At 46.1% G+C, this 243,793-nt stretch overlaps 7 protein-coding genes, 1 non-coding gene and 1 pseudogene across 27 annotated transcripts; 6 read left to right on the top strand and 3 right to left on the bottom strand.

Moving 5' to 3' along the window:
* Positions 1-5,361: 5,361 nt before the first annotated feature.
* Positions 5,362-10,323, bottom strand: RHO (rhodopsin). The gene is made up of 5 exons (XM_059165190.1): positions 9,963-10,323; positions 8,066-8,234; positions 6,616-6,781; positions 6,276-6,515; positions 5,362-5,472 (listed from the first exon to the last, which is right to left on the bottom strand). The coding sequence occupies exons 1-5, from the start codon at positions 10,321-10,323 to the stop codon at positions 5,362-5,364; spliced, it is 1,047 nt and encodes a 348-aa protein (XP_059021173.1).
* A 6,971-nt stretch (positions 10,324-17,294) lies between these two features.
* On the bottom strand, positions 17,295-88,258 carry IFT122 (intraflagellar transport 122). Of its 5 annotated transcripts, none has more exons than XM_059161798.1 (30): positions 88,225-88,258; positions 80,967-81,033; positions 79,367-79,451; positions 74,624-74,702; positions 72,624-72,700; positions 70,423-70,489; positions 69,329-69,475; positions 67,904-68,080; positions 66,039-66,114; positions 59,089-59,280; positions 58,795-58,933; positions 57,120-57,322; positions 56,061-56,198; positions 54,536-54,700; positions 52,242-52,439; positions 47,377-47,517; positions 43,895-43,948; positions 40,071-40,232; positions 35,776-35,942; positions 33,243-33,414; positions 31,841-31,943; positions 29,582-29,722; positions 28,346-28,440; positions 24,417-24,517; positions 22,301-22,466; positions 21,214-21,325; positions 20,477-20,602; positions 18,717-18,796; positions 18,221-18,385; positions 17,295-17,759 (listed from the first exon to the last, which is right to left on the bottom strand). In XM_059161798.1, exons 2-30 carry the CDS (start codon positions 81,000-81,002, stop codon positions 17,670-17,672), a joined length of 3,654 nt encoding a protein of 1,217 aa, XP_059017781.1. In that variant the 5' UTR covers positions 81,003-81,033; positions 88,225-88,258; the 3' UTR covers positions 17,295-17,669. The 5 variants fall into 5 exon arrangements, with proteins under 5 accessions (XP_059017781.1, XP_059017779.1, XP_059017780.1 ...); XM_059161796.1 differs by having other exon boundaries at positions 88,109-88,247; XM_059161797.1 differs by lacking the exon at positions 88,225-88,258 and adding an exon at positions 87,886-88,058.
* On the top strand, positions 63,176-63,276 carry LOC131826210 (U6 spliceosomal RNA; annotated as a pseudogene).
* A 38-nt stretch (positions 88,259-88,296) lies between the features above and the next one.
* Positions 88,297-97,274, top strand: MBD4 (methyl-CpG binding domain 4, DNA glycosylase). 5 transcript variants are annotated; one of them, XM_059161806.1, is made up of 8 exons: positions 88,297-88,388; positions 90,505-90,735; positions 91,155-91,981; positions 94,386-94,460; positions 94,538-94,672; positions 95,250-95,399; positions 95,881-95,984; positions 96,920-97,274. In XM_059161806.1, exons 1-8 carry the CDS (start codon positions 88,375-88,377, stop codon positions 96,995-96,997), a joined length of 1,614 nt encoding a protein of 537 aa, XP_059017789.1. In that variant the 5' UTR covers positions 88,297-88,374; the 3' UTR covers positions 96,998-97,274. The 5 variants fall into 5 exon arrangements, with proteins under 5 accessions (XP_059017789.1, XP_059017790.1, XP_059017787.1 ...); XM_059161807.1 differs by lacking the exon at positions 88,297-88,388 and adding an exon at positions 88,403-88,717 and having other exon boundaries at positions 90,509-90,735; XM_059161804.1 differs by lacking the exon at positions 88,297-88,388 and adding an exon at positions 88,403-88,717.
* Positions 97,275-98,204: 930 nt separating this feature from the next.
* EFCAB12 (EF-hand calcium binding domain 12) lies at positions 98,205-120,206 on the top strand. 6 transcript variants are annotated; one of them, XM_059161802.1, is made up of 10 exons: positions 98,205-100,440; positions 103,163-103,271; positions 105,349-105,797; positions 107,892-108,074; positions 109,836-109,992; positions 112,375-112,568; positions 113,988-114,201; positions 117,247-117,406; positions 118,788-118,844; positions 119,679-120,206. In XM_059161802.1, exons 1-10 carry the CDS (start codon positions 100,393-100,395, stop codon positions 119,935-119,937), a joined length of 1,830 nt encoding a protein of 609 aa, XP_059017785.1. In that variant the 5' UTR covers positions 98,205-100,392; the 3' UTR covers positions 119,938-120,206. The 6 variants fall into 6 exon arrangements, 2 of the variants coding, with proteins under 2 accessions (XP_059017785.1, XP_059017786.1); XR_009350806.1 differs by having other exon boundaries at positions 107,895-108,074; positions 117,247-118,844; positions 119,679-119,771; XR_009350807.1 differs by having other exon boundaries at positions 109,836-109,956; positions 117,247-118,844; positions 119,679-119,771.
* Positions 120,207-121,769: 1,563 nt separating this feature from the next.
* RPL32 (ribosomal protein L32) lies at positions 121,770-126,853 on the top strand. Its single transcript, XM_059161810.1, has 4 exons — positions 121,770-121,905; positions 123,216-123,316; positions 124,033-124,214; positions 126,675-126,853. The coding sequence occupies exons 2-4, from the start codon at positions 123,221-123,223 to the stop codon at positions 126,802-126,804; spliced, it is 408 nt and encodes a 135-aa protein (XP_059017793.1). The 5' UTR covers positions 121,770-121,905; positions 123,216-123,220; the 3' UTR covers positions 126,805-126,853.
* On the top strand, positions 123,009-123,148 carry LOC131826264 (small nucleolar RNA SNORA7). The gene has a single exon (XR_009351513.1). It is a non-coding gene; the product is annotated as a small nucleolar RNA SNORA7 (small nucleolar RNA).
* A 711-nt stretch (positions 126,854-127,564) lies between the features above and the next one.
* On the bottom strand, positions 127,565-161,179 carry CAND2 (cullin associated and neddylation dissociated 2 (putative)). 5 transcript variants are annotated; one of them, XM_059161792.1, is made up of 17 exons: positions 161,101-161,177; positions 160,759-160,851; positions 155,117-155,260; positions 152,192-152,346; positions 151,418-151,541; positions 149,166-149,431; positions 147,668-147,773; positions 147,348-147,490; positions 145,258-145,550; positions 144,022-144,163; positions 142,185-143,687; positions 139,690-139,785; positions 135,950-136,119; positions 134,279-134,443; positions 131,992-132,099; positions 129,438-129,687; positions 127,565-128,075 (listed from the first exon to the last, which is right to left on the bottom strand). In XM_059161792.1, exons 1-16 carry the CDS (start codon positions 161,148-161,150, stop codon positions 129,460-129,462), a joined length of 3,786 nt encoding a protein of 1,261 aa, XP_059017775.1. In that variant the 5' UTR covers positions 161,151-161,177; the 3' UTR covers positions 127,565-128,075; positions 129,438-129,459. The 5 variants fall into 5 exon arrangements, with proteins under 5 accessions (XP_059017775.1, XP_059017776.1, XP_059017774.1 ...); XM_059161793.1 differs by having other exon boundaries at positions 127,565-128,016; XM_059161791.1 differs by having other exon boundaries at positions 127,565-129,687.
* A 25,149-nt stretch (positions 161,180-186,328) lies between these two features.
* On the top strand, positions 186,329-219,112 carry TMEM40 (transmembrane protein 40). 3 transcript variants are annotated; one of them, XM_059161789.1, is made up of 11 exons: positions 186,329-186,408; positions 202,174-202,254; positions 202,908-203,048; positions 209,656-209,709; positions 212,898-212,933; positions 213,305-213,337; positions 213,704-213,751; positions 217,393-217,464; positions 217,546-217,620; positions 218,130-218,192; positions 218,956-219,112. In XM_059161789.1, exons 2-11 carry the CDS (start codon positions 202,182-202,184, stop codon positions 218,973-218,975), a joined length of 615 nt encoding a protein of 204 aa, XP_059017772.1. In that variant the 5' UTR covers positions 186,329-186,408; positions 202,174-202,181; the 3' UTR covers positions 218,976-219,112. The 3 variants fall into 3 exon arrangements, with proteins under 3 accessions (XP_059017772.1, XP_059017770.1, XP_059017771.1); XM_059161787.1 differs by having other exon boundaries at positions 212,895-212,933; XM_059161788.1 differs by lacking the exon at positions 186,329-186,408 and adding an exon at positions 187,132-187,211 and having other exon boundaries at positions 212,895-212,933.
* Positions 219,113-243,793: the final 24,681 nt, after the last annotated feature.

Raw genomic sequence — 243,793 nt, 5'->3', positions numbered from 1 at the left:
GCCTTGTGACTTGCTTTGATCAGCAGAATACAGTGGAAGTGATGCCATGCCAGTACCAATCCCATGTGAACAGGCTCTGGCTAGTTTGCTGGATGCTCAGAGGCCCACAGCTTAGGCACCCCTGTCACCTAGCCCATAGCTGGCCCACCAGCCAAACCTTCAGTTGACTACAGATGCTTTAAGGAGCCCAGCAGGGATTGATCAAGCTGAGTCCAGATCAGCAGAACAACCTGGCTGACCCACAGAGTCACAGGCAACAACACATGGTGTTGTTTTCAGCCATGAGGTTTGGGGGCTGTTTGTCATGCAGCATAAGCTAACTGATACAGTTTGTCTAGAGGGCCTTTCTTCATCCCCACCTATCTTCTCTGAATTGTTTCCCACTCATCCTTTCAGCCTCAGTGTAGCTCAGAAAAGCCCTCCCTGACCCCTTAGGAGGTTAGGATTCCCTCGTCTGGTTCCAGCAGTCCCTGGAACCTCCAGCACCCTGAGGCATAACTCTCCCACACTAGCCCCTGGAAGGTATGGTGTGGGGGTGGGCAGGGTTGTGTCTGTCTTGTTCCTGGTGGCATCCCTGGTGCCTAGAACAGTGTCTGGCACACAGTAGGCATTCAGAACCCACTGCTATGGAACCCCAGTGCCAGAGCCCAGCCTGGCTGAGTGGAGGGGGGCCCTGAGAGCCATCTTCAGGAACCATGTTAGAGCAGGAGGCGATATAAGGCAAAGAGGCACATGGTGCTGGCACAATCAGGGGCTGCAATTTTGATCACATTGTGGGGGAATTTCCAAGAATTGAGAAATAGAGAAAGACTCAAGAGATACAAACATTTCCACAAGCTTGAGATGAAACCCTGCTCCTGGGCTGTGCCAGGATAGAGTTTTGCATTTGGAGGGAAGAAGTTCTAAAATGCGCTGCAGATCTAAAAATTCTTCTAGAGGATTGCCTTTTTCCAGGGAAATGAGAACTGTAAGGCTCAGGCTGCTGTAGAGAGGAAGGCTGCTCCGTGTACTTACGTGACTCCTACTGAGGCTGGTGTGGGATTTAAGTCAGGCTGACAACGTTTTACCATTTTTGAACCCTCAGTGGGGGCCTCCTACATGTGAACCCTCTCATAAGCCTGAAGATTACAGTTCCAGACTTTTAGAAGCAGCGGCAGAGTGTTGGTTTTGTGTAACTCTAGTCCCTGTGGCATCAAGGAATTGGTGACTTTAGTCAATGAATGCATAGAGGGCAGGGTGGAAATAGTGATAGCTACCATGTTCTATGTCCATGTACGTTTTTATATTCCCTATTTTATTTATACATGAAGAAGCTAAAGTTCAGAGAGGACCTGCACTAGATCTTCCCAAGTCCAGATGGTGGGCTGGAACCCAGAAGCCCTCTGTTTTAGTGACGAAACCAGCTATAACTCCAGAATAACAGTTGCTTAAACAAAAAAACCATGAAATCATTGTCTCATGAGACTCTTCAAGAGTGAGTTGTGCAGGGCTGAAAGGCAACATGGGACACCCAGTCAGGCTCCTTGCTTGCTGCTGTGCTGTTCTCTGACCACAGATTCTCCCTCATGATACAAGATAGCTGTTGCAGCTCTGGTCATCATGACCACATTCCAGCCATCAGACAGGAGACAAGAGAAGGGGAGGATGCCTCCATTCTCTGAAATGTGCAACCCAGAACTGCACATACCATTTCTGGTTATACGCCATTGGCCAGACCTTAATGTCATGCCACTGCAGATGCAAGGGAAGCTGGAAGATGCTGTCCCGTGCTGGGTCTCTAGGTGCCCAGCTAGAACTTGGGGTGATATCACTAAAAGAAAGCAAAGGGAATGAGTATCGGGGGCAGTTAGCATTTGCTTCTGCCTTTCCCTACACCCCTCCATTATTTTAATCTCTTGACCACCACCCCAGGGGCTGCTCCTTTGAACTTGGTTCACATCTCTGGGAAGGAAACTTGCGTTTATCCATGTCTACCGTGCATTACAGTTTTTACAGCAATTATCTCGTTAGTCTCTACAGACAATTCTACCAATTGGGATGAGTCTCCTCTTTAAAGCTGAGGGGCCTGGAACCGAGCGAGGTTTGGGGTAATGGTCCGAGGTTGCATGGCTGGGAAGGGCACCCACTGTCTTTTGGGGAGTACCCATGGGTGTAGGGGTGTCAGGAGTGCACGTCTCTACTGGGGGGGGGCATAGGGTAGGCTGCCATCAGGCTTTGCCGCCTTGGTGGTGGTGCCCGGGTGGGAGGGTCGGTTCATGCTCTCTGCTCCCAGAAACAAGATCAGGAGTGAGAGAGCTCTGTGTCCTTGAGGCTGGCCAGGTCACAGCCCAGACACTTGCTCCCTCCAATCCATCTCTGAATCCCCGGGACCTCCTGGCCCAGGGTCAGCTTCCTTAGGCCGGGTTGAATGAAGATATGATTGTATACAACAGGCATTCCATAAACCAGTTTGCCACCTTGAGCCTGGAGATAAGGTAACGCCCTCAACTCAAGCTAAGCCAGCAGCTTCCGGCCTTGGTATATGGCAGGTGACTGTCGAATCAATGATAAATGAAAGAGAGAAAGAGGACTTCCTCTCTATCAGGAAAAAAACAGAGACTTTTCTGGTTGGAGAGTAAATTTTTTTCTCTGGATGTGGGACTGAAACAAGCATACCACTCATCAGAATAAGTAAAGAGGTAGGGTGGTGAGGAAACAGGGCTGCGCACAAGGCAGGGCAGCAGAAATGCCCCTGTCTCTCCCACTGCCTAACACATCGGAAATGGGTGAGACCTGTAGGACCAGCCACAGGAATCTTCTCTCTCGTGTCTACAGTGTGGGAAAGAGGCCTGGTATAGCGGGCCATCACCACTTAAACAGAGGCCAACCCCTCTGGACCATTGTTAGTTCTGCCCACCCTGTCTCTGGATCTCCTCCGTCTGGTAATGACACCCCCCAGGTGTCCCTTGGGCTCCTTCCTGTCCCCACCCTCACTCAGAGCATTTGGTTTATGTAGGGATGGGTGGGCGACAGTGTGGGGGGGTGCTCAGGTGACCCAGGTCTGGCCAATCAGAGGATGAATCCCCATTCTAGCCTGGTGATGGGTGTAGGGATGATTAGGTGACCCTGGCCTGGCCAGTGAGAGCCCTACCCAGGACCTTTGCTGGAACTGTCAGGGAAAAAGCAGCTCACTTTCTGCAGGTCTTGCTGGTAGGTGTTTGTGCTACCCCGTGGGAATAGTGAGCCTGTGCGTAGGGCCAACACCGGGAAAAGTGTAGCCAGAAGGAGAGGTACAGAAGTCTGAGTACATCTGAGCCCCTGCATCCAGCTGTGCCTGAAGCCCTGGGCGTTTCATTTATTGGAGCCAGTAACTTCTTCCTCTTGCTTTAGCCTATGGAATTAGATTCCCTGTGCCTTGACCCTGAAGAAATCCTGACTGGCATCACTGAAGGAGGCAGAGTAAAGAGGAGCCACAGCAGAGATCCCAGCTATCACCTGCTCCAGCCCCACCGTGGCCCTGAGGACCTTTCATTTCAGGGTCCAGCCATCCTTTCCCACCTCGGAGGTTGCCAGTAACTCTTGGGACTATATCTCCATCCTTGTTCCCCTTGTAGATGATGTTCTCAGTAAGGCCAGCTCTGAACTGAAGGCCCAGTAATATCCAAATCTCCCACTGGCTGCAGTGTGCCAGGAAGTAGGCTGGCCACATGAAGTCTGCAGTCCTCTTAAGCATGGTTTAAGATTCCCTTTGGCATATAAGGAGACGCAGAGAGATGACAAAAGTTGCTTGCAGTTTCACAGGCCACCTGGGTCTCTGTGACTCCAGAGTTGGGGCTTTTCTTGTTCCCATGCCTGCTCCCTCTACCCCACACCCCTAAGGAGCTCTGCTGGTTGCCCAAACCCGGCATCCTGGGGGTGAAGGGATCAGGTGGGTGCCGCCCAGTTTCAATCCACTCTGCAGATAAAGAGCTGGAGAGCAACAAAACCACCACCATTAACCCTGAGTGTAGGAGCTGAGCTTTCAACGTCCCACTTTGCCCAGGGTCCCAGCGGAGCTGCGGAGAGCTAGAGCTTCCGGCTTCCGTTACGTGGAGCAGGCGCAGCTATGGAGGAAACTCAGTTCTGATGCAGAGGGTTCTGGTCAGCTTCGCAGCAAGAACTCTCCAGAATGGAGAATGGACTGGAGCTACTAAAGACAGGTTCACCCAGCAAGAGAGCTGGAATCTAGGACCCGTGAACATCCCCAGGGAAGGTGGGCCCATCGGAATTTCCAACTTTTCGTTTGTTTTTTAAGCTCCTTGAGATAAGGGTAACTTAGCTCTTCATTAAATGTGGGCAAGTGAATACACATGGCCTCCAGAAGCTCCAAGCTGGTCCAGAGTTTCTGTGGCCTAGTTGCTGGACAAGAGAGTGGGTGGTTTGCAGAAACTGAAAGAAAGGCCCAGCTCTCCCTCAGCTCTATTGGGAAGGGGAAGCACCAGGCCTGGAGCTCCAGGCCAGAGGTGAGACCCTGGGCCTTGGCCCTAGACTCCACAGTCCCTTGCAGTCCTGATGACTGCATTCTGCGTTCACTTGACTCTCCCCCTTTGCAGCCCAGCCATCAGCCCTGGTCTGGCCTTGACGCCTGGCTAATTTTAAGAAACCTACTGAGGCTGGATGCTTAGGACTTTGACCAATCTCAAAACGGTCACTATCAAGAGGAGATGATCATATTAATTAATTATATTAATTTATATTTTTTGTAATGTTAACTACAATCTGTACAGCCCTTTACCATTTACAAAGTGCTTACATGCTCTCACACACACAGGCACCTGCACACACAAAATCCTATTTGATTTCACAGCAGCCATGCGTTGGCAGAGCCAGGGATCTGGGATTTCCAGAGAGAAAGTGAGGCCTCAGGGAGGGAAACCAGTGCTCAAGGTCATCAGCTGAGGGCCAGCTGCTGCTAAGGTGGTTTCGAGAGGATAGATGTGCTCTCCCAGCCCATTCATTCCTTCATTCATTCCTCCATTCATTCCTTCCTTCGTCCATCTAGCATTTATTAAGCACCTACTGTGTGCCCCATTCTGTGCTAGACACTTATCCCTAAGCCGGGACACTTTTCCAGAGAGCAAGAGTTCTTTTGTTCTTGAGAGATGAGTTGGGGAGAGGAGGGACTGCGATCCCATGGTCCCTGGGAACTCAGGACTCCAGATGGGGTGTTCTGGCCAAGTGGGGAACCTCGTCTTTCTCTCAATAATAATAATAATAATTTTAATTCAGGGAGCCTGCACAGCCTGATTCCGACAGGCCTGGCTCCTGTGGGGCAGCTGTGGCTGGGGCTAGGTGTGGGGAATGGGAGACTTCTATAGTCGGCCGTAGAGTCCTTGGCAGGGCTTAGGCCGGTGCCACCTGGCTGGTCTCCGTCTTGGAGGTGCTAACGGAGGCCTCGTCATCACCCAGTGGGTTCTTGCCGCAGCACAGGGTAGTGATCATGCAGTTCCGGAACTAGAAGGCAAAGGACACGAGTCAGGGTCAGGGTCCGCTGGAAGTGTATGTAGCAAACTGTGGTGGTTGGCAAGATTCGCCTCCAACCCCTTCCCTGCTTCTGGCCCTCCCAGGATCCACGCCCCTCTCAAATCTGGCTCCCTGGAGGGAACTTCGTAAGCCCCAGAGATGCCAGGGACCAATGGGGTTTTGCTACTCATGACCTTCTCTGGTGTCCTCTGTGTGCCAAGGGTTATTTGTAAGTTATCTTATTTAACCCTAGAGTTTAGGAGTTCGCCCTTTCTAGGAATGAAGACACTGAATGGCCAGAAAAGGACACGACTTGACTAAGTCACACAACTAGAAAATGAAAGCTGAGATTTGAAACGGATATGCGTAACTCCAGAGACCACGTTTTCCCCCACTGGATCATGGATTCTGCAGAGAAGTCACTGGTCGCATTCATCCCTCAGCAAAAGACTTGGCTCTGTGTTCAGCTTTGTGGAGACTGGCACCATTGCATTCCCAGGCTTGGGACTTACACTCTTTGACTTCTAAAGTGAGTCTCCAGAACTATCTGGACTGGCACCTCTCATGCATCAGAGACACCCGGAGGGCTTGTGAGAAATGCGAGTTCCTGGGCCCACCCCAAGCTTCTGATTGTGTATTTCTCCCAGATGACGCTGATGCCCTGGGAGATACCAGTCTCCCCGCCTGGTTTTGCAGGTGGGGTGACTGAGGCCCAGTCCGGGCTGTGGCTTGTCCTCTGCAGGCAGTGCCTGCAGCCTGGGGCCCCTGGACCCTCTTGCCCCGCCATCAGGCACCTGCTTGTTCATCATGATATAGATGACAGGGTTGTAGATGGAGGAGGACTTGGCAAAGAATGCTGGGATGGTCATGAAGATGGGGCCAAAGTTGGAGCCCTGGTGGGTGAAGATGTAGAATGCGACGCTGGCGTAGGGCACCCAGCAGATCAGGAATGCGATGACCATGATGATGACCATGCGTGTGACCTCCTTCTCAGCCTTCTGGGTGGTGGCCGACTCCTGCTGCTGGGCAGCCGCCTGCAGGGACACAGGGCCTGCTATCCAGACTCCCCTGGGACAGGGGCCGGGCTCATCCCAACCAATGCATACATCCCCAGAGCCCAACATGGGACCATACCTCCTTGACTGTGAAGACGAGTTGGCCATAGCAGAAGAATATGACGATCAGAGGGATGGTGAAGTGGACCACGAACATGTAGACGACAAAGGACTCGTTGTTGACCTCTGGGTTGAGTGTGTAGTAGTCGATCCCGCACGAGCACTGCATGCCCTCTGGGATGTACCTAAGCACCAGGGGTGTGCAGGGCGGGGGGAACAGGAGAGGGCATAAGGGACACCCACGTGTGAGGGACTTGGGCATAGGCTGCAGCCGGTCAGGGCCCTGGCTTGGCCAACACACCTGCTGTGTGGCTGGTCTTGCTCGGGGCCTTGCTTTCCCTCTCTGTAAAATGGATGTGATGAAATACCTGCTTGGCTGCGTGACTGTGGGGATCAAATCAACTGAGATGAGGGGTTCAAATGCACCTGGTGAACACTGTGGTTTGGTTGTACAGCAGCCATGGTATCCGGAGAGGGCCTAGTCTCTTGCCTAGCAGAGCCCGTATACCGCTGACCTGCGCTGGGTTTCCTCACCAGACCTGCTGCTCCCCATGGCTGGAGGCCGGGCCTCAGGCTGTGCAGGGCAGAGGTTGGTGGGGAGAAGGGAAAAGCTCCCAAAATCTATATCTGAAGCAGTTTGTATAAACCATTGTCTTACTGACACCGTAAGGGTGTCTTCTAGGCCAAAGATGGGCACACAGGTTAACTAAGGGATCTTTGCACATTTTGTAGAAACAAGAGGTCCTAGGGCCATGTGATTTCAGAGGATGGTGACAATGGAGTGGCCTGAGTGGCCGTTGGCTGTGCCTGGGGGGATGGGACTGGACGGGACTGCAGAAGATAGGGGAAGATGTTGGAGGGGGCGGGCTCAGACCCAACAAGGAACAAAATATTGACCCCAGGAGGCTGAGAGAGGAGGGAAGGGAAGAGAGATTGGGAATTTCCTGGAAGTAGAGGGACGAGAGGCCTCTGGGAACCCACAGCCCAGTTTCCCAAGCCACCGTCCTCCCGTCTCTCATCTGAGCCCCATTTGGAGATGATGGACTAGAGGCTGCAGAAGACCAAGTTCCCAGGGCCTACCATGTCACCACTGGCACTAGATAGACTTGGCTTCCCCAGGTGCTGAGGCCCAAGGTCAGAGGGAACTGCCTATGGGGCAAAGAGGATTGGAATCTGGCCCTGGCTTAGTTGAGGATTAGGGGCAGAGCCAAGGTGAAGGGTTGAGGCATCTTGGATTCTCCTTGACATGGGGGCTCAGGAGATGGGACCAGCCCCCATAGCAGCATTAGGGTCTGATTCTCTCTTTCCCTGCCCTAAACCCCTCCCTTGGGAGAGCTACCAGGGTGGGCATGTGGGGTAGGGGGCATATAAGCTGGATGCCCAGAACAGACAGTGCCAGCTTTGAGTCCTGGCTGGGGGACCCTACAAAGACCCCCTGGGGACCCTTCTTTTCTACTCAGTGTCATTACCTGGACCAGCCAACGAGGGGGGGTGCAGCACAGGCCAGGGCCATGACCCAGGTGAAGGCGACGCCCATGATGGCATGGTTCTCCCCGAAGCGGAAGTTGCTCATGGGCTTACACACCACCACGTACCGCTCAATGGCCAAGACCACCAAAGACCACAGGGCAATTTCACCTGCAAGGCAGTCAGGGATCAGTCAGCACACCACCCACCTGGACCCTGCTGTCTGTCCAAGCAGGAAGCGCTCTTCCTGGAATGGAGAGCGCAGCCAGGAAGGCAAACTAGGGCAGGGCTGGAGCCAGGACCAGGGATGGAGAGGCAAAGGGGCTGTGGAGCAGAAGGACCCAGGTGCAGAAGGAGAGTGAGCAGAGTGTCCCCCAGGAAGAGGAGTTAGTTCAGTAAGGGCTCTGGGTTCGCGAGGAATGGAAAATCGGATCCTAGGGTCATTGTTACACTGGGAACCCCGTAGGGAGTTTTCACAGAAGAACATGTGCTTTTTGGGGTGACAGGCAGAGTGCCTGTTGGAGTTGGAAGTCCTTCCCTCCCTTGGAGAATGAAATAACCTGGGTCTGTGGGTCCCCAGAGGTAAAATCAGGAAAGAATGGGGGGATTCAGATATCATCCCCAGAAACTCAGTAGGGAGGTTGGCCATAGAATTTATCAACCAAACCGGGATGTTTCTGAGAGAGAAAGTGAACACGACTAATTATTACTCCAGGATAATGATTGTAAGCTGGAACCAACCCTACAGAGATGTGCCCACACGTGGCACCTGCCTCACCCCTGCCTTCTAGCCAGAGACTGCCCAGCCCACTTCCAGTCTTTCTTTGTGGGGAAGCTCCTTCCCTTCGAAGAAACCCCTTCCATAGGAAGGCATTACACTGTGTGGTGATCTGTAGCTTTGAAGGATTCTTTTGAATAGTTTCTTTGACTGGAAAACTGATGGGGGTACTGCAGAGATAACAGACCCCATTTAGCAGCTGAGCAAAGAGAGACCCGGAGAAGGGAAGAGACACATGCAGGGCTGTGGGAGGGCAGTGACCAGGACCTAGGTCTTCTGGCTCAGACCAGGAATGGGCCCCCTTCTCTGGGACACACAGCCTCTTAGGCGAGCAGGAGAGAGCCGAGGGCAGCTGGCAGAGCCTAGCACCAGCCACAAGGACGGTTCGGCCTCCTCACCTCCTCTTTCCTTTACGTGTCCAGGATGCTGTCTCAGCCCCATTCCCAGGGAATCTCTAGCTATCACGGGATATTTGTCACCTTTGATGACCACAGATCACCCAGTGGCAGTCCACAGGCAAGGGTGTCCCACATACAGACGGACCCTTCTCTGCAGGTCGGAGAGATGCCGGTGGGGAGATACTGAGCCCACTGGCCATCACAGGCGGAGTCCAGTGGCTGGAGGACTGATCATCTGGGATGAGATCATCATCATCTCATCTGGTGGGACAGGACTGTCCGACCCTGGGCTGAGAGCCCTGAGAACAGGGATCTGTCCTGCCCATCTCTCTTCCCAGTGTTCGGCATGGGTCTGACCCAGCACAGATGCTTTGAGGGGAAAAGAACAAGGCCCGAGGGGCCATTGTGACGTGGGCTGGAAACTCAGCTCTAGCCCCACCATAGTGAGACCCCAGCAAGGCCCTTGACGTCTCTCATGCTCAGTTTCCCTGATATAAAGCAAGACAGCAGCACCATTCTACACGAGATCAACTATGCCTAGGGCTGCCCTCCATAAACAGCCTAGTGTGTCATCACTGATGGTGTTTTCAGATCAAGCAGATAATGCTGACGGATGTAGGGGGGAGAAGGCCTCTTAGCCACCATCCCTGGGCTGTCTCCAGATCCCTCCACTCCCTCTGGCTCCTACATCCCCCACCCCGCCACCCCTACCCTGGCTCATACCGCCCAGCGTGGCAAAGAAGCCCTCCAGATTGCATCCCATGGGCCCGAAGACAAAGTATCCGTGCAGCGAGGTGTAGACGGTGGTGGTGAAGCCCCCCAAGACCATGAAGAGGTCGGCCACAGCCAGATTGAGCAGGATGTAGTTGAGCGGCGTGCGCAGCTTCTTGTGCTGGATGGTGACGTAGAGCGTGAGGAAGTTGATGGGGAAGCCGAGCACGATCAGCAGGAACATGTAGGCAGCCAGCATGGAGAACTGCCATGGCTCTGCCAGGTAGTACTGCGGGTACTCGAAGGGGCTGCGCACCACGCCCGTCTTGTTGGAGAAGGGCACGTAGAAGTTCGGGCCCTCTGTCCCGTTCATGGCTGCGGTCCTGGTGGCTGCCCTGTGGGCGGCTCAGACCCAAGAGTTCTGCGGAGGCCTGAGCTCAGCCACCCAGGGCTCTGGCTGGACAACTGCACTGACCACCCCCCCAGCCCTTTATAAAGTGACCTCCCCTCCCTAAGCTCCTGGCTGAATCAGCACCTGGGAGATTGGGGGCGTTATTAATCATATTAATCCCCACTGCTGCAACTGGGGGACCTAATTGGCTTCCAAGAGGGGCCAAGGTGACTCTAGACAGAAGCTAGAGATGGGAGGAGCTAGGGGCCCTGGGAAAGAGCAGGAGGTCCGCCCCCAACTCTTCTGGTCCCCAGGAGTCTCTGCTCCTATCAATCTGGTGGCCATGGCCTGGCATTGGGACCACTGGCTCCATGCCATGTCTCTCTCACTTCATGTGAGCTGGCTTTGTCTCCCCACTGGACCACAAGCTCCCTGAGGGTGGAGGCCCTGGTGGTTCTCTCAAGTCTCACAACCCCTCACCCTATTCCTATTCCCCACCTATTCCTTCCCCACCTGTCACCTCCTGGCTCACTCAGGTGCCGGACCCTGACCCTAGCCCATCTCACCAGATTATGAGCTCCGTGAGGGCGGGGGCCATGTCCTGCCCGCTCTGCACTCTCCAGGCCAGACATACAGCCCGGCACAGCCCAGGAGCTCAATAGGTATTTGGGTTGGAATTCACTCACTCTCTTGTTCATTAAATATTTATGTACAGACCACTGGGGATACAAAGATCCAGAAAGGAGGAGGTGATGGGGTGGGGAGGACTCTAGTGTGAGAGGAACAGGGCGGGGAGACTGTCTATAAAGGAGAGGTGTCTATGGAGGGGAAGTTTGGGTGTTTGAGGAAGGGGGGGTACTTTGCTAGGTTGCCAGGTGGCTGAGACTGAAGTCAAGGGCTGGCGGAGGCCTGAGGCCTGTCTGGGCTGAGGCTGCACCTGGGCTGCAGGGCCAGCTCTAGTGGGTCTCCATGCCAAGCTGAAGAGCCTGGGCAGTGGACAGTGGCTTGGGCAAATCTTAGGGGTAGAAACATGGCTCAAATGCACCCAAAGATATATTGGAGGAAGTGAGGACAGAACAGGGGAGCAGGGAAAGGGTGACTGGAGCAGGAAGGGGACAGAGGCTCTCAAGGCTCCTGAAGCAAGGCCTTGCATCCAGGAGGTGGCTGTGTGCCAGGGGCTGTGTTGAGCACCAGATTGCTGTCGTGAGCAAGGCCAGCTTGGTCCCAGCCTCCTGGGGACTCCAGTGTGAAGGCTAGGCTGAGCATGAGCCTGGAAACAGACCTGGTTGGACACTGTGGCACACAGGGCACATCCAGGGATGTCTGGTCAGTCTGGGCTAGGTCAGTGGGTCTTAGAAGCTGTGTGACAGGTAACTCCAGGAGGGCAGGTTCTGGGGACAGTTGGAAGCTTGGCATGGACGGGCCCACCCCATCAGTGAAGGGAGCACAGCCATGCTTCTGAGGAATGATGTGAGGCAGATGGGAGTGCCCAGCACAGGGGTGCTTGAGGACCACCCTCCAGCCACATATGTGTAGCTGCCTACAGCTGCCTACAGCCACCTACTGTGCTCCCCAGAGGGTGCTCAGCTCTGACAAATGCCATGGAGAGGGATGATGTCTGCAGGTAGTATCGTTCTATGGGGTTGTCAGGTCTTGCAAACAAACACATCCTGAAACCAATGGAGTAGGAAAAGTTCAGATTGCCACCCCCTCCAACACACTGTCATTTGGAGCAGCCGGGAAGGTGAAGTTTGCACAGTGAACTTGGTGATGGAAGAAGCCAGTAGGGGATGTGTCCTCCCTGTCTCCAAGATTTCCTTCCCTAGGATTCTCTTTTGTATAGTCCCTTCCCACCAGACCTGTTTACTCAGGAGAGTACCCCCCTTCTCTCCAGCCCGCCTGGGGCTCCAGACCCTGCCTGTCCCGAGTGGTGTCCAGGCTTGCATATGGGGGCTGCTGATGAAACGTTTGCTGGTGGAATGAATGAGGGCAGAGAAGGCAGGGGGGTGCGGTATGACCTCTTGCAGTTTAAGATGCTGGCTCAGGGATTAGGCCCAGTGCTAATGAGGTCAAGGTGGAGGGTTTGATTCTGACGTGGGCCCCAGTAGCCACACGGAGGGAGGAGCCCTGATTCCCTGGGCCAAGACCAGCCCACACACAGCCCTGTGAGCCCTCAACCCTAGACCTCAATGCCTTGCTTTCACCTCCTCCTAAAGCTTAGAACACCCTGGAAACTTCTATGTTCTGTTCACATGTTTTTTTGTCCATCTCACAGGCTGTCATCTGAGGCAGCTCTCAACAGGGTTCCTGGAGCTGAGCATGGTACTCGGCACATAGCAGAATGCTGTAAATCATTTCCCATGCACTGGAGAGAGCTGGGATTTCTGTCTGTTCTGTTCACTGGAGTATCATCCTCAGAGGCTGGTGCATAGTAGGTGCTTAGTATTTGTGGATCAAGTGAGTCGATTTAGGTTATCTCAGTCAGTGCTTCCCTCTCTAAGTCTCAGAGTTTAATGACCCTCCCTCACAGGACCATGGCCATGGGGAATTAAAGGCCTCACAGGGTGACATTGCACTGTATTCTGTGAGCAACGACAAAGAACCCTTTTTTAAACTAAAAATACTCCTTGTTCAGAGCAACTGGCTCAGAGTGAGCAGTTAGTCATTATAAGTCTCTTCGTCTGATCCTCCCTACTACATTGCACAGGTGGAGAGACTGAGGCAGTAAGTCCATGGCCCAGGTCATGTGACAAATCTGGGCTGTCACCTGCCTGGCCTTGCCTCCTTCCCCACACCAAAGACAGCTCTCAGGAAAGATCTACTGCCATTCATACCATGGTATAAATGACCAAAATGGGTTGTGCCGGCCTGATGGGAAAGCCACTAGCCTGACTCACATGGGCCTAGGGCAGCAGTGGTGGCCCAGAGAGCAGAGGGTGGCACTGGATTCTAGCCTGGGGAGGCGTTTGGCCTTTCTGCCTCCGTTTGTTGGAACTAGGAAACCGTGGGAGATCCATGCCCACCTGCTGGGTACACTGACCTGCTTTCCCACCAAGGCCCAGTCACAGACCTCCTGACTTTACAATTTAGGTGTCATGGTCCCCCTCAGTTGGGCATGGTCCCTTTACACTTACCCTCACGTCTGGACCAAGACTCTGTAGGCACATAGCCTGGGTGCAACCCACCCCCCTCCCTTCCCTGTGCCTCAGTTTCCTACTCTGTTGCCTATAAGTGATCAATGACCAACAGTGTTAGCCCCTTAGAGTCTAACTCAGGTTACGAAGGTCTGGTCCCCATTTGCAATGCACTCCTTGGTGAGGACCCCAAGTCTACAAACAAGGGCCCCCACTCCATCCTACTGGTTTTCTACTCAGAACTGATCACTATCAACGATGGTCTTATTTGTCCCCTTATGACTCACTGCCCACCTCTCCAGAGTTCAGGGCTGGCCTCGCCTGTACTTTGCTGCATCTGAGCAGGCAGCTTGGGGTAGCGGCTCAATAAATAGTTGTCAAATGAATGGATGACTCCTGGCCCCTCGTTAGGTCTTACTCCATACCCTCTGACTGCTGAGGAAATGGGCTCAGAGGGTTAGTGTTCCTCAACAGAGCCAGAAGTGAACCGGCTGTCTGACTCCCCAGCCTGAGCTTTCTTCTCCCATGCCAGGTGCTCCAGAGAGGGCCCAGGAGCACACCAAGGGACAAGTCCCCGAGTGGGTGACTTTCTGAGCCATTGGCCCCTCAGTCAGGCTTGGGGATGATCTGTGGAGGTGGACAGCTGGTGGTGGCTCTCTCTGAAGATGGTGGCACCTATCTCTAGGTTTCTTGAGCCGGCCCCCCTTGGAGCCCAGGTGCAGGGCTCTGACTTGGCCATGGAGGATTAGGGGCTTAGCAGGTAGCACACAAATAGCTCTTAAGCCTCTGCATAGAGGTGCTGCTGCTTCAGCAGCTTCCTCCTCCCCCTCACCCCTCCCCGTCTCTGCTCCCTGGCTTAGCCCCACCTGGCTGCACCACCATGGCTGAGTGAGGCCTTGGACTGAGCTGAGAATGTCAAAGGGAAGAAAGGAAGGAGACAAACTGACTCTCCTCCCCTTCCTTCCTCTTCTCCTTCAATCCCACTTCTTCCCTCCTCCCTCCCTGCAATTCTCTCTCTCCCTTTTTAATATATTTTATTTATTTATTTGACAGAGATCACAAGTAGGCAGAGAGGCAGGCAGAGAGAGAGGAGGAAGCAGGCTCCCCTCAGAGAGAGAGCCTGATGTGGGGCTCGATCCCAGGACCCTGGGACCATGACCCAAACCAAAGGCAACCAAACCCACTGAGCCACCCAGGCACCCCATTTCCCTCTTACCCCGACATTTACCAAACACCGTTTATGTGCCAGGCTCAGGGCTAGGTGCTGGGGACACTCAGATAAATCCTATATATTCCCTGCCCTCAAGGAGCTCCTAGTTTTGGGGGCCAGCTAACACGGAGATAATAACCATGGAAGGCAAGGCTCTGCTCCCAGGCCCAGTGCTGTGAGATCCCAGAGGAGCAAGGTGTGGAGCAGGAGGCAGGCAGGAGGCTTAGGCCGGGGGACAACTGTCCAAGGCACAGGGAGCAAAGGGCCAGCTGGCCTGGGGCCTAGGGCCAGGGAGGGCAGGCCTAGGAGTCCGGATGTTAGCTGGCTGTCAGTGGAGAGGGTTATAAGCAGGAGAGGGGTATGATCAGATTCCCATTCTAGGAAGATGCTCTGGAGTCTGGGTGGAGTGTTGGGATAAGTGCTTGACCCAGGATGAGAGCTTTGCCCAGTGCAGACCTCTTTGCTGAGGCTCCTGAGGCTGGCATAAGCGGAAGGTTGCCTGGTATCTGCCATAGGCAGATGGGGCCTTGGAGATGGGACATCTCTGTACCTGTGTGAGAGCCATGAGGGGCTCCTGGCTTCAGTAGCCTCACTGTGGGTGCATGGGGGACACCCAGCTGGTTGAGGCCAGGCTAGAGCCAGGCCCACCTAAGGCCTGGCCTGGAGCTCTATCTGGGCCACACAATCCCCCTCTTCCTATTTCCTTCTTCCAGGGATGTGGGCAGTGTTGGGGACTTGGGAGGATCAAGTCCCAGCCTGAACAACCAAGCTGTGCAGTCTCCAGCAGCCATGTCTCTCTCCAGGCCTCAGTGTCGTCTTAGTGAAAGGGACATTTCAACATCCCACGGTGCCTTCCTTGTAGCATGTGAAGGGTTGTCAGGCTCCTCAGATGGAGACTGAGGCTCGAGCCTCAAGGTCAGAGCTGGAGTATGCCCTTTTGCACACATGAGGAAACTGAGCCTTGGAGAGAGAACAGGCCTGGTCAAGACCCCATCTAGTCTGGGACAGGGGAGACGCAGAACAGAATGCCTAGGTGTAAAGGCTGTGCCTGGGTATGAATCCTGTCTTGGCTCAGTAAGTATTTGTTGAAGGAAAGGAGAGAATGTTGCTGAGCCTCAGTTTCATCATCTGCATAATGGGCACGCTGGAGGCTGTGGAGGATTAAATAAGATGATGCGTGGAAAGTGCTTAGCCTGGTGTCTGGTATTCAGTGAGCATTTGACTTAAAGGTAGCTACAGTGATTGTTTCTCAGACTCAGACCTCAAGAGCTCAGCTTCCCGGGGGAACAGGACTTGGCATGGCACAAACTAGTTTTTGTGTTATTCAGCTGAGATGATATATGATGGAGTCTCAGGCTGGGCCCCCTCCCCCTGCCTCTAGCCACGGACCATATGATCTGTCACTGTGATTGACGCCTGTTGGGTGGCTGGGGCTGTTTTCTCTCTCTCCCCTCTTCTTCCCAGCCATATGCAAATGATTTTAGTTCAAGTAATGCGCTAATGGAAATCCTAACACATTAATAAATGTTTAGCAAGAGAGAGAGCATGCATGATCCTAAGTAATTAGACACTCAACGGAGGAGTTCTGTTGGCACAACTGTCTGGCTCTCTTTCTTTATTTTCCTCCATCATCTCCAAAGAAGTGCAGAAGGAGGCAGGGGGAAAGGGGTAAGGCAGGGGCCAGCTTCAGGACTCACTGCTGGGTAGCCTCTGTAGCCGCTCCCTTTTCTAGGTCTGTCTTCATCCCCCCAGTGTGGACATTTGTCCCACTCTGCCCACTTCACAGATGAGCTGTAAAGTATCAATATCTGATCACCAGGGTGGGTTTCTTATCTGACAGCCCAGTTCTCTTTCCCGGCTGTCAGGACTTTGCACAAAGCTCTGGATCATTGATACCTCTGGGGCAGGTCAAGTGGAGGGCAAAGGGAACAGGGGTCTCAGGGCAGGACAGATCAGGAGCTTCCACCCAGGGCTGGATGAGCCCTTGGGCCCAGTACCTCCACCCAACCCCATGGCTGCAAAATGGAAATCATAACCCTTCCATCACAAGGCTGGTATGAGAATGGAGACAATATATGGAACTTGGCTGGCACAGAGAAGGTCCCCAATAAATGTCAGCTCTCCCTCCCCAGCCTCCCATGTGCTACTCACTCTTGCCCTTGAGCTGCTAAATTGGACATTGTTGATGCTCAGGGGCAGGGACCTTAGCAAAACCTCAAACAGATCCACTAGCTTCAGGAGGTGGAAGGAAGGGGAAAGCCTCAGTGGGGTTGCGGCCTCTGTGGAGCTGGGGGAATGGGGTGAAGGAGGGGGGCCTGGCCATAGCCAGAAAGCAGAGGGTAGGCTCCAGAACCTCTGAGGAGAGGCCCTCTTTGCCATCTTCTTTGGAGCCAGGAACCTTATTTTCTGGTCAAGATGGAGCCCCACTAAACCAAAATAAATAAATACCCATTCCCCTACCCATTCCCATATTGCCATTTCGATTAGATTACATTTTAAGAGCAGGCAAACGTAATGTTCCTCTCAGATCAAATTAGAAACAGGTGCACTTTTGCATAAGGAAATTAAGTTGCAGACAATATGAAGATTTGCTAAAATGCAGACACTGATGAAAATAAGTAGCCCTTTTATTTGTAATTATTGAGGCAATCTGTTCGCAAAGTGTACATGTTAATGGTCTGACAGATCTGTGGACTCCAGCAGGCTGCCACGAACAACTCAGAGCCTCTCTGAAAGTAACAGATTTTTTTTCTTAGAAAATATATGTACATTCTCTTCTCCATCTCCTGGTGCTATTTACAAGGCCTGAAATGCCATAAATAGGAATTCCGTGGTTACACAAGGCCCCTCCCTAAAATACACACTTGATCTGGGCAGAAGACACATTCTGACAGTTTAACTCTTTCAGTTGAACTCTTCTTCCTTTGACAGCCCAGCCAAGTGCAAGGTGGCCCTGGTGGGAGCGCTGGTTCTGAGGGGGCCAGTCAGGAGCTAGAGTCGTCAATGCGCCTCCGACAGTAGGGGCAACAGGTGTGCTGAAGTACCAGCAGCTCGTAGTCCTCCGAGTGGAACATCTGAGGGGAAAAGGTCATGACCCAGGGCCAAGGCCTGAGCCTGGCAAGGACTCCCGCCCTTCCAAGTGGAGGAGGCTTGGCAGTGAGTCAGGGCTAGAAACATCAGATCCAGAACACCTTTGTCTGAGGAGTGAAAGGGAGGGGGAGAAGGGTCTGGGGTCTGAGGCCCCTTTTTTCTAAGTGAAATTCCAAGGTACATCACACTTGCCTGGGTCTCCCTGGTTAGGGGCAGGTACAGAGAGCACAGGGTCAGGGGTAAGCCCACTCCAGACAGCATTCAGAACAGAAGTGAGAAGAGGGAGGGCCTAAGGATGGCCGAGTCTCTTCCTAGCTCAGAGCCCTGGCCTTGGGATCACTTGTGCTCCTCCCAGATGCCAGGTGTCTCAAAGGGGACACTTGGGAAATGGAAAAGCAGCAGAAAGAAGAAACTGGTAGCCATGCAGAAGCTATAGGCACAGTACCTGGAAGCAGGAGGGGCACATGGTGATGGAGGCATCCGGCAGGAGCGAGCGGAAGTACTGCCACTGCAGGGGAGGGGGCCAGCGTTTGATGAGGACGTCCCGTCGGCTCATGGAGCGCAGCACCGACCGGTTTACCACCACAGGCACGAACTCGGAGCCACCTTGCTGCAGGATGGGCAGGTGGAAAGCAGGGGACACCCGTGCTCTCAGCCAGGGTGACATGTTTATATGAGTCACAATCCCAGAATCTTTAGGGCAACCAGAGAGGACCCCAAAGACTTCCCCTGCTGGGTACCTTCATAGAACCCTGCCAGGTCATATAGCTCCTGCTAGCCATCTCTAGTGATGGGGTCCCCGCCACCTCGACTCCACCGTGGCCCAGACAAGGAACAAGTCCACTTCATGCCCAAGTGTGTACAGGAGAAGGGACCTCCGAACCCCCACCCAAGAGGCCTCATACGCCTCCTTAGCTCATCACTCAGAGAGGTACTCTCACCTCAAAGCTCAGCTTTGCCGTGAATGGGTCATCATCTCCCATGGAGTCCATAGTCTCATCCAGCCTCAGAGTTTGGGAATCTGGAAGGGTCTAGTCAAGGACAGAACCTGAGGCTGAGTAGGAAATAGGCCCCACCCTACACCCAATGCAAGATTCACAGGCGCTTTCTGTGGGCCTGGTGTGTTTCTCCATGACTCTGTCTATGGAATAGGTTTCTAGATGGAGGAATGGAGGGAGTGCAAGCCAGAGAGGAGACAGCCCTAGACACACAGAGGCTGGGACCAAGCCCCAGTGCCCAGGAGGGAAAGGTGCTCTGATGGGACCTTTGCTGCCCCACACAGACCACACCATGGCCCACAGGGGCCTGACCAGAAGCATCAAGTGAGCAGAGACTTTGGGCCTGCTGTGGGTGGGAGTAGAAATAATGGGCCAGCTGGAAACCACGGCCAGCCAGCAAACTTGGCAATTCCTGGAGAAACACTTAGTAATCACCGGGTTGCCTGTAGGCACTTGAGATGGACTTGCAGGTCCTATTTCACAGAGAAGCGGGTGAGAGCTCCTGCAAATCCCAAGTCCAGCTAGACCAGGATGAAGGTGCTAAGGAGCTGCCTCCTCTGCCAGGTGGTATCAGAAGAGCTGATATGAGGCTGGGGCGGCTTGGGCTCCCACCAGGAAGAGCCCCAGGGGAATGGAGGCTGCTGGTGCCGAATCAGGTATGAGATGTGGTCCCACCAGGCAGCAACAACCCAGGCAGAGCATCTGATTTCTGTCTCCCATCTTTGGCAAACAACTCCCTGGCTTTTCCTTTCTCCTCTGCTCCTCAAAACGTAAAATGTGGCCCACAGACCAGCGGCACTGGCATTACCTGGAAGCTAATGGAAAGTCAGGATCCCATGCACCAAGACCTGCTGATCCAGCTGCTGTGTGCTAGCAGGGTCTGTAGGTGCTGAGTGTGTACAGTCACATGTAGAAGCCCCCTCCTGTGTCCAGGTAGGACAGTGAACATGGTCCTAGCCAGAGGAAAGAGCTGAGGTGTGGCCTTTGACCCAAGCTGTTCCAGCAAGGATGTGCCTTGTGGTTTTGCTGTCATTCTGGGAGGAATGTCAGCCCTTTCCACGGATTTTAAGGCTGATAGGATGCAGGGTTGGTACTGCTGGTGGGATGGGGTAGGTGCTGCCAAAGAATGAAGCCACCCAAAGGACAACAGAGCCGACAGGACAGGAGACAGCCTCCCACCAGTGCCAACAGAGCACCTGGATCCGGCTGAATGTCCAACTATGGCTAGGCTTCTTTACAGCCTTTTGTTTGCTCAGCTCGATCATGGTTTTTTCTGTCTCTTGTACACAAACGTGACCTGACTAGAAAAGTTGATACAGACATCATATGCTGTGTTGGTTGCTCATCAGCTTTGTGTGGCCAGAAAGACAGACGGCACCTTCTAGGAGCCAGGTGGGTGGGAGGCCCACCTGGAAATGAAGCGAAGGTGACTATCAAGGCACCATCTTCTCTTCCACATGCCTCTTCTGGGCCTGTAGGCATGTACTGTCCCCTTGGTACCTCTGCGCACTGGCCAGCTCTCAGCCTGTTGCCAGCCCCTGTCCCTGCGACCATGCAGGCCTCTCCAATCACTCAGCAGTGGCCTGCCATGCCCATGCCTCCACTGGGCCAGCCATCCCTCAAGCCCCTCCAGCCTCCTGTCTTACACCCAGGCCTCATGCTCAGTTGGCACACACAGAGGTCCAGCTGAGCATCCAGGATACTGTTGCTTGTGATCTCTTGCCATTTGTTCTCACGCTTGTGTCTTGGTGCTTCCAGGTCAATAAGGGAGACAGCTTCTTCATCAGTGATCCCCTCTTCCAGATAGAATTCAACCAGGTGCAGCACCTCTAGAGGGCACAAGGCATGGGGAAGGCCATGGGACGGCTGCCTCAGGGGGAGCCAGGGCCTGGGATGCTCTCACCAGGCAGCATGAGGGGAGGTGCGAGCAGGCTTCTCACCCAGCAGCAGGCTTCTCTGTAAGCAAGGAGACCCACAGGGCCTCTTTCTGCCCACTGCACGTCTGGAGGAAGCAGGCATGTATGCATGTGTGTGCATGTGTACATGTGTGCATGGGTGAAAACCAGTGGCCTTTAGCACCCCTTCTTCCCACTAATAGCCAGATGGGCTCCTCTACAAGGGAGGAGGAACAGCCTCTGCCCAGCTACCTGGAAGGGGTTTCTGATTCTTCGTCAATGTAGAAGGAAGCGGGACTTAAGAGCCCATCTTAGCCTTCCAGACCAAATGCCCAACCAGTGGCATCTAGGGCACTTATGTCATGCAAAGCCCCATACCAGGCTCTGAGGGGCGGGTGCTTCAAATTTGGGCAGCACTGGGTCCTATTTCTGGGAACCCTTTGTGACTGTGCATCTGGTGGGGTGGGTGTCACACTGTCCTCAGTTTACAAATGAGGACACGTGTGGCCAATCAGCAGCAGTCCATCTGCACATGTCAGACTCACCATAGGAAGAGGCAGAGAAGACGAAGGGCTGGCGGCAGTTGATGCAAACGTTGCCCAGGTTGTTCAGCAGTGGGTTGTTGGTGGAACAGCGGTAGCACAAGGGCACCAGCTCCTAAAAAGCACAAGACCCACAATTGCCTGAGAGCCAAACCCAGAGTGAGGAAATGCTCCCTACTCTGATTTGTGGGCCTGGCTGCCAAGAAGCAAGGCTACCTGTGGGGTGGGAAAGGGGCACCGGGCTTAGGACTCTATGCGTGGAGACTCAGGATAAGGGCCTACAGAGGCATCTGAGGCCCTGTCACCTGGGTTCCACTGCCCTGGACTCCTTCACAGGCAGGGCTCAGCAGCACATTTCTCCAGCAGGAATGACAACACCACAGCCACCACACACAGGACGCTTAACACACACCACGTACCCTCCCACACACATTATCTGGGCTGGCTATTTATCTTGTGGGAAAACTATTATGTATATCCTCTTTGATAAAGGGGGAAACCGAGGCTCAGAGAGATGGGAGACAAGGCTAGGAAATGGTGGAGCTGGGATCCAAACCCAGGTCTGTTTGATGCCAAGTCTCTGCTCTGAGCTTGAAGGGGACAATTGTGAGAGATAACAGGTTAAATTGGAAGAAAGGTGGCTGGGGCACAGCTGGGCTACAGATACCTAGAAGAGTGATAACCTGGTTCCAGAAGAAAGAGGGGATAAGGTAGGAGCTCCTAGGATGAGGTGAAAGCAGAGCCATCTGAGCATGCAGGAGCAGGGGGAGGTTAAGGGCAGAGCAGCATGGGCTGGGCTGTAGCCGACTCAGAGTCTCATGGGAAGGCTAGGCAGCAAGGGAGGGCAGGGCTCTGGAGCCCACAGGGGCCAGGGGCTGTGGCTGGAGCAGAGCCGGCTGAGCAGAGAATAGAGGTGGCAGAGAGGGAAAAGCAGAAGTCAACAAACCAGGGCTTGGGAAAAGGAGGAGGGCACAGGATCCTGAGACCATTGTAGCCATCTTTCAGATAGAACCCCGCCGGGAAAGAAGGCATCAGGGGATGTCCAGGAAGAGGAGTGGAAGCCTCTTGCCTGAGAGAGCTGTGCCCTCACCTCACTGTCATGGAAGGGCTTGGAGCGGATGGTCAGGCTACCCAGCTCAATGGACTTCTGGAACCTGGCGGGGATCTGCAGACCCTGCAGCTTGTCGTAGGCATGTCGGGCCAGCTTGTAAGCACCCAGGGCTTTGCTTTGCTTGGCCAGAGTGAAGAGCGTGTTCCTGCGGATGATAGGGTTAAGGACAGCAGAGGCCACACTGGGCCCGAGAGCTGGCATTGCCTATCCTCAGGGTGAGCACTGTGCTGGCGTGCAGCTGGTGCTAGTGCCAGGAGGGTATAGGTAGGAGCTTGAGGAGTGCTTTGCTCACTTGTGGGATGTAAGTGTAATTCTCAGATATCACAGCATAGGGATTTTTCCAGAGATAAAGACAGTGCAGTTTCCATTAATATTTTAACCTTGCTTAGGTTCTCTGGGCCAGCTGATGGCTCATCTTGTACCCTGAGTAGGCCAAAATGGCTCTCCCCACCTCACCCAGCCTGCCAGCCAGGTCCTAGAATGCCCAGCACCAAGTGCCATCCTGCTCTAGGCTTGCCAGGTGGGGCTGGTCCCAGACTGCCTGTGGAGCTCACTCAGATCCAGCTCAGAGGCCACTGGCTATAGGGCACTTCTCTCTGCCTGCACTTCACCAGAAGCCACAGTGATTTCTGAGTGGCAGCCTCCCCTATTCTCTGAGACTTTCCTCTGAGCTCCTCAATCCGAGGCCCCAGGCCTCATCTTAAATGCTGTCTGCACCCAGGCCAGGCCTGTCCTTCCTTCTGTGTCCCACCTGTGAACCCCCTTCCCCACTTCTCCCTGGCAAGCCTCAAGTACCATGTCTCCTTCTTACTCTCCTTCTTCCTGATGCTCCTGCTCCCCACAAGCCCAGTGTGGCTCCTTCCACTCCAGAAGTTACACAGCAGTAAGCTTTCTTGTCTATGTCTCCACGGTCACTCTTCAAAGTCAGGGACCATGTCAGGAGCCACTTCCAGGTCCCCAATGAACAGTATAGGGTGCAGTTTAGGACAGGGGTTCAATCAAACAGAACTTGCTGGGAAGACTGGGCAAAGGTTCTCAGGCTCCAGCAGGTTTGGCCTTGGCCACACCTCTGCAAAGTTCTCAGTCAACAACATACTTCTTGGTTCCCTGGAATGTAAATGATGGGCCTGGAACCTTTAGAGAAGCCACTTCTCACCGATCAGTACCTCTGAGGCCTCTCCTGGGAGGGTCTTTTCCTTACAGAGAAAAGGTAGGGTTGGGGCTGGGAGGGGGCTGAGAGAATATAAGATTTAGAAGAGGATGGGGAAAATTATGACTTTTATGACCTTAAAAGATTTTGGTCATTTCCTGGTAGCTTCTGGAAGCATGGGTCCCCAGCCTTCCTCTTTAATGGCCCTTATAGTTCCAAAGAAGGTGAGGCCAACTCACATGGAGGCCCTCAGATCACTACCTCTCCAGCCTGACTCCCACCTAGGGTGGGCTTCAGCGTCTCCCGTATGCCATGCTTACTTCACCTCTGTGCCTTTCCATGTGCAGGGTGCTCCCTTGGAATATCTACTCTACTATCTTCCCTGGTGCCTCATAGGATAGATGTCGGCTCTTCCAGGCAGCCCTCCCTTACCATGGCCCCAGCCTTAGCTACATTCCACACGTGGACACAACTCACATCCCACTGAACTAAGCCCTGACACTTGTCACCTCCTCTACTAGATAACAGCTTTGTCACCTACCACCTGGCCCGATGTCTAGGGCACAGCAGGTGCTCCATGCCCCGGCTGAACAAACACCCTCTAACCTGCCCCCCAGGAAAATGCCCAAGAATCCAAGAGCTTCCTCCATTTCTGTTATACCCTTATTTATGGGTTCCAGGAGGGCTTGGGCAGTGGACTGGTTAGAGACCCACAGATGGGCTAAGCCCAGAGAGCCTTAGAAAATAATCTTCTCTTGGCACTGGCCCCCTGGCCTCCCTGGCGAGCTGCTTCTACAGTAAAACTGTAGCAGCAGGACAAACTCTCTCTCTTCCCTGAGGGTTATTGGAGATAGGGAAGGTTCTGCCAGTAAAGTGCTCTGGAAAGAGCTTCACAGGGGCCATTAGACAAGAGAGGTGGGACAGAGGGTGGGGGTGAAAGGATACACTTTAGAGATGCCCAAAGGGGTGTCTTTGGTCAGGCTGTGCAGCAGGAACCTGGAGATGTTGAAGAGGGTTTCGGGAAGATGGAAACTGAAGGGCTCCTCCTGCAGTGAGAAAAGCAAATGGGGATTGAATTCCTCAATGAAACAGCTGCTGGGACAAGTCAAAAGGCAGACAACCAAAAATTCTGAAATATTTCAGTAAAAGAGCAGCTTCCCTTAATGAGCATCTACTATGTACTGGGTGCTTTACAGCTGTCTTAACAAAATTCTGTAAAGTGCACTTTCATCCTCACTGTACTGATGAGCAAACAGGCCCAGAGAGATGACTTGCCCAAGTCACCCAGCTAGAAAAGAGCCGAGCTAGGATTCAAACCCAGGTCTGATTCCAAAGCCCAAGAATGCCTCTCCTTGGCTGTGTTGCCTCTGGGGTGGGTTATGATTCCATTTCTCTGAGCACTTCAAGTTGTCTCCAATGAGTTCTGAGAGAGAAGACCTTTTAGGCAATTTAGGACATGACCATACCCTAAGCATGTCTTTAAATGGAGGTTGTTAACTCTTCAGAACATGAAATCATGTGCCTCTTCTCCACTCTCCAGCCGCAGTCTGGCTGCCCAATGCCCACCAGATGTGCACATGTGCCAGAGCTCCTCAATTACTCATCCCTGCACCCCCAGCACCTGGCACAGGCCCTAACAAACCAGGCGCTAACACACACAAACAGGTCTTCTGTACCTAGAGGCTGCCAGAAGCTCCACACAGTAGACCACAGGGAATTTTCTATCATGAGGGGGTCCATAAAAGGTTAAGAATACCATTTTGAAGGGATCTGGTACATCGTATGCAAACTGAGACAACTGTAGATGACAAGATGAAAGCAGGCCAGCTCTCCCTCCCCTTTGAGCACTTACATGGTAATAAACTGACATTTCCTGAAGGGTCTTACTAGGCTGTACTCCTCATCGTGCCAGCAGGACTTAGGCCCTAATTGGTCTAAATTTGTGAGGACTTACTTTACACTACTACTTGGGTTTGGAGCCCAGCGTTCTCTCTTTAGCTCTCATTTAAATTTCTACAGCCTCTGTTAGTTCCAAGAACCCAAGAAAACCTGAGATTGCATCCTTTTCTGGGTGACAGCCAGGGAGAAGCCTGCCTCTGGTTATATCGTGGTAGGTATGGAAGCTAAGAACCATCCCAGGAAGAACAGAATTGGCCGGTGGCAGAAGGGTCCTCAGAACTAGCGCCTCTCCTCTGGGAAGGAAGCCATTATCTCACGAAAGGTCTGGTGCTTCCCTCTGCAGTCTGCTCTGCCTCAGAGCTGCTCTGCTGGGCCCCGATGCCAAATGCTAAAGTACCACCCACCTCCATGCCTCTGCACATGTTGTGACCTCTGCCAGGAATGCTGTTTCTCCTCCTCCTCTTCCCCATTCTTACTAATCTCCCTCCTCTTGGCTTAGGTTCACTTCCTCTAGGAAGTCCTCCTGGTTCTTAGTTTTTCCCTTAAGACAACTGGGCTACACCTGCTTGTTCACTGACTATGAGTTCTTCAGGGGCAGGGATAACATCTTGCTCACCACTATGTCCCAAGGTCTCAGCAGAGGGCCTGACACACAGAAGGGATTTGTTGAATGAAGGAATGGCCCAATAAAGTCTCAGGTAGGATGAACAGACAGATACCCCAGCTGGTGTGAAGCTGCTACAAGCTCACAACTGCACAAAGGTCCTGGAGCAGAGCTCAGTTCTTTTTTTTTTTTTTTTTTTTTTAAAGATTTTATTTATTAATTTGACAGAGAGAAATCACAAGTAGACAGAGAGGCAGCCAGAGAGAGAGAGAGGGAAGCAGGCTCTCTGCCGAGCAGAGAGCCCGATGCGGGACTCGATCCCAGGACTCTGAGATCATGACCTGAGCCGAAGGCAGCGGCTTAACCCACTGAGCCACCCAGGCGCCCCACAGAGCTCAGTTCTTACAAAAAAGAAACAAAGAGCCCAGCTCCAAAGTGGTTCAGACAAACTGACACTGAGCTGGGGCCCTGACTTTTCAGCTGGAGTTGAGTTTGGGGTCTTTCCCAGTGAGCACCTGATAGAAATGAGAGGCCCTAAAAAGACTGTAAGGGGCGATGAGTTCCCTTGAAAACACTGACCGTGGTATGGGGAAGAGATGAGATGAAGGATTGATAGCTAACCGAGGCAGAGCCTAGCAGAGGAGTCTTTCTTACCAGAATTTCCTCAGAGACAAAGAATGTGCAGAGCACTCAGCACAAATGTGGGGGAAAGAGGTGCCCAGTGTGGAACGCAGGGCTCTTGAGATGGTCAAAGAACTGCGAAATGTTCTGCCCATGGAAAATTGGTTGGAAGCCTCCATGCAGGGCAGGAGAACAGCTGACACTCATCTGTGCCAAGTGCTTTTCCAATATTAACTCATCTAATCCTCACAACCCCACCAAGTAGGTACTATTTTTTTTAAGTTTTTTAAAAATTTTATTTATTTATTAGAGAGAGATCACAAGTAGGCAGAGAGAGAGAGAGAGAGAGAGAGAGAGAGAGAAGCAGGCTTCCTGCTGAGCAGAGAGCCTGATGCGGGACTTGATACCAGGACCCTGAGATCATGACCCAAGCTGAAGGCAGCGGCTTAATCCACTGAACCACCCAGGCGCCCCCAAGTAGGTACTATTATCACCCCTACTTGAAGAGAAGGAAGCTGAAGCACAGAGGCAAGTGAACAACTCTCCAAGGTGACACAGCAGAGCTGGAGTGTGCGGCCAGTGGTCTGCCTTCTCCAAGTTAGAGGGTGTGGGGGATCAGAGGCTAAGAGGACAGGCTCTGGAGCCAGCCTATCTGGTCTGGTCCTGGTCTTATTTAATATTTGTGGGATCTCTGTTTTTAGTGCCTCGGTTTCCTTATCTGTAAAATGGGGAGTAAATAAATAAAGGAGTAAATAAATTGATACAATAAAGCCTTCAGCACATTTCCTGGTAAACAGTAAGTCCTCAATAAAGGTTTGTTATTGGTATTATCCTCCTGGCTTATCAGCACAGGATAAGCTCACCCTGTAGGTGCTTAATCAACATTTGTTGAGTGATTGAGGATACACAAAATGAGGAGGCTGATAACAAGCTACCACCTGTTCCCCCATTGTCAGGAGATAGATTTTAGATGGCTTAATCAAAAAATTCAGGGAGTGACTAAAAAGAACTATTTGGGTCTCTGGAGATCAAGCCTATGCTCGTTCTTTTTGGTAGAGAAGGAAACTGAGAGCCAGAGAGAGAAAGTAAATAGCTCAAGGTCACATAGCAATTCAGAGGCAGGGCCAAGAAGAGACCTCAGGCCTTTGGTTAGAGATGGGGCTTCACCCACCTAGAATGGAACATCCACCCTTGATCACTTTATTTTTATATTTTGTAAGATTTTGTTTATTCATTTGAGAGAATGAGAGAGAGAGAGAGAGAGAGAGAGCGCACAAGCCCGGGGGGACGAGCAGAGGCAGAGGGAGAAGCGGGCTCCCCACTGAGCAGAGAGCCCAATGCAGGCTTGTTCCTTTGACTCTGGATATCATGACCTACGCCAAAAGCAGACACTTAACAGACTGAGCCACCCAGGCGCCCCCAACCCTGATCATTTTAGAGATAACTCTTTGTCTGGCTAACCTGGAGTCTGCGTGAATTTTACAAACATAAAGCTGGCACCTAGAAAGTCCCATTCTAGCTCTGGCTCACTAATTCAGAAGCCCACAGCTTACAACAGGTCAAAGGGTAACTGAGGAAAATCAAAGTCCCAAACTTTGTCTCCAAGGAGGAGACCTGAATTTCTTGGCAAGTCATCCTGTCCAGTGGGTTTATTTTCCATCCAGAGTTCTGCTGCTCTGTAAGATGTGCCCAGGGCCCTTAGCTCAGTAGGCAGCACCCCCACCTGGCCCCCATATCCGGACCACCTTACCGTGTACCGCTGAATGGCATGGTAGCCATGGTACAGCTCGGCCAAGTGCTGGAAGTGGCGAAACTTGTCAAGCATCACGTCCTTCTGGGCAGGGTCTGGGGTATGCAGTGTTGGGGGGAGGGTGGCAAGAGGGGGGAGATGGGTCAAGCCATGTCTACAAGATAAAGGCAATGGCAACACTGCCAGTGTCAGCTCTCCCCCAGTATCAAGACCTGTGCCAGGGAGACTGACAAAGAGATGCAGTGATGGGAAAGGTGCTGCTTAGGAGCTGGGACTCCCCAGGACAGGGAAAGTCTCAGATGGGCAGAGCATGTGGCCACGAAAAGTCTGAGTACATTTCTTGCAGGTTCTCCCAGATCTAACACTACAGCCTATCAGGTCATTCCAGTGGGGAGCACCAGCATGAAAAGGGTGATCACTGGTGTGCAGACATACCAGAGGAGCCTGGCGTGGAGGATGAGCACATGTCAGCTTTACTCATCTCACCTCCAGCCTCTTCCCTCTCTGCCAGGCCTTATCCAAAGCACAGACCACTGGCCAGAACAGAAATATGACACCTTATACCCGGACCTAACAGTTTCCAAATCATAACCATAGCTTCTGTGAGGCTCACAGCAGCCTTATAAGAAAGTAGGACAGGATTACCTCCAACCACATATGGGGAGGTAGAGTTTAGGAAGAAATTGTGACTCGTTACAAGTCACCTAGCTGCCTCCAATTCTAGTGTTTTTCCCACTCCGGCATGCTGGCCTTAGTCCAGTGAAGAACATCTCCATGTCCCCTCTGCTTCCAGAACTCCCTCAGTGCATGATGGGAAGTCTCAAGAAAGCAACATTGAAACTATTTTCCTGCCTGGAATGAGTGAGAATCTGGAGTGTGTTACTGTAAAGTGATCTCTTTCTCATCTTTCCATTTAATTAAATTTTTTAAAAAAGTGCTCACCTGGGTCTGGTTATAGGCTCCCAGGTAGCAGGGGAGAGAGATGTTCTGAATTAGCAACACAGGGCAGGACCTCCCAACCATAACCCCAGGATGGCCCTCATCCCATCATTAAACTTATGGGCAAACTGGAAAAAGATGACACACCAGATTATGCCGCTGCAGGACAGGGTTACGGACAATACACCCAATAAACAAGCCTAGGGCTTTAATTAAAACGTCCCAGCTCCTTCGATGTTTATCTTGGTGCCAGAGCAGGGCTGGGGAAAACAAGCAGCCTGGCTGATGTTTACTTACCTTGAGCTATATCAAGGCACTGCATGGACAGCATCCAGTAATAATAGGCAGCATCATTAAATCTGCTCTCTACCACGGCATTGTGTGTGAGCTGCTCTAGCACCCGGACCGCTTCCCGCTGCCGCCCGGCCTTGTGGAACGCTGCAGGGGCACAAAAACACACAGTTTGGGGAGTGGGATGGAAATCTGCAGGGCTTGCAAGGGGCTGCTGTAGAAGTAGGACACTCAATGGGAGCATCTGCAGCACTTCGTTGCTGGGATGCGCCTCTCAGGCCGAAGGCTATAAATAACGGAGGCTACATCCTGAAAAAAGTGCAGTGAGACACATTCCTTTCTGGCTGGGAAAAGGCAACTGACTTTGGAAAAGCACAGCAGAAAGAAAAACCTCAGGGCCAAATTGCAGGGCCAAATCTGAGGATGGCACCAGTGAGGTCTTACCCTCACCCCATTCCGGGCCGGGACAAAGTTTTGTGACATCCAGCGTGACACTAGTAGCACCTGACAACTGAACAGGTTTGGTGGCTTACAAAGTGTTTTTATTGCTGATTCCTCGTTGGATGGTCACAACAGACTTATGAAGGTGGAAGTAAAGTGGCATACCCAAGGTTACTGAACCTAGCCCCATTCAAGTCCTCCATCAGTCTTCAACTGTGTGCTTTTTAATGACAACCTTGAAAAATATGGCTCGGTTCTAGCAACCAAACATTTGTGAACACATGCAAAAAAAAAAAACCCTCTCAATAATTCTTATATCTGGGGCGCCTGGGTGGCTCAGTGGGTTAAGCCGCTGCCTTCAGCTCAGGTCATGATCTCAGGGTCCTGGGATCGAGTCCCGCATCGGGCTCTCTGCTCGGCAGGGAACCTGCTTCCCTCTCTCTCTCTCTGCCTGCCTCTCCATCTACTTGTGATTTCTCTCTGTCATATAAATAAAATCTTTAAAAAAAATAATAATAATTCTTATATCTGTTTAACAGAAATTTCCTGAATCTTGACTATGTGGCCAGACCCTCAGGAAGTTGGGGGCTGCCAGGGAGGCATGTCTAGCTGTGACACTTGCTCACATGTGAGCACTCAAATGATCCAAATCCTCTGCTTTATAGAAGGAAAAGGTCTGGCCTTTGTTCCAAATCTCATCTCCAATCTCTTGTCTGAGTACCAAGTTACTATGGCGATGGATTCTTGGAAGGGCAGACACAGACAGATGGATAGGTTGATGTGTTTTGCCCAAACATGCACATACTTCAGCAACTGGGTGCTCTGGAAATGCTAAAGCAGAAGAGAACATGCTGTCTTTCAATGGGGGCTTTTAGCAGAGGAGCTCCAACAGGGAGACATTTGTTCCGCAATGTGTCCGGAGGTGGCAACTGTTACCATATAGAAGTGTAAATGAGATGCTATGGAATACGACACACCCAGCTTCAATTAGGAGACTTTCTAAGGAGGCAGTAAGACCTAGTCACAAGAATCAGGTTCCTAGGCAGACAGATCCTGGTCCAATCCTGGCTCTGCCATTCTCTCTGGCTTTGTGACTTTGCAGTGCGCAGTTAGCCTCGGTGTCTCTGCAGGGTTGCTGGCGAGGTTCTGGGTTATGTAGTTAAGTGCCCAGCTAGTGCCTGACACAGAGAAGGCAGTCACATTTTAAAATTGCTATTACCAGTTAAGGCTCTATGTTTCCTTTTGCTCCTATCTCAGATATTGCCATATGTGGGGTGCAGCCCACTTAACCGGTAGAAATGCCAAGGAGCAGAGGTCACTTTTTTATCTGAGCCAAATTACTGTTTGCGGTAGAGGAAAGTGGCAGCTAATACCATGCCGGACACTCTGTGGGATTCCTCATATTTTGTCCCCACTCCAGCCTGGCTCAAATTCCCACTTGCTTGCTGTGGGACTTCAGGCAAATCCCTTTACTTCCTCCAACCTCAGCTTTCTCATCTAGAAAACAGTACCAACATCATAGTGCTACTGTGAGAATTAAGTGGGAATCTACATCTGAGTGCACAGTGCTTTGCTCAGAGAAGAGACAGGACCTGCCTGAGGTCCAGAGGCAAGTGAGTGATGGACCCAGGTGTGTCCAACTCCAAAGCTCATGTTCTTTCCATTGCTCCCCAGTCTTTCACCAAGAAACACATCACATTCACCAGGATGAAGTCATCCATCTTTAGACCTGTGATGGGAGGGGCTTGGCAGCCTTTCTAAAATGTGGGTCTTGGCAATACCAACTCATGCTCCTTCTGCAACGTGCCAGTCTGTGTGGCCTACCTTTCTGGGCTTCCTCAAAACGATCATTCTCTGCTAGCCACTGAGCATAGGGCACATAGATGTCATCCTTAAATTCGGGATGCTTCTCACCCAAAGCAAAGGCCTGGAGGAAGGAACAAATGCATTCTTAAAAAAGCAGCCCCCACAGGCCCCATGAAAACATGGCACTTGGCTGAATCCATTAGGGATGTGTCATATTTTGCCAGGCTGACAACTCAGAGGGGGAGAGTGCCTCCCCCTACCACCACCTCCAGAAACGCAAAAACAAATCAGCTCTTTGAAAACAAAAGGCAATTAACAGCAATATGCAAGCGACTGGATTCAATAACAACACAGTCTGTTTCTGGACCCCAGAAGCAGCCCAGAATCGGAAACATTTTATTTTGAGGGTTTGCGTAGGCTCCTGTAGCGCTGCAAACAGATTTCTTTTAATTGCAGATGACACCTAAGGAAACAGAATTGACATTATCATCATCACTGCTTATTAGCTGTCAAAGATGACTGTGGACCTGGTGCTGTATGGGACCCAGTCACTGCTTTATCTAAGCCCCAGAACCACCTGTCAGGCCAGGAGAAGTGGAAATGAGTCACGGGGGACAGTATGTGGCAACAGGGAGAAAGTTTGCCTGATGCATGGTAAGGACTGAGTGTTTCTAAGATGCTCTAATTTATGCTGCTTCACAAATCTCCTAATAAATTTATCCTGGGAAGCCATTATTGCCTCTGTCCTTGGCCCCACCTCTTCTCATCAGTAACCTTGTCACCTCACCAAATGGAGCCACTCAGAGGGCAGAGAAGAGTCAGACAGCTTTATTCAGAAAAGGTCTTGCTGTGGCTCTGTAAACTAGACCTCAGCAAGTGGATGGGTGGGTGGGGTGGGGTGAGGACCATGGGTGCAGCCCCTGATCCTCTCAGGAATGAGTCCAGGTTAGAGGGAAGAAGGAAGAGAAATAGCTGTCCTTGAAATGGCTCTGGCAGCCTGCACCTGGAGAGTATGGGTGACATTTTCTGTCAAACGGCACCCAGCAGGTTTTGAATGTTACGTAAATGTGTCTCCATGTCAGAGATCTATCAGCCTATAGTGCTGGTCACAAGCAGCTCAGACCAACAGCAGGCACAGGGCTGTCCTGCTAAAACTCTCACATCCCTGGTGTCTATCACAGGGCCAGCATGAAGTCAGCAGTGCATATTTTATGAATGAATGAATGAATGAATGAATGAACAAATGAATAAATGGGCCTCTAACACCCTGGCTCAGAGAATTCAAGTGTTAATCTCCTAATTGCCAGGCCAACGTTCACTCTCACGCGGGCAGCTGCACTCCATCCAAAGCCCAAAAAGCACCCTGTGGTCCAGGGCTCACGTGGGGCCCTCTACCCCATGAGGCATGCTCTGCCCTCACCTCATCCCAGCGCTGGGTCTCCACATGCAGCTGAACCAAGGACTTCAGGTCACCGATCTTCAAGTAGGTTTCAGCAGCATAGCCAGGGTTATCCAGCTTCTTGAAATAGTAAGCACACATCAGGAGGGGCTCCCGCTCGGCCTTGTCCAGTTTACGGGCAATGTCAATTAACCTGGAGAGGTAAAAGCACGGGGAGGAGATAGACTCCTATAACAGTAACCTGACGGAAGAAAGCAGCGTGGGCTTTTGGGTCTTCTTGAGGGCAGGCTCCATGTCGATTCATGTTGATGTCCTCAAAGCTCAATATGGTGCCAGGGCCCCTGGTGGTTATTAAATGAGTGAATATATAATCCAGAGACATTGCCCAGTGACCAAGAGTAGTTGCCTGATAAAGGACACTGTCTCCCCCACTTTGTGTGTGCCTTTCACAGAGTCGCTATCTATCCAGCAGTATCTGGGGATAGAAACAAACATCTACTGGTACCAAGCACAGCACCAGGAGCTTTCACATGTGTGATCTCATTGAATCTTCATTGTCCTAACAGGCACTATTATTCTCATTTTACAGATGAGAGGGCTAAAGGCGAGGTAGAGGTGAAGTGCCTGCTCAAGATTTTGCGGCCAGGAAGTGGCAGAATGCTCTTTCCACACCATTTCAGGAATTCTCATAGGAAAGCATGGGTACAGGCGTGAGAATTCTTCAGCTGACAGGACTTTAGAGGAAGAGGCATGTGTGGAGCCTGCTCTGACCTCTGGAAGAAAGGCCTCTTGGAAATCTTGGCTGTGCCTCTCTTGCTGGTCAAGATGCTGACCACAGGGGAGGTGGGGTGGTGCCACAGGGACCACTGGGGCTCACCACTTCTTCCCAGTGGTAACTGGCCCTCCCACTACTCGTAGGGACATGGGATGGGAGTGGATGAAACATGCTTGTTCCCTCTGGTCAGGGTGGGTTTTTAGAGTAAAACCAGCTCTCTTGGGGGAAAGGGGCTCCACCCAGCTTGCTCTTTGTGAAAAAAGAAGGGGAAGCAGCTATAACAGATCCCTGTCTCAGACACAGGCAAGCTCAGGGAGGCCTGTCAATCTGCACTTAGAATAATAATGGCATCTAAAAATAACATTTCTCAGCAGAGAAAGAACACATTTTTAGGGAAAGGTGGCACGTCAACCCCTTATAGCCCCCCCCAGCCCCACCCATTAAACCAAATGTCCCTGGAGAGGAGGCACCTTTTATAGCTAGACCTGAGAAAAGGACGAACATGCTTAAATATCTCTTTCCTGAACTAGTTAGGTATCTCCAGGGTAACCTGACACATGTCAGTTGCAAATGAAAGTGACATGAAAAACCAGAGGGGAGAGAGCAGGGCCACAAATCTGCCTGACTCTCTCCTGTACCACTCCTTTCGTGAAAACAATAATTGGGGGGGGGCAAGATCTGTATCTTCAAGAACCTTCATTCTTGTACAAGAGAAAGATGGGGTGGTAGGTCACATACATATGGCATGTATATGAGGGGCATTCATGGCAACTACATGGTGGGGTTCAGGGAAGTGACTTAGTTATTAACCAGCCCTCTCCTTCCCCAGGACCTGCCTAGGCCACCACTACTACAGACCACAGTGTGGCTTCCAGAATGACCAACAGCCTGAGGGCTCAGACTGAGCCACCCTCAGGGGCTGCTCCCTCACCTGTTCTTTGCTGGCTATGGCAGTGTGCCCCTATATGTGTACACACACATACCCAGTGCATATGTGCATGAGTGTGAGGTCTACCTTCCTTGACTGTGGGAGGAGGAGGCCATCCCCCTGGAGGTCTGATGCTCTAAGAGTCTCAAAACTGAATCCATCGTCTCTCTGGGCAGCCCCACTGCATGCCCGCCTCTCTTCGGGGAAACTCCTGGTTTGTGCTGTCCTTTTGGCCTCATGCCCGTCTCCTTCCTACCACCCCCTACTTCTTAAAATTCAAGGGTCTTCATGCAAAGACCACATCCACGGTTTCTCCCATGAGAATTCTTGTCTCCTTTCCTGGTGTGCTTTAGAAGCATTCTTTTTCTTTTTTAGTTCCTACTATTACACATATTAGGGGCGCTGGAATCAGCCAAGTCAGTCTGAAGCTCAGCTCCATGGTTTCCCAGCTGTTTTGCCCTGTGTGATCACCTGGTCCTTGAGCCTTGGTTTCCTCATTTGGAAGCTGGACATGGAAACACGACAGCTTAGGGTATGGGGGAGAATCAAATGCCTGTAAGATATTGCAATATCTGGCTCCTATGGAAGGATCAGTGAATGGCAGCTCTAATGCCTGGGTACCTCCCCCTATATTTCCCCAACCCCTGACCCTTTCCCCAGGGATTCACTAAGCTGCTCAAAGGCAGTGACTGCCTTGTTTGATCTCTGTGTCTCCCAAAAACCTAGTTACTATTACATTTGGATTATGTATTTAGAGAAACATTTTCTTTCCCCCTTGTCAGTCAAAACCAAGAGCTAACATGACAAGACATGCTGCCAAATGCTTCTTGGGGCAGGGACTGAAAACCCACGTGTCAACCCAGCCATGGTCGCCGCTGATCTCTATGGCCTTGATGTGTTCTCCTGCTGAGATGTACATCTCCACAGCAGCTTTAGGCTCATTGATATTTCTAGCCCAGTCAGCCTGTTTGGTGATTAGCATCTTTGTTTCTTTGGGGTCTCCAGATCCAAGGAAATCCTGAGGAAGCACAACAAACAAAAACACTCCGGATTAGAACTTCCTGCTGCCAGCATTACGTCAGACTGCCGAAAGCTGGAGCAAGGAAGGGCTCTGTTTGGCTGAAGTAGGCATTCAGGATGCAGGAGTGAGTCCATTGCTGTATGGTTGACTGAGGGGCAGTCCCAGGTGTCAGGGAGGAGAGCTCATAGGCTGCTCCACAGGTGCTCCTTGGGAGTATGGGACAGTGTCAAGGACTACAGCCCTGAATGTTCCCTGCCCCTCCCACTAACAGACATTTGTTCTTCAGCTAAACAATACTTTCCGGACTCTTTGGAGTACTGTACACAAACTCTGCAGTGTTGAAGTTTTATGATCAGGTTACTCTGTTTCTCTCTCTCATACAGTCAGCTACATGTGTGACTATTTCCATATAGTGACTCTACAATCTGGCTGCCTAATTTTGAATATCCAGACCTACAATCTTTATTCAGATAATAGGGATGATACCACATGCCTCAGAGTGAGGCTAAGCATGGGGTCCCATAAACCTAAATGGACAAAATGATGTACAGAGTTCTAGGGGAGCCCCTCTGTGCCCTCTCCTCCCCAACTACCACCACACTAGAAGTACTGTTCACATCTGTTTTCTGATTCTATTCACATTCTGTTGCCTGAACTTAGGGCATCATCCCATTTGCTTCTCGCCCCATTATGTGCCTAGAGCAGATAAGGACCACAAGTGTTCTTGATTAGTTACTTCCAACTGGATGATATCAAATCCTGTTCTGATATCGGGTCTGTAGAGGTGGGGCAGCAGGAGGCCATGCCAGGGGGTGGTGAGATGGGGGGAAGAGGCCCAGAGAGAACCTGGGAAGGAAGAGGTAACAGGGGGCTTCCCTGACTGGCATCCCATGGCTGGCATCCCTCGGTTAGCCCTTGAATGCGTGAGAAACAGCTTCAGAAAATCACCTCTTTTCAGGATATAGTTACCCCAAATAAATACATGGGAGTTTGCCATAGTTGAAGAAGCTTTGGTGCTGACATTTTTAAAGGTGGGGCTTTTCAAAAGGGAAAAATTAAGAGTGCTTAGAGCCCAGATCTGCATTACTAGTTAGAAGTGGTTTGTCTTGGGAATAATGTACCCTGCAGAAAGTGCACTGTGTCAGCCTCACAAAGTATAAAAAAAGCATTCCTTTCCCCATGATTAGCACTCATTTGTCAGGAAAGTACAGTCAATGTATGCTAAAAACCCACTTGAACAATTAGCTCTCTCTTTTTCCATTTGCTTTCAGGGTAATTGTGTAGCCCCTAAAATAATATATTAGATGGCCTAAGACAACCAACTGTTGTAAGGGGAGGAAAGGGCATCATTTACCCTGAATAAAAGACAGGCCCATCTCGCTGGTCTCTGGTCTCCCTGGAGTTCACACAGGGGAAGAAGCTTAGAAAAAGCAAGCACTGACAATCTGAAAATGCCTAGTTTAGACCATTACAGACACAGCCTTTACTCTTTTGCAACTAGTACAACATATACTGTTTATGCAAGTACAAAGCTGGAAACTCTGCTAACCTGGTTGGTTAAATGAGGCTAGCAGCCAGAGAAAACAGGCATCATAAGAGAACAGAAATGTCCTTCACAGTGAGTACTCAATGGACTTGGGGTGACTATAGTGAGAAGGGTCAGAGGCCGCAAGCAAGCCATAAATTTGGGACATCAACAAGGAGACCAGCCAGACACACAGCTCACAGGCTAGAAGGAACCACCTCCAGCCCAATAGCCTAACTCAGGGAGCTCTGACCTAATTGAAGCTGAGTCTAAATGATTCCTTTGAGGCTTAGCAAACTGGGTTTTCAAGGGTTCTTTGGTTCCATGAAGCTAATTTACATGTTATCTGTGGCCATGGCAAAGACTATGTCCTGGAGTGGACAGAAAGAGGCTGTGCTGAGTGATGAATGAGACTAAACAGTGTTCTCATGCTTGGTGATTTTGATAAGGACATACTACATAAGAGTTAAGAGCATTATAATTCCCTTTATCACCATATAAACATGTCACTTATCCGGAAAGCATACAATTTATTTGTACGTGGGAATGTAATTTAAAAATTTTCTGAAAACCAGATTGAATCTTGGGAAGCAATTTTCAAGTAAACAAAAACATGCCATGTTAATAAGCACTGTATTCCCCCCCGCCCCCCAACATAATGTGTGTGTACACATTTCCTCAAAGTCAGACTATTGGGGGGGGATTGAAACAGAACCAAACTACTTGGAATTGCGATCTAAAACTAAAACCAAAACAACCCCCAGAATATTTGCCTTCATAGAGAGGCAGACCAGATGGAGTGTGTAAGTGGGCTGCATTTCTGGATGGGAGACTGTGGGTGGACAAAGCCCACCCCAGGTGTGAGGAGGGGCCTCAGTGTAGGGAGAGGAGTGGGGATCACTGGGGAGAAGCCTGAAGACTAGCCACTCTGTGGTCACACTTAGCTCCTCTCATTTTCCCAGCCTTTCTATAGTTTGGCCTTTGCGAAGGGCTTCCTCATACATTATTTTGTGCAATTCTCAGAAATGAGCTGAGCTATAGCTATGTCACCCTCTGAGAAGAAAATGGAAGTTCAACAAAGTGAAGAGGCCAGGAAGGACCCACAGGAAGGACCAGGACTCACGCCAGCTCACCAAATGCAAAGTGAGCACCACAGCTGCCTACTGGAAGGTTTCAGAGGCTCCAGGAAAGGCTGCTGGTTCTGAAGAACCACCACATCCTGCCATTCCTAATGCCCAAATTCCACTCCTAGGGATTCAATCCTTTAGGTAGGTTTTGTCCTTAGTTTAAATGTTGTTATCCCCAGGAAAAGACATACTGATTTAGCTGTTCTCAGTATGAATGCAGTGTTAAATAGTGTGTGTGTGTGTGTGTGTGTGTGTGTGTGCATGCGCATGCGCACGGTGGGCGTGTCAGGGAAGGGTTAAAAAAGTGGAAGAGGACAAAGTGGGGGAACCTTAAGCACTCGGATCTGGGGGATGGGGTGAAGGAACCATCAAGGTGAAGAGACAGGCTAGGACCAAGGGGCTCATTTAGATATTAATGACCAGAAACTCTATCACATCACTGTCACAGAGATGCAACCTTCAGCCCCATGATCTCACAGGTAGAACATAAAAGAGCATAACCATCTTTGGGAACAAAAAAGGAGAAAAAAGATGGGGAAGATTTTCCATCTTGAACTTGTGAGCTAGATAATTACCATTAATAGCCACTAATTGGTTGTGGCTGATGACTCACTTAATAACATTCTGAAGCCTATCCTGACAGTACCGGGAAAGGCAGTTTAACAAAGGCATCTCTGCGGAAGGAAGGGCCTGGTTGCTCAGTGCACCCAAGACTCTTTTCACCTTTCATTAGGCTGAACTACAAATGGCTTGATGGCTGGGCTCTCTAGGTGAACTTGTTCTCCCACAAACCATCAGGAGCCTGCTCTAGGCAAACCCCTGTCATGTACCCATATCTGCTGGGGACTAAGCTTAACAGAGGATCTGCAAATGCAAGGGAAATCACCACCACCACCCATACAGATGCACCCCCGGGGTGACAGGAAGTACACTGTGCTAGTACTGGAAGGAAGGGACTCTGTCATGGTGTCTCCAAAGCACGGTCAAGAGCATAGTACCAATCAGAGAGCTGACCCTTAGGAAACCTTGGGTGAAGTGAACCATACTGTCCCATATAACAATGGTAGAACTAACTTGTACCTGAGAATACTGATTCTCAAAGGCTTCTACAAAGGTTTGAGAGAATTTGTGGGAGAAAGACCTGAAGCCCTGAACCCTGAGCACTTAATGAAAGGATCATGCTGGCTCAGGCTCACTCTTCAGAGAGTCCATCCAGCTCTGTCACTGACAAAGGTCTGAACTGTCATACTCTCTTATCCCTCTGATGTCAGCCTAACAGCTGAGTTTTAGGCCAGCTTGAACCAGTGGCCATTGATGGTTCCTTTGTTTGCCTGTTTGCCCAAACCCTTTCTAACAAGGCAGCCGCTATTTTCCATCCATATCACTTCTTGGGGTAAACATCTTGGGCAGCACAGTGTTAGAACACTAGTGGGTTCCATGTTGCAGCTTGGGCCCAGGATGTGGCTGGATTACCTTGGCATACTCAAACATGCGGAGGTCGGTGTACATGTCGAGTGCGAGGTTCTCGTGTCCACTCCTCTTATACAGTTTGGCAGCTTCATGGAACTTCCCCTGGTAGGAAAACACATCTGCCAGAAACAGGTCATTGTTGGTCTCTCCCCGCTTCTTCCTCTCCTGGAAAAATTAGAAGCACAGGAAATAGCCTCTGCAGCCATGGCAGGAAGCAGCCTTTACAAAGGTTAGATGTTGCTATTTCAAGTTAAGCCCCTGGGCCTTTCTGCTGGAATCTCCATTTGGCTCCTGGGCTGTTGTGTCTCTCACCTAGGTTTCTGGTGGGAATGCCTGACAACAAAAGCAGATTTTTTCCCCAGATGAATGAAGATCAAAAGTAATACATACTTTTGTTTGTTTAATGGAAATTCCTCAGGGCTGCTTTCTTATATATTCTTCCAAGGAAACAACTGTATAGTTAGGATTGTGTGTATTTGGTAAGATTTATTTATTTTAGAGAGCAAGAGCGTGCATGCATGCAAGTGGGGAGGGGTGGAGAGGGAGAGAGAAAGAGAATCTCAAGCAGACTCCCTGCTGATCACAGAGCCAGATGCAGGGCTCTATCTCACTGTCCATGAGATCATGACCTGAGCTGAAATCAGAAGTTGGGCGCTTAACCAACTGAGCCACCCAGGTGCCCTTACATGGTGTGTAATACCCAGTTGTTGGTGTCCCCTAAGCTCCCAAGATCTCTCATGTCCCCAGACCTGCTTTAGCTGAGCTGTGGCCCATGATAATGCAGACAAGCAAAAGTTTAGGGTCTCTTCCCAAGAAGGAGACTAACAAAACAGGATAATGAGGCTTCATATGTCCCTTTCTCTAAAGAAAAGGTGAGTCACATGCTGAGCATCCACTAGGTGCTGGTTATGTACCTCCCACAAGGACCCAAGTGTGAGTAGTACCACCCAAGCGTCACACTGAAGGAAGCTGAGATTCAGAAGAGAAGCAGGTCAGGATCATGCAGAGCTGGCATTTGGATTCAGTCTGTCTGACTCTAGATGCTCTTTGTACCACATAATATCACCTTTGGAAACAAGTGACAGTCCCCAGCAACATACCTGCATGCACACACACAGATGAGCCACACTGAAGATGAAGAGAAGGAACTGGCATACTCCTTCCTCTCATGTTAGGGAACATTCATTAGTCTACAGCTCAAGTATTTGTAAACACTCAATAGCACCCAATCTCTCATCCCCAGCAGTTTCCTTTTGCTTGTTTTCTAGCAAGTGTATCACAGTGGAGGAAGATGAGACATTGAATCAAACTCCCAGACAAGCTGGTGACGTTTTAACAGCTGGAGGCAACATGCTTTCCCACTGACAGAAATAATTTTTAAAAAACCCAAAAAATCCCCAAAAAAGCAGTAACACCCCCCACCGTAGTTTAGACTAATCAGTCAAAAACACCTAACTCCTAATTATAAGGAGTGAGTCAAAATCTTGCAGTGAGATTAAAAAAATGGGTTTCACTAGGCATGGAATTTAGGCGTAGGCCACAGAATACCACCATGATCAGTAGAAACGATTTACATATATTCAATATGTATGTAGCCATATGGGCAGATTCTCTTCCTCCTGCTATCAATATAGTTATATCTCCCCTACCCCAAAGGAGCCTAGCAAGGAACCTTGGTGCTCTGGAATAATGCCAAATGCCCAGAAGTTACTAAGGCCTCAGCACAGCCAAAATGGATCATCACTTGAAAGCAGTTTGCTCTTTTTCAAAAGACAATTCTTACAAGTTTAACCAACTACCTAGCTCATAGCACACCAGAAGAACTAGTAAGACAGGACCTAAGTTAAGACATGATAAATGGTGAGCAGTGGTCTTCACAGAGGTCAGTTACTTTTACATAGAGAACATGTTCCATGGCTTCAGGTTAAGGCGCCTAAAACCAGACCAGTGAATTCCCAAATGCCAGCCCCTGAGAGTAAGCAGTACTGGGCATTACTAGTAGTAGATGGCTCTTCACACATGCATTTAAGTAAGCAACGGAAGTTACAGATGCTCGCTATGACAGTACTGGGGGAGGGCAGGAGGGGAGGGTGTGCATCAGAAGCAACTTCTTAGATAGCAATATGGCCTCGAGTAAAGATAGCTTGAGCTTGGGAATTAGAGAAGTGGCTTTGAGTTCCAACAAAGCTTTTGCCTATGGACCCTTGGGGACATGACATAGCCTTTCTAAGCCTTAATTTCATTATTTATCAAACAGGAATAAGACAGTATTTGTGCTTCATTAAGTTGGTGTAAGGATTTAAAATACAGCTGACCCTTGAGCAACATGAGTTTTAGGGGCACTGACCCCCACACAGTTGAAAATCGAGGCATAACTTTGGGCTCCCCAAAATTTAACTACTAATAGCCTGCTGTTGAATAGAAGCCTTACTGATAACATAACCAGTTGATTAACACAGATTTTGTGTTGCATGTATTATATACCACATTCTTACAATAAAGTAAGCTAGAGAAAAGAAGATATGTATTTTTTTAAAGATTTCATTTTAAAGTAATTTCTATTCCCAGTGTGGGGCTCAAACTTACAACCCCAACATCAACCTGCTCTACTGAGAGCCAGCCAGGTACCCCAAAAAAATATTATTAAGAAAATCAAATAAGATGCCTGGGTGGCTCAGTCAGTTAAGCAACTGCCTTCGGCTCAGGTCATGATCCCAGGGTCCTGGGATGGAGCCCCATATCCGGCTCCCTGCTCTGCGGCCCAGGGCGGGGGCGGTTGCTTCTCCCTCTTCCTCTGCCTGCTGCTCTCCCTCCTTGTGTGCGTGCGCTCTCTCTCTCTCTCTCTCTGTCAAATAAATTTTTAAAATCTTTAAAAAGAAAAGAAAATCATATACATGAGAAAATGCATTTACAGTACTGCTATATTTATCAAAAACGATCCGCGAATAGGTGGACCTATGCAGTTCAAACCCATGTTGTTCAGGGTTAGCTTCAGTGTATGCACTGATCATGCATGGGACAGAGAGCAGGCACTCAATAAGCGGCGACTATTACTCAGCTGAGCAGTCTGTGAGCTCCTGCAGGCCTCTCTTCCATTCAACTCTGCCCACGAGACTCAGTACAAGGCTTGGCCCATGACAGGTGTTTATTATTCTGAACTGAATTACAGGGACAAGACATTTGCTGATTTCCTCCCTGATTCCATATGGGAATTCAAATGTATCTCACATTCTCTTAGCCTCACAATAAATCTGTTCAGGAGAAAAAATATGTATGCCTTTTTACAGACAGTCACAGGAATTAAGAGTATTGTCTACAGTTACCCAGCAAATGGTACTCACAGAACCAGCCTCTTTAGCCCACTCCAGTCCACAAGCGCCCTCCCCAGGTCCCATTGCCATGGGTGGGGAGCAGATCATGTGCATTTGGAAAATGCTTCCTACACTGGCATATTGTTAGAGCCCTAGAGGATGGTAACCACCTAAAAACCACTGCAGGTGTGAAAACCAGTTGCTGATTTAGTCCTCTCAGCAACGCTGGGAAATCGACTCATTTCACAGATAGAAAACAAAACTTGGAGAGATTAGGGACCTACCTGCCTCGCCCGCCCCACTACCAAGTGACAAACTGCACTCCTTGATTTTATGTGCTATCTCCCTGCCCCAAAGCATTCTGTACCCCCAGAGCAAGGCTATGGCCCAAATGCCCAGACTCCAGAGGGCTCTAGTTATGTGCCTTCAAGGCTCTCATCTGCTAGAAGAGCTCCCTATAAGCCACTGATAGTGAGTCTGTGCTTTCTTGAGAAGGAACAACATTTTGTCTTTTACCTCAATGCTGTTGATGAGCTCTAAATATCGGAGGTCTTGTACTCTGGTGAAGGCCTACAGGGGAAGAAATAAAAGAATGAAATCAGCTGCTTTCTGGGCTTCAAAAGTGGGTGATTGGCTGGGGGTGGGAAGTCAAGCTTTAGAAAGTGAGCCAGTAAAGAGGGAAAAGAAGCAAGCATTGATTAATCGCCATGTGTTCAGGAGGGTTATACCACCCAGTGAGGCACACTTTATCCCTGGGATTAGTCCACACAAAGAATAGCAAAGAAGTCCTGGTTGCATCAATCACTTTGGGATTAGGTAAAACAAAACTATGATACTGCAGTCTGTGATGTGGCCTGCTTGGAGCACTCTCTATGCAAAAGAGAAGAACAGGGCGGTCTGATGCTCTGAGGCAATGTCATCAGAGTGGGAGAGGGGAAGATGTACTGACTGAGCAGCGACTGCTATACATCTTGGTGACTGGGACGGAAAGCAGGAGACAGCTATGCTTACCAACAGTGCATAAATACAAGGCACCCAGAGCCCACAGTACCAGCACAGAGGAAGAGGAGGAGGGGAAAGCTGAGAAGGAATAAAGATGGTTTCTGGAAGGGAGGGGGAGGTTAGGGAATAAATCACTCCATGTCCCTGGAAGGCAAACTCTTACGTAAATCTTAAAAGTGTGGCTCTTGCCTTGGACTCACAGTAAAGCTAAAGACTTTAACCCATGGGCTGCTAGAAGTTTCTAGGCAGCCTTTCTTAGGAAGATTGGTGTTAGTTAAGTCTCCTTTGGTGCTTTCTAAGTCTGCAAGGGGTTTAGAGGAATATAACCCACAATGTCAGGCTGATCTTCACGTGGCTTTGCTGTCAATGTTTCTACCCAGGTGTGCTGCTTTAGTGTCCTATTTGAAATGGGCTGACACACACCTAGAGGAAGCAGCAGGTCTAGGAGTCCCTGAAAATGAAATGTTGAAGGACCACCCTGGCCACTTGCAGCCTCTACTTTGCTGCATGACATCCCCCATCCCCAAAAGACTTGAGGAAATGAGCAGGTCGTCTGGCCTCCAGCTACTTCACAGATGACCCAATTCACAGATGAACCCAATGGTTCATGCTGCAGAGCAGCCATCCTGTCAGGGACCGGGATCCAGAGGTGAATATGACCTGTCCCCTGCCCCATTCAAGAACATGACCTGTCCATGTTCTCAAAGGGGAGGCAGATAGATTAAACAGATCATTGAATCTCCGTGAGCTAAGAGTATGAACTAGATACCCCAAGAACACCAATTCACTCTCTGAGCACAGGTAGTGGCAGAGGCCAGATTAAGAAGAGCATCACAGAGTAGGAACCGGCAAATGGGTATTCCTGAAGAGGGATTTTTGAAAGGGTAAGGTAGGCATCACATGAGCAAAAGAAGGCCAAGAGTACTTGTGTTCCCTGATGGAGATCTTATAAGCTATCTTCTAGATCTGGGCTTCCTTAAAGCAAAAGGAAAGGGGAAACCTGGAATATCTGGCAAAGGGGCAAAGAGGAAAGGAGCATTCCAGGTGTCATTCCTAGCTCTGAGATTTTCCAGCTGAGGGCCCCTGAACCTATTTCTTCCCTGTCTCTAGGCTCCCGATGCTGCCTTATGGAAAGGGGCAAACTAGCTATGCCTTCTCCAAGTTCTTTCTAGTTCTGCTCTGCTAGGATTCTAGGATTTGACACTTTGAGAAATCTGTTTCTGAGTTCCTTCGACCCTCACACGTTCTGCAGAGTCAGGGATGCCCTGGTCAGCGTGGTCAGAGTCACGAGGCCCATGAATAACCTCAGCAGAGGGAAGTGTGGGAACAGGGAAGCATCTGCAGTTCTGCTCACCACGGCCATCCTGGGCGCTGAGCAGAGCTCCCCTGCCATCTAGTGGGAACACCAGTTTATTGTTGGAACCACTCTACCTCCCGTGTGCCTGAGTGACTTGGCAAAGCAGAAAAAGAAAGGCTGGAGATTTGGAATTTGGATAAAATAGTCAAGCTCTAGTCTATGGTCAAAATCTTGTGGCTTTAATACAATAATTTCTATTCTCAGGGAGTGTTTGGGGAATACATGCTGGGAATTAGTGTTAAGCAAATAAAGGGTTATTCTAGTTTTGTTTTGATCCATTCAAACATTTGCTGAGTACTCAACCCCATGCTGGCTGAAATAAGCTCAGATAGGTGTTTAGTTCTTGGGTGTGAGGGGATGACAATCTCTAAGGAAGACTTTAAATTTCATTCCAGGCTGAAAACAAATAAAACATAGTCAAGAAATACTTTGTTATTCTTCATTCCTCCTGACATTTTGATGGGGGAGGGGGCAGGAGAGGGAAGCTCCCTCCCTAGAATGCTTCCTCCCATCTCTGAATTCTTACAGCCTTCCTCTATGACCAGTTTTCTGATGCGTAGTTGACATAAGAATATAATTTAAAAACAGCAATTTTACTTGTTTTAATAACAGCTAGCATTTGTATAACCATTGCTAGTTCTGGAAGCCCTTTTACAATGTGGTAGTTAAGCTTAATGACCCTGTGTCAGGAAGATAGGGCAGTTAGCATTTTCACCATCCCCACTGCAGACGTGGGAGGATGGAGTCTATAAGAGAAGTGGCTGGCATGGGGTCATCCAGGCCATATACAGAAGAGCTGGTATCTGGCCTTGGTTTCTATCTCGTGCCTAAAGTCTTGACCTAGCATAGGGTGGCCATCACATACCCCTGCAATTCCTTCCCTGCATGCTCAGTAATATAAGCAAAAGAGTCTATGATCAACTGGTTCTGGGAGATAAAGAGAGAAGGGAAAAGTAGGGGAAAGAGAGTTGAAGGCCATTCCTTTCCTCCACCTCAGGTTCTAGATGAAAACCCAACTAAGAGCTGGGCTTTTTCTGATGTGTGGCAAGGGGTCCGATGTTGTCAGCCTTTCTGTAGTTTTAATATACTGGCCAGGAAATGACACCATGATTGAAGCCATGAAGGTATGTGGGGAGTGACACTGCTGTCAGAATCAGAGAACTCGACCATCTCTTTGATCATACCTAGCAGGGTACAAAGAAAAACAGCACTGTGTAATAAATGGCTAATATCAGTAAGTGCTCATACCAGTAATAAAAGCTTCCCTTTATTGCATCCCTATTATATGCCATGCTTTCAGCTAGGTGCTCTACCTAATGACAGCTAATAAGGGTGACAGCTAGATACTATCAGATGTTTCTCCTGTATCAGGCTTTATAGACATTACCACATTAGACCCTTAGAACTTTGTAAGGATGGGGTCAATCATCACCCTAATTTTATAAATGAGCAACCTTAGAAATGAGTTACTGGCCCAGACTCAGGAGGTAGCTGAGCTGACATCTGAACCCAGGCCAGTCTATCTCCAGAGCTCACTACACTATGCGTCTGCCTCTTTGTACGTCACCTGGAGTCCCTTTTGCCTCCTCAAGGGACCCTCTAAGGGTCAGATTCCAGCTCAGGCTGACTAGATGCTTACCTTCTTTGCTGTTTCAAACTCTAATCCTTCTAAAGCTTCCATAGCCAACTCACGCCAGTCAGTGTCTGTCACTCCCAAGCAAGCAATCTGGTAGGCTTCTTTGAACATTTTCCTATCCAGGTACTGGTACATCGGAGCAGACTGCAGGATTTCATCAAAAGGAAAGAATTGTTTTCAGAGCAATGGAAAGAACCAGATTCATGCAAAGCCTGACTCCAGATGTGTGTCACTGACTCAATTATAAATGCCCACAGAGAAACACCATAAAGATTAATCAGTGCTCTTCTCACGCCACACACACCACGTGCCTTCCAGTCACAACCCCCTTTCATAACCAAAACATAGCATTCAGCAGCACAAACGTTCTGTCTGTCCTTCACTCTACCACCAGTTTTCCCCACCTCCAGGTCTGCTTTACCACAAGATATCACCCATGTCTAGAGTGCCCTTGCTCCTCCTCACCCTTTGCAAAATACCTGTTGGGCTCTGAAGGCCCTGTTAAAATGTCACTTCCTCTGGAAATTCTTCGCTGACCCCTCAAGGAAAGGAGTCTGAGTTTTCTCTGCTTTTTATCCAGATCTCAGTTGTGCTCTAATTAAAGCCCCTCTCCCCAAGTATGGGAACAACCTGAGGGTAGTGGTGGGGTTGTACTTACCTCCCCCAGCAGGCCCTCAGTCTAAGATTGCTGGAGGAAGGAACAACCTTACTGTGAGGAAAGGATTTAAGGATGGCCTCTTACAAAGGGCTGAGAAACTATCTTACCCAAGAAACCTAAGTGATTTGTATCAGGTTACCCAGAAAGGTACACCTGTCTGAGTTCCTTGGAGATGGGAACCTTCCTGCCGTCCCTCCTTCCAGATGGGGCTGCCTCACTGTGATACCTGTGAATGGTTCCTAATAACTTCTCTTCTTAGGTTTACACACTCCTTTTGGATCTGTCCCAACAGGTCTGTGTTGCAGTTATCAGTCTCTGATTATAGTCTGAGGACATAGAAATGGCACAGGGAAGACCTGGGGCTGGGGCCTGGGGCCAGCTGACTCTGGGTTCTGAGCACTTTCCTGGCACTTGAGTATGGGGTATGTGTATGTGCGCATACATGAGAACAAGTCTGATCTGGGTCTGCCATCCTGAATAACCCAAGGCTCTACCCTTGTTTTGGGCCAGTGTGCTGAAGGGAACTGAATCTCTCCCAGACAGTAGAGATCAATCAACCAGTACCTCATGCTAATGGTTCCCAAATGTGAAGCTGGGAGTGCTGTTTTCTCCATTTGGGGCCATTATCTTTGAACTTTCCTGTCTCATTTTTTAGCTTTTGAGTTGAAGGATTTCCTCTTCTTTCTTAGGCCATTCTGCCCTCTTACAGCAAGATGTGGCTGCTTCGGAGTGCTCATCTTTTCTCCCATACCATTCCACCTACCCTTCCTCTATTTAGTGGGATAGCAGGGTATGGATAGGGGAAAAGCTGAGCCACAACCCAGGCCTAGGCTCAGCCACATCCTAGCTGTGTCCTTTTTTGGGGGGCTAACTGATTAACTTCTGTTTAAATGCCCTGACCAGCTCGCAGGATACCTGAGGCAAACAAGAGACATGCTCAGTACCTCCACTGTATTTTCTCAGCACCAACTCCTTGCCATCTCCCCAACTCTCCAGACTTGTTCCTACCTCCAACTTTCCCCCTGTCTGAAACAACCTCCCTGCTCCTCTCTGCCTTCCCAGACCTTTCAGGCCTCAGAACAAGTGTCACTATCTCCTAGAAGCTTTCTCAAACTCCCCAAGCACAATGAGCTTTCCTCCCTGAACTCTTTTAGTGAGCATCCTCAGTTCCAATTTAGTTCTGTTTTGTAGTGTTTACTGCTTTATGATGGCTAATAACAGTAGGAATTGGGCCAGACAAAACCAGAAAGATAGGTTTATTTAACTGCATAGAAAAGAAGTGAGTCCCCAAATAGTGAAAGGAGTTGCTCAAGATCACAGCTGGTTCAGGTGGCAGAGTCAGAACTCAACGCCAGTGCTCTTTTCCCTAAACTGCACAACTTCTTGCCATGCTGAATGCCCTGTGAGGCTGGAACAGGGACTTGGACAGGCACACCAGAATCGAGGATATGATGAATGGTTAACATTTGGGCTTGCTTGGGAGGCACAATCTGAGAGTGGGAGTTTTAAAAATATCCTAACTGAACAAATGCCCTCTGAGTTCTACTTTATCTCACTGTTGCATTCCAAGCATGAAGTCACCAACCGCCCGAGAAGCCTGACTAGGGCTTGACGCCCTACTTGGCAGCTCTGACAAACCAGTTCTTGCACAAGATGATGTAAATTTCGAAAGGAAACCAGAAATCCCCAGAGTGGTTCTGATGCTTTCTCCCTCCTCTCTAGGCCAAAACCACAGGATGGCTGGAGGCAGAGGCAAAAGATAAATAGCCTTTGTCTTAGGCTGCCTCTCCTAACCCTTGGCAGTTCTGACCCTGCTGCATCAGCAGGATGGGCTTGGTAAAGCCATGAGGGTTGGGGGGACTGGACGGGGACTCTGGCTTCTGAATTGTAAGGGTTTGGCAGAGGAAGCCCCAGGCCGCCTCTCTGGCTCCTCTTGGCCTGCCAAAGTCAGGGAGCAGCAAACTGCATTTATCTTTGAGGTCAGGATGGCAGTCTTGGGAGAAAAACTTTTAATCAACATAGCCTGCTTGGCATGATTAAGGAAGACTGGATTTCTGGTGGATGTGGTGCATGGGGTTTGGGATGGGGAGCAGATGAGGACTACAAGGAAACAGTCCAGCTGGGGCTGTCTTTCCCCTCCTCCTACTGCCACTTTCACTCACCTCTCTCCCTTCCTTCTTTCTGTTTCTTTTTCCTAGGTCTGAATTCCACTAACATTTATTGAATAACTGCTCTGTGTCAGGCACTAATAATTTTTTCACAATGAATTACAAGTACCATCAGCTTAGAGGAAGAAGCGGACCCCAGCCCCAACCTTTACAAGAAGCCAACTCAGGCTTTCAATGACTGTGAAGGTGGGGAGATCCTGGCTGGGCTGAGGACAGAGGATCTCCCTTCGAACCTTCTCTGAAGCCCCTCAATAAAACGCCCTCCACCCACACCCAGAAAAATGTAGTTGAAGGGCAATCTAGAAACGTGCCTAAAAATTTCTCAAATGTACATGACATTTTATCCAACAATTTCTCTTCAAGGAATTCACACCAAGAAGCTAAGGTGGGCTAGATACAAAGACTTGGCAAGAAAGATGCTATCTACAAAAAAGCACTAAGTAGCGAAAATGCCCAACAAAAGGTACTGGTTGAGTAAGCTGTAGAACATCTATGTGATAAGATATAAAGCAGTCATTAAAAACAATGTGGAGGTGGGGACAGCAGGGAGGCGGGTGTGGTTATAATAAAAGGGCAACCCAACATCAGAGATCTCGTGGGTTGGTGGCGGTAGTGACAAGAACCTACGCAGGTGAAACATTTGTTCTGTAGTTTTACAAACTGTTAGCAACGGGTAAGCTGGGCAAATTGTACAAAGGATCTCTATGATTTCTTACAACTATAGGTCAATGTACAGTCATCTTAGTATTTTTAAAATGCTAGAAGTACATTTATTGAGGTGGAATCATCCTTCCAGTAGATTGCCAAGAGAAAAAGCCACACTGCTAGTTGACAGCCAATAATTCATATAAAGTGATGGGTCTGCAATATGTAAATGTTAGGTGAAACTGGAAGATGGCAATAAAGGACAGTGATTAAAAATCTCTCGTTTCTGGTCACATTCAGTAAAGGAAGTATAGTAAATCAGGTTTCATTTATAGGAGCAATATTTATAGATAAGAATCACAAAACAATATTTACAGTAGATTCCACTTTTGTTTAAAACGTTCATATAAAATTGTGTACTTGTAATTGTATATTCTGTATATATTATATATACATACAGAAAAGGCCTGGGTGGGTATGTTCTAAATGTTTAAGACCGATTCCCTCTTGAGGTTGGGATTCTGAGGGCTAAGCCTCTCCTTCGTGCTTGTCTCCACTTTATGGCAGTTCCACAGTGAGAATGATTCACTTGGGGAGCAGACAGGCAGCTGGGACAGCTGGGACTAGGCCAGCCCTGACTTGGGCTGCCAATCTCTGCCCTCCTATCAATGTTTCTGCCCTCCCGTTTGTGGCCAGGCCCCCATTACTGTTCTGGCCTCCTACTTGAGGTACCTGTGGTCCCTAAGACCTCAGGCCCCTTCCCCATCCCACCCATATCCTCTTTCTCTCACACACACCATCCCTGCTCTTGCACCTGTACATACACCCAACCGCACTCCCAGCTTTGCTGGCTTACTCCACTCTGCCCCATGCACAGCTCTCAGTGAAACACACTCTGAAGGGGCACCTGGGTGGCTCAGTGGGTTAAAGCCTCTGCCTTCGGCTCAGGTCATGATCCCAGTGTCCTGGGATCGAGCCCCACATTGGGCTCTCTGCTCAGCGGGAAGCCTGCTTCCTCCTCTCTCTCTCTCTGCCTGCCTCTCTGCCTACTTGTGATCTCTATCAAATAAATAAATAAAAATCTTAAAAAAAAAAAAAAAAGAAAAGAAAAGAAAAAAGAAACACACTCTGAAGACAGACAACCCTGAAAACCCTCCCTGTCCCAACCAGGAAAGGGGGATCAGAAAGAAATAGAGGCTCAGTGAGGTGGAGCTGTTTGCCCAAAAACATACAGGTTGTACAGGGTGGACACAGGGTTTCAGGTTCTAGTCCAGAGTACCTTCCATGACATCATAGCTGCAATTCACCTCTCTTCCCTCTCCCCTCACCATCCATCCCCCAACCCAATGGTCTTGCCCCGCCACTCACTGCTGAGAGCTGACAAGCGCCCCAGTTACCTGTGGCACCTCCACAGCTGACATGGAGAAGACATGGAGGCAGAAGATCTTGGAGCCATTGTAGCCCACCACAAAGCCCTGTAGCTTCTGCTGGTGCACGGGGAAGGTGCTGGCTTTGATGTTGAGGTAGCCTCCTCCTGAGAAGCAGAGCATGTCCTCACACTGGGTATTCCAGGCCACGCTGTTAGCATTTGGTTCCTGAGAGACAGGGATAGTGAGGACCCTGTGACAACCCCCTGGCTCTTGGTACCATTCCTGCACTCAGTCAAGCACTCTTTCTAAAGCCTGAATCACAATAAATCGCTAATGGGGCCGGGGGGGGGGGGGGGGGGGAGGAAATGGGAACTGGAAGAAAAGGATAGAAGCACAGAGGCAAAATGCTCTATGCACTAGTTTATGTTAGAAATGTTTTTAATAAGCATTACTTTCAAAAAAATTATTATCCCAAATATTAATTAATACTTAGTGAGAAAATGAGGGTATACACAACTATGTATACAAGATTTAAAGGGATATGTTCCAAAAAATTAACAGTGATTGTTTAGGGGTGGGTGGAATTGCGGATGCTTTTTATTTTCTAGGTTCTTTGTTTGCCTGAAATTTCTTTTGGTCATGAACATCTATTTTTTTTTATAATAAGAAAAAAGTGTTATTTTTATATTAGAAAATAATGCATTATCTCTGCATTTAAAATTCTCACACCGTAGAAATACAGTCACCCTGGGAGGCACCCTCTTCCCCCTACCTTCTTTCAAAGTTTTCTGCTTAGCTCTGGAACCCCAGGGACCAGCAGGTGTTCATACCTTTCTGCCTAGAATCTTTTACAATGTCTGAATCTTTTATAATGAGCCTGGATTGCTTTTATAATGAGAAAAAATATAGCTATTTTCATTTGCAGAGGGCAGGAGCAGCAGAGAGAAGGAAAAGACAGCTGGGAATGTTTATGTCTCCTGGCAAAGTCTGAGAATTACCTTCCCTAGCCTATGACAGAACCCTCAGTGGGAATGGGGAAGGACACATGCCCTTCCATTCCTATATGGTTCTAGGCTCAGGCACAGATTCACAACTGGGGGCCTGCTAACCTGCCTACAGGAGGTGGCTCTGAGGCTGCGAGAAGTTAACAGTTAGGGCCTTGTTTTGTACCAGGCACTGAGCTAGGTACTGTGATACATTATTCAGTCCTATAGCATTCTGTGAAGGGGCATTTACTAGTTCCATTTCAGAAGTGAGGAAAAATTTAGGCTCAGAGAACTGTACTGACTTGCTGGGTATTACACAGTAAGTGGTGAGGGCAGAACTGGAGCCCAGGTCTGTCTAAAGATAAAACCTGTACTGTTGTTTCCCCTTAAGCCCTCTGCCCTGACAGAGGTGTAAGCAAGCTGTTATTTACTAGAGTTAGCTTAGGCTAGTATTAGCCAGGTAGCCCCTTCCAACTGACCGAGGCAGCTCCCTACACTCCAGCATCCCTCTGCCCTGCTAATTCTGCTCCCAAGGACAAAGAGGAGCCCTGAGAAGGGCATCTTAATCTACCCATTAAAACTGGGAGACCTGTTGTGGTTGAGGAAGCCAGACAGGCGAAGTTTCAACTTCAGTGGGGGGAGCTTGCTTCAGTCAAATGGACCCTGACCTCTTAAAAAATCCTAAAGAGGCAAAGAATGGCATGAGTATGGCAGAAAGCCAGCCAGGAGCTGGGCATAAAGCCTTTGGGCTCTCTTCTCCAGTGACACATTTCTACCAGACATAGGACCAAACAGTGTGTAAACAATGCTTATCTCCTAAAACAGTTCACATTCTGCTGGCTCTGAGAGCATCCTTGTGAAACAACTAGAAGAGAGGGCTTCCCCTCATCCTTTCCCTTCTTTCAGATGACAAAACTGGTCCTATTTCTCTACTGTGTCTTAGGTCACTTACAGATACAGGCAGACCTCCAACTGGCAAGAAGCACTTTTGCAAAAGAATCATCCTCGCGTTAACCAATGCACTGACAGCCTATCAAGTGCCCCACTTAAATTTCTTTCTGTTCACAGAAAGAAAGGTGTTACTTGCCCATATCACCTATGAGGAAAGCAAAGTTCAAAAAGACTTGCCCAGCTCCTGCAGCTCATGTGTGGGAGGAGTGGGCTATGCCCTGGGACCTCTTGGGCTCTGTGCCCCTGTTCAAAGCCTATACTCCTACACGTCACTGCTCCTCCCAGAGACCTGCCTGGGAACCAGAGGGTCAGTGCCTCCTGCAGGGACTGGGAAATAGAGGAGGTATCAAAGGACTACGTCCTAGAAACTCTCTGGGATTTCACCTGAAAAAGCAGCTCCTTGGTGTGGATGTCATACACCAGGCATGTGTCATTTTCATCCACCACAGCCAGCTTGTTACGGGAAGCACTCATGTCCAAGCAGCGCACGGCTGTGGCCTGCTTCAGCAGGACAATGGCAAAGAGATTGTCCACAAAGATCTTCAGGATCTGGTGAAATTTCAGAGAAAAAAAAAGTGTGAGTCACCATGGCAACAAGACCCTGGAACTGCGCCAGGCTGTTGGAATCCCATGTGTTCTATAAGAACAACTCCCACTAACTTCAACAGAGGCTCCATGCAGAGAAAAGGACTTAATGAAAGAACAGGAGCAGGGGCTTATCCTTAGGAGACCAGAAATGTGGTTCATCAGAGGTTGCCAAAGTAATGATCAGCCCAAGATGGGACAAATTCACTTGAATGTCTGCTTGACTGGGGATTTGTTAACAACATTACCCAAGCTGTGGGATTAGGAGACACCATCTAGTGAGATATGAGTCACAAACTAACATAAGAAGAGGCTACTTTAAACACTGACAAGACATCCAGTATAACCATGGCAAAATAATGATGATGATGAGAAGGATGATGACAGCTATCAGTTATTGACTATTTCTGAAAGCCCTCTGAAACATAAGGTATTATCCTCATTTGTAAAACCTGAGCCTCAGAAAGGCAAAGTGACCTGCCCAGGGTCACACAGCTAATGAGTAGCTAAGCACTAACATGACTGCAGGTCGACCTGTCCCCAAAGTCCATGTTCTCAAGCCTCACACTGGAAGTGACAGCGGACAATGAGAAAGATACAGACTTTCCATCCCTTTAGTATTGCTATCCTGCAGCCCCCACTAATTTCATACTCCATGACTTCTGTCCCAGGAAAGGCCTGATAAGCTTTAGCCATAAGCCATCTGCTAGACAGCTTGGCTCTCAGGCTAATGCAGTTATATTTTCACTTTCATATTTCCATGTAGGCCACTTAGAACTTTTCTTATTTTGAGCAAAGAACACACACACAAATCTGTTAACTTTGTATAACCTAGATTTTTCACATCTATATGAGCAAAGGGCCCATTTTTCTTAAAACACCTAGTAATAGCCTGAGGACCAGCACCCTCTAAAACACAAGCTAGAACATATTGCCTTAATCCATTCATTGCCCTAATAGGGATGTGACCTAAGAATAAATTCTGCCTCCCTCCCTAGCAAGCCACTGAAACTGTATCTCTAAAAATCATGCCATCTTCTGGGTGCCCTGAAACTCAATGATCCACACTATAGGCAGCCCAAATGCCACACTGCCAACCCTGCCAGAATGCAGCATGCTCTAAGTCTAAAGGCCACTGCATCTTCAGCTTGAAGCTGTCCTCGAAAAATAAAATTCTGGGCTACCCTCCAATGTGCCTACAGTGAATGTGGGTTGGGAAGCTCTTTTCCTGTCCCCGGGAAACCACCTTGGGGTCATAATGAGTCTGGTCCCTAAATCTGTATACAGATAATCAGCCTGATGGGAGACATATGGGAGCACTCACCTGTCCATTCTTCAGGCCTACTAACAGACCTTCCCTTCCTGGAGGGCCACCAATCACCTTGATGTAGCGAATGAGAGACTCCATCTGCCACTCCCGCTCCTTCACTCCACTGAAGGATAAGCACTGTAGCCGTTTCTCCTAGAAAGCAAACCTAGCTCTGCATGGATATTCAACAGGGTGTTCCCAGGTCTGCCAAGGGGGTCTTCCTGCATGTGAGGGATGAAAAATACCTACACATTCATTGTCTATTGAACCCCATCTAGTCCCCATGATTGGCACTGTTCATTAATCCTTCACATAAGCCCTCACCACAGAGCACAGCTCAGCTTCACATCTTCTGTGCAGACCTCTGGGAAGCCACAGAGGCAGCATCCAAAAGCACACTTTTTTGTCACATCTGTAACTTGTGGGTACCTCTAAACTGCTTGAGTTCTAGACTTTCAGGGAGATTTTAATTGTATTTTACATATAGTGATTTCTAAAGGATTTCTTCCACTTTATCACTTTCAATAGTCCTACTTTTGTGAAACTAAATCAACCTCTACTTTGAAGAAAGATGCCAGGCTGGCCTTCCCTCAAGTATTTCCAAACTTCTCTTGACATTGCCCTTGACATTTCGTAGGAAGCTCTAAGTTGAGAAATTTTTTCTGTGAAAAAAAACCTTTCAGAAAGTAAAACTTCCTTTACTATTTTTGAGTTATTATGTATTTTTTATTGTTTAACAAGAAGGATGATATAAATTTTTACGTGTGTATGTTCATCAAAAAAAATGACTTTCATTTCTATCAATTTATGCTTTAAGTCATTCAAACATGTATAATTATAGGATAATAAAGTGCTTTGCAATACCAAAAGTTATTCTCCAGGTATGGCCCATGACTTTCTAGTACAGTCTAACTCCTCTAGATGTCAATACAATTAAAGCAATGAACAGCTACTGAATTTGATGGAAAGAGACTTGTTTCTTGGTGCTCAATTTTTAAAACCATGATTTGGGTAACCCACCCTTGGAGGAAACATGAAGAAGATTAAGCCCAACCCCTCCAACCTGCTGCCTACCTGGCAGAGGATGATGTGATCGGCACACACCACCAGGAGGTTGCATTCAAACTTCTTGACTATCTTCTCCTTCACCCGGTAATGCATATCTGATGAGTCGTCTGAATACAACTCATAGATGAGGATTTTCTCTGGCAGTTGGATAGCTAATCGATTTTTGTAGATGGCAATCTTCTTGACAAGCTCTTTGCATTTAATCCGAACTGGCAAAGGAAAAAAATCCAGCTCCAGCAAGAGATTATTAAGTAAGGTAGAAGGCAGAAAAATTAAAAGCTATCATTTACTTAATGTTACTGGCAATCAAAGGAGACACTCTCATCAAAAAATCTTTGAAGAGTGTCTAATACATACAATCAGCTCTACTAAACATTGGGATCCAAAATCATATACAATCTTTGTGGCTCAAAGCTTAAAACTGAGTATGGAAAGTAAAATGTTTAGTGCTACACTCACTTGCCGAATTTAAGTTTAAACTCCTCTGCCAGCATTAATATATTGCCCCTGATGATCAGAAGTCCATCTGGATGACCACCCATGCCTCTAGCTACTCCCCACCCACCATCCTTGACAATATGGAACTGCATGTAGTTTCTGGTATATACTAGGCTCTCACACTCTAACTGCAGACCAGATGGAGGAAATGTCCCCAGAAGAGAAGCTGGGGAGCTGCCCAAGTGGCTATACCCTTACCAGCACAACTGGAATCTTCAACCAGAGGTGCTCCCAGATGAGAACAAAAGGATGCCAGCTGAATCTCTAAGACAACCCTCAATGTGTATCCCTACACACAGGCACTGGGCAGGAGGCTGTGGCTGGCACATCTGTGTATAATTACTCTTGAAATAAGTGGATCTTTAGCCCATTGAACCAGCATGGCAACTTAAGTGGATAGTGGATGAAACTGAGGTTCAGGCTGACTGTGCTAGGCCTAGAACTTGAATCTTCTGACTAAACTTGTGGTTGCTGTCCCTGCTTATACCTGGGGTAGGGACCCATCAGGAGGCAAGTGGAGATGAAGATGAAGATGAAGTCGAGAAAGAAGCCCTCCAGTATATCCATACCAGAGAGGATATAGGTCCACAGAGACCCATGCAGCTCAGCCACCCTGGCTCTGAAATGCCATATATTATCCTCCCTTAGTCAGAGAGTCCATGTTCCCCTTAGAATTAGCTGCTGTGGGGAACCTGGGTGGCTCAGAGGGTTAAGCCTCTGCCTTCGGCTCAGGTCATGATCTCAGGGTCTTGGGATCAAGCCCCACATCAGGCTCTCTGCTCAGCAGGGAGCCTGCTTCCTCCTTTCTCTCTGCCTGCCTCTCTGCCTACTTGTGATCTCTGTCTGTCAAATAAATAAATAAAATCTTTTAAAAAAATTTAAAAACTTTAAAAAAAAGATAGCTGCTGCAAAATTATGTGAGCCTTTGCCTCCCCCTACCTTTTTTTTTTTTTTTGAAGAGAGGGTTTATTGCTCTCCTTAGATTCTCAAAGACATCTATATTCTCCCCTTACCCTCCAAAAAATAAAAAAAAATTTTTAAAAAGCAAACACCAGTGGTCCAACATGTTTCTGAAAGATGAGGAGGACCATTCCCTCTCATTTCACTTGCCCTCTCAGTAGCCCTCTCAACCTACCCCTCCTCCCAAAGGTTGGAGGGCAGAGGGGCCATACCTGCCTTTTACCTTTCTGCTCTGTGATCAGGTGCTGCACGATGACATCAGTCATGCTATCCCTGTAAGCATACCGGTCTTTGTAGAGCCCATGGACAGTACTGAAAATAAGCTGGTAGAAGGAAATGGTGCCATCTTGGCAGCCTACCACCTGCAGGGAAAGAGAGTTGTTAATTCCTAGTTTTCTGTGGAAAGTCTACCTTCCCAGTTGCCAGGAACAAATGTCAATCATCTGACTGGCTACACATGGCTGTTGTCTGTGCCTCCTCAGACAATGGCCCAACAGAATGAACTTCCCCTCCTTACCACATAGTTGGAGTCAGGTTTCACTTTACACGTCCACACCCAGGAGTTCTGCTCCCCAACAGTCCCAAGCCGCACTCCATCCTTGGTGAAAAGGGATACTTGCTTGTCTGACCCTCCTAGCAAAATGTACTCCCCTTTAGTAAAGTAGCTCAGGCAGCAGGGGTCAAAGTTCAGTGACCGATCCTTCCCAATCTAAGGAAAGAAAACACACACCAAGGGAAAAAACACTCCTGAATCCATAGTATTCACAACACAATTTAGGGCTTTTCCTACCAAGTTTAATGAGGGGAGTCAAGAAGACAAGGGCAAGCTAACCGTTACTCGCTGTGGGATTCCATCATGATCACAAGCTAGTCTCCTCTGGAGCACCCTACTCCATCCCTCCACATAGTTGAATCCTCCACTTCTGGGGTCAGCAGCATCTCCCCCAGTTCCACTAGCTGCTCCAGGTGTATGTCTTAGTTCCTCAAACAACCCAGATGCAGAGACTGGGCTTTCTCCCATAGGCCTTCCTTCACACACAGCCCTTACAAGGGTTCCATTGGTTCCCCTCAGCTTCTTTCTTCTTCCTTTTTTAAAAAAAGTATTTCATAAAGCCAAATATATCTAATTTTAAAAACTGTCCTCTATTCTGAAACAACCACCTTCCTACTTCTCTTTACTTAGGTATAATTCACATATCAAACAATTCACCCATTTAAAGTATATAATTGTGCAAACATCATCACTAATTCAGAACTAATTCTATCACCCTCAAAAGAAACCATGTACCTATTAGCTGTAGATCCCAATTCTCCTCTCTTTCCCTCCCCCGGCAACCACTAATATACTTTCTCTGTCTATAGATTTGCCCACTTTGAAGATTTCACATAAATGGGACCACACAATTTGTGGCCTTTTGGGACCAATTCATCCATACTGTAGCGTATATCAGTACTTCATCCTCTTCATTGCTGAATAATATTCTATTACATGGATAAACCACATTTTGTTATCCATTCATCAATTAATAGCCATGCCTACTTTTTTGACTATTATCAATAATGCCACTAGGGATATATGTGTATAAGTTTTTAGGTGAACATATATTCATCTCTCTTGGATATATATATCTGGGAGTGGGATCACTGGATCTGCAGTAACTTTATGTATAACCTTTTTAGGAACTGCCATATTTTTTCAAAGTGACTGTACCATTTTATATTTGTACCAGTAGTATATGAGGGTTCCAATTTCTCCATCCAAGTGGGTATGATTTTGATTTGCATTGCCCTGGTATCTAATAATGTTGAGGATCTTTTTATGTAGTTACTGGCCACATGTACATCTTGTTTGGAGAAATGTCTATTCAGATCTTTTCTCCAACTTTTAATTGGTTGTCTTTTTATTATTGAGTTGTAAGAGTTCTTTATATATTCCAGATACATGGTCCTTATCAGATACATGATTTGCAAAAATTTCTCCAATTCTGTGAGTTGTCTTTTCAATTTTGGTATTCCTCCCTTAGTTGTGAGGGTCAAGGTCAAACTCCTGAGCTCAGCTCCCCAAGAGCCTTTTCTCACCCAAAATGAACATCTTGTATTTGCCAAGCAGACCATGCTCTTTTAGGCCTCCATGTCCTCATAAGAGCTATTCTCTATATGACCCAAGCCCTGGCCAGGAGTGTCCTCTCCCTCTCTGTCTCCAGGTGACAACTCCTATGGAAAACATCCCCCAATCTCTCTGTCCCATCCAAGGCCTGATTCAGTGCCCCTTCCTCTGTGCTCCCAGGCCCTGTGCTCACCTCCCCCACAGTACTTCTCTCACTGCTCTGATAAATAATAGGGTTAATTTGATGTACCCCCCACTCCTCTTACCACTCATTAAAGTCCAAGCTCCTTATTGTCATTGGAGTTTTTTGCTACCCCTAAGGGAACATTTTGTGAATAAAAAGATTATTTATAACTGCCATTATTAAACTATTAGTTTATTAAAGAAATAATTCTAAAAACCTGGTTTCTCAATAAGTTTTTAAGTTCAATTTATAAATATTTTCCTATTTATTAGTATAACAAAAGTAAGCAACTAATTGAAAGGGGACCTTGATGATCATTTACTGAATTAAATTTTGAATATATTTTAAAATCCCTTAGTGTTGGGGTACCTGGGTTGCACAGTTGATTAAGCATCAGAATCTTGGTTTTGGGTCAGGCTTGATTTCAGGGTCACTGGGCTCCATACTCAGCCTGGAGTCTGCTTGGGTTTCCCTTTCCCTCCCTCTGACCCTACCCACCCACCCCATGCTTGTTCATTCTCTCTTGCAAATAAGGAAATAAATCTTTAAAAAAAAAAAAGAAAAGAAAAGAAAAGAAAATCTTAGTGTCATTTACAACTTAGTTTATTCCCTTAAACTAATTTAAACTGCAATTATTCATTTTATATATTCAATTTTCCTTTATAAGAATTCCAAATGCCTGGGGCATCCAGGTGGCTCAGTAGGTTAAGTGTCTGCCTTAGGATCAGGTCAGGATCTTGGGGTCATGGGATCAAGTTCCACATCAGGCTCCCTGCTCAGTGAGGAGCCTGCTTCTCCCTCTGCCTCTCCCTCCCTCCTGCTTATGTATGAGCACTCCCTCTCTCTCAAATAAATACATAAAATAAAATAAAATAATTTCAAATGCCTAAGAGTCAAACTGCCCCTATTTCTGATATAATGATAGTAAATCTAGTACGAAAACTAAAAAAATATTTTGAAAAAGATTTTATTTATTTATTTGTCAGAAAAAGAGAGAGCATAAGCAGGGGAAGTGGCAGGCAGAGGGAGAAACAGGTGATATGGGACTCCATCCCAGGACCCTGGGATCATGACCTGAACCAAAGGCAGATGCTTAAGTGACTGAGCCATCCAGATTTTAAAATCTTTTTTAAAAGATTTTATTTATTGGGGCACCTGGGTGGCTCAGTGGATTAAGCCTTTGCCTTCAGTTCAGGTCATGGTCTCAGGGTCCTGGGATCAAGCCCTGCATTAGGCTCTCTGCTCAGCGGGGAGCCTGCTTCCCCACCTCTCTCTGCCTGCCTCTCTCTGCCTACTTGTGATCTCTCTCTCTCAAATAAATAAGTAAAATCTTTAAAAAAAAAAAAAAAGAAAGAAAGATTTTATTTTTGCAAAAGAGAAGGAGAACAGGAGCAGGGGTGGAGGGCGGAGTTGGGCAGAGGAAGAAGCAGAATCCTCAGCAAGCAGGGAGCCCAATGCAGGACTCAATCCTAGGACCCTGGGATCATGACCTGGGCCAAAGGCAGACACTTAACTGAGACACCCAGGTGCCTGAAAGTCAATAAATAAATAAATAAATAAATAAATAAATGAAAAATCTTAGGAGTCATGAGATGGAAGGCTTGCAGCTTCTGGTAATGGCTCACTAGTTCCCATTGGCTTAACTCTCCTGCAGGTAACAACTACAAACTCTGGACCAACTATAAATTACAACCACCTGAAGGCACTAAAGAGCAATCAGAAGCAGACAAAAACTGAAGACACATGGACATTTGGAAGAAAAGACTGCACCAAGTGAGTTTCTCACTTTTTTAATGGCTTTTTGCCTAAAGGCAGGTCCTATCAGCACCCTGCCAGATGAGCACAGGATTTGGAGTGGCTATAACAGCTTGAAAATGAGGGGAATCCCAGAAAAGAGACAGATGAGAGAGGGAGGGAGAGCCAAAATTCCGCACATACACTACTGAATATCTGAACTCTTTGAACTACACACATGTGGGGCAGATGCCAGGCAGCCTAGCAAGGCTAAAGAACTCAATAGAGACTTCAGGGCTGCTTACACTGGAAAGATGGACTTTGAATGTTGAATCCAGCAAAGTTAACTACTTGTTTTTTAAAAAAACCAACTATAGGGATGCCAAGGTGGATCAGTCGGTTAAGTATCTGCCTTCAGCTCAGGTCACGGTCGTGGGGTCCTGGGATCAAGCCCCGCATCAGACTCTCTGCTTAGGGGGGAGTCTGCTTCTCCCTCATCCTCTGTGATCTCTCTTGCTCTCACTCTCTCTCAAATAAATAAAATCTTTAAAAAATTAATTAATTAAAACCCCAACTATAGTGCTCCTTCAGCAGCATAAATACTAAAACTGGAACACTGTAGAGAAGATTAGCATGGCCCCTGTGCAAGGATAACAAACCTATAAGCGTTCCATATTAAAACAAAACAAAACTACACAATAATCCTCAGAGGAACATGACAGAAATGAGTCCCTATGATGCATCATTTACAATGTTCAGAATATAACCCCAAATTCCAAAAAGCAAAAATGTGAACCATATTCAAGAGAAAAGATAATTAGTAGAAATTAACCCCAAGGTAACTCAGATACGAAGTAGCAGATGAAAATTTTTAAAAAGCTATTATAACTATGGTCAAGGATATAAAGGAAAATATTCCTATAATGAATGGACAAACAGGAAAAAAGAACCAAATGGAAATCTAGAACTGAAAAATGCAGTAAGTGAAACAAAAATTCACTGGATGGGTTTAACAGAAATATTATAGATGACAGAAGAGTCAATGAAGTTGAAGATTGAGCAATAGATCAGAGCAGGGGGTTAAAAGATTTAAAAAATGAATAAGGCCTCAATTATCTGAAGAACAATACCAAGAGGTTTAACATGTAACCGGAGACCCAGAAGGAAAAGGAGAGAATGAAGATGAAGAAATAACAAAAAATTATTCCACATTTGGTGAAAGAATAAAGACATAAGTATATAGATTCAAGAAGATCAGTAACTACTGCCACCCCACCCTAAGCCAAAAAATATAATGAATCTTTTTAACATTCCAATATTACATAGGTACTTGACTAAAAATTTCTTACACCTTTCAATTTAAAATCAGATGTATAAAATTGATTACTCAATTATAGCTCTTAAATGGTCATCACAAGACAGATCTGATAGATATTCTAATATGGATTTCTAGCACCAGTCTGCCTGGGTTCCAAACCAGACTTGGCCACTACTACCCTGTATGGCTTTGGCTGGTTACTGAACCTCCCTAAACCTCAATTTTCTAACATGTAAAGTGGTAATAATAATACATACCTCACAGAGTTGTTATAAAGATTAAAAGTTAACCTTGTAAAGAGTTTATACAATGCCTAAAATTCAATAAATGTTAGATATTATAATCATTAATCCAGATACCATTAAACATTACAAACACTTAAAAATGCCAAAAATACACAAAGTATACCTAACACAAAAGTATAGGCTTGATTTACTTCATCATCCTATATTTAATTCTAAATCTTCCCAGATTTCAAAGATACCTAACTAAGGAAACAATTTTACTGTCTCTAGTCACCTGGGTTATCTCAGTGGAACAAGGTTGCTTATCATTCAAAAAACTCTGAGCCACAGGATGAACTCTAGTGCTACATACATGCAAGATATTGCCCATGGCTGTGACCACCAAGTCAGGTTCTTTATAGCAACAAGACCCTAATCCTTCCCTGTGTAGTGTGGTTATTTGTTCCTGAGAACTTCCAATACCCATGACCAGGGCCTCATACACAATAGATATGCCAGTAAATATTTGTTGAATAATGATATACACACATATTAAGTGAATGAACAGACAAGCCACGGCTAGATGGAAGATAATTAAAAATGAGGGTTTGGGGAAATCAGCCAAGGCAAACTCAGAAGACACTTCACTATCTACCTTTATCTTTTCTCTACCCAGCTACAAAAAAAAAAAAAAAAAAGTCTAATGGCAAGATGAGGGAGAAAAGAAATGGCCTCAAAGCTGGGCTACGCCTAACTGAAACCCCTCCTTTCTAGCAGGACATGTTTTGAGGAGTAAGGATACTGTTAAACAAAGGCTCCATTGAATAGGCTGTATTGAAAGGCTCCATTGAGCAGGCTCACCTGCTTGGCTGTGGTACCTAAGCCACCCTGTACCACCTTCACTCTAATCCTTGATGTCTCCAGCCTAATAGGTTTTTCTGCCACCAGGTTCTATTTTAATCCAGCCCTCCACAGAAACAAGGAATTCTTCTGAAACAAGAATCTGATCAAGTCACTCCCTACCTAAATTGATGGCTCCTAAATACTAATACAAAGTTCAAACTCCTAATTCACATGACTCAGGTCCTTTAGACTCATATCCCCATCTTCCTTTCTAGTTCCATTTTTATCCACAATTCTTGGGATCCAGTCACTCTGAACAACCCTCTGTTCCCTGAGTTGACATATATCTTCATTCTTCCCTGCCTTTGCAGATGCTATTTCCTCTGCCTGAAACACTAGCTCCAATGTCCTCTGCTTAGCAAATTCCTGTTCATTTTGTTCAAAGTTCACTTCTACAAAATCTCCCATTTCCACCAAGCAATGATGTTATCTTTTGTGTCCCTGTAACACCCTATCTATATATCTCTCTAAGATACTATGTACCATGCTGCACTGGGAATAGTGTCTATCAACTGTGCCCCTATCAGCCTTAATGCAGAGGCATTAACAGCTCTGTCAGTAGCTCCTAGCACAGGTGAAGTGCTGGTCTAAATGCGTGCTTGTTAATGTTTGTAGAATGCATAAAGCAAATAAAGGAAGACAGATACATAACTAAGACCAAGGCTTTGAATCAAAACAATCTGGGTTTCAATCTCAGGTGCCACCCATTTACTAGCAGTGTAGCACCTTAGGCATAATCTTTATTTCACTGCTCTGAGTCTTGCCTACTCATTTCTACAAAGTTGATAACCAATTATACTTACTTCACAGGGTTTTATGATAATTAAAGGAGATAAAATATGTAAAACACTGAGCACAGTACCAGGTATTAAAGTAAATGCTCAGAAAACAATAATAAAGTATAATTACTAATAATAGAATCTTTGAAAGTAAAAAGAGCATATAATAGACATGATCAAAACTGTATTTCCCACTGGGTTTGTATAGTGCTACATACCTGTTTCCCACTTAGTTGGTAGAAGGAGAGTTTCTGTCCCCAGTCAGCTACAGCCAGGATGTCATTATGTTCCTCTCTAATCAACAGAAGACAAAGAGGTTATATGGGGCCATGACCCACTGATAACTGTAGCCCTAAGGGTTTAACAAACAACAGGAAAAAGTGCTGGCCAGACTGTCAGATTGCCAAATATTATACAGCAATACTGAGGCCAAAAGTTGTAATGTGGGCCAACCCATCAGTCCAGTGGGATGAGGCAAGGTGAATCTCCTGGGACCATTATTTCATTGAATACCCTACTATGTGGCTCTGCCATAGTGAAGAGGTTAAACCCCTCATTTCAAGTCTTCCTGAGAGTAGTGCTAAGAAAGAGCAAGGTGATAGAGCCAGAAGTGCTTTTTACTCATGTACTATAAAATGTGGGGAGACAGTGAAGAAACAAGTCTAATTGCAGTGGAAAGGCATGGGCTGATTTTTTAATGGACAAAGGGGAAGCTGGCTTGCTCTTTCTGAAGAGAAAAATTAATACATAAAGCTATGTTCTCTCATAGCTGGGGTTCTCGAACAAGTGAAATGGTTTCTGACTGGATCTAATAAAATATAGTGGGTTCTCTGAAGATCAACAATTGTCTTTAAAACTGAGTATCTATTACTATCAGTGCCTTGGGACTAGGGCTGTAGGACCAGCACACAAGCTTTTTAAGCCCAGGGCCTGCAGTCATCTGGAAGCACCATTAAATATGCAGGCAAGGAATCGTGCAGCCTCATCTGCAAAACCCAGCCATCATATTGGCAAATATAGGCACTAATTCACAACTAAGTAAAAAAGACAAAGATGGAGAGGGATCTTAACAGGAAAAGACCTGTAGAGGAACTCTGTATGAAATCATACACTGAGGTCCAAATACAATCTAGGAACCCAGCCCATGGTGAGCCTTCTTATGGAAACCATATCATGAGCTGGACTGGTGGTTTTTGATCTGCCTTTTCCCTTTTCTCTTTTTTATTCCTGGCAGTGGGACTCTTCACCAAAACAAAAACTCATGTCAAGCAATAAAAGGGGCTGTTCTGGTTGAAGCAGAGATAGGGATCTGAAGCCCACCCTTTCCTCCTTTCTTTGTCCTCCACCTCCACCTATTTCTTCTAAGGAACCCCAGGTACCATAAAGCAGTTTGGAAAGTCCCAAGCTAGATCATTTTTGCCCAGTCAGAACATCCTGGCTCCCCCAGGTCTCCCCACTCCAGGCTGCCAATGTTTTCCTTATAGGTAAACTCAGTTGAAAAGCAGAAAGAACGCCTAGACAGCCAGGAATTGGGTGTAAGGATTGTGGGTAAGGCAAGGGCTTCCTTTTTGATATATGTCCTATCAAATGCAAGGTAGGGTACAGGGGAATAGGCTAGGAAAAATGTCCAGTAATAGAGGAATGTTCAATGAACTATGGTGTTTCTACACAGCATATCCTATGCAGGTATTAAAAATCTGTTTTTAAAAGGACCATTAATGTTACCAGAAAGAGTTCACTTGATGATGGTCAAGTAGAAGAAAAGGTTAGATATGACTTAATCATATGGACACACTAAAAGATTGAGGGAAAATACACTAAAATACTAACAATGGTTCCCTCACAGGGTAGGGATTTATAGAAAAGTTGTTCTCCTTTAGATTTTTCAGTAGTTCTTAAGTTTCCCAAAGAATAATTTTGTAACACAAGCTATAAGGGTGTGCTCCCTCTTGCTGGAGGACCTTTCACCAACAATTCCCCCAACCCAACTTAGAATGGAGCTTCAGGACAGTGTCTGGCCTGGTAGGTCTTCACTGGGGCCTGGACCCCTCCAAAGAGGGGTCTCATTCTTCAGGACACTCACGAGTTGTCGTCCCTGGGACTGTCGTCCTCTTCCTCTGGTTCTTCCTCCTCTGCCTCACTACCCTGACTACTGTACACTGCTGACTTCAGAGTGGAAGGGATTTCCTGAAAATATCTGTTGACATTGACTTCCTCGGCATCCTCGCTTTCTCTGTTCATCCAGAAACTCTCCCATCGGCTGTAGACAGTAAGTGGTTGTTCACAATCACATTGCCTAGAACTACACTAAAGCTATAATTTCAAAACCTGTCAAGGAGCCCCTGAACCCTGCCCGGAAGAGGACAGCAACCAGGTATACTGGGCATCCTGCTTCTCATGAATTAAAAATGGTACCCTGAAGCCACAAAGTCATCTGTGGCCACAAAATCAAACAGCAGGAACTCTGGGGTAGGCTAATGGCCTTTGAAGGCATTAGACATGCATGGTGCAGCCCTGGGCTGGACACAATTATTCAGGAAGAAGCATAATAATCTGGTATGAGAAAGGCAATGGAATCAAACAACCTTCTAAATCAAGTAGGTACCACCTGTAAAATGACATTGGGCTGGTAAACAATTAAGTCCTTTACCTTCAGAAGATTCTTTGAGGGGTACTGGGAATTTAATATTAGAGGATTATACAAAGAGCACTTAAAGCTATTAGTCTACCTTTAAAGTCACATAGGCAGAAGAAGGAAAATGTGCATAAGGTTTGAGAATGTAGATGCCAATCATTTGTGGAGCTACAAGCTTTGGGGGCATTTCTAGACTTAATTTTTATTTTTTTGGCAGGGGGCAGCAAAAAAAGGTTCATGAAATAGCTATTTATTATTCAGTGGGCACATGTTCTGCCCAGATTTGGAGGGAAGAAATTAAAAGGGGAAAAAACCAAAATGAAGCCAGAGCAAAGAGGTGAGTTATTAATTCATAAAGAAATGGGCTTTCTGGGCCACCTAGGTGGCTCAGTGGGTTAAGCCTCTGCCTTCAACTCAGGTCATGATTTCAGGGTCCTGAGATCGGACTCCACATTGGGCTCTCTGCTCGGCGGCGAGCCTGCTTCCCCCTCTCTCTCTGCCTGCCTCTCTGCCTACTTGTAATCTCTCTGTCAAATAAATGAATAAAAGCTTTAAAAAAAAAAAAAGAAAAAAAGAAATGGGCTTTCTGTAGCATGCATGCACACAAACATACACACATATATACACACACGTTAGGCTGGTCTATATAATTATTCTGCTTTGCTAAAATCTCTGGGATTCATTCCAAAACTCAAAATGGGCTCTTAAAAAATTCCATTCAAGTGGAATGGCTTCCAAAACAGATTGGTCAAATGGAGTGAGAAGGTTTTGAATGGATGGAGACCTTAAGAAAAAATAAGGAACCCAGCCTGGGGAGAAAAGCCCTTTTTCTTAATAGTATTTGTTCTAGAAGGAGAATAGCTATAAGATCACCTTGAAGGGTTCCAACAGATGGACCATATGGGGGAGAGAGAGCCCCCTGGCCGCTCGATCTTCACTTTCTCCTCGCCATTTTTATTCCGTATGCTGATGATCCCATTGAACATCCCGAGAGCCAGGTACTGACCATCATTTGTCCAGCTGTTCATACAACCAACGAAGGGCATGGGAAGACAGAAAGGAATACACAGAAGATAAAACTAATGAGGATGATGCCTTGGTTGAAATACAGTCTGAGGAGGCAGCAACAACAGGGCTCATCCTGGTTCTGATGTAAAAATCAGGGGACCAAACTTCAAACCCCATTTATTTTTAGAATCAACAGTGAGATGTGAAGGCAGTAGCACTGTTTTCTGAGCTCCCACAGCTTTCTGCAGTTACCTCCATGACAGCTCTTAGCTTGTACCCCCATCACTGGGCCAGCCACCATTCCCCACTCACCATTTCAATCTCCTCCCCCTTCAAGAATGCCTAAAAACAGAATCTATATCTTGGTGTATGCCTAGCCTCTCGAATAGATAGGTGGGTGCTTAACAGATGATGAATGAGAGAAAGGCTACCCTCAGAAGCTGCACAGCCAGAATAGCTATCATTTATAATCTCTACTGTATGTCAGGCCCTGTGCTGCTTATTTTATACTCCTTAGTTTGTGTGCATTTCACAGCAGCCCTATCAAGTCAGTTATCCCCATCTGTCAAATGAAGAACCTCCTAAGGTCACAGAGCCTATTAGTGACTAAATCTGGACTCAAATCCAGGTCTAGTATCAAAGCCTGTGCTTTCTCGAGCATAGGTGCTACCTGGACAAGAGGACAGCTGTGCTCTTCCAGAAAACCTCCACTGAGCACAGCTTCTGGATGAGGAGGCTTGTTGCTAGAGAGCTGCAGGAAGGCAAGTTGCTGTGCTCTTTTGCTTGATGACTAGAGGCACGGGTCCTTCCCATCAAGAGGACCACAAAAGAAAAGAGAAAATACAGAGGCCCAAACCAGGTCACACAGACCTTTTCCACTGTGTAAATTAACTGGAGTTTGAGAGTCTGTTTGGGAAAAGGGAATGTGAAACCTACCTTCGGAGCTGCCTTTAACTCACCTGCAGCAGGTGATCTTGCTATTGGATTTGTGCTTGGTGACAGACTTCTGTTCAGGAGACCACAAACCTTCAACATAAAATAATTTAAAGAAGAGAGATTTGATGGGGTATTACTCAGCAATAAAAAAGGAACAAGCTATTGATACACCTCCAGGGCTTTACGTTAAAGTGAAAAAAGCCAATCTCATAAAGTCAAGTACTGCATGATTCCATTTTATAACATTCTCAAAATGGCAAAATTCTATAAAGATTGAGACCAGCTTAATGGTTACCAGGTGCCAGTTAGGGAGGAATAGGAGAAGAATGACAACAAAGGAATGTCTTTGTGGCAATGGTAATCTAACCAGGTGATGAAAGGACAGAACTATATATACACATTGTGCCAGGCCCCATTTCCTGGTAGACTTCTCCCTACTATCTTTGAAACTGACAAAGAATCTATAATTATTTAAAAACAAAAAACAAAACAAAAAAAAAAAAAAGGAGGGTATATTGGTGAATTTCTAGCCAACTTTTTAGAGCTTTAACTCAAAGAAATGGCAACTTCACAGTTCGTAACTATTACACTGCAACTAGCGTACAACTTAGCATTTGAAGTAATGAACAATGCTTCCTCAAAATCAGTTTCCTCTTCCAGGCCTCATCCACAGCACATGATCCTGCTTGTCCAAGGTGCACTGGCCACTTTTGGCTGGCTCCCTCCTGCTAGTGGCTCACTGCTCTGCAACAGGTATATGTCTAGGCAACATGAGCAAATTCCTCTCTTTGCCTGAGCCATGAAGTATGATCAAGAAGGTAAATCTAGGGCAATAATGTATTCATGTAGCAAACTGAAACATCAAGCAAGCTATTTGTTTCTCCCTCCCCCTGGTCCAGAATGCCTCCCCCAAATATTTCAACCTGTGCATATCTTATCTATGCTCCACTGAGCCTGTCTGGAGCCTCTAGCAGAGGAAACCTCTCCCTTCTGTGTCTCCCATAGCACTGTTTGCCAGATCATACTCTAGATGAAACCCCATGGCCTAAGTCCAAGTCCTGGTTCCACCACTTATCGGCTGGGCAACTTCAAGTGAGTCACCAAACCACTCTAAGCTCCAGTTCTTTTTTATCAGTGGTGTGAAAATGAGAATAATACCTGACCTCATGGGTGATCATAGAGCTCAAATAGGAATTCATTTTAACTCTCAGCAGAGTGCCTAGTATATCTCAAACATTCAACAAATATTATTATTATTATTACTTAATGTTACATTTTTACAAATTCTACTTCCCCCACCTGCCCCAAACTGCAAGCTCTTTGAAGACAGGGATTCTATTTTGTCTTTTTAATTATAAAAGTAAGCACACAGACCAGTGCCTTACATGGAGAAAATGCTAAAATTTTTAATGAATGACAGTCCCTTTCCCATTTATACAATGTGCTTTCCATTATATTCTCTCTTTTGAACCTCAGAACTCTGTCAATGAGATAGACAGGGTAGGAATGTGTTCGTCTGAGATAAGAACAGTGAAACACTGAGAGGGATTACATGGGTCTCTCATTCCTCAATAATGCCTGTTCTGTTGTACTCAGCAAGGAAGAACAGATGAGCTGAAAACCAGAATTGACCTTAAACAGAGATAACCTGCATGCCTCTGCTCCTTCCCTCCCTGCCTCAATGGACATTTCACTGGCCTCTCCTCTGTGCCAGCACCATTGCCAATGCCATAAATGGGGCCACAGTGAGCTCCTCTGGGCATCCAGCCCCTCAGGAAGGACAGCTATAGCCACGGAACAAGTAATGGTGGCTACACAAGAAGCACAGTTGAAACAGTAAAGAATTTCCCACACACATGGATGATGGATGTTTGGGAACACAGAGGTGCAGGGATAATGACCTACTCATGCCAGATGAGACAGGAAGGCTTCCCAGAGATGGCAACACCAAGTTATGCCTGTGCTCTCCAACCCTTCTTACCATCTCCCTCCCTGGGGCCCTTCCTGCTGTCGCCCAGTTGCTTACCAGACTTTTGTTACCATTCACTCTCTTGGTTTCCACACAATTTAAAGAATAACTGTTAGTCTCCTCTTAGCCATTGAGGGGAGGGAAGTAGCATTAACTCTCTTAGGATGAAACAACCACATTCTAGATGGGTTTCAGGATTTTTTTGCCCAGATTTTCAGGTAATTCCAGGATAAGACACTGGGAAGCAGAACTTACCAAAGTCACTGGAGGAACAAGATGCCAGTTGGTGGGTAACAGGATTGTAGGAGACACACTGGATAGAATCATTGTGTCTAAGAAGTAAACAACTATAGATTATTATGCAGCAAACCACAAATGTTTCAGTGGCTACAACTGAAGATTTATTTTATGATAAGCCCCACAGTCTGACTACACACCACAAGCTCTTATGCAAGTGACTAACAAAAGGCACAAGGATGAATTCTCCTGCTGTGGATTGCTCCTCACCCACCATTTCATATCTTAGACCTTACCCACAAAACTGGCCTAGTCTAAATGCTACCTCCTCCAAGACCAGCATGGTAGCTTCCTCCCATTTGTAAACTGATAAGATAATGAAGTAAAGCACGTAGCCTAGCACCAGGTGCATAGGTGATGGCTGTTATTTATTGCTTTGTGGAGGCCTGGAAATACAGGATGGAGGTGCAATGAAGATATTATAGGTCAAGATCTGGGAACGTGGCAAATCCTGAGACAGCAATGAAAGATGTGTGAGTCATGTACACACATGGCATCTCAGCCTCTGTTTTATTACTTCACTTCTGGGTAACACTTCACTTATAACCTCATTCATCACTCATTCATTTATTCACTCACTCAAAGCTGTTGATCTGTATACCCACATTCATAACAGCAATCAAAATAGCCAAGAACTGGAAGCAACTCAATGTCTATCAAGGATGGATAAGTGGAAAAACAAAATGTGCTACATACATATACTAGAATATAACTCAGCCATAAAAAGAAAGGGAATTCTGGGGTGCCTGGATGGCTCAGTTGGCTAAGTGGCTAACTCTTTATTTTGGCTCAGGTCATGATCTTGGGGTCCTGGGATTGAGCCCCGCATTAGGCTCCATGCTCAGCAGGGAGTCTACTTGAGGTTCTTTCCCTCTGCACCTCTCCCCAACTCTCTCTCTAAAATAATTAAGCAAATCTTAAAAAAAAACAAAAAACAAAAAGGAAGGGAATACAGACATATGCTATAAAATGGATAAACCGAGAGGACATTATGCTAAGTGAAATAAATTAGTCATGAAAGGACAAATACTGCAAGATTCACTTATATAAAATGCCCAGAGAAGTCAAATTCATAGAGACAGAAAGTAAAATAGTGACTGCCAGGGGCCAAGGGCCCAGGGAATAGTTGTCATTGATTGGGTATGGAATTTTAGTTTTGTAAGACGAAAAGAGTTATGGAGGTTTTGTACAACAATATGAATGTACTTAACACTACTGAACTATATACTTAAAAGATAGTTAAGATGATAAATTTGTTATATGTATTTTACCACAATTAAAAAGAAAAAAAATCATTTTCTAAGTACCAGTTATGGGCCAAGCATTGTACTAGGCACCAGGAACACAAGGGTGAGCAAAAAACAAATGCAATGTTTGCTTTTGGGAGTTTATAGGCTGATGGGAGATATCTCAATCACCAGAAAAACTGTAAAACTATAACTGGGAGAAATGCCAGGAAGAAGATCTGACTGAGTCTAGAGGACCAGGAACAGCTTCCCAGAAGAAGCAACATCTGAATCTGAAATCTGCAGAGCAAGTAGGGGTTAACTTGGCGAAGGAACAGGAAAGAACATGAGCAGAGCCCTTACAGAGAGGAATCTTGGAGCACAGTGACCCTGGGTTTCTGGCTGTTAAAACTGGGTGGATGCGAGGCCAATCCCCAAAATGGGGACATTAAAAAGGGACTGGTTTGGGTGGGGTGGAATCTATGGTGTCAGATTAACTCAATTGAGCTATATGAAAACACCTAGCCAGGCTAGACATGCTCAAGAATGTTGGCCAGGCTAGACATGCTCAAGAAATTTTCATTCATGTATTCATTACCCAACTTTCCTATACCCACCATATACTCCTTCAAGTTCAATTGCAGAGAAAAAAGTTCTTCCTAAAGGGGCTTTTGCTGGAGTAGCTCAGTATGAGTCAAACCAATAATACTGTACATCTAAATGGTTACTTACGTGTACTTCAGAATGCCTTCCAATTTTGAGGTCCAGATAATAACGCTTTTATCAGCTGATCCAGAAGCAAAGCGTTTGCCTAAAAGTATTTTAAAAAGAAAACTGTCACATTTATTTTAAACCAGCATTTCCCAAGGAGTATTTCTTAGAAAACTAGCTCTTTGAGGTAACTAATAACTGTCAGCTGTTTCTCTACTTCTTTTCTTATTAGTACTGGATGGCAGTCAGGAGGTTTAGATTCGAATTTTGCTTTGTCCGGCACTGAGTAAACAATGATGTATTGAGGGCCTACCACATGCTAGGTATCATGTTCTATGCTAAGGATTAAGCAGTGATTAAAACACACATGATCCCTACCTTCATAGAGTTTAGACTGTTAGTAAAAGAAGGCATTAAATGAAATTAATCCAACACAAATATAATGTGATAAGAAGTGAATCCTAGGAAACAGAATAACTGGGGGACCTAATTTAGATGAGGTAAAGGATTCTCAGGAGGAGAACCTTCAGTTGAGACCTAAAGGATAAGCAAAGCTTAGCCAGGTACAAAGAGAAGCTAAAGACCCATTCGCAAGGACAGAAAAGATACACAAAGGCCCTGAGGAAGGAAAAGCCTGTTATGTCTGAGGGGCTGACAGGCACCAGCATGGAATACCAAGGGCAGGGGGGAGGTGGGTGGAGGATAGATCTCTAGGAGCTTCGGGGTCATAGTCAAGAACTTGCTCTTTATCCCAAAGAAAGAATTTAAGCAAGAGCAACAAATGAGATTTTCATTTCCATACTAGTTGGGCTTTATGAAAGAATGGGACTAGAGAGACACAACATATAACATCTAACAAGTAATTACTACTTTTTTTTAAAAGATTTTTATTTGTCAGAGAGACACAGAGAGAGAGAGAGAAAAAAAGAGAGAGAGAGCACAAGCGCACAAGCAGGCAGAGGCAGAGAGAGAAGCAGGCTTCCCGTCAAGCAAGGAGCCCGATGCGGCACTCAATCCCAGGACCCTGGGATTATGACCTGAGCCGAAGGCAGTGGTTTAACCCACTGAGCCACCCACGCATCCCAAGTAGTTACTTCTTAATGACATTGTTGCATGTTTACAAATGCTTAGAAGTGGAGGGGGTATCATGGCAGCAAACAACAGGGAGCCTTCACTTACTCTGCTGAGAGATGACCTCTGAGAAGTAACCATGGGCCAGATTTTATAAACCTTGTTAAGGAATTTTAGACTTTGTTCTTAAGGCCAGTGGAAGTTGACCTTGGGCAAGTCACTGTTTTCTGAGCTTCTACATCTGAAACATAAAGGAATAATAACATCTTCCTCAAAGGCTCTGTATAGGGGACAACTAAGATAATATTTGTAAAACACCTTTCATGATGACTGGAATAGCAGATATTTGGGTGAGTCATAGGACATTGCTGCATCTATTAAATACACAGAAGCTGCTTTTATTTGTTATTATTTTTGTCACTCCTCCCTCCACAATGGCAGACAGCAGGTAATGAAGAGTGTGGGCTATGGCCTCAGAGTCTGAGTTGGAATTCCTAGTGATAGTACCAGCTGCAGGACCCAGAACAAGTTTCTGAACATCTTATGCTTCATTTCCTCATTTGAAAAACAGATGAAACAGTATTTACCTCATAGTTGTTGTGAAGATTAAAGGAGATTAAAGTATTTTGGACAGTGTCTAGAATAGAATCAGTACTAAAAAAAAAAAAAAAAAAAAAAAAAAAAAAAAAAAATTAGGGACTCCTGGGTGGCTGAGTCAGTTAAGTGTCTGCCTTTGGCTCAGGTCATGATCCCAAGGTCCTGGGATTGTATCCTGAAACAGGGTCCTTGCTTATCAGGGAGTCTGCTTCTCCCTCTGCTTGTCACTGCCCCCTGCTTGTGTGCTTGCTCTCTCTCTGACAAATAAATAAAATCTTTTTAAAAAATTAGCTCTTATTATTACAATTATTTCTTCATATTGTCTTATTTTTCTTGAACCAAAAACTAGTTCTTTCATACCTTTGTATCATGATTGTTCATTAAATATTAATTAAACTAGGTGAGACACTGGAAACAAGCAAGCTTTAAGAGCAATACCATAATTCAGAGTATTTCCACTGCTAGAGCCAGGAGGAAAAGACTAGTTTAGAGGAATTAAAAGACTTCTGAACCATGATGTAATGTCCTGGAGAAGCAGCATGATCTATTAGAAGGAATGAGGGCTCTGTAGTCGGAAGACCTGGGGCAGGTCTGGCTTTGTCACCCTCACCTGTAATTTCTCCAAGTCTGTCTTCTCATCTATGCAGGAGCTGAGAATCCCTCCCTGCCTGGTTGAAAGAGTTGTTGGGAAGGTCAAATATGATGATGTGTGTGTCAGGACTCTGCAAAGTGCTGACAATTGCCACTAATCATAGGCTACACTCTGACACCCTCAAGGGACTTAATAGCATAGTAAGCCAAAGAACCCCTAGGTTTATAAACTCCAGAGGCACCAAAGGCCTCCCTACAGTATTACTCTGAATTTGAACTCAAACATGCACATAAAAAACAGAAAACAAAACAACCCATGGCTACTATGACACAGCATAGCTGACTATGAGGCAAGAAGGAAGTGTTCTGGCCACTAACTTGCTGCATGATCTTAGCAAGTCACTTCTCCAGGTCTTTACGTAGGACTAAAATGAAGACACTGGGCTAGATCCAATTAAAGCTATACTTACAAAATTGTGTGTATACATGAAGAATGTGCACTTTTCTACAAAGTGGTTTCCAGCTTTCATTAGATTCTCGAAGAGGTTCATCATCTAAAAGAAGTTAAAAACCTGGAACCTGAATGATTTCCAAGGTTCATTCAAGCACTGTAACATTCTGATTCTGGGCCTTCTCAGCAGTGGTCACAGAATGCTACCTCTCATCCTATATCCATTTGACATATAAGGAAACTGAGACTCAGAGAGACTCAATAACTACCTTAGGATTGGAACTTGGAGCCATCTCATGCCAAAGCCCATGTTCTTCTCAGTAACCCCACACAAAGAATAGCAGAAATTTATTTTTAATTCTCAGTATTGATTTCAAGCATCCATTCTCTGACTACCACCTCTCCTCTTTGTCACCTCACCATAGCCAGTAGCCCTTCAAATCTACCAGGACCTAGAACCTCTCCACTGCCCCACCCCCTGTGGTCCTCTAATCTTCCCCCCCAGCCATTACACAGCTTACACAGCCAGCAGTTTAAAGTCAATGTATATAATCACTCCTTTGCATACATCCTCCACTCCCTTGCCCTCTTATTTCCTCTTCAGAGGTGCTTGTAAACCTACCAATTTGGTTAAACCCAATTCTCTTCAACCCTGCATCTATGCAGCCCAAAGTAGTGGAGGGAAAAAACATAATCACACCAACTGCTCTCACTTTCTATTGATGATCAGCTTCAAGTGGGCCCTTCATGTTGCTTGGGATTTCACTGTACATCCACTCAGCCATTCTCCTAAGTGGCAACTTTCCATTCTTTCCTTTCTTCTCAACTCTCTGACACCTCCCTCCCCATCCTCACTCTGAGGTCATGTAGATTCCTATTTCACTGAAAAAATGGAAGAGACTTCCCGTTAGACTCCTAATACAATATGCCTCATTCTGCCAGCTCCTATGTGACATCCTCTACCTTCCACCATGCCCCATCTAGGTCCTAGATCCCATCTCCTCTTGCCCACTCAATGATTCTGTTCTGACAAGTCCTTCCCCTCTCTCCTATAGCATCAACATTTCTCAAATTCAGCATGTCCAAAACTGAACTCCTTATCTTCCACTATATTATCTGCAGCCTTTCCCGTCTTAGTAGAAAGCCACTCCAAACTTTTCAGTAGCTCAGATCAGAATCTTTGCAGTCACCCCTGCTTCCTTTCTTCACACCATATACACCATCTGTCTGGCAATCTTATCCTTCAAACAATACCCAGAATCTACCACTCCTTACTACTTCCTCTACTCTCACCTCTCTCAGAGGTCTGAGCCACCATCACTAGTGTTATAAAACTTGTCTGGATGATGCTTCTTCACTGGTCTCCCTGCCCCAACCCTCACCCCTGAGGGCTGTTTATAAAATATCAGCTAGAGGGATCCTTTTAAAATATAAATCAGATCAGATCTCTCCTCTGCCCAGAAGTCTTTAGTGGTTCCCCATTTTCACTGAGAATCTAAGTCAAAGTCCTTATGACACCCAACATGATCTGGCCACCCCAACCATACCTGTTACCTCTCTACCCATATCCTCTACTGCTCCCCCTGACTCTCTCTGCCAAAGGCCCTGGAAGGTACATTCTCACCTCAGGGTCTTTGCAATGGTTTTTTTCCCTCTGTGAGAAGCTCTCTTCCCCTAGATGCCCACTATCAGAATCTCACTGGCTCCCCACCTTCAAGTCTTGGCTCATCTGTTCCTGTCTCAATAAACCCACCCTCACCACCTCCCTCATTTCTGTACCTAATCTCCTGCCCCACCCAACACTCCAATTCCCCTTATTCTGCCTTATTTCCAGCATATTGTTTAATTTACTTATTTCAAACATCTAGAATAGTTCCTGGCACATAGATGGCCCTCAGTAAGTACTTGTCGATTTGAATGATTGAATTTGAATTGAAGCTTAAGAAACTGAACTATCTTCTGCAACCACAAGTCGTACTCAGGAGTGACTAAGGAGAAAAAATGAGCAGCTATGACGCCATTGCAGAGAGTGTAAAATCAGAATAGACTCTTACCATCCTTTGCATATGCCACACAGTATACAGTATCTTTGTGTCCCTTTAGGGGCTGAAGTAAGGTGCCATCAGAGGTATCATAAACCTGTCAAAAAAGAGACAGAAGTATAGGGGCGCCTTGATGGCTCAGCCAGTTAAGTGTTCGACTCTTAATTTTAGCTCAGGTCATGATCTCAGGGTTGTGAGATCAAGCCCTGCCTGCTACAGGCTTAAGATTCTCTCTCTCAAGATTCTCCCTCTGCGCCTCCCCCTGTGGGAGGCGGGGAGGACAAAGTACAGAGTATTCCCGTGATATCCATTAGTTAGAATTCCTGCAGGTTGCTCCTGTTCTTGTTTATATAACAAAATATTTGTCACTTTGTCAATATTTGTCAATATTCTAAATTTTATCAAGTAAAAACTACACTGAGAAACCAGAAAGAATATGACTTAAAGCGGAGGACCCAAAAAGTAGAAGTCCTAACTCTGAATTACATGGCCAGGAACATGCTACTAATCCTTAAGAAATAGAAGTTCACTCCGCGGAACTTGTGTACAAAATTCACTCAACTTATGTGAATTTGGATATAAAACCAATCAAGCTAGACGCTCCCAAGTTAAGCTACCACCCACAAAGAGCCAGCTACAACATGATTAAATTTTAGTACTAGCCCTTCCCCTAGTATGAACATCATAGAGAGATGTTTCATACCTGCTATCAAGAGTTTGAAAGTCATAGACCTGAACTCTGGGTTTGCAAATCAAAGGAAATATTATAAAACCTAGCTGTAATTTGGATTTAGGATATTTTGTAGCATTGTAACACCTATAAATATGTGGAAATTTTAAAAACACCGTGAGTAATCAAGGCAAAACCCTCCAGAAATGGTTAGTGTTGGAGAAGATAACCTTTGAAAAAAAAAAAGTAAAAGGAATTGGACTGTTTACCCTGGCGAGAAGAAGTCTGCAGAACAATTTAACCAAGGTTTTAAGATTATGTAATTACCATACAGAGAATGGAGATCAGTCAGTCTGCATATCTCAAGACAACAGAGTGAGGGGAAGTGGACTTACGTAGGAGGAAGGAGAGATCATACAAAGGTTTTTAGGTCAAACATAAAGAGTTCTCTGAAAATTACTTTTATACACTGGGATAGGTTCCAGAGGGAGCTTATATTCTTTGAAAATATGAAAAAAGGACACCATCCATATGGAATTATTTAGGTAGGCCAATGCCTGAAAGTTGGGGTCAGGCTATCTGGCTTCTCAGGAAGGGGGCTGCTTCAGTCTTATTGCTTGAATTTTTCAGAGGGACAAAATGTCAGCTGACACCAGTGCAGTTTCAAAGGCATTTTGATTAATTGTTTTCAACTCTCTCATGGGTGTCTCAAAGTAAAAAGGGAAAGATTAATGACTCCAAAGGAGGTATTGTTCACAGGTTTCTATCTGATAGAAAGTTTACTTACCTGTTTTAAATAGCCCATTTCCTTCCCTAATAAAAAATGACTGGTTTTTCTGCCCTTGCCTTTTTTATCTTAAAAAAAGGGGGTCAAATTTCAGAGCATTTACAAGAGGGAGAGGGAAAAAAGCACTTAAAAAGGAAGCTCAAACACAATCCTACCAGTAATCTGTTTCCTGCAGCCAAAATCAGTTGCATTCCATCAGGCTTAAACGCGAGGTCATATATACTAAACAGGAGACAAGACAAGACAAAAGGACAATTAGGAACCAAAATGATGAGGTCTGCTAATGGCTAGGAAAGCAAACTTTATTTCCATTATGAAACACTGCTTGCATATGAGGGAGAAAATAATGGCTAAGAATTGCATTTGGTTGCAAATTCTATTCAACCACCATACCTTGGCAGCCCATTCAATCACAATTTACTCGGCAGTTAGCTTTATGTTCCAATTTCCACTTGTCCAGCAGCCAGACACCAGAGATGATTCAAAGGATCAACAGTCGAAGGCACTAACTCTTCTATAAAGGCTAGACAAACTGAGGGCTACTAAATCCACATGTTTCTGAAAATTGGTCATTTATTAAAATATCATTATTATTTCCAACCAATCAGATACTTAATGAATACCTCTTAGGTGCTAAGCAGTAACAGATACAAAATGAGTAAATCACAGTAAATTACAGCAGCAAATGCCTGCCCTCAAGGAAACTACCATCCAGTTAGGAAATGTGATTCAGAGACATTCATAAAGAACTACCATATGTCATCAACTCTGAAGCATACATTTTTTCACATTTTGACATCTCTGAGGTGGGGATGTGTCTTGTAGTTGATGATATGTCAGCCTAACTGAAAGCCTTTTTTGCTTTCTTAGTGGTATGTAAAATAATGGTATTTTACAATCAGTGACCTCTTAGATGAAATACAGAACAATACTGAGTAAAGGTTTTAGGCAGAATTCAAAGGAGGAAGACTCAATGTTCTGATCTGGAGAACAGATAAGAAAAAGCTTCATGGAAAAAAATAGTACATGAAAAAAGTAGGGCTTTTGAGACATGCAAGAGGAGATCTGGAGGGGGCAGCATTTCAGGCAGAGAAAACAGAATAAGCAAAGACAGGAAGGTGGGGAATAGCAAATAGTCTAAACAATTGAATTGACTGAAACAGTTTACCACACCAAGGCAGTAGGGAGAGATCAGGCTAGAAAAACAGACTAGAGCCATATTACAATGCTTCTTGAATGCCCTAGGCAGATTTCCTTAGTTCAGATGACTCTAGTAAGAATGTGCTAGATTGCATTGCCAGGGCAGCCTATCTGGAAAAGTGTGGTATAAATATAAATAAATAAATATTTTTTTAAAAGCATGGTATAAATTTACCTGATACCTGTAGTAATCTAGACATATAGTCCCTGGGGAAGAGTACTTGGAGTGTATTCCAGAGATACTCCTGCTGAGCTCTTGAAATTATTATTATTATTATTTTAAATTTCTTATTATTAATTATTATTATATTTTAATTTATTTTATTCATTTTTGTTTATTTATATTTTATTATTATATAAATATTATTTTATTTCATCCTTGCAATTCCATGAGGTAAGAATTATTACTCAGTTTTGTAGTTGAGGACACCATAGCTCAGAGAGGTCAAGTATCTCGCCCAACATCATACTACCAGCAAATAGTGGACCAGAATTTCAAATCAGATAAGACTTCTGGAGTCTGTGCTATATTGCCTTCAAGTTAAGTAACTTGTCCGAAAATAAACTACTACTGAGTGGAGGCAGCACCAGAATTCAAACCCAGGCAGTCTGGCTCCAAAGCCCAAGATATAATACACTCTGATTTGTGGCCCTCATTTTCATGATTATTAGCATATGCCATAGTTGACAAAATAATTAGCAACAGTTTCCACACTTTATCAATATGAAAAAAAAAGGCATTACATGTAGAATTCAGAAAGCTTTTTATATAGGCTCTGTTGGCCTCAGAAGCTTCCTTTAAAAAATAATTCTTTTTTCTTTTTTTAAAAAGATTTTATTTATTTATTTGAAGACAGAGATCATACGTAGGCAGAGAGGCAGGCAGAGAGAGGAGGAAGCAGGCTCCCTGCTGAGAAGAGAGCCTGATGTGGGGCTCGATCCCAGGACCCCGGGATCATGACCTGAGATGAAGGCAGAGGCTTTTTCCCACTGAGCCACCCAGGCACCCCTAAAAAAATAATTCTTAAAATAATAACAATAATAACTCTTCACATATCTTCAACAGCTGGCTGATGGAGAAGCTGGAACAAGGGTGGGCATCCCTCTTGATAGAAGCAAACACAGACACTGAGTTCTTCAGCTTCCTCCCTATTACATGGTAACGTATCTGGGCCTTACTCTTTTCTGCACTTTCTCTGAGTCTAGAGGAAAATATACTTGGTGCGTATCACAACCTGAGGCAGTAAAGTGAAACTCAGAAGGGACCTGGATTCAGAAGATCTTACATCCTGTTTGAGCTTTTGTCCTCACCTACAAAACAAGGCTAAAGAGTTGCCCTCCCACCTCCGGGTGCATGGCCAGCCTTGTGCAAGCACCTGACACCTGTGGGTTGCTGTGATGAGGTACCAGATTTTGGAGAGGATCTGTACCTCTCTTTTATAGTCATTCTTGGTCATGTGGCTTCCTTTCTGCACTGTAGACAATCTAAGCTCATTAAAGTGGTTCCTGTGGTGAGCTTCTTCATAAGGATCATTTTGGGTTGAATTCTCAGAAAATCATTTAGGTGTCTGATTTGGGCCAAGCCTTAAACTATCTTACTCTCAGATGTGAAAATTCGTTTTCTCTATATATCTTGAAATTTGCCTTCCTAAAGTATAATGTAATGCTCAATTTACCCCAATCTAAACTGTTAATCCACTTAGGATCTGTATAATTCATTGTAGCTCTGAATTATATTGCCTTCTATATTTCACAGTTTCAAATACTATCTTAATTATAGTCATGTGCAGTTTAAGGGCAAGGACCCTATTTTAGACAGTTGTTGGCCCACCGTGCATGGCATTGTCCTAGACACAAAATGAATATAATCGACAAACTATTTTATCTTAAACCCCTCAGACTTTAATTACATCATGAGACTGAAACCAAATAAAGAAAACCTTATTTAAAATGGAGTCCAGGGACACCTGGGTGGCTCAGTGGGTTAAGCCTTTGGCTCAGGTCATGATCTCGGGGTCCTGGGATCGAGCCCCACACCAGGTTCTCTGCTCAGCAGGGAGCGTGCTTCCCCTTCTCTCTGCCTGCCTCTCTGCCTGCTTGTGATCTCGGTCAAATAAACAAACAAATAAATAAATAAATAATCTTTTTTAAGATTATAAATAAATAAATAATCTTTTTAAAAAATTACATTATAAAAAAATAAAATAAAATGGAGTTCAGAGGCCAGAAGCGGGAGCGCTCATGGTGTACTACTTGTTGGCAACCCTTTGAAGAACCAACAGGAAGAAGCCTATACCTTACCCTAGATAAAGATTTTTCTCCTGGCCCAGCAACATGAGAGATTGTCACAACTCAACCAATGAAAAGCCATACACTCTGAATTCCCAGTTTACTTTAATGGACTTTTTGCTTATAATAGCCTCTCCCAACTCCTTCCACCTTTCCTCTACAAAAGTGTCTTCTTCTCCTTTGTTTCTAGAACTTGCCTGTGTTTCACCATAGCTTTCTTCTCCTGAATCATAATTCCTCTCCTATTCCTGAATAAACTCACTTTGCTGGTAAAAACAAACAAACAAAAACAACTGGTTGCTTTATTTTCAAGATTGGTAAGATCAAAGAAACTCTGAATTGGGAAAGACCCTAAAATTTGTCAGGTAGTCCAGCTCCCACACACAGCAGGGAATTCCCTAGGAATTCCCTAGAGATAGCCATCCAACCTCTGAACACTCCCAGTATTGGAGCGCCCACCAGGCTGCAGGCAGTTTATTGTACTAAAGGATGGCTCTCTCCCCCAATCCACCCTCTTTTAAGAGAAGGATTCGCTGTCAAATGTCATTGCAGAAAGAGAGAGGGCAAATCTTGCAAATCGTCCTCTGCCAACCTTGTGCCCACTTCACTGTAAACTGAAGTCCCAAGGTGCCCCTCCAAATCCTGCACAATCAGACCCAGCCCCAGTTATTTGCTTTGAATCTTAGGCAAATTATGTCACCTTGTTAAGTCTGTTTCTTCATCTGTAAATGGGGTAACAATTCCAACCATACTGGTTGCTGTGGCGATTAAATAAAATAATGAATGTAAACACTGTCTGGCCTATAGCAAGTATTCAGTAAATACCAGCTGGTGTAACTGGAGGGTAATAACAAATGTTGTCCTGACTGGAATAAGGCAGGCTAACAGATAAGGCATCTACGTTGAGATAAACCTGAAGCAGTGCTTTTAAGGAAGAAAGGAGGGAGTTCAGGGACACCTGGATAGCTCAATCAGTTAAGTGTCTGCCTTCAGCTCAGGTCCTGATTCCAGGGTCCTGGGATGGAGCCCTACTCAGCAGGGAGCCTACTTCTCCCTCTGCCTGCTGCTCCCCCTACTTGTGCTCGCTCTCTCTCACTCTCTAACAAACAAATAAATAAATACAATCTTTCAAAAAAAAAAAAAAAGGAAAGAAAAGAAAGGAGGGAGTACAGAGAAGAATAAGAGCATTTGGGAAGGAATTTTGGATAGGAAAATGGAATTTTCAGCTGAAGTGAAAAGCATATATTTAAATGTTAGCAAGCAGAGGATGAAGGGGGAGGATGAACAGGACCACCTAGCTAAGTGCAAATCTGATGATCACAGCAGCAATATTCAAAAAATAGAAATCCTATTACCACGTGAAGTTTGGACTGGAAGTCAAAGAACAGTGGCTGGTTCTGTTGTGGATGACTAATTTTAGACATCTAAGATCTCTTAGTTCCACTATTTATTTTTTAATAGTTTTTGTTTTATCTTATTCTAGGCTTCCAGCTGGCATATGTAGCTGCCATCAGGATTGCTGGTCTATAGAAGCCCTACAGTCCCTAATCTAATAAGTTGTTTCAAACCTATAATGGGCCAAAACCCAAATAATCAATCTAAACTCAGCATTCATTCATTCACTTATTAATTTATTCATGAATACAACTATCAATCAAACGAATACACTTATCCATCTAACAGTCATACAAACCACTGATTTGTCTAGGCTCTGGAATATGCCTTAGAAATGAATAAGAAGTAGCCATTGCTTTTAAGGGATTTATAGACTTCTGGAATAAACAGATGCAAAAATAACTCTTTACACTATACAGATTCGAAGTACCACAGAGAGGAATGAACAAAATTCTACGCCAGGGGTTGAAAACGGAGCAAATCAGGCTGTATCTGGCCAGCAAATGTTTTGTTTGGCCCACATGGTGTTTTATTTCAGTTTCAGATTAGTTGCCAGCATTAAAAATTAGGGCATTTCAAATAAAAACCCAAATTCATAGCTTCTGGTAAAAACAGGAAGATCTGAGCACACTAGGCCAAGTTTCTGCAGGGTGGTAATTGGCAGGAGCTGAGCAGCAGCTGCCCTTTTTAGGCAGAGCATGAGATCTCTAGTTTGCCACACTCCTTGCCACTCCCTTTTACTCTCTGACATGAAAGTCAAATTTGTTCAAGAGTTATCAGCAGTGGGTACTTTCATAATAGAATTAAGAAAAAAGTAATTTTTAAATTTATCTTTTGTTATTTTTTAAAGTAGGCTCCATTCCCAGCATGGAGTCTAACATGGGGCTTGAACTGAGGACCCTGAGATTAAGAGCTAAGCTGAAATAAAGAGTTGGACACCTAACCAACTGAGCCACCCAGGCGCCCCAAAAGAATTTTTTAGACACATATTTCTATTAAAAGTAAAAGTGAAAGATATACTGGTAGGGCTATGTGTTTCAAGAAAAGTGGGGTGTAGAATAGCAGAATACTCTTAGGAGAGACAGACGATTCCTTGAGTTTAAGATACAAATAAACATCTCCCATTATATTGCCTGCCTGACTCCTGCAGGCATTTGGGTTTGCAACCTCTGTAACATAAGAAAAAACTAATTTAGTAGCTAAGAGTATTGGCTTTGAAGTGAGGAAAAAAGCTGGCTCCACCACTTACTTGCTGTGTGACTGTGGCAAATTAGTTACCCTCTCTGTGCTTCAGTTTCCTTTTAAGTAAGAGAGAGGTAATTACAATACATAGTTCCGAGGGCTGTTGTGAAGTGACAATGAGATAAAAAGACATGAAGTTCTTAGCCAGGGTCTGGTGCATAGTAAGCATTAGCTATTACCAGTGCAGAGTACAGAAGAGAGAGAAACCATATCCGAAGGGAACATTACAGAATGTTTACAATTCCAATGTAAGGAGATGAAGAAAAAAGGCATGCCTTCTGCACACCTTCAAGAGAGGGAACGTTAGAGGTCCTGTTCCAGTGGCCAAAACAGAGGCTGCACCATGAAGGTGAAAAGATCAGCTAGGAAGATTAAGGTCAGGCTGAAGGGAACTATCCAATAAGTCAGTATTTCCCAAATGTTTCCTTGTATGACGGATTTAGTTGATAAAAATGGAATAGGACATTAACATCGACTCATAAGGTGAGAAAGTCACTCTCTTGATTTTCTTTCCAACCTTCTAATTAACCATAGGAGAAAGTCTTGCTCTGAGCTATTTACCTCAAGCACCTCTCGGACCACACTTGCTAAACTTCCAGTTCTCCAGGACAGCAGACCAGAGGCTTAAAGGGTTCCTAGCAACAGTATCTAGCTACAACTTACTAACACTGTTTTGTTTCTCCCAACTTTGAGTTTCTCATTTATCTCAGAGCAAGTGATACTGACTTTCAAATATGGAGCAATAGCGCTTCCTTGTAGAATCATAAGAGTGTAAAATCATATTTGAGTGATAATCAGGCAATTCAGAGAAAAACGCCAAGATTTTGTACATGTGGCAAAATCTGTGACCTTTTTGAGAGACATTGTCATGGGTAGTAAGACGAAGCCAGGACGGATTCTGACAGGCCCAGGCTGATTCTGTGTAAAACGACCTCGATAGGACACTACCTCACGCGTGGTACACCCCTTGGCTTCCTCTCCAGGCCTCAAGTTTCTCCATCCGCAAAACGGTGCGAGGGCGACCCTGCAGTTGCTCAGACCCGGAGTTCAGCGCCCTCAGCCCCAGCCGCAGGCCCGTTGCCCCGGGCAACCACAGGGGCTCTCGCCAGGGTTCCCGCCATCCCCGCCACGGCTCAGCCTCCCGCTCCTCCCGGACTGCCCAACTCCTCACCACTGCTCGGCTTTATCTCTCCACGTCAACACGGCCCTCATCGCGGCTTCCCTCACGCCTCAGGCCCCTCCTCCCGCCTCAGCAACGGGCCCCGCTCCGCTAGCCACTTTGGTTACCTGCGCTACCCCTGGCAACACACATGCGCAGTGAGCCTCGTGCGCGCGGCAGAATTCCGAGTGCGCAGGCTTAAAAGGCCGGGCTGGGAACGGAGAAGATGGGACGGAGCCTAGGAGTCTGCGCAACTAGGACGCGTGCGACTGGTCGGAATGGGCGGAGGGCGGTAGATCTTTCTCGATGAAGGATTTGATTGGCTGAGCCGTGGAAATGGTGGCTGTGGCCGAGTGGGCGGCAGGAAAGCTGCTGTAGAGTCTGACTGGCTTTTACCGCCTTCGGCTCTCGAATTCAGCCTAGCGCTCTGAAGCTGAAGAAGTTTTCGCATCTGATTCTGCTCCGCTCCTAGAGTGTCGCACACTCTCGGCCGGTTGCTGCTGTTGAAGCCCACCTTAAGGGTATGGCTGGGATGGAGAGTCCGAGCCTGGGAGACTGCGGAGCTGCTCCCTCGGTCACGTCCAGTGAGCGCTTAGCCGCAGACCCGCACTGTGACCTCCGGCAAGTTATAGTCCCCTTTCGGGACTCATTTTCACCATCTGTAATGGGAGCGGGGCTGGGGTGGGTAGAAGACGGATTGGCCTTTCTAACCTAGGATCGACAGCTCTCGAGACCCACAGGGTTAGGTACTCGGAGCTGTGGCTGTGTTTGGCTCAGGAACTCTTCCAGTGGGTTCAGCTCTGGGGTGCATCTTACTTGGTTAGCCGGAATGACGAAGGAGCTGGAAGGAGCAGAGAGGTTTTGTGCAGGGGGTGCAAGGAGAGGTCAGCTTGGGCTGGAGTACCCTAGGAAGACCTTGGAGGAGATGTCATGTTAAGTAGCCAATGGTGCCCCCAAAATGGGTCCTATAAGAAGTTAAAGAGGCAGCCACGGGCATGTATTCAATACAGTACTTGTGTATGTGGGATAAGGGGCTAAGATGATTTATCTACTTTTTCCCCCCAAAATTTAATCCCCAGAACTACCTTAGAAGAAGTATTACCTCCTTTTTAAAGATGAAGGAAGGAGGGCGCCTGGGTGGCTCAGTTGGTTGGGTGACTGCCTTCAGCTCAGGTCATGATCCCAAAGTCCTGGGATCAGCTCCCCGCTCCATGGGAAGTCTGCTTCTCCCTCTCCCCTTCTCCCCTCTCATGCTCTCTCTCACTGCCTCTCTCACAAATGGATAAATAAAATCTTAAAAAAAAAAAAAAAAAGATGAAGAAAGGAGGCTTTGAGAGGTTAGGTAATTTGCTCTTGGAGGTGGATATATATATATATATATATATACACACACACACATACTCACACACTATATATATAGTATATACATATGAAATATACATATATACAAATACATATGTATACTGAAATATATATATACAAATTTATTTATTTATTTATATAAAGTTTGTGCTATTTTCACCAGGCTTCAGTTTCCTTGTTCCTAAAATGTGAACCATATAATTTCTTAAGATCCACTTAGCTCTGCAAAATTATTAACCCCAAATTACTGCAGAAGAGCTTGATTCTAATTCTAGATACTAGCTCTTGCTTAGTTTCCCTAAAGAAGTTGGCTTAGATAGCTCTATAGAGCCATCCGACTTTTAAAATGTGTGATTTAGTGATTAGGATACACTTTCTTGAAGTTTTTCAATGATAATGCAGGAGGAGAGGTAATAGACCAAGATTTAGTGAACCTAAGTTCTGTATCAGTTTTGCAACTAACTTAAATCTTCCCTGTCACTTAATTTTCTCAGTAAAATTAGAGTAATCTTCATCCTACCTACCTCACAAGATTCTCATGAGGATGAAAGAGATTTGAAAATTGTTATCAGAAATTATTTACCTTTTGGAGGGTTACAACTTCTGAAGAAAGCAATAGACACTCTCCCCCAGAAAACTGCAGATATATATAAAATTTTTACCTCACTTATTTGAGGAGAAGGAGGATGTCTCACTGACTCTTTTAAGCAGTTCTCTTGATCCCAGTTTAAGAGCTCACGTACAGGTTCATATTTTTAAATTTATGCCACATCAACCAGACACTTTCAATAGCCCCATTCAGTAATTAACAACAACATAAAGTTTCTAGTGAACAGCTTGAACTTTACATTGTGCAGACACCTCCAACCCATGTTGGAGGACAGGAAGATATTCACATAGCATAAGACTGGTCCATACTTATTTTAATCTCTCTTGTAGTCTAAATTTTAGTCCATAGGGTTCCTGCTCTGTCATGGATTGAAATTGAATAAGCAGAGGAAAATAAATTTTAAATGAGCTGATCACTTATACTTTGTATTTTTCAGCCAGGAAGATGGTGCTCTGGGATTGGAAAGCATGGGAGAAAATGAGAAACAAGTAATGATAAAAAGCAGCAATGAGTGTAATCTCCTGCTGCAAGAATCCATTGCTTCTGCTCAGACTAGTGATACTACTATGACAGAATGCCATAAGTCTGTCCCATGCGGATGGGAAAGAGTTGTGAAGCAGAGGTTATCAGGGAAAACAGCAGGAAGATATGATGTATATTTTATCAGGTGAGCATGCAAGGTGGTACAGATAGTACAGCCAAATCATTTTATCTAGACAGGTATCAGGAAAACATCACAGAATTCTTGGCTTTTTTCTGTTTTTACTAGAAATCGTTGTAGATTTTATTCCTTGAGTGTCACTAGTTAGTTATATCAAGTGATCTGGGGACAAGTACATATATCTTCTGCTGCAAATTGTTGCTCTTAAAATTTGTAAATTTGTAAATTTGTAAGTAATTGTAAAATTATAATATCATAGAGGAAACTATTTAAAAGTACCACTTTATTACTTTTTTTAAAAATTTTAAATGACAGATACCCATGGTAACATTGGAAATGATTAATTAAAAATCTGAAATGTGGTCCAGGTCTTTTTAAAAGTCACTTTTATTGACTAGCAATAAGTTTTCCTTAATATTTTCTAGCCCACAAGGACTGAAGTTTAGATCCAAAAGTTCACTTGTTAAGTATCTTCACAAAAATGAAGAAACTTCTCTTACGCCAGAAGATTTTGATTTTACCGTACTTTCTAAAAAAGGCATCAAGTCGAGATATAAGAACCGCAACGTAGCACCTCTGACATCCCAAATGCAAAGTGAAAGTAATAGTTCAAACCGGAACCTCAGGACACGAAGCTGGTGGAAAAAAGATGTCTTTCCTCTACCAAGCAGTTGTCTGGAATTGCAAAGTAGCAAAGGACTATCTAACTTTAAAGATAAGGGTGTTACTGACATGGACTCCAGAAAGGTTAGAAAGTCCAAAGAAAAGGTGCCTATTTTGAAAGGAATTCAAATTAAGAGAAATAAAACAAGGTGCCAGAAGGGTCTTCCAGATTCTGCTCAAAGTAATAAGAAAAGAAAATCTGAGTATAAAAAGGCAGATGATGAAAGTGAACCTGTTGTGCAAGAAAGTCAGCTTGATAAAACACTCTCCATTGATGCTGGAACAAGCAACAAGACCCTCAGTGCAACCAGTGAAGAAAAGAAACTTGTAAAAGAACAATCATTGAGTTTGGTATCAAATTTTTGTTCTGAACAAATAACTTCTGGCATCATAAACAAATTATGTTCAACTGAAGAAGCAGAACACAGCAAGAAATGTGAGGAAACCTTTTTAGAATCTGAGGAAATAAAATCAAAAGTACAAGTTGGGGAAAGGAAGGAACATTTGCATACAGACATTTTAAAATGTGGCTCTGAAATGGACAACAACTGCTCACAAACCGAGAAAGACTCTGTGGAAATGTGTCAAGGTATTCAGAGCATTAAAGCTGCTAATAAACACATGATGAGTTTATGCTTCCAGACACTATATTTCATGCCTGTACCCAGTTAGGATATGGAAATAGAACAAAGAAATAGGACCAAATATCAGGTACATTGTACCTGTTGATCCTAGTACCTTATTTAACCCATCTTCAAACGCTTGGCTATGGCACGGAGGGAATTGGCTGACTTCTGCCTTGATAACCCCAGCTAAAGAGAATTGTGTCATTTACAGCTGCTACCATCTCTTCTTGGTGCATTAGCTGGGACTTTCCTCAGCAGTGCTTTCCCTTCCCATCTTCTTTCCAGCCAGTAATATTACAACTTTAGGGAAAATGAAAGGCTTTATTTGTGAAAAGGTTTGGGGAAGACTCCTTTTAATGCATAAGCTGGTCAAAATAGTCCATGTCTACTCTTTTGCACCCCTCCTGTTATTCATTCCTGATGTGTGACTTCCAATTTCAGTTTATACAGATCATAGTCATTTTTATCTTCTATTATAATGTAATGCTTCTCTAAAATGCTTTAGAGCTCTAAATAATTCAAAACTGTAATCACATAGTTCATTTATTATTTGTAATATGCTCTTAATACAGAGTTCAGAGCTTGGCAGTATTGCCTTTATAATACCTCAGTGAATAAAAAATAAGACGTTTTGAGCAGCCCTGTATTAGTTATTCATTATGCCATTATGGTATAATGAATAACTCCTTTAAAGGAGAAGACTAATTTTACTTAAAATCCTGCTGGGAGACAGCCTGGACAAATTGGTGGAGCAGGGGCTTAGACTGATTCTGTTCTCAGCCCCACTCATGATTTTATGTGTTTGCTGTGCCTGGAATTCCTTTACCTTTAATAGAAAATGACCATATATACCTAGGAACTGCTTAAGAATTCAAGTCTGCCCTTTAAAGACTTTAAGCTTCTTAGAGCTTAGAGGTTTATGTAGCTTTGTTGCTAGTATAATGGACAAATAACAAATAAAATATTTAAAAATCCTTTTGTGACCAAAATGGAAGATCCTATTCATCCTATCCATAAAGAAGTCTAGTTTTTAGCACAAGATGAAGTACCCTGAGTTTAAGAAGTGTCTGATGGAATTGTAAAGACTTTCCCATTGGCTTAGTTGGAAATTGCAAAGTAAACTGAGCTTTAGTCTCCTACTAATAAAGGATGCTAGTTAATAATTATTTATAGGACCCCACAGAAGAAATCATGTAACTAGTAAGAGTAGCTTCTTTTGTCCTCTTTTTTTTTACTTTCTACTAGGCTTTGCCTATCTGCTTCTGAGCCTTTTGACTAAGATCAAGTGTGAAGTGTTGAATAGTAAAAAACAGTAGTAATTATCTGGAGAGCTGGATACCTCTCCCAATCTGCAGTCAGTCCCCCTCTCATTTTGACATTGTTGTTTAATTTCTAAGCCTTCATTTGTTTATCTGTAAAATGGAGGTAATAATACTCACCAGTCCAGTTTTTTACATCAAGAATACTGCAGAGTAAAATGAGAAGTGAAAAAGATGGCTTCACACTATACAGCTGCAAGTTATTATTAACTGACATTCAAATTGAGGGGGTAAGGCTATGGAGAGTATTAAATATGATGATTTTAGAAACTTGGGAAGCCCAGTAATGCTGGTCAGGTAGTCTTTGTTACGTTGACTGAGCTTCCCAGTAGATAGTGATCCAGTATTCCAAGGTCCCAATCTTGGGTTTTTCAGTAGGTTTTGTTTTATCTTTATCCTTTTCTGTTTTTTTAAGTGTAAAAGTGTTCACCGCAGAAATTTTGGAAAATATAAAAAAATCAAGGGAGAAGAGAAAAACTAGCAACAACCATTATACCATTTTGGTATATTTCATTCTAATTTCTGTATTTTTTTTCTTCATTAAATTAGGATCATATGTAGAATATTGCATTTTCACTTAAAAAGTTAAGGACATGGTAGAAAATATTCATGATGTAGTCCAAAATGTTTAATGACCACATTGTACAAATGTGTCATAATTTAGAATATCCCATATTATTTCTAATTTTTCAGTACTATGTATGAACTCTGAACATAAATTGTAGAATACTAGTATAACACAGTGGTTAAGTCACTCAGGAGCTGGACTGCCTGGATTTGAATTTCAGCTCTGACATTAGCTGTGGGACCCTGGCCATGTTACTTAATTTATTTTTACTCAATTTTCTATCTGTGAGGTGAAAGTAAATAGTAGCTAGCTTGTAGGTCATTTGTGGGATTAAGTTGGTTAATTTTTGTAAAGTGCTTAGAATAGTGCCTAGTATGTACTAAATGCTTTATAATAGTAGTGTGGTGTTATTTGCACCCCTGAATATTTCTCTAGGCTAAGCCATAGCTTCTATAAACAATGTTTGCTCTTCCTTTTCAGAAGATACCATTCCACGGACACAAATAGAAAAAAGGAAGACAAGCCTGTATTTTTCCAGCAAATATAACAGAGAAGGTATCCCTTTCCCAATCAGAAAATTAGATTTTAAATCTGTTTCAGGTGTTCAGCTCTGATGCCGTGTGTTTGTTTAGCTCTTAGTCCCCCTCGACGCAAAGCCTTTAAGAAGTGGACCCCTCCCCGGTCACCTTTTAATCTTGTCCAAGAGACACTTTTCCACGATCCATGGAAGCTCCTCATTGCTACCATATTTCTCAACCGGACCTCAGGTTTGTGGATTATATCTTAGAGAGTGTGGTAAGGAGAATGGGCACTGGATTCATTAGGAGGTCTGAGTTCCAATTTAACTTTGAGTCTGTGTGACCTCAGGCAAGGACTATCCCTTCCAGGCCTAGATGACTTCCAAAGCCTTTTTCACACTACAGAACAAATTGTCATTAATTTTCTACTTCCAAACTAGTTTTGGTCAGCAGTGAAAATCAATTCCTAACATTCCTCCACCCTCTGTCATGCGTAAAAGCATTTCTTTTTCATTGAAAGCTTTCTTTAGTGTCATTGGCGCTTTGTATCCTGTATGTTTTTATTCTAGTTATCTGATGACTGGATTATTTGAAAACTAATAATCAGGCAAGTCCAGGTATCAGTATGATTGAGACTGTTAGCCCAATAGCTGATAGTGTTAACTTTTGATTCTGAAGGTGGTTGCCAGTTCAGGTAATAGCTTCTCATCAGAGGTTTAAAAAAACAAAGCAAAAACATTCTATATGAGATTTCTCGATGAGGAAGTACCTGAACTTAAAAACAACCCATCTGGAGGCTTGTAATCACAATTACTTTTACTTCCAGGCAAAATGGCAATCCCTGTGCTCTGGGAGTTTCTAGAGAAGTACCCTTCGGCTGAGGTAGCAAGAACCGCAGACTGGAGAGATGTGTCAGAACTTCTTAAACCTCTTGGTCTCTATGATCTTCGAGCAAAAACCATTATCAAGTTCTCAGGTACTTTCTTGTATACCCAAAAGAAGGAACATAAACTGCCTACTTAAGAGAGCCACACCTTAAACTTTAATGTCCTTGGATGCTACATTAATCCAGGTCATTCAGCTGAAGCCCTGAAAGCATTTAAAAACAGTCAGCTTGCCCCAAACTACAGTCTCTCACCCACGCAATAAGTCTTTGCCCAGTACTGGGACAAGCCATCTGGGCAGGATTAGAGGAAAAAGTCAGTGAAGCAGAATACCCTCTTGACCTTAAGGACTTTGCCTCTGCATAATTAGCACAGCACAAAATAATAACGGTTAGTAAGTGGCATGTGAGAGGTTCAGACAGGGTCCTGGGGGAATTCAGAAGTCATCAGAACTGGGGTTGTTAGGAGAGACTTTTTTGCTGTTCCTTTCTGCTGTTCTCACCATCTGGCTCTGCATCACTACGTATTTAGGGAAAGTCTTTCTGAGGCTGACCTGATCTGTTGTATTTTCAGATGAATATCTGACAAAGCAGTGGAGGTATCCAATTGAGCTTCATGGGATTGGCAAATATGGCAATGACTCTTACCGAATTTTTTGCGTCAATGAGTGGAAGCAGGTGAGACCCACTCCCAACCTTAACATCTCCAGCACATTTTGTCTCTGGAGTGAAATAAGTCCATCCTTAGAGCTAAAACTATTTCTTGGGCACATGTGCTATCACTCTCACAGCCAGTTTTGTTCTAGGCTCGAAGGGCAAGTGGTGGCATGGGGCTATAGGCAGCAGGGAGAGGATCCATAGATACTCCCAACTCAATAAAGATTCCTTGGTGTGGCCTCTGACTGACCTCCAGCAGTTTGTCACTTCTGGCCCCGTGCTGTCATTTTCATTCACGTGTTGTCTCTAAGCCTGATGTGGTTCTCCTCTGTTACAGTCATACTAGCCTTCAGAAATATACCACTGAAGGAAAGCAGACAGGTTTGGGCTTGGAAGAAATGCTTGTTGGGTTTCTCCTACTGGTCTCAGACTACTTTTGTGGTAACTGGGCCCTACCTCAGCTACCCAGTCATTTGAATATGCCCTGCCCACAGATATCCAGGGGGTGTCCAGGCAGCTGGTGGTACTGCCAAGTGGCCCAGTACACTGCCGTCTTGGTCTGTGACTCACCTTAAAGCATTTAGCCAGTAGGTCTGCCCAAGCCCATCCCTGCTCTACCATTTACTGTGATCTGAGCAATCCATGTAACTCTCAGGGTCTATAACCTCCTTCTGGAAAATGGTATATTAATACTTGACTCATATTATCACTACCCCACATGGTAGGTCATGGTGAAAATCAGTACTAAATTGGAAAGTACTTTGTGAAGGACTACCTTAATGTAAGGTATAGTGTTAAGCATTCATGAATCCAGTTAGGTTAAAGGTTATAATTTTCAGATATGCTGTCATAATGTATTGTTCTCCTATCCTCCCTTTAAAAAGCCCATTTTAAAAATGTATTTCTGATAAAGTTATATAAGATCTCTGTTTCCTAATGTGTTGTATTTCTTCCAGGTACACCCTGAAGACCATAAGTTAAATAAATATCATGACTGGCTTTGGGAAAATCATGAAAAATTAAGTTTGTCTTAAAATCTTTTTCAAACTCATTTTTTTATACATTACTTTGCACTTGATTCCTAAGAGCTCCATTAAGCACAACCAACTGCCTTTACAGGTATATAGATTTTAATTAGTCCAACTAGAAATGCAATGTAAGTTTTCTTAATGTGTGTAACACTGGTAGAACTTTGCTACTGAACATACTAAAATGTTTTGAGATTTTTAAAAGTAAGTTGTTACTTGACAAGAATACTAAAAATGTAAATGACTTTTCCAATAATAAAATGTGATTCGAAGTTGAAAAAAACTTTCATAAGCTCTCAGTAATACAAAGCAGATTTCTGTCAATGTTGCTTAAGGAAAGTTTGGATTGTCCTCTTTCTGTAAAAATGGAATTACACAGTTGTTATATAAGACATAGTCAGAGTTTGCAGCCAAATATGTAGGAAAATACATTACAGGGTATATTAGACAGCTAATTTGTATTTTTACTAATACAAATTAACTGCCTTTTACTATAACTGTAACTATTAACTGTATTTTACTATACTTGCTAACTCTGTGCTAGTTTAGGAATTAGAGATTTGGCCCTAGCATCCATTTGATAGCCTGTGAATATCTGCCGGCAGCTTTGTTTCAGAGTGTCAGCTTCTGGCTCATGCATTTTACCTTGACCCCCTTGTGAAAGGTTGGACATTTACCCATCTCTCATCTCCCAGATGGGGAACAGGACCTTTTAAGTTTTGTAACCTTTTTTTTTTTTAAGATTTTATTCATTTATTGGTGAGAGAGAAGCAGGCTCCCCACCGAGCAGGGAGCCCAACACCAGGGCTGGACCCCAGGGCCCTAGGACCTTGACCTGAACCAAAGGCAGACACTTAACTGAGCCACCTAGGTGCCCCTTGTGCCATTTTTAATACAGGTATTATAATGTTGTAGTTCATATACTGAAACATTTACCTTAGAAGGAACTCGTCAAACAACAATAACAAAAAATTCCAAGTTGTTAACTCTACCAATTTTCATTTTAAGGTATGATTTCAAAATTAAATTGATTGAATAAATAAAAAATAAATTGTTGGGAAACTACTTTTGTTGTCGGGTAGAGTGTGCTGTAAGACAAGTTGGTTGTTTCCGCTTTAGTAAGCTATTTTCAATTTTTAGTGAGAGAGATGGATTTTGACCAGAGAATGGGAAAACTGGCCATATCCCCCAACAAGGCAGACATCCACTTTATAACATCCCATCACATCTTTATTTAACAATCCTCAAAATAGCATTAACTAAATGCAAACCCTGTGCTGGAGAGAGACACAAAGATGAAAGCATTCTGTAGGGTGTCTGGGTGGCTCGGTTGGTTAAGCAACTGCCTTTGGCTCACATTGTGATCCTGGAGTCACAGGATTGAGTCCTACATTGGGCTCCCTGCTCAGCAGAGAGTCTCCTTCTCCTTTTACCCTCCCTTTTCTCATGTTCTCTCTCTCTCTCAAATAAATAAATAAAATCTTAAAAAAGAAAAGAAGAGGTTCTGTAAAGGGGCACATGGTTGGCTTAGTAGAGCATATAACTCTTGATCTTAGGGTTGTGAGCTGGAGTCCCATGTTGGGTGTAGAGTTTACTTAAAATAAGATCTTAAAAAAAAAAAAAAAAGTTCTGTAGAGACATATGATCACAGGGAGAGAGAAAGGCACACAAAATAATGGAAGAGAACCAAAGGAGTAAGCTGTAAGGACAAGATGTCCAAACCCTGCAGCTAAGAGTATAGAAGCCCTCTGAAATGCTGGGCCCCAGCTGGGGTTGGAGGCTAATGCAAGCTCACCAAGCCTAGGACATCAGGTATGGCTGGATGGCCGTACCTGTGGTCAGATACCCTGGGGAGTATGGGTCTGTGTAGACACAGCAAGAGAGTTCCAGCCATGGCCATATCTGGCTTTTCCTGTTTGCTGCAGGTGAGGTTGCCTGCCCTCTGTAACTGTTTCCTCATCTCTTTCAAAAGTGATAGGCTATCACCACTCACAGTACCTCACACGGTTATGATGATTCTTGAGGTAATGCATGTAATTAATTGCTTAACCAGAGCCTGGCTTATGAAAGTGCTATGTTAATGCGGCTCATAGGGATGGTCTGAGTGACTACCTCAGGTTGAGAGGGTCACAAAGATAATGCAATTCATTGAAGATGGTGCCTTATGCAGAGTGAGCACTCAAGTGTTTGGTTTTTTTTTTTAACTTTTTATTGAGACAAAATTCACATAATATAAAATTCATCATTTAATCATTTTTTAAAAGATTTTATTTATTTATTTGACAGACAGAGATCACAAGTAGGTAGAGAGGCAGGCAGAGAGAGAGGAGGAAGCAGGCTCCCCGCAGAGCAGAGAGCCCGATGTGGGGCTCGATTCCAGGACCCTGGGATCATGACCTGAGCCGAAGGCAGAGGCTTTAACCCACTGAGCCATCCAGGCGCCCCTCATTTAATCATTTTTAAAGTATACAATTAAATGATTTTTAGTACACTCAGCAATGTTCTGCAACCATCATCACTAACTCTAAAACATTCCCAACACGTTGAAAAGAAACTGCTTGTTAGCAGTCAAACCCAAAGCCACACACCTCACCTCCAGCCTCTGGCAATTACCAATCTGCTTTCTGTGTCTGTAAATTTGCCTGTTCTGTGCATATCTTATAAGTAAAATAATATGTGACCTTTTGTGTCTGGCTTCTTTCGCTTAACATAATGTTTTGAAGGTTCATCTGTATTGCAGCATGCATTAGTACTTAACTTTATGACATTCCATTGTGTGAACAGAGTACATTTTGTTTATCCATTTATCAGTTGATGGGCATTTCAAGTGTATATTATTAATATTCCCGTTATCAGTTCTGTATTTCCAAGCCATATATACTGCCTCTATTTGGCCAAGACTCTTGGGGTTTCTACAACACCTATGCAGGAGGCAGGGTCAGTTCCTTGGATGAAAAGGAAAGACGTGGAGGCTGGCTCAAGATCCTACTGCTTTCGGGAAAAACACAGGTTTATTACTCGAGGTTCAGGGGCCACTGGGCCATACTAAGAAACCCTGTCTTTCGCCAACCCAGGAATTCTGCACGGCTGCGATTGCCTCTTAGGACCCACGAAAGGAGCAGCACTAGGCGTTGGGAGAAGGAGGGCCGGGAGGGCCAGGAGAGCCCGCCCCCACAACCCTCTTGCTCCCGCGGACTTCGCGAGCGTGGCCGCGCTCAGCCAATCAGTGGAGGGCGTCTGTAGTCCTGGCAACAGTAGCTTCTAAGCTTGCTACTTCAGAGTCTCTTGCAAAATTTGGCATTCCTGTTTTTTTGTACTCCGACGCAAGCAAGAAAGCAAGCGCGTGCACACACGCATGCACACACACTCTTCAGCGCCCGCTTCTGACGCTGCGACCATGAATGACGATTCCTATGAAACGTATGAGACTCTGTTCCTGTCGGTGGTCGGTAAGCTCCCGGAAAGCAGTGCCATGCACATGCGTACAAGTAGGGTGAGGGCAAGGACGAGGGGCGGGGGGGCAAATATCTCATTATGCCGTCCCCACTCTGGGTGAGGGGTTGCCAGGGAGTCGGGGTCAGGTCAGGCACATTTCTCAGATTTCCATGCCCAAGCTGGAGGAGTGGGACAACTTGCCTTGGTCTGAAATCAGAGGTCCAATCTTTGAGCCTGGGAAAGACATCCACAGCCCTCTGGCTCGTCCTCTGCCCCATTTCTCCACTGGATATTAATGTATTGGGTACTGGAGAAGAAGCATGGAGAAAACTCAGTCCTCCTCCTTCTACCATAGCCTGCTGCAGCAAAGCCCTGCAACTTCAGAGGTGAAGGACAGGCAGATAAACAGATAATTACAGAAGAAAGGGTGGATGCCAGGCCAGGGGATGACACCCAGGAGTAAGAGTTCTGCTAAGTATAGAGGATGGGGAGGAACAGTTCCAAGGTTCTGGAAGATATATTTACACTGGGGTCTAAATTAAGGATACAAGGAGTTCTCCATGCCAAAGAGAGGTCAGAAGGGACAAGATCATGAAAGATCTTGTGAGCCAGGAAATGGAGAAACCACTGGGAATGACAGTGTTAGATTGGGAGCATTAGCAAATGCAGAGTGAACTGGCAGACTCAGAATGCTGGAAGCACAGATTGATAAGATCTGGGGCTGTCCAAAACATCCAGATCAAAGATACTGAGAGGTGAGGGGGAGTAGCCAGGCTAGAGGGGTTAGAACACTTGGGGGGCTGATTGAATAAAGCATGGAAAGAACAATCCAAGATAATGGCCAGGTTGGTAGCTAGAGTGACCTGGAGATGGAGGTGCCTTTCACAGAAATCAGGAACCTAACAGAAACAGATTCAGTGGGGACAGTACATGGAGATCAGTGCAGTCTTCATTGGTTGAGTCTGAGATACTTGTAGGCCATCCAAGTGGAGATGCTTTAGGAGAAATTGTATGTAGAAAGTTGGAGGCAATTTCAAGTCATAAATATTGGCATGGATGTCCTCAGCATGCAGAAGGTCACAGAAACAAGAGTAGAGGAGATTGGAAAACAAACAAACAAACAAACAAGAAAGCCCAGTATAGACCTGGAAGGCACCAATTTTAAGGGGTGGGCAGGAAGAGAGGGGCCAAACAGCACCTAACTTGAGAGGTAGGATGGAACTTAGAGACTTGAATCAGCCAAGACAAACAATTTCAAGAGAGTTGAATTGTCTCCAGATTCCTGAAAGGCTGTCACACTAAAGAGGGAACAAATGCATTTTCTGGTGCATCAATGGGGAGGACTAGGACCAAGGGATAGAAATTCCAGGGAAATGAAATCTGGGTCAATATAAGAAAGTCTTTTCTAGCAATCCGAATTAGGCATCCATAAGGCGAAGTAGAGAACTCCCTGTCGCCAGAGGTGTATACAGAGCAGAGGTAAAATCTGCCAGGGTCATTGCAGAAAGAGTTCCCTGACCTGGGAAGGCAGTGGGACTAGCGAGCCTCTGAAAGCAGTCCTCACAATCCCTTAGGGACATTTTCACACAGTCTCTACCCACAACTATGCAGTGACCTCTTTTATTATAAGAGCCCACCTCACTTTCTTATAAATGGACATAGGACCCCAAAGATCACTAGAATGGAAGCTCCATGGTGTCGTGGGCATGTGATCTTTGATAGGGTAGTCAGGGTGACTTTGGGGGTGGTGCACTTGGGCTGAGAACTATATGATGAAAAGGACTCAGCCAGGGGAGATCTTGGGGAATCCCATGCCCTTCAGAGGGCACAATAAATGCCAAAACCAAGTTGGGACAGAGCTAGGAGAGTTGGACAAACAGAAAGCAGACCTGTGCAGCTGGAGCAAACTGAGCAAGGGGGAGAGAAGTGGGGGGAGAAGCAGATACAGGGCCCAGGTAAGAGCAGCGGTGTAGATCATTGCAAGAGGGGCCGGTTTATTCTAGAGGCACTGAGAAGCCATTTCAGTGAAGCCATTGAAGGACTTCAAGGGGGAGTGACTCGTGACTCTTCTGGCTAAGAGAAGATCATGGATTTGGAGTCTAGGGAGGGCACAAGTGGCAGTGGCAAGGCCAGAGAGGAGCATATTTTGATTATGTTCCCATGGTCAACATGGTAAAGTTTAAACCCCTTAATCTGCATTCAACATGATTCCAACTTCATTTCCCACTAACCTCCTTCACACATATGTGCTTCCAACTTGTGGAACTACAGTAACCCTTAAATCTCCAAACTTCACCCCTAACCTTTCCCAACGCTAGCCCCTCCACCCCTTGAAATCTGACTCCTTCTTGAAGGCACATGTCGATGCCTCCTCCTTCATGATCACCTCCCGGGTTTCTCCATCAGCATTTCTCCCCCAACTGAGAGCATCTTGTTACCCCTCCAGTTAACCCACCTTGTTCCATGCCAGCGCTCTGTGGTCAGGCACCCAGCCTCATTTGGATCTGCACGTGGCCATGCCAAGTACTGGATGATTCTCAGCAAATAGTGGTTTGATGAATGGTTACAGTCTCAGCTGTACCCAGCATCTTGTCCTCAAAGAAATGATAAAGGGGTTGTTAAGAAGTGCTCACTTCTGTCCACATTGATGTATAATCATTATTTTCTGACCCGAAAGAAACACATGGGCACTGTAAGGAGACTTAACAAATGTCCTGAATGTTCACTTTGTGCCAGGCTGGGGACCAGGGATACATGGGCTCTAGGACACAGCCCTTAACATTGCAAAACTCACAGGCCATTGGGAGAGAAAGACTCAGAAAGCAGCTTCATCCAGAAAAATATGGTAAATGCTATGATGGGGATGGGCATGGGCACTGTGGGAACCCAGAGTGGACATGAGGGTGGTGGTTGAGGGGTGGGAAGGTTTCAGGGGATGGTGATGCCTAACCTAAGTCTTGAAGAGTATTCCAGAGAGGAAAGAGTATGTGGCTGGGGCAAAGGAACCAAGGAATGGTAGCTCAGTTTGGGGGTACAAATACTGGGGAAGGCCAGAAGGAACAGAGAAGAAGCCCATTATAGAATCTGGAAAAGGTGGGTAGTTTCAGTGGGGCCAGGTTAAGGAGATTGAATTTTATTTTGGAGGCAATGAAAGAGATTTAAAACAAGGGAGTTTGGGTTTTCAAAGGAAAATATGGTGACAGTGTTTTTAATAATAATGTTATATCCCTTCTGAATTTCAAAGCATATCTGTTATTCATTTGATCTGTCCCAGCTCTGCTACTAATCAACTGTGTGAACTTGGGCCTCTTGGGACCTTTGTGCCCCTATCTGTAAAATGGTATAATCATAGAGCTGGCTTATTGGGTCTGTCCATTTGACATCCACTCATTCACCAAACAATTACTGAGCTCCCTCTGTATGTTGGCATGTGGAGGTATGGGGACTCCAGCAAGGAGAGATGAGGTCCCAGTCTATAGTCTATTGAAAAAATAAACATCAACCAAGTAATTACACCAGGTATTTCAAACACAAATGTCTACCTGAAGCAAACACTTAATAAGTGAGCTGATGTGCATGTGAGACTATAGAGAATGGTGGGGACTATGGCAACCCGGAGAGGGCATGCCCCAGTGTAAAGTAACTCAAGTTGGAAAATTTTAAGGAGTATGTCAAACAAAACAGGTCTCATTCAACATGAAGTGGTCCAAAGGAAAAGTATAGGTTATATTACACAGAGATAATATGAGGATATAACAGAGCTTGGGAGCTGTACAGGTAACATGTGGCCTGAGGATGAGGAGTGAGGAGGGGATGGGTAGGGAAGGGAACATTTCTGGCAGATGAACACCCTTGTTGGATGTTGGATGTTGGATGCTTAGAACATTCAGGGATCATTGAGAGAGGTCAAAGCGTTTGGGTTATACTAAGGAAAGACAGGCAAACGATGAGGCAGAAAAGGCTGGCAGAGGAGGATCATGGAACTTTGAAAGTCGTGGAAGGGTTTCAAAATAGGTGAAGGGCGAGTACATAAAAATAACTGTGTACTTAGTATAAACAAAACACTTCTAAAATGGACTGATTCTAACCATCTCCACCACTCAGTAAAGTAGGTAACCTCTTTTTCTCCATTGTGCACATGAAGAATTGAGATAGAGATGCTAAGTAACTTGTCCAAGATCATGCAGCCATGAAGCAACAGAGCCAGGACACGGCTGGAGTATTCTGGCTCCAAAGCCTCTGCTCAGATGATCAGACCAAATCAGAATGGCATTTTTATTTTTTTTTAAGATTTTATTTATTTACTTATTCAAGAGAGAGTGCATGCACGAACAGGGCGAGGGGCAGAGGGAAAGGGAGATGCAGACTCTCCGCTGAGCATGGAGCCTGACACAGACCCCAAGATCATGACCTGAGCTGAAGGCAGATGCTTAAATGACAGAGCCACCCAAGAGCCCCCAGAATGCCATCGTTCTGGAGGCACATGGGTGGCTCAGTTGGGTAAGCGTCCAACTCTTGATTTTGGCTTCGGCCGTGATCTCAGGGTTGTGAGATTGAGCCCCATGTGGGGCTACTCTCCCTCTCCACCTGCCCCTCCCCTTGCTTGTTCTCTCTCTCTCTCTCTCTCTCTGTCTCTCTCACTCTCTCAAATAAATAATTTTTTTTTTTTAAGATCATTCTGATTACTGGTAAGGAGTGCTGGGGTGGGGAAGAGTAAGATTAAGTAAGAAAAAGCATATAAAGCTTTTAGCATTGTGCCTGCTTTCAGAAGTACACAATTATTATGATAGCAAAGCAATGATAAAGCCAGACCTGGAACCCAGATGCCCTATCAATCAGCCTGCTGCTGTAGCATTTTTCTTCCCTGACTCTGTTAGTCCTCTTCCTGAAAGAAACTCACCTCCTAACACTCTTCCCCGAAGGGCTCTGCCAGTCTAAGACCTCAGATGATGATGAAACCTCCAGCAAGGACCCCATCTTCAATCCTGAACCAGTCATTGCCCACTGCTTCAAGCAGTTCAAGCAGAAGGCTTTCCACCAGCCTCAGAGCCGCCGGCGGATCATCACCTTGCCTCAAAACGAGGATCCAATACCCATCAATCTCACGGCCCAAGCCCAGACTCCCCCACAGCCAATATCCAGCTTCAAAGTCCTGGGAGCCGGGGATATCCTGGGGCAGCCAGACGATGCAAAGACCTGGCTCAGCCAGAGACTGAAGCTTCGGCAGAACCTGGAGTCATTCGGCGACACAGAGAAGTGGCTGCAGAACAAGCCTTGCCTCACCCCTTCAGAGGCCAAGGTCTTAAACATGATCCGAAAGGAGCATGAAGCCCATTTGCTGGCCTGTCTGACTCCTACCAGAGCCACCAAGGTGAGCCGCCCCACTTGATGATGAAGAGACTGAAGGTGTTAGGGGCATACTGTCATTTCATTCCCTGTGGTTAGGCAGAATAGGGGGTGTCCCCCCATCAAAGAGGGACAGAGAAGTCCCAAAAGGGGGGTGTATTGGGGACAGAACAAGGAGGAGAGCTGTGATGCCTCTTATGACCTCATCTCGGGAGATCACAGTTTCAAGAGAATCACATGATCACTTTCACCATATTCTATCTGGCAGAAGCAAGTCATTAGGGCTGTTCACACTCGATGGGAGGGGAACCAGGCTCCATCTCAGAAGGGAGGAGTGGAAGAATTTGTAACCGTATTTTAAAACCACCTGAGGAGGGATAATTCCTGGCATTCCATCTATGGGACATTTTAAAATACTCATTGTTCATTCATTGGTCACATATTTGTTGAGGGTTGATGCGTGCCAGGCAGGTGCTCCTAGTGCCGCTGTGAGGATCAGAGCTGCAAGCCTGGAAGAAAAAATGAGGAACTCCCTTTTATAAATATAGAACTAGAAGCTCAACGAGGCCAGTCAATCGTCCAGGCCTATAGAAGTAGTCAATGGAAATCTTTTTTTTTTTTTTTTAAGATTTTATTTATTTGACAGACAGAGATCACAAGTAGGTAGGGAAGCAGGCAGAGAGAGATGAGGAAGCAGGCTCCCTGCTGAGCAGAGAGCCCGATGCAGGGCTCGATGCAGGGCTCGATCCCAGGACCCTAGGATCATGACTTGAGCCAAAGGCAGAGGCTTTAACTCACTGAGCCACCCAGGTGTCCCAGTGAGTGGGAGTCAGTATCAAAGCCCTCATCCCCCAATGCTTGGTGTCTGTGACATTCCCTTGTAATGCAAACACTTGAAATTTCTCCCAGGTGAGGTTAAGTTGGGGTAAAAGGTCAGATAATTTAAACCTAGCTTGGCTACTTCCTAGCTCTATGATCTGGGCTTCAGTTTTCCAATCTATTAAATGTGGATAACCACTGTACCTACTTTCTAGGGTTGCTGTGACATCTAAATGGATGAATTTATATCAGGTGCCTTGGACAGTGCCGGCCACAGAGCAAGCACTCAATATTATGTCTGTCCTTTTGATTGCCGTCTCACTGATATCAGAGTCAGTCCTTGGTATAATCAGAGTCCAAACCCAAATTTCCTAGGTCTCACACACCCTTCCTGACAGCAGCACGGTGCTATGAATAAGCCCTAGACTTGGGTTAGAAACCCAGCTCTACTGCTCAAGAGTCGTGTGAACCTGGATGAGCCAACTTCACTTCACTGAACCTGTTTTCTCATTTGTAAAAAAGGAAAGTCATACCTAATACCTAATTTACAGCATCATTTAGTCATTCAGCAAGCAATGACTGCCTGTCTGCCTGGGGCTGGAGGATTTTTCAGTAGGGGGACGGGAGGTAAGGATATATAGCTTAATCGGACATGGTCTTCCTTCAAGATGTTCAGATATTAATGGGGGAGGAAGACACATCAGATCGATGACTACAGTTTGCTGTAGACCATTAATAGAGGTGGGTCCCAAATGCAGAGAAACTATAAACCAGGGAACAGAAAGGCCCTTTGTAAACTGTCAGGTGCTGCACCAAGGTGAGGGGTATTATTCTGAAATATTCCCCATAACCTGGAATTAGAGGAAAAGTAAGATTTGGACAGGTAGAGAAAGGAGGAAAGGTATTCTGGTCAGGAGGCCCAGCAGGAGCAAAGACTGGGAGGTAGGAGGATTAGAGCCTTGTCTGGCTCTGGGTGGGGGCATGTGTCTGGGGGCACTGAGAGTCCAGTGGGATTATACTCCTGACTTGTCTGACAGGAGAAATGGGGTAAGAACGAAATGTTAGTTCTCATAATATCCAGACCTCTTGTTTCCGATGGGAAAATGGAGGTCCCAAGATTAAAAGAATCTATAGCGACAGGCAGTTGCCCCGAGTCCGGTGCCCCTTTTACTCCATCCTGTTGTCTGTCTAGAGCTGCTCGGCCACTTGCTCTCCCTGTTCTTTCTAACTCTTAGAATCACACTCCAGTAGCCTGTCTCCCCTGAATTCTCCCCCTCTACCCCACTTCTACTTTTCGCAGAAGAGCCCCCGGCCTTCCCGCCGACCTGTGCCCCAGCTCCGACTGCCCAAGCCTTCTGCCTTGACCACCTTGTACTCGTACCTGCGCAGCCGCAAGATGAAGATCCTGGAGATATTCGGCAAGGTGGACTGGGGTGAGAACCAGAGGATCTCTAGGGAGGAGTTCATGGCAGCTCTGAAGGCGGTAAGTGCCTCCTGTCCTCCCTCCGGGCTGGCCTGAGTGGGGAAGATGTCCATGCTCCCTGCCCCCACTTCTGCCTGCATCCAGGTCCTGGCAACTGAAAAGTAGACGCAGGGGACTCAAACTATCAGCCTTGTTACTTATAAAGCCAACTTGGAAAACGTAGCATAATTTGTGACCTCATCAGACCCCTAAAAGCACCCCTGCATGGGTCTGACCTAAAAAGCCCCTATCTGAGTGGAAAGTCTGCAGAACCAACCCCATAACCAATCAACTTCATGAGGAATCACTGTCTTGCCCATTGGACCCCAGACCTGTGCACAGAAATTGCTGGGCTGTCAGTCCTGCCTCTAGAACCTTCTAGACCTTCTCCAGCTGTCACTGGCACATGATCATATAGAGGTCTTTAAAAATGCAGCTTCTGACTCAGTACCTCTGTGCATGGCCTGAGATGTTACATTCTAACAAGCTCCCAGTGATGTTTATAGTACTGTCCCTCAAGCCACACTTTCAAGGGCTAGCCAAGATTTTAAGTTAATTATAAAGAAATAAAATTTTAAAATCCAGTTCCTCACTCACAATAACCACATTTTGGATGCTCAGTAACTACACATGATGAGCAGTTCCTCTACGAGGCCACACAGTTACAGAACATTCCATTATTGCAGAAAGTTTCACTGGTCTAGTAAGGGGTCTACTAACTATCGCCCAGAAGTCAGTTCCAGCCTGCCTCTGTTTTTGTAAATAAAGTGTTATTGGAACACAGCTACACTCATTTGTATGCATTGTCATGGCCATTTTAATGCCACAATGGTAGATTTGGGTAGTTATGAGAGAGACTATATGGTTCATGGAGCCTAAAATATTTACCATCTGGCCCTGTATAGAAGAAGCTTGCTGACCTCTGGTCTGCATGAATTAAGCTTTTATATACTTTGAATACAAGCTACCTTTACAAAACACTTTAGGAAGCTGGCGGCTACCATCTTTCAGCCCACCATCTTTTATGGTTTTGAGTCATCACCAGTCTTCACACTATTGTTTCCTGATATGTACTCATCTAAACAATCTTTCAAAACATGAAAAAAAGATAAAGTGTTTTTAATCATCATAACCAAAAAAAGATAAAATATTATATCCTTTCATCCTAGGCATCTTCTAACCCTCTTTGAGGAAAGCTCAGTGAATAATGACTGCAGTATACAAAATTATATTTCCTTTAAGACTTTTCCTCTTGAATATTTGGTATTGATGGCAAGCATTACAGTTCTACAAAGTTACTCACTATCCTTCAAAGAGTAACGTGTATCGTATTTCTGATCCACTTTTACTTCAGTTAAAGGAGGCTAATGTGTTTCTCATGGACAAGGATGGTAGACGTGAAATCCTTTTTCCAGTCCAGCCTGGGAAAGCTGGCATTGAGCTCGGTATGGAGTGGGGTGGTGGTCCGGAAGGAGGAAGGAGAGGATTCTGCAAAGATGGTGGCTTATCTGGACTGGGTTTTGAAAGAGGGATAGGAGTTCTTCAGATAGGTGGAAACACCTGAGTAAAGGCAGAGGATGAGAAAGTGTAGAGTGTGTTCAGGACCTGGGAAAGGGCTCTAAGCTCCTGCGGCAGAGGCCTTGGGCATGAGCTGGGAGTGGTGGTGGATGAAACCAGAAACTAGACAAGAGAGGTGGGGCCAGGCTGCTATGGCTTTGGCCATACTGGCTGGATGTTTGGAGTGGAGCCCACCCACTTTGGTGGCTTCTCTTCCCTCCTCAGATTGGAGTCCCTCTGAAAAACCAGGAGATGGAGGATGTTGTGATCTATCTCAGCTCTCTGGGAAAGTGCAACAACATTACCACGGATATCCTAGCCAACACCTACAAGCAGTGGTCTTTGGGTGAGCAGAGAAGCACCCTGTCGACTGAGAGGGAGTGTACGTATCCACCCCCCAACCCCATGTCTCCACTTCCCCATCCTGGGAACAATCAGGGTGGAGGCAGCCTTGGCTTACTTTCTGAGTGTATTCTCCAACTTTGGCTTACCATAGGTGGGCCAAGCTTCTAGAATCCCCAGGTGCAACAATCAACTAAAGAGTAGATATTCTCATGAGTGCTCAGCTACCATATCCATTCAAAGATCTTGAGGCCCAGCCCTTATCCTTAAGGGAGGATTTCCAAAGGTAGTTTCAGCCCTCCAATGCTTACCTGATAGATTGATATCTGACCCAAACAGAAGACCTTTCCACTTGTATGTGGGCCCAAGGCCTTCTTACTATTAATCTATATTTTACTGATAAAAAGTTAACTAAAATTCAACCCCCCCAAAAACCCACTAAAATTCAGAAACCAGAATTAGCACATGTTTAGAGTTTACTGGAAAATCTATTTTGATATTCTGCTATCAGAGATATTATCAGGGTTGCTATGAACAGTTGTATGAGTTGTGCACAGCTCAAGTTCCATTTGCTAGGTCATGTGCTTGTGGAACCACTTCTGTCCAAATATAGGACAGAGGCAAATTAGAAATGGACCAGCCATGGCACTGGCTATGAATTTACTCTATAACACAAGGGTACATCATGGTTCTTTAGAGCTTAGTGCCACTGTTGGTGCAAAAAAATTTTTAATTGAACAACTACAGATAAAATTAAAGGTCTCCTTTTAACCTCCACCCATCTTTCCAGAGCCCTCCCCAAATGTAATCAAATATAACATATAATAACTATAACAACAATATAACAAATCCCCAAATATAACATCTTTCTTTTTCTGAATCAAATAAATCTTGCTTTTGGCCCCACCCACCAGGCTGGAAGGAGTTTCATTTCAGATGTTGATGTGGGGTGTTCCTCACACTCTCTGGGGACACAGGAGAGCCCTGGGGGAGGAGGGGAGGGAAGAGGTTTCTTCTTCCAGAGTCCCAGGGAATCTGAGCACCCTCCAGGCACATCCTGCTCATGTCACCACCACCAACCCCAGTGATAATCTCCAGCACCCTTCATGTCCAGCATGTGCTCAGGGCTGCCTCAAGTCAGGCTTGCTTCCCCATCCATGCTCTTTTGACTTTTCATTATAAATTACCAAAGCTCGCCCTTATTCATGTGGTTTGCTATGAGCCATTTAGTGAATGACCACAGTACTCATAATGCATGTTTGTAGCAAATGTATTTGGGGCCTGTTATTTCCCAATAAATAGACTTGAAGTCAAGAGCAGGTATTTGCTTGAATGGTGCCATCTCAGTGTCATCATGGAGCCCTTTCTCCTGGACAGCATCAGTGGGCAGGGTAAGCAGACTTGGGTATCACTTGCTTTGCCTAGAGGGGCAGCAGCATCAAGACTCTGGGTGCCCAGCTCAGAAAGGGAAGGCGGTAGCATCTGGGAGCACCTTCTATGGGCTGGGTCGTTTTACCCACAGCAGCAGCTCAGATAACCCTCCAAGTCCCTGGAGGTCAGAGCTGCATTTCACACTCGGTGAGGAGAAAGCTGAAGCTCAGCCACCAGTCTGTAGTCTGGAAACTAGAGGATGGCTGGACCATGATTTCATGTCATCCCAGGACAGTGGAGCCCTGAACTAGGGCAGGGGCAATGGGAGGCTTTCATCCATCCATATCTGTGTTGAGCACCTATTATGTGCCAGAGACCCTTCAAAAACACCAGGAACTGGGAACACAGGAATAAAGAAGCCAATGAGCTTCCATGTAGCAGGTTAGCCAAGATGATGTCTAGTCGTGATTAATGCTTTGAAGACAACAGGACAGAGTGAGGAAGTGGTGGTCAGGGGAGGCCTCTTTACAAAGCAGCTCTGGGGCTGACACTTGAGTGAGTAAAGAGGAACCAGTCTGGTGGAGCGCATCCTAGGCAGTTGGAGCTACAAAGGCAAAGGCCCTGACTTGGGAAAGTTTTCAGGGGACAGAAAGCCATTGTGGTGGCTTGGGGGAGTGAGGGAGGGGTAATGTTTAGAAGATGGGTTGGGTGGATGCTGAGCTGAGGCCAGATCCTGTAGAACCTTGCAGACCAGGAAGAGGATTCTGGGCTTTAGTCCGAGTGCTGTGGGAAGCCATCAGGGGAATGAGGTGATTATATTTTGTAAAGGTCCTATTTGTTGTTTGATGGAAACAGGATGGTAGAGGATGGGAGGGGTAATAGGAAGGCTGGGACTGTGGTGCACAAGGGATGCCATTGTGGAAACAGAGATGGCACAGACGGGCCACGTGGGAAGTGAGCAGAGGGGTGGCCCATACCTGCTTGGTCCCATCAGTTAACCACTCAATGGATTCCTTAGGTGGGCCTCATCACAGTCTCTCCGTCCTTTCAGATTATAGATCCACCAAGCACAGAGGTTCCCTCCAGAGTGCATCCAAGAACCAGGTGGATTTGGCCCCACAGCCTTGCAAGATGGACCTGCTGACTGTGCCCCTGGTTGACACCCACATGGAGGCACGGCCCATGACTCTGGAGGAGATGGAGGACGTTGGCAAGCGGTACCGTGAGAGGAAGCGGCAGCACAAGGTACCCAGGCCAACAGGAGGGGCATGGGGCTAGGTGCCTAGACAGGCTCGGGTTCAAGTTCACTGCACCTTCAGGCTGCAGAACTCCAGGGAACAGACTTCTTCATCTGATAATGAGAACAACACCTACCTCACAAAGTTTCTCCGAAGAAGAAATGAGATAATGTTTCTGAGAGTATGGAGTGCCCCTCCTCCCATTCCTTAACTGTGACTTTGCATCCTGAGACCAGGTCTGAGGGCTGCATCTCCATCACAGCTGGAATCCAAGTGCCCAGTACAGGGCCTGCCACTGTGTGGGCACTCCAGAAACACATGACCAGTGAAAGAAGAATGGATGGCGTGAATGAATTCATCCAACAAATATTTATCGAGAGACGGCAATGTGCCAGGCACTCTTTTAGCAGAGAACAAACCAACCCCTGCCGCCAGGGAGGCAGACAATATTAGCATTATACTATATATAAATACATATTTTATTATATATAATAAATATAATATAAAGATATATTATAATATTATGATATTATAATACTCTATGTTTAATTATATAAGTATATAAAATATATTAATATATTCTATTATATATATATAATAAAATGTTAAACACTATAAGTGCTATATCAGTTAAGATCTGATTCACTTCATGACAAGAAAACCCCAACATATTTGAGCAGGATCAGTAAACTTTGTAAAGAGCCAGGCAACGCTGTTTTAGACTTCTGGGGCTCTATAGTTTCTGTGGCCACTATTACCCAAGAGCAGCCACAGACTGCAGCCACGAAACAAATGAGTGCCTCTGTGTTCCAAGAAAACCGTTTTTATAAAAACAGGTGCTGAGCCAGATGTGGCCTGTGGGCTGTACTTTGCTGATCCTGGTGTTAGATGCTGCAAAAATATAGTTGTTGTTGTTTTTTAAATTTCCTTGTAAATAAATAAATAAATAAATAAATAAGAAGGCCAGACATGGCTCGGCATTCCGCAGGCTTCTTTGGCTTTGCTCTGCTATTCTTAACACTGTGGTTCAACCTCAAAAGCACAGATATCTGCGCCTAATTTAAATTATAATTTAAATCCTGGTGCAGCCAAGCCTGCGGATGCCTTGTTTCACCAAGGCACTGACGTCGCACCCTACTGTACCTATGACATAATGACATGCAGCTCCACATACAGGGCTGTTCACACTCACACAGCACTGCCGGCCTTGAGCTTAGCCTTTCAAGTGCTCTTGGGGGTGACCTTGACTATGTGTGATTTTTCTCTCAAGGTACTGACTTCAGAGTCTGAACTTGGGTCCCTCCCTGTACTCTTTGCCATTTCCCTTCATGGGGGAGATGGAGATGAGGCGCCACATCTGCCTTCTGGCCAGGAAGGCAAAGAGAAGCTGGAGAAAAGTGGGTGCCAACCTCCATTCTCTTTGCAGCTCAAGATCCCCTCCATCCAGTACCTGGAGCGGTGCCGCCTGGTGCGCAGTGGGAATAAGCACTTTGATGAGCACTGTCTCCCGTCCACCCTGCACGGGGAGATGAGGGAGCTCGTCGACATGTCCCGCAGGGACAACTTTCTGGTCTACCTGCAGTGCCACAAGCTCTGTGAGTACTACGGCCTCCCGCTGACGGAGGACATCCTCATGAAAGGTAAGGTAAGGGTTTTGGGGGCTGGCCCTTGGGAGGTTGCCAAGAGGGCCCAGGACCTGGGTGCAGGTGGCATTCACCTGTGGTTTGTCCTTCCCCGGCTGACATATACCCAGCTAAACTGCTGTGACCTGTGGTGGGGGTATGGAAGGGGGAGGGGGAGGGGAGGAACAGTCCAGTCTGTTTTCCAGTTAGGTAGGATTTCTAGAATCCTGGAGGTACCCAGGCTCCACAGACACAGAGGTCTGGTTTCCCCCAATGGAGCTGCCAGGCATTCTAGAACAGGAGTTCAGGGTGAGGGAGTCCTGAAGTTGAGCAGAAAGGAATAGTGCCATTTTCAAAGAGGGAGATATGATAGAAGTGATAACCACTATGATTGTACTGGGCTTTTCCAAAAACAGGTCTGTTTCTTGGTTCTTCTGCAACACGGAGGTAGGAATACACAAGGGGGCAAGTTCTGCTGAGGCCCTTTGCTCTCTGCTCAGACCACAGGACTGGGCCCTGAGATTTCCACACTGGCCTCACCCTCTGTTTGAGGGAGAATTGTGTTTCCATATATCCAAGCAGACCTAAACCCTCCACACCTCTGGGTAGAGCATGTGCTTCTGGGAGACGGGGATGGGAAGTGCCCCATAAGCCCTCAATGATCACCCTGCGATGTTGCTGTCCCAAATCTGTGAATTTATAAATTTAACGGGAAGGTCCCACTTCAGGCCTTAAAAGCATGAAAGAGTAAGTTGCTCTTGAGGGCAGAGGTTTCCCAAGTGGCCAGGAAGGAACCATGGCCAAACTGGGTAGTGTGACTTTCAGAGAAAGGGGCACACGGACAGGCGTGTGACTTCCCTGAGAATAAGTTAGTCGTCACAACTGACTATTTCCATCTTTTTCCCAAGAGAGAGGGAAGCAAGTGCACATTGTACAGGGCCCTAGGTCTTGTATTAATTTGCTCAGGCTGCCACAATAAAATACCACAGACTGGGCTGAACAACAGAAATTTGTTTTCTTACACTTCTGGAGGCTAGAAGTGCAAGATCAAGATGCAGAAGGGCTAGTTTCTTCTGAGGCCTCTCTCCTGGGCTCACAGAATGGCCACCTTCTCGCTACCTCTTCACATGGTTTCCCCTCTGTGCACTCATGCCCCTAGTGCATCTCTTGTGTCCAGATCTCCTTTTACAAGGACACCGGTCCAATCAGATTTGAGCCCAGGCTCATCTGCCTGATCTCCTCTTGAAAAATCCTCTATCCAAGTACAAATTCTGAGGTTTCAGGGGGTTAGAGCTTCAGTATATGAATTTGGCCTTGGGGTGGGAGTTGGGGGGGACACAATTCAGCTTATAACAGGTCTGTACAAAAGTGTTTGGCCAAAAGCCTCCAGAAACACGGGCAAACCAACCTGAGGTGTCGTTGTATCCTGGGTGCACTGCACCCCCTCACTTGGGCGGCCAATTGCTGCCCCCCTGGGCTGGGAGGGCAGAGACAGGAAATCCTGGACGCATCATCCTTCCTTCCTTCTTCCTCAGGGAGACTCGTCTTCCCTGATAGTGTACATTTCCTGGTCTTGGCTAGTGGTGGAGGGGCAGCTAACTGTCTTCTGAATGCAGGCAGGCTTGCCACGCCTGCACCTGGGGCTGCCCTGCGGGCCAGGTCTTTCCTTGGGATGTGCCTCCTTTGTCCCCTCGGAACACTGAACCACTACTGATCGCCTCCACCACTAGCTTTTGCTAGCTCCTGGACCTGTCCACCTCACCAGCTGGAAGGGTCTCACACTCATGGGCACACGGGAGCATGAGGGGCGAGGGAGGTGGCTTCCTTTTGCTTCTGATTGTTCTAGATGGAAAAAAATTCTAGTCCACCTCTGACCAGCATCCTGGCCACTATCTATCGGCTGTCTCTGTGACAGAGGCCTACTCTGCTGTGAGTAAAGAAACTCAAACATTGGGACTTCCGGGTCTGTGTTCTGGACTAGAGCTTGGTGGGCTCTGACTCCAGCCCTTAAACTCAAGGGCTAGAGTTCTATAACTCTGAGGCATTTCGCCTCTCCCCAGTGAATACGGCTTTATCATTTGTCCCCTGATTTTATAGATAATACTTGCTCACTTAAGCTTTCCTTGAAAACAGAAAGATAAAAATTTCCGCAGCAGGAGTTGACATCATTAATATTTTAGAGATTGTCCTTTCATAGACCTCTTTTTCTTTTCCATTTATACAAAATTATTTATGTAAATTATTTTTAAATTGTGTATATATATTATACGTGTATATTATATGTATTACATAGATATATCTTTAAATGTGGTTTTAAAAAATCCTGTGTACTTTTCTAAAATGTTGATGCTGCATATCCTCCTTCCCTCTCCCCTCTTATCTGCACAGTCCCTGCCCAGCCCGCAGATAAGCACCATTTATAACCTGGAATGTAACCTTCTATTACTTTTTTTAGAATATGAGTAAGTTATGTGTTGCCATCTTGGGACAAGCACTGCTCAGTGGCTGCAGGAAGACAGAACCCCTGGCCCAGTGCTTTTGTGCTCTGACTTCTTAGAGCAGTCTCCCAAGGATATCTGTGAGATTAATTCTGGGCAAGGAGAAAGCTGCCATCGACTAAGTCTCAGTTAACCTAGTAAAGTCTTGGGTGAATCTCCCCTCCTCCTTGTGGGTTCCTGACCAGCACAACCCCTGCAGAGTGCTCACTCCATCCTACCTGCACCCAGGCCTCGGGGCCATGGCTGCACTGGTTATGAACATGCTCCCTCATCTCTAGTCCAGAGAGCAGTGTTGTACCAGGTCCACTTCCTGACATTGCACTGTGGTTGTATGCCACATTGTCATTCAGGGAAGCCAGGGGAAGAGTCTAAGGGACCCTCTACACTCCTTTTGCAACTTGCTGTGAATCTACAGTCATTTAAACATAAAAATGTGCATGTATCTAAGAAAAAAATCTTTTCAAACAAAAATGTCTATTAAAATAAAAAAGCCTCCCTCTGCCCCAGAGGCTCAGGGGAAGAGGGATCCTGAGCTGACAGGTCACATTTCTCTTGCTGCTTGCAGCCCTGCTGTACCCAGGAGACAAGATCATTTTCCAGAAGGACCAGGTGCGCCCGATCCGGCAGCCAGGAGGCTACTACTCAGACTTGAAGATCTTCAGTCCAAATCTGGCCCTGCTCAAGCTCCAGGGCTTCAGCGAGGCTCTGGCTAAGAAGGCTGACAAGCTGAGTGTCAGACCCCCTGTGTTCCCTGCCATTTGCCTTCTGTCCTACTGCTGCTCCTTCAGTGCTGGGGATAGGATGGTGGCCTACCTAAGGTGTCATGGTGCACCAGTGCCTGTGTCCAAGCATGCCCAGCATGTCCAACCCCACTGGTCACCAGGTGTCATCCCTGGCACATGTCTGAGGGCCGCAGCCTCCCTGCCTCACCCCCATACAGCTACTCTCCCAACCACATCCTACATGATCTCAAGCTTTCTGGGAAAGATTAAAAAGAGGGACTTCTTCAAGAAATGGGGAGGCTCCTTCACAAATCATGGGCGGGCCATCAGGGGCCCTACAGAGGACAGGTGTGGCAGTCCCTTCTTTGTCCTGCCTTCTCTGGCAAGAGGTAGGCTTGCAGCCCTTAGGAGGAGGAAAGAATTCTGCACTGGGGCCTGTCTCTGAGCCTCAGACCAACCTGAGTCCTCTCTAAGGAAATGTCCTTCTTTGGAAGGAGGGGACCCGGGGGCAGGTGATAAACCAGCATGTGTTGAAGACTGCAGACTGGAGAACGAGCAGCATCCCCGAGGCGGGATGGGGCTAATGTGGGATGGAGAAGGGCCTGCTCCCCACCAGGAACGGCCTACATTCTGGATCCCTGCCAGCGGCCCACTGGATGGTATGGCCAGAACGGATAGGATGCAAGAGGAAATTAGACACCCTACATGTTAAGTGGGCAAGATGCTTCACTGTCTGAGCCACAGCTTTTCATCTGTTACATAAGCATTCCAGCTCCTGGGTGGCTGACTTCCATTTCTGCACCATGAACCTAAGGAGTGGGTGGGAACATGAGAAACAGACTCTTATCCATGCTTAAGTAGGCCATAGCCATAAAGGATAAAGAGAGGGCACCAAGGGCAGGGACGGATATGTGTTTTATCTTGCTACCTGAAATGTGTTGTCAAGGTTTTGGAGGCCAGATGCAGGCCTGCTGGGAGAGAGTGCTGTCTGCGGTCGATTAGTGATGTCTGCCAAGTCTATCCTTGGGGAGTTAGTTTTCACCACACTTGTTCCAAAAGCTGGATTCAGCCTCAGCAGCATCTCTCAGCTACCTCGGGAGGTCTCTGTTCTGGGTAATAAGAAACATAAGGCTTTGCAAAGGGAAGTGGCCTGCCCAGAGTCACCCATCCAGCCAGGATGTGAGCCCAGGCCTGGCTGACCAAGCCCATTGTGGGTCCCACTGGAGCATGGAGGGAGAGAGGCTGGGTCCCACCTCAGGAAGAAGAAACTCTGCTTTTGGAGCTCTGGTTTGGACTTACTGACAGGCCCACCTCCGTGTACTGAGGCCCCATTAACTTGGATTTCCCCTCTCCTGACAAGAGACCTTTCTCTCTTATCCACTAGGAAAACACTGAAGAAAGTCAAGAAGATACACTTTAAGGAGTTTGAGGAGTTCACCAGGTCTGTAGCAATCATCCAACTCTGGAAGGGGATGGGTGGGAGGGAGGACCTGCCTCCCTTTGGAGGAGGTACCTGAGAGCTGAGAAATGGTAAAACTGCTTAGGGTGCCAGGCAGACACTGCTGTGTTGTGTTCCATGTTTTAACTCATTTAAATCCTCTTAGCAACCCTATAAAGTGACTCCTGGCATACCCATTTTACAGAAGAGAAAACTGAGGTACAGAAAAATTAATGCACTTACTCAAAGCCACCCATCTATTAAGTGGTGAAGCAGGGATCTGAACACAGCAATGCTGGCTCCAGAGACTATGCTCTGAACCTCACAGGAAAATGGTGTACATTTAAGAATATGAATTTTAGGGGCGCCTGGTGGCTCAGTCGTTAGGCATCTGCCTTCGGCTTGGGTGTGATCCCAGGGTCCTAGGATAGAGCCCCGCATTGGGCTCCCTGCTTGGTGGGGAGCCTGCTTCTCCCTCTCCCACTCCCTCCTGCTTGTGTTTCCTCTCTTGCTATCTCTCTCTCTCTCTCTGTCAAATAAAGAAATAAAAACTTTAAAAAAAAAAAAAGAATTTGGGTTTTAGAGACAGCAGATTGGGCATCAAGCCTGCACTCTGCCACTTGCTCACTGAGTGACTTTGAGGAAATGACTTATCCTCTCTAGGCCTTCAGATCCTCGTTGGTAAGGTAGACAGGGTAACAGAACCTAGCGCTTGGAGCCGAAGGGCTTAGCACAATGCTACACCTCCACTCTGGTCACAGTTGGCCTACTCTGCTGAGCAGAAGCTCTGGCCCCAGGTAGTCTACCATGACACACTTCTGTCTTCTTTTTCTCCAGGAAGCTGCAAGTGAAGAGCCCCAGAGGTCGAAAGCGAACTCACCCCAATTTCTTCTGGCCGGGGCACCTCCTGGACAAGCTGCAGCTCTACCTGCCCACTGTGGCTATGGACCGGAGCCTGGCACTCTTCAGTTGTGTCCAACCCCAGCCCCATGCCTACTCAGCCACCTACCACCCTGACCACTGGTGGCCCATTGGGAACATGAACTACATGACCTGTGGCTATTACGATGCCCCCAAAGTCTACTACATCAACTAGAGTGACCAAGGTGTTGTGGGATCCAGCCATCCTGGGACTGTGACCAGTGCCTCTGGCAACCTGGGGCCATAGTCACCGGGGAAGTCTCAAGAGCCAGATAAAAGAAGTCATTTCAGTGGAATGGCCTGGAACCAGCTCTAGCTAGAGCAAAAGCATCCAGTGTCTCAGAAGGCAGATGGAACCCAGGAAAGATGCACAGTTTCTGAGTATTTCCCTGTCTTGACCTCTGCCCTTTTGAAATAAACTAGGTTGGAGTTTTTTTCATATCACCTGTGATCCAGCTGATGTGACTTCCTGCTCAGGAGCTGCGGCCAGACGAGTGTTTGGAAAACTGATGTCCTGAGCCCCAGGGGACTATAGCAGGAATATTCCCTGGGATGGTTTCATGGCACCTCCAGTTTCTTGTCCCGGGATCTCAGTGCTCATGGGAAAGCAGCTGGCAGTGCAGGTATCCAGTGCCCTTCTCTGTGAAATACAGTGGCAACGGGTCTCTTATCCCGCAGAGTTGGAGCCATTTTGGTTACTGTTTCTCAAATCCCTTGGATCTTTCACAGTTGGAGGCATGGTCTCTGGTTCATTGATCCATTCGCTTGATTAGCCCACCTGACCCCATCAAGACCTTTTCCTTCACAGCACATAATGTTGGGTGCTGTTAGCACAGTGATTTCATGCTCTGCAACCCATCTGACTTCCCAGAGCCTGCAAGATAAGCAGGATCCATGAGATTTGCTGTAGTCATAGGCACAAAGGGGTTCCAGTCTCAGCCTTATCGCTTGCCAGCTGTGTGACCTCAGACAAGACATTTCACATTTCACTCTTCTAGGTCTCCTCAAACTCCCCTACCCTTTACAGTCAAAATCTTATGAAGGAGATGTCAACCCTTTCTTCCCTTCTCACTTCTCATCCAATGGATAACACAATCCAGTGTAGCTTCAGTCCCCATCTGGACCCTGGAACTACTGTCAGGATCAGTGGAGTTACCTGGGTGGCTTAGTGGGTTAAGGGTCTGCTCTCCAATTAATCCGGTCATGGTCCCAGGGTTCTGGGATCCAGCCCTGCATCGGGCTCCCTGCTCAGCGGAGAGCCTACTTCTCCCTTTCCCACTGCCTGCTTATCCCCCACCCCAAACCCGCCACTTGCCCGCTCTCTATGTCAAATACATAAAATCTTTAAAAAAAAAAAAAAAAAAAAAAAAAAAAAAGATCAGTGATGACATCTGCATTGTGTTCAAATTGTGGAATCAAAGTGCAATTTTTTTTACCCTGAAATGTGATTTTTTTAACAACAATGTTAAAAACAAAATCTAAGTAAGACAAAACCAAGAACAATTTAACATTAAGCAGATTAACCTAATGATTAGAAGTGTGGATTTTGGAGTCGAATCCCCAAACTCCCCTTTCTACATATGTAAAATGGGGGAAATAAGAGAACTACCTCACAGAATTGTGGGAAGGAGAGTAAAACCCATCGAATGATAGCTGTTACAGTCTCATTGCTATATTACCCTATACATTCACGTGAGGGAATTAAGAAGTCTCTGTTTTGTTCCCTCCTGGCCACGAAGAGGCGCACTTAGCAGCAGAACAAACTCGGGCGGAAATAAAAAAAAACCTGGGTTCTTCTCCAGAGGAATGGCTTCAATTTCTGGCGGAAGTGTATGCCCCCCCCACAGGTCTTATAAGCTCAGAAAGAATTCCAAATGTTCTATGTAGTCCCAACAGCAGGTATGAAAAATTGTCAGTACTACTCGCAGATATTAATATATAGGAAAACAAAGGTATCCCTCGACTTTTTTTTTTCCAGTAGTATTTCTCTGACGAGTCTTTCTTTTCTTTGAAGGACGAAGAAACGGAAGTGCTCTTTTTCCCCCGGCCAGGACCGAGAGGTTAAGTCCCATCAGCCCTCGCGCGCCACCCTCCGCTCTCTTCTTCGGCGCTGCCTGCGGAGGTGGCAGCCATCTGTTACTGGGTGAGTTTTAATCGTTGTCCATCCGCATCTGTGCGGTCTTCATCTCTTTTTGTCGCTTCGTGGTGAGGAGGCTTACCCTTCCATGCAGTCGTCTTGGCGGGCTTTGTCCTTGTCAGTTGGCTGGTGTATGTACGGGAACAGGGAAGCGGCCCAGCCGATGATGGAGGTTCGCTTCCCAGGGCCACTTGCCCTTCTACGGAGGCTGCCTGTTGTCTCTCTCAGTGTTGCGGACAGTTTGTTTGAGCTCTGGGAGTGAAGGTCGCCCTCCGGGTCTAGCCTGAGGGAGCTTGTCGGAGCCGTGGAGCGACCAGAGGGTTCGGGTGTGATGACGAATACTCGAATCACCTTGGTCAGTGAATGAAGTGTGCCCGCGTGTATCTTCTCTTTCCGCTGACGGACGCTCCTTCCTCTGCAGTTTTCTGGTTGGTCTTGGGGTTGCTGCTGCGGCCGGATCACCTCAGAAAACAGACCAGCCACCGTGAGCTGCGAGTCGATTAGTTCCGTTAACAAATGCTGATGGCGGGTCAGGCTCTCAGGGAATATAGAACCGCGTCCTGCGAGGAAATCGTGTTGCGGGTGGGGTGCGTTCGTTTATCGAACGCGACGTTCGCTGCGCACTTCACCAGGTGTTAAGGAGGCGGTGAGGAGACTAGAACAAAAAGTGTGCTGCAGGAGGAAAAAATGGGGTGACCGGGAAGTCCGCTTTGAGGAGGGTTATAAATTGAGACTCGGATGATCTCCAGGTTGAACGGAAGTTCAGAGGCCTAGAAACATGTTCTGAGTACATCGTGGTTTTGTAGGCCTGTGGTGAGGGAATTGAAGAGCAACAGTTCTCAGGGAAACACGGGTTTCTCTTCAGGTCTGCTTGCGTTCATTCACTGCAGGCATTCAGTGTGCGGTATCCTTGCCATTTTACAGGTGAACTAAGACCCCGGTTCTTGTAGCCTGCCCAAGCTCTGCGTATCTAAAAGGAAATTGGACTGTCTACGGTTTGGGATACTAGAAGTGGGATTTGCTGCCCTGTGCAAGTTGAGAACATGTGGGGTCGATTTGTGTTAGATAAGCTGTTAGCATTCTTCCTTGGCTTTAGGGGGTGATGCCTTGACCTCCCAGGATCGCGTCTGGAGAGTGGTTAGTATTCTGCCAGCTTCGGAGACGGGAGGGAAAGCAAGCCTGGCAGAGGTACCCATTCCATTCCCAGTTTGCTCAGTAGCTGGTGATTGGAAGACACTCTGCAACAACGTTCAACCCCTGTGCAGGAAAGCCTCCTTCCAGGACTGCTTGACGCCATCTCTGTCTCTTTCTTGAAGACATCATGGCTGCCCTCAGACCTTTGGTGAAGCCCAAGATCGTTAAAAAGAGGACCAAGAAGTTCATCCGGCACCAGTCAGACCGATATGTCAAAATTAAGGTATATATCGTCCCGGGATGGAAGTACTTGTTGGGGTGGAGGAAGGAACTCCTAAATGGGCTTCTGGACTTCTGGCATCACCTGGTCCAAAGAGTACCTTTGGCAGATGAACAACTCTGGTTGGTGCTAGAGCTTTCCAGAAACGCAAGTCTCCCTGAGTATGCCTTACTGGCACTCAGTCACTTCATTATAATATAAGTTGAAATTTAAATCGCCGGGGACACTGACTGTTTTGAGGTGTCTGGAGGCCTGAATCATTTTAGGTGGCCTCAAGACATTAGATTATCCTTATTTTTATGATGAGAAAACTTAACATCTTCAGTGCAGTGTTGAAACCCATGCTCTTCACTCTTCATCTTAACTTTATATATAGCCTCTTCACATTCTATCAGTATATAGTCTGCTTTTCCTTTGTTGAGTGTGGATGTGAGTCTATTCCTGGTAGTCAAATGCAGGAGCCCCCATTTTTTCCACCACTAAATATGAGTGTGTGTGTGTGTGTGTGTGTGTAAAAAGGTGTAGTGAAATACTGTAACCCAGATAGCTACTGTTTGGCATATTTCCTTTTCATTGTGTGTGTGTATAAAAAGGTGTAGTGAAATACTGTAACCCAGATAGCTACTGTTTGGCATATTTCCTTGTCATTGAGTCCTCTCTTTTTTCTCCAAAAGGAAAAGTTGTTAGCAAAGACACTAACCCTCCTGTGTTTATTTCAGCGCAACTGGCGGAAGCCAAGAGGCATTGACAATAGGGTGCGCAGAAGATTCAAGGGCCAGATCTTGATGCCCAACATTGGTTACGGGAGCAACAAGAAGACAAAGCACATGTTGCCCAGTGGCTTCAGGAAGTTCCTAGTGCACAACGTCAAGGAGCTTGAAGTGCTGCTGATGTGTAACAAGTGAGTTGGGTCCCACCTCTGGGTTTGATGTCAGAAGTCTGCATCTGTGAGCATTTTTGGTAGGGACTCTAGCTTTAGAAGAGTTGTATATTCTCTCAGGAGCTTAAAGAATGCTTGTTGGGGACTTCGAAGTATTTCCTTTGCTGGAGTAGGGAAAGGGAACTTACCTGAAAAGTGTAGAGACCTGAGATCTGGAAAGAGAAGGACTTTGCCCAATAATACAAACACTGGTATCCTTTTGGCAGTTCTTTGCAGAACATTGCTGTGTGTGGAGGTGGGGTGGGGGGATATCAGATACAGCCTCAGACCAAAGGGGCACTTAGTGCTGTGGCCAGGGGTATCTTCCTTCAGAAGGCTATGGGGTTAGACGAGTTGCCTGATAAGGAGCTCTATTCTGAGATGGAGAAAAGGAGGAAGACTTGGCAGGCAGAGGATGACTTGCACAAAGTTGTAGAGATGCAAGAGTGCACGAAGGGTTCACAGCATTACATTCAAGTATTTTGAGAAAGTTAGACACTTTATGAGCGCCGTGGGAGAAAGACTGCTGAGGCCAAAATTAGTGCGGTGGGATGAGAAAACATTTCACCCGGGAAGTGATTTGGATGCTTTGAATCTGGTTTGGAGGGAATGGTGTTTCTTTGGTAAAGCAGAGGACGGTTTTCTTCGTTCCTGTTAAACAGAAGCTGAAAACCTGTTTTCTTAATTAGGATGTGGAGAGTGTGACTAACTATAGGACCTGTGTGTGCTTGCTTACAAAGATCTTTCATATGTAGTGATTGTAGGCACAAGTAATAGAAATAAACAAAACCATTATTCTCACTTTGGTTGAGTTTTCTAGGTTGGGAATTTAACTGGGTGTTGGGATACTGGAAATTTTCCTTTGAAAATTCTTGGGTGAACAGAGGAATTAGGGGTGGCTGCCCAAACCCCAATTAGGTGGATGGAAAATTGTGACATAAAGATGCAATTCCTTTTGTGTAGCAGAAATGCTGCAGTGCTGGTGTTGCTGGTTACCAAAAAGATACTCTTAAATAGCTTGGCAGTTTGTATCTGGAGCCATAGAAATATTTGAAATCTATGACCTTTAATCCACAAGTTCCATTTTTGGATACTTATCCCTAAATAAAAAGCATTTTGAAACATTTTAACAGTTGTTCAGTTTGAGCAGTTGAAAATACTATTTGTAAATGATGGGAGTATAAGCACTGGGTGGAATGTTACATGTGTTATTGAAATGATTGTCATGTGTCGGGAAAATACCTGGGCAGACAGAAGTATTTAAGATAATACATAGAGTGAGTGATTGGTTATTAAATACGCATGTGGATATGGACTTGAGGTATTTTTGGAAAAAGCTTAAAGTGTTGAAAAATATAATTGGAACATTTCAAAATACAGCTACTTTGACTTTGAGTGGACTCCTTTATAGAAGATAATTCTTTGGGTTTGCTTGTCTCGCACTTAAGCTATTTTGCTAGAATTCTTAAAAAGAATTTGTGCATGTTCATTGCCTGATTTAGTCACTGCTTATAGCTTTCTTTCTGTTTTTGCTGAAATTCCTCCGGGTAGAGCGGCGTCCTTTTTAAGATTTTTTATTTTGGGGGCTCCTGGCTGGCTCATTTGGTAGAGTGTGTGACTCTTGATCTCAGGGTCCCATGCTCTATTGACAGAGCCAGTCAGATGCCCCGAGAGTGTCTTTTCTTAATCTGCTCTTAATGGTGTCATAACTTGACTGAAATGTTCTCATTAGGCCAATTTGTTACCGAACTGGGGCCTGATATAGCTGTGAGGAATGAGTAGATTAGAACAGTATCTGCCAGCCAGATACTCAGGAAATATTATTGCTGGGTGACTTCAGGCAATGTTACTTCTCAATTTGAATTTTGACTGCAGCAGTCAAACAAGTAAAATGTGAATGTCTAGGCCAGGAAACCCATGGCTTAATCAGACTGTTGGATTCTCCTCCTGCTCTGCAGAGAGTTTCAGAACTTAATGGGCAAGTCCAAGCTCCCTGAGACTGCCCTGTGTTGGGCAGATTGACTGTGAAAGGATTGGGGGAGAATGTTTGAACTTGGAATCTGGGACTGAGCCATCCTAGCCCTGTCCATTTCTAAGTATCTTACTTGGGAATTCACTTGCACCTTTAAGGGTCATGGTTGGTCTGTAAGAGGAGGCAATACCTGGATTACAAGGCTGCTTGTAAGGATTAAGTGAGGGGACAGTGAGTACTTCTGTCACTATCAGTAAATACTTGAAGAGTCCTACTGCTGGTACCATGGAATTTAGGAAAGTTAGGATTTGGGACTGTGTGGGTCTTTTTCATCAACTTTGCCAGAGCCCTCATGGCTCTGTGCTATGGCTCTGGAGGTGATGTGACCAAAAACTGCTGCCCTCCCAGGGAAACTCCAGAGCATGTGTTCATCTGGCTTGCTCCGTACTCACTAACTGCTTCTCTTCCAGATCTTACTGTGCAGAGATTGCTCACAACGTCTCCTCCAAGAACCGCAAAGCTATTGTGGAAAGAGCAGCCCAGCTGGCAATCAGAGTCACCAATCCCAATGCCAGGCTGCGCAGTGAAGAAAATGAATAGACAGCTTGTTGTGCACGTTATATTTGTGTTAATAAAACCATAAAACTACCATCTGGCATTTCCCTCCTTGGTGTCTGCATGGAGATTATTCTTTTGCCCATTAATGCTCTGGAATCCTCCATTTGGAAGGGGTGTGTTTATAAGGATACTTCATTCTTCATAGGGCACAGGCCTCTGGTGCCCAGAGCAGCTTTATCAGCTCCAGTTGGGGCTGGGAGAGACTTGGGCTCAGACCAAGGAACATTCTAAGACTTTTGATTGAAGGACTTTGCAGCTCAGAGCAAGTAGTCATCCTTAGCCTCACTTTGTAAATTTGGATGATGGTCACTGTATGTAGTTCTTGTGAGGTAGCCTCTGAACAAAAACATGACAGGATGCAGCACAAATCCCTCTACGATTAGCCTTGGATGCCTGAAGATAACTTTCGGTCTCCCTTTTATAACCCTCCCCCAGCTTGCTGCTTCAGGTAACTTAACTGCAGTTTCTGAAGGCTGGGATTCTTAACATCATTGGGCCTCTTGATTGGTACTCAGGATTTAACAATCAAGTTGCCTTTTTGACCACAGCCCTAAAACTTTGGCCGCAAAAGCTAGAATTTATCTATGTGAATTATAGGCATACTTCTCAAGACCCTGTGGTTTGGTTTCAAACCACTGATGAAGCAAATCAAACGCATTTTTCTGGTTTCTGAGTGCATATAAAAGTTGTTTATACTGTTATAATTTATTATGTGCAATAGCATGTCTAGACAACTCATACCTTAATTTAAAAATAAGTTTATTGCAAAAAATGCTAACCATCTAGTGCAAAAGTGCTAAACATAATTTTGAGTTGTGACCTTTGCTGGTGGAAGGTCTTAACCTCCATGTTGATGGCGGCTGACTGATAGGGTGGTGGCTCCTGAAGGCTGGGATGGCTGTCGCAGTTTCTTAAAATGAAGACCATGAAGTTGACTGCATTGACTGAGTCCAAAATGATTTCTCTGTAACATGATACTGTTAGCACTTTACCCAAGAGCTTTCAAAATCGGGAGTGCCATCTTAGACCCTACCACTACTTCATCAACTAAGTTGATGTAATATTCTTCAGTTCTTTGTTGTCATTTCAACAATCCAGCATCTTCAAGAGTAGATCCCATCTCAACAAATTTTTTGCTCATAAGAAGCAATTCCATTGAAGTAGTCTCACGAGATTGCAGCAATTCAGTCCCATCTTCAGGCACAAGCAGTAACATCAATGATCACATCATAACATAATGAAAAAGTGAAAGTCTGAGAATTAACAAAATACAACAGGAAGTGAGCAAATGCTGTTGGAAAAATGGTATTGATAGATTTGGCTGAACACAGGGTTGCCACAAACCTTCATTTTGTAAAAAAAAAAAAAAAAAATGCAGTATTTGCAAAGCACAAGAAAGAGGCATGTCTATAAGGTTATGATAGCACTTATCTAAGAACTGGCAGCAAAGGGCAGGATAATTGGGGATGTGGCATGAGGTACTGAAGAACAAGACAATCACTTATAGGGTGTTTTTTTCCCTACCAGCCTGGTCAACTGAGCAGAAATATTAGCCTGCTTAACAATTTTCTTGGCATGCTAGCCATGAGTGGATTTAAGTCCCTTAAACTGGGTATGTAAATTACAGGTTGCCTACCTCCATCCAGTTCAAAGCCTAGTCTGAAACATTTGAGTTAATTGTTGAGTTGTTTCCATGATTTCTTTAAATTGACTTGGGAAGTATACAGACAGTGGTCTACTGAGTAGAGGAAGTGTGTACAGAAAAAGTAACACTAGGTCTGTCCTTTATTAACCTGGGATAGCACAGAAAATTCTTTAGCCTATTGTTTAATATTTGTGTCTTCAATACTAAAAACTAGAAACAACATGTTCAGTCTTCCTCAGGACACAAACCAACTGTTGACACCTAGGTGGGTGACATAAAAGATGGTCTGTACTTTCTTGGTACTTATTTCCCAGTTAGCTACATAAGAGTTTTGAAATTAGAAAAACAAACTAGATCTAATTCCCTACCTTGGCCCCCCTCCCCCTGCAAAAAAATTTCAGATTCATTACTGCCAATTAGAAAGTGAAGCATTTTGAATTCTAAAATGCTCAGAGAAGTAGCTTGACTCTTCAAGATGCCCACCCAGCACTAATGTTTGGCCTATCAGATCAAGTTAAGTGAAGAGTGGGAGAGGTGTGAGTGACAAATCTGGGACAATGGTGGGCAAAGAGGCCAGCCGGCTGTCTCCTAACTTTCTGCAGCTGTGAGCATAAGAGTATTTCTAAACACTACTTAGTCCTTAGTGAGGCAGGGACTCCCCACTTTGAAGGTACAGACCGCCCTGTGTGAAGTCATGCATCTGTGTTTGTGTGGAAGGGCTTGGAAAATGTCCATGCCATTTCCTTGAATGACTGTCCTGAGTTAAAGGGCCCAACTATTGGCAGCCCTGCAGCTCCTGCTGGGGGCCTCAAGTTGGGGGTCCTTGGAGAAGGCACTGGAAGCCCCAACCAGGAGCAGAAGGGCCCCCAGTGAGATGACAAAAGGGCAAAAGTAGAGAAGCCTATGGTGGGCAGGGGGACAGTGAGGCCTCAGGCTTGGGTAGGCCTCCTTCTCTTAAGTAAGGACCCACCTGGGGGCAAAGTTGGGGGGTACTAGCTGAGCTCCATCGAGTCTGTGTTGGGGGCTGAAGCAGAATCCTTCTGGATGCTTTCAAAGAGGGCAGCAAGTTCGGGGTTGGATCGGATTTGGGAAGAGAAGTCAGCCATGATGGGGCTTTTCCCTACTTCTGGGATGGTCAGCAGGGCGGCCACTGCCCTCATCGCAGAGCGTTTCAGCTCGTCTTGCTTCTCAAATTCCTGCTTCACAGAACCAGCTTTGACCTAAAGTAGGAAAACAACGAGCCATCCTTTATTGAACTTAGCATCACACCACAGCTACCTCACTGGTCTCTGGATTCATCCCAACCACCTGTATCCTTCCCAGTTTAAACCACAGCACACTGTGGTTCCAGCCTCCTGAGGTTTCTTCTTCGCTTTTACCCCAGTGGGTTTCCCCAAAGGGAAATTTTTTGTCATTAAATCAACCTCAAGGTCACCTAGGGGGCCTCCGACCAACCAATCTAAACTGCCCACCTTTCTTATTATTAATAAATAACTGGATGGTGATAAATGCTGTAAAGTGTTCAGTTATCTCCTTCCCCTGACAGGATTCAGCCTATCTTTTCTTACTGTGCTTAAAACAGACTCTTGGTACCATGACTTAACTCAAAGACTGGATCACCATGACAGTCACCTTGCTGGCCTCGTCCCCCCTCCACTCAGGTGCCTGCCCCTGCAAGCTAGTCTGTGCTGGAAACCCCTCAAACTGCCTTGCCTGTCTTGTTTCTTCATCCCCCACCCTCTCCCACTTAGAGAATCTCAGAACTGCCCCACTCCTTATGAAATAAAGTCTGGATTCCTCTTGAGGCTGCTGACTTGGCCCAGACAAAGACTATTCCCCCTCAAGATTCCAGTGTAGAGGTTAAGAGCTTGGCACTGGGGTTGGACAGTCTTGGGTTTGAATGCTCTGCCCTGTAAGCACTGTGACTTCAGGTTGTCACTGCAAGCTGCACTTCCCTTTCTGTATGGAAGAGCCTCCTTTCCATAGAGTTGCTTTGAGGGTTAAATGGCTTAATACAGGTCCATATCCCCTGCTCTGAAACCCTTGGGGCCAGGTGTGGTTTGGAATTCAGGATTTGGTGTGTGTGGGGGGTTAGAAACAGGATAGTGTGCAGACAACGTGGTACAATATCATGTAATCAAATACAGGAATATTTCCACTACTATATGAAAAATGAAAGAATATTATGCATGTCACAGCAAGAGAGAAAAGCCATAAATAGCCTCAGGCCAGTTCAAGTCAAGTTTTGTTGCCAAACAAGTTCCAGAGCTTTGTAGGCTTCAGCAGATGAGGGATTGTGGACACATATGCAGCAAGTTCTCATCTCAGTGCCTGACAAACAGCGTCCTCTGCAGCCATTCCGAGTGGCCTATATGTGGGCCTCAGATTGAAGCTCCTCTTGCCATCTGGGCTGAGTGAAGGGGGGTCTGCAGTCCTTCCCTGGGAACTGCGATCCTTCTCCATGCCAAACGGCTCAAAGAAAATTAGAAATGATTTGGCCACTGAAACAGTCAAGACTGCAAGAGTCCTGCAGAAACACAGCTTCTTTTTACTTCATACCCACATATGTTTCAAAGGGAAACTTACAAGGCAGGTTTCTATCTATTAAGAAACCACCAATTTTAATGTTTTATCCACAGAAGATTTTATTTTATTGGAAAAGGTTTTGCTACTTGAAAATCACTGTTCTGTGGATATCTCTCCTCCTTAAGCTCCAAACTGAAATACTCTACTACTTTTAGGTTAATTCCTACCCTTTCAAAATCCAAGTTAGTTCTTTTAGTCACCAGGTAATTACTGGATACCCACCCCCTGGGTATGCCAGGCTCTGTTCCCAACACTGCATGTTGCCCCCAGGCCTCTGGCTCCGAATCCCTCCCCTGGATCCTTGAGGCACTCTAGCTTATCAGCAACTCTGCCCTGTATCAATCAACCAATCAATGGTTTCTATCTTTCCAAGAGTCTCACTCGTTTCCCAATTAGGATGTGGGAGAAGAGGGGAGCCTGGGTGGCTCAGTCAATTAACCGTGTGCCTTCAGCTTGGGTCATGATCCCTGAGTCTTGAGATGGAGCCCCACGTCAAGCTCCCTGCTCAGTGGGGAATCTGCTTTTCCCTCTGCCCTTACCCCCTTCATGCTCGCTCGCTCTTGCTTTCTCTCAAATAAATAAATACAATCTTAAAAAAAAAAAAAAAAAAAAAAGGATTTGGGAGTGGGGAACCCACCAGGTTCAATGTTGTATCCCTAGTACCTTGCAATGAGGCCCAGCACCCAGGAAATGTTTAATGAATGAAAGAAAGAGCCGGGTTTGAATCTCAGCTCTGCAATTTACTAGCTGGGTAGCCTAGGTCCATAACTTCACCTCTCTGAGTCTCTGCTCCCCTGTGTATACAGTGGACAATAAGAAGTGCCTTACAGGAGGACGACAACAATGAAATGAAGCCCTTCATACACCACCTAGAAAGGGTAACTGTGAGCAATCCGCAGGTGTGCCCAGCGCTAAGTGGGGTAGGGGGAGGGAGGTACCTTGGCGGTGCAGGTGGCCCTGAGTGGTTCAATGAGCCGGTCCACTCTCTGCAGAACAGGTGCGGGACACAGGGTAGCCAGTCGAGCGAGCATGATGAAGGTCAGCATCTACCCAGGAGGAAGAAGACAGAGTTCATGGTGAAATGGCCCAGGACCAAAAGGAGCAGAGGCCATGGAAGATCAGGGGCTCTGGTCCCAACACTTGGAGCTCAGGTCCAAACTCTAGCACTAATTCCCACCAGGGCCCTGCCCGAGTCTCTCCTGCTCTGGGCTTCAGTTTCCTTATCTATAAACTATGACTGGCAATGGCTCCCATGCCTGGCTGACCTGGGGAGGATCAGATGAGAAGAGGTACCAGGGAGGGGGCGATTCTCCAGCTCTGATGCCCACAGGACCAGGCAGATACTGGCCATGAGTGAACAGGGCCAGAGGGCAACTGGGCAGGAGTCAAGAGCCCATACTCCAGACCTCAGCTCTCAGCTCCAGCCAACTGTGGCTGTGGGAATGTGGCCCCAGCTGATAGCCTGCTTTCCAAAGACACTCTGATTTTCATGGAAGATCTCTCAACTCTTAAATGTTGACACCCAGTTAAAAAGCAAACAAACTACTGTGTGAGCCAACTAAACACATCCACAGGCCTGGATGCAGCCTGCAGGAGACTAATGCTGACCTCTTGGGAAAATGGTCAAGTTTTCTTGGGAAAATGGTCAACCAGTGCTCCACACCATAAAGGATGGTTGTCTGGATTCTACGTGCCCTACCCAACCCCTCCACTGTCTACCCTTCCCTGATTCCCCCACAACCCATGGCAAAGGAGGGCGACCAGGGCCACAGCAGCAAAGAGCACAGCATTACACAGCATAAGCTGCAACCCAGGGCTCCTCCACTGCCCAGCTGCTGCCCTTGAACCCACCAGCTCTCTGGTCTCACCCCTGTAAAGTGGGCTACACCATCCAAGGATACAGTGTAGACTCAACAAGATAACTCTAGGGGCTCAAGACATGTCATACCCACCCTCCTCAACACCAGAGGGAGCCCAGACACTGGGGTCCGAATGTGGCACTGATGTCAGGCCCTGTCCCATACTCCTGGGAGGACAGATAAGAGGATGATGGGGCCAGAATGGGTGGAAACAGGATAGCATGGGGAAAATGCCTGTAAAAACAACTGGCTTTTATCAAGCGACAGTGGGGCTTGGCCATCTCTCACATCACTGCGAAGGGACCGACTCACTCTTCTCAGTGCAGCCAGCATTCCATGACCAGAGGTACCAGCCCACTGATGGGTGGACATTCAGGAAGCCACCAGCTTTCTCCAACCCCCCCCAGAGCTGGGAAGAACAATCTTGAACATAGAAACTCCAAACACATTTTGAGGAGTGAGTCCAAAGGCTCTGTTTATGGAGACGGAACTGCTAGATCAAGAATGTGTCAAAGAATTCTAAATGTTTCTCCTTATGGCTAAACCATCCTCCAAAGAGCTCTCCCAGTGTAGACTCCCACCAAAGGTGTTTGACAGCTTGGCTCTCTTTCTTTCTGTTTTTTAAAAGATTATTTATTTATTTATTTGACAGAGAGAGAGAGAGAGAGAGAGTGATCACAAGTAGGCAGAGAGGCAGGCAGAGAGAGAGGAGGAAGCAGGCTCCCTGCTGAGCAGAGAGCCAGATGTGGGGCTCAATCCCAGGACCCTGAGACCATGATCTGAGCCAAAGGCAGAGGCTTAACCCACTGAACAACCCAGGCGCCCCAGCTTGGCTCTTTCCCTGATTGATAATCAGGAAAAAATCAGGTTCGGTCGGTTAAGCATATGACTTCAGCTCAGGCCAGGATCCCAGGGTCCTGGGATAGAGTCCCATATCAGGCTCCCTGCTCAGTGAGGAGTCTGCTTCTCCTTCTGCCCCACCCCTGCTCTCTCCATCAAATAATACATAAAATACTAAAAAAAAAATAAAATAAAATAAGAGGGGCACCTGGGTGGCTCAGTAGGTTAAAGTCTCTGCCTTCCGGTTGGTCATGATCTCAGGGTTCTGGGATCGAGCCCCACATCCAGCTCTCTGCTCAGCAGGGAGCCTGCTTCCCCCACCATCTGCCTGTCTCTCTGCCTACTTATGAACTCTGTCAAATAAATAAATAAAATCTTTTAAAAGAGAGAGAGAGAATAATGCGATTATCTTTATGGGGGTGCCTGGGGTGGAGAGTGGGGGACAAACAAGCAGTGGGCCCTAGTGGTGCTCGCCTGTCCCCTCGGTATGGGGTGGGTGCTGTTCTGGCCAGGGGGCCTGTCCTACCCGGATATCATAGTGGTCCTTCAGGCCATCCTCCACGTGGTTCAGGAACTCGCAGATGTCCAACCGGCCTAGGCAGCTCTCAAGCAGCGAGTACATGCACTCAAAGGCTGCCTTCCGCACGTCTAGCCCGTCGTCTACTGTGTGCTTGAAGGGCCCCATCTCCACCTGCAGGACAGAAGGATGACGAGGGTTACGGGATGGGACTCTAGGGTGTAAGGACACCTCCCTCAGTCCCTGCTGCACGCCCCACCTCCCTTGTTCGGTATTGTGTTCTGTCGCCGAATCAAGCCTCATACTCTCAAGCCTCTTGCCTTTGCTCAGCCTGCAATGTCCTCCAATGATAACAGTAACATGCGTGTCTGGGTGGCTCAGTCGGTTTTAAGCATCCGACTTGGTTTCAGCTCAGGTCATAATCTTGTGGTTGTGGGACGGAGCCCCGCATCAGGCTCTACACTGAGCCTGGTGTCTGCTTCAGATTCTCTCTCCCTCTCCCTCAGCTTGCTCACACCCACCCTCTCTCTCTAAAATAAATAAATAAAATCTTAAAAAAGCCAGTAACAATAATTATTATGGTCTACGGAGCAGTGATAAGATGCCAACCACTGTGCTGAGTGCTTGACAAATGAAATTTTACTCAAGCATCACAACAGCCCTAGGGAGACAGTATTACCAATAACCCCATTTAACATATGAGGAAACTAGACTCAAAGAGGTTAATTAACTCACCCAAGAACATACAGCTAGTAAGTAGCTGAACTAGAATTTAAAAACCCAGGTCTGAAGCTTTTAACCACAAGGCTCTGTGCTTAATGGTAAACTGCTTCTCACCCCTAAAAGCCCCAATTAAAGGCCCCCTCTTTTGGGAAACTTTCCAAACTCCTCTAAACACAGTCACTTCCTCGTCAGCAATGCCAGGTGGTTCAAACCTTTTTATTATATCATGTGATGACAGATGTTAAGTCACCTTTTTTTTTTTTTAAAGATTTTATTTATTTATTTGACAGAGAGAAATCACAAGTAGTTGGAGAGGCAGGCAGAGAGAGAGAGAGGAGGAAGCAGGCTCCCTGCTGAGCAGAGAGCCCCATGCAGGACTCGATCCCAGGACCTGAGATCATGACCTGAGCCAAAGGCAGCGGCTTAACCCACTGAGCCACCCAGGTGCCCCTGTTAAGTCACCTTTAATCTCTGCTCCTTAAAACCTTGTTTAAGGATTTAAGTCAGTGAAATAATTGGCAGAATGGGTGCCTCTGTCCCTGAGGAGGGCAGGAGCTCCCTGTTGGCAGACACCATGTCTGGTCCAGCTCTGATCCTGCCACCCTGCCACCGGGCTGGCCGTCAGTGAACCCCTGCTGATTGCTGAGTGATAGTAAGAAGCACCAACACCTACTGAGGCCGACAGTGCGCCAGGAGCACTTCTGAGCCCCTGCAGGACATAACTCATGGAATCTCCTCCACAATGCTCTGATGCAGATACAAATTAGTCTCCTCATTGTGCCAAGAAGAAAACTGAGGCTCAGAGTGAATGAAATGGTCCTACGCCCCCATGCCCAGGGTCAGACAACCGGGAAGTGGAGGAGTGGGACTTGATCGAGGCCCCAGGTGACCTGAATCCTTGCCACAGCCCCACTGGTCAGGCCCAGGGCTTCCTGCTCTATGCCTCTCCAGCCTCACCTCTCGAATGAGGTCCCTGCGGATCTTCGTCTCCTGGTAGAGGAGGGGCAGGATGTCATCCAGCAGGTCCCGGACCAGCGAGGGCTTGTTGTGCACAGCCGAGTTGAAGAAAGCCAGGGTGGCGCGGCGCACATTCAGGTCTGGGTCCTGCAGGCTCTCCATAAACTCTCCTGATGGAAATATGAGAGGGGGTGTGTGGGATGGCTGGGCCAAGACACAGACCACCTCCACCCCTGACCTTGATTACCTGCGTAATGGGCAGACTTGGCCAAATGGGGGCAAACGTGTTCTGAGCATCTACTTTTTTGCCAGGCACAAGTACTCAGAGCCCAGTTAAGAATGTGAACTAGAGTCTGGCATGGGTTCAAACCCAGGTTCCACAACTGCCTAACTATGGGACCTTGGATAGCCTCAGTATCTTATCTATCAAATGGGAGTAAGAGCAGTACCATAGTAGAGATCTGTTTTTAAGATTTAAAATGTAGTGACGTGATACACACACACACATATTTATTATATATAAATTTTTATTATACACAGTACATATTTATTTACATAAACTAAATCTATATAAAATATAAATACATAGAAGACAGCCTGGCACAGACCAAGGATTCTATAAATGGTAACTTGATATTATTATAGATAGGGCTCTTGGAGATCAAAGAGGTGAAAAAACTTACACATTCACACAGCACTTCTCTGAGTATGACTTTTTATACAGTTTAGACTTTTTAATAACTACATTAATGTTCCATATGCTCTGTAAGTAAATAAAATCAAGAATGAGGTGAGTCCCTAAAGAAAAGCATAAAAAATAACAACAACCAAACCCCTAATTATATTTCAAATGATTAACATAACCATCAGGTTATGAGAGAGTGAAACAAGTCACCAAGTATCTTCTGAGGTATTTTGGTTAAATGCCCTCAAGCTAAGAACAATTGCTGACTTTTCAGCTCTAAAGGTTAGCAATTCTCAGTCTACTTTCTGTGTATTCCAGAATACATATCTTATAGGTAGTAGGAGGTAAGTTTCACCCTGTAAGAGAAGGGTATGGAATAGGAAGGAAGGAGGCTAAGTGGAACCCTGCAGTGCTGAACTGGAGAGGAGGTAACTCATGTCCATGTGTGTCTGTCTGTGTACACATACTCATACACACACACACACACACACACACACACTCCTCAGCTCTGTCTCTGAGGGCCTTGCAGCAGTGGCACCCCAGTAGCAATGAGCACACCTAGAGTCCAGGTTTTGGGTCCTAAGTATCATTCTCCCCTCAAAAGGAATCAGGGCTCTCTGGAGAAATGGCCGATTCCTGAGCTGGGGCAGGAAACGTTCAAGGCAAGTCTAGAGCATCTTATTGTGCCAAAAAACCAGAATATGTCCAAAGGATGATGAAAACATGCCAATAGAACCTTGGAACCAGGGACGCCTGGGTGGCTCAGTTGGTTAAGCAGCTGCCTTCGGCTCAGGTCATGATCCCGGCGTCCTGGGATGGAGTCCCACATCGGGCTCCTTGCTCGGCAAGGAGCCTGCTTCTCCCTCTGCCTCTGCCTGCCATTCTGTCTGCCTGTGCTTGCTCACTCTCCCCCCACCCTGATAAATAAATAAAATATAAAAAAAAAAAAAAAGAACCTTGGAACCATCCTGAAGGGCCCCCACTGGTCACACCTAAGACAAGCATGAGAGTCAAATAAATGAAGACGATAATAAATTACAATTCACTTAATGAAACAGGAGTCCATGATTCTATAATGACATGAATAAATCAATGAGTAAATAAATAAGTGGGGGAGAAGGAAAAGTTCTATTCCAGAGATTAGAAGGCAAACTAACAAATATGAAAGGAATGATGGAATCGAAGTCAGCATTTGGCAACTGTCAGAAATCACTGAGGCAGGAAAGAAACCACAATGGATGCTCAGTATAGTGGGCAGAAGTTTGATGAAGGGACACCTGGGTGGCTCAGCTGGTTAAGCATCTGCCTTCAACTCAGGTCATAATCTTAGGATTCTGGGACCAAGCCTCACATTGGGCTCCCTGCTCAGCAGGAAGTCTGCTCCTCCCTCTTACTCTGCCTCTCCCCCTGCTTGTTTTCTCTCTCAAATAAATAAATAAAATCTTTTTTTAAAAAAAGGAAACATGATGAAGAGGATATTTCAACAGATTCAAAAATGCTTACTCATTCCAAAGCAAAAAGTGATTTTAAAGATTTTACTTATTTGAGAGAGAAGTAGTGGAGGGGCAGAGGGAGAAACAGAGTCCCAAGCAGACTCCATGCTGAGTGTGGAGCCTGATGTGGGTCTCGATCCCACGACCCCCGGATCACAACTGGAGCAAAAATCAAGAATCAGTCACCCAACTGACCGTACTACCCAGGTGCTCCAGGAAAAAGTAATTTTAGAGTGGTGAAAACTGGATGTCTCCATCTTAACCAGGTGATCAGAGTTACCATGATCCGTCAAGGAGCAAACTGCCAATATGATGCACTGGGAAGAACATAAAATCTTTCAGCAGAGCAGGATTCAGACTGAGTTGGCAACCTCTGGCCCCTTGCACTGTGCCCTGCTGGCTCCTAGATTCCCCCATTCTCTCTGAGAACAAAACTGTGGGGTAGCTGGCAAGACCTGAGTCCAAGTCTCCTCCCTGAGCCTCTGCTTCCTCATCTGTAAGATGTGGCTGGGCCTACATACCATGCAGGGAGCTGTGAGAGTGAACTGTGGTGAGGTGTATTAAAGGACCTAGCCTTGTACCTGATACACAGTTCAGGTTCAAACATACAATAAGAACCAAACACCCAGGCATACAATAAGAACCAAACACCCAGGCACACATTCAGGCTGCCAGGCATGGGCAGCTCAGGCACAATGAGGGAAGTCAGGACTGGCGGCAGTGTGTGCCCCCTGGGTAAGGGGAGGTGATGAAGCTGCTGCGGACATTGCTGTGGCTTCTGGACGTGTTCTCCAATCCTGAGCATGGCCATGTCTGCTGATCTCTGGTCTAATCCAACAGTGCCCTGGCAAGTGGGGATCAGCACTCCCATTTTATAGCTCAGGATGAGATGATCTGTCCATGCTCACACAGCCAGAGAGAAGCAGAGAACCAGGCTGCCAACCCAAGACTCCCCACATTCCACAAGGCTGCCTGGAGGAGAAGGGCCAGATGCCAGTGTGGTCCAGTGACAGGCCTGCAGACTCGGAGCTTTGAATGTCTGCCTTCTCTAGGAAGAGCCTGGTCCCACAAAGCCCCAAAGAGAGGGCTCACCAATAAAGGCTACTTGGTCTCCTCAAGACAGAGGGTTCCTCAGACAGGGGTAAGCTGCTCCCCACTCCAGTGCATGCTCCCCACTCCAATGCAGCCCTACTCAGCTTTGTGCCCGCTGAGACCAATGCATGTGAGAGGCTGGTGGTTTTCCACTTATAAGAGCCTGCATGTTCAGGGAGTACCTTCCTCTCGGTAATGGATAGGGTCTCTGAAATAACCTCAGAACCTTATCCCCATTCTACAGAGGAGGAAACTAAGGCTCAGAGGTGAGAAGGGGCATGCTAGGCTTACCCAGTGATTCAGTGCCAGCAGAGGGATTTGAACCCAGGCCCCTACTTCCTGTCAGGGGAGTGAGGTAGTCTCCTGGGTCTCCAACTCCCCTTGACTCATGTGTAAGAAAAGTCAGCTCAGACTCAAAGGCTGAGAGGGGGTACTGAATGGGGCCGGAAGCAGAGGGAAGGGGTGCTCACCAATGAGGCTCTTCAGGAGGGGATCAATAGGATGGGGCTGGTCAGAGATGAGGAATTTGACTGCTGTGATAACTGTGCTCCGCGTGTGTGGCCGATCTGCAGGATGAGAGGAATCCGCTTGGTGAGTGGCAGGGCGGACCCTGGATACCCGCAAGTCAGAAGGCACCAAGGCTCTCTGCCTCCCCAGGAGACAAAATGGGACCCCTCCCCTCTTTGGCGAAGTCAATGCTCCCATTTTCCTTGGCAGCCTAAAATTTATCCTTAAATTCTGTGACTGACAGGAAAACTCCCAGTTCTCAGGTAACCACAATGCAGGACGCAAACAGGGAACCAAGAACCCAAGACAGTGGTCAATCCACAGCCCAAAGACCTTTGCTCAGGCCTACGGCTGTTCTATTTTTCAGACACATTATCTCAATTAATCCTCAGGATGGTCGTGTAGATTAGTTAATAAATGGTTAGTTAATAATGGTTAGTTAATAGTTAATAAATCAAAATGTTTCATAAAAATTATTATTTATCTCTATTTTACAGAAGAGGAAAAAGACCCAGAAAGGTTAAGTTCACATCTAAGGTCACACAGCAGATCCAAAATTCAATGGCTGATTCTGAGCCCTGGCAGGGCCCTCCTCCTCAGGCCTGCATCCCTCAGGCAGAGGCAGGTGTGCTCCAGGCAAGCTGAAGGCCAAGGGGACGCCAACAGAATTCAGAACACCCCCGAAGCTTGGTAATGGAGAAGACACTTAATTTTACTTTTCTGCCTGCTGAGTAGAGAAGGTGAAGAAAGGGAAGGAAATATACCTCCCGTTTCGGTGAAAGGAACAAATCAGAGGGGCTCGCTCCTCTCCTCCCCAGCACACAGCAGTGATGGGTTAAGGTTGTTTCCATCAGGCAGACTTTACATTCGAGATTCGGGGGAGAAGTTTACATTTGGTGCCGGGGTGTGAATAAGGGAATGAGTTAGTGACTTTGGACTTGCAGCTTTTCCCCTCTTACTCTCTCTATCCTGACTGGCTCCTAAGAATGTTCAGGGTGGCTGATGAAGACCTGGGCAATAGAACAGGATTAAGTGAATGTGAAATGAGGAAAATGATGGGGCGTCTGCATGCCTCAGTCAGTTAAATGTCCTACTCTTGGTTTCGGTCTTGATCTTAGTGTCATGGGATTGAGCCCTGCTGTTGGGCTCCCTGTTCAATGGGACATCTGCTTACGATTCTCCCTCTCATTCTCCTCTCTGCACATGCTCTCTCTCTCTAAAAAATACATCTTTAAAAAAAATTAATTAAAGGGACACTTGGGTGGCTCAGTTGGTTAAGCATCTGCCTTTGGCACGGGTCATGATCCCAGTATCTTGGGATCGAGTCCCATGTCGGGCTCCCTGCTCAGTGGGGAGCCTGCTTCTCCTTCTCCCTCTGCCTGCTGCTCCTCCTGCTTGTGTGCTCTTTCTGGCAAACGAATAAAGAAAATATTTTTTAAAATTTAACTATAAGATAAAATGAAAAAAAAAAAAAAGAGGCTAGGAACATGCCACGAATTTGGCTCCAAGCTTCCAGGTGGCTAAAAAGGAAATGTGACCGGTTAGCTGGCTCAACAGTGTGCATGAGGTAGAAACAAACTGGAGCTGGGGAATGGCAGAGCTGCTCCTCATCCCAAGACTCTGGCCTCTCAAGGTTCCTCATGAAGAGCCCTGTGAGTATCACAGGCAAGGTTCTCGACATGTTCTTCCTGTCCACACAGTGCTGTGAGCAGCTAGCTGCTGCTTCTAAACCTAGCATCCCCAGTCACTGCTTAACTGTAATCACTAACAGCAATGACAGCAGTTACTCCTTTAGTGTTAATTACACACCACACACCATGCACCCAGCATTTTGCCTGCATTCTGTCAATGCATACACCCACTGACCCTATCAGCAAGCCAGCAGACCAGTTCAAGGCCTAGAGGCTTTTCCTTCTCCAGGCTTCTAGGTGCCCAAGAGCCCCACAGTTCCACCTGTCTGCTATCTTCCTCTGAGCTTCAGAATGCCCGGACATGCCCTTGCCTGACCACCCAAAACCTACCCTGGTTTTTGCCGGATCTCCCCTCCCCAAATCCCGAGGGATATGGCCCCCAGTCCTGGTCTACACTGACATTTGTTCCTGGCTCCAAGTAGCCCAAGAGAGTTGCACTCTCTTTAGGCAGAGAACTGCTTTTATTAACTTTCGCCTGGAGCACGACACTACGGTCCATGCCAAGGAGTACAAAAATGGCACCATGAAAGGCTTATTTTTTGAGGGGACATATTAAGCATTCTCTCTCCTCTAACCCAAAGAGTCCTGTGGGTGGAGGCAGCAAGTCTCTGAAGACACTGGGTTTGAAAGGCTTCCCTGCTTTCACCTTATCCATACGGCAACTCTCTGACCCAGTTGCTTGAATTAGCTCATTGTGAGTGGGCAGCTCAGATGCAAACTGCCTACTTCTGATCTGGAACTGTCTTTGCCCATGCCTGTGCCCCTACCTGCAGCGAGCTGCTTCCGGAATCGGGGCAGAAGGAATGGAGGGTTCGCGAGGACTAGCTTGCCGATGCACTCAGCCACCACCCCCCGAGTGCCCTCCTCGGCGCCCTCACAGCGCTGGAAGAGCAGGGCCCAGATGTCTTCAGCGTAGGGCTTCAGGCTGTCAGGCTGGGCAGCGCCCAAGGCCTCCCTGAGTGCGTGCAGGAGCAGGTACTGCCGCCGGGGCTCAGCCTCGATCTGCCCCAGCAGGAAGGGCAGGAAGTCGGGCAGGTTCCCAGCACCCACGCGGCCCAGCGCATAGGATGCAGCCGCCCTCACATCCTCACTGGGTGACCCCAAGGCTTCCAGGAGCACTGCCTTCAGCTCCCGCTGGGGGCCTGGCCCGGCCACCTGGCCCACCTCGGCCAGTGACAGGAACGCCAGGACCTTGACCCCTGTGCTTGAGTGGGGTGACCTGGCATCGCAGACCAGGCGGTTTGCTGTGCCTGCTGCCTCCTGGGGACAAGCAGCTGCGAGGGCCGCCACACACCGAGCCAGAGAGTGGAACACCTGCTTGTGTAAGCCTGGCCCACCCTCTGCGGCCTGGTCATAGACAGGTGCCGTGAGCATGCGGATGAGCTCCTTGTAGTCCACGCACGGGGGGCGGGTCCCCACCAGGGCCTGCAGGAAGCCTTCAGCAGCCGCCAGCACGCTGGCAGGCAACAGGGGTGAGCGCAGCAACCGCAGCAGCTCCGAGAGCACAGGGCCGCTGACCTTGGCCAAGGAGGCTGGCTGGGCCTGGGTCATTGTGGCAAGGAAGTCCACGGCCAGCTGGGCCACATGCATGTCACTCTCACTGACCAGGGCAGGCAGCTCGGCCAGTACTGCCTGCACAGCACTCGGCGGGAGGCTATGTCCCTGGCTCTGGGCCAGGGCGTCCAGGGCAGCCAGCGTGGCCAGCCGCAGCGCCCGTTGGTTCTTCCGCAGGAACGAGGCCAGAATGGGCAGTGCCTCAGCCACGATGGGCTGCAGGTCAAGCCTCAACGGGGACATGGCCACCAGCGTCAGCGCCTTGACAGCAGGCAGCCGGGTGATCTCATTCCGCAGGCGGTCCAGGAGAAGCAATAGTGATGGCCCTAGGTCGTCCCTGAGCCGATCACCCAGGTGGGCCACAAGGTGGCCCATGCAGGAGATGGCGCGCTCCTTCACCTCCTGGTCCAGGTCAGTGGCACGGAGCCGTGCCAGGGTGGCCGCAGACATCTCTCCAACGTATGGTTCAGGGTCCAGCGTCCGAGGCCTGTCCAGGGGCCACAAGGCCCGCATCAGCTCCTGGAGCACCAGCAGGGCTTCAGCCGCGATCTTGTAGAAAGGGTCAGCCACGCAGGCCATCACAGGTGGCAGGAGAGTTGGCAGGTGTGAGTGGAAGGCCTCGGCTGGCTCTGTGCCCAGCAGCCCCTGTAGGAAGGCCAGGGCGTCCATCCGGATAGTGGAGGAACTTGAACGGTCCGCCAGAGAGAAGACAATGCCTGTGGGGTGGGTGCAAAAGTTATAGGGCCACAAGCAGTCCCTGGTTATGGGGGTGGAGCATCTGCAGGAATCTGAGCTAGACCCAGACCCCTAGGCTCTTAGGCTGCAGTTTCTAGAAGGTCAGGGCTTGTCCAGCGCCAGAGGGGAGGGACACAAGGCCAGGAAACCCTTCTGAAATGAGGACGTAGGGCCTGTACCCCAGCTTTATTCTCACTGCTGGCAGTGGGGAGCCACCGTAGGTTGCTGAGCAAGGGTACCCACAGGGATTAAGGCCTGGGGTCTAGATTCTGGAAGAGTCCAGGACAGCAGATAGCTTGCTGCAGTCCATCCTACCTGCTACCAGCACAGGCATGTGCTCTGCCAGGCTGCCAGGGAGGACCCCCGCCAGCTCGGTGAGGAGGCTGAAGCAGCCCTGGCGGGCCCTGACGCTCCGATCCTTAAGCTGCCGCTGCAGGGCCTTGATCACCAGAGGCACCTGTGGGCAGTTTGCAGGAGATAAGTGACCACCCAGGAAAGCTGGCTGTCCCACCTAAAAGTGGGGCGCTTTGCCCTGGGACAGGCCCATGGAGGACCCCCAGTGGGGGAGGATTGCTCCATCCCCAGCTTTCCATCACACCCTCCATACCAGACACCTGATTCCATATGCAGACCCTCTGCAGTCAGTCCTGTTCCTGGGCCCTCTTTACAGATAAGGAGCAGGCCAGAGAGATGAAGTGACTTGCTCCAGGTCACCCAAGGCAGTCTGGCTCTCACCCCTACACTCCATGAGAGTTAAGCACTGGGGCCCCTTTCCCTTCCCTTGCTAGATTCTCTCCCCAGAGGAACCCAACTGTCCCCTGAGCTTCCAATGCCAGTGAGGCAAAGACTCCCAGATTTCCATCTCCAATGTCAGACTTGTGTGCTTGCCGCCCAGCGGACCTCTGAACATGGGCATCCAAGGACCTCCCACATAAACGTCCAGAACAGAACTTTAGATATTCCCTTCACATGTCAAGGAACTGCAGTTCATGCTTTAGCCAGAATCTGGCATTCACATGACATCTTCCTGTCCCTCACCCTCCACATCCAATCCATCAGTATGACCCCAAAACTTCCCCTCCAGTTTAACCAGTCCTCTTTCCCCTACTCCCAGCCCACAGCATCATCCCTCCCACTTGGACAACTAGCTGCTGGCCTCCAACGGCTATTCTTTCCCACCTTGTTACAGTCCATTTCCCCCCCATACAGCAGCCAGCATGAACTCCTTCAAATGGGAACAGGATCCTGTAATTCCCCTCCTGTGGCTTCTAGGCTCTTGGAAGAAAACTGAAACTCCTTCTCAGGGGGCCAGAAGCCCAACTGGCACCGTCTGTCTGTCCCTAGCCTGTGTGGGACAGGCCAGTGTCTTACCTGCCACGGTCCCCGCTGGGCCTCAGCACCCAACAAGGACTGGGGACACTCAGGGCTCAGGGCACACACCTCAGTGGGTGGACAGACGGTAGGGCAGCGGAACGATGGGAAGGTGGATGGATGGGAGGGTGAGTCCTGAGTCGGGGAGCGAGGATGGGAGACAGAAGGAGGCATGCCCACCTGGCTGTGCAGCACGTGGAGGCTGATGCCTGTCTGGGTGGGCTCCTCCATGGACCCCATCCACCCCTTTGGGGGTCGCATCTGCCGCAGCAGCACAATGTAAGCCCCGAAGACATCGGCCTTGACATTCTCCTCGCGTTCCTTGAAGCGATGGATGAGCGCGGGTGCCAGGGTGCGATGGAAGTCGGGCAGCAGGTCAGGCCGGGAGCCAATCAAGGCTGCCATGCACTTGGCTGCGGCCCGGCGCACCTTCCAGCTCATGTCATCGTCATCACTGTACTCATTTTCACTCTCTAGGGCAGGAACAGGATACTCATGGAGCCCCTGAGTGCTGCAGCCTGGCCCCACCAGGGCTGCCTGCCGGGAGGGGGCTGGGAGGAGGGAGCCAGGCCTGTTCCAACGTTTGATGACTCCTTACAGGCTATGAGGAAGGTTGCCTGCCCTTTAATGAACAACTACCGTGTGCTAGAGGCAATGCCGAGCACCTCAGATCCACAACCTCATGTGAGCCTCACAACTGACTGCCTTGTGAGATGGCGGTTATTTTCCCTCTGTAGAGATGTGGAAACTGGGGAGAATGGTTCATCCCAAGTTACTTGAGCAGGGATATAGCTGGAGTGAGACCAGGATGCTCCCTTTGCCTCCAGACCCTTCACTGTTTTGCCTATATCAGGGACAAAATGAACTTTACAGTCATTAGTGAGGATTTCAGAGAATCCATTTAGGCACAAAATCCATCCTTGGTCAGAACTGAACTGTGTGATGTTTCACTTATTAGGATTGAGAAGGTAGAGATGACAGGCCTTGCTTTGGCTTCCTCCCTCCCTCTATCTCCAGCCTCTCAAGTCCTGATTCTGGCTTCCAAGCAGGACTACTAACAAGGAAAAGCTGGGTTTGTGTGGCTTTCTATTCTCCAAGCACCCCTGAGAGGACAGAGCTCATCAAGTCTTCACCACACCTCAGGAATGAGGGTGCCTTCTTGTCATTTTATAGATGACAAGAATAAAGCTCAGAGAGGGTGAGACTCTCCTGAGGACACACAGCTAGGAAGCAACAGAGCTGAGATTCAGGCCCACGAGGCCCACCCATACACCTAGGGAGACACACATGAAGCTAAAAGGGGGATGGTCCTAACTAGGGACATCACCAGGCACAGACCCAGAAGCCAGTGTCTTCTCTCTACCCACGCCACTCTGTAGATGACTTTCTACAACTTTCAGAGCACTGGTGTCTGGAGAAGCCATAGAGGGCCATGTGGATGGTCCCATGGATATGTCTGTCACCAGAGCAGATGTCCTCTGATGGACTGTGGTTTGTTACCTCCACCCTAGGCTACCCAGAAAGAAACACCCATAGCTCCAGGCTACTGACGAGAAAATGCCCATCCTCCCTGACCTGGGATTCGAGGCCCCAACATGCAAGTCCAATCTCATCTCCCACCATCCCATCTTATTCTGAGCACCCCACCAGACCCTAAGTCCCTTTCCTCCATCAATGCCCTGCTTCTAGGGCCCAGGGCCATCAGTCTGGGTGACAGGTAGGACAACAGGCACAGAAGGAAGGAAGCCACTGCATCCATTTCCTATCCAGGCATCTCTCCCCTGTTAGTATCTATCAGTCCACCATTAGAGCTTCACTCTGCTGGGTTAAAGCATCGCTTGGAAGCCATTACTAAGGAGGCAGAGAGATGGCAGCATAGAGGTGGGGATTCCAAGGCCCAGTTTTGCCACTTCCTAGCTGTGTTATCTCAGGCAAATCTCTTCTCTAAATCCAGGTTTCCTTGTCTGAAATATGGTGATAACAACAAGCACCTGGTTTTCTAGAGTTATTGGAAGGAGCATGAAATGAGAATGCTCAGGACACCAGTAGATGTTCAGTAAATGGCAGCAATTACCACTATCATTATCCAGATCTGTGCATAGGGTGGGGGCTTTGGGGAACCCAGGTCACAGAGGGCAGAACTGGAGACCAAGGAAGATCAGGATGGAGGTGCTAGGTGGGCCTTGTTTTTGGCTGGGGAGGTGGGGGGTATCCCAGGAAAGCTGCACCCATTTCTGCCTTCCAGCCCCAGTGACAAGTTGGCCACCCACCTTGCTCACTGAATTCATTATCTTCTGTCTCCATCTGCTCCTCATCCCCGTCACTGTTGTAGTTATAGTTCGGGTCATGCTTCATGTACTGGAGGCAGAGACTGGTCACATTAGGCACATGAGGACCCATCTCCTTGGGGCACCTGTAGGTGGGATGGGGGGGAGGCTCTGCTGGACAGGCAGGAGAAGGTAGGGGGTGGGCCCAGTGGTGAGTCCTGAGATCTAATTATTTTGAGGCCGGCATCCTGCCCCACCCCTTCCCCACCAAATTCCCAGAGAAACCCTGGGCCCCCATCTCCTGGCACCCGCACTGCACCTACTTCCTCAGGAAGGCCTCAAGAGCCTGGAGGCAGGACTCCCGGAGCTCATCGTCGTCCACGTTGCAGAACTCCTCCACCAGGGGCACCAGGCGGTCCAAGTGGGCCCCTACAGGGCCAGTTGTGTCACTGAGGGCCAGACACTTTCCCAGGCTCCCTCAGCCCACAGCACTTGTCCCTGCTCTTGCAGCCCTGACCACTGCAAACTCAACTTGGTGGCTTCAGAATCAAGCAGATGTCAAGGTTCTAGCCTTGTCTCTGCCATCTAAGAGCTATGTGGCCTGGCCTTGGGCACACCACAACACTTCTCTAACCTTAGTCTTTCCAACAGCGATAACAATGCCTACCAGGCAGAGATTTGGGTGAAGGTTAATGACATGATCCACATAAAGAGCTCCCCCTAAGTCCTGACACATGGTAGGCACCCAAGAAGCATCTGTCGTTGAAACTGTTACTCATGTCCTCATCTTCTTCCCTGCACTAGGTTGCAGCCCTGGATGGGAAACATGGAAATGCAGGTACTGCTCTTATGCACCAGGCAAGAGCAGCTCTTGGTGCTTTAAAGATTATCCTAGCCCTTCTTCAGTCACAGACTTCCCCGTTTTCTGTCCAGCTGACCATGAACCCTAGTCTGGTCCTATGCAGGCTCCCTCGCAGGTTCATACTCCCAAGAGTGACCAACTGGTGGCTGTTGTTTGAGGGGGGAATATGGACAGAGCATGAACTTTGGGGTGGGGTCCCTGTGTGTGTTCATAAAATCCCTTAAAGTGAGAGAGCCAGAGGGGAAAAAGGTGCAGACCATGGCCAACTCTCCCCACACTGTTTTGTTGCAGCCCAGAACTCCAAGGTGCTTGAAAATAAATGCAAATCTGCAGGATTCCATTTCTATAAAATTCATCTCTGGTGACAAAAAGCAAAGCAGTGCTTGCCTGGAGTGGACTGAAAAAGGGCACAAGGACACTTTAGGGGGTGATGGAAATGTTCTGCATCTTGACTGCAGTAGTAGTTTCACAGCTGTCTGCAAAGGTCAAAACACACTTAACTATGCACTTTAAGTAGTGCAGTTTATTGAATGTACATTATGCCCCAATAAAAAATTTTAAAAATTCAAGCTTGGCCTCTGGCTTGTTATTAAAGTATATCTGTCAAAGTAGGAGAATAGAACATACTGTATTTCATTTGGTGTTATGATTTATTATTATCCACGAGCCTCAGAATAGGTAGGTCAGGCTCCGAAGCACATGGAGCTCAGGGCCCACCCACTGCCTCTCAAGCTCCGCCTCCCGGTTTCAGGTGTGTCAGCCACGCCCCCCTATCTGGGAGGTGGCGGACACTCACACTCCGCCCCTTATTCTCAGCTCGGACCCACCCCTCACCCCCCCCACCCCCCGCACCTCCCTGCCTCAGCAGCGCCACCTCACCGAGGAGGTCTCTGGCCCCAGGCTCCGCAGCACCTCCCCTCTTCGGCCCCGCCCCTTACAGAGGAACTCCACCCCCTTACCGAGGCGGTGGCCTGCCTGCCGGCCAACGCTACCCAAACATTGGATCAGAGTGCGGATGGCGGCCGGGCTGGCAGGTGCGCGGGGGCCGGGCAGCCGATCCAGCAGGTGGTCCGCGAGCTCCACGAAGAGGTCGGTGCTGCAGGCTGCCGCCAGGTGGCCCAGTGCCCCGACTGCCCTCTTGCGCACGGCCAGGCGTGGGCTGTTCAGCTGAGGCAGCAGGCAGTGCAGGAGGCTGGCGTGGAAGGCACCCAGAGGGGCACCCAGCCTGGGGAGTCATAGAGGATGTCGGACGGGGCCTACCTAGCAGGCAGCCTGGGCTAGGCACCTCTCCTCTGCCCAGTCTCTCCAGGTCTCCTCCCCATAATTATGATAACCCAATGGTTCTTGGTAAATGGAAAGGCGCCCTGCAACGGGTGTCGAGTAATTATTTATTATCACACAAGAGAAAGCAGAGAAGGGAAGGGACTTTCTCGAGACCACTTAGCCAAGAAAGACAAGGCCAGGACTTGAATCCAGATTTCCAGGTTGCTAGCCAGGGGAGAAGCCCTGATGGTAATGGAATGTGGGGGACACCAGTGGGGCTGATTTCCTAGGAATGTGGGCACACTCTAAACACACACACACACACACACACACACACACACACACACCCTATTAGTCCATTCCCTTCACTGAGACCACAGTGGTCTAAAGTCTACCTCTGACCTGATCAGTCCTCTGCCTAACTCCTTCAGTGCTCTTTGGATAAGCTGAGCTCTGGGCTCAAGGCAAGAGGCAAAACCAGAGAATGGCTTCTGCACAGGGAGAATGCAGCCCCCTACCCACTGGAGCAGCCTCTATCCTCACCTTGAAAACCAGGCCTGTGCATTTTCTGTCCCATACGTATGCTGAGACTTTTTCTTCTCTTGCTCCACACAAACACATTGGCCTCACACTCCTATATCCAGCCCACCTCTCTCTCCTAGATTTCATTTTTCACTTGTTTGTTCACCTACTATGCTACAGGGCCTGTGTTGGAAGCTTGGGGGAAATTACACTGGCCCTAGAGCCTGCCCTCATGGAGTCTTTGGTTGAGTGGGTGGCCCCCAGGCACCTCATATTCAACATACCTCAAATGAACTCCCCACACACCTGCTCCTGTTCCCAGAGTGCACCCCACCACAGCCAATGGCCCTGTGCCTGTTCTCCCCAGTTAGTAAAGCCAGACTCCGCAGGTGTCATCTTTGAGTCTTTGCCCCTCACCCACCCCAAGTCCTGTGGAGTCTATCTCCTACATACAACCTGAGGGTCCCCCCAGAAGCCTCCTAACCAGTCTCCCTGCCCATTCAACCCCTGCCATCTACCGTACACACAGCAGATAAGGAGTCTGAAACACACAAATAGGCACAAGGCATTCCTCGACCTCTGCCCTGACCCTTGCCCCCACTCCTCACACATTCAGTATCATCCTTAGTCACCCAGCCTGCAGCTCCTGCTCAGCCCTCGGCCTCATCTCTCCACACCAGCCTCTCCATATTATGCCCCAGCCCCATGCTGTCTCACACAAGCCCCAGGATTCCATGTCTCTCTAGCCTCTGCCTTCTGGGCCGTGGGCAGTGTCCCCCTTTTGCCCACCCAATCCTGGCCAAGTCCAGCCCATCCTTGAAGGCTCATCTAGCAGGACCCTCTCGAGGAAGGTCTTTACCCCCAGCTCCTCCTCTGAGCTCCTAAAGGCTCTGCTCTTTCCTGTACTGTTGTTCTTACTGCACTTAGTTTATGCTGTTTGTGAGCTACTCCCTAGGAGGGCCCAAGACCCATGCAATACCCTATTCCCAGCACCAGTTCAATACCTGACATCTTTCTGGGTCATGGTGTAGGTGTTAAGTCTTGGGACGTTGAATGAATGAACAGTTTTAAAGTGTACGGTGCAATTTAAAACGAAGGCCCAGCTCTATTAGACCAAAAGAAGAAAAAGAGGGAGAGGATGAACACACATAGGCTTCGGGGCTTGGAGTGACCTGAATTCAAACTCCAGGTTCTGCCATTTACTGTTACCTTGGTACCAACAGTGTGACCATGGGCAGGGCTCAGAGACTATAGAATTGTGATGAAGGAGCCTCTCCTTTGCAGGGCTGCCAGGACACTTAAGGAGCACGGAGCACGAAGCACAGAGCCTGGCGTGCAGTTAAGTGCTGGCTTTGTGGATCTGAATCCCTCTCTGTCCCTGTGTCGCCCTTCCCCCTTCCTCCTTGCCTAGGGTGGCCTCCCGCACCTGCTCAGCATGTCAGAGAGGATGTCCAGGGCTTCCAACTGCACAGCCACATCCTCTTGCTGGGCGATGGCGCTGGTGAGCTGGCCAGTGATCTTCCGGCACACGTTGGCAGCCAGGCCAGAGCCTGCACAGAGCACAGGGATGGCACAGTGAGGCCACCTCTGGTGGCCCTGCTCTGGTTATATTCCTGAGCCTACATCCCCAAGAATCCAGCTGACCCTGGCCTTGACTGGCCCAAGGTCTGACCCAGAGTCTGACAGCCAGGGAAGCTGAGGAATTGATGGCTGACTCACCCCATATCTAGCTCCTCTGCCTTGTACCTGCTAACGAGGGAGGCAAGGAAAGCTCCTTGCCTAGATTCCCTTCTTGCTAGCAGGGGCAAAGTGATCCTGATCCGGCCAGTGAAATATAGGTCAAAGCCTTCTGAGGGCTTCTGGGGAAGCATGTGCTATTCTTAAAAGATGCACAGACCTTACCCCTGTCCTAATTGAGCTGCTGAATGAATTGGTGCAAAAATGGAATGATTGATCCCTCCAGAATTCTGTGAGAAAAGCAACCCCGAACTCCCTCAAGCTGTCATTAGTTAGATTTTTGTTACTTACAGCTAAAGCCTTCCTGACACAGAGCCAGAACTTAAACAAAGCTGGGTCTGAATTTTCTGCCACTTACTAGCCGGCTGGTGTTAGTAAGTACCTTCACCTCTCTGGGCCCCAGTTTCTTTAATCAGAAAGTAGGACAAATAATGACAACGCCTAATCCCTGGGACCTGGGTACCTGTGGCTGCAGGGGGGAGCTCCGACAGGACAGTCTTGAGGCCGATGCCAGCGATGTCTCGGAGCTGCTCCTTATCTGACCGCATATTGGCACAGAGGGCATCCACGATGGTCTCCACCTGGTACTCCTTCACTTTGCCCACCAGAGGACCCAGGCTGAGCAGGGAGGGAAGAGGACGTCCAAAAGCCCCAGGCTCAGCCTGAGTCATGCTGCCCCTTAGGTTCCCTCAGGCCTGTGGGGCCACATGTGCTGAGGAAAAGGTCCCAGATTGACATGGGACTCTCTATTTTCCAGAAAGAGAGGCAACCTCTTGTTCTGCCAGCATCATTCCTGGCACCTTCCAAGCCAGCACCTACTCCTGGGTTTTGCATGTCAGTATATGGCCAAACCCCTGAACCTAGTAACCTCAGCTGGAAACCATGGAATGCCCTAGAGATTCTCAAACTTGAGCGTGTATGAAAATCCTCTTGGAGGAGTTGTTAGACTTCCAGTCCCCACCCACATTTTCAGACTCAGGAGGTCTAGGTGGGGCAGGAGAATTTAAATTTCTGGCAAGTTCTCAGTGGATGCTGATACTGGTGGTCCAGGGACCACACTTTGAGAACCTCTGCCTTAGAGCCTTGTTTTGCCAATCACAGTCACAGAGCAGCTTCACGAGCATCACCAGCATCACCTGGAACTTGTCAGAAATGCAGAATCTCAGGTCCTACCCAGGACCTATGGAACCAGAATCTGCAGTTCAACAAAGGCCCCAGGTGATTTGAATCCACATTAAAATTTAAAAATAACTATACCAGATACACTTGTTCTCAGCTTTAACTGTGCACTGCTATCACCTGGGGCATTTAAAAAACTGCTACCTGGGTGCTTGCCTCAGAAAATCTGAGTTAGTTGGTTTTCAGGTGTGGCCTGGAAAGTGGGAGTTTGTTCCTGTTTTTAAAATTTTTTTAATTAATTTATTTAAAAGATTTTATTAATTTATTTGACAGAAAGAGAGATCACAAGCAGGCAGAGACAAGGCAGAGACAAGACAGGCTCTCAGCAGAGAGCCTGATGTGGGCCTCAATCCCAGGACCCTGAGATCAGGAACTGAGCTGAAGGCAGAGGCTTAATCCACTGAGCCACCCAGGAACCCCTGTTTCTACTTTTTTAATTCCCTAGGTGATTCTAACATGCAGTTAAGATTAAGAACCTCTAACCTAAATGAATTCTGAGATGAGGGTATGCCTTTGAATGGAGATTTCCAGGTGCTACCTTCTCACCTGCCTACCTCAGACTCCTCCCTCCACCTCTCCTGCTCCTGAGTCCGAATCCCTGATGGGGAATACATAGATTTAGCAGGGGTCCCAGGGAACTGCAATGCATACCAGTTTACAAACCGTGGCTCTCTTTTGACGGTTTTCTCCATCAACTCTTCTAAGTACTCATGTGGTCTCCCCTTTCTGCCTTCTATAGTTTGATTAGGGTGTAGTCCCCTCAGGAGAGTTCTAGAAATTTATGGGGGCCTTTTTTGGTCATATCTGATGAAATGTCACTTCTGGCTTTTATTTTGGGGTAGGGGGATGCATGTGGCTGGGAAAGACAATATTGCAAAACAAAATATGTTCCATGTCCAGCTGGAGTTTCTAACACCCCACTGGGCATTTGTATAGAAAAAAAAAAACTTTCCATAATTATCTGAGTCCAAAATCTAATTTCAATTTGCATACAATTTACATATAAAGTAAAAAGTATATGCAAAGTACTTTTTACATTATTTTAGTAAGTTCTAAATTCCCCAAGAAGGAAGATTGTACTTTGTTTTCTGGAAAATTACCAGATGTTTGCCATTTCAGGAAGTCTCATGGCTAATTCAGAAAATCAGCACCACTGCTGCTCGTGGGAGCTGAGTCCCCAGCATTCGCACCTACCTGCCAAGGGCCGCGGCATTCACAGTTAGTGCCGGCTTCTCATGACTTTATTATCCCCTCAGTCAATGTGCCCAAGCATTCACATACGGGAACACACGCTACTGTATTGTTGGTTCTGCTGGTGGTAAACCACCATCCACCCTCTCTCCCCGACATGGCCAGAGACATGCTTCCAGACTACAAACATGACCAAGTCACATTCCTGCATGAAACTCTACTGAATTTCCTCTGTTCTTGGGATCAAGTTGAAATTCATGAGGATGGCCCAGAATGCCTGGGTCCAGCTCACAGAGTGCCGTTCCACAGGCAATGCCCCAATTCTCTGTTGATTCCTGCCATTCCTCAGTCCTCCACCGACCCACACCCTTGTGTGCCCTGCACACACCTCGTCTTGTTTTTTTAGCTCTAAAGGTAACTGGCCAAGGTCTCAGGACTACAACCTCAAGGTGCCTAGGGCAAAGGCTTTTGGGGCCCCTCTGGCCCTTCAGCTCTCACTACTCCCTCTGCTTGCCCGCATGACCTTCCAGCTGCTGGCGCCTGCATCTCACCCTGAGGGCTTTCTCTGGCAGGAGGGGTGATAGAATACATAGCCCTCCATGCTACATACTACCCCAGGAGCAGCCCTCAACCAGCCTGACAGCCCGTGGGTAGAACACTCCACAGGGCGTGTCCTACACTATGTCCCAAAGGCCCCCAGTAGGGTTAAGCTCCACTGGCCCACAGCAGTAAGTTGCCTGATCTTTCACACATTCTTGGCTTTCTTCCTTCCCTACCTCACTTCCCTATTCCCCTACCGGAGTTTTCTGGGATCACTTCCCAAATAAAATTGCACTTGAATCCCTGCCACTGGGTCTACTTCTGGGGGATCCAGACCAAAGCACTGTCCAACTCCTTTGGGGCTTCAAGAGCTGCTCACAGCAACTACTCTCTCAGAGACTGTCCCCCAAAGGGACAGGGACCCCGGCTGTCCTCCCACACCTGGCCTTGCCCCATCCCCACAAAGGCCAACACTCACCACTTGACGGCCAGGTTCTGCACCTCACCGTTCTTGTCCTCCAGCAGCTTCAGCAGCATCTTCACCACCTTGCGCTCACTATCCTCGTCCAGCTGGATGGAGTCCTTCTGCAGCTCTGACATCAGGTCACTGGTGGCCATGAACCTGGGCAGGCGGGCAAAGGAGGATTACTGAGCAGCTCCTGGGCCGCAGTGTTATGGGCAATATCTTAGAGTTCCCCCAGGAGGAGACCTCCATACAAAGACTGAAGGGCAAGTAGATTATACGGGCTGGAGGCGCAGTCGGGCCACCACCAGAAGACCCACGGGTGAGATACCAGCCGCCACGTCCTAGCAGACTAGGAGTGTCAGAGCATGCTGGCGAAATGCTGAGTACTTTGAGTTTGGTGGCCCCTGCTTCTATCACTCATGGAACTGTGAACTTGGACTAGTCACCTCTCCTTTTGGAACCCTAGTTTACCTGTCAGAAAAATGGGGATAAGCAAAGTGGGGTTTTATGGAAGTTAAAATGAAATAATATGCGTGATGCCCTGAGCACACAGTGAGCACTCAGTAAGTTGCACCACCATTATCATAACAGCTTGCTACACCATTCATCTCATTCATGCCAGAAGGTTGAACAGACACCTCTCGATCAGACAGGTGGAGTGGGGCTAGCCCTGACCAGCTTCGCCTCAGAGAACCCACTCAGCCCCTGCCTGCAAACCACTGGTTCTCAAACTGTAGCTGACGTCAGAATCACCTGCAGGGCCTGTGAGACACTGCTGGGCCCCACTCTCAAGGTTTCTGGAATCAGATCTGAGCTGGGGCTCAAGAATTTGGATCTCTCACAAATCCTAAGAAATAGGGACCACACTCTGAGAACTCCTGCCCTAGGCCATGCTAATGGGCTGCAAGCATATCTTAGACACTGAGGTCAACAGCTGGCCAGTCCCCAGCCACGGCTCCCTGACTCTGGGATGGGCATCAGAGCCAAGAGCTGCCCACTCACAGATGTGCAGACCCATGTGGCCTGATACCGTGTCCCGGGGAGTTGAAATTGCAGAGGGAGTCTGAGCTGGGAGGCCAGGAGCTGGAGCTGCAGGAGCATCATAGTTCCTGCCCAGATTAAGAGGGCAGAGCAGCCTTTACCTGGCAGCCCTCAGCTGTGTCCTCCTTGCAGATGTTTTTCAAAAATTCGATTTAACAACAGTGAGAAACTGGGGGAGTTGATGTAAAAGTTGTTAATTACCAGATTCTCTTAAAAATAGTCTTTGTTTGTTTTGTTTTTTAAGATTTTATTTATTCATTTGAGAGAGAGAGAGCATGAGCAGGAAGAGGGGCAGAGGGAGAGGGAGAAGCAAACTCCCAGCTGAGCAGCAGCCCTACATGAAGCTTGATCCCAGGACCCCGGGATCATGACCTGAGCTGAGGGCAGACACTTAACCCATTGAGCCACCCAGGTGCCCTGAAAATAGAGTCTCTGAATACAAATGGGCCAATATCCCCTGGTGACAATAACTGTCTGGTCAAGGCACAGCTGCCCTCATTAGGTGGGACACTATCTCCAGCTGACCAGGTTTCCACCAGGCCCACTGCACCTGTTCACTGGGTCTTGCCAGCATTTGTGAGAGAATGGAGGGGAAAAGAAGCAGCAAAGTCAGGGCCAGAGAGTGGCAGTCCCAGAGAAAGTCTCCAGCTTTTGCTGACCCACCAGACCACCCTGCCTCCTCATACCAGCTTTGTTTTAGGCTTGAGCTTGCTCTACCAACAAGAACCCCAAGCATCCTGTGGGGGTCCTTCCCCAAGCATCCTGTGGCAAAATCGATCACAGTCAGGATTCCAGCCTCTTCTTTGCAGGCTCATACCTGCTGCTTGATGTCATGGGGAGACTCACAGCACCCTGTTGCCAGGAAGGCACTTGTCCATGTCACTGCTATTTATTTTTAACAGCTGGGATTAGCCTCAAGCACTGAGAAAAAGGAGGAGGCTGGGCTGGAGGCCAGGAGGGAGTGGCAGGGCTGACTATGCCCACCTCTGGGCCTGGTCGTTGCAGGAAAAGCAGCAAAGGGAAGGTGAAGGAGGTTTGCATCTGGGCCAGGCTAAGGCCTGAGCTAGGAACATGCACTCCTAGGTCTGCCTGGCTGAGGGCACATTCTGAGATGGCAGGCAAGGGTCTCTAAGCTGTATTCTGCTGCACATGATAGAGACCCAGCTCAGCCTGGCAACTGAAGGAACATGTTCCTTTGCCCAAGATGAGCCTCCTGTCCCCCTCTTTCTTCTCTGTGGAACTCCTATTCAATTGTCTATGACCCAGCTCAAATGTCCAAGCCTCAGAAATGACTCCTCTGATCACCGTGCCTTAACCCCGACCCACACTCCCTAATCACACTTGGTTCCCCTGGACAGGATTCTCTCAGAGCACTCCACATTCCTCATTGGAGCACTCCTCAAACTGCACTGCACACTTGCTTACAGTGTGTCTCCCCATTAGAATATGAACTCATGGGAGCCCATCAGGTTCATCTCTTGGACTCCAGACCCAGCAAAGAACAGGTATGGAGAGGCCCTGGGAGATAGAGTGAGGGCAGAAGGGAGGCAGGGAAAGAGCCAACCCCTGGCAGCCAATAGCTGTGTGGAAACCTGGACTCAAAAACCAACCCTTCTGAGATATGCCTCAGCATTTCAGACACCCCGGAGTTCTTGCAAATAACCAGCTCTCAGAGAAAGAAAGTCATATTGTAATACGTACATGGTATTGACAGTGGGGGATGTACAGCAAAGCATATAACTGGGTAGATAAGAGTTTGAGCACTGAAGTTTGCCTTTTTTTTTTTTTAATATTTATTTATCTATTTTAGAGAAAGCATGCAAGGGTGGTGGTGAAGACAGAGGGATAGGGAGAGAGAATCCTAAGCAGACTCCACACCAAGTGCAGAACCTGACACAGGGCCCAATCCTACAATCCTGAGATCATGACCTCAGCTGGAATCAAGAGTCAGTTGCTCAACTGACAGAGCCACCCAGGCACCCCTGAAGTTTGGCTTTAAGTAAATATATAGGTCTTGCCACTTATCAACTAGGTCACCTTAGGCGACTCCTGAGTCTCAGTTTTCCACCTTTGAAATGGGAATTTTCTTTGCCTCCCCTCATAACATCTTCAGGAGATTTCAATAGGACATCCAGCTCTTAGCATGAGGCAGATGGGGAAACCAGGCTCAGAGGGGCTGCACGAAATGCCCAAGGTCACACGGCAAGTTGGGAGGAGCCTCAGCACATCATTCAGGTCTCCTAACTCTTCAACAAATACTACTGTTTTTGAAAAATGATTTAGGGATTCCTGCAAGACCCCCACCCCACCCCAGTTTATCCATCTGTCTGCTAGAGTCTGAGTGGGAACTGAGCAGCCTCCTGCCCACAGAGGGACAACAGGAATCAACGGCTTATGTGACCCTGCCTGGGACCCCCACATGCAGTCACCACCTGCCTCTAGAAGCCAGAGGGCACAGTTTCAGTTTCATTCCAGAGAGACAGCTCAGCTGAAACACTTGGCCACATGGGCACCTGGACAGTTGGTCAGCAGGACCCAGCTTTCCCGGTATTTGGACTTTAAAAATAGACACCTTTCTCATATGCTTGGGATGGTTTTAAGTGTTCTCCAGCAGAGCAGGCTGAAAGGGCTTCTCAGGCTTTGGCAGGAGCCAACTCCCTCTCCTAGAGACTGGACCCAGGGCCCAAGAGACAGGGGTGCAAATCCCCTCAACCACTAGCCGGCTATAGGCAAGTCACTTCAGCTCTCTGAACCTCTGGAGAACAGGAAGGACAATCACTACCACCCAGACAGCTAGGTGAAGTGAATGAGACTGCACTGGACAGCCCAGCAGGGAGCCTGGTACCCAGAAAACATTCACTGAGCACTTGCTGTGTACCCAGAACAGGCTCGAGGATGCAAAAAGGAAGCACACAGTCCCAGTGCAGGGGTTCTGAGTATCTCAAGGCTAGAAGTGATGCAGTAGAAATGTCGGGCGGGACAGGTGCTGTTGGAGCCCAGGGGAAGTGCCAGCCCTGCCTAGGTGTCAGGAGGCATCCCAAAGAGGGGACAGTGAGTTGGAGCTAGCCAGATGAAGGGAGGAAATGATGGTGGGGGGGGGGGGAGGGACTACAGATAAAGAGTGGGGAGAGGGCATGGCAGATTTCTGATGTGCGCATAATCATAAGCATCAACTTACTAAGCACTTATCTGGTGTCAGCCACGAATCAAAGCACGAATCAAAGCATTGCACATGTATTAACTCTTTTCAAATTCACACCAACCCTCTGAGGTGGGTTCTATTATTATCCCATCTTCTGGAAACAGAAGTGGAGGCTCAGAAGTCTAGAGTCACACAGCCAGCAAGTGGTTGGGGGCAGGATATGAACCCAGTACCGTGGTCCTAAAGCTCTACTAGAGGCTGTTCAGGGGTGCCAGGAGAAGGTGGGAGTCAGACCAGCAGAGGTGAGGAGTCCTCACCTGTCAGAGGGCTGGTTCAGATAGCCTCGCTAAGATCTCAGCCTCTGTGTGAAGACTGACCTGGATTTGGACCCCACATCCTCCACTTCATAGCTCTGTGACTGCAACTGTCCCCTTCCTGACTCTGAGCTTCCATTTCCCTATCTGTAAACTGGGGATAAAGTGACAGAATGTTCAATAAGTGGGCTATGTTGTTTTCTGTAGGCTCCTTTCAGCTCCCAGGGTCCAGAACTGGCTGTGGGACCAGAGCCAATCCCTTCATCCCTGGGGGCCTCAGTTTCCCCCTGAGGATAAGGGGGTTGGAGGAGAGGTTTCCTCCATTCTTTCCAGCTCCGTTCCGGTGTGGCTCAGTGATGTCTGGCGAAATGGGAACAAAGAGAAGGGGAGTGGCACCCAAAAGCTGAAGCCCCTACCCCAACCATCTTCTTCCTGGGACCCGCAAAGCCACTCAGCCCAGACCCCTCCTTCAGGCTGTGTCAGAGCAAACCTGGGAGGGGCGGGGAGAGTAGAAGGTGCCCTGATGAAGCGCAGGCTGGAGGTCTGGGGTGACTTTGAGGAGAAGAGGGCGGAGCTCAGGGTCCAGAGGGTAGCGGTGGAAAAGTTGGTCCCGGGGTTGTGGGCCCGGGAAGGGGCTGGGTTTCAATGCGGGAATGAAGAGGCAGGCGCTGGAATCCCCAAGGAGGAGCCGAGGGCTTCACCGTGGGTAGAGGTCGGGGCCCTGGGTGCGTCAGCTGGGAGAGATGAAGGTTGGGCACAGATGGAGAGAGAGTGTGTTGAGGTGGGGGGCCTGGGTGCGTCAGCTGCGGGGAGAGATGAGGGCTGGGCACAGATGGAGAGAGAGAAGGCACAGGAAGGGTGCCGAGGGGAGGAGGTGGGGCTCCGATCAGGCAACAGGGCAGGGGCGACGCGCGAACGGTGGGAGACCAAGCAGGGACTGCATCGAGGGCAGGGCTGCGACACGGGGAGCAGGGTGCCAGGGGCAGATGGCGGGAAAGGTAGGGGCTGGGGTCTCGGTCACCGGAGGGATGGAGCTTAACGCGGGCAGAGGGATCGGGGCTGCACGCCCGTGGGGGATGGGCCGGCGCGGCGGGAGGCGAAGAAGGCCGGGGTTTCAACGGGAGGCGCAGAGGCGGGGGGCCGGCAGCAGGGCGCACCTGAAGTCCTTGTCGCTGGATGTCATCTTCTCCAGGAGGCTGGAGATGTGGAAGGCGGCGGTGCTCATGGTGGCTGCGCGCCGCGGGGCAGGCCTGCGGGAGCGAATATGGCGGCACGTTGCCCCCTCCCCCGCCTAGCGGCGCGGGCTGGACTCACCCGACAGAAATAGCAGCCCCCGCCCGGCCCGGGTGGCGCAGCGCTCGCGCCGAGGCCCGGGCAGCCGCGGGAGGCGGAAGGGGGCCTGCGAGAGGCTCTGCGGTCTCCGCCCGGGTATCAGCGACAGCTCCGTGCGTCGCCCGGCTCCAACTTGCACCCCACACCCCCAGAGACGGGGAACTCACCACCTTTCACCGATAAATGCCTCCCTATGATTCCTGTGGGTCCCGACCATTGTTGCATGCCAGGCGCATGGGATTGTAGAGTCTCATCTTCGAATCCCAGTTCCGCCGGTTCCTCTGCTATGTAGCCTGGACCAAGTTACTTTACACCTCTGAACCTCAGCGTTTTCATCTGTAGGCATACAAGAAGCAGGAGTTACTGTTGTAGGTCAGGCCAACCAAAGCACTTCCACCCTCCAACCCACTCTTCATGCTAACCTGCTTCAGAATCAGGCAGGATCTAAAAGATGTACCCAGTCACCAGGTCTCCTGCCTGCCATCTCCAACCCTCAGACCATAAGGTCAGTTTCTTCATTATATAGAGATGCAGCTGAGAACCAGAGAGGCAGAGACTTACTAAGGATCAACAGCCAGTAGATCCGCAGTGGAATCAAGACTGACCCTAGATCTCTCCGCGCCTTGGGCAACAATCCTTATGTGAAACTCCCCACACTTTCGTCAGTTAGGTACAAGCTCAGCCTTGGAGAATGTGTAAGAAGAGTACCAGAGAGCCCTGTGCTTCTCTAAATAACCCGGAGGCTTCTGGCTCTAAAGAAAGGGAGTAGCATGTGCTTTGGAGCAAAACAATCCTGGGTTCAAATCCCTGCTAGGCAGCTTCCTGGCTGTGTGACTCTGGGATAATAACACAACCTCTCTGGCCTATGTTTTTCTCATCCATAAGATGAAGAATTAAAAATACCTTTATAGCACACTTACTGGGTAGCTGGGTTCTAGAGCAGTGCTTTGCAACAGAACTTTCTTCAAATTTTCTTTGCTCTCCCCAATATGGTAGCTACTAGCCAGGGTGGCTATTGAGCACTTGAAATAGGACTAGTGTAACTGAGGAATTGAATTCTTAGTTCTATTTATTTTAAATTAATTTAAATTTAAATAGCTACCCATGGCCGGTGGCTACCATAGTGAACAGGACAGTAGGAACACAGCCCCTGGCCCTTGGGGATTTATATTCTAGTGGATGATATGAGCATTAAGGAAGTAAGTGATTACATAAGGAAAACAAGAGCTATACTGAAACTTACGAGGGGGTGAGGGAATAGAGAATGCCTGGCATATGGAGGGGCAACTTTAACTAAGATGGTCAGAGAAAGCCTTTTTGAGGAAGAGACATTTGGGTTAAGGCCTGAATAGATGAAGGAGACAGCTGGGCAAAGATTTGAGGGAAGAGCTTATCAAACAGAGGGAACAGCAAGGGCAAAGGTCCTGAGGTACGAACAAGCCTGATGTATTTGGGAAAAGGCAATAGCTGGAATGCTGTCAGTTCCCTATTAGAAGAGAAGTCAAAGAAATGGGCAGGGGCCAGATGATTCTCAGCCTTTCAGGCCAAGTTAAGAAGTTAGATTTCATGTCAGAGCATTAGGGAACCACAGAAAGGCATTAAGCAAGGAGACAATGTGATTGGTTTATTTTTTAGAAAGCTCCCTCTGGCTGCTGAGCAGTAGTGCAGTCAAGAATGATAGTGGTTTGGGGCACCTGGGTGGCTCAGTGGGTTAAAGCCTCTACCTTCTGCTCAGGTCATGATCTCAGGGCCATGGGATTGAGCCCTGCATTGGGTTCTCTGCTTGGCAGGGAGCCTGCCGCCCCCTCTCTTTTCTGCCATCCTCCCTGCCTACTTGTGATCTCTGTCTGTCAAATAAATAAATAAAATCTTAAAAAAAGAAAAGAAAAGAAAAGAATGATGGTGGTTTGCATTAGCGGAGCAGTGTGAAGGTGGGAAGAAGTGGATAGATTCTGGATATATTATAGAAATAGATTACAGCAGCTTCACTGAAAGATTGGATATGGAAGTGAGGGAGAAGGAGGAGTCCAGGTTTTTAGCAGGAGCAAGCTGAGAAGATCATGATGCTTTTTATGAGGACGAGGAAATCAGAGGAAGGAACCCTTTGCAAGGAAGGAGGACTTAAGAGCTTTGCATTGACCTGTTATCTTGGAGATGCCCACAAGACATCTAAGAAGAAATGTCATATTGACAATTGGACACGCCATTTGTGTGGTGGGGAGAGCATTGGAGTTAGAGATCGAGATCAAGGGAAGGAGTTCACACGGAGATGGTGTTTAAAGTGATGGGAGTATACAAGGGTGGATAACACTAAGTGTTACCAAGGAGGTGCAACAAACAAAACTCTTCTATGATGGGAGCTTTAATTGATGCGACTACATTGGAAGACTGCTTGGCAATATTTACAAAAGCTAAGCATGTATCTATTTACCTTGACCGACTCACATAAGCAATTCCACTCTTAGACATGTATCCAAGATATATGAATGCATGTGTATCCAACAAAAGAATGAATATACATATATACATACATATATCCTATGGATATACATATATTTATAAAATAGAATACTATATAGTAATGAAAACCAACAAACTGCTCTTATGCAAAATAATGTGAATGAATTTCAGAGGTATTATACTGAATAAAAGAAGCACCATAAGAGTGCATACTGTATGATTCCTTTTGTATGAAGTTCAAAACCAGGCAGAACTAAGTGACAGAAGTCAGAATAGTACTTAACTAAGGGATACTGGTTGGGAAAGGGCACAAGGTAGCCTTTTTTTTTTTTTTATTAAAGATTTTATTCATTTACTTGACAGAGATCACAAGTAGGCAGAGAGGCAGGCAGAGAGAGAGAAGGAAGCAGGCTCCATGCCAAGCAGAGAGCCCGATGTGAGGCTCAATCCCTGAGATCACGACCTGAGCCGAAGGCAGAGGCTTAAACCACTGAGCCACCCAGGCACCCCACAAGGTAGCCTTCTTGAGGTGCTTTAATATTCTCTATCTTGATGGGACTTATAATTACATATATATATATGTACATATGTATCAATTAATCAAGCTATATTTTGATATATGTAAGTTTGCCTCAGTAGAAAGGAAGGAAATGAATAAATATATAATTTAATACATTTATTTTTCTGTTTAACAGTATTTTTATAATAATTTTACAAGTTAGTAAATATATATATTTTTTCCAGTCAGAAATTACTAAACAGTTTGGCAGTTTCTTATAAAGTATACATACCATATGACCCAGTGGTGACACTCATAGGTATTTACCCAAGAAAAATGAAAACCTATGTCCATACTAATACTTGTACATTGGATTTTCATAACAGCTTTTTCCCTAATTACCAGGAACAGGAAATGACTCAAATGTCCACCAACTGGTGAATGGGGAAACCAACTGCAGCACATTGGTATGATAGACTTTTACTTAGCAATTGAAAGGAATGAATTGCTGATATATGCAACAGATAAAAACAGATAAATCTTGAGAACATTATGCTATGTGAAAGGAACCTGACACAAAAGTCTACATATTATGTGATCCCACTTATGTGAATGTCCAGAAAAGGCAAAACCATAATGAGAGAAATCAGATCAGTGGTTGCCAGGGTCTGGGGGTGGGAAGATTGAGTGGAAAGGGAACAGTTTGGAGTGATGGAAATGTTTTATACCTCATTGCAGTGGTGATTACATCACTACATACAGGTGTCAAACTTTATCAAGTTGTGTTCTTTTTGTTTTGTTTTGTTTTTGTTTTGTTTTTAAGATTTTATTTATTTGACAGAGAGAAATCACAAGTAGGCAGGCAGAGAGGCAGACAGAGAGAGAGGAAGGGAAGCAGGCCCCCTGCTGAGCAGAGAGCCCGATGTGGGACTCGATCCCAGGACCCTGAGATCATGACCTGAGCCGAAGGCAGCGGCTTAACCCACTGAGCCACCCAGGCGTCTCTCAAGTTGTGTTCTTAAAAAGGCAGAGTTAGGGGGTGCCTGGGTGGTTCAGTCAGTTAAGTGTCGACTTCTGACTTTGGCTCAGGTCATGATCTCAGGGTGATAAGAAGGAGCTCTGAGTCAGGTTCTACTCTGGGCATGGAGTCTGCTTGGGATTCTCTCCCTCTGCCTCTGTCCCTGTTTGCTCTCTCCTCTCTCAAAATAAATAAATAAAATCTCAAAAAAAAAAAAAAAAAAAAAAGGAAGGCAGAATTACTCCTCAGTAAAGCTGATTAAAAAGAAATAATGAATATATAAAGTCTTAGAGGTGAATGAGATCATTAGAGAGGGGAGATAAGAGAGAAGAGAGCCTGGGATGTGAACTATGGAACTCCAACATTCAAAGGTTGGGGAGAGGAGAGGGAGACAGGGAGACTCAGAAGGTATAGGGGTAAGGTAGGAGGAAAAGTTGAAGATAGCGAGATCCCAGAATCCAAGGAAAGAGGGATTTAGGAAAAGGTAAGTGGGGTGCCTGGGTGGCTCAGTGGTTTAAAGCCTCTGCCTTCGGCTCAGGTCATGATCCCAGGGTCCTGGAATCGAGCCACGCATTGGGCTCTCTGCTCAGCAGGGAGCCTGCTTCCTCTCTCTCTCGGCCTGCCTCTCCGCCTACTTGTAATTTCTGTCTGTCAAATAAATAAATAAATAAAAAGATTTTTAAAAAGGAGGTTAAGATGGTGAATTTGATATTATGTGCATTTTAAAAGAATATAAGAAAATTGGGGAGGTGGGAATAACTATTATTATCAGAGATAGGGAGAAAAGGAATTAAATTTAGACTTACCAAAAAGTTGTATAGAAAGAAGAAAATAATAAACAGCTGAACAGAAATGAATGAAATAGAGACTAAAAAGGTAATATTAAAAAAACAGGGGTACCTGAGTGGCTCAGTGGGTTAAGCCTCTGCCTTTGACTCAGGTCATGATCTCAGGGTCCTGGGACCGAGCCCCGCATCTGGCTCCTTGCTCAGTGAGAAGTCTGCTTCTCCCTCTGCCCCTCTGACCCACTCATTCTCATTCTCTCAAATAAGTAAATAAATAGATCTAAAACAAAACAAAAAAACAATCCTTCTCAAACTCTTCCAAAAGGTAAAATAGGAGGGAACATTAACAAAAAGTTGCAAAATAATATGGCATTTCTATATATACCCTTCACTCAACTTCTTCCCTTAATGTAGAGAAATAGTTTTCCTTTAGAACACTAGGACTGAACCAATAAGTAAAGGCGTTATAGGTAACAAGAGCAACATTTATCACTGTCAAAGAAGGAAGTTACATATAAGGAAAGGGGAAGGCTAGAAGGAACCTTGCCTGTGGTGTTGGATTGAAATCACATCAGTATGAACTTGTGGTGTTTATTATAAATATAATGTCTTAGTCCATTGGAGTTGCTGTAACAAAATACCATAGACTGGGTGGCTTCTAAACAAGAGAAATTTATTTCTCACAGTTCTGGAGTCTGGGAAGTCCAAGATCAATGCACTAGCTGATTCAGTGTACTGGTTCAGGGACAGCCTCCATCTTCACTGAGTCCTCCCACAGCAAAAAGGGTGAGGGATCTTTCTTAGATCTCTTTTATTTTTTAAAATTAATTTATTTATTTATTAATTAAATATTTATTTATTTATTTATTTGAGAGACAGAGCAGGGAGGGGCAGAGGGAGAGGGAGAAAGAGTCTTAAGCAGACTCTGTGCTGAGCTTGGAGTCCAAGGCAGGGCTCCATCTCATGACCCTGAGATCACGACCTATTTCTCTACTCACAATGCTTCTGACTTTTCAAATGTGTGCTTTTTTTCCCTCACACCAAGCAATTCTGACACTAACTACCCATACTGGGCACAAACCCCAAAGTTTAAGAGCTTATATGCGTGGGGTGACCTGGGTGGCTCAGTTGGTTAAAAGACTGCCTTCAGCTCAGCTCATGATCCCAGGGTCCTGGGATTGAGCTTTGCATTGGGCTCCCTTCTCAGCGGGAAGCCTGCTTCTCCCTCTCCCTCTTCTTGTGTTACCTCTCTGCTTGTGTTCCCTCTCTGGCCATGTCTCTCTGTCAAATAAACAAAATCTTAAAAAAAAAAAAAGCTTATCTGCATAACATTGTCCCCATTTCAGATGCTAACTGCAAGTCTGACCCTCTGATATTCCTGACCAAGTGGTTATGAATCAGGGGTTCCCATATTCTCCTCCTTAGATTCACTAATTTACTAGAATGGCCCGTAAAACTCAAGGAAAAGTTTACTCATGTTTACTGGTTTATGATAATGATATAAAGGATACGGATGAACAGCCAGATGAAGAGGTGCTTAAGGCAAGGTCTGGAAGGGTCCCAAGTGCAGATTTTTTTATGGCAGCTTTGTCACATAGGCAAGATCATGATTAACCCAATCTTAGAGATTGAAAGTTTCAGGCTTCTAATCATGGCTTGGTCTTTCTGGTGACCAGGCCCCATTCTGACACTATCCAAAGCTCATCTATCGAGACTCACCTCATGACAACAGAAAACATTCCCATCAACCAGGAAATGTCAAGGAAATTAGGAACTCTGTGTGAGATGCTCCTGTCACCTCCATGAACTCAGGAAATGACAAGGGTTTTTAGGAGCTGTTTGTCAGGAACTGGGAGCAGAGATCAAATATTAATTTCTTATTATGCCACATACACATATACAGTAGTTTCAGAATTGCTAACCCTTACTCCCAGGAGAAATCAACTCACTAACTACAGTTTTTGTATGCAGTTCTCTTTGTCTTTAGCCTTACAGAATCCAGTTCAAATACTATATTCCGAAGTTACTTAGGTTGGCTCTCTCTTCCCCACCCTCTTCAGTGTCCTTTGTATTTATCTGTAATACAGTCAGGTGCCCTTGTTAGTGTGAATACTTTGAGTTCCCCTAATGTCCTGGTTGGTTTTGTTTTTTGCTTGTTTGTTTGGGTCTTTTTTTTTTTTTTTTTTTTTTTTTAAGGATTATGTATTTATTTGAGAGAGAGAGAGAAACAGAGAGATGGCACCAGAGCAGGGGATGGGGGGAGATGGAGGGAGAAGGGCAAGCAGACTCCCCAGTGAGCAGGGATCCTGATGTGGGACTGAATCCCAGGACCCTGGGATCGTGACCTGAGCTGAAGTCAGAAGCTTAACTGACAGAGCCACCCAGGTGGCCCTGTCCTGGTTGGTTTTAATTGTGTTTTTATTTGGGGAGAGATGTGAACATCACCATTGCTGTAAGAGTCAAAGACTATCAAGAAGGTACACTAAGGAAAGTGTTCCTTCCTTCTCATTCCTACTACCCCAGTCCTATTCTCCGCTTTTTTCACCCCTTTCCTCCCTGTAGGTAACTGGTCTCTTTGATTTCTGGTTCACCCTTCCTGGATTTCTTTTGCACAAATGAGCAAACACATGTGTATTTTCTTATAACTTCTTCTTTCTTACAGGACAAGTATATGCCATAGATTTTTTTTTTTTCATTTTACTTTTTTCTCCTTAACTATCTATATGGAAATCATTCCATAGTGGCTCACAGAGATCTTTCTCACTCATCTTTTTCTTTTTTAAGATTTTATTTGTTGGGGCGCCTGGGTGGCTCAGTGGGTTAAACCTCTGCCTTTGGCTCAGGTCATGATCTCAGGGTCCTGGGATCGAGCTCTGCTTCGGGCTCTCCGCTAGGCAGGGAGCCTGCTTCCCTTCCTCTCTCTCTGCCTGCCTCTCTTCCTACTTGTGATCTCTCTCTCTCTGTCAAATAAACAAATAAAATCTTAAAAAAAAAAAAAGATTTTATTTGTTTATTTGACAAGAGAGAGACTGCGAGAGAGGGCACAAGTGGGGGTGGGGGGTGGAGAGGGAAAAACAGGCCTCCTGCTGAGCAGGGAGCCCAATGTGCAGGGCTCGATCCCGGGGCCCTGGGATCATGACCCAGGCCAAAGGCAGATGCTTAACGACTGAGACATCCAGGTGCTCCTTCATTCATTTTTTATTTTTATTTTTTTTTTAAATATTTTATTTATTTATTTGACAGTGAGAGATCACAAGTAGGCAGAGAGGCGGGCAGAGAGAGAGGAAGGGAAACAGGCTCCCTGCCTAGCAGAGAGCCCGATGCGGAGCTCGATCCCAGGACCCTGAGATCATGACCTGAGCCGAAGGCAGCGGCTTAACCCACTGAGCCACCCAGGCGCCCCTTCATTCATTTTTTAAAAGAGAAAGCAGCATTTATTAAGTACTAGCCTTGTTATAGTTATATTTCATAAGGCACACTGATATGCTTCAGTTTACCCTCACTGTCATGCAGGAAGTTGTGTCTTCACCGGACTTGCTTGCTTGCTTTCATCCCTGATCCATTTGCCAGCAGCACTGACTTCTATTTGGAGAAATAGAAATTTTCTTTCTCCACTTTCAGTCCATGGGTGAGGCAGCACCTATAGCTCTAAGATGGGCCACATGACCTAGGTTTAAATACACTAGACCGGGGCGCCTGGGTGGCTCAGTGGTTAAAGCCTCTGCCTTCAGTTCAGGTCATGATCCCAGGGTCCTGGGATCAAGCCCCGCATTGGGCTCTCTGCTCAGCAGGGAGCCTGCCTCCTCCTCTCTCTCTCTCTCTCTCTCTGCCTGCCTCTCTGCCTACTTGTGATCTGTCAAATAAATAAAAACCTTAAAAAAAAAAAAAAAAAACACTAGACCATTCCTCTGGCTAAGGTCATTGACTCAGGAATGGGCTTGTGACCCAACCAGAGCCATTGTATTACAATGAGGCAGCGACAGGGGTTTCTGAAAAAGAGACTCTCTTTTCCTACAGATCTTGAACTAGATTCTTCCCACTGAAGGTGATCCTGGAAATTCATAGTCCAGAGCTGTTGCTGTATAAGAACGAAGACAACATATGGAGAATAGACTTCTGTTTCAGATGACCTAGAGTGTCTGGTCAAGTCATTCCTGACTTAATTCTAACCCTACAAGATCCTATTACATCAGTCATGGAATTAATTCTATTTTCACTTGAGTCAGAAATGCATTTTAAGTGGCTCACAAACTCACACAAAAAAGCTCAAATAGAAACAAGGTTTAGGGACGCCTGGGTGGCTCAGCTGGTTAAGCGGCTGCCTTCGGCTCAGGTCATGATCCCAGCGTCCTGGGATCGAGTCCCGCATCGGGCTCCTTGCTCAGCCAGGAGCCTGCTTCTCCCTCTGCCTCTGCCTACCACTCTGTCTGCTTGTGCTCACTCTCACTCCTCTCTTTCTGACAAATAAATAAATAAAAAAAAATCTAAAAAAAAAAAAAAAAAAAAAAAAAAAGAAACAAGGTTTAGAGCAAGACTCTAGGGGATGCCTCAGATTCCAACTGTGGGAGTTATGCTCTACCTTCTTGAGGGTAGGGTATCCACATATATTATTTTAAATTCTTCTGCACTAACTATTTGTTTATTCTCTCTCATTTCTTTATTTACTCAATCATTTATTTATATCAGTATGAATATTTATTTTATACTTTGGGTTATAATCTGGTACTACTTTATTGTATTGCTCGAATTATTTCAGCTTTGACCACTGGGAGCAATTTTGGTTGGTTCTTGTGTCCATTTGACATACCCTGATCAGCGTGTGTGTGTGTGTGTGTGTGTGTGTGTGTGTATGTCAGGGTGGGGGCGCTGGGGATGGAGCATTTCCTTATCTTCTGGCACTATAAGGTACTTCAGACTCATCCTATGTATTTCCTCACCCAATCCTAATGTTAGCCATTTCTCTAAGGAGTCCTGATTCCTTTGACTGGAGAATGGTATTAGAAACCAGTTTCTGAGTGTGGGATGTGCTTGTTGCTACTGGGATGTCATTGCTCGCAGATCCTCTTAGCTGACAGAACAAGGAGTAGCAAGAACCTACTTATATCCAAATACCTCTAGAAATGTCTATGTGTAACCATTTTTATCTCTATTAAGCCTCCTTCCTTTAATAACTATAACCTCCTACTCCAACAATGAGAAACCTGGCTCCCACCATCAGCCACCCACTTACCTAATTGTTCAGTTCCAGTGTATATGTACAACAACATCAGAGTTGTGAACCTGTATCTTCATGGGAAACAATTTGATCGAGTATAGTACTTTGTATATCTTCTTTTGTCTTCAGTTTTGCAAATTTCACTCATTTCCAAAGGATTTAGGTCAGCATCCTTCTCCCCCACTCTATTCAATGACGTTGTTGCATACTTTTATAATATAATTAGATTTTTTTAAAGATTTTATTTATTTATTTGACTGACAGAGATCACAAGTAGGCAGAGAGGCAGGCAGAGAGAGACTGAGAGAGGGAAGCAGGCTCCCTGCTGAGCAGAGAGCCCGATGTGGGACTCGATCCCAGGACCCTGAGATCATGACCTGAGCCGAAGGCAGCGGCTTAACCCACTGAGCCATCCAGGCGCCCATAATTAGATTGTTTTGTCACATTCTGCATTCCATCTTCAAATCTTCTGTCCCCCCCTAAATGGTTTTATAAAATTTGAATATATTAAGATTCACCCTTTATGCTGTAGAGCTCTGAGTTTTGAGAAAAAATATCATGTGTTCACTATCATAAAGAATAAATTCATCATCCTAAAAAGTCCTCTCTATTCCACTTATTTGTTCCTCTTCCTTCTCCTGGATTCCCTGGCAGCCACTCATCTTTTTTACTCTATCTACAGTTTTACATTTTCCAGAATGTCATTTAGGTGGAATTATACAATGCGTAGTCCTTTCAGATTCACTCTGTTACTTAACAACATGCATTTAAGATTCACCCATGTCAGGGTGCCTGGGTGGCTAAGTGGGTTGAAGCCTCTGCCTTCAGCTCAGGTCATGATCTCAGGGTCCTGGGATCTCTGCTCAGCAGGGATCCTGCTTCCTTTCCTCTCTCTGCCTGCCTCTCTGCCTACTTGTGATCTCTCTCTGTCAAATAAATAAAAATCTAAAAAAAAAAAAAAAAAAAAAGATTCACCCATGTCTTTTGTGGCTCGATAGCTCACTTCTTTCTCTTTTTTTCTTTTTAAAAATGTTATTTATTTATTTGACAGAGGGAAAGAGAGAGTGCACAAGCAGGGGGAGCAGCAGGCAGAGGGGGAGGGGTAAGCAGACTCCCCGCTGAGCAGGGAGCCTAATGCAGGGCTAGATCCCAGGACCCCGGGATCATCATCTGAGCTGAAGGCAGAGGCTTAACCAACTGAGTCACCCAGCGCCCCAGCTCTTTTTTTTTTTTTATTGCTGAATAATATTCTATTGCATGGACATACCGTAGTTTGTCCGTCCATTCACCTATCAAAGGCCATTTTGGTTGCTTCCAGTTTTTACCAACTGTGAATAAAGCTGCTATAAACATTCACATGCAGGTTTTTGTGTGGACATGAGTTTTCAAATCAGTTGCATAGATGCCTAGGAGTGGGATTGCTGGGTCATATGCTAAGCTATATATAGCTTTTTAGGAAATTTCCAAAATGTCCTCCAAAGTGCCTGAACCACTTTGTATTCCCACCAAAAATAAATGAGAGTTTCTGTTGCTCCACATCCTCACTAGTATTTGGTGGTGTTAGCTTTTTGGATTTTGGCCATTCTAATAGATGTCTTGTGGTATATTATTGTTCCAATTTACAATTTCCTAATGACAACGATAATGATCATTTTTTATATGCGTATTTGCTCTCTCTGTATCTTCAGTGAGGCGTGTTCTTACTGTCGAATTTTAAGAGTCTTAAATTGGTGTGTTTTTGGATATAAGTCCTTTACCAGAACTGTGATTTGCAATTATTTACTCCCAGTCTGTGGGAGTAATAGTGTCTTTTGCAGAGCACTAGGTTTTACTTTTTTTTTTTTTTTAAGATTTTATTTATTTATTTGACAGAGACAGAGAGGAAGAGAGCACAAGCAGGAGGAATGGCAGAGGGAAAGGGAGAGGGTGAAGGAGAAGCAGGTTCCCTGCTGAGTAGGGAGCCTGATATAGGGCTCGGTCCCAAATGCTGGGATCATGACAAGCCAAAGGCAGACTCTCAACTGAATGAGCCACCCAGGAGCCCCAGTAGGTTTTACTTTTAATAAAGTCCCACTTACTAATTTTTTCTTTCATAGATCATGCTTTTGTTGTGTATCTAATAACTCATCACCGAACCCAAGCTCATAGTGATTTCCCCCCAATATTTTCTTCCAGATGTTTTATACTTCTATGTTTTATATGTAGGTCCAGGATTAATTTTGGGTTATTGCTATGAAAGGTAGAAGGTCTATATCTATGTCTGCTTTTTGCATGTGGGTGTACTATTGTTCCAGTACCATTTGTTGAAAAGATGATCCTATCTCTATTGAATTGCCTTTGCTCCTCTGTCAAAGAAGAGTTGACTATTTTTATGTGGATCTCTTTCTGGGTTCTCAGTTCTGTTCCATTGCTCTATTTATCTCTTCTCTCACCAATACCATACTCTCATGACTACTGTAGTTTTATATCAAGTGTTGAATGTGTGTAGTATCAGCCCTCTGAATTTGTTCTTCAGTACTGTGCTGGCTCTTTGAAGTCTTTTGCCTTTCCATATACATGTTAGAATCAGTTTGTTGATGTCTCTAAGATAGTTTGCTGGGATTTTTTTTAGGATTATGTTGAACCAAAAATCAAACAGGGGAGAATTGGTATTTGAACTGATTTTTCTTCAGCCACAACCAGTCTAATGAGCCCATCAATGTCATTCTTCACTTCTATCATAGTGTTTTTGCTTTTTAGTATGTCCTTTTGATTCATTCTTAAAGTTTCCATCTCTCTGCTTACTTTACCTAAATGCACTTACATGTTGTTTACACTTTCCTTTAGAGCCCTTAACAATGTTAATCGCAGGTATTTTAAATAGTCTGATATTTTCAGCATCTGTGTCATATCTGCATCTGGTCTTCATGCTTGCTTTGTCTCTTCAAGCTGTTTTTGTCTTGTTCTTTAGCATGCATTTTGGGTTTGTTTTTGGTTTTTTTGGTTTGTTTGTTTGTTTTTTGTCAAAAGCCAGACACAATGTTTCAGTAAGTAGGAACTGAGGTAAATAAGCCTCTAGTGTGAGAATTTATGTTAATCTGGCTTGGAGTTGGGGTTGGCTAGTGTTTTCTGTAGCTATAGCAGCTAGAAGCTTCAAATTCTCACATCTTTGTTTTCATTTTTCCCTATTGACTTTGGGCTTCCCTAGATTCTCCTCCTCAGAGAGAATCTACATCTTTCAACCATAGTCTACTGTTATTAATCTGGAGTCCTATTGTGGTGTAGTAAGGGGTGAAAGAGGAGAAGTGTTTTATAAACTTATGATTAAATCTCAGTATTTCTGTGCATCTGTGTCCCTGGGCTGTGAGTCTTGTGCATGTTTCTTAGCTTTATTCCTCCACTTTAGGTGGTATAGAATAGCCAGTGGAATCTGGAGTGGGAGAAATGTCGTTCCCCTAGATGGGATAAGGATTGGTAAAGACGTTTTCCTTGGAGTGTTGCGGTTTGCTATAGAGAATACTCTGGGTGCATTTCATGGCAATTACTCTTTATCTCCTGTCAGAACCAGGAGGACATCTCTCTGTGCTCTTCATTTGAAGAATTTAGTGAGATTTCTGGAAGTAAAACTCACAAAATTTTGATTCTTTGATTCTTTCCTTCCTCCTTTGTTCAGTTTTTTTTTTTATTGATCTAGGAAACCATGAAAGTTTTTTTCAGCAAAAATCTAGGAATGATAAATGTACTCACTCCATGATGCCTTTATTAAGTCTTTGCTCTTAAATATTTAGGTGGATTTTGAATTTTAAGTTGATAGTTATTTTCTTTCACCACTGTGAAGATATGATCTATTATTTTCTGGTTTATATTGTTGCATTTACGTGTTGGCTCTCATTATAACCAACCTTCCTGGCATTGCCTCACAGTCAAATATTGCTACTCTGACTCCTGCCATCACCTCTACATTCCAGTAGGAGGAGATACGTTCACTTACAATTTCTTGGCCACATGTAGGTATTAGAGCACTGGAAAATGTAGCCATGTGCCAGCTATTTTTCTAGAATAGGGATCAGAACTGGTTAATTCCTGGACTTTCCACCTATAGGTACCCATAGGTAACTAAAGATGGGTTTTATCAACAAATCTTTCTCTTCACTCATATTGGTTCCTAGTCAGGACTTACAGTGTTGCCTGAGGAGACGGCCCAGGCAGCAGAACCAGCCCCTTTCCCCCAGACACCCCTCTGCCCCCGGGGTTATTTCACTTGGTCCTGTGGGGAGGCCAGACTCCCCTATGTCTCACTTCTGTCTGGATCTCAGCAAAACTCCCTGTCTGTCTCTTGGCACTCCATGTTATGAGATCTTAGCCCACTTCAGAGGGGCTTGGATGAATTCTTTAACTTACTGCAGGACTCAAAAGAAGCACTTACTGAGCACTCTTAGACACTTTCTCCTGTTGGCAGGTGACTTCTCCATTTGCCATCTGAAGAAAATGTGGCTCAGAGAGGTTAAGCAATTTGACTCAACTCAGAGCTCAAATTGAGGTCCCTCAACTCTCAGCTCTGCACTATTTATAAGACTAAACCTCTTTCTGAGAGAAAGATGTTTGTGGCTTGAAGCAAATAAGGTTGAACTCTTGTTGCATCATATAACTGAGGAGTGAATGAGGCAGGCAGGTTGCTGGGAAAGATTGGCATCTCCCAGCTGTGGGAGGAAGCCAAGGATCGAAGTGAATGTTCCATCAAGCATTTACCAAGGAGCCAGGCCATTTGCAAGGCATAGGAGGATATAAAGGCAAGTTGAGCTTAGAGCTTAGAGCTCCAGCTTAGAATAATTTACTTTGTGGGAAGACAGAGCTAAGTTTGAGTACCCTCTAGCTGTGTGAGCTTAGGCTAATGACTCAATCTCTCTGAGCCTCAGTTTCTACATCTATAAAATTGAAATAACAACACCCACCTCAGGAGGTAAACTTTTGGCAGAATACTTGGCACGTGGAAAGCCTGCAGTGAATGGTAGCTGTCAGTTTTTGCTGTATTATTGTCATGACACCTAGCAAGGGAGACATACACTGCCATTGTGTGGTGGCTGAGGAAGGATTATGGGAACACAGAGGAGAGAGGTGGAATGTCTGAGTCAGACCTTGAGGACCGGGTATGTCCTCCAGGCAGAGCACTGGGCTGCCATTCCAGACACACAAGCTTGCATCTGTGCAACCTCAGGCTTCATCACTGGGTATCCTGAGCCTGCCCCTCACACCCACAGGACAGGTGTGTCCTGTGACATCTGGCCTTGAGCCCAGTCTGGACAGACTTGCAGGGAAGTCACTTCCCAGAGTTCTTAGGAGAATTCTCAGGCTAAGGCACTATCTCCTCCAGCAGAAATTACTTATTTCCAGACTCTTGGTCTTGGATCTCAAGATGCTCTCAAAAGCTTCCTCTTTAAAAATCTTCCTCCTGGAGCCTCTGGGTGGCTCAGTTGGTTGAGCATCTGCCTTCAGCTCAGGTCATGATCTCAAGGTCCTGGGATTGAGCCCTGTGGGCTCCCTGCTCAGTGGGGAGCCTGCTTCTCCCTATCCTTCTGCCCCTTGTGTTCTCTCTCTTGCTCTTGCTCACCCCCCCTTCTCTCAAATAAATAAATAAAGTCTTTTTAAAAAACCTAACTTCTCCCATCTTCCCTTCCTCCAGTTCATTTTTCTCTTTTCTCTTTTCTTCTCCCTCCTTCCCATCCTTTCTCCCTGCTCTCCTCTCTTCTTCCCATTCTTTCTTTCCGCCATAGAGGTTAACAACCCACACTTCCCAACGTACAGAAATGGGTGAACCTCTCCTATAGAACATGACTGTACTTGTGGGTCAGACAACACCAGGATGGGTTCACAGTTCACAGCCAGAGGTTCCACGACACTGTTTCTAGCTGGGAATCTTCTGGTGTCCAGTGTCTGATTGCTAAATATTTAAACACTGGGTTTAAACAAAGACATGGAGGCCACAGTCCAGTCACTATTAAAGAACAGGACCTGGGGCGCCTGGGTGGCTCAGTGGGTTAATGCCTCTGCCTTCAGCTCAGGTCATGAACTCGGGGTCCTGGGATCGAGCCCCGCATCTGGTTCTCTGCTCAGTGGGGAGCCTGCTTCCTCCTCTCTCTCTGCCTGCCTCTCTGCCTACTTGGATCTCTGTCTGTCAAATAAATAAATAAAATCTTTAAAAAAAAAAAATCTTTAAAAAAATAAAATAAAATAAAGAACAGGACCTCTCTATCGCTGAGGAATGTGGGTCCAGTGACATACCGCATTCTTTTATTTTTTTAAGACTTTATTTACGGGGCGCCTGGGTGGCTCAGTGGGTTAAAGCCTCTGCCTTCGGCTCAGGTCATGGTCCCATGGTCCTGGGATCGAGCCCCGCATCGGGCTCTCTGCTCGGCGGGGAGCCTGCTTCCTCCTCTCTCTCTGCCTGCTTGTGATCTCTCTCTGTCAAATGGATAAATAAAATCTTTAAAAAAAAAAAAAAAAAGACTTTATTTACTTGGGGCGCCCAGGGGGCTCAGTGGGTTAAAGCCTCTGTCTTTGGCTCAGGTCATGATCCTGGGGTTCTGGGATCGAGCCCCGCATGGGGCTCTCTGCTCAGCGGGGAGCCTGCTTCCCCTCTCTCTCTGCCTGCCTCTCTGCCTACCTGTGATCTCTGTCTGTCAAATAAATAAATAAATAAAATCTTTAAAAAAAAAAAGACTTTATTTATTTATTGACAGACAGAGATTTCAAGTAGCAGAGAGAGGAGGAAGCAGGTTCCCTGTTGAGCAGAGAGCCCCATGTGGGGCTCCATCCCAGGACTCTGGGATCAAGACCCAAGCTGAAGGCAGAGGCTTAACCCACTGAGCCACCCAGGCACCCCAACATACTGTATTCTTAAAGACTTTTATGATGGAAACTTCAAACATACACAGAAGTAGGAAGGGTTGTGTGATGAACTCCCACCTACAAATCACCCAGCTTCAGCTCTTATCAACATTAACTCATTGTGATTCCTTTCTCCTGCTCCCACATTTTCTCCATTGTTGGAATCCTTTAAAGCACACCCCAGACACTGTCATATCACTAGTAATCACTTTACTCTGCATCACTGACAGATCACATTGTTTTTATATAACTGACTGTGCTATCATCACACCTAACAAAAATAACAATGGGCCTTAAATAATCTAATAGTTAATCCACATTCAGATCTCCCAGATTGTGTCCAAGATGTCTATTTGCAACTGGATTCTTAGGAAAGCATATTATCATCCCCATTCTACAAATAAGGAAACTGAGGCTGTCCTCCCTCAAGTCACAGAGTTAGTAAATAACAGATCTGTTTTATATCAAAGACACTGTCCTCAATTTTTATCCTGTACTGCTGATTTAAAGCTTCAAAAGCCCTATGAAAGAGAGAAAGAGAGAGACAGAGAGAGAGAGAGAGAGGGGAAGGAGGGAGGGAAGGAGAGAGAGGAAGGAAGGAGAAAGAACAGCCACTATCATCTGGAAGCTAGCCATGTGCTCACAGTTGGGCTGCGCTATTCTCTGCCAAGAGAAACACCAACCTTAGATAAGGTCCCTCTGGGACTGTGATAGAGACAAAGCAAGGCCACTTGACAACTGTGCTTCAGCCCAGACAAAACAAGGTCCCTGTGCCACCCACTAAATACCTAGCACCCCTCTCTTGGCTAAAATCAGTGGGAGTGCTACATCTTTATGGATCGTAGCTCCCCTCCCTGTAGATGAGGTTTATCAAGATCTCTCATCATAGGCTAGCCCCTCCTTTCTGGCAGCATCCAATCTAGTGAACCCCTGCTACCTCAGGCCCTCCCCCAAACCATCCGGCCAAAGCAGCAATCCTATAAAGGCTCCTTCTAGTACCCTCTATCAAGATAACCCATGGGGGCACCTGGGGGGGCTCAGTCCCTTAAGCGCATCTGCCTTGGCTCAGGTCATGATTTGGAAGTCCTGGAAGGGAGCCCCATGTTGGGTTCCTTACTCAGTGGGGTGTCTGCTTCTCTTTCACCCCCTCTCCTCCTCCCCCTCATCTCCCCCTCCTCCTACCCTGTATACATACACTTGCTCTCTTTCTTTCCCAAATAGATAAATAAAATCTTAAAAAAAAAAAAAAAAAGACACCCCCCCATGGTTCCCACAGGTGTGTTCTCCCTCATCTCAATGAGTAGCAAACCCACCTTGTTTAACCACAGGTGGTTCCAGTAGCCTCTGGCTGGAGGACAGTGATGGCCCTTGGGGTTCCATTTGGCTCTGGATTCTGTAACTATGGCATTTCCACAGTTTTGCCTCCTAGACCAGCTGCAAGGCACACAGCAATAGGAAATGCATCACATCCCTTCTTCAAAGCTGCAGCTGGGTGCTGGACACAAGTAGGCCCTCAAGATGAGACCAGGTTCCCCCTAACCCAGTAGTGAGTTCAGCAGTCTTGGGCGGGGTCAGCCCTCGCTGTCCTGTTTCCCTGGAGGCCACTTTCTGCTCCCCCCAATCCCCCCACCAGAGCCGCAGGGTTCGGAGTTTTGCCTGTTCTTCCTGCTCTGCAAATGAAGGGCATTGCTATTTGGCGAGAACTGTGGGGCCCCAACTCCTGGAGCCTGGGATTTGAGCCCTCCCCCTTCTGATGGGGAACTTGATTCATTTCTCTTTCCCCTGATTCTCTGACCTTCAGGAAAAACAAACCCTAAGGACCCCAGGGCCCATACTCAGCCATAGGACCCAAGTTCCCAACTCACTTCTCCCCCTTTCTTCTAATGGCACTGCAGCTCCCCAGGACAGAGGACTCCCCCACCCTGTCCCTGATTGTCACTGTTCACTTTTCTCCAAGGAGTGCTGCTTTTTTCCTTTTTTTCCTGCTGGCTGAATGTTTATTCCTACCGGAGCCATTGAATACACCTGATTTCTCTCTTCCTTTCCTATATAAAGCCAGACTCAGAACTGAAAGGAAGGGGCTGTCAGGAGTTTGGTAACTGTGGTTCAACCCCAGATCTCATAATTTCATCACTTTGTGGCCTGGGGCAAGTTACTTAACCCCTCAGGGTTTTAGCTTCTCTCCCATGAAGCTTCTTGTGTTATATCTGCTCCAGGGTCAGACCCTTCCCTCACCTGGAGGAAGGTTCATTTTCTGAACACAGGATCCTTTTGGGAAACTGGCCCATCTTCAGGCGCAGACATCCCTCTTCTTTGACTGAAAGCCTCAATGAGGGCAACAGCTCTAGACTGTGCTTTGAGCACCTGAGGTAACAGTGGAGGAGAGGAGTGTCTCTTTTTTCTACAAAGTGGTGTGATCACTGGGCTGAGGGTCAGGAGTTCTGGGTTCTAGTCCCACCTCTGCCCCCAAACTTTCTACACATCGGTGGTCAGGTCTGTTTAATCTCTGGACCTCTGTTTCCTCACCAGTAAAATGTGTTCAAGAATGCTTGTTCAGGGGCACCTGGGTGGCTCAGTTGGTTAAGCATCTGCCTTTGGCTCAGGTCATGATCCCAGAGTCCTGGGACCAAGCCTGGAATCAGGCTCCCTGCTCAGCAGGGAGTCTGCCTCTTCCTCTGCCCCTCCCCCTCCCACTGCTCTCCTATGTACATGCTTTCTCTCCCAGTGAATAAGTAAAATCTTTAAAAAAAAAAAAAAAAAAAAAAGAATGTTTGCTCAGTTTGCATCCTTGTTCAGCCAGATCCTGAGAACTGGAAGAGAAAATAACTGGCACTTTGAAGGGTGGCCCATGGACTGGGACAAAATATTGGCAAACCACATATCTAACAACTCAACAGTAAAGATATAAACATCTCAACTAGAAAATGGGCAAAAGACATGAGTAGACATTTCACCAAAGAGGATGTACACAGATGGCAAATAAGCACAAGGAAAGATGTCCAACATCATGAGCCATTGGGGAAATGCACAATGAGACCCATCAGAAGGATTCAGGTAAAACATGGCAGCAGCATCAAATGCTGGCAAGGATCTGGATTAACTGGATAACTTGTCCATGGCTGGTGGGAATGCAAAATGGTACAGCCACTCTAAAAAAGATTATGACACTTTCTTAATATACAAACAGGTAATAACCATATAACTTGATAATTGCATTCATGGGCATTTATTCCCAGAAGGGTGAAAATTTATTTCCATGTAAAAGCCAGTATATGAATGTTCGTAACAGCTTTATTCATAATAGAACTGGAAACAACCAAGTGTCCTTCGGTAGGTGAATGGCTAATGATCTATAACAGACCCACACCATGGAATAGGGCTCAGCAATGAAAAGGAGCAAGCTATTGATACAAACAACAACAGGAACAAATATAACAGAGAAGTAAGCAGAATGAAAGAAACTAATCTCCAAAGGTCACAAACTATATGGTTCCTTTATATAACATTCTTGAAACAATGAAATTATAGAAATGGAGAAGAGATTAGTGGTTGCCAAGGATCAGGGAGGGGAAAAGTGAGAAGAGTGGGTGGTGGCTCTCAAAAGGCAACTTGAGGGATCCAGGTAGTGATGGAAATGTTCTGTATTTTAAGAGTGTCAATGTTAATATCCCTCTTTATGAAACTGTCCTGAAGTTTTTCAAGATGTTCCCATGGGGGAAGCTAGATAAAGGACATATGGGACCTCTGTATAACTTCTTAAAACTGCATGTGATTATCTCAAATAAATAATTATTTCAAATACATTATAAAAAGTTTTATTAAAGAAAAAAATGGTCAGAGGTAGTTTTTTTGTTTAATGTTTAATATTTAATTAATTTATTTATTTGAGAAAGAGAGAATGAGTGGTGGGAAGGGGCAGAGTGAGAGGAGAAGCAGGCTCCCCACTGAGCAGGAAGCCTGAAGAGGGGGCTCAAGCCCCAGAACTCGGAGATCATGATCTGAACTGAAATCAGCTGTTTAATTGATTTATCCACCCAAGCATCCCTCTTTATGAATTTTTATTCACGTTTTTTAAAGATTTTATTTATTTATTTGACAGAGAGAGAGATCACAAGTAGGCAGAGGCAGGCAGAGAGAGAGGGGGAAGCAGGATCTCCGCTGAGCAGAGAGCCTGAAGCGGGGCTGGATCCCAGGACCCTGAGATCATGACCTGAGCCAAAGACAGAGGCTTAACCCACTGAGCCACCCAGTGGGTTAAAGTGCCCCGTCTCTTTATGAATTTTTAAAATGTAACTTTGGTCTTCGTTTCTTAAAGTAGACATAGAGACCCTGGCATCTGAGAGTTAGAAGCACTGTCAGGGTCACCAGGTTCAAACTCTGCCTTCAACTAAGGCTGGTTTTCATCCTGCCCATTTTATAGGCAGAACAACTGAGGCCCAAAGGCCAGCATGAGTCATGCTTAATCTGGATTTAGGAATATTTTAAATTCCACCTCATATAGCATCAGCTGCGGATGTTGGTTCTCAGACTATGGAGTTGCAAAGATTCAAGTCTCCGCCAGAGGCTAACTCTTCAAACATGGATTTCAGTGACATATACAGGGGTTTCTAAACCAGACATTTAGGTTGGGGTTTCTGCACAGAGGAGTGGAAAAAGTCCCAGCTTTGCAGTCAGGGAAACTCGGTTTCAAATCCTGACCCACCCAGTCAGTTTAGGCTTAGTTATGTGACCTGGAGCAAATCATTTCAGCTCTGATCCTCAGTTTTCTCATCCATGAAATGGGGCCAATGCCCCCTGACTTAGAGGATCCATTTAATATATGTTTCGAGGTGCTTAAGACAGACGCTGTCCTCACAGATATCCGTTTGGTGACTCAGTACAAGTTCACGTAGAGAACCAGGCTCCTGGGTGTGCGTAGTAGGAGGACGTTCTTTCCCCCCTACACCTGCATGGCATAACTCTCAGACCTAACAAGTCCATGGGGAGTTCCCATCTGCCTGAGGGATCCCAGTAGCCTCATCATAAGAACGCAGAGGCAGAGTGGGCTTACTGTGTGCAGGCATGCTTCCAAGCACTTTATACCAATCATGTCACCATGGATAGGGACTGCCATCTCCCCATTTTGATGGATGTGGAGACTGAGGCCGAGCTTTCTGTTGCCTCCAGAGTGCACAGTGCACGTGCTTGCTGAGTCAGGTGGGCCCCCAGCAGGCAGTTCTGGAATTCAGGGAAGCCGGATGCCACGCTCAGCTGCTGAGTTGGCTTCCCTGGGGCTGTCAGCTGTGTCCACAGGACAGTGGGAGGTTGTCTCATGAATCACCACCACCCCCATACACACACATAGGGCAGTGAGGTCACCTCGGGAGGGAGCTGAGCGGGGGCTTCCTGAGCACCTCTGGCAGCCCCGCCACAGCCCTGGTCATCTGGCCATGTTGGAGAGATAGGAAATGCCCTGAGGTTGTGCCTCCATCCTGTGTCAGGTCCATACAACCTGGTGCTACAGGTGAGGCAGGAAATAAACTCTTCATTTACTCAGAGAGGGGAAGTACCTTCACCTGGGATCAGGAAGCAACCAGGTGAAACTGGGTTTTTCTGAGCACTTACTATGTGCCAGTCCTTGAAACCTTTAAATGATATGAAGTATTCTTTAGTCCAGTGATCCTTGAACAAACATCAGAAGCACATGGAGGGCTAGTTAAATACAAATTATGGGTCTCACCTACAGAGTTGCTCATTCAGTAGGACTGGGATTGGACCTGAGAATTTGCATTTCTAAAGCATCTTCACATGATGCTAATACTGCTGGTCCACATTTTGAAAGTAACTAATCAGTTCAACTTTCTTTCCCATGTTTAATAGTAGTCTTTAACTTTCTTCTTAGAAATCTCCAGAGACGGGGGATTCACTGCCTCTTCTCTCAACCTATCCCATTTCTGGATTGTTCTTACTGAAAAGACAAGAATTTTGTGTGTGTGCTTGTGTTGAGATGAAAACTAACTGTATTGGCCTTTCCTTGCAGCCCATTCTTTCTGCCTCTGGATTACAAGGTGTTATCAGCCAGGAGCAGCTGGAAAGGAGAGGAGATGTATAGTTAGACTGAGGGTCTCCCTTACCCTCCCAGTTCACCAACCAAGCCCTGCCTATTCTACCTTCTAGATCAGGGCTGTCCAACAGGAATATGTTGTGAACTCTATGTACCTACAAAAATTTTTAACTTTCAAGTAACCTCATTAAAAATAGCAAAAAGAGGGTGCCTGGGTGGCTCAGTGGGTTAAAGCCTCTGTCTTTGGCTTGGGGTCATGATCCCAGGGTCCTGGGATCGAGTCCCGCATCAGGCTCTCTGCTCGGCAGGGAGCCTCCTGCTTCTTCTCTCTCTGCCTGCCTCTCTGCCCATTTGTGATCTCTGTCAAATAAACAAAATCTTTTAAAAAATAAAATAAAATAAAATAATAAAAATAGCAAAAAGAAGCAGGTGGAACCAATTTTAATCACATATTTTCTTTAACCCAGTGTATCCAAAATAGTATCTTTTTAACAGGTAACTAATATCAAAAATATTATTGAGCTCTTGTATATTCTTGTTTTTCATAGCATGTCTTGGATGTATTTTACACTTATAGCACATCTCAACTCTGACCCGCCACATTTTGAGGACTCTATAACCACATGTGGCCTGTGGCTACTGTTGGGGACTGGGCAGTGCCCCTGTCCCTAGTCCTTATCTCCCCTGTCATGGCTTGTGGATACCTGCCCCTCACAGCCTCCCTAATCCATAACATGGCAGCCAAATTGTCTAAATTGTAGATTTGATCATGTCCCCCTTGTGTGGCTCCCTGTTGCTCTCAGGATAACATTTGGCCTCCTTGGTCTGGCTCCCAAGGCCCTGCCTCTTGCTTTCCCTTCTCCCCTCTTCCAGGTCCCACTCTACTGCTGTGCTGAGTTATTTCCAGATCCTCAGGACAAGCAGTGTCTCTTCTTCCTAAACCTTTGCATACATGGTTCCCCCTGTCTGGAATGTCCTTGCAATTCTTCTTCGGCTTCCCTTTCATGTCACTCCTTCAGTCAACAAACTTTATTGAGCACGTACTATGTGTCAGACACCAGCCTAGGTCCTGGAACAAACAATACATAAGGAGGAAATGTGTATTACCAAAAACATATAGTATGTCAGATGACGAACAATAAATCGAGATGATAGGGAAAGGTGGTGCTGGCAGTTACTCCTTGTACCTGGTGGTCAGGGAAGGCCTCTTGGTGACTTTAGAGCAGAGACCTGAAGAAGTAAGGAAAGGAACCAGGTGGCTACTGGGGAAAAAGCATTCTAGGCAGAGGGAACAGCCAGTGCAAAGGCCCTGAGGGTAGAATCTAACTGGAATATTTGGGGGCACATTCCAGTCTAGCTGGGCAGAGTGAGAGAGGAAGTCATTGGAACTAAGGTTAGAGAGAGCAAGAGGTGGGTCGCAGATAGTGGAGGGTTATGTAAGAACTCAAGTTTTATCCTGAGTGAGGTGGGAGTCCTGCAATGGTGCTGAGTGGAGGAGGGACATGAGCTGACTTGGGTTTTAACCTGATACTTCTGATTGCCATGATTAGGACAGCTACTGGGCTGAGGGTAGGAGTAGACAGACTAGTGATCATGTTGGCTAGACCAGCATGGTTGCCATGAGGTAGAGAGAAGAGGTTGGTTTTGGGATACATTGATGGGGGGCCAACAGGGTTTTCCAGATATGTCAGATACAGAGTATGAAAGAGCAAAGAGTCAAGGATGACTCAGATCTTGGCCTGAGCTTAGGATCCAAATAACTCCTCTTCCAGGAAGCCCTCCTGGGAATCCACAGCTCTCTGGGCCTTGCCCTAATGTGGCCTGTCATGGCCTGTCTCTAGCTTGCCTAGGTGCTTCCCAAAGCAGTATAGGACTTGTTTACTATTCTGCTTTCAAGTTGTTTGATAAGTGAGTAAGAAGCAAAGGCAGGCTGAGCTGGAGTTATTCTTGGACTCACTGTAGGTTAGTCCCCACCCCTCACCCCCTTGGGACCTGTGTTTTCCTGTCTGCACAAGGCAATGGATATTCTAGCCTTTGCCCAGTTTCCTCACTGGAGACGGCACTGCCAGTCCCATTCACAGGAGTCCCTCAGTCCTCTAAGAACTGGGCCTTGGGTCCTGCTCTATGCCCAACCTCACCCCTTGGGAAAGCACTGGGTTGGCCTACACGGCTGGGTCCTGAGTCAGTCTCACCAATGAGGTGGGATCTGGGACACACCCCACCTCCTCCCTGCTGACAGTTTGGCCCAGCCAAGCCGGGTGCAACCACCCCACACATCGCTGCCCCCTGACTAAGCAGTCATGGCCATGCTCTGGGGGTGGTTCTAGGGACTTAGCTGCCTCATCTGCTGTGCCAGGGGTGTCATGAGGAAATTTCAAATCAGACAGGAAGGCCTGGGGCCCGATAGTACCAGCAGGAAGGAATGCCACCCTGGTGAACGAGTGTGACCCAGGACAACTCATGCCCCGCCCCCTCCCTGTCACGGGGGTGTGGCCTGGCCTCTCCTGCCGCCCTCTTCCCCTGCCCAGTCTGGCATCTGCACAGTCCACACACGGCTTTCCTGGCAGCCAACACGGGGCTCCAGACCACAGGTACTGGGACACCTGCCGGGTGAGGGGCGGGGAGAAGGGTTAATTTTTAGAACAGGCTCTTCCACCGGCCTGATGTTTTGTGGTTCCTAGGTGGACCTGGAATTGCTCTGCACCTTCCTACCTGGGTGAGCACCTCAGTCTCCATCTCTGGAGGTGTCAGGGGAAGATGACAAATACTCACTTCCCTGGGTTGTTTTGAGGATTGGGCCAGCCCTTATCTGGTCATAGCAGGTGACCAACTCCTGTTTCTGTCGCCAGCTTGCTGCGGGACCTTCAGAAAAATCTTTGATGGCTCTGAGCCTGTTTCCCCATTTGTGAAATGAAGGGCCAAACTAGATCTCTGAAAGCTGCGTCCACTCTGCCCTTGCGGGACCAAACACTTGGGAGGACGAAGGTGTTTCCCTCCAAAACATCCCAGTTTCTGTGCTTTGACTAGCACGTGAAGGCAGCTGCCCTCCGGACATCCCCTCCGAAGGCGCCCTGGGCCGTCTGGGCTGGGCCTGATTGACTCGAGAAGATGAGGAGGCCTCTCTGCCTTGGGCTCAATAGCACCTCTGGGGAGAAAACGCTGAACTTGCAGAGCCGGGCCGTGGGGGAAGGGAGCCCTGTTGCGTGTCAGAGGCTCACCCAGGCTGAGGGGCCTGGGAGGGAGCCCCGCCCCCCAGTCCCGCCCCCCTCAGTCCCGCCCCTTCGGTCCCGCCTCCCCTAACGCAGCCACCTTGGTCGCGGGAGCCTCTCCGCTGGTAGGGTGCGTCCCAACCCGTCTCCTCAGAGGTGGCCTTCAGGCCTTCAGCCAATCTTTGGTAAGGGGGACAAAAGATGAGAGTCCTGTGCTTATTATTTTATGCTGCTTTGTTTAGAAACTGCCAGAAAAGTTGAGTCAGGAGTGTGTTAGGGGGAGTTGTGGTGAGGGAAGGATGCGGTGTTCTGTGCGGGGTCCAAACCAAGCGGACCTGTAAGTTATGGGCCCTCTCCTGTCTCTGACACCCGTGAAACTGGGGCTAGTGCAGCCCTCTAAAACGCCTCTAAACCTGTGCTGTGAAATCCCCTCAGGCCACTCTCCTAGAGCGCTCTCTGCTCTCCCTCCCGCTCCGGCTCCGCCGCGGGGTCCCGGGGGTGGGGGTGGGGGCGTGCGTGCTGGACCTGGGGGGGGTGGGTGGGGGGGTCTTCCTCATTCTTTTTTTCGTTCCATAACATCTTTACTGAGATATCATTCACATACCATCAAATTCACACTATTCAAGTGTACCAGTCAGTGTTTTTTTAGTATATTCAGTGTCCTGCACCCATCACCACTATCTAATTTAGAATTTAGAATTTTTATCACCCCCAAATAAACCCCGGACCCTTTAGCAGTCGCCCCACATTTCCTCCTTCCCCTGAAAACCTCTAATCTACCTTATGAATTATCTCTGTGGATTTGCTTATTCTGGATATTTTATATAAATGGAATCATTTAACAGGTGCTCCTTTCTGACTGGCTTTATTTTATTTTTTTCCACATAGCATGTTTTCAAGGTTTATCCATGCGGTGGCATGTCATCAGGACTTCATCCCTCTTTCTGGCCAAGTGGTGTTGTATGATTGTATCACATTTTATTTATCCGTTTATCAGTGAATAGACACTTGGGTTGTTTCTACTTTGTGGCTATTATGAATAAAGCTGCGTGGACATTCATGTGAAAGGAGTTTTTGTGTGGACATAGGTCTTCAGTTCTGTTGGATGTATACCTAGGAGTGGACTTGCGGGGTCATATGGTGAATTTATGTTTGACATTTAGAGAAGTCACTAAGCTTTCCCAAAGGAGCTGTACCATTCTGCAATCCCACCAACTATACATGAAGTCTCCCAATTTTCCACATCCTTGTTAGCACTGGTTATTGTCTGGATTTCTTATCGTAGCCATCCTAGAGGGTATGAAGCAGTATCTCGTTGTGGTTTTGTTTTGTGTCTTTTTAAAGTTTTAGTTATTTAGGTAGTATCTGTGCTCAATATAGGGCTCAAACTCATGACCCTGACATCAAGTCATATGCTCCTCTGAATGAGCCAGCCAGACGCCTCTCATTGTGCTTTTGATTTGTGTTTCTCTTAATAAAGAGATGTCAAACATTATTCCAGGTACTACTGACCATTTCTTTAGAGAAATGTCTGTTCAAATCTTTTGATTTTCAAATTAGGTTGTCCTAGTATTGTTGAGTAGTAGGCATGCTTGTTTTTCCAGGGGAGGGCTCTGAGGCTCTGAGAATGAATGTGGTGTGCAGTGATCCCATTTAGTGGAGGGTGGCGGTGGGAACTCAATCCAGGTCTATTGACTTTCAAGACCCAGCAAGCTCCTTCTCTAGAACTGGATGCCTCCTTTCTGGTTTTCACTGTTGCCAAATTGCATCTATGTTGTAGGGAGAGGGGGAGAGAGAGACAAGAGAAAAAGATGAAAAAGAGAGAGAAACTTTGGTGACAAAATGAGAAGGGAGGCTGGAGTGGCTCTGGCTGTTTAAATAGGCACCCACCTCGGAGAGTCAGAGCTCGGGAAAACCTTTTAAGAGGTTTCGGTTTCTTCCCATTAATCTTCAAATGTTGTGGGGGAGGGGCTCAACAATTTTTACAAGGGGGCTCACTGCCCCCTAGTTTTTCTTAGTTCCTAAATCTGAAACAAATCCTATTCAACCTTGAAACCCAACCAGAGAGCAACATCCCCTAGTGTTTAGCTGTGTCCAAGGATCTGAAGCAATGGTTGCCATGCTTTTTTTTTTTTTTCCTCTTTTTTTTCGGGGGTGGGGGACAGAATATGGGCAGGGACAGAGGGAAAAAGAGAGACAGAATTCCAAGCAGACTCCACACCCAGCACAGAGCCTGAAGCAGGGCTCAATCCCACTACCCTGAGATCACCACCTGAGCCAAAATCAAAAGTCCGATGCCCAACTGAATGAGCCACCCAGGCGCCCCAGTCACACTTCTAGATTGCACAGCCTTCCCAAGAAAAAAGCTTTAGGCACCCCCAACAGATACATATTTATAGATTTGGAAATGATATACAAGGACTGTGATGATTAGCTAATGTCTAAAGGCCCAATATACACTCAGTGTGAATTTAATCACGAAAATAGTGGATGAAAGTCCACATTCTGAGTAGTTTTCCTATAGGAATTTCATTAAGCAATACACATTGTATTGTTATCCATGCTGTGGCATGTCATCAGGACTTCATCCCTCTTTCTGGCTGAATGGTGTTATACAATTGTATTACATTTTTTAAATCCATTCATCAGTTAATGAACACTTGGGTTGTTTCTACTTTGTGGCTATTATGAATAAAGCTGCCATGGACATTCACATGTGTATTGCTTACTGAAATTACCTCTCCACGTGTGTGAGATCCCATTCATTGTTGTTTTCAACATGGTAAGGTGGCTGATAAAGGCCTTGAGTGAGGAGCAGCTAGCAGTCTGTGCTGCACTTTTCCTGCTGCTTGCTTGCACTTTCTGGATTAGAGTTATCTCCCATCTGTGGTTTCTTTGTAGGAACTCTTTGAAGCCATTTTTCTACTCTGTAGAAGTTGATTCGGTTAAAATGCATTGTTTGAGCCTCAAATCCACCCAACCTGGCACCAGTGTATCCCAATATATGGTAATAGGGTGAATCTAGAGAAATGAAAGACAGGGTCACAACAGACCTATTGTGGGGCTTCCCATTGGGCTTGGGATGCCCACTTAGTAGGCATGACATTCAGTATCTGACATATAGCCAAGGGTGTACATCAGGGTTGAACTATATACTGTTAGCTATTTTTAGTTAAAAGTTTAGTAGAAATAGGTGGACTAATATGTCCCTCCTGTACTTTGGAGGTTATAATTTGAGAGACTGGTAGCTTCTGAGCTAAGGACATCTAGGCCAACCTCTGCCACCCTTCATGACAGGGTGCCCATGACCAACCAAAGCAGTTCTCTAAAGAATTTTAGAAAATTGTTCTTATATATTGAGCTGGCATCTGCCCTAGTGACATCCCAGGTCCTGGCCTCTGGAGCTCACAGCCCCATGTGGTCCCTCTGTCCTGCAGGAACCCCTGCAGATACTGGGGGACAGTGACCAAGTCTGTCCACGCAGTGCTTATCCCTAGGCTTCTATTCCTCCAGCCACTTCTCTTGGCTTTGATCTTAATACCCCAGACATCCCCTGGATTATCTGTTTGTCTAGACCCTATTCTCTTCAGAAGCCAGGATTGAACATAGGATGGGAGATGGTGAAATATGGGTCACCTTCTTCACTGGAGTCTCTGTCTTTCTGTTAATATGACCTAAGAGTGTGTTAGCTTTGTTCTGTAGCTCTATCACTTTGTTGGCTCATATTACACTTTAACAAACAATGGTTATGCACCTGCTATCTGCTGGACACCAAGTTAGATGCTTATGCTAACATTTACTTATCTTTCAGAGGGTCTTTGAAAACTCCTAGGTCTTTCTGTATGAACAGCCTCCAAGCTGGGTTCACCCATCCTCTTTCTGCACAACTTGATTTTGTCCCTTTTTATTTTTCTATTTTATTTATTTATTTATTTTTAAAGATTTTATTTATTTGTCAGAGAGAGAGAAAGCACAAGCAGGGGAGTGGCAGACAAAGGAGAAGCAGGCTTCCCACTGAGCAAGGAGCCCAATGTTGGACTCGATCCCAGGACTCTGGGATCATGACCTGAGCCAAAGGCAGACACTTAATCAACTGAGCCACCTAGGCCTCCCGACTTTGTTCCTTTTTAACTTTCTAGGTTCGGCCTAGGTGCACTGCTCAGAGGCAACCTTAGGCCCTGGCTGCTTTGCTGGGTGTGCTGTGGCCAAAAGGTCACGTAGATTCATAACGGGTCCATCTGGCCCGTGGTCCACTGGCTGGGGGCAGTTTGGGTTGTTATCCCACCATTAAACTGCCTGGACAGACTTGAGACAGGATGGTGGAGGAGGTGGAAACTGAAGCATCTCCCTTCTTTCTCTCTGTGAGGTTCCCCTCATGCTTGACTTCAGACTCAGATTTGAGTTTATATCTAGACGCCTTGCTGTGTGACCTTGGGCAAGTCCCTTTCCCTTTCTGGGGCTTGGCTTTGGTGTCCTGGCTACAACTCTGTGGAGTTGTAGCTTGGAGAAAGGGAGAGTCCAACCAAACCTGGGAAACTGGGGGTGGGGTGGGGGTGAGGTTAAAGAAGAAGGTGTATGAACAAGTAGTATAAAGGAAAGAAGGAGATCCTAAAGAAACTTTGTAGGCTGGCATTTCTCGAAGCTCTTAAATTCAGTACTCTTCCACTTCTTTTTATGAAGCACTTTGTCTATGCCAGGGACTAGAATGTAATAGAGAGCAAGAAAAACATGATTCCTCTTCCTAGGGAGCTCAGAAGTAAAGTCTTTTTAACTTCAATCCTCACAGCAACCCTGCAAACAAGGACACCAATCCCCATTTTACAGGCAAAGAAACTGAGGCTTACAGAGGTAAAGTGATTTACCCAAAGATTTACTACAGAGCTGGGAAGCAAAGTGATAAAGCACTACTTGAATGGGCTCTGTCAGACCCCATTGCCTCAGTGACTTAATCAAAATACCTCTCAGTATAATGTCCCAGCAAAAGACATGATAATTTTACCATGTACTTTCCTATCCACAACCCCATATGCACTCCAAAATATGAATAACAAGAGTGATGTTATTATCTGTCTTGCAAATGAGAATAAAAACCCAGAGGGTGGAAGTGATGTGCCCAAGGGCCCAGGGTGGGTTGGAGGCACGACCAGGACAAAGCTCTTGGTCTTATGACGGTTGAGTCAGTTTCCTCCCTCACCCTTGTCCCTGCCCTGACAGTGCTGAGAGGACTTATGAGCCACACCTTGGGATCCCAAAAGCTGATGATAAGATCATTTCCGTTTCAGGCCTCTGGCTTCCAAGGGTCTGTTCCTGATTCATTCCCCTCCCTAACTGTCCTGATGGTGGGATAGAACAGCTCCGGACCTGGGCATTGGCACTGTCCAAAATGTGCAGCAATAGTGCCCAGGCCTGGACTCCAAGATGGAAAGGCTGACCTGGAAGATGTCAGGGATTGAGGTCTGTGACATTTCCCAAAGCTGCTCCAAAATACACTAAACCATATTCTGGGGGAAAAGAGCTATGCTCTTGCATGCTTTAGGGAAGCATAGGAATAGGGTAAAAGAGCTTTCTCTTCTGCAGGCCTTTTCAGAGGATTTAATATGCAATTGCACATTTTAGAACTCCAAGGTGGGGGCTATGGAAAGCAGTGTCACACAAACATCTTTGAACACAAAATCTTGGGGCATTTCAATGGCTTGCTGTTCCCCACAAGAAACTAGATGCATCTTATTGTTAGAACTTGCTGTCCTGGGCCTTCCTGCAGGTCATATCAACCGAGTCCCAAAGTTCTTTGCTAACTGGATGAATCAGGTAGACATTAACTGGAGGAGAGCGCTAGAATGCCAAAGCTGAAAGAACCTTACAGAAGGCAGCCCAGCTTCTACATATGGGGTAACTGAAGCCTAAGGAGGGGCGAGGCCAGAGGCAGGCAGGGAGAGGTTCTGGTAGTCTAAGTGGACTACGCTCTGCCTAGCATGTGGTGGTTTTATCAACAATGCAAACTTCCTTGAGCCACAAACTAACCCTAACTTTTCTCCTAACAGCAGCTCCCTGAGTGGAAACCTCCAAAGGAAAGAGAGCTGGAAATCTGCCCTGTCAACGGTGCTCCTAAGGAAATTGGATTATTAGCCAAATTGGGGAGACATTGAGCATGGGCAAGGAGAGGGGATATTCTCATTTATTAAGTGCCATTATTCTGGGCTTGTTATAGTCACAATATCATTTAATCCCCACAACACTCTCAGGGACATATATTAATATCCCACTTTATAGATGGAAAACTGAGGCTGAGAGGAACCAGGCATCTAAGGGACAGGGATAAGAGCACAGTAACAACCAACTTCAGAGCCCTCAGTTCCCTTATTAGCTCTCTTGGGAAGGAGGCAGTGGGAACAGAAAGGCCAGGCCTCTTGAAGGGAAAAATGAGACAAGCTTGGGCTTTGGCTGGCTGAGGAGAAAGGAGCCAGGGCATCCTTCCTATCTTTGGAGTTTGGGGGCCCAGGAGCATGATGGAGTCAGAGAGGGAAACTGGTTTAAGAAAGCTGTTCAGGGGCGCCTGGGTGGCTCAGTGGATTAAAGCCTCTGCCTTCCGCTCAGGTCATGATCCCGGGGTCCTGGGGCTTTCTGCTCAGCGGGAGCCTGCTTCCTCCTCTCTCTCTGCCTGCCTCTCTGCTTACTTGTGATCTCTGTCTGTCAAATAAATAAATAAAATCTTTAAAAAAAAAAAAAGAAGAAGAAGAAGAAAGAAAGAAAGAAAGATGTTCAGCCTCTGCAGGGTTCCAGGCTGTGGCAGGCACTGGGGTTAGAGACTATGGCAGCCTGAATAATGGCCCCCAAAGATGTCTGCATCCTAATCTCTGGAAATGGACTAAGTAAGCTTACATGGCAAAGGAGAATTCACATTGCAGATGGAAGTAACGTTGCTCATTGGCTGACCTTAAAACAGGGAGTTGATCCTGAATGACCTGGGTGGCTCAATGTCACAGTGACACAAGGGTCCTTAAAAGTGGAAGAGGAAAGGGGCATCTGGCTGGCTCAATCAGTACAGGTGTTGGAGAAACAGCAGCAGCAAGGAACAAGAGTAAGGAAACGGATTTTCCTCTAGAGGCTACCGAAAGGAATGCAGTCCTGCTGACCCCAGGGATACCTGTGTTAGACTTCTCACCAGCAGAACTGTGAGAGACTAAATTTGTGTTGTGTCACAAGTCATATTCCCAAAAGGGACAGGCTGATGGTCTTACCTGGGTCCAGGGCAGTGACTGCTTATCCTGGAGCTGTGTCAGCCAAACCAGGATACATTTGAAATTAGGGTGTATGCCTGTTTGGGGTGGCTTGGGAAGCCAAAGGAGATTCTGGAGGACTTTGGTATAACCTCCAGAAGAAAGGGCTTCAATCCCAGGTAGGCAAAAACAAGCTTCCACCCTTAGTCAGCTCTGTTCTCTGCAGGGCTACTGTTTCTGCTTCCAATTCCCTTAATCCCTTTACTGCCCTGGGCCTGTTTTTGTGATTCAGAGGCACAAGGCTACAGTCTACCTACAGGGAAAGGGCCATTCGCCTGACATTCAAGTCCAGGATGATTTTCCCGACCTCACAGGCTTCCTACCCCTTCAACTGCCTGCCACCCACTTCCTCTAGTAAACCTTTATCCCCTTCTGCCTTTTGCCACCTGTTGAAATCCACCTCAGTCCCCTCCTCCAAAGTGGGGCAACAGGGGAGGGTAAGGAGCTCCTAAATCAAGAGTCAGGGCTCTGGAGTCAGCCTTGCCCCTAAGCTGCCTTGAGACCTTGTGCAAGTTCTTCTCCATTTCTGGGTCTCAGTTTCCCTGTTTATAAAATAGGACAAGAATCCCCTCTCTGCTTCCCTCCTGGTTCACAGGAGGATCTGGGCTGGGAAAGCACTGTGAGTCTGTGATGGCTGGGTGTCCCCTAGTGTCCCTCCCACTCTGGGCCCAGGCCCTTTTGACAGAGGAGCTTAGGAAATGTGGGTTGAAATGAAAGGGAAATCCAGTTTAGCAAGACCTGTGGGTATAGAGGCCCTGGCCCCACCAGTGACTCAGCAGGGCTGGGCCTTTGGGAAAAATATGCTAGAAAGTTAGGCATTCTGTTTCCTTGTAGGACCAGCCTCGGATTTGGATGGTGGTGGGGAGCACCTGTGAGAGGGGATTTTAGGGGCCTCTAAATCAGAGGGATTTAGGGAATCCCTAATAGAGGGAAAGGGGCTTCTCTGCTGGGGGCAGGGGTTGGATTCGAGTACACACATCAGCTAGGAGACCTTGAACAAGTCACCTGTCTATCTGAACCTCAGTTTCTTCTGCATAAAATAAGACTTACATTCATGAAATAAGATCTTGGGGAACATGCCATGTTCTCTCTCCTCCTTTTGCTTGCTTCACTTCTCCTGTCTTAAGACCTCGTGGTTCATCTTGTTTCAGAGTGCACACACTGTGCCCTTGAGCTTTGGAAGCCCATCCCAGAAATCCATCGGCCAATGCCTGATGCTCCACCATTAGGTCTGCCCTTTTGAGTTAAGCATTGCTCCGCACCCCGATCCTTGAACTTTAATTTTTTCAAAACTCCATTTCTCCTTTCTCATAATAGAAATGTGGAGGGGGAGCGATGGGGCAAGGACATTAAAAGGAGAAATAGGGCTTCCCCAGGTCCCACCTCCATGATAATTCCATTTCCCTTGCTTCTGACAGATAAGCTGAGCAAATGCCTGAGGCAGTTCCCCCGGCCATGAGGACACTGCTCTGAGGACACTGCTCGGGGCTCCAGGATGACTGACTAGAGCCAAGTCAGCATCATTTGCATAGCACTCCCATGACTTAGTGGCTTCATTCCTGGTACTAATAACAGGGGCCTGAGGAGAGGTGACAGCTTCACTCCTTCCCATCTCCCAACACAGACTAAGCAACTCCCTTTGCTCAGCTGCTTACTAGCTCTGGCCCCAGGAAAGTTTCTTGGTCTCCCTGTACCATCTAGAAAGTGGGCACAACCACAGTGAGCCATCACAGAGTTGTGAGAAATACATGAGATGACACCTGTAACATGCTTAGAGGGTTGCCTGCAAGATGGGAAGTACTTGGTTGTTGTCGTCATCACCATAATCATCATTATTATCATCATCTTCATCATTTTTGTTTTTTGCCAGGCCTGGTGCAGGCTTCAGGTGACACAGAAATGAATCAGTTTCAGTCTCTCCCTTGATGGGTTCAGGCTCTAGTGGAGGAGACACACCCTGCTGAGTCCTGAGCAGAGATTTGTGTGTGACTAAGAACAGTGGCCGTGGAGTTGTGCAACAAGGTGCCCTACCCTGAGGAAGAAGAGTCTGGCACAAGGCAGAACTGATGAGGCTCAGGAGGGTGATATGCCTGGGGACCAGCTGGAGGTGCCCTCTGGGCCTCCCCCCAATCTCTTTCTTCTTTAGAGTTGCCTTCTGCAACTACTTCCCTTGTGGGACAAGGCCCTTTGCCTCTATGCCTTTGTACATGGTCCCCTCTGGCCCTTCTGAACTCACCCCAGCACTCTCTCCTTCAGGAACTTTCCCTGACTAACCCTGGTCTGACTTGGCCCCTGGGCTCCCACAGCTCCCTAGTCTACCATGAAATTCCTTGAGGACAGGGATGCAACTTGTTTATCATGTATTCCCGTTTTAGCATACAGTAGATGCTCACTTAACAGATGTAATATAGGAGAGGGAAAATGTGTATCAAAGATCCGGACTACGAAGTTTCATTTTTTCTCAAACAACAGGAAAACAGGCAGCTGTTGGCAAGGACTCAGCGACTCAACAATGTCTCCACATTTGTTTTGGTTTTTCCTCATGGTCACAAGGTGGTCACTGGGTGCTCTTGCCATCACATTTATGTCCAAGTAAGGAAGGAGAGGCAAGACACACCACCAGCACTGTTGGCTTCTTTTGTCAGGAGAAGAAAAACCCTTCTCAGAACCCTAGCCAACTTCAGCTACAAGGAAGGATGACAAAACTAGTATCTAACTGGGACTGGAATAACAAAATTGTAGTTTCATTAGTAAGAAAGAAGGGTAGGACTGATGAGAGCAAGGAGGATTAAAGGTGTGGGGTAGGAAGGATGAGGACTGGTTAGGTAACTAGCATAGGGCTTTCTAAAGGAGGAGTTATTTTAGCTGTGCTTGGAAGGTCAGAAATAATTTTGACAGAGTGTGGGCAGGGTTGTGGCTAGACACCGAATATCTGAGGGTAATAGGAGGTCTGTAGAAGAGGAACCTCACATTCACTGAGCACTGCCATCCTTCCTCCCTAAGGTACTACCATCACCAGTTCACAACTGAGGTAACTAGAGCCAAGAAAAGGGGACCGTTCTGCCCAAGGTCATCCTGTGTGCAGATGACTGGAATATGGTTGAACCCTGGTCAGTCTGATCCCAAAGCTCATGCTCTTGCTGTGACATACATACTGTCTTGATGCTACTCCTGTTGTAATAATGAACAAAACTGCAGTTTTGTTAGCAAGAAAGTACAGGGGTGCTGGGGGAAGGAGGATTAAGGGAGTGGGGTAAGGAGGGTGGCACTAGTTAGGCAAATAGCACAAAGTTTCATGAAGGAGGTGGTATTTGAGCTGTGCCTGAAAGGTCAGATACAATTTTGAAAATAAGAAAAAATGGCTTAGGTCTGGAGACCTGAAATCATCTCATCTGGCATTTATTCCATACCTGCTCTATACCAAGCCCTGTTGTAAGCACTTCACATGTTTTTTTTTTTTTTTTAAAGTTTTATTTATTTATTTGACAGAGAGAGATGACAAGCAGACAGAGAGGCAGGCAGAGAGAGAGGAGGAAGCAGGCTCCCTGCTGAGCAGAGAGCCTGATGCGGGACTCGATCCCAGGACCCTGAGATCATGACCTGAGCCGAAGGCAGCGGCTTAACCCACTGAGCCACCCAGGCGCCCCAGCACTTTACATGTTTTAATTCATGCCATTTCACAATGACACTATGAGATAAGCACTATTATTGTCCCATGTTACAGCTGAGGGAACTGAGACAGCAAGAGGTTAATAATTGCTCAAGATCCCATGACCAAGAACATTAGATAGGATCCAAGCCCAGATGGTCCACCTCTCAGGCACAGGGAAGGATACTGCCTTGCCAAGGTCTTCATGGATTGAGAGTAGCTTCTGTACCAAAAACAAACATACAAAAATCCCAAACTCATAGATAAACAGAGAACAGATTGGTGGTTGCCAGAGGTGGCAGTGGTGGGTGGCTAATATGGGCAGTCAGAAGGTACAAACTTCCATCAATAAAAGAAATAAGTCATGGGGATTAATGTACAACATGGTGAATATAGTTACTAATATGGTACTGAAGGGGGTGCCTGGGTGGCTTAGTTGGTTAAACATCCAGCTTGTGATTTTGGCTGGAGTCATGATCTCAGGGTCATGGGATTGAGCCCTGCAGAGGGCTCCATGCTCAGCGTGGAATCTGCTGGCAATTCTCTCTCTCTGCCTCTGCCCCTTCCTCTGCTCATGCATGCACACATGCACGTACTTTCCCTCTCTAAATAAATCTTTAATAATAATAATAATAATAATAATAATGTATTGCATATTTGGAAGTTGCTAAAAGAGTAGATCTCAAAAGTTCTCATCATAAGAAAAAGAATTTGTAACTATGTATGGGAAGAGGTGGGAACTAGACTTATTGTGGTGATCATTCACAATGTATAGAAATATTGAATCATTACGTTGCACACCTGAAACAAATATAATACTATACGGCAATTACACCACAATAAACACTTTTAATACAATTAAAATTTTTAAAAAGAGTAGATTCTCTAGACCAGTGCTTCTCAATGAGTGGCGGTGATTTTCACCCCCACGGGACATCTGGTAATGTCTGGAGACATTTTTGGTCATCACAACTGGTTGGGGGATGCTACTGTCATCTAGTGGGAGGCTCGACATCTTACAATGCAAAGAATCCTCAGGCCCAAATGTAAGGAGTGTTGAGGTTGAGAACCCTAATCGAAACTAATCAGAGAGTAGTGAAGCTATCCCCTCTCCCAGTTGAGGACTTTGACTCAGAGCTGGGAGAAATAGGGGAGGCTTTAAGATTTTATTTATTTATTTGACAGGCAGAGATTACAAGTAAGCAGAGAGGGGGTGGGAAGCAGGCTTCCTGGGGATATGGGGATGCGGGGATGATGCGGGGATGCGGGCATGTGGGGCTCAATCCCAGGACCCTGAGATCATGACCTGAGTGGAAGGCAGAGACTTAACCCACTGAGCAACTCAGGTGCCCCCAGGGGAGGCTTTAAAATGAAGCCTGTGCAACTCAGCTATGCTGCTGTAACAAATAGACCAAATCACGGGGCTCAAATAAAAGAGAAGCTTATTTCCTGAGCACATAGCTGATCAGAAGCAGGTTCAGGTAGCCAGGCAGCTTTGTGCGTGAGGTCTGGCAAGACTTAGATTTCCTTTTGACTTCTTGCTTAGGAATTCCCTGGGGTATTGACTTGTTTTGCATGATTGAGGTACTTCACAACCCCCATCCTCCCACCCCTGAGTCTGCGAGTCTGTGAGTCTGCCGCTCCAGCATACACAAAAGCAGGAAAGAGGAAGTAGAAGGCAAGCAGATATGTCCAGGGCTGACACTGGGCTGTATTGCCTGTGAAAGCAGATCACTGAATCATTAAATCTTTAGGAATTTTGGGGGCCGATTGTTAAACCCAACCATTATTTAATTATAAAAATGTACAATTAAATAAATTCTATTAAAAAACAAAGTTAATAAGTACTCAAAGGGTATCATTTCCTGATTTATTTTACTACCTTCTACTATTAACCTAGGCACTTGAGATTTTCATACCTGTTTTATCAGTATAGTGGAAACATTGTATGGTGTGTTCTATGGCAGCCCTTCCCAGCTTTACACTCCATGACCACAGGTAGTTTGAAATCAGCCATGGTGGGAGTGTTTACACCATAGGGATCAGTAAACTCTGCAAATCAGAGCTCAATGTTTTTTTGTGGACTGCCTGCATTTTAGAAAGTGATCAAGAAAACACTAATAATGCAGATTGAACCTAAAAAACCACATTGCACCTATAGCCATTACATTGTGAGTAGCCTAAAAATCGAGAAAATATTCTTTCAGAATTTGAAAACTGATTCAATTCAGTGTTGCTCATATCACTGTCAAATCATGACAAGAAATGTCTTGTTGATTTATTTTTTTCTTATTCATTAATGTGAAAGAAAACAGCAGCTAACATTCACACTGGAAATACTCCTGTTCATCACTGATGTCGGCAAGTTTTTTGCTGAAACTGGTAGTATTCAAAAATATATAAAATTTTGTGACCCTGTTGTTGGTAAAAACTGATAGTGGGTTTTGCAAGAAATTCCAAAGCACTCTGAAGTTATAGGTGTGTTGAATTTGTAGTAAAGACTGCTATATATTTTATTATTTGTGAACTGTATGCTATATGTTTTTTATATCAACAAAATTTATAACCTCTGTGTGTGTGTGTGTCTGTGTGTGTGTGTGTGTGTGTACTTTTTTCTTCCTGGAGAGCCATTAAACATTCTGGGCACACCACGACACATATCCCATCCACCCACATTCTATGAGCAGAAATGCAGTCAAATGACCACACTTAGCTTCAGGGGATGCTAGCAGCCATAGTCTCTAGCTGGCTGGCCATGTGCCCAGCAAAAATAATGGCTTTGTAGGGGAGCCCCACTCCATGTGTTTTGCCCAGGGGAGAGCACTAGCTGACTGAAGTTAGACATTTGGATCTTCCAGAGTCACCATCATGGCCTTCTTGTGGCCTCACTGGAAGGCTGACCTCCAGAGTTGCCTCTAGCTTCCACTCAGAATTTCAGGAAAGTACAGAGTGTGGTGTCCTGAAGGGACAGCTTCCCAAACTTTGCTCGTCACTTCAAGTGCCTGCTTTCTGCAGTTAGGTTCACTGCTTGCATCCACAATCCTGACAGGCATGCTGGCAGGGACAGACTCCAGTTCTGTGCCCCCAGACCAGCCTTTTGGGGTGTATAAAACAGAATGTGGGTTCTGGAATGCCTCTATAAAATAGGGATAATAAAACGTACTTGCAGCGTTATTGTAAGAATCAAATGAGACAATCTTTGGGGAAGTTTTGTTGTCTAGAAACTACAGTTCAAACGTGAGGAGCCATGAATCCCAATTCCTACCTGACTGGTTTGTGACAGCCTCAGATAAGCCCTTTGTAAAACCATGAAGGACTGCACTGAGACAAGATATGGGCATATTACATTTTTAAATACATAAGGAAAAGTTATTGGTGATTTTATATTTTAAAAATTTATTTTAGATTTTATTTATTTATTTGAGAGAGATTGAGAGAACCAGCGCCTGATGAGGAAAGGGACAGAGGGAGAGGGAGAGAGAGAATCTTAAGGTGACTCCACATTGAGTTTGGAGCCCACAGCAGGGTTCAATCCCATGACCCTGAGACCATGATCCAAGCCAAAATCAAGAGCCAGATGCTCAACAGACTGAGCCACCCGGGCATGCGTCCCTGTTGGTGATTTTATTATAACAAAAACAATAATGTTGAAAATTCGGACCACCACCCAGAGGTAACTACTATTTATATTTTGATATAGCTCCAGTAACTACAATCTCAGGCTCTTGTGTGCTTATTTGGATCCCTACCTATGTCCTTGGACTCCTCAACAAGATCATGTTGAAGAAAGTCCCAGATATCATATAATTTCATCATAAAAATTTCCGTATCCTTACATTTAAGGACACTTCAAATCAATACAATCTCAATATAAATATGACCTAAAAAAATACTCTGGTGAAGGTTGTTGATAATGAGGAAAGGCTATGTGTGTTTGAGGCCAGGGAGCATGTTGGTTAGCTCTGTTTATACGTTCCATTCAGTTGTGCTATGAACCTCAAACTGTTCTAAAAACTAAAAATAAATAAGTTATTAATATTATCAAAAGATGATCAATTGTTCAAATTTCCCTAATTTTGTGTATTTTTTTAATAAGTTATTCACTTATACTTTTGAGGATTGGGTGTTTGTCTTTTTCTTCTTTATTTGCTAAACTCTTTATATGTTTAGGGGATTAACTAAGGTGGTACTAATTAATTACTTATTATTTTATTCCTCCAGAGAAAATCATGGAGATGTCAGGACCTTCCTCCCAGACTCCAGATCATAGTCGAGTCCATGGAGAAACAGAAGATCTAGACTGTATGTTTGCCTTCTCTTACCCTCTGGGCAAAGCCACATGGGAGGTAGAGTCCAGCAGTGGGTGGAACAGAAGAAGACCTTATTCCCCTCATGTGACATAATGGCTCAAGTCACAGCTGAATCCTCTAGAGAAGTAATGTTTTACACACACACATGCTTGGTCAGTCTGTCCCCTAGAACTTTCTAGTTTGGGGGACCTTCAGTTGCTCCCCAAATCTCAAGGGGGCTCTGGAGGCTTGGGCTGACACTAGGGAGGGCCCTGAGAAGGCAGGGAGGTTCCTGCACTACCCCAGAACTGGGGATGAAAAGGTTCACTTAGCCAGATCATACCTGCCCTATAAATTACAATGAGTCCTAAGTTGGCAACTATTATACACAGTCTAGTGGCCTCTGGGCAGAATGGGACGCTTAGAAGGCCCTTTCTGGTTTCCATATTCAGAGAAATTTATGCTTTGGGCCTTCCTTGAGCCCCTGGGGTCTCTGAGAGCTCTGATATCCTGCACCTTCCATTGGCCCTGTTTGTTTGGGAGAGTGTCCCAGATAATCCAGTCATTCCTGGCCTCCAAGTCCAAGTAGATGCCTGGGGTGGTCTTGGTGGACTCTGGGGTGGGAAAGACAAGAAACACTCATCCTTTTCTATGTGTGCCTCCCAGATGAAGAGATGGATTTCCACAAGCCAGACAGGGAAGCTGGACTATTTTCTCACGAACAACCCAAGAGAGACAAGTCTTCTACCTCCTCTTCCTCCTCCTCGTCCTCTTCCTCTTCCTCCTCGTCATCCTCCTCTTCCTCAGGTATAGCAATATTAACATATATGTATACATATATTCACAGTATTATTCAAGAAAAGCATTTACATGGAAAAACAATGCCCTGTGACCTCCCACCTTGATACTTTAATTCTATTTTTCCATATCCCCTTCCAGACCATACCTAACAGTACACATAACTTGTACACAGTTAAAACTACCAGACAGATAATTTTGTCCTCTGTTTAAAATGTTTGCTGGCATATCTCAGGTATTCTGACAGGTTATTCTATAATATGTTTGCAGCTAATTTTCATGCTTACATGCCTCGGGTCCTCATCTGGAATTTGGGAATGATAACAGAAGTTACTACCTCATAAGATTATTGTGAGGATTACATTTTGTACACATTTCAAGTCAGTACCTAGCACATTGTAAAAGCTCTAAAAAAAAGAACTGTACAGATTATCCCCCAACCTTCTACCAGTTTATCATGCTCATAGGCATCTTTGCTCAAAGGCTTTTACTTTTTGAATTTTTGGCACAAATTGTGTCCTCAGCATCGATTCCCCACAAGTCCTTCAGTGGGTTAACAGGAAGTGAACATTTCCCATTGAGCCTTGATTATAAATTGCCACATTATTCTCCCATGAAAATGGAATGTCCCTTCATTTCTGTTCTCTTAATTCAGAATGTTAGGCTGAATGGATAGCAGCAGCAATGTCATGGCTGGCATTTATTGAGCACTTACTATGGGCCAGGTACCATGGCAAGCCATGTAATAACTCAGTTCATTATCAAAGAGACCCGTTGAGGAAGGTGCTATTATTATTATTTCCATTTTACAAGTGAGGAAACCGAGGCACGGGGAGGCTGACTGACCTGCTGTCAGAGGGCTCAGTAACCAACTCGGGATCCCTGGAGGTCTTTCTGGGACTGGAGAGACTAAGGGGTGGGCTCTGGTTTACTCCTCCATCAGAATGCCTGCACTACGACATGCTTTACAGAGTGGGCTTGGGCCTGAGCTTTTATTTGGAAAAAGAATTCTCAGGCTAAATCCTGAAAAATGCTCGCAAATCCCTGGCCTCACATCCTCACGTTGCAAATGATGGGACTGAGGCTCAAGACCACAAAATCTATGCTTTTTCTCCAGATAGAGGAAAGTGAGTGATTGGTGGGTCCAGTGGGTTTATTTGTAGCCAGTCTCCTTGTGGGACTGGAAAGGAAGTCACTGTCCTTACTATTATTTTTTTAAAGACTTTATTTATTTTTTTTGAGAGAGGGACAGACAGAGAGCTTGAGCAGGGGGAGGGGCAGAGGGAGAGACAGAGTAGACCCCCCTGCTGATCAGGGAGCCTAACATGGGGCTTGATCCCAGGATTCTGGGATCATGACTTGAGCCAAAGGCAGACACTTAACCCACTGAGCCACCCAGGTGCCCTGCCACTGTCCTTATTAAAAAGTACAACTGACCCGGGGCGCCTGGGTGGCTCAGTGGATTAAAGCCTCTGCCTTCAGCTCGGGTCATGATCTCAGGGTCCTGGGATCGAGCCCCGCATCAGGCTCTCTGCTCAGCGAGGAACCTGCTTCCTCCTCCCTCCCTCTCTCTCTCTGCCTGCATCTCTGCCTACTTGTGATCTCTGTCTGTCAAGTAAATAAATAAAATCTTAAAAAAAAAAAAGTACAACTGACCCTTGAAGAACATGGGGGCTAGGGACCCTGACTCCCCGGCAGTTGAAAATCTGTGTATAACTTTTGACTCCCCCCAGCCTTAACTACTAAAGCCTACTGTTGTCTGGAAGCTTCACCAAAAACATAAACAGTGATTGCTACATATTCTGTGTCTTGTATGTATAATATGTGTATTATATCATGTATATTGTATTCTTACAATAACACAAGCTAGAGAAAAGAAGTTATTGAGAAAAGGAAGAGAAAATATATTCGTAATACAGTGCACTGAAAAATCTGTGTGTAAGTGGACCTGTGCAGCTCAAACCTGTACTGTTCAAGAGCCAACCTGTTAGGGGTAGCCCTGGAAGAAGAGCTTCCAGGTGCAAGGGGGATCTTGCCTGTCCTTTTGTTTCTCCTTCTGGGTGGAAGGTGACATTTTGTCTTCCGATTGTGGTTGATCCTCAGGGATGCTGCTCCCCTACAGATGTCCCCCCCCAAGTATGGCTCTGAACCCCTTCCCTCAGGTCTCCACATTGTACATGGTACTAGTTAGCAAAGCAGAACGCTAAGAAAAAAGCAACAAGAAAATAAACAGAAGCACAGAGACATACTGATATCAGGATTCTGATCTCTGGTCCACAGTGGCTGGCCTGCTGCTAGAACTCAGACCCTGCCCATTCTTTGGGCTTGGATGGCTCCCAAGGCCCTGAGCCTGGCTGGATACCTCACTGCAGCGCCAGCCTTCCTCCACACACAGGACCCGAACTCATAGTCTAGCATCCAGTACTGCTCTGCCTACATTTCTTTTTGTTTTTACTGTATCCTGTTGGTTTTTAATTAAAACTTTTTATTGTGAGAGGCACCTGGGTGGCTCAATCAGTTGGGCGGCCAACTCTTGATTTCAGCTCAGGTCATGATCTGAGGGTCATGAGATTGAGCCCCACATCAGGCTCTGTGCTGAGCATGGAGCCTGCTTAAGATTTTTTCTCTCCCTCTCCCCCTGCTCACGTGTGTGTGCTCTCTCTCTCTAAACAAAACAAGACAACTTTTTATTGTGAAAGGTTACACATAGAAACACTGTGGAAAATGTGGAGCATATAAGGAAGTAGAAAGAATAAAAAATCATCCTTTGCTCTGTCACCCAGAGATAACTACTAAACACATATTAGTGTGTTTCCTTACATTTATTCAATAAATATTTGTTGAGCACCAAATGCGCCAGGCTCTGGGATGGATACTAGGGGTACCAGCAACAAACTGTGACTCTTTCTGCCAGGGTTAATTTCTTAAGTAACTGAATTAGAAAGCACATAGAGTTGTCCTCATTTTATTTTTATTTTTTAAAAGATTTTATTTATTTATTTGACAGACAGAGATCACAAGTAGGCAGAGAGGCAGGCAGAGATGGGGGGGAAACAGGCTCCCTGCTTAGCAGAGAGCCGGATGCGGGGCTTGATCCCAGGACCATGGGATCATGACCTGAGTGGAAGACAGAGGCTTTAACCATTGAGCCACCCTGGCGCCCCTTGTCCTCATTTTAGACAGCATATAATTTTATAATACCTTTTATAAAAAATACTTTTTCTAAATAAATCTTTTTGTTCATTTCTTTTAAAGATTTTATTTATTCATTTGAGAGAGAGAGAAACAGCAAGAGAGGGAACATAAGCAGAGGGAGTGGGAGAGGGAGAAGCAGGCTTCCTACTAAGAAGGGAGCCCAGTACGGGACTCAATCCCAGGACACTGGGATCATGACCCGAGCCAAAGGCAGATGCTTAATGACTGAGGCATCCAGGAGCTCCCAAAAATACTCTTGATCTCAGCTCAGGTCTTGATCTCAGGGTCATGAGTTAAAGTCCCACACTGGGCTCCACACTTAAAAAAAAATTATATATTATGAATATATCATAGAGAAAGCTAAAATAATGTTCATCTGCATGTGATCGAGGTTGTCCCTGGCAGATAGAATTTGGAGTAATTTTTGTTTTAATTTTCTGTCTTGTTTGATATTTTGCAAAATGCAATGAAAAAGCCCCCCCCCCCCTTTTAAGATTCTATTTATTATTTGAGAGAGAGAGAGGGTGGTGCATGAGCAGGTTGAGTGTCAGGCAGGGGAAGAAGCAGACTCCCCACCGAGCAGGGAGCCCAACATGGCACTCGATTACAGGACACAGGGATCATGACCTGAGCCACTTAATCAATTGAGCCACCAGGCATTCAAAAAAGCATTTTTTTTTTTTTACACTGATTTATAAAATACAGAAAAGAAGAAAATAGAAGCCAACCCAAATCCTATCCTCTGAGGTAAATACTACTGTTGTAATCTTGATGTACTTCCTGATACCTTTTTCTCTGTATCTAGCTGAGATCACATATGCACTAATTTTAAAGCACAGTTAATCTGGCTTCCTGGAAATTTGAAATTTATCGATTGAGCAGGAGCTCCCCAAGCACACTGAGGGATATCAGCACTGCTGGAGCCATCTGGGTCATCCTAAGGAAATGGGAGTCCTCTGGACCTGAAACCAGGAACTTCCTGCAATGCTGATAGTCCAAGAGTGCAAACAAGTCTATCATTCTTCAGGTCTCAATCAATCTCCTCCTCCAGGTACCCTCAGAACAGTGAGGACCGAGGCCTTGTCCTTCAGGAGCTCAAGATGGTTGGAGAGATGAACACCACCACCACTGGCCCTCAGGCCCACCGTGTCAAGCACAGACAGTTGATGCTATAGTAACCCCAAATGAAGGAGGGCCAAGATGAACATGAGCTGGGGCAGTTGGAAAAGGCTTCCTACCCCTTAATCTTTAAGATAAAGGAGAAAAATGGGAAGGGCCTTCTAGGTGGGAGCAAACAGAGTCAGCATGGTGTGGGAACACACCCCTGTGCTTGTCCTAGGATACCTTGGATGATCTTCTCTTATCTTCATTAAAGCAGCAATGGAAATATTAAATGATTTGTCCAAGATCACACAGAAAGCTTGTGGCCGATCTCCTACCCCTCTTATCCCCCCAAGAGCTTTCTTTCTTCCAAACCACACTCATATAAGCTAAATTCTGAGAACACCAGAACAAATGTATTTCAGGCTCATTTCAGACCGAGGTTCCCCTATAGCTTGTGTTTGTTCCCTGCAGAGAGCAGTGATGAGGACCAGCACCCAGGAGTGACTGGGAAACATCAGCAAAGCCAGGGAGCCAGACACCCCCCAGGGACAGCTCACCTGGTAGGCAGTAGGCCTTGCCCTTTCTCCTTTGCCTGCCCAGTTCACTACTGAGTTTCTCAGTGGGACTGAGTATGCCTGCAGGAGGGTGTTCCTCTCAGCTTTGTTGATAGTAGGCAGCAGTAGCAAGCAGCCTAAGGTCCAACACTGGCAAAGGACACCCTGTCCTGCCTATAGCTCTGCTCTTCCCATAGCTCTGAAGTAAACGAGAAAGACATCAAGTTGTATGATTTGTTTGATCTCATACACACTCTAAAAATTCACACATACATGGTGATAAATAATACTGGAAGGAAAAATAGCAAAATGGAAGTAGTGGTTATCTCTGGATGGTTAATCATAGGTGATTTTTATTTTTGCTCTTTTGACCTATCCTATAAATATTATATAGTGAGCATGTTCTGTTTTGACAACCAGAAGAAAATTTTTTGAAAAATAAAAATTTTAAGTAAATTTTGGCCAAAATGGATTGTGGGAAGGAAAGAGCCTAGATTAATGCCTAGGATGGAACCTGGCACACATGAGATACTTAATAAATGCTGCCCTTGAAGCTGGAGTTGCCGTCTGGGTTATTTTTCTTTTCTTTATTTAAAGATTTTATTTATTTATTTGAGAGAGAGAGCGAGAGAGAGCACAGAGGCAGAAGCAGAGGGAGTAGCAGGCTCCCTGAGGGCAGGGAGCCCAATGCGGTACTCAATCCCAGGAGCCTGGGATCATGACCTGAGCTGAAGGCAGAGGCTTAAGCGACTGAGCCTCCCTCTGGGTTATTTTTCTGAAAATAAAAGCGATTGGGGATGCCTGGGTGGTGCAGTTGGTAAAGCATCTGATTCTTGGTCTTGGCTCAGGTCTTGATCTCTGTAGTTTGAGAGACGGAGCCCCACCTCAGGCTCCATGCTCAGTGGGGAGTCTGCTTGAAGATTCTCTCCCTCTTCCCTACCCCTGCACATTTGCTTGTGCACCCTCTCCTGCTCTCGTTCTTGCTCTCTCTCTCTCTCTCAAATAAATATTTTTAGAAAAAGGATTAGGATTGGCGCACCTGGGTGGCTCAGTGGGTTAAAGCCTCTGCCTTTGGCTCAGGTCATGATCTCAGGGTCCTGGGATTGAGTCCTGCATCAGACTCTCTGCACAGCAGGGAGCCTGCTTCCTCTTCTCTCTCTGCCTGCCTCTCTGCCTACTTGTGATCTTTGTCTGTCAAATAAATAAATAAAATCTTAAAAAAAAAAAGAAAAGAAAAGAAAAAGGATTAGGATTGCACGCTTGGGTGTCAGATTTGGGTTTGAACCCTGGAATTTTCACTTACTGGCTATGTTACTATGTTACCTTGAGGGAATAATTTAACTTTGTGAGCCTCAGTTTCCTTACTCATAAAATGGGTGAGGGAGAGGTACTAATACCTTCTTGATAAGATTTTTGTAAGGATCTAATGAAATATTAAATATAAGTTATTTAGTTCCATATTATACCTAGTAAGTGCTCAATAAATGGCAATGCTTTTTACTGACTTTGAAGGAGGCCCACTCAGACCCTCAATTCTTTTTCAGGAAAATGACCACAGTCACCTCTGAGTGTGTGTGGGGAGGCGTAGACAGGGTAAAGGGGAAGTATTTGTAAAGCTGCCTTGTCTCTTGAAGACTGCCTGGCTCACCCCCAGCACAAACAAGGACTGTGTTACTTTTTAAGGCTTCAGATGTGCAGGAGATGGAAGCTACCCTGGGGTGCAGTGATGGGAATGCTGACTAAAGACGGTTGTCTCCACTCAGGTGCTGAGCATGAGGAGCCTGACCTTTTGAAGGATGAGCTTCAGCTCTATGAAGGTAAGTCATTGTCCAGTGGCTTTGGCGAAAATGGAGTTACACAAAGGACATGAGTGCTTTGAGTTTTGTTGGACAGAAACAAGTTCATGAGTGTGTTTCATGGCTGAAAAGTGCTAGGAAAATATAGGAGACATGGCAAGATGAATGGTTAGCATTAGCACATGGAGATAGAGGCAAGCATTTTCTGCCATGGTGAGACTGTTCTGGATTCTCTTCTGAACTATAACCTTGACTTGTAGGGTGACTTAGTGCAGTCACCCAATCATTCTAGGCCTGAACTTCCCAGCCAGCAAAATGGAACATGATTAGCACCTACTGTGTTGGAATACTGGGCTGTTTTCAGGTGCACAGGAAAATTAAGACTCTCATCTCTAAAAAACTCATGTTATGGAATAATTCTCTCCAGACATCGTGATTATTACAGCAAGGAGATATAAACATTCTGGTACTTGCCTTGGAAGCACTTTGATGAAATGGGGACAATTTGTAGGAATGAACCAGTTTGCCAAAAAGACTAACAAATGTTAAGAAACCCAGTTAAGGGTGCCTGGGTGGCTCAGTGGGTTAAAGCCTCTGCTCAGGTCATGATCCCGGGGTCCTGGGATCGAGCCCCACATCGGGCTCTCTGCTCCGCAGGGAGCCTGCTTCCTCCTCTCTCTCTCTCTCTCTCTCTCTGCCTGCCTCTCTGCCTACTTGTGATCTCTGTCTGTCAAATAAATTTAAAAAAAAAAAAAAAAGAAAGAAAAGAAAACTCAGTTAATTTGTTTAATCCCTGGGGTACCTGGCTGGCTCAGTCAGGAAAGCATGTGACTCTTGATCTTGGGGTTGTGAGTTCAACCCCCACATTGGGTGTAGAGATTACTTTTAAAAAATCTTAATTTGGGGGGCACCTGCGTGGCTCAGTGGGTTAAGCCTCTGCCTTCAGTTCAGGTCATGATCTCAGGGTCCTGGGATCGAGCCCCACATCGGGCTCTCTGCTCAGCAGGGAACCTACTTCCCCCTCCCTCTCTCTGCCTGCCTCTCTGCCTACTTGTGATCTCTGACTGTCAAATAATTAAAAAAAAAAATCTTAATTTTGTTTAATCCAACATTTCTATAATCTATGTAGTTTCCCAACACCTGATAATAACCCAAGAACCAACAAGAAACACAGACACATTCTAAGAAATGTAAATGAAATACATTAATTTCTGCATCAAGATATTACCCCTGGCTGCCTCTGGGTGGTAGCATTGTGAGTAATTTTTACACTGTTTTATTTGCTTAACTGAATTTCCTGATTTTCTTTCTTCCTTTTTTCTTTTTACACAAAAGCAAGTCTTACTTGGTTTAGAAAAAATGTTTTTAATTATTCAAGTAGTGTAAGAATGGTTTCACTGAGTGTAAAATGAGAGAGAGAAAAACTGTTACATTTACATATATTTTTAAATGTTTTTGGAGACACCTGGGTGGCTTAATCAGTTAAGCATCTGACTCTTGATTTTGGCTCAAGTCATGATCTCAGGAGTCATGAGATTGACCCCCATACTGGGTTCTGTGCTCAGTGTGAAGTTTGCTTCGGATTCTCTCTCTCCCTCTGTTTCTCCCCTCCTCCCTCAAATAAACAAGTCTTTAAAAAAATGTTTTTGGGGTGCCTGGCTGGCTCAGTCAGGGGAGCATGAGACTCTTGATCTTAGGGTTGTGAATTCAAGCCCCACATTGGGTGTAAAGATTAATTTAAAATGAGATATTTTTTAAAAGATTTTTTTTCTCATCATAAAAGTAATTCATATTTACTGTAGAGAACATAGATTTCACCACAAATGGAGGGGTATAGCTCAGGGGTAGAGCATTTGACTGCAGATTTCACCACAAACTTGTGAATCACCTTTCCCGCCCAAGACATTGGAGATTACACTCTTGGAGTCTCATTTCATGCCTTTCTAGTAGGAATGTTCTCCTTACCTTCAGCACTGGCCACTCTTGGGTCACATGCTGATGATGCTTCCCATTTGCATATTAGCCATGCATAAAATCCAGCATGTTGATTTTCATGTGCCGAGTGTCCCCTTCTGGTGTCTGTGTCCTGGGGCTGACCCAAACAATGGAAAATGTACTACTAGTGGTGGGGTGGGGGTGCTACACGGGGTCCTGCCTGCCCTTGAGGGGAGGGATCTGACAGCCTAGGAGAGAGGTCCCCAGGAACTAAAATAGGCACCAAGAATCAGGGTAAATTGGTAGGCCACCCTAGACCAGATTAATGGGGAGGCTGCTGCTGCTTGGGACAAGTACATAGAGCTCACATCACCCTTAGCAGCACAGACGGGGAGCTCAACACTCAGGATGTGGGGCTGTGGTTACCAGTGTGCAGCCTGGCTTGGCTCCCATGAACTCAGGGCCTCGTGAGGCTGGGTCCACTTGCTGAGTGTCATCACCTGCATTTTGCATAGTCAAGAATAGGCACAGGTGGCAAACCGGTGCCCATGTGTGTGCAGGTGTGTTTTGTCTGGCTCATAGAGCATTTATTATTATTATTATTGTTATTATTATTACTACATTTCTGGGTTTTTTTTAAGATTTTATTTATTTATTTGACAGAGATCACAAGTAGGCTGAAAGGCAGGCAGAGGGAGAGAGAGAGGGAAGCAGGCTCCCTGCTGAGCAGAGAGCCCGATGTGGGGCTCAATCCCAGGACCCTGAGATCATGACCTGAGCCAAAGGCAGAGGCTTAACCCACTGAGCCACCCAGGCGCCCTATAATTACTACATTTCATCAACTCATACTTTTTCACATTTAGACATCTCTGAAATCAAGATGCATCTTAAAAATCACTGACAACTTACAATTAAAATTGGCAGTGGTTTTCCTTACATAGTAATGTGTATAATAATGTCATGTTTCATGAAGGATGACATCTTTGATTCTGTGGAATCCAAGAGTTTCCAACCTTTTTTATAATCAAGAAGTGGATGTGAAAACCTGGATTTCTGGCTTCTCGTGGGAAATTGAATAACCTATAACACTAGCATGGCAGATGGGTGGGGGCTGCCCCTTTAGAAGCAATAAGCTTCTAGCTTGCTCCAGTCACCCACTTGGCCCACTCAGGTCACCTGCAAAGTCTCTGAGTGAGATCTGCCTTCCCCACAGTGTAACTTCTCTCCACCCAGAATGTAAGGGATATATAATCACTGATTTTTCTTCCAAGTAGGTGCCCCTGGAGAGGTGGTGCCCTCTGGAGAATCGGGTGAGTGGCCTCTAGAGAATTGGGTGAGAGGGGGTGTCAGTGCTGATGATGGACAGGTTTGGGTACTTTCTTTCCCCTGGGAGAGCCAGCTACTGTTGGGTTCATGGGTGTAAGATAGAACTCCAAATCCACTTGGGGTCCTGGGGCTCTGACCTGGGCTCAGCCAGGCAGGGGTCCAGTGCAGATTAGAAAAGGGTTTCAGGCAAGAGGCAAAGGGATTACAGCCAGAAAGTGATAGATGGAAAGCTCCTTTGAGGGCTGCAGAAACTGACAAGGCATTTTCAGAGGTCACCTATTTCCCCCACTGGGTTAGAGGCACTTGTTAAGTTCCCAACCTAGCCTGGCACTGATGTTGAGTTTCTCATTTCCAGGACTCCGAAGACGAGGCTCTGACCCAGCAAGTGGTAAATACACAAACTCTGAGAAGAAAGGAGGAAGGGTCTGGATTCTGGGGGTATAGAACAGGACCAGACAGCCCGAGAGGGTGGGTCAGTCACAGCAGGGATGCTGTCACCAGCCAGAGGGTCACCTTGATTCTGGAAAGGGACCTCTAAGCTCAGGAGAAGGGAAACAGAATGCAGACTCAGGCCTGTGCAGAGAAGAGAGGGGTGAGTGGGGGCCCACAGCTTTGCTCTGACTAGTCCTGGGGTGAGTGCCCTCCTACCCAGGAAGAAGAACCCAGGAGAGTCAGTCTCAGTGAAGCAGGGAAGAGAAAACCCCACGTGCCTCCCTCATCAGAGTTCAACACTCATCTCTCTCTTGTTCCTAAGGAGAAGTGGAGGCCTCTGAGTTAAGAAGACTGAATATAAAGAAAGATGGTAAGGAAATTCATGCCCCGAAGCTGCTTCTGCCTGTCTGGTCCCGATTTCTATGGGTAGAAAGTCGGCCAGTGGCAGACTTTCCAATGATCATAGCCCACCTCTGTTGTGTCCCCTGCTTGCAGACTCCTCAGCTTGCAATCCCCTCAGGAAGGTGGTATGATGACTCCCATTGTGCAGATATGGAAACTAAGGCTTAAGGATGGAGTGCGGACTTTCAGCTAGCAAGTGGCACAACCTGGGCTTGAACCCTGGTCCTGGACTGTTTCTGCTATATGTGGAGTTCTAGGAATGATAAATGCCCCCTAGCCCTCTGGCCACGAGGGGGTGCTGGTGGGGGGGATGAGGAAGCCATGAGGCTAGATTAGCCTTGACTCCAGAGAAGGAGCCATAAGAACTGGAAGGAACTCTTTCACTCTTAAGCCTGGGGTCTTTGGGGGCTTCAGGGAGGAGGGTAAGAAGGCGGCAGAAGCCCAGGGTGTGCGATTAAACAAATGGCAGTTGTCCTAGAAAATCTGGGGTTGTTGCAAAGCCCCACCTTCAGGGAGTGGGAGACTCCATGTGAGCCCCTAACTCTGTCTCTGTTCAGTAAATGAACCAGAGTTTTAGATCTTCCCTGGGCTATGAAATGTGCCTCATTGGACTAAAACCAGGACTCTTAAAGTGCAGAACATGACATTATATCCTAAAGCAAGAAGGTGATTCCCGTTTCTGCTCTCCTTCCTAGAGCATGATCTCAGTTTGATACCCCTGTGCCTTTAATGCCAACCTGACCCTTGCTCATTGTCCTTTGGACACAGACAGCAGAGCCTCGACTAATCTCAGCCCCTCCACTGAGTCGAGGGCCCTGGGTCATCTCCCCAGGGACTAGCCCAGCACCTGACTAAGTGCAGGAGGGCCTCATTCACAGAGAACACTTGAACAACTGCTCAAGGCACAGAACCCACTTTCAGCGCCTCTCCTTGGAGAACCCTCCAAGCCTACAATTCCACTTCTAGGCATGGGGTCCACAGAAATATGTGCACAGAGATTCATGTGTAGTGGTATTTGGTGCAGCATCAGTAACAGCGAAAAATCAGACACTTCTAGGTTCATCAGTGGGGGACCAGACAAATAAATTAGGTTAAGTTTATACCACGGAACACTATGCAGCCTTCCAAAAGAACAGTGCTGATCTACATATGTTCTGAGATGGAAAGATGGCCCTGATCTATCTATGAGAGGAATAAAATAAATGATGGAGCTGCAGGTGTACAAACTGGTCCTGCTTTTTAAAAAAAATTCAAGTATAATTAACATACAGTGATACATTAGTTTCACGTGTACAATATTATGGTTAAGTAATTCTATATATTACTCTGCTCATCATGATAAGTATACTCTTAATCCCCTTCACCTGTTTCACCCCTTCCCCCACCCCACCCACCTCTCCTCTGGTGACCATCAGTGTGTTAAGAATCTGGTTCTTTTGTTTGTCTCCCTTTTTTCTTTGTTTTGTCTCTTATGTTTGTCTTTCTCTGATTGACCTGGTACACATAACATTATACTTCATCCATGTTGTTACAAATGGCAAGATCTCATTCTTTTTATGGCTGGGTAATATTCCATAACATACACATACCATATTTTTCTTATCCATTCATCCTTTGATGGACATTTTGAGTTGCTTCCATAATTTGGCTGTTATAAAGTTACAATAGACATAGGGGTACATATATCTTTTCGAATTAGTGGTTTTTTTTTTTATTTGAGTAAACACCCAGTAGTGGAATTACTGGATTGTATAATAATTCTATTTTTAATTTTTTAAGGAACCCCCATAATTGGTTTTCCACAGTGGTTACACCAGTTTTCATTCCCGACAACAGTACATGAGGGTTCCTTTTTCTCTACACCCTGCACATAGTTGTTATTTCTTTTCTTTTTTATTTAAGCCATTCTGACAGGTGTGAGGTAATATCTCATTGTGGTTTTCATTTTCATTTCCCTAATGATGAGTGATGCTCATCATCTTTTTATGTGTCTCTCAGCCATCTGGATGTCTTTTTTGGAAAAATGTCTGTTCATGTCTTCTGTGCATTTTTGATTGGATTATTAGTATTATTATTAATATTGGTGTGTGGTTATATAAGCTTTTTATATACTTTGGATATTATCCCTTATCAGATGTATCATTTGCAAAAGTCTCCTCCCATTCACTAGGTTTCCTTTTGTTTTGTTGATGGTTTCCTTTGCTGTGCAGCTTTTTATTTTGGTACAGTCCCATTTGTTTAATTTTGCTTTTGTTTCCCTGACATCAGGAGACATATCTAGAAAGAACTTGCTATGGCTGATGTCAAAGAAATTACTGTCTATATTTTCTTCTAGGAGTTTTATGGTTTCCTGTCTCTCATTTAGGTCTTCCTTCTATTTTGAATTTATTTTGTGTATGATGTAAGACAGTGGTCCAGTTTCATTCTTTTGCATGTTTCTGTCCAGTTTTCCCAATACCTTTTATTGAAGAGGCTGTTTTTTTTTTTTTTCCATTGGAAAGTCTTGCCTCCTTTGTTGATGATTAATTGACCATAAAAGCATGGCTTTATTTCTGAACTATCTATTTTGTTCTGTCTATCTATCTGGATATCTATTTATTTATGATTTTATTTATTTATTTGACAGAGAGAGACACAGCAAGAGAGGGAACAAAAGCAGGGGGAGTGGGAGAGGGAGAAGCAGGCTTCCCACCGAGCAGGGAGCCTGACATGGGATTCCATCCTAGGACCTTGGGGTCATGACTTGAGCTGAAGGCAGATGCTTAATGACTGAGCCACCCAGGCGCCCTTACTTTGTTCTATTTATCTGTGTGTCTATTTTTATACTAATTTCATACTGTTTTGATTACTACAGCTTTGTAGTGTATCTTTAAATCTGGGATTGTGACGCCTCCCTGCTTTTGGTTCTTGTTTTTTTTTTTTTTTCTAAGACTTTATTTATTTATTTGACAGTGAAAGATCACAAGTAGGCAGAGAGACAGGCAGGGTGGGGGGAAAGCAGGCTCCCTGCTGAGCAGAGAGCCCCATGCCGGGGCTCCATTCCAGGATCTTGAGATCATGACCTTAGCCTAAAGCAGAGGCTTAATCCTCTGAGCCACCGAGGCACCTAGGCGCCCCTGCTTTTGGTTTTTTTGAATGTGCATATATATGCCTGGAAGCTGTCTTTAAGGAGGGGGATTAGAGAGGGAAAATGGGGAATTGTGAAACTTTTAGGTTTGACACATTTGCATTTTATACAATTGTCTTCTTTAATATTCATTTGACAAACAAAGTATTGGGAAGCTCTGCATGCCTGGCAGTACTTTAGTCTCTGAGCAAAATTCCTACCTACCATTCTACTGAGAGGAACAGAGAATAAATCTGTTTCACTTTTTTTGTTTGTTTGTTTTTTGAGAATAAGTGTGGAAATAAATAAGTTGAGTGGCGTCAGTGTCAGAAAAATAATAAAAAGAGATAAAGCCTGGAAAGGAGTGGGGCTGGGGTGATTTTTTAGTTGGGTTCTGAATAAAGTTACATTGGAGCAGAGACAGCACTACTTTTAGTAACAAAAAGAAAAAAGAAGAGAGAGAGAAAGAGGCAAATAGTAATTTCCCACCTCTGCCTTTACAGATGAGTTTTTCCATTTTGTCCTGCTCTGCTTTGCCATTGGGACCTTGCTGGTGTGTTATCACTATTATGCAGGTGAGGACCATGGAAACAGGTGGGGGGATAGGAGGGTCCAGACTTGCAGGCTGACACTTCTCTCCCTTGCTGCCCTTCCAGACTGGTTCATGTCCCTTGGGGTCGGCCTACTTACCTTCGCCTCCCTGGAGACTGTCGGTATCTATTTTGGGCTGGGTAAGCTCCCCCCCAGCCCCCCCCCCCACACACAGATTCTTTAGGGGTGGTGACTGGATGCCCACAGATGCCCACCAAGGATCAGAAAGCCACCACATAAACATTTCTTAAAGATCTCCTTATGCTTATGTTTTCTTCCTGACCACTTTCAAGGTCATGGTGAGGTCATTGGCAAAACCCCACGGAAAAAATGGGTAGCTCCACAAAAATGCAACAAAAACAGTTTAAAGTGGCAAACAAACAGAATTAGCCAGAGATGGAAAACAGGGCAGTTTAGGAGCGGGGTACTGAATTCACTGAGTTTCCTGGCACTGTTATTGCTATTGGAGGTCATTGTTTTTAATAATAATAACTCCAGTACTATTATCTAAGCTCAACCTGCTGCCTGAAATTCCACTGCTAATCCCTGTGTGTGTGGTTTAAGCTTTTGTCTGCGGGTGGGTGGGGGGTGAGCCTGAGTCCCTTGTTGGGGCACAAAGGTCAAACTCCTTTTCTTTGTTTGTGAGCAGTTTACCGGATCCACAGTGTTCTGCACGGCTTCATCCCGCTCTTTCAGAAGCTTAGGCTGATGGGTAATGTTCCCACCCTTCTTTCATTCACCCTCTTTCTCCCTATCAGGGTCTCTGGTGGCAAACGAGGCTGCCTATAGGAAAGAGCACAGGGTCTGGAGTCAGGGGCCTGGGTTCAAGGGCTGCTCTTGCTGATTCACCAGCTCTGGGGCCCAGGATCATCTTTCAGCCTCTGTTTCCTCCACTGGATGATGGGTGTAGTAATACCCACTGCACAATGGTGTTGTGCAAAAGCATGTGAGAAACAGAGGTGAAAGTTTTCAAGTGTAGAACACAGTAGAAAAGTGAAGGGAATCTGGGTGTTCCTCATTCTCTCATAGACCTTTGCATTTACCCAAACACCATTTTTGCCAGGATTTTATTTGCCTACTAAGTGTGCTGCAGTTATGTTGCAAAGGACTGATGAGGGAACTGAGACCCAGAGAGGTGGAGTGATTTGCCAAGGGTCACACAGCTAGTGTGGTTGGGCTAGGCTAAAGGAGCTAGCTCCTCTTTCTTTCTGACAGCAGCTCTGTGCCTACCATGATGTCTCAAAACTGAGAGGCCAGGGGGCTGTGTGGCTCTATGCTGAGGCTGTCTCCTATAACCTATTTAATTTATGAAAGGGAAATTAATTGCAGTGGCTGCAGGTGATGGAGAGCCATGGCTTCTAGGGTGACCACATTATTCCAGCTGTGAGAAGTATCTGGGCAACTGAGGGGAATAGTATAGATGAGACCTTGCTGCCTTCAGAATCCCATGCCATCCTGTGGGCTTTGCTTTCCAGGATTCAGGAAGACCGACTGAGGCCAGTGCTGGGCCAGCAGTCACGCTGGGCCCCAGTATGACCATACTGCATCTCCTGAGTGCACAAGGGCAGAGCGCCGTCCTGGGAGACACACGGGCGGGCCAGTCTAGAGCAATAAAGAGAGCGCTTTTCCTTCCATGTAGTCTGAACGCTGACACCAGCCTGGACCCAGGCATCATTTGGGCGGTACTGGCATTCAATCCAGCTGCCAGGTTGGAAGGCAGAGGAAAGGTACCACACCTATGCCCTTTGTGGTTCCTGGATCAGCAGGAGGATTCTAGGATGTTACTTTCTCAGAAGACAGTAGGAGACCCCTGGGCCCTACAAGCTATAATCCGCGTGAGCCTCTTATTCCTCTCAAATTGCCAGGCCATCCAGGTGGCCTCTAAGCCTTACAGAGTCATCCAAAGAAAGAGAACCTACTGCCCTGAGGCAGGGAGCCATCATGCCATGCCCCTAGGGTAAGCCTGATACAGGGAGCTGCTGGGGACTAAAGCCACAGCATCAAGGCATCTTCTCTAGCCCCATTGCCTAGTGCCGGCCCTGCTGCTTTGTATTCCAACAAGATTCAAATAAACGTTTTCTTCCCTGGACTAAAAAAAGAGTCAGCTAAATGTTCCTTCAGGTTTCTTAAGTATGAGAACACATTTGGAGTCTCCTTTGACCCCATCTAGTCAGGGAAGGCAACTTGTCTATTGGATAAAGTATGAAAGAGAATAAATGTACAGCCCCTCACTTTAGAGCCAAGACTCCAATTGCACAAGTTCAGAAAGAGGGTTTTGCAAACATTCCTATGAAAAGATCTGGGGCTGTTAGGTACTCTAAGCCCAACAAATACCAAAGGAATGAAACAGAAGCACACATACACAAAAATTCACTACAAACTTGGATTGCATAAATGGAGGTACAGAGTCTAGATTGAAGGAGGTGATAGTAGTTCTTTATACAGCTAGTCCACACCAATAGCATGTATTCAGTTGTAGATTCACATCTCAAGAGCAATAGTGACAAACTAGAGAACATACAGAAGAGACCAGAGTGGGACTATAAAGAATGACTGAAGAGATAAGAACTCTTCAGTTTACAGAAGAGAAAAGTGGAGCCTTCCCTGAGCTCACAGACTCTTAGATGATACTTTCTCAAGCATTTATGATGGTTCAAGTACAGTCACATGTTATCTGATTTAATTCTCACAGCACCCTTGACATGTCGATCAGCCTAATTTTGCAGAAGGAGAAAGAGACTCAAGGAACTTGAGTAACTTGCTCAAGTTCCCACAGTAAGCAAGTGACAGAGCCGCCATTTGAACCAAGCTTATGTTCTCCTTATGCCAAGCTGCCTTATAGAGCTTGGCCAACCTAGGCCCCCACTCCAGGGAGAGCAGCCCCAAGGCAGCTGCAGTTTTCCCCTGTGTTTCCCAGACCTTGGGATTTCTGAGTTAGAGAGATTTTGGGGTTTGTTTTTTTTTTTTTTTTTTTTAAATGAGGGGAGTGGTGTCTGGCTGGCTTAATTGATGGAGCATTCAGCTCTGGATCTTGGGATTGTAAGTTCAAGTCCCGTGTTGGGTGTAGATATTACTTAAAAATAAAATATTTAAAAATAAATTCAATAGCCTGGGTGGTTCAGTTGGTTAAGCAGCCAGCTCTTATTTTGGCTCAGGATCCTGAGATCAAGACCTGCATCTGGCTCAATGATGGACGTAGAGCCTGCTTAAGATTCTCTCTCTCCCTCAGCCCCTCCCCAGCCTCTACTTGCAGGTGTTCATGTGCACTCTCAAGTGAATAAATAAATAGTCAAAGGAGGGCTACCAACTCTTTCTCTTGCTGATTGAAGACAATAACAACATCAGCATCATTTTATAAAAGAAAGAATAGTTTCACATCAAAAAAGCAGGGAAGGGGAACCTGGGTGGCTCAGTCAGCTAAGCGTCTGCCTTTGCTCAGGCATGATCCTGGGGTCCTGGGATCAAGCCTCATGTCATGCTCCCTGCTCAGCAGAGAGTCCTCTTCTTCCTCTGTCCCGCACCCTCTCGTGCTCTCTCTCTCAGAGAGAGATCTTTAATTAAGATATAATTAAAATCTTAAAAAAAAAGGAGGCAGGGAAGTTATCATTGGAAACAAAAGAGGGTTTTAAATGAATAAATGAAGCTTTATGAAAACTTTACTGTGTGTCCTTTTTCCTCGAATCACTGTGGTCTGGTGAAAAAGTCATCTCTCAGAAACCACAAAACCAGAGAATTTCCAAGGACTTTTAAATTTTCATTTTTCTACTCTCATTCTAAGACACCTCTCTCAATGAAGCTTAAGGAATTATTTCAGAAGAACAGTGACCTCTGAGTAGGGAATGTTCTCAGTAAGCAGGATCGTGCTGTCTCAGCATTCAGCTCTGATCCCGGCCCTGATGTAGATGCCTGGGGCACTCCTCTTCCTCAAAATTGTTTTGTTGTCCTGGGTCCCTTGCATTTCCACATGAATTTTAGAAGCAGCTTATCAACTTCACAAAGAAACCAGTGGGAATTGTGATAGGATTGCACTGCATCTGTAGATAAATTTGAAGGGTATGGTGCTGCTTCTTCTTCTTCTTTTTTTTTTAACTGATTTATTACCTTTTTAACATTTACATTAGAAAAAAAAAATTTGCCCCAAATCCCAGCACCCAGAATCAACCACAGTTAATGTTTGGGTGCGTTTCCTGTGAGTCTTTAGTGCATGAGTTATTTATTTTTATTTTGGGCCCTTTTCTCTTGCACATAGGATAAGGATTTTTCCATTACATAATAAGGATATTTCCAGAAGCATCATCTCCACCCACTGTGCATTTCATGGTTTGCATAATAATCCTTCCAGATCTAGGTAATCATATCAATGGTTAACATCTGTTCAGCCCTTCTTATGTGCTGACTGTGGAGCCAGGCACTTGGTGAACACCATATCTTCACTGAAACCCATGTGAGTGAGGTAGCATCTGTCATGATCTCCATTTTAGAGATGAGAAAATGAAGACACAAATCTAGGTCAGATATTTACCAAACAGTTATAGAATATAGATTTTTATGATAGAAAAAGGAACCTACTGACTCAGGGACAGTGTGGTTAGCCTCATTTCGTGAGAATGCTGTGTCCTTGTGACTGGCTCTGCTACAGCCTGGCAGGGATTTTGGCCAAGTCCTTCTCTGTTCCGAACTCAGTGTCTCCTTCTGTATAGTGGGGATCAGAGCAGCACCACTTCACAATGGTGGCAAGGACTACTTGGGATTAGTGCATAAAGTATTTTTTTTTTATTTTTTTAAAGATCTTTATTTATTTATTTGACAAGACAGAGATCACAAGTAGGCAGAGAGAGAGGAGGAAGGAGGCTCCCTGCTGAGCAGAGACCCCAATATGGGGCTTGATCCCAGGACCCTGGGATCATGACCCGAGCTGAAGGCAGAGGCTTTAACCCACTGAGCCACCCAGGTGCCCCTACAGTCTTTATTTTTAAAGAATCATCCATACAGATTATTATTAGATGCCTAGCTTTATGTCTCATATATTATAATAATTGGTTTTATTAAAACCCTATTATTTGAGAATTTTCTTTCAGGTTTATATTCTCTTATTTGAAAGCAATCCTTTTTGTGGGTTTTTTTTTTTTTTTTGGTGTCTGCTTTTATTATTTGAGTATAGTTGATGTATAAAGTCTTATACATGGTCTCTGGCACACAGTAAGTTGCTCAATAAGGAGCATCTCCTTGGAAGGTACTTGATCAGAGCAGGGGCACACATCTGATCTCAGGCAGGCCAAGTTAGCTTGAGGTAGAAAAACAAGAAGTCAGGGAAAGGTGACCAGGCAAGATGATACCTGATCTGGGGGGTCAGCCGCTGTCCAGCATCACCAGGCAGGAATAGCAGCCAAGTGCTACAGGCCAGAGCCAGCCAGGAAAATGGAACCATACCAGGTGTTTCAACAGACAGATCTAATATAGGGGATATGTTAAACACATACATAAGGAATGAAAAGGCTAAAGGGGTCACTGAGGTATCACAGAGCCTACTTAGGGCTGGGGAAGAAAGGAAAGAAGTTTGAGTTCTTACAACCAAGAAGCTCAGGACAGGGCCCCACAGAGCTGCATCCCAGCCCTTTGAAGAGGGGGCACTGCTTTAGTTGGACTGGTGTCTCTCCAAGGAACCCAGTGAGGCTGGCTCAGGTCCAGTGATATCAGAACTCCATCCAATCTCTCAACAGAAGCGGAATTTTTTAAAATTTTTATTTTATTTGATTTTTTTCAGTGTTCCAAAATTCATTCTTTATGCACCACACCCAGTGCTCTGTGCAATATGTGGCCTCCATAATACCCACCACCAGGCTCACCAACCCCCCACCCTTCTCCCCTCCAAAACCCTCAGTTTGTTTCTCAGAGCCCACAATCTATCATGGTTTGTCTCCCCCTCCAATTTCCCCCAACTCCCTTCTCCTCTCCATCTTCCCATGTCCTCCGTGTTATTCCTTATGCTCCAAAAGTAAGGGAAACCACATGATAATTGACTCCCTCTGCTTGATTTATTTCACTTAGCATAATCTCTTCCAGTCCCATCCATGTTGATACAAAAGTTGGGTACTCATCCTTTCTGATGGATACATAATACTCCATAGTATATATGGACCATATCTTCTTTATCCATACGTCCTTTGAAGGGCATCTTGGTTCTTTCCACCTTTTGGCGACTGCGGCCATTGCTGCTATGAACATTGGGGTACAGATGGCCCTTCTTTTCACTACATCTGTATCTTTGGGGTAAATAACCAGTAGTGCAATTGCAGGGTCATAGGGTAGCTCTATTTTTCATTTCTTAAGGAATCTCCACACTGTTTTCCAAAGTAGCTGCACCAACTTGCATTCCCACCAACAGTGTAAGAGGGTTCCCCTTTCTTCACATCCTCTCCAACACTTGTTTACTGTCTTGTTAATTATGGCCATTCTAACTGGTGTAAGGTGGTACCTCAATGTGCTTTTGATTTGAATCTCCCTGATGGCTAATGATGATGAACATTTTTTCATGTGTCTGATAGCCATTGAAGAAGTCTCTGTTCATGTCTTCTCCCCATTTTTTGAAGTGATTATCTGTTTTGTGTGTGTTGAATTTGAGGAGTTCTTTATAGATCTTGGATATCAGCCCTTTGTCTGTAGTGTCATTCATGAATATCTTCTCCCATTCCGTGGGTTGCCTCTTTGTTTTGTTGGCTATTTCCTTTGTGGAGCAGAAGCTTTTGATCTTGATGAAGACACTTCAATCCAAAACCTATGGGATATGGCAAAGGCGGTCCTAAGGGGGAAATACATAGCCATCCAAGCCTCCCTCAAAAAAATTGAAAAATCCAGAATACATCAGCTCTCTTTACACCTTAAAGAACTGGAGAATCAACAACAAATTAAGCCAACCCCACACACAAGAAGGGAAATAATCAAGATTAGAGCAAAGATCAATGAGATAGAAACTAGAGATACAGTAGAACACATCAGTGAAACTGGAACCTGGTTTTTTGAAAGAATCAATAAGATTGATAAACCATTGGCCAAACTAATCCAAAAAAAAGAGAAGAGGACCCAAATTAATAAAATTATGAACGAAAAGGGAGAGATCGTGACTAACACCAAGGAAATAGAAATAATCATCAGAAATTATAATCAACAGTTAGTTGTATGCCAATAAATTAAGCAATCTGGACAAAATGGATGCATTCCTGGAAACCTATAAACTTCCAAAACTGAATTAGGAAGAAATTGACAATCTGAATAGACCAATATCTAGTAACAAGATTGAAGCAGTGATCAAAAACCTCCCAAAAAACAAGAGCCCAGGACCTGATGGATTCCCTGGAGAATTCTATCAAACACTCAAGGAAGAAATAATACCAATTCTCCTGAAGCTGTTTCAAAAAAAATAGAAACAGAAGGAAAACTTCCAGACTCTTTTTATGAAGCCAGCTCTACCCTGATCCCCAAACCAGGCAAGACCCCACCAAAAAGGAGAATTTCAGACCAGTATCCCTGATAAATATGGATGCCAAGATTCTCAACAAGATCCTAGCTAATAGGATCCAACAGTACTTTAAAAACATTATCCACCATGACCAGGTGAGATTTATCCAAGAAATGCAAGGGTGGTTCAACATTTGCAAATCAATCAATGTGATAGAACAAATCAACAAGAGAAAAGAACCACATGGTCTTCTCAGTTGATGCAGAAAAAGCATTTGACCACATACAGCATCCGTTCCTGATTAAAACAATTCAAAGTATAGGGATAGAGGGAACATTCCTTAACTTTACAAAATCTATGTATGAAAAACCCACAGCGAATATCATCCTCAATCGGGAAAAGCTGACAGCCTTCCCATTGCAATCAGGAACATGACAAGGATGCCCATTCTCACCACTGTTGTTCAACACAGTACTAGAAGTCCTAGAAGTAGCAATCAGACAACAGAAAGAAATAAAAGGTATCCAAACTGGCAAAGAAGAAGTCAAACTCTCTCTCTTCACAAATGACATGACACTTTATATGGAAAACCCAAAGACTCCACCCCCAAACTACTAGAACTCATATAGCAATTCAGTAATGTGGCAGGATACAAAAACCAGTTGCTTTCTTGTACACTAACAAATTTTTTCTAATGCTGGTAACTAATTTTTTAAAAATTCAAATTCTGTTGTGAAAAATGGTTCCTCAAAAAATTAAAAGTATTATTCTACATGATCCAGCAAATCCACATTGAGGCATATGCCCTAAAGAATTGAAAGCAGGGATTCAAACAGATATTTGCACACCCCCATTCATAACAGCCTTAATCACAATTCTAAAAGGTAGGAACAACCCAAGGGTCCATCAGTGGATGAATGGATAACTAAATGTGGTCTATCCATAAATGGAATATTACTCAGTCTTAAAAAGGAGGAAATTCTGACACGTGCTACCACATGGATGAACCCGGAGGACATAATGCTAAGTGAAATCAACCAGTTATAAAAGGACAGATACTGTATAGTTCCTCTTAGATGAGGTCTCTAGAGTCATCAGATTTACAGAGACAGAAATAGAAAGGCTAATGCCAGGGGCTGGCTGGGGTAGGGGAATGGAAAGTTCCTGTTTGATGGGTACAGTTTTAGCTGGGGAAGATGAGAAAGTTCTGAGCATGGATGGTGGGGCTGGCTGCATGACATTTAACGGTTCAGTGTCATTGTACTGTACACTTAAAAATGGTTAAGATGGTAAATTTTATGTTATGTGTATCTTACCACAATTTTTTAAAAAAATTCAAAATAATCTGTGACCAAACAAAACTGGATCCAGCCTGCAGGCCCTCTCTGTTGGGGGTTTCTCCAGGGTGTGTAGTTGGAGGTGCACACAGAATGAGGGAGAACACCAGAGCAAGAACAAGGACACAATCATTTCTGCTCCACTTTCCAACTTTGGGAAGCCTGACCATGCTGTGGGGACATGAATTCATTCCCTGGTCTACCTCTGGTAACCTTGGCCTCTCTGAGCTCCAACTGTCAAAAGAGGGGCTCAGTGGGTCAGGTTGTAGGAGCACCTCATGCCCTGAAAGAAAGCACCCCCACCCTCTGGAGTTCAGTAGAGGGTTCATCTGTCCTAGTGTGCTGCCTCCCAGGGGCCCCAGCCCCCAGTACAGCCTTTGAATCTTCTCATGGTTCCTCTGCCAAGATAGAGCTCAAGGCTAGTGCCACCCCAGAGTCTGGTTACACCTCAGGCATCAAGCAGATTCCCAGTCCAGTATGTGGTCTAAAAATAAACCATTACATCCTAAGTCCAGGAAGGCAGGACTGCAAGTGGAGGAGGGAGAGAGAAAGCCCTTGGATCGGGGTGGGCTTCAGTCTCTGGTTGCCCTGGATTCTGTGCAGTGGGTTTCTGTTGCAACCACTGGAGAGAAGATGGCGGTGTGAGACTGTTTTGAGGCCATATAAGCCAGCTTGCTCTGGGAAGGTAGGAGCAAAGCCCGAGAGGACAGTGATAGTTGTTTGCCCCCTTCTTCTGTCACAGCCACAGGAATCTACTGTCTACTCCAGAGGATGCGGGCCTGAACCAGAGATAGAGCCAGGAATGCTGCTGACTGGGAAGCTGGAGAAAGCACTTGACATTGAGCTAGGCTTTGATGGGAGAGATGTAAGGAAGGACTTTCTAGGCAGAGGGCACAATGTGGGCAAAGGCATAAGGGAATAGAAGAGAATATACATCTGGGAAGCAATGGATAGTCTGTCCAGTGTGGTTGGGGGATATAGGCTGTGTTTAATAGTGAGGATTAGTGGGCAATGGACTTTGAGAACCAGGATAAGAATTTAGGGATTTTAAAAGATTTACCCTGAGGACACTGGGGAGCCATGGAAGGTGTTTGAGCACAGTGAGATTGCATTTTACAAAGATCACTCTGGCACCTCTGTGGGGGTTGTGGGGTTCAAGAAAATGAGCCTCACGGACCTTGAACTCCAGAGACTATAACTGACAAAGGGTTGCTGTGCTCTTTGTTTGCATCAAGGCCAGGCTTCCCATGGGATGCGCCAGCCAATGACTTAACACAAGGGGTTTACTAAGGCAGGTCCCTTCCTGGGAGACATGGGACTGCCTGACATTTACCAGACCTTCTTTAGACAATCTGGCAGGATAGATCCTTCTACCCAACCTTCCTTCCCTCTCTTCTTCACCTGGGGCTAGATGTATATCACAGCTTGACAGCTCTCCCAGCCTTCCACTCCCTCCTCATTACCTCTCACACGGGTGTTTCACCTAATAAAAATCCTTCTATAGTTTATCCTGTCCTGGCATTAGCTTCTCAGAGGGCCCAGACTAACAGGGTGAGACTAGAGACAGGGGCTACTGGTGGCCACAGGAACAGAGAGGAGGGATGAATTTGAAGGCATTTTAAAGGGCTAAGCCATGGGATGTCTTCAACTTGTACACCCACCCTCAGCCCCCCTTGGCTTTCCTTAGGGTTGTCGCTCTTGACACCCAGCATGAGGATTATCTATGTCTGTATTTTTCTCTCCCACTAGATTCTGAGTTTCTTCAATAAATAAATGAATGAGTGAATGAGTGTGCGAGTGAATGAATGAATGGATGGATAGATGAAGTAAATGAAAAAGGAGAATCTCAGATGATCCTGGAGCTCTGGTTTGGGCCTTTTAGTGGATGGTTGTAGTTGTTATTTGCTATTTGTCTCCCTGGTGCTTTTTGCCACTCCAATTTTCCTTCAAAGAATAAGACTACACCCTTTTGTGCATCCAGAGAGTGGAAAGACAGCCCATGGAATGGTGGGGGTGGGGGAAGTATTTGCAAATTACATATCCAATAAGGGGATAAATACCCAGAATATATAAAGAACTCCTACAACTCAACAACCACAAACACCAAATTCAAAACTGGGAGGGAAAAAAGGCAAAGGCATTAAATAGACATTTCTCCAAAGAAGATATATACAAAAGGTCAATAAGCACAGGAAAAGGCGCTCATTATCTTTAGTCATTAGGGAGATGAAAATCAAAACCACAGTGAGATATCACTTCACACCCATTAGAATGGCTATTGTATTTATTTATTTAAAAATATTTTATTTATTTATTTGACAGACAGAGATAACAAGTAGGCAGAGAGGCAGGCAGAGAGAGAGGGCTCTCTCTCTCTCAGGCTCCCTGCTGAGCAGAGGGCCCGATACAGGGCTTGATCCCAGGAACCCTGAGATCATGACCTGAGGCAGAGGCTTTAACCCACTGAGCCACCCAGGCACCCCTGGCTATTGTATTTAAGACAAAAACAAAAAAACAAGAATATAGCAAGTGTTAGCAAGGATGTGGAGCTGGATGCCTGCCAGACCTTCCTTGTACGTTGCTGATCAGAATGTAAAATGACGCAGCCACTATCAAAAACAGTTCAACAGTTTCTAAGAAAGTTAAACATAGAAGCCAGCAATTCATCGCTCAGTCGGTTAAGTATCTGCCTTCAGCTCAGGTTGTGATCCCAGGGTCGCCCAGGAGTCCCATATCGGGCTCCCTGCTCAGTGGGGAGTCTGCTTCTCCCTCTGTCCTCTTACCCCCTCCCCCTGCTTGTGCGCTTGCTCTCTCTCGCTCTCGCTCTCTCTCTCTCTCTCGCCTTCTCTCAAATGAATTAATAAAATCTTTTTTTTAAAAAAAAGCTGGCAATTCTACTCCTAGATGTACATTCAAAAAAATTAAAAATAGGGACTCAAACAGGTGCTTGCACTCCCATATTCATAGCAGCATTATTCACAGTAGCTAAAATGTGGAACCAACCCAAGTGTCCATCCATTGATGAATGAATGCATAGAGACAAAATGCACTCTACCTGTACAATGGAATGTTATTCAACCATAAAAAGGAAGTATATGCTGGGTCTCCTGGGTGGCTCTGTTGGTTGACTGTCTGCCTCCTGGTTTTGGCTCAGGTCATGATCTTGGGGTTGTGGGATCCAGCCCCACACTGGACTCTGTCCTCAGTGCAGATCTGCTTGCCCCTCTTTCTCTGATCCTTCCCCCACTCAAGGTCTATCTCTAAAATAAATACATAAAATCTTAAAAAAAAAAAAAAAAGGAAGGAGATTCTGACAAATGAGTATTGTATGGTTCCACTGATAGGAGATACTAGAAGGCAAGAGATGATGGTGGCTCAGCCAACTGAGACCAAGCAGACTGGGATGGAATGGAGGAGTGGGGTTTGCAGTGGGGTAGGGGGAGTGTGGTTGGGAAGAGCAGGGTTCTTGCTGTAGTGTGTAAACTTTGAGACATTAACAGACACCCATGTAGAAATGTGGGTGGCTGATTCTATGAGTCTGGAGATCTCGGGGTGGTCTGGGCTGCAGATACATGTTTGGGAGACATCAGCATGAGGATGGAATTCAAGGTCCCAAGACTGGATGAGGTCACCAAAACTTCAAGTACAGAAAAGAGTCTTAACCCTCCCTGGAGAGGCCCTATCATCCTTCATTTGTTCCCCACCCCCTAACCTCATGTGCTCCCAGATGGAGAGGTAGGGAAAGGGTGGTTCAAGAAGAAGAAATAATGTGTGCAGACTTGGAGTCTCTGTGATGCCTATGTGGTCACACTGAGCACTTTTGAAGAGGTCAGAGTTTGGGGCCATGGGGAGTAGCAGGAAATACAGTGGCCCAGGGGGGTGGGGCCAGATGTCAAAGGGCCTTAATTGGGGAGGAGCTGGGGCTTTTCCTAATGGCTGTAAGGGAGCCACAGAAGGAAATTGCAAGAGAGGGGCACAAAGCACTCAGCTCTGAGTCTGGGGGAGCTCCCTCTGGCTATAGGCAGGGAGAAGCTGGATGGAGCCTGGATGAAGGGAGACTGACATAGAGAAAGGGGGATATTGGTCCAGAGGATGTGGGGGGCTTTGATATGTGGCAGGATGGGGGCGGGGGTAGGGTGAGAGGGGGAAGGATTGGACAGCAGCAGGCTGGTGCTGTCAGTGGCCCAGCTGTTGAGCAAAGGATTCTGGGAGGATGCCCTACCTATTGGGAAAGACCCAAGGCTACCAAGCCTAGGGAGCTGAGCCAGTGTTCAGAGTGGACCAGCCAGGGCTACTGCAGAGGTGGCCCAGCTGTGGCAGTTCTCCACAGGTCTGGCCTGAGGCAGGGGAGAACCGGGCCTCTTGAAGAAGCCAAGACCCTGCCAGGATGTCCTGTGTGCCTTCAGTCAAGACATTGCCCCTCTCTGAACCTCAATTTTCCCACCTGGAAAATAGGCTTCCAAGAGAGTACAAAATCTCCAGAGGAGAGATTAAGAGTGGGGCTCAAAGAGGCTTCTAGTAAAGTGGAAAGAAACTGGATTCTAATTCTGACTGGCTGTGTGACTTTGGGTAAGACACTTTATCTTTTCCAGCCTTGACTTCCTTATCTGTGATATGGGATGATAATATTACTACCTCATAGAGCAGTTGTAGGAATAAAGGAGGAGCACTTCACACAGTGCCTGGTACCATAGGGGCTCAACAGAGGTTAACGATACACCTTGCTCCCCTCCCCCTTCTCCTTTTTTTTTTTTAAAGGGAAAAAGGGAAATATTTTACTGAACATGAATGACAGCATTTTAAAAATTAATATATAATGTATTATTTGCTTCAAGGGTGCAGGTCTATGAATCTTACACAATTCACAGCACTCTCCATAGCACATACCCTCCCCAATGTCCATCAACCCATCACACTATCCCTCCCCCTGCCAGCAACCCTCAGTTTGTTTCTCGAGATTAAGAGTCTCTTATGGTTTGTCTCCCTCCTGATCCCATCTTCCATCTTGTTTCATTTCTTCCCTCCTTTCCTCCAACAACCCCCGCCCTCCCTCTCTAATTCCTCATATTGGAGAGATCATATGATAATTGTCTTTCTCTGATTGACTTATTTCACTTAGCTTAATACCCTCTAGTTCATCCACATTGTTGCAAATGGCAAGATTTTGATTTTTTTTATTTAAAAGATTTTATTTATTTATTTGACAGACAGAGATCACAAGCAGGCAGAGAGACAGGCAGAGAGAGGAGGCAGAGAGAGAGGAGGACTCAGGTTCTCCTTGAGCAGAGAGCCTGATGCGGGGCTCGATCCCAGGATACTGGGATCATGACCTGAGCCAAAGGCAGAGGCTTCAACCCACTGAGCCACCCAGGTACTCCAAGATTTTGATTTTTTATGGCTGCATAGTATTCGTGTGTGTGTGTGTGTGTGTGTGTGTGTGTGTGTATACCGCATGTTATATACACCGCATGATATATATATATAAATACCACATCTTCTTTATCCATTCATCTGTTGATGGATATCTAGGTTCTTTCCATAGTTGGGCTATTGTGGACTTTGCTGCTATAAATATTCGGGCGCATGTACCCCCTCAGATCACTACATTTGTATCTTTAGGGTAAATACCCAGTAGTGCGGTTGCTGGGTCATAGGATAGCTCTATTTTTCAACTTTTTGATGAACCTTCATGCTGTTTTCCAGACTGACTGCACCAACTTGCATTCCTACCAAAAGTGGGTTCCCCTTTCTCTGCATCCTTGCCAACATCTGTCATTTCCTGATTTGTTAATTTTAGTCATTCTCACTGGTGTGAGGTGGTATCTCACTGTGGTTTTAATTTGTATTTCCCTGATGCCAAGTGATGTTGAGCACTTTTTCATGTGTCTGTTGGCCAGTTGTATGTCTTCTTTGGAGAAATATCTGTTCATGTCTTCTATCCATTTCTTGATTGAATCATTTGTTCTTTGGGTGTTGAGTTTGATACGTTCTTTTTTTTTTAAATTTATTTGACAGAGAGAGATGACAAGTAGGCAGAGAAGCAGGCAGAGAGAGAGAGAGAGAGAGAGAGAGAGGGAAGCAGGCTTCCCGCTGAGCAGAGAGCCTGATGCGGGACTCGATACCAGGACCCTGAGATCATGACCTGAGCCGAAGGCAGCGGCTCAACCCACTGAACCACCCAGGCACCCCTGATACGTTCTTTATAGATTTTTGGATACTTTATCTGATATGTCTTTTGCAAATATCTTCTCCCATTCTGTCAGTTGTCTTTTGGTTTTGTTGACTGTTTCCTTTGCTGTGCAAAAGCCTTTGATATTGATGAAGTCCCAATAGTTCATTTTTGTCCTTCCTTCCCCTCCCTTTGGTGATGTTTCTAGGAAGAAGTTGCTATGGCTAAGGTCGAAGAGGTTGCTGCCTGTGCTCTCCTCTAGGATTTTGATGCATTCTGTCTCACATTGCGATCTTTCATCCATTTTGTGTCTATTTTTGTGTGTAGAGTAAGGAAATGGCCTAGTTTCATTCTTCTACATGTGGTTGTCAAATTTTCCCAACACCATTTGTTGAAGAGACTGCCTTTTTTCCATTGGATATCCTTTCCTGTTTTGTCAAAGATTAGTTGACCACAGAGTTGAGGGTCCATTTCTGGGATCTCTATTCTGTTCCATTGATCTATGTATCTGTTTTTGTGGCAGTACCATACTGTCATGATGATGACAGCTTTGTAATAGAGTTTAAGTCTGGAACTGTGATGCCACCAACTTTAATTTTCTTTTTCAACATACCTCTGGCTATTTGGGGTCTTTTCTTATTCCATATAAATTTAATGACTATTTTTTCCACTCCTTTGAAAAAAATTGATGGTATTTTGATTGGGATTTTATTAAATGTGTAGAGTTTGTTTTAGGTAGCATACACATTTTCACAATATTTGTTCTTCTGATCCATGAGCATGGAACATTTTTCCATTTCGTTATGTCTTCCTCAATTTATTTCGTGAGTACTTTATAGTTTTCTGAGTACAGATTATTTGCCTCTTTGGTTAGGTTTATTCCTAAGTATCTTATGGTTTTGGATGCAATTATAAATGAGATTGACTCCTTAATTTCTCTTTCTTCTGTCTTGCTGTTGATGTATAGAAATGTAACTGATTTCTGTGCATTGATTTTATATCCTGACACTTTACTGAATTCCTGTATGAATTCTAGCAATTTTAGATTGGAGTCTTTTGCGTTTTCCACATAAACTATCATAGCATCTGCAGAGAGTGAGGATTTGACTTCTTCTTTGCCAATTCAGATGCCTTTTATTTCTTTTTGTTGTCTGATTGCTGAGGCTAGGACTCCTAGTACTATATTAGCAGTGGAGATAGTGGACATCCCTGCCGTGTTCCTGACCTTAAGGGGAAAGTGCTCAGTTTTTCACCATTGAGAATGATATTCGCTGTGGGTTTTTCATAGATGGTTTTTATGATATTGAGGTATAGACACTCTATCCCTACACTAGGAAGAGTTTTGATCAAGAAAGGATGCTGTTCTTTGTCAAATGCTTTTTCAGCATCTATTGAGAGTATTATATGGTTCTTGTTTTTTCTTTTATTAATATACTCCAGCACATTGATTGATTTGCAGTTGTTAAATAAAACTTGCAGTCCAGAAGTAAATCCCACTTGGTTGAAGTGAATAATCCTTTTAATGTACTGTTGGATTCTGTTGGCTAGTATTTTGATGAGAATGCTTGCATCAGTGTTCATGAAGGATACTGGTCTGTAATTCTGCTTTTTATAGGGTCTTTGTCTGCTTTGGGGATCAAGTTAATGCTGGCCTCATAAAATGAGTTTGAAAGTTTTCCTTCCATTCCTATTTTTTCAAACAGTTTCAGGAGAACATGTCTTAATTCTTCTTTAAATGTTTGCTAAAATTCTCCTGGGAAGGTGCCTGGCCCTGGTCTCTTGTTTGTTGGGATATTTTTGATTACTCCTTTAATCTCCTTACTGGTTATGGGTCTGTTCAGTTTTTCTATTCCTTCCTGGTTCAGTCTTGGTAGTTTATATGTCTCTAGGAATGCATTCATTTCTTCCAGAATGTCAAATTTGCTGGTGTATAGTTGCTCATAATATATTCTTGTAACTGTGTGTATTTCTTTGGTGTTGGTTGTGATCTCTCTTCTTTCATTCATGATTCTATTAATTTGGGTCCTTTCTCCTTTCTTTTTGACAAGTCTGGTCAGGGGTTTATCAATCTTATGCTTTCAAAGAACCAGCTATATATATATAGATATATATTGAAACAGATACATATCTATATATATATATATAGATTGATAGATATATCTATCTATATCTATATTTATCTATATTTATATCTATATCTATATTATTATCTATAAATATCTATATTTATATCTATATCTGTATCTATCTATCTATATATATATATTAGACTGGTGAGTAGAATAGAGCTGTACATTTGATTTGAGGTGTATTTTGCTCTGTTAGAAGAAACTGCCTCCCAAAATTTTAAAGAAAGAAAAACTTATATATACAAAATAACAAAATATACAAAAATAAGGGTAAACATGATGAAGGGATGGAATATGACTGTAAAGATGAGAATTTAAAAAGATTCTAAAAAGGAATTGATAAAAGTTGGTTCAAAAAAGAAAAAAAAAGAGGAAAGAGTGTGATCAGGCTGGAGGCCAGAACAAAGCCATGCACTAGATATAAGGTATATTTTGATCTGTTAGAAGAAACTGTATCCCAAAATTTTATTTTATTTTAAAGATTTTATTTATTTATTTGAGGGAGAATGAGTGAGAGAGAACATGAGAGAGGAAAAGGTCAGAGGGAGAAGCAGACTCCCCAAGAAGCTGGGAGCCCAATGCGGACTCAATCCTGGAAGTCCGGGATCATGACCTGAGCAGAAGGCAGTTGTTCAACCAACTGAGCCACCCAGGTGCCCTATCCCAAAATTTTAAAGAAAGAAAAACCTATATGTATACAAAAAACAAGGTTAAATACAATGAAGGGATAAAATATGACTATAATAATGAAATTTTTAAAAGATTTTTTAAAAGGTATTGATAAGATAAAATAGTTTAAAAAGGTTAAAAGAGGAAAAGGAAAAATTTTAAAAATAGAATAAGAAAAAATAAAATTAAAAAAATTTAACTTTGAAAGACTAAAGAATCATGGAGGAAAAGCCATGAATTCTATGTGGTGTATTCCTGTAGCTCTGAAGTTTTGCCATTCTCATTGATCAGTGAACTTGGTCTTGGCTGGATGTTCTTGCTGATCTTCTGGGGGAGAGGCCTATTGCTGTGATTCTCAAATGTCTTTGCTCAAGGTGAGATTGCACCATCCTTGCCAGGGCTAAGTAATCTGCTTGGTTTGCTCTCCAGAGCTTTTGTTTCCTGAATGCCTTCCATACAGCTTTGGAGGACAGTAATGAAGATGGCAGCCTCCCAATCTCTGAGGAGCTAAGAGCTCAGGACCCCATACCTCAATGCACCCTCAGAAAAAAAGCAGTGAATCCCTCCCGACTCCCTGGTCTCCTGCCACAATCTGAGCTCACCCAGCCTGTGACCAAGCATTTCTATCTCTGGTGCATGGCCCCATTTGGAGTCTCCAAACCCAGCAGATTCCTGCAGCACGCTCCCGTGATGCTCCTCCCAGAGGAGGAAGGTGAGTCTCTCTGGACCTGCCACTTGTGGGATCCCTGCTCCAACAGCAGTGCCCCGACTGTGCCTTGGATCATGGTTGAAGGGAACCCCGTTCTGATAGAGCACTCCTCGGCTCCATCTCTGAAGCCAACTTCCCCCCTCTGATATCTGGGGGGTCTGCCACACTCATGCACTCTGGTCTTTCTTGACCCTGTGTGTCCTGAGATCACACTGTCCCCACGAGGACTCCACCCCTGCTTAGTCTCTGGAGTGACATCCCTCAGAGGATCAGACTTCTAAAAGTTTGAATTTTGTGCTCCATTGCTCCACTGCTTACCGGGATCTGCCCCACCCCCCACTGTCTCTCTTCTCGTACATCTCCTCAGATTCACTTCTCCACACCTCCTACCTTCCAGAAAGTGGTCGCTTTTCTGTTCCTAGAATTGCTGCTCTTCTCTTTGATCTCCTGTTGAGTTTGCAGGTGTTCCAAGTGGTTTGATAATTATCTAGCTGAATTTAGGTCTCCTACTTTTATGCTATCCTGCTTCTCCCCTCGCCATCCCTTCTCCTTTAATGTGGCCTTTATAGGAGAGAACAAGGGCCTGAGAGGTGGACCTCTGCATACCAAGATTGCAGTGAGAGGGAAGCCTCTAGGGTCTCAGAAAGAAAGAGCTTAGAGGCCCTGGGTAATTTTACCATTGGGAGGGGAGCCTGGAGGTGGGAGGAGGAAAAGGAGAGAGAAGGATATCTGGGAGCAGTGGGGGTGGGCAAGGCAGGTCAGGGAGTGACCTCATCTCCCACCCCTTCCTTTGTAGGGGGTCTGGGGAAGGAGTAGAGAGGGAAGCTGCCTTGCCCAATCTACCAGGTCAGTGGGCCATTCTCAGCATTAGTAAGTCAGAGGGACAGCAAGTATGCCCTGGTCCCAGGAGGTGAATTTAAGGAATTTTTAAAGTTTCAGAAAGCAAAATAAATGTTGGTTTGGAATAGCCTAGAGTAGTTGTATGTAGTTGTAACTTGATTGTTCCTCCTGCTACAGCAAGAGCTCTCCAAGCGTGGTCCCAGAACCACCCCCAGTCAGTATACCACCATCATCATCACCTCAGAACTTGTTAGAAATGAAAAGTCTTGGGACGCCTGGGTGGCTCAGTTGGTTAAGCAGCTGCCTTCGGCTCAGGTCATGATCCCCGCGTCCTGGGATCAAGTCCCACATCCGGCTCCTTGCTCCGCGGGGAGCCTGCTTCTTCCTCTGACTTTGCCTTCCACTCTGCCTGTGCTCGCTCTCGCTCTCTCTCTCTGACAAATAAATAAATAAAATCTTTAAAAAAAAAAAAGAAATGAAAAGTCTCGGGTCTCCTAGGTGGCTCAGTGGGTTAAGCGGCCACCTCTTGGTTTCAGCTCAGATTATAATCCCAGGGTCGTGGGATTGAGCCCCATGTTGGGCTCTGCACTCAGCAAGGACTCTGCTTATAGATTCTCTCTCTCTCTGCCCCCCCGTCCCTGCTTGCACATGCTCTCTCCCTTTCTCTAAAATGAATAAATAAATCTTAAAAAAAAAAAAAAAAAGGAAAGAAATGAAAAGTCTTGGGTCCTACCCTGGACCTCTCTGTCTGTCAAATAAATAAATAAAATCTTAAAAAAAAAAAAAAAACAACTCTGTGGGGTAAAGCCTGCAATTGGTATATGTGATTTTGTTTATTTATTTATTTATTTTTTTACTTATTTGAGGTGGGGGCACAGCAGAGGGAAAGGGAGAAAGTCTTAAGAGTCTTAAGCACACTCCATGCTGAGAGTAGAGCTGGACACAGGCTCGATCCCATGACTCTGATATCAGGATCTGGACAAAACCAAGAGTCAGAGGCTTAACTGATGGCGCCACCCAGGCCCTCTGCATATGTGATTTTTTAAAAATATTATTTTATTTATTTATTTGACAGAGATCACAAGTAGGCAGAGAGGCAGAGAAAGAGGAGGAAGCAGGCTCCCTGCTGAGCAGAGAGCCCGATGGGGGGCTCCATCCCAGGACCCTGAGATCATGACCTGAGCCAAAGGCAGAGGCTCAACCCACTGAGCCACCCGGGCGCCCCTGCATATGTGATTTTTAAACAGTGTTACTATCTATAAAGAATGTATCAAGCTCAACACCCAAAGAACAAATAATCCAATCAAGAAATGGGCAGAAGACATGAACTGAGAAGAAGTCATCCAAATGTCCACAGAAACATGAAAAAGTGCTCCACATCACTCAGCATCAGAGAAACAGAAATCAAAACCACAGTGATATACCAACTCACACCAGCCAAAATGGCTAAAATTAACAACTCAGGAAACAACAGATGAGGATGCGGAGAAAGGGGAACCCTCTTACATTGTTGGTGGGAATGCAAGCTGGTGCAACCACACTGTATAACAGCATGGAGGTTCCTCAAAAAGTTGAAAATTGAGCCACCCTATAACCCAGCAATTGCACTACTGGGTATTTACCCCAAAGATACAAATGTAGTGATCTGAAGGGACATCTGAACCTTATGTTTATAGCAGCAATGTCCACAATAGCCAAACTATGGAAAGAGCCCAGATGTCCATTGACAGATGAATGGATAAAGAAGATGTGGTGTGTATATACAATATGATATTAGTCAGCCACCAAAAAAATGAAATTTTGCCGTTTGCAACAATGAGGATGGAACAAAGGGGACAAAAGAGTGTTATGAAAAACAGAATATGTCAATCTGAGAAAGCCAAATATCATATGATCTCACTGACATGTGGAATTTAAGAAACAAAACAGAGGATCATAGGGGAAGAGAGGAAAAAATAAAACAAGAAATACTCTTAATCCCAGGAGACAAACTGAGGGTTGCTGGAGGGGAGGGAGGTGGGGGATGGGCTACCTGGGTGATGGATATTAAGGAGGGCTCATGGTGTAATGAGCGCCGCATATCATATAAGACCGATGACTCACTGACCTCTACCTCTGAAACCAATAATACATTATGTTAATTAATTGAATAAAAAATAAAACCGAAATCTGTAAAAACAAACAAATAAAATAAATTGTGTTACTGAGATATAATTCACCTGTCATACAGTTCATCCATTTAAAGGTATAATGGAACAGTTGGGTGTTGTCACAGAGTGGTGCACAATTATCACAATGCGGTATAGACCTCTCTCATCACTCCCCACCAAAAAAACCCCTGTTAGCAGCCACTCCCCATTTCCCTTTTCCTCAACTGGAGGCAACCATATTCTACGTTCTATCTTTATGAATTTGCCTATTCTGGACGTTTCAAATGGACAGAATTATACAATGTGTGGTCCTTCATGTCTAGTTGTTTTTTTTTTTTTTTCACATAGCAAAATGTTTTCTTTTTTTTTTTTTTTAAGATTTTATTTATTTATTTGACAGAGAGAGATCACAAGTAGGCAGAGAGGCAGACAGAGAGAGGAGGAAGCAGGCTCCCCACTGAGCAGAGAGCCCGATGCGGGACTCGATCCCAGGACCCTGAGATCATGACCTGAGCCGAAGGCAGCGGCTTAATCCACTGAGCCACCCAGGCGCCCCGCAAAATGTTTTCAAGGTTCATCCATGTTGTAGCTGTGTGTCAGGATTGCCTTCCTTTTTATGGCAGAGTAATAGTCCGTTGCGCGGATATACCACGTTTATTTATCCATTCTTCTGTTGATGGGGACCGGCACGTAGGTGCTTTCTGCTTTTTGGCAGTAATGAGTAACGCTGCTAGGAACATTCTGGTATAGGTTTTCATGTGGACACAAAACCCCCCAGGTGATTTTGAAACATGCTCAACTTGGAGAAGTCTCTGCTGTGGACTGTTCTATTGGGCGAACGTATCGCAATTTATTCCTCTGTTACTAATAAGCACGTTGGTTGTTCCCAGTGTTTGGTGTTATGACAATGATGACATGAACATTATACACATTCTTCCTAGTGCAAGAGTTTCTAAATGGTTGTGGAATTTCTGGGTCAGAGGATGTGCATATCTTGAACTGTCCTAGTTTATGTATTTAGGATTTTATTTATTTATTTGTCAGAGAGAGAGAGTGAACACAAGCAGGGGGAGCAGCAGGCTCCTGGCTGAGCAGGGTGTCGGATGTGGGCCTCCATCCCAGGACCCTGGGATCATGACCTGAGCCAAAGGCAGATGTTTAACCAACTTAACCAGGTGTCCCTTGAGATTTCCTAATTTAAACCACACTCTTTTCCAAAGTGGATTGACTCTTTACCCTCTCGTGTATCCAGTGGTACTATCAGCTTACCAACAGTTGGTATTGATGGCCTTTTATTTTATCTTATTTCATTTTTTAAAGATTTTTAAAAGATTATTTTTTTTAAGCTGCTTCTACACCCAATGTGGGGCTTAAGCTCACAACCCTGAGTTCAAAAGCCTCATGGCCTTTTAATTTGGGTCAATATGTTAGGCATATAATGTTATCTAGCTGTGTTTTACTTTGCACTTCCTGTTTGTTAATGAGGTTCAACATTTTTTTTTACATACTTAGCATCCCTTTGCATTTCCCCTTTTAGGAAGAGCTGGATCACGTTTTTAGCCTATTTTTTTTTTTCTCTGTTGTCTGTCTTTTTTCTGTTGATTGTAAGAATTTTTTTTTTAAGATTTTATTTATTTATTTGACAGAGAGAAATCACAAGTAGATGGAGAGGCAGGCAGAGAGAGAGAGAGGGAAGCAGGCTCCCCGCTGAGCAGAGAGACCCTGAGATCATGACCTGAGCCGAAGGCAGCGGCTTAACCCACTGAGCCACCCAGGCACCCCGATTGTAAGAATTCTTGATGTATCTTTGATACTATCGTCTGTTTAATATTTGATGTCTAACTATGTATGTTTCAATGATCTTTTCTCACTTCATGGATCATCTTTTCACTTTTTATGATGTTAAAAGCCCTAACCTTATATTCAACAGTCTCTTGCCTATAAAGGAATGAATGAACAATGTATTAGATTGATCTTGGGATTTGAATGATGCTTTGGGAAACAGCATCAATTCTGTGATATTCCTGCCTAACTACATAAACTGAATCTCATCATGAGGAAATATCTGACAAGCCAGCTAGAGGAACTTTTTAAAAAAAGATTTATTTATTCATTTATTTGGGAGAGAGAGAAACAGCAGAGTGAGAGAGAACACAGTGGGGTTGAGGGCGAGGCACAGAGGGAGAATGAGAAGCAGATTCCCCGCTGAGCGACAGAGCAGGTAGCCGAAGTGAGGCTCAATCCCAGGACCCTGGAGTCACCTCCTCAGCTGAAGGCAGACGCCCAACCAATTGAGTCATCCAGGTGTCCCTGAATGGAAGGACATTTTATAAAATACTGATCCATACTCTTCATAAGTGTCAATGCTATGCAAGCCAGAGCAAAGAGCTGTTACAGATTAATCAAGGCTGAAGAGATACCATAAATAAATATAAACATGATCTTGAATATTCTTCATTTATAGAGGACATAATTGGGACAATTGGCAAAATCTGAATAGGATCTGCAGACAAAACAAGACATTATTAATGTTTCATTGTCAGTTTCTTGGCTTTGATCATTGTACTGTGGTTATGTAAGGAAACAACTTTGTTTTCAGAAAGCACATGCTGAAGGATTTAGGATAAAGAGGCATCATGTCTGCAAGTTGCTCTCAAATTCAGGGGGAAAAAACATACTTACACAGAGAAGATTAAAATAAATGTGGTAATATGTTAATATTTGGGAATCTGGTGAAAGGGGTATTTGTTCTATTCTTGCAACTTCTCTTTATGTCTGAAATTATGTCAAAATGAAAAGTAAAAAACAAATCTGTTTGCCACAATAGGTGCTAAAATCAGAGATTAGCCAAGATCAGTAACTAGACATTTCTGCTACAAATACAAACAACCCAAAAGGCAATGGACAAAAAAAAAATTTTTTTTTTTTTAATTTATTTGACAGACAAAGATTACAAGTAGGCAGAGAGGCAGGCAGAGAGAGAGGAAGGAAAGCAGGCTCCTCTGTGGAGCAGGGAGCCCAATGCGGGGCCCGATCCCAGGACCCTGGGATCACGACCTGAGCCAAAAGCAGAGGCTTTAACCAACTGAGCCACCCAGGCGCCCTGGACAAAAAACTTTAATAGACACTTCAAATAAGAGGAATGTCACCTGGCCAATACACATATGAAAATATGCTTTATCTCATTAACTATCAGGAAATAATCACAATTAAATATAAATGAATAAAAATAAAAATAAATTAAACAAAATTACAATAGAGATATTACTCCACAACCACCAGATTGGTGAAAACAAGTGTCTGATGATACCAACTATACTCCCATTCAGCAGCAGGGATGAACACCCCTGCTGGGAGGGAATGTGCATTTATTACTTCACTCATTTTGGGAAGCTATTGGGCATTATCTAGTAAAACCAGAGATACACATTCTGTGGTCCAACAATTCACTCTTTTTTTTTTTTTAAAGATTTTATTTATTTATCAGAGGGTGGGGGGAGAAAGAGAGCACAGGCAGACAGAATGGCAGGCAGAGGCAGAGGGAGAAGCAGGCTCCCTGCTGAGCAAGAAGCCCGATGTGGGACTCGATCCCAGGACGCTGGGATCATGACCTGAGCTGAAGGCAGCTGCTTAACCAACTGAGCCACCCAGGCGTCCCACAATTCACTCTTAATGTATTAGCAGTACTGTCCAAAATAGCCCCAAGTTGGAAACAGCCCAAATATCTATGAACAGGAGAATGGATCAGTTGTGGTACAGTCATTTACTGGAATGTTACACACCAGTAGAAATGAACACACTACATCTGCAGATAACAACATGGATGGGACTTACAGATACAAAAATAATATGTTTATATCCTTACCAACATAATATGGAGTAAAACCATATGGTTTTGTTTACATAAATTTTCCAAGTAGATAAAACCAAAGCTATATTGATTACAGACACATAAACAGGTAATAAAACTATGAAGGAAATCGATAAACAGATCCCTAAGCCTGGGGAGAGTGTTTAACCTGTAGGAGGAGTGTGATTGAGCAGACAAAGGGGGCCAGTGCCTGCGATCTGAGGTGATGGCAGTGTTCTATTTCTTCTTTCTTCTCCTTCTCCTTCTTTCTTCTTCTTCTTCTTCTTCTTCTTCTTCTTCTTCTTCTTCTTCTTCTTCTTCTTTCTTCTTCTTCTTCTTCTCCTTCTTCTTCTTCTTCTCCTCCTCCTCCTCCTCCTCCTCCTCCTCCTCCTCCTTCTTCTTCTTCTTCTTCTTCTTCTCGTTCTTCTTCTTCTTCAGATTTTATTTATTTATTTGAGAGAGAGAGAGAGCGCGCGCACAAGCAGAGGGAAGGGGCTGAGGGAGAGGGAGAGGCAGACTTCCTTGCTGAGCCAGGAGCCTGGAGCAGGGTTCCATCCCAGGACATTGACCTGAGCTGAAGGCACAGGCTAGACACACAGGCGTCTCAGTGTTCCATTTCTTTACCTGGGTCGTGGTTGTTACAGGAGAGTTTACTTTATAACTATTTAAAACCGTGTGTCTATCTCGGATACTTTTCTCTGTATTATATTCCACAGTAACAATGGTTTAAATCATGTACTGTGTTAAAGACAAAAAGTAATCTTTGCTCTTTGCTCAATTGGAGTGCTATTACAGCATGTGAACACAAGAGGGAGCTCTAACCAGCGAGCTGCGGCGAAAAGAGGTCTCCTAGCAACAGAGAAAAACATTTGAGGAGGAAACTTGCTGCGAGTCATTAACTATATTCTGGCTCCTGCACCTGCCAGGTCGGCCCAGGTTGGCCTCTGGTACCTGGAGCGTCTCTGTTGGGTCTAAGAGTGCTTCTGACCTTTCCGGATGGGCTC

Source organism: Mustela lutreola, chromosome 2 (genome assembly GCF_030435805.1).
Source record: "Mustela lutreola isolate mMusLut2 chromosome 2, mMusLut2.pri, whole genome shotgun sequence".
Lineage (NCBI taxonomy): Eukaryota > Metazoa > Chordata > Mammalia > Carnivora > Mustelidae > Mustela > Mustela lutreola.
This window is presented reverse-complemented; position numbering and strand designations above follow the sequence as displayed.

What these genes read in the sequence shown, in the direction of transcription:
- RHO (XM_059165190.1), bottom strand. Translation starts at nt 10,323, where the DNA reads ATGAACGGGACAGAGGGCCCGAACTTCTACGTGCCCTTCTCCAACAAG. An exon ending in CTTCTTTGCCACGCTGGGCG is followed by an intron (nt 8,235 to 9,962) that starts GTATGAGCCAGG and finishes ACTGCCTTGCAG; the next exon opens with GTGAAATTGCCCTGTGGTCT. An exon ending in CCCCTCGTTGGCTGGTCCAG is followed by an intron (nt 6,782 to 8,065) that starts GTAATGACACTG and finishes CCTGGTGCTTAG; the next exon opens with GTACATCCCAGAGGGCATGC.
- IFT122 (XM_059161796.1), bottom strand. Translation starts at nt 88,149, where the DNA reads ATGAGGGCCGTGTTGACGTGGAGAGATAAAGCCGAGCAGTG. An exon ending in TGTGGCATATGCAAAGGATG is followed by an intron (nt 74,703 to 79,366) that starts GTAAGAGTCTAT and finishes AAATACTTTTAG; the next exon opens with GCAAACGCTTTGCTTCTGGA. An exon ending in ACCAACTAAGTGGGAAACAG is followed by an intron (nt 59,281 to 66,038) that starts GTATGTAGCACT and finishes TTCTTTCCTTAG; the next exon opens with ATTGGGAAGGATCGGTCACT.
- MBD4 (XM_059161804.1), top strand. Translation starts at nt 88,620, where the DNA reads ATGGCTGGGATGGAGAGTCCGAGCCTGGGAGACTGCGGAGCTGCTCCC. An exon ending in CTCTGTGGAAATGTGTCAAG is followed by an intron (nt 91,982 to 94,385) that starts GTATTCAGAGCA and finishes CTTCCTTTTCAG; the next exon opens with AAGATACCATTCCACGGACA. An exon ending in CAGCAAATATAACAGAGAAG is followed by an intron (nt 94,461 to 94,537) that starts GTATCCCTTTCC and finishes GTGTTTGTTTAG; the next exon opens with CTCTTAGTCCCCCTCGACGC.
- EFCAB12 (XM_059161802.1), top strand. Translation starts at nt 100,393, where the DNA reads ATGACGATTCCTATGAAACGTATGAGACTCTGTTCCTGTCGGTGGTCG. An exon ending in TCATGGCAGCTCTGAAGGCG is followed by an intron (nt 108,075 to 109,835) that starts GTAAGTGCCTCC and finishes TTCCCTCCTCAG; the next exon opens with ATTGGAGTCCCTCTGAAAAA. An exon ending in GGAGGACATCCTCATGAAAG is followed by an intron (nt 114,202 to 117,246) that starts GTAAGGTAAGGG and finishes TGCTGCTTGCAG; the next exon opens with CCCTGCTGTACCCAGGAGAC.
- RPL32 (XM_059161810.1), top strand. Translation starts at nt 123,221, where the DNA reads ATGGCTGCCCTCAGACCTTTGGTGAAGCCCAAGATCGTTAAAAAGAGG. An exon ending in ACCGATATGTCAAAATTAAG is followed by an intron (nt 123,317 to 124,032) that starts GTATATATCGTC and finishes TGTTTATTTCAG; the next exon opens with CGCAACTGGCGGAAGCCAAG. An exon ending in GTGCTGCTGATGTGTAACAA is followed by an intron (nt 124,215 to 126,674) that starts GTGAGTTGGGTC and finishes CTTCTCTTCCAG; the next exon opens with ATCTTACTGTGCAGAGATTG.
- CAND2 (XM_059161791.1), bottom strand. Translation starts at nt 161,150, where the DNA reads ATGGTCGGGACCCACAGGAATCATAGGGAGGCATTTATCGGTGAAAGG. An exon ending in GCAGGCAGGCCACCGCCTCG is followed by an intron (nt 147,774 to 149,165) that starts GTAAGGGGGTGG and finishes CTGGCCCTGTAG; the next exon opens with GGGCCCACTTGGACCGCCTG. An exon ending in CCTCCTGAAGAGCCTCATTG is followed by an intron (nt 136,120 to 139,689) that starts GTGAGCACCCCT and finishes TATTTCCATCAG; the next exon opens with GAGAGTTTATGGAGAGCCTG.
- TMEM40 (XM_059161787.1), top strand. Translation starts at nt 202,182, where the DNA reads ATGGAGATGTCAGGACCTTCCTCCCAGACTCCAGATCATAGTCGAGTC. An exon ending in AGGCTCTGACCCAGCAAGTG is followed by an intron (nt 213,338 to 213,703) that starts GTAAATACACAA and finishes CTTGTTCCTAAG; the next exon opens with GAGAAGTGGAGGCCTCTGAG. An exon ending in GTGTTATCACTATTATGCAG is followed by an intron (nt 217,465 to 217,545) that starts GTGAGGACCATG and finishes CTGCCCTTCCAG; the next exon opens with ACTGGTTCATGTCCCTTGGG.